This window comes from Lissotriton vulgaris, chromosome 2_1 (genome assembly GCF_964263255.1).
Source record: "Lissotriton vulgaris chromosome 2_1, aLisVul1.2, whole genome shotgun sequence".
Classification (NCBI taxonomy): Eukaryota; Metazoa; Chordata; class Amphibia; order Caudata; family Salamandridae; genus Lissotriton; species Lissotriton vulgaris.
This window is the reverse complement of record NC_141687.1, coordinates 1,277,124,036-1,277,360,540: the sequence shown is the minus strand read 5'-3', so window position 1 is coordinate 1,277,360,540 and position 236,505 is coordinate 1,277,124,036. Positions and strand designations below refer to the sequence as shown.

General features: G+C 46.2%; 1 protein-coding gene across 2 annotated transcripts; it reads left to right on the top strand.

Moving 5' to 3' along the window:
• Nucleotides 1–10,234: 10,234 nt before the first annotated feature.
• Nucleotides 10,235–147,353, top strand: CD3E (CD3 epsilon subunit of T-cell receptor complex). Of its 2 annotated transcripts, XM_086957002.1 has the most exons (6): nucleotides 10,235–10,641; nucleotides 13,061–13,084; nucleotides 14,762–14,989; nucleotides 22,641–22,799; nucleotides 141,236–141,279; nucleotides 143,602–147,353. In XM_086957002.1, the coding sequence occupies exons 1-6, from the start codon at nucleotides 10,593–10,595 to the stop codon at nucleotides 143,653–143,655; spliced, it is 558 nt and encodes a 185-aa protein (XP_086813128.1). In that variant the 5' UTR covers nucleotides 10,235–10,592; the 3' UTR covers nucleotides 143,656–147,353. The 2 variants fall into 2 exon arrangements, with proteins under 2 accessions (XP_086813128.1, XP_086813129.1); XM_086957003.1 differs by lacking the exon at nucleotides 13,061–13,084 and having other exon boundaries at nucleotides 10,455–10,641.
• The last annotated feature ends 89,152 nt before the right edge of the window (nucleotides 147,354–236,505 follow it).

Below are 236,505 nucleotides of genomic sequence, written 5' to 3'. Positions count from 1 at the left end.
TGGTGTGGGTCCTATATCTTATAATGAGGTATGGGTCCGCTATACGTAAAAGGATGGTGTCCTTAGTTGGCCACTACATGGTAGTTTTGAACCCGAAATCCTCGATAATTTAGAAGCGAAATTGTTTAGGAAGAAAGCCCGGCCGGCAATGTTTGATTCTTTCCGTTACTGGCGAAAAGAATCTAAACAGAGAGAAATTAAAAGGTTGAAGAAAGAACAGAAAGAGCAAGAAGAGTTGACTTTAGAACAAGCGGCTAAACAGCTGCAAGTTAACGAGTCTGAGAAAGCCATAGAGGTGGCCATTAGGGAGCATAATTTAGCGATTGACAAGTGCTACCCTGCCTTGCCATCGAAAACAGCTAAGATACTGGAGGACCCCGAAAACGATCCTCTGTTGTCTTATTTGTTACGGTCACCTCCACCGTATGCACAAGGTGCTACGGCTCCACCTGTACCGAATGTTCAATTGCCGGTTGCTGGACAACCTGGTATTCCTGCTCCTGCCCCTCAGAATCAAGCTCCTGTACCTCCTGTGGTCAATGTGAATGTTCCTAGGGCACCTCCTCTTCCTGGGTTGCCGACTTCTATACCTGTACCTGTATCGCTTACACCTACTGTTCCACAAACTATCTTCCTCGATACTCCTACTGTTCCGCTATCTATTCCAACTGCTACTGTGTTCTCTGCATCTGCCAGTATGTTGACTCCGCTTTCTGTTCGTCGAAGAATCACTGATTCTGTCTCTAGCATCCTGTCTCCTCTCTATAAAACTTTAATTAAGACTCCTACTTCTGACTCTGTACAAAGACGTAGTCAGCTTCCGAGTACTGAGGAACGGGGAATATTAGATTCCACGGCTCTCAGATGGATATCGAAGAGTAGGAGATATAGCACGAGAGATGTACTAGATACATTTATGCAGTGGAATGAACCAACGCAACGATATGTTTTTGATGAGATGTGCTCACTTTTACGTGATGAGTTAGAAGAAGATGACTCTGAATCAAATTTAGAAGACTTAATTAAGGTTCAGAAAGAGTTTGCTGCAGGAATGATAGTAGGTCAAAATATAAAAGAAGCGATGGAACTGATTTTAAGTTATAGCAATGATCCATCACTTCGTTCACCAAGAGACTTAGAGAAAGGTAGTACGAAGCAGACTCGCCAATATCCAATGAGGGAGGTTCCTCCAATTTGGCGCGAAGCTGTGCAAGCTGATGTACCGAATGGTATTCTTGCTGCTCCAGCCCAATTCCAAAGAGTGTGGATACACATTCCGTGGAAGCGAGCCGAAGTGCTAGCAGTGAAGCAGGCCTTGCCAGACCCGCGTAAGAATCCTGCTGGGTACTATAAGGAACTAGCGCAAACAGTTGAGGTTTGTGTAATGAACTTAGCGGACATCGACATGTTATTTGGGAATGTAGTTCCACAACCAATTTGGGCTAAAATTCGTTAAGAGAATCATCCAGTTGCCCTAGGTGGTGATTGGGCAGCTATCATTGCGGCGGATGGTCAGCAAATAGGTGGTTCCAAACCCGAACCTCTAATTGCTAATCTTCCAGGTAGGATAATCGACTTAATGAAGACTCTGATGCCCGCATTGCGCGTTAATTGGGACAAGTTGTCCGCATGCAGGCAGAAGAAAGACGAAAGTGTCTCCGACTTTTTCGAAGAGACTTTTGTAGATCATAGTGGTCAGGATATGAGCACAGAAGGAGGACAGAGACTGTTTGTCGATAAATTCGTACATAATTTGTTACCTGAGTTATGCAATAAATTAAAAGATTCCGAGAGTGCGTGGGCTGTCTCTACAACTGCGCAAATACTTGCAACTGCACAGTATTATGAAAATAGGGATAAAGAGGAGAAAGAGAAATCAGATAAGAAAACGAAAGACTTAAAGACTAAAGTTCTCTTGCAACAGGCGTATCCGCCTCGCACGAATCAGACTAATACGCAGCGAGGTTCGTATCAAAGGACAGAATATAGTTCACCGAGACCTCAGTATCAATGGAACCAGTGTGCGTACTGTGAGAAAGAGGGTCACTACAAGAATGACTGCCCAATCTTAGCGCAAAATAACGCAGCAGCAGCTCAGAGAGGTCGTGGTGGTTTTGTGCAAAATTCTAGAGGTCGAGGACGAGGTGCTATGCCTCCACAGACGAATGATCGCCCTTCCAATCACTTTGATCAACGAAATGGACAGTCTGCCCAGCAAAATAGATCTCAACAGTATCTTGTTGAAGACTATTGTGAAGTGGATGAGGGATTTCAGCAAAATGGGTACTAGGACAGCCATGGACAGAGAGAGGGAGTAGTATCAGTTCCAGTGGATCAGAGTGGGCCTTATGTCGCAGTAGCAACATCAGGTGTAGTCGAACCGTTTCTGTTGGATACTGGTGCCGCAAAAAGTTCTATCATTCATGCGAAACTCCCTGGCGCACCTTTGTCCGGCTCAACAAATGTTTCTGTAGGTTTTTCAGGCGCCCCTGTTTACAACCCCATATCTGGTCCTTTGTCTATTTCTGTTGGACCGTGTCAATTGAAAGCACCCCTAATTTTGACGACAGGTTGTAATGAAAATCTGCTTGGTTTAGACTTGTTAAAACGCCTATATGCGACATTGTACTGTTCTCCGGAAGGAGTACAGCTTACATTGGGCAAAAGAATCACCTCTCCGATGTACTTGTCAATGGATGCACTCCCGCCAGAGCTGCGTTCACTACCTGATACTCTTTGTCCGACTGGTCCTAACGATGTAGGCCTTTTGGAAATACCACCATATGTAGTCACTTTGAAAGCAAATGTAAAATTTCCACGAATTCCTCAATACAAAATATCTAGTGAAGGTGAACGAGCACTTTTATTGATTGTACAAGATTTGATTAGGAAAGGTGTGGTTGAAGAAACTAGAGGAAATGTCTGTAACAGTCCTGTATTACCGATTTTGAAACGAACTGATCCTACAAAGCCTCCAGTGTATAGGTTTGTCATTGACCTCAGAGAAGTTAATAAGATTGTGGTCCCGCAGTTTCCTGTAGTTCCAGACATTACGGCCTTGTTAACATTGATTCCTGCTACAGCCACATGGTTTTCAGTCATCGACTTGAAAAATGCCTTTTTCAGCATTCCAATAGCGGAGGAAAGCAGAGATATTTTCGGCTTCTGTCTAGGAGGTCGAAGCTTCAGGTTTAAACGCGCTCCACAAGGCTATTGTGAGAGCCCATCCATTTACAGTCAGGCATTAAAAAGTCAGTTAGATTCTTTTGTACTTCCTCAAGGTTCGGCTCGATCCGGTAGCCAGAGCGTTACCTAGTTGTTTGAGAGCTACAGCGGCAGCTGCGGCTTCCATTCGACAATCTGCTGGTTTGGTGATGAACAACATGCTAGTGGTCATGGTTCCTCATGCAGTGGATACACTCATGAACCGAACCAAGACGCAACACCTTACCAGTGCGAGATTATCTGGCTACGAGCTGACACTGCTAGCAAGTCATATTCAGATTAAAAGATGCAATGTATTGAATCCAGCAACATTGTTGCCGACTAATCAAGAGTCGAGTGATTCCGAGCCCCATGATTGCTGTTTTAGAACCGAGGAAGAGACAAAAGGATGAATTGATTTAAAAGACACTCCGTTGTCAGATCCAGATGGCACGTTGTATGTTGATGGGTCATGCTTTAAATTGGAGAATGGTGATGTGGCTGCTGCCTATGCGGTAACGACTTTGAAGATGATTGTGGAGACTGCAAGAGTGAGTCAGAATTCTGCCCAAGCTGCAGAATTGATCGCTCTAACAAGAGCGTGTGTTTTAGCTAAGGGAAAGAGAGTGAATGTGTTTACAGATAGTCAGTACGCGTTTGGTGTGGCCCATAGTTTTGGCCGTTTGTGGAAAGAAAGAGGTTTCATTACGTCCCATGGGACTAAGATTCAACATGGTCAACTAGTTAACGACCTGTTGGAATCTCTAACCTTGCCGACTGAAGTTGCGATTGTAAAGTGCAGTGCTCATAAAGCAATCACGGATGATGTTGGTCGTGGGAATGCTTTTGCTGATGAGACCGCTAAACAAACAGCTAGAGATATGATGAGTAGAATGTATGTTGCTACATCTGCAAGATGGATTTCCGAGTCTGGAATGTGTGAGGATACAGTGGAAAGTGTGAAAGAGATTCAGAAAGAGGCAACTGAGGAGGAAAAACGTGCATGGAAAGAAAATTCGGGCAAGTTGGATTCGAGTGGGTGTTGGATTGATTTGTCAGAACAACAGCGTTGGATGTTGCCTGATGCGTATGTACTTGCAGTGGTGACAATGGCGCATGGAGTAGTGCATATAAGTTCTAAAGGAATCTGTAAGATGTTGGCTCCGGTCTGGAAGAATGATGGGATCAGTAAATGTGCAGAGAGAGTGGTGAAAAATTGTATGGTATGCCTGATGCATAATCCTGGCAAGGGAACCCCAACTCCTGCTGGTCACTTCGCTCCTCCTTCTTGCCCCTTTGAAGTGATTCAGCTAGATTTCATACACATGGATCGGTGCAATAATTTAAAATACGTCCTGGTGGTAGTCTGTGCATTTTCCAGATGGATCGAAGCATATCCACTAAAGGACAATACTGCCCTATCAACTGCCAAAATTCTTCTCAAAGAATATTTCCCTAGGTTTGGAATGCCACGGATTGTATGGTCAGATAACGGAAGTGAGTTCATAGGGAAAGTTATGCAGAGTGTGTGTGCCGGTTTGGGCATCAAACAGAAGTTCCACAGTGCAAACCATTCCCAGTCTGCTGGTTTAGTTGAGGGTTACAATGGCACCCTCAAACTAAAACTAGCTAAAATACAGGCATCCACGGGTTTATCCTGGCCAGACGCACTACCCTTGGCTTTGTTATCAACGAGAGCAACTGTACATTCTAGAGTAGGGCTTAGTCCTTACGAAATAGTTTTTGGCCGCCCGGCAAATGTTTGGGGTGTGCCTAGGCCAAAGGAGTTTTGTTCTCTAGAATATCCTATGTTGATCGATTACCTTTACGACTTGACTGCTAAATTGAGTCTTATTCACCAACAGGTTTTCGATGCATTGCCAAAGCCTCCGGAGAGTCCAGGGCATCAGCTGAAACCCGGCGACCACGTTGTGGTCAGAAACTTCGCGAGGACAAAGAACCTTCAACCAAGATTCGTTGGCCCCTTCCAAGTGTTGCTTGCGACAAGAACCGCTGTTCGTGTAGCTGGTCGCAAGCACTGGGTACATGCGTCCCATGTCAAACGTGTACCTCTACCACTTCCTTACGACGACTGGGTGAAGAAGGGAATTGGTGCCTCCGAATTTGAACAAACGCCAAAGTTCATCCCTTTCAGCGATGCCGAATTGATTACCGACACTCCGAACTCTGACTCTCCTCCTGAAAAGACTCCTTTGAACTCTGAACATTTGTCCTCTGCATCAGAAAAAACACTGTCATCTGCGAACCTGAACACTGCAACAGCTACTCGTGATACGTTATTTGCCGATCAAACAGTTCCCGCAAAATTAAGATACAACTTACGATCTCGTAATATGGACAAATAAAGCAGGCAACTGCCTATTGTGATATTTTGAAATTTTGAACTTTTGCCTTCAGCCAGGAAGTTTGCTATTGTTTTATTGTTTTTAAAATTGCCTTGCCGTCTGGGTAGCCGTAGGGTCGTGGCTGTGTGCCTAGTTGAATCTGCGGGGGTCTGACACAAGGTCGATCTTTCTGTTGGTTCTGGGAACTCCCAGGGCTGATAGAGGCATTTTCATCTACGTACACATCATCAGTGGTCGCGAGCGGATTGTAGAAGATGGAGCTTCCTGCGCTGCAACGAGAAAATGTGATTTATGTTCGCAGAAACAGACTTTACAGAATTCTTCACAGCAAATGCTTTTTGATACAATGTGCCATTACATTTTTGATTGTTTTGATAATGTTGGTGGGTGGAATCGTCTTTGGTATGGGTTTGATTTTTGTACCAGTAACTACAGTACCTCCCCTTGATCCTGCTACTTCTACTGTTTCTTCCATTCACTCTTTTCACTCGTTTCCTGAACACGAACAAGCTCGACGCTCAGAATTCGTTAATAACACTTTTGTACAGCTCTTGCACCAACACCAACTGGTAGTCAACACTACAGACTGCTGGGTGTGTGGCTTGATACCTCACACTATGGATAAAGGTATTCCCTATCTGGTTTTGCCTTTTAGCTACAATGGATCATTTCAGGCCTTTCAAACCATCTTTGCTTATGCCCTTGAAACCTATCCTCCGCGTCCACCACGTTCCACTAAATATAACTCTGCCAACAAAGCCTTAGTCCAGGGAATTATTGACATGATCAAGGACGTCAATAATACTCCATCTTACCCTAGAGACGAATTACGAGTATATTTAAGTTGGAATTCTTCAGAGTATCGCCTTAGTTTGGGAGAAAGCAAGCGTAAAAGCTCCACTCCAATCTGGGTCGTACCTCACCGAGGTCAAGTCTGTTTGCAAGGTAATGGGAGAAATCCGAGAGCTCAGCTAGGGAGGAGTGAATGCGTAGAGACTTACGTGTTTCCGTCTAACTCTTCCCCTGCTTTTCTTACTGCTAGGGGTACTTACTTCATCTGTCGAGACAGAGCGTATACATGGTTGCCTGCCGACTTTTCAGGTTCATGTTATATTGCTCGATTATTGCCTCCAACATACACTGCATCATCTGACTACCACAAGACCAGAGTAGCAAGAGGTGTCTTCAGCAAGGAAGATACCGCTGGTCAGGAAGCTGGAGACTTCTTCAAAGGTTTTCTTCCGTTCTGGGGGCCTATGGCCAATAGTAGAAACATACGTCAGCTAACACGGGTAGTTGAATCTACTATCACCGAAACTGCTGGTGCCCTTAGCAATTTGGCAGCTGAGCTTCAGGCGGATAGACTCATGACGTTGCAGAACCGTATGGTTCTAGACGTAATACTTGCAGATCGAGGTGGGGTATGCAGAATGATCCAATCGAGCTGCTGTGTCTTTATTCCTAATAATGCTCCAACAGTCTATGAGGCGATCTCGAAGTTACACAAGATTTCCGACTCTATTCATGTAGACAAGGGAAACTGGTCCTTCATGGAGTGGTTTTGGACTCTGATATCAGCGTGGGGATGGAAGGTTCTAATGGTCATTGGTGTCATCTTAGTATTCCTATTCTCATGCTGCCTGATTATCCAGTGTGGTCCTGCTCTGTGTAGTCTTTGTGCTGCAACCTGTTTTAGAAAACCACCTGCGTTTGGAGAAAAGGCGCGAGAAAGGATGATTATACAACAACATGTCACTGACCTGATGAGCATAGAATTAGACTCTGACATAGACTGAGTAATTGCCTATGTAAGGGCAAAAGGAGGGTCTGAGGTTCCGTGACGATTTGAACCCGTGTTTTCAATATTGTCGGAAATACATAATATTGGTATCAGCGAACCGCAAATGATCCATTTAGCATATCCTGGTGTTTTCGCTACGCTACGAGCAAGAGTACTCCTGTAACCAACACATTTCTGATCTACCCATGGCATCCATCTTAGATCATGTCAGCCATTTTGTGTTCCTTGCCCTCACATACGCAATAACCTCTGATCATTTCATTTCGATTAAGGACACGTAGCCTTAGCCGGAGATTCACCTCTCTAGTGACACGTGCACCTTAGACCAGATCACGCTGTAGCTGCATGACTCGACAAAGGCTGCCTCCTCTGCCCGAGGCCAGCCCTGCTGAACTGGTTCTCGTGTCCGTTGGCCTGATCACGATTAGGCGGCCGAAGCTGGTAGCCTTGCCCATTTACAACCCACAAACATCTCTTATCCTGCTTTTCTATCTTCTGCACCTGGCTCTGCTCCTTTCCTTCTGGGCCTTTATTAGGGGGAGGTAACGAAATTTACGATGAGGCGGTCCGGGTCCTGAATGAAAAGTTGACATGAGATTATGATGGAAAAGTGGGAACCTCTCATTCGTAATGTTGTGTCATCAGATATTGTCGACGATTCCTGTGCAACGCCAAATATTTATTGTTTAGGACACAAAGGTTTGGGAATGTACTAACATGTGAAGAATTTGCCCGAAGCCCAATTCTCAGTATATAAGGAGCAACCCTCTTTGTACAAATCGAACAGGCTCCTAGATACTGCCCATGTGTAGTTTCTGTGACTTCTGTGTCCCTGCAGTAATAAACCTTTGGTCTTTGACGCCACCATCGAGAAGCCCGTGTTTCTGTTTATTTGTGCACCAAGACAGGTGGAACTCCGGGGTCTTCGGGTGTTGTTCCCTGACACCTCTGGACGGAACCAAAAAGTCCAGAACTCCAATGGTGGCTTGGTGTCGATGTTCCATTTCGATGAAGGATGTGTTTGCGCCTGTGGTGCCCAATTGTGTTGTCTTGGCATGGATTACCTATCATGATAAAGGATATGTTAGTATTCATGTTTCGTTGTCATCATTGATGTATCATGATGTGTTGGCATCGAGAGTCGATCATGAAGAAGGATGTGTCGGCATTAATGGTGCACTATTATGTTTAATTGGCACCAGTGGTCCATCTTGATGAAGAATGTGTTATCATTAATTGTGCATCATGACGATGTGTTGTGTGAATGATTTATCTTGATGTAGAGATGCAGACAGTGATTGAGCTTCATGGTGATACATTGATCTCAACGGCGCATCATGATGTGTTGCTACTGATAGGCCAATATGAGAAAGCATATATTGGTGTGAAAGTTCATTACGATGTTGTGTTGGCTGCGATGGTGCTCCATGATGAGGCGTTTCTTTTTGTATTACAAAATTATCTTAGTGCATGGTCTATTCTAGTGAAAGATTTGCTGACATTAGTGGTCAATTTAGTTGACCTATGTATTGGTTTATTGGATGTTTCATGATTCAGGGTGGATTGTTGTCATTGGTGCTGTGTTGGTGTGGACAGCTCATCGTGATAAAGGATAAGGTGATCCCAATAGCCCAACTTGTTGTAGGAGTTGTTGGCTTCAATGGTGCATCTTGATGATGAACCTACAAGATCCGGTAAAACCGGATAGGGACCTAGCTGGGATATGGATTTTAACTCAAATTGAGCTAGAAAATCTAAAAGAAAAGGAAAGATTTCCTTTCTTGAGTCCCCTCACTCACCAGGGTTTCCCAACTGTGACATGCTTCATCATAGGGGCCATCTCAACCCGCTGTGGGTTGAGGCGTGCTAGGACTTGCGATGAGACGTAGGAGCACTACATAGTGAGGAGCTATGAGTAGTGCAGTGGTGTGGTGGAGTGGAGTGTATTAAAAAGTAACTAACTAGTGGGCAGAAAAAACTTTATTCGGGCTCCTAGTTGGTCTATTAAAAACGGGGTGAGTCTCTAGTGGGCCTATCCAAATGCGTTAGGAGTCCCTAGCAGACGTCAACATGTTTCAAGTTTCCCCATAGCTCCTCTTCAGGACAACTCAGGGTCCCGCCCTGTGCGTACCACTCCAAAGTGACCTACAGTGAGATAAGGTGAAAAACTAAACAGATACACTGCAAGATAAGCAGACTTTAGTAATATATGCAATGCAAATTAGTCAAGTGTGTATAGGACTTAATAGTCACTTAGTATTGTTAGAGAAGCAGTAATGTGCCTCATGGTCTTTTTAGGGGTGAGAGGGTTCTGACTGGAACTTTGAATATCTTCCTCTCGGTCAGTGAACCTGGATTCCGTCCCTCGAGACCGCATCTTGATGATGGTCAGGTGTCAATGGACCATCAAGGTGAAGATGTGTTGGTACAGACAAAGGAACACAAGTATGTATTTGTGTTGATGGACCACCTTGATGAAGAATGTGCTGTCATCAATGGTCTATCATGATAAAGGATGTGTTTGTGTTGGTGGTGCATAGTGATGGTGTGTTGGCATTGATGGTCCGAAATGATGAACGATGTGATGGCATTGATGGTACATCGATGTTAAAGTGCCTACTAAGGTTAGCCAGTGACTTAGGTGCATGCAATTCCTTCTGCGCTGATTAAGACAAACCCTCTTTCCCTTTTGTGTTCTTCTTGCACTTTAACACCACACATAAATATAGCCTTATCGGGAACAGACACGTGCTGTTGGCCCCATGCTAAGTGCCTACTTGTGGAAATTTGATAAAACCGCCTTTTCTCCCTCCCACCCTGAAGACGCTTTCTTCTCAGTACTTGAGTCCCAGCACCTACCTTCTCAGACAGGTCGTGCGTCACCTAACCACTTCCTGGAGCTGCTGGGGCCTGTGGGTGCCACACAACAGCGCTTACAGGCTCAGAGAACCCCTGCCACGGCAACTGAGAAAATGTTTTCATAAGTATTGATAAATATACATATTTAAGGGTATTGTTGTAATTGTTGTAGGGGGCTGTGGTAAATCTATGGCTCAGTAAATTAAGGGCAGCAAGTGTATGGGGTCTTTTAGCACACTAAAATAAATAAACGCCATTTCTCCTAAAAAAAAGTTTTTTCAAAGCTGTAAGATCAAAAGATTAGACAGGAGGAAGGGAATAAAAATTAAAGGGAGAGGCGAGCCCCATTGAAGCTACCGACCATGACGATCCCGCTTCTTAGCCCTCTCCTCGGAGTTGTTGTGTCTGCTGGTGAGTACACGCTATCTATTTATTTGGTATGTCGTAGAAATGCACTGAAGCTGCCTCGATGCTGTCTGTGGCTATACAATCCCCTAAATAAAGGTATTGTTTTATGTATACTGTGTTGTGCCAGTGTTGAGAATGTTGCATGGTTACATGTAAGGGATTCTTGACGCAGAACCGTACAGAATGAAATGCTACAAACGGGTTTACACAGTTTCACTGCAATGTTGGAAAAATTATAAAAGTGGACCATGGGGACAATTAATGTCACAATTTTAGAATAAGATCCTAGCTCATTCTTTCTAAATGTTCCCACAGATAAGTAGCCACGGACTAATTCATCCGCCCATTTATCACTAAAATGTCTCCCCTTCCAGTGGCCCATCAGGCTGGCTAAAACGTACTCAACGTAAGCCCTTGCTCTAACTAACACGATTATTCCTTTGCCTTTGGGCTCGCGTACATTGTAAGTGATTGAAGGAACACCAAGTAGAATTACCCCAGAAATACGATAATTAGAGAACTCCAGAAAAAATACTTCCATTAATTTTAAACATATAATTAAGTAAAAATACGTGTATTATAACTCTCAGCTTCTTTGGGCATCGTGTATTGTACGGAAAGCTCCCAAGTTTGCACCTTTCTCTGCCCCTTTTGTTCAGATGGACACTGCATTGAAGATACAAGGGTCCATTTTAAGATGGGGCCAGTCCAAATAAGTGTCTGCTTTTCCATCCAGCCACTGCACTGCCTTATTCTAAACCCATATCACCCCTTTCACACTAGGAAGATAAACATAAAGTCTATACAAAGACTGACAGATGGAGTCACGTCCACTGGCGTTTTCGCTGAAGCAGTATAGGGCTGGGGTTGAGCATCATTGAATATTCCATAATCGGAAAAAAATGTAAAAAGGAGATTTAAACTAAAACACTCTTTCAAAGTCTTTTGTTTCTTCTTTGATACAGTATAAACAGCGATTATGTGAATACCTATGGGCTATCTGAACATTTGTTTCTCCTCGTTCATTTTAACATTCTTATGGTCCTCTAGGGGTGTCATTGCCTTTTTATTTGGCTGTTTACTTGCTTAACAGTTTTATAGCACTTGGAACAGATTGGGTCTTCTTAAAAATATTTAAAGTAAACAGAACTACAAGTAGAGTTTTTCCTGTAGCTGGTCCTGTAACTTGTTCTGGAGGAGCCTGGAGTTCGACACATTGAAAACCACCAGCTTAATAACCTGTTATCCCGTGATGAAGCACCAATTCATTTGGCAGCAGCCCCATATATGTCATTAGCAATATTATTTTTACTTATTATATCTGTATGAAATGGTTATTACCATAGTACAGGTGTATTAGTATTATTGTTATTATTGGTTGTGACAAGGACCTGTTGGGATGCCTGTTTTTAGGAATTTGTATACAGCACACCCGAATATCATTGTTTGGTATTTAAATAGATGCTTTTTCCTTTGAGAACAAGAGTGGTCTGATGTGTCTCCTGAACAGTAGTTTAATGATATGTCCCTGTTAAGAATAGGGTCTGGTGATTACTGGGGCACTCCTATGAGGACATGGCATGGAGGGCAGTAGCCTAATCTGTAATAAGACACACTGGGCCCGATTCCAATCATGTAAAGATAGCTTCCCAACCGAATCAGCTCACTGGGCCCGATTCCGATCATATAAGGAAAGCTTCCCAACGGAATCAGATCTGGAATGCTTTCCATACGATTCGGTGCTCTGGAGTCTGACCAAGCGAGTACGATGCATCTGCATGCTTACAGACTCGGTTTGCTCGGACTCCCATTGAACTCTATGGGAGCCTGTATACTGGACACTTACACAAGCTCCCATAGCAAAAAGTGGTTGTTGGGGAAAAGTGTACACCCTGTGGTGGGCACCCCATGGTGCCCGCCACACTGTGCATGCTTGGATCGGGGGTACCCATGGACACCCCTATGGGTGCGAATCGGAGGGCTCCAGGTTACGGGTCCTACTACGGGCCCCCGAAGAATGATTCCAGCAGCCTTTTCAATCGGACATACCATATCGTGAAGGCTGTCCGAATCATTCATCATACTTGCTCGCTCGTAAACATAGAGTCCATAGAGCTGTACGAATCATCTATGTACGAGTCGTACAGACTGGATCGGGTTCGTAAACGATTTGGTCAACGCGGATGTGATATTCGCATTGTACTTGGTCGTTCGGAATGGGGGACGATTCGGTTCGGGAACAAGGGCTCCGTACCGGTTTAGGCAATTCCTTACACGTTTCGGATTCCTTCCTTACGAGTTCGGATTCAGGCCCACAGTATTTATTCTACCCTCCACTACCAAAACAGCACGGAATATCAGCATTAGAAACTAATGAACAACTGTGTTTTTTTAATTCAGTTTTTTTTCTATTTTATTGCAGTCTGGGTCTTGGTTGTGACAGCAGGTAAGACACAAGCCTTTATTTCCAATTTTTACGTTTGGATGAATGATTTGCTGAAATGTGGAATATTAGCACGCTGAAAATGGCGATCATACCCGTATACTTTTCAGAGGTGTAAAGAAAGCAGCCAGAGTTTTACTAAACTCAGAGGAGTCCAGTGGTGTAGGAGGTGTGCCAAACGTCCTAATACAATGGAAATGAGCCCCAATAACCACAGGGTGGGTAGTAAGAACGAGCCAGAGAAGTCGAGCAGGGGGGCCCTTAAATCTCCGGGCCCTGGTGCCACTGCACGGCTGCACTATTGAAATCTATGCCCTTGCGGGAGTCTTCTCGTGTCTTACTAATGTCCACGAACAGAGGTTTTGACATTTCATCTCATTGAAATGGATATAAATACATACTATTTTCCTGAGAAAGAGGAGAGGGGTGGGGGCGAATCTCTCCTCAGTGGATAAAATGACCTTCTCTCCTCCTTATGTAGGCAGACAGACGAAGACTCTTTACAGGGTTTGAATTTCATGTAGTATTTTAGTACATTTTACAGATTTCCCCATGTCTGTGATACAGGAGCGTAGCTTTAATGCAGCTGGTGTGGTGGCACTCGGTCCGAACGGTAAGGGGAATTTTGAAGCCCGATTATGGTTGTTTTTGATACCCAGTCATGTTTCAGGGTGGCACTTTCCTTCCTGGCTTTAGCATAGCACCCTGTAATACCACTGCGTACTATCTTTCTTTACCAGGCTGGAATTCACACGTTCTGCGGCAGGCAGGAGAGGTGGGAAGAATTTTAGGAACTGGGGGGAGGAGGGTCAATCCTGGTTTCTTAGCAAGCTGCATTCTGGGACTTGTAGTTGCACTTCTAACATTGCAATTATGTACTCAAAACTCTCAACCTGTAAAGAGTTGTTGACTAAAATGGCAGAAGATGCTGTAAATTAATTCGAACATTATCATTATATTACTATAAACAATTGTAGAGAGCATTATTACCTAAAAAGCGCCCTGGCGCACGGGGCCACTTGGCAGCTAACAACATCATTGTATACATGGAAATTTCCTTCGAACATTTAGCCACTGGGGGATTCCTAGGGAAACCTGAACAGTAGAGCGAGCTCACTTTGGGCTTTGGTACAAGGTAAACATACACAACCCCAGCCCCTCTGCTATTTAGATCTAAGAGATATAAAGGCAAGGAAACGGGCATGTTTGGATGCTAGTAGTCTGTATTCCCTTTGAAAGTGATTTTTCCTTTGCCACAGAAGGACATGTATGTTATACTACTGGCATTTGTATAGCACAAAATCTGCCATTTGTGGGGCTTCGTTGCACTATCAACGTACATGGGTTGTACGTTTATTCCGTGGGACGGACGAGGTTGTAGACAGTAGGGAGAAATCGTAGGAAAGAGTAAGAAGCAACACTAGCATTGTCCTGAAATTGCTGATTTCCCTCCTGGCCAGCCCTTTTCTGTTTATGAAAGACCACTTATCACCAAAAGTACTTTTTTTTATCACCCGCATTTCTGATACTTTGTGCTTTATTTTCTTGTCGCCCTACAACTTTCTGATCGCCCTATCTTCGCACTTCAGGTGCCTCTCTCCCTTCACTTCCGGTGCTGCATTCGCTCTTCCACCCCCTGTCTCTTTCCCCATATTTTATTATTTCCCTTTCACACCACAGGTGATCCAGGATTCACTGTGCGCATCTCCGGGTCCTCCGTGTTTATTACCTGTCCTGGGACGAACCCTGGTGCTGGCAAAGTCAATCTGTCGAAAGATGGAAAACCCCTGAAAATGACGAACCCGGAGATGCGGGAACACGAACTTAAAAAGTACGAGGAGGACAACAATGGAGAGTACCTCTGTGAGGTGCAGACACAAATATATCGACTCTACCTGAAAGCCAAGGGTAAGAAGCATCTACTCCAGAACCAATGATAAGGGAGGGTTTGTAGTGCTTAATTTGAAAAAAAAAAGTGCCTGGGCTGTCCTTAGTATCCAGGATGCCTCTGCAGCTTTCACCACCAAATCCCCCGGACAGTACAAACACACCTACCAACATCATACTCCTTCAAGTGTGGCATTTCAGACTATTCAAGCCCCGGCCAAAGCTACAAGAATGGCTTGGTTGGCTGGTATTAGCCATTTTAAAGTATACATAATTAATACACACTTGCTGTTGTGCTCATTTCGAAAAAAAACACACACAGCGCCTCCACATGGCAGACTCTCGTAAGACCTGGTGTTAGCAATTAAGTGCTGGTGGCGAACAACGGAAACGCAGGCTCAAATTAAGCACTGGGTTTATGGGGTAAGAAGAGATTGTCTAGGACAGGACTCTCCAACGAGTAGTTCATGAGCTACTAGTACCTCACCAGTTACCTGTAAGTAGTTTTCCTTTATGCAGCCCAACATACTGAATGAGAAGCTTTTGCTTGGTGGAATTAATATATGTATTCTAAAATTGAGTAGGGTTTTTTTGATATAAAAATGTGTGCATTTTCAGAATTCATAAGCTGATGGGAAGAAAAATGATTGAATTTTCAAAATATATTTAAAGATGGTATTTGAATGACAGGAAAAAATAATCTGGTGTTGGGCTGACCTAATATTAGTTTTATGAACTTGGTGCCACAAGCATTATAACTATTGCAGTTAAGTATTTTCCTTGTAGAGGCATGCCACATTGCCACATTGACAAAGCATTTTTTACATTACTGCTGGCAACCGCCCCTGATGTACTGACGTGAACACTGCTGGTAATCTTGCATTTGGTGGTCACTAATGAAATCCTGGCTGAAGTAGTCACTATTACAACTCTCATAATATTAGTAGCTCAGGTAGATTTTCATTGGACATAAGAGGCTCTCACTACAGAAACAGTTGGAGACCCTGGTCTCGGATATGCTACCCCAAAGCCTGATGGCAAGAGACACCTAGACCTAAAGACAAGGAAGGATCTACCACTGCAAAGGATAGCGTACAAGAAGGTACTTGGAAGATACTGGTAAAAGTCGTGTAGAACCAGAGACTCCATGGGGTGTATGGCAGCAAGAGATAGCGAAGAAGGTGCGACTTGAAGGCAAAGTGTAAGAGGATCCTGGAAATTAGGTCAAGAAAGGGTGTGTGGGGTAAAACAAAGCATTGGCGAATTTACCTGACAACTAACATTAAGAATAACCCAGTACAAGGCAAGGCCCATGGGGGCATGCTATAGGAGATAAATCATTCAGAGTTTACTATAAGATACTCTACCTGAATGTAAAAGATGGAGGCACATGGAACCATATCAAATAGATTCAGATACGAGAGACAAGTAAGAATCTGTAGGTGGGAAGTGATAGGGTACGAGATTCTTCTGGAATAATATGGACAGGAACGACCCATGCAGGGAAGAGCGGTGGGGCGGATTGGGGTGGGATTCGACAGATGATGACGAGGGAAAATGTAATAAATAATTAATTTTCCCTCGTCGTCGTCTGTCGAATCCCGTTTCCACCCCGCCCCACCGCTGTTACCTGAACGGGCCGCTCCTGAATAAGGATAAGGTACAGCTAGAACCAGAGACAAGGGAGAGGTTAGGATGGGCAAGGTCATGCACAGTTGGCAGGAGCTGATGATCAAGAGTAAGCAGGATAAATGAGAGATGGATGTATGTGAGAATGAGGACAAGAACAATACTCTACCGAAGACTCAGGATACTGGGCCCAAGAGATGGAGAGAGTGATGAGGGGTCTGAACAGGGTCTGCCAGGCCAAAACCAATCACCAAAGACTCTCCCTTAAGGCATAGAGGAAGGGGGGCTAGGTGGAGTCTAAAAGGGATGGGTTTGAACATGCAAGGCATACTATGACGGTCGAAGGTAAGGGGAACCCAGACTCAGTGACAGAGAATGTTGATTAGAGTGTGTTCAAGAGTAGGAGTCTCTACATGACTATCACTCATAAAGAGGACCTAGAACCAGAGATAGAGAAAAGTGCAGAGGCAAGATCACTATTTCTGATGGACATGTGTTAGGAGGACCTAGAACCTGTAGGAAATGGACATGGAAGAGTAGGACTGAACCCAAACCAATCAACCTAATAAACAATATATTGGTTCCTAAGGTTAGAGACAGCCTAATAAATCAATCAATCAATCAATCAATCAATCAATCAATCAATCAGAGTACTTGTAAAGCACGCTACTTACCTGTGAGGGTCTCAAGGTGCTATGGGGAGGGGGGTGCTGCTACTGCTCGAACAGCCAGGTCTTGAGGAGTCTTCTGAAGGTGAGTAGGTCTTGGGTCTGCCGTATGTGGGTAGGGAGGGTGTTTCAGGTCTTGGCGGCGAGGTAGGAGAAGGATCTGCCACCGGAGGTCGTTTGTTGGATGTGGGGGACAGCGGCGAGGGCGAGGCTGGTGGAGCGGAGCTGGCGGGTGGGGGTGTAGAAGCTGAGTCTGCTGTTCAGGTATGCTGGTCCGGCGTTGTGGAGTGCTTTGTGTGCGTGGGTGAGGAGCTTGAAGGTGATCCTCTTGTCGACGGGGAGCCAGTGTAGGTCTCTCAGGTGGGGGGTGATGTGGCTGCAGTGGGGGACGTTGACGATCAGTCGGGCGGAGGCGTTTTGGATGCGTTGTAGTCGTTGTAAGTTTTTGACTGGGATTCCTGCGTAGAGTGCGTTGCCGTAGTCCAGTCTTGTGCTGACGAGGGCCTGTGTCACCGTTCTTCTTGTTTCGGTCGGGATCCACTTGTAGATCCTGCGGAGCATGTGGAGGGTGTTGTAGCAGGAGGAGGAGACGGCGTTGACCTGCTTAGACATGGAGAGGGAGGAGTCGAGGATGAATCCTAGGTTGCGTGCAAGGTCAGTGGGTGTTGGTGCTGTTCCCAGTGTGGTCGGCCACCAGGAGTCATCCCAGGCTGAGGGGGTGGGTCAGAGGATGAGGAATTCCGTCTTGTCTGAGTTCAGCTTCAGACGGCTGCTCCTCATCCAGTTGGCGACGGCCTTCATTCCCTCGTGGAGGTTGGTTTTGGCGGTGTGTGGGTCCTTGGTGAGAGAGAGGATGAACTGGGTGTCGTCGGCGTAGGAGATGATGTTGAGGTTGTGATGGCGGGCCACTTGTGCGAGGGGGGCCATGTAGACGTTGAACAGAGTTGGGCTAAGAGATGAGCCCTGGGGGACGCCGCAGATGATGTCGGTGGCTTCGGATCGGAAGGGTGGAGGCGGACGCTCTGGGTTCTGCCGGAGAGGAAGGAGGTGGTCCAGTCAAGGGCCTTCTCTTGGATTCCGGCTTCTAGGAGGCGTGTCTTTAGAGTGCGATGGCAGACCGTGTCGAAGGCGGCTGTTAGGTTCAGGAGGATGAGGGCTGATGTTTCGCCGTTGTCTAGTTGGCGCCTGATGTCATCTGTGGCAGCGATGAGGGCTGTCTCGGTGCTGTGGTTTCATCTGAATCCGGACTGGGACGGGTCCAAGATGTTGTTGTCTTCCAGGTGGCAGGCCAATTGCATGTTGACGATTTTCTCGATCACCTTTGCCGTGAACTGGAGCAGGGAGATGGGCCAGAAGTTCTTGAGGTCCTTGGGGTCCGCCTTGGGCTTCTTGAGGAGGGCGTTGATTTCGGCGTGCTTCCAGCTTTCCGGGAATGTCACTGTTTCAAAGGCGATGTTGATGACCTTCGGTAGTTGTGGTGCGATGGCTGCATCTGCTTTGTTGAATACGTGGTATGTGCATGGGTCTGACGGAGATCCATAGTGGATGGAGTTCATGACCTTGCGTGTCTCGTCGTCGTTGACGTTGGGCCAGGAGATCAGGCGGTTGGCTCTGGTTGTGTTCACAGGGGAGGTGGAGTCTGGCGTAGTCGGGGTGGTCGTGGTTTGAAGCTGTCGTGGATGTCAGCGATCTTGCGGTGGAAGAAGATGGCTAGTGAGTCGCACAGTTCTTGTGAGGGTGGGATGTCGTTGGCGTGGCGCTGGGGTTGGAGAGTTCCTTTATGATGCTGAAGAGCTCCTTGCTGTCGTGTGTGTTATTATCCAAGCGGTCTTTGAAGGAGGATCTCTTGGCTAATCTGATGAGGTGGTGATGTCTGCGAGTGGCATCCTTGTGGGCTGCGTGGTTGTCCGGTGTGCGTTCGTGGAGCCATATCTTCTCCCATTTCCGGCATGCACGTTTGGAGGTCTGGAGCTCGTCGGTGAGCCAGGTGGGCTGTTGGAGGGTTTCTTGAGGGGGGCGAGGGTGTTGGCGCAGTCGTCGATACACTGTCTGAGGTTGCAGGCTGCGGCGTCTGGGTTGGTGGGGTCGGCGGGTGGGTTCTGGGCGAGGGTGGGGATCATCTGGTCTTCGGTGACTTTGCTCCAGCAGCGGCGAGGCAGCTGTTGGGTGTAGTGGTGCGTGGTTGGTTTCCTGAAGGTGAAATGGATGCAGCGACGGCCGGTCCAGTGGAGTTCGGTGGTGTGGTCGAAGGCGACGTGGGTGCCTGTGGAGAAGACGGGGTCCAGCGTGTTGCCAGTTGTCTGAGGCCAAGGTTGGCGAGGTTGTCAATCAGGGTGGCGGAGTTGGTGTCGTTGTTGTTCTCGAGGTGGAAGTTCAAGTCCCCGAAGAGGATGTAGCCCGTGGAGGCGAGTGAATGGGTACTGGCGAGGTCGGCGATGGAGTCGCTGAACTGAGCCCGGGGTCCGGGGGGTCTGTAGATGAGTGTTCCTCTGAGGGTGGTGTTGGGGTCGGTGTGGATCCGGAAGTGGAGGTGTTCGGCGGTGTTCAGGGTGTCATCTGCGTGGGTGGCGACCTTGAGGGTGGACTTGTGGACGATGGCTATTCCTCCTCCGATTCCGTTGGCGCGATCCCTGCAGGTGATCTTGTAGCCGTCCGGGATGGCTATGGCGATGTCGCGCGCTGAAGAGTTGTTCCACCAGGTCTCAGTCAGGAAGGCCACGTCTGGGGCGGAGGTGTTGAGCAGATCCCAGAGCTCGACGGTGTGTTTGCGTGCGGAGCGGGTGTTGTGAGTATGCAGCGGAGGTGGTTGGGTCCAGTCCTTGGAGGTTTGGTGGCTCTGTCGCAGGTGAAGCTGCAGGTGCGGCAGGAGAAAGGTCCGTGGGTCCATTTCGGGGCGGCCTGGAAGCAGGTGTGGTTTAGGCCAGCGTTGAGTGCGTGGAGGGTGCTGGCGTCGTAGTGGAGGCTGGTGTCATGGCATTCGCGGGGTCCAGGGGTTCTGGCGCTGGGCGTGGTCCAGGTGTGGACGGGCGCAGACGGGCTTGCCTTAGGCGCGCCTGCTGCGTGCATCCGCTGCATGGCTGTGCAGCGTCCGGCATATATCGGGAGGTGGGAGGGAGGAGCAGCTGAGAGGCGGAAGCAGCGAGTGGGCAGGGGGCGGGGCCGCAGGGGTCACAGCGGCGGGGAAACAGTGGTACAGAAAGCAAAATGGGGCACAAGGGGGGAAACGAGTGGCACAGAGCAGAAAACGAGGCACAAAGAGGGGGAAACAGTGGTACAGAAGGCAAAATGGGGCACAAGGGGGGGGAAACGAGTGGCACAGAACAGAAAACGAGGCACAAGAGGGGGAGACAGTGGCACAGAAGCAAAAAGGATGGAGAACACTTACCAGCGGCAGTGGCAGCGGCAGCAGGAGCACACAGTCGGAGCTGCGTGGAGTGGGAGCGACCTACCAGGAGGGTCAGGGGTCGCTCACCTCACCGCGCAGCATCCGGCATATATGGGGAGGAGCAGCTGGGAGGCGGGAGCAGCGATTGGGCAATGGGCAGTCAGGGGTGCAGGGCTGTAGGGGGCACAGCAGAGGGGGAAACGAGTGCAACAGAAGACAAGAGGGGCACAAAAAAACAAGTGGAACAGAGGGCAGAAGGGCACAAAAAACGAGGTAAAAATGAGCGGCACAGAGGGCAGAGGGGCACAAAAAACGAGTGGAACAGTGGGCAGAAAGGCACAAAAAACGAAGGAAAAACGGATGGAACAGAAGGTCAGAAAGGCACCAAAAACGAGGGAAAAACGGGTGGAACAGTGGGCCGAAAGGCACAAAAAATGAAGGAAAACGGATGGAACAGAGAGTCAGAAAGGCACAAAAAATGAGGGAAAAACTGGTGGAACAGAGGGCAGAAAGGCACAAAAACGAGCGAAAACGGGTGGAACGGAGGGCAGAAAGGCAGGCACAGGTTTAAGACAGACATAGTACCAGAAAGGGTTTAATGGGTTGACACAAAGTCTCAGATGCTGCTCATGAAGACCAGTAGTAAGAAGAGCTCATAACATTGAAATGGGTAAGCCAAACACAAGTGAAAATACTTGGAGCTGTATTACACATTGTGCCCCTGGGGTGCAACGGGCATGTGCACCCACTTTGTGTGTCCCCGGGGCAAAATGGTACTACGTTTGTGTTTCACCTTCTGTAATACAGAGAGCACCGGCACACATGTTGCACCAGTGCTATCATAAGATGAAGTTCCCTCATTTGCAAGGGGGCATGCCCCCATGCAATGAGGGAATGAGTTTGCCTCTGTGTCTGCGCCATATTATGGACAAAGGCACAGAGGCAAATATGCCGTTAGGAGGCTCACTGTAAGTGCGCCTTCTAAAGGCAGCCCTCGGAAGGGGGAGAAAGGGACCTGCCCCTGCAGGCAGGTGCAGTCACTCCCTTTACCCGCCTGCAAGGGAATCTCTCTCTCCTCTTCAAAGTGCAGGCAGCATGCCTCTTGCACTGTGGAACACAGAGCAGTTTTTAACAACTTCTATATGTTTCACTTAATGCACTCCCCAAAGGCTTCGCTAGTTTGCTGCTGCCCTGGGGGCACCTTATTCTTTCTAAATGGCACACTGTCCTTGTCTGTACCCGGCGCACCTTTTAAAAGGTGCACCATGGCACAAACAGGGACAGTGTGCAATATTCATCATACAGCCCCAGGTGGCTATGTATAAGATGAACCTAAAAGAAGAGACACAAAAAAAATCTTTGGAAGGAGAAATCAGGGGTCTGAGAACCCATCTAAAGACTAAGGGCACAGGGAATTGAAAACCAGAGGAGGGAAAGTGCCTTTAAAGTAAGGGTGGGACCTAGAACTCGAAATATTTAAGAGTGTACGGGACCATGAAAATGTGTTAGAAACTCTACCTAAATGTCAAGGGCATGAGAGATGTACAAGCAAAGACAGATAATGGTCTCCAAGATCAAGTATTGGTTGCTCTACCAAAGCATTGACAGAAAACAACCTGCAAGGGCTGGGACTAAGTGCTAGAGGCTCTGCTTGAAGGGTATGTGATGCCTAGGATCAGAGACAGAGAAAGAACAACAGTGGACAAGTCAAGTACCACAGACTACATAAAGGCCAATTGTAACGAGAACTAGAATTGATAATGGAGAGCAGATTCATGGTCAAGACGGATTATCAGACAACTGAACTGCAAAACAAGACGAAGTGGAAGAAATCCTCTTGCTGCAGCAGAGCACAGGGTTATGAGAGACTGGCCAGGCACTGTGTAAAGTTGGTCTTTCCATCTGCAGAATGTGATAGTATCAATATGGAGTCCCGACTCTGGTACATGTGATGATTTTCTCTTTTCCCATCTCTTCTATGCTTCCACAGTGTGCGAGCGTTGCATCGACATGGAGTTCTGGACTGTGGCTGGTATTGTGGTGGGTGACCTTCTGATCACTGTTGGAGTGGTCATCCTGGTTTATTTCTGGGCCAAGGGCAGAAAGCGAAGCCCAGGTGCTGGAGGTGCACCTGGACGGAGAACGAAAGGTAGGTTAAACGATTATCTTCTGATTGACCACACCATACAAGTGGCACCATTAACCTGTGAAATCTCCAGTATATAGCTATGCCCCTATTAGACATAGAAGCTCAAACATATACACCTAGACCATCTTGTTTTTTCCAGAAATTTCCCTGTTTACATGCCTGGCATACAAAGTGTAGTACATAAGATAAAGTCACAGTGGAAAGCATTCACAATACATCAAGGAACAAAAATGATCTAAGTAGACAATGTATGACAACACCAAAAATGTAATTCAAAAAAATTATTGTGATTTAATTATATCACATGGATTGACATTAAATCAAATCTATAGAGTATAATGTATATCACATTTATGCATTTATAAAAACAGGTGCACACAATGTGAATTGACAAGTGCGTAACAGGGATAAGTGCAGGTGATGTGCAAAGGGAAGGTAGTATGCATATATACATCAACAATCAGTGATATACATTATATTCTAAAGCTTTGTTTTAATGTCAATCCATGTGATATAATTAAATCACAATTATCTTTTGAATGAGAATTTTGGTGTTGTCATACTTTGTCTACTTAGATAATTTTTTTCCTTGATGTATTGTGAATGCTTTCCACTGTGACTTTATCTTATGTACTACAATTTACCCGGGTCCAGTGATCTATCGGGTACCCCATTAATACATAACTTTTTTGGCATACAAAGTGGTTCCATTTGAACATACATGGCCACTTGCAGGGGTTTGGGGGCTATGGAGCACCACCATAAACAAGCATATAGGCCCACGTCTTGATTCTCTCGCCACGATTAGAGGTGGGTAAAATGCTGTTTTCCCTATAGCAATACTACCACTGGCGCTGCCATGGGAAGACTGAGACTGTCGCCCTTCCAATGTAGCGTTTTGTCTTGCCCAGTTCAACCCTGCATGACATGCAGGACATGGCAGTCTTGAAGAAAAAAACAAAATATCCCCGTGTTGTCAGTCAGAGGTTTAGTTTACTTTTTGATTTTCAAAGACAAAATTATGGATTGGGGGCTTGACTTTAAAAACAAAATTAAAGTCATGATGGGCTGTTCTTTTTTACACGAAAAGTGCTCCCGCCCATTCAGAAAAAAGAATCCCTAATAAAGTACTGGATAGCCCCATATTGGGTGGACCAGGCATGACTGGGCCAGTGGTAGCGGACCTCTTCTGGCTCAGTGGTTTGGCAGCCTGGCCTGGCAACTTTAAATGAGGCCCTTACACAACAAAAACTCAGAATTCAAAAATATCTACAACCAAAATAATGACCATACATAAATATCTCCCCACAAAAGTTTCAACCAGCTTTAAATTTCAAGCTTTCTTCCTACATTCTTCTGAATAAGATTAATTTACTTTTCTAACTCCTGTGTCTTGGCATATTTAGGGGCATTGAAGAGGCTGCATTTATCTGAGTCAAATCTTCTCAATCGAACCAGACCCAGGCGGTAAAGTTGGCCTGGGTCAGCTTTACTACCTGTTTCTAAAATTTAAATTAAGAAACAAAATTCCAACTACAGTATAAAATATATCTAGTTTATAGTATTAAAAATTTGAAGGTGATGTATAAAATTAATTACATTATTAAAAAAGAAAGCAATACATAGGTTTTATTGCAGATAATCTTTTAATATTAACACAAATGTACTTATATTTTACAAAGTTTAAATAACGTAATTTTTTTAAACATTAATTCCTATAGGGTTTTACTTTAAGTCCCTACCTCTTTATTATCTATGGAATGGTGTTGCAGTACCAGTGGTTGGCAATGTGTGGTGCTGGACTTACTCCAGCTCTGAGCTGGAGAATATTTACTACTCTTTTGGTTCTTTTTGGCTGTTCTAACTATAGAAGTGCAGCTTGTGAAAAAAAAATTAGCGTACTCTTTTGTGTGTGGATGCATGTCCCTCCCTAAACCCTTAACTAGGCCCCCTTAAACGCCTCCTTCGATTTCCCCTAACCCTTTCCCTTTATTCTTAAATATTCAAAATTTTCCAGTGACTACTCTCCCACATTTAATACTCAGGGGCCGATTCAGATGTCAGACAGACCAAAGTCCGGCCAACATCGGTCAGGAACTGGAACCATACGACCTCTTGGCATTGGTTCCAGACCTGCAAGTAGGATGGTCGCAATCCTATATTTAACAATGGGAGCATGCTTTCCGCACTGAATGCATGCTTGCATCGTTAAGTGCAGAGGTGCAGTTCATCCCTGCACCTCGTGGCAGGCACCCCAAGGTGGGAGCCGGCCAAGGGAGTACTGAAGGGTTTCCGGATGGCCAGCGGGCTCTCTGGGCCCGTTGAAAGCCATCCGGAAAACCGAGTCTGATTCCTTTCTGACCAAGCCCCTCAGAATGGCTCAGTCAGAAAGGAATCCGAAAAGCAGTGCATGACGCGGGTAGGAGTCCTTCCTGCCCGCATCGGAATCGGGCCCTTAGACGTATACTTATGTGTAACGAGATCTCTGCAGTCGGGCGGAGCACCACAAATAAAAGCTAGGAGAGGCAGAGGACTAGACTTCCATATCTACAAAATTGAAGATTAAGTTATTACTAAACGAATTACAAAATGCAGGTTGTGAATAGTCCCCAAAATCCGAAATGGTTGATTTCATTTGTTATCTCCTGACAGAAAGTATACGCTAATCTTGGATCTTACATGATCCTGCATAGATAATACCAATTCCCTGTATTTGGAGCTTCCACAAATTCTTCTACAAAACAGTGGTGGCTGTCATCTACAGGGTGGTGGGGGCGGGCGGGTGGTCACGCGTGCGCAAATATTTATTATTTATTTATTTAAAATATTTATAAAGCGCGACTGTCACCTGGCAGGTATCTTGGCGCTGATAGCTACCCTTGTGGTTTATTGACGGGGGGGAGCTGGAAAAGGCCGTTTTTTTTTTATTTTTTTTTATAGGGACAGGGGAAAGAGCCAAGTTTTGATACGTTTCCTGAATGGGAGGAGGTGAGGGATATGGCGAATTTCGGCAGGTAGACTGTTCCATAGCTTGGCTGCAGCTACTCTGAACGATCTTCCTCCCATCCTGGCCTTCTTACATCTGGGCACTCTCGCGAGGCAAGCAGTAGTGGACCTAAGTGTTCTGGTGGGGGTATACCAGGAGAATAGACGTTGGAGAGGTCTGGGTCCTGTTCCATGCAGTGCCTTGAAGACCAAACAAAGGGCCTTGAAGGCAATGCGTTGCCTCAAAGGCAGCCAATGTAACTCGGCCAGTGCGGCAGTGGCCGAGGATCTCCTGGTCCATCCCAGAGCCAGTTTGGCTGCTGCTGACTGGACTCGTTGGAGTCTGTCCAGTAGTGTCGCCGGAGATTCAAGCAGCAGGGCGTTGCAGTAGTCAAGGCGACTAAGAATAGTACACCTGACTACTAGTGCTCTGGCGGAGGATGGAAGCAGAGGCAAGACTTTGCGCAGTGAGCGCATAAGGCCGGTGCAGGTTGCGACTGTTCTTGAGACCTGAGTCTCCATGCTCAATTGATGGTTGAGCATGACGCCCAGGTTGCGGACGGTGGTAACTGGTGGGGGGTTGTTGGAGTTCTCCGGGGGCCAGAACTCAGCGGGCAGAGGGCGGGGTATGCGACTCGCAGGGCAGTACATCACCTCAGTCTTTGAGGAGTTGAACTGAAGTGAGTTCTGGTGCAGCCAGCGTGCCGTGTCTCGTAGGCAGTCATGGAAGGCTTGTAAGGAGATGGAGTCTTCGCCTTCCCACGAGAGAAGGAGCTGTGTGTCGTCCGCATAGTTTACTGTGGTCATGTTGTGTGACTTGATTAACGTGACCAGAGGTTTTAAGTAAACGTTAAAAAGAATCGGACTGATAGAGGAACCCTGGGGGACACCGTGTGGGACCGGGGAGAAGACCGATTGAAAAGGGGGAAGGGAGACAGCTTGTTTTCTGTCGCTGAGGTAGGAGTGGAACCAGATAAGGGCCGTGCCGTCAATCCCTGCCGCTCTCAACCGCTGGAGCAGGATTCTGTGATTGACAGTATCAAATGCGGCAGACAAGTCAAGTAAAATGAGGGCCACAGCTTGGCCCCTGTCTGCGCGCATTCGGAGCTCCTCCATGGCCGTGAGCACCGCGGTTTCAGTGCCATGGGCTGGGCGAAACCCAAATTGGAATTCGTCCAAAAAATGGTGCTGCTCAAGGTGGATTGAGAGGCATTTACTGACCCAGCGTTCGAGCACCTTCACTGGGAAGGGCAAGAGTGATATGGGACGGAAGTTGGACAGACAGTCTGGATTGAGCGTGGGTTTCTTTAGCAGCGGGGTAATAAGCGCTTGCTTCCAAGAGCGGGGAACGACGCCACAGCTCAGGGATTGGTTGCATATCAACCGAAGGGTGTGAAATAGTTGGTGCCCACAGGCTTTCCATATTTTCGGTGGCAGAGGGTCAAGGGGGGATCCGGAAGTGATGCCCTGTGCGACTGTTTCAAATTCTACTTGAGAAATAAGAGGGAAAGCCAGCAATTTATTCGTGGAAAAACAGGTTGGCCTCAGAGAATCAGGGTTAGTGGAGATGATTTCGGGGAGGGTGGAGAGAGTGGAAGGCGGGGGTGTTGCCAGGTTATTAATAACATAACATAACATAGCATGTGTATTTGTAAAGCGCACGTTCACCCAGCGGTTTCTTGGCGCTGAATAACAGATGTTTATTGTTACCCAACTCAATGGTACTCATTTTATCGACCTCAGATGGATGAAAGGCTGAGTGGACCCACCGGGATTTGAACCTGTGACCATGAGGTCGAACACAGGCCCCTGCAGTGGACGCATTAGTCCACTGAGCCACCAGACCCGGCTAATGATGGTCTCAATTTTATCAGTGAAAAACTGAGCAAGATTGTCACAAAGGGACTGAGAGGGGGGGATGGAGTTTTTGACGCAGTCGGGGTGTAAGATATTGTCCAAAATCTGGAATATGCTTTTTGGACTGTTGGCTGCATTGGTAATGGTGGAGCAATAGTAGTTCGCTTTACTTTCTGCAATAGCGGACTTGTAGTCACGGAGTGCCTTCTTCCAGAGGGTTTTATTGTTGTTACAGTATCCGTGTCTCCACTTTCTCTCAGCTTGTTTGCAGGCTGATTTAAGGGTTTTCAAAGAGTCGTTGTACCAGGGAGCCGGGGCTCTACCTTTCGGTTTACAGAGCTTAAGAGGGGCAGCAGCGTCCGCAAGAGAAGTGATTCTTGAGCTAAAGGACCTGTAGTTGTCTTCCACTGAGCTGGTAATAGCGAAACTGTCTTCCACCTCAAAGGTTCCGGTGGAGGTACTGAGTTTTTCAAGCGCTTTCCAGTTTCGGTATGAGAATTGTGGGGGTGGGTGGGATTTGATTTTGCTTGTTGTAGCATTCTTAATGTAGAGTTTGATGAGCGAGTGGTCTGTCCAACTCATGGGCAAGATGTCGCCTACTTGGGTTAGACCTGGGCTCGAGAAGATAAGATCGAGTCGGTTGCCTGCGAAGTGAGTAGGGTCCTTTATCAGTTGTTGGAGGCCTACATTATCACAGGACAGCCGAAGGTTGTCTAGTCCTGCATCAAGACTGCCGTTTGGCCAAAGGTTAAAGTCTCCTAGAAGTATAAGGTTACTGTGAGAGGTTGCCATGTTGGTGATAGTCGTGAGGAGGGCTTGCTGTTGCGGGATAGAAAAGGCCCCAGGCGGGCGGTAGCAGACGATTACCGTGAAGGTTTCGCCTTGATGGCAGTTTATAGACAGCCCAAAGAGCTCGGTTCCAGGGGTCGGGTCTATGTCTAGGATGTTCGTTTGCCACGAGGCTTTGAAGATGACACCAACTCCGCCACCGCGGCCTTTAGGTCTGGGGAGGTGGAGGATGTTAAAGTTTAGCGGACAAGCAGCTGCTAGGTCTGTCTCACAGTTTGCATGTGTCCAAGTCTCTGTTAGAAAGAGTACATCTAGATGGTGAGACTCGATAAGAAGATTAATTTCAGTGGCGTGTTTAGGTAAGGATCTTACGTTCAAGAGGCCTCCTACAATTAAGTTCTGTTGTAGGAAGTCAGTTAGTGGGAAGGCCGATTCTTCGAAGGAGAGCTTACCTTCATGCGCATACCCCCGAAGGTCGAGCAAAGCATCCCGAGTTAATAAATAATGAAAAAACGTACCTGAACCAATGTCCTCTACTCCGGACCGCTTCTCAATCGGATGCCGCAGTGCAGGTACCAATCCTGGTGCTGCTCTCATGCTATGAGAGCAGCCCCATGATTGGAGGAAGCGGCCTCACTCACCACTTCCAAGGATACTGGAGCCCTGCACTTACTCTGACCCAACTGTCATAGGACAGCTGGGTTGGAGGTTTCAAGACTGCATGTGTGGCTGGCCGTCACAAGATAGCAAAGGGACATGCACACTTCGAAAAGTGCAAACACAGTCCAACCTCCTCCCTGCTGCTGTCATTCAGCAGCGTCCCGCCCCCTTTATGACACTCAGTTATCTCGTCACATGATCAAGTCAAGAAGAATTACATAAGAGGGGTTTCAATATTTAGCAAATGTGCACAATGAATGATTTTTAACCACTAGTTCTCAATGCCTTGCTTCAGGGCCCAGAACAGAAGTTAAATGTAAGTAAATTGTTTTTTCTGCATTTTTTTTAATTTATAAAAAACAAATTGTCAAGTAGTAAAGTTATTGTAGAACATACATTTCTCAAGTACAGATCCATGAAGCTCGGGAGCAGCTCTCTTGGCATTTGTTTGCATTAGGTCCCATCTTACTTCTTACTGTATTCCCCTTGCTGGTTCCTGCATCGCCTTCCGTTACCTTTGTCTGCATTGGAGACCTCACATGGTTCATGAGTGCAGTGGCTGCCGGCATAGCTTGCGGGTGGTGGTGGGCAGGCGTTGGGGGTCACAGGGTGGGTGGGTTGCGGTGGGGGGTGCGCAGTCGTTGATTTAAAAATAATAAACTTACTTTGAGGCCGAGTCCCACGTTTCTGCGCCTGCTCTCCTGAACAGGAACCAGGCAGACAGGCTACCTTCCCTAAGCCAAAAACAACACTGCAATGCAGCATTGTGATTGGTCTGAGCCCCATGACACGATGCTCAGACTGGGGCTGGCGGGGTGGGCATGGTCTCCATGCAGGCTGTAATGCAGCCTGCATGGAGAACGGGGAAAGTGAGCATGACTGGTTTGGGGTGCCCGAGAGGGCCGACCCAACAGTAATTGCGCACTTAGGAGTGGGCAAACAGCTCTTCAACTGCTTTGAGAGCAGAGCAGCACCGCCCAACCACCCGCCCGCAAAGCAGCAGAACACGAAGCATAAAATTATAATAACTCTAAGTTATAATCATTTTATGTTTCTACTTGGCACTGCTTAAAAGCTGTGAGGTGATGCTCCTCCGCCACAGTGGAGGATCTGCCACTGCATGAGTGGCAAATCAACTGAGCCTCTAACAACCAGCTTTTCCTTGGGGGCGGGGCCTGCAAGGCCCACGGAGGGTCCAAGAAGCTTACGGCCTGAGGCACTGGATGGTGCTCTGTGATTATATGCCTGGACTGCCAGATGTGAACCTCGGCTCCCGCCTTCCCAGTACCCAAGGCTTTAAGTGGGATAAAAAAACTGAGGGGTCTCTGAAAGGGGCGTGGCCATTGTAATTAAGGGCATTGGTTGAAAACACATAAGCTAAAAATCTGTGCGTAGCATATAGTGTGCCGCCCGACTGGTATTTTGCAGTTTCTGTCGTTGCATACAGATATATGAAACAACAAGTAACATTAAACCTACCACAAGTCAGGGCTTTTGGGTTTGTCAGTGGTTGTTAGTTGCATAAGATAAATAAGCAGCAACTATGGCTTGTATATCATATTGAAAAAGCTTCCTCTTAACCCTTTCGCTGCTGATGACGAGCTCAGCTCGTCATCACCCACGGGTGTCGTGTGCTGATGACGAGCTGAGCTCGTCATAAATGCACCAAAATAGCAATTTGCAGCACAGCGCAAAAATCCCCGCAGCAGCCATGTGGTTAAAGCCCTGGTGACACCACAACAATGTTGCTGCTCCTGAGATTCAAAAAGAGAAGTAATCCAGGGAGAAAATGATTCTCGTAAGGATTTCCCTTCCCCTAAACGCTCACCTGGAATGACGTCATGACGTAACTTCTCTACTAGTGAGAAGTGAGCAGTGTGAACACGCGCACATTATGTGCCTGCTGTCACTGCAGTCCGGAAAAAATTGAGCACTGGTGAACAGAGCCCGAAGGAGACCCGTTTTGAGGCCCCCTTTAAAAAACTGCCGGACTGCCGGTGCTCAGACCCGGTGTGACCCGGCCCACTTAAATCCCTGCCAGTAACTTCGGAGACACTTGACCTGGGGCCGTAACCCTCAGAGACACACAGCCTGACCGCAGCCTGGGGCGCCAAGGTGGTGGCCGGCTGTATGATCCCACTCTCCAGTCATCGACGCAGGCTGGTACGAGCCTAATCTAGGTGCGAATAAGGCTCAGCTTATCTCTCATACCTCTGAACAACATCCCCGATGGCGCAAAAAAGAAAAACAAGAATTCATGGTTTTCCTCTGTATAAACATGTCAAGTGGAAAAGTGCTGGCGTCCCCACTGTCACATCCTCACTTCAGCATATTTATAGCAGTGTCTTAAATCTTGTGGGTGGTGGCGGAGATCTGAAGGCAGAGGGGAGTCCACATTATATTCGTATAACTAATTTACCAAAGGTTGACATTTTGTTTCCGTGCTTCATCTCTACCGTTGACATGTGATCTTTTTCATATTTTCTTGGTGCTAAATAATCTCCCTCAAACTATGACTGGTAAGAAGCTCAGCAGCCGCACTATGCATATGAAGAGACAATCTGTGACTCTTCCTACCAACAGAAAGCATAAACAACTACTGCATATTGGTTCTCTAGAAAACTCCCCTACTATTCCTGTTTTCTGTTCTACTGCAAGATCATTGGCCACTGATGACCAAATTTGCAACAAGAAAAGGAAACCTCGAACCTCCTCTCTTCCAACAAGTTTCGTTGTGCTAAAATCCTCAATCATCATCATCATCAAAATCTTTATTTCGGTTAAAACAAACCATAAAAGAGTCATAAGCATAAAAACAATTCAATCTCTTAGAAAACGACCACCAAGGTCAAACAATATCAATTTCCAGATAGGAACAGAGCATAAGAAAGCCATGGACATCAATACAATATCTTCACTGAAAGAGAGAATAGTGCCAGACATTTTCAGTCACAAACGCACTATTACAGTCGGTCCATCTTGGTTTGTGCAGTGCAAGCAAGAATGCAATATTAAAAATGTGGAACAATAAATAGTAATAAATAATAATAGTAATAAATACCAGGAGCTAGTATTAATTAATATCACTAGCATTATAAAAACAATAAAATCACTTTAAGCAATAACAAGGTTGTATTACAGGAAAATATATCCAGGATCACTTGGAATATAGACAAAATGCCCAAATGTAATACCCCCATTGGATGTCAATCTCCCTGTCATCGATCTAAGTACATTTACCCACAGAAGAAGGAATAAGACACCGAATAAATCTTCAAAAGAACCTCTGCTATTGTTAATAGGATAGATGACCTTTCTTGTTTGCCTGATTTACTCTCCAAAAACTCTTACCATCTGCCAGAAGGTTACGTGCCCTTCTCTGATGCTCTCAATGCTCTTAAAAGAATCTATGTTTCAGCTGTTCGAAAAAACAACCACAAATTCTGATCACTTTTTGGAAACTGTGACAGTTATTTTAAACTACCTCACTTCACATGTAGAGGCTCCTTCAGACTTTAAAAGTTATGGGGAGATTAGGCCTAACAATCATACCAAGGCTTCTATTTCGGAATTAAGGAAAGTAACATGCTAGTTGTGAACAAATTACAAAGTAGGTCATGGGCAATTCAAGCAGGAAAAGCTTATGTGAACTTTAAAAAGATGCAGATAGCAAGATCGAAAGAAGAAAAAAATCGAAGCGTAGAATTACCAAAGAGGGCTAAAACGGATCAGATTTAAATGAAAGATTACTAAAGAGAAAATAGGGAAATTACTTCCCCTATCTCTTTAGAAGCTAATCCATGTCAAGACTCTCTCTAACGCCATCTTCTGCCTCTTTGAGACATTTTAGTAGGCCTTTAAACCCACAAGCACCTGAATTTAAAGCTAACCCCTCTGTTTCTGAGGAAATAGCATCTTAACCTGAAGTGCAATAGCAGATTGCAGTTCTGAGATAATGAATATTTCCTTGGAAAACACACAATTTCCTTTCAATGTTCCTCCACTATCGAAATGAGAAAGGACATGCTAAAGTGCTGTCTACCAATTTGTATTGGGATTTTGAGGTCCTCACACTGCCCTCTAAAAATGTCCACAGGATTCGAATTATTATGCCCAAAACAACATCTCTGCAAAACATTTCCATTTCATGATTCAATGTCTACATTCCACCTGACCCACATAATAATCTGATTTTGAGCCAATCTTTTGAATTTGTACTCTCCTTTTCGGATGGTGGAAATGGGGGAAATGTTGTCGTCATGGACAATTTAATACGAAAATCAAGTTCGTTATTAAAGCTGCATAGGGACAAAGATCTTGAACATGCCTGGAATACACCGGACGCTCTTTTCCCTTTTAAGATTAAAACAGATAGGTGAAGCAGACTTTTTCTCGAATCACTCCCTAGGATAAAGGCATTGCTAGTTAATGGGAGATTGACTCAGATATTCCCGCACTTCCTATAATAAGAGGCATAACAGGCTTCTCCCTTTTCGATAATATAATTGCCAGGTATTATCTATACTCTATATTTCTTTCGATGGACGTCCAATTTCATGCTGGTAGTGATCATGTAATTCTCTACGCATCCTTAGACCTCCAGTTACAGGAAACTGCGGCCTGGTCTTTGAATTCCAATAAAGGCAGAGCAAGAACCATAGACGTAAGGGAGAGGAAAATATTTTGGGACTGCAGAAGGATTGATAAATTGAATTTGACAATTCTCCCTAAATCTAAGGGCTACATGGGAAAAGATGCCAGTCCAATAAAGCTATATGAAAAAGTTATAACAGCAATAACGGAGGAGATATTGATTAACATAAATTTGCCAATAAAGAAATACTACAAAAGTACTACATCAACAAACAAGTTTCTGTGGAAATAAACAATCTTATTCGCCTCCAATTTCTGAATCACTCCCCTTCCAGAAGGAATGACATTCAAGTGCTGCGGAAGAAACTTTAGTTTTTTTACACAGATGGAGTTGTTTTGTTAGATCTTACCCTAATTAGCCTTCATTGTAATGCACTATATGCATATGCTCAGTCGAATTGCTTAAGCATCAATATATCCAAATCAAAAGTTTAACTTTTAAGGGAATGTAGGAAGGTGGCTACCTGACTATGGTTACCCCAGATTTTTTGCCTTGTGTTTAGCTGGTTTTCGACTTAGTTAGCCTGGTTCACTGCTAATCAGGGCCCCAGGCTATCTGCTCTCTCTGTAAAATGGATTCCATGTACCCTAGGTGCATAACTAGATTGGCTTGGGTCACCTTATCAGCCCCTGTACAGAGCACTATAGGTGCCCAGGGCATAGGTGCATCCAAGGCCTACCAGGGACTGCAGCATATCTTTTGCCACCCCTGGCTGGCTATCTAAAATTGACTCAACTGGCTGATCACCCAGCTGGGGCAAGGTGGTGTAATCACCCCTTGCTTAGATATAGTATACCTATATCTAAACCTATCTGGACACATATATACCTATCAGTCACTCCTATGGCAGGCCTTAACAATCCTGGAGGCAGAGTGCTTGGTTTTATGTGAGATGGTGCTCTAGCATGAGCTGAGCCTGTCTGCAGCTGTCAGGACCAATTCCCTAAGCTGTTCCGCGATAATGCCATACCATATACTATTAAGTGCATTATAATCCTCGCGGTTATATGTTACCTTTGGTTTGGCTTTAACAAAACATGTCGTGTAAGGTCTCATATGATTTGGAATACTACCCCCTCGTCAGTCCTGGCGACGGGGGTAGCATTCCACCCCTCTAGAGGGAGACGACATGTTACTTTGCTAAAACGCGGTTGATTTTAAAAGAGCCTCAGATCCACAAAATGGATGCTCCTGCCACAGACACAAGTCTGACCTCCTGCAGCTGACCGAAACTCAGCCAAGGAGGCCTGGACAAAGGATTTCCTGTCACAGGGAGGTGTCACACCACCCCAGACAGGAGATAGTGGATTGTAGCAGAGAGGTTTGAAAGAAACCAGACACTGCCTGGGGAGCACAAGGCTGCCCCTTGCATATTCCGGCCAAACCAGTTCTGGGGCACACCAGCCCCAGTCCCAGCGTGGCCTGGATCAAAGGGAAAGGGGTGTATCCACCCCCTTCCTGGGTCCCACCCATAGGAGCGGACCTAGCAGGTAATCCAGCCCCCTAGATTGGTATAAGAATGGGAGCAGTGCCAACGCACTCAGATTATCCTGATGAAACATTTGAAATGAAACTCTGGACCCTTCGACATCCTTCTCGACGTAGAAGACTGAAGAATCTCCCTTGTGGTCAAGGAGTGACCACCCTGTGCAAACAGGCACCATCCAGCACCTCAACGTCTGCTTTGTTGCAGTTCCCGCCAGAACTCGAGCAACAGAGATCGACGAGATTAAGCTTGCCTGCCTTCTTACAGCCCGATCCACAGTCCCTGCAGAGCTGAGACCCGTGGAGGCGACCGGAAGCGTGGGGCATGCCATCTTGAAAAGACCCTGAGCCGCTGACTGTGCAGCCCACGAGGGACCCTCAAAACTGTACACCGGGGTTTAAGAAGCCCCAACCCTGAGCCACTTTTGCACCGAAGCTCACCCCTCTACACTTGACGAGTGCTGCGTGGGGCCCTTCTGCTTTCTTTGGCTCGACGCGTTGGCCCAGTCACTTGCCAGCTGGCTTGTGGCCCCTGTGCCGGCAAAAACCTAAATATGACTTGTGATTCTGGTTGCTCCAGACTTGCAACAGCTCCTCTGAAAAGGAGCACCCGCTCAGCCCCTCCTGGTCCGAGTGAGAAGCAATCATCCAATCCCGCGTGGATTGCTCTTGCCAAGTGCTGTTTGCTCCGATCTTGAAGCCGACAGTGCCGACGGTGAGAGCCTGCGCGGGACAGCTTGTGACCCGCTCCTGGACATTGCAGATGCCCAAGAGCCAACGTGGCAGCGGAGAGAAGGTCCTCGACAACCACCTGATTGTGCCCGACATTGCCTGGTTCCGTCCTGGTTCCACCCTGGTCACTGCTGAGTGACCCAGACTCTGTCCCCTCTGCTTTCAGGTACTTTTCTACTCTGATCCACCCTTGGATCACACCGGACACTTCTCCTTCACATCGCCTGCAGCATCTTCAGCTTCAAGCACCAACAACCTGCGTGACGAAACCCGACGCCACTTCGACCCTATGCACCCCTTGGTGTGGGTGAGGTAACTCAGCAACGCCGGTGTTCCCACACTGGTACACACCTCTAGGGTCTGTGTCAAAAGTTTTGTCCTTCTAGGTTTAGTGGAAGTATCCTTAAACTCTATTTGTGTTACTTTTAAGCACCATTGACTTTGCATTGGTGCATGCGTGTACTTTAAGCACTGCACTCGAATCCCGCGGGCTTTTCCCGACTTCAGAATTGCTTGTCCCGACTGCTCCCAGCGATTCCCTAGGCCCCAGGCCTAACCACTGTTCGATTGGTATCTCTTATGCCACTTTCTTAATATATGGTTTGAGTGGCTGCCCGCCCTCATCCATTATTGTGCAACTTTCATATGTTATACTGTGCTTTTGATTTAACGCTTGTGCCCCTTTGCTCATAAAGAGTACTGGGGATTATTTTAGAAATAAACACATATATTTTTATAATATATACTTGTGTGGTGTCCTTTCATTTGATATTACAGGATTGTGATTGGTAAAACAGCTCTCTTAACACGACCTCTTGAGTTTAGCCTTTAAGGCTGCTTAGTCCATGCTACCATTAAGATAGCTTGTCTATAAGGTTGACTTACAACCAGACACCATAAGGGATTGTTTGGACTGATACAAGGTGGTTCCAGAATTGGAAACATCATATATCAGGCCAACTTCTCACAGGGAAGGAAACTGGGTCACCCCTACTCTTAGAAACTGGTAGGAAACACTATAGAATCAGTAAAATCTTATATTTATCTAGGTAGAGTTTTTTCTCAGAATTTAGATAGTAAAGCCCATCTTACTCATTTAGGAAACAAGGCATATGCACAGGCAAGTTTCTTGAATAAGTCTTCTATAGCCTCTGGAAGAACACATTTTAATAATCTTTTAAACATCTATAAAGTAAAAATACCTTCTATGCACTTGAGTATGTTCCAGTTGAGAAATGGTCTTTTACTCCTCAATATGAAGGGAAAGTGCTCAAAAACAGCTGTCAGCTAAACAATCCCAATCCAATTGTTAAGACTTGAGCTTGCACTAACTGGTACTGTTGCTTGGCAATGGCATATTTAGTATATATATATCTATACTACTATTATAAAGAGAGAACTTGCACCTTTTGGCCAGGTAAACTCGGGAACAACAGCGCCAATCTACACACCCGATACATCTATGAAAATGTCAGGGTGTGTAGATGGACATAGGCGACATTAAATAAAAAAAAACGTAAATTAAAAAAATTAAGTTTGTAAACAAAGAAGTCCCCTAAAACAAGCGCCGGCCGTGACGTTGCGCTGATCGCAACCGACACGTAACGTAATGACGATATGCGGGGAGGAGCGGTGACTTGCGGCGAGGAGTGGACTTGCGGCGAGGCAAGGCAAATGCAGGCGAGAGGCGGGAGGCGGGCGGGACGCTCAAGGCAGTAGGCGGTATGGCCATTGTCGGGGCGGGCGGCGGGCGGCGGGCGGGAGGTAAAGTCCGCGCTATATAAAAATGCATAAATAAATAAAGGCGGGAGGCGGCATGGCCAATGTCGGGGCGGGCGGCGGGCGGGAGGCGGCATGGCCAATGTCGGGGAGGGAGGCGGGAGGGATGCGGTAAGGCTGAAGGCTCAAGGCGGCATGGCCAATGTTGGGGCGGGAGGCAGGAGGGATGCGGTCTGGGCAATGTCGGGGGGGGGTGCACAGAGGCTTAAAATGCTGCCCCCAGCCCCCTTCTGCCCCAGGCAAAGCCGGGGCGGGCTGCTAGTATATATATATATATATATATTCACCAAGGTGCTCCGGATCATGAAGACGCCACTCCACTTGGATGGATACAATCCTTTATTTGCGCAAAACACCACTCGCAGCCCCAACTGGTGTAAGTTCCTGACGCGTTTCGTTGCAACATGCAACTTAATCATAGGAAAAGGGGGTCCAGGCAGGTAACGGAAAGTGCTTCAAACTGCGTGATTTATCGCTTTTTCCCACAATACATGCCGCTTTCCAGTAAGTTGCATGCTGGGTTTTGAAGTCACACATCTTCCCTTCCGGTAGGGTCCGTGAAACAAGCCCCAATGTTTTTCACCCCATTATAGTTTACAATGTTCATAGCCCTCCAGTGGGCTTCAGGGCTGCTTAGGTGTTTAATTCTGGCACTCCATCGTGGTGAATATATATATATATATATATATATACACATATATATATATATATATATATATAATATGAGGGAGAGGGAGGGTACCATCCAGTTGCAATGGCATCTGAGGAAGGCCGTTCAGGCCGAAATGCATAACGCTGCGCAATTTGTGAATAAAGAGCTCCTGAAAGAATCCCGCTGTGTCCTTGGGTCATTCCGCATAAGCCAGAAACGCGGTACAAGGACCCGTCCCGCCAAGAGTCCCGGATGTTACTGGCATTGAACTTTGTGCCTACCAAGGGATTGGTAATTATCGGGACCGCCACAAGATTGGTCCAAGCCTGAGGCTGCTGTCAGATGGCAGACCCTGACTGCATGGGAGAGAGGGTTCACTGTAGCGCTCTCTACGGCCCGATTTGTTCTGAACTTGTGGCTGGGGCATTAGGGACCCAAGGGAGCTATGTCACTTTATTTTGAGGATGGCATCTGCCACTACATGGCCCCACCTTCACACGGAATTGCAGCGCTCATGGAGAATGTAATCTTTCCTGTCAACGCACTTGCCAAGATATTGCATTTTGGGAGTTGTGGTCTTGCATTTGATCACAGCTGCCGTAAGTTGAACAGGGTCAGCTGCTCTCCCACCAATGGGAGCACCGTATCAATAAATGAGGGAGGGAGACGGTACCATCCAGTTGCAAGGGTGTCTTAGGAAGGCCGTTCTGGCCGAAATGCATAACGCTGCACAATTTGTGAATAAAGGGCTCCGGAAAGAATCCCTGCTGTGTCCTTTGGTCATTCCACAACAAGTGGTCTTCTTTGTGATATATATCCAACAGGTTTTGCTGAAAGAGAGACCTGCGCCACTTCGTAACGGCGGGCCACAGCGGGGTTCGCCGACCCCAATAAATCCAACAACAGTCGTCTTCGAAGTAATAGACAACACGCTGAGGCCCAAATGGGCTCCTTAATGAGGTTTATTGACAAAATCCACCTGACGCTTTTCACAGTGTCCGCTGCTTGTTCACGAGTATGGGTGTGTTACAACATCAATAAAGTTATACCATAACAGAACATCACGTGACATTCCTTTGACCACTAGTGAAAATAGACTTATACAATTCATTTTGCGTTCAGTCAGCGGTCAGAAAGAAGAATTTTTAAAAATTAATACAGAGCAAATAAATGTATTCATTTCATTTAAATAAACAGGCATGATGTTAGCGCCCTCTGTAAAACCGTACATTTCAGTAAGATCGTAGCTTCCCATATAACCCCAGTGGGTATCAGTTCACATTACGTACAGCACAAGTAAATGCATTCATTTTGTGCAGATAATCAGGCAGAATATGTGCACCCTCTGAAACAAATATTCATTTAAAAAAAATTGTACCTGGTTATTTGTACCGGCATTGCATTTAAATTACCGGACTACACTTCCCATGATTTCCAATTTGAAAACATAGACACCCGGTTAAACATTAAAACGAGAACCTCCAGTTATACTCCTATTAATGAAGTACCAGATTCTAACAGCCATCATGCCCATGTGGGCAAATATAAATCTATATACAGCTGTGGATTTGACAAGCTACAATGTTACAATTTAACCCCAGTGGGTATCAGTTTAACAACATAATAATCCTAAATTGGTCCAATTCGGCAAAACTAATGTAGACAAAGAGAGAAAAAATCCAAGGAACGGGGAAATATGTCGGAACGTCCTTTAACCAAACAAGAAACCCAGGTGTTATCATTGGGACTTATGTTCTGTCCATCGAGTGAATCAAGGTCCCACGAGGACCGAAACGCGTAATGGCGGCAGTGCTGGGCAGAAAATAAACATTGAATAGCACCAACTCTATTGGATTCACCTCGTCTATTCCCGGTGACCTGGGAGCTGTGAGACGAGTACACAGAATATATATGGGCCAGTTGAGGGTTAATCGTAGCCGAAACGCGTAGGCCGTCCTGTTTTTGCACGTTTTGCACATGGTGTTGAAATAATAAAATAATTTATGAACTCATCTGCTGTTGTGCTCTGACTTCCGCTTGAAAGAGAGGAGGCGAGAGAAATCGAAGGATATATATATATATATATATATATATATATATATATATATATATATATATATATATATATATATATATATATATATATATATATGTATATACATATATATATGTATTACCTACTGGCGGTCGCCAGTAGGTAGTTATAGTTAGGATTGTTTTCCATAGGAAATCCTCAACATTCTATTTGGAATAACTTTGGCCCTGGTTGAAGAATCTTAGCGAATTTCTCAAAGAAGATGGCTCGGTCCGCTGCGCTCCTTCCCTGAAAGTTTGGGGGGGATTGGTCAAGTGGGGGCTGAGATATAAGGGGGGTCCCAAAATGTGTTTTCTGCATGTTATTTTCCATAGTACCTTTAGACTCGGCTACAGGTCGAACGGCTGAATGGATTTATAAGAAATTTGCAAAAACTGTAGAGTCTTGTTCGCAGATTACGCTTTTTTTGGAATGGTGTAAATCCGTTCAGTAGTTGTTGAGAAAATTAAAGTTAAAGTCAATTATATATCTATAGGCGCGCACACGTGCGCGCACCCAAGCGGCTGCGCGCGTGAGCGGAATTTTGCTGCGTGACGTCTGTTAACGTTCGATTCGAAGGAAATCAGGAAGTTTTGTCCGCCATTTTGTCACTGCGAGTAAATATATTGTTCATTTCAAAGCGTTGAAACATGGAAAGGGGAGAAGGTAGAGATTGTCTTCCTGCGTAGGTTTTCTCGGGGTGTGCAGTAAGGCCCTTAAACGCAAAAAGATATAATTTTTCCCCGAAAAAAAAATACGGGGTGCGCGCACCCGGTCGCGCACACCTATTTACAAGAGTGTGGAAAAGGAGGTAAATCAGAAGTTTGAGTGCTTAGATATAAGGTGGCTCTGAAAAGAGCCCTTGTGTTAATTGAGTGTTTTCTGCATTTATAAGTAAGTACCGATGCAGAGCCTGATGTTGCAGAGGAAGATTCTGTTTCCCTCATTCGTGAAATGAACACCGTCTCTTCTATAGACGTCTTGCATGTGGTAGCGCAAGTTGTTGTGGTAAATAGAACCCATGCTATAATCTCTGAGGAACGCAGAAACAGATTTATTTATATGTCTCCTTGCTTTCTCAAATTGTGCACAATGGTGATTGGATCAATTCCATTTCTGTCTTTGGCATATATTGGAATATACCAAGGCAGATCGAGGAAAAAGTGTCATCAATTGTCGAAAGGTGTCTTTTAGAAGCATTTCCAGACCTACCCCAGTGATTGTGCCTAGATCGTTCCCACCACAGTGCACAATTATAAGGTCTGGTTCTGGGAGATGCATAAAAGTTTTCACCAATGGAATCAATTGGTGACATTTCAATCCTCTTTTGGAAATCCATGTTATGTGTACATTTGGTAAGCTGAGGTTGCAAATTCGTCTGCTTACTGCATATTTTTCACTCCAGTGAATATAACTGTGTCCTATTAGCCAGACCTTCATTTTCAAGGGATTTGTAGTCGTCCTCCGATCGGTTCTGGAAGTGGAATGGTAGTTAGAAGTTGAAATTTTAAATAAAGAAAAAGGAAGAGGCTGGGTGTGGTTAAAAAAATAAAAATGATTGGTTGATTGTAACAAGTGGAGAGTGAACAGGTCAATGTTTATGTTAAACGAAAAGTACTATTGGGTGTGAAAAAACAAGACATGTAACAGTGTTGTGGATTTGCAGGTGTTTCTGGAGGGAGAATAGTCTTCTTAGTTAGCTGTAGAACGTTGAGACATGAACTTTTGACCTGTGCCTTCAGCAAGGTGCAGAATGAGGTGTAACCATGGAAACAGCCGGAGATGGCAGTTGGTGATGGGTTCACTCTTTGGTGCCTCTGCATCTGAGTCTGTTCTCTGGTGGCTGGCGGACAACTGTTTGTTATTGTGGAGATGAAAGGGTGATAAGGAGAGAAATACGACATAGCGTCTGGCCTGTAGAAGCGTGGGAGCAGTGATTAACTCTGAGTGAAGCGGAACTGTGTCGGTGCTTAGTAACAGTAAAAAAAAAATGTTAACAGTGGTATAACTGTCTTTACGGTGCGCGACCTACTAAGAAAGAGTTCACGGGCCGTAATTGGTTTGCAGGTTCTAGTATCAGTAAGTGAGGTCGAGAAAAGAAAACATTCAGGACTTTATTTATGAAGGCCTTGCGCCACCGGTGCGTTACTTTTTCCCATTTTAAAAAATGAGGCACTGGCGGCGGAAGGTCTTCATAAATAAGGTCCTCAGTGACTACAGTTAAGGTTATGTGGAACCCATGAATAGTTTTTCAATATGAAATCATTTCAGTTGAGATTATGGATTAAAAGAGAAACCGTGAATATTTGAAATGTTTATTTAGAAATGTACTGTTTTAAAGGCAAATCATTATGTAATATGAGTACAGAAATTGCAAAAAACACAGTAATTGGTATTGTCAGTTGTACATGGAATACAAACGCTATAGTTGAAGAAAAATGAATATAGTTGGAAAAAAACATTGTACACTCTTATAAGGAAGTATATTATATTTTAATAAATGGAAGAAGGTCTCTGGCCTTTCAGTTTGGGAACGATATATGAAAATGCAAGTGGTTATACATCATTACTTTATGAATCAGCTGTCAAACAACACGAAATTATAATGTCCACTGTTAGTAAAGCAAATAGGTCTGTTCTTCAAAAGAAAATATGGAAAAGAACGTGAAGAATATAGAAAACCAAAAGGAAATGAGGACGTCAATGGCTTGTTTGAGAGTTATTGAAGCATTGTTTAGGGAAAATAGGTAGCTTCTGCTTGTAACAGGAAATCAGTTTTATTATTTGAAAACATGTCAGCCATCCAATTGAGAAGATGAAAGGAGCATTCATGATCTGTCATTATTGGAGCGTCTTTTACCATCATAGGGCAGCTCAGTGGGTTTTCGATGTAGCTCTCTGTTAGGAAATCTTGCGCCGCTGCGAATATATTCCAATGACCCAGAACTCCTTGTATCGCTGCAAAGGCCATAAACCCTCCGGAAAGTATGTCAGCTATCCAATGGAAAAGAGTAAAGCAGTACTGATGATCTGTTATAATCGGAGCGTCTTTTACCATCAGAGGGAGCTCGGTGGGTTTTCGATGTAGCTCGCTGTTAGGAAAGAGTTAAGTGTCCATTGTGTAGGCAAAGTATGCAGCAAGTGCCTCTAACATGAAATCATTGTTATCATCTGAAAACATGTCAGCCATCCAATTGAGAAGATGAAAGGAGCATTCATGATCTGTCATTATTGGAGTGTCTTTTACCATCATTGGGCAGCTCGGTGGGTTTTCGATGTAGCTCTCTGTTAGGAAATCTTGCGCCGCTGCGAATATATTCCAATGACCCAGAACTCCTTGTATCGCTGCAAAGGCCATAAACCCTCCGTTGTAACAAAGCTGTTCATGATCAAGTAACGGATTCATGAGGTGATTGTAATTCGGTTCAGGAGGTACCAAATTGCAGAGACATAAATCCAGGGCCCACGTGAAATCACAGCTCAGGCAATGAAATACAGGCTGCACACAGGTGAAATGCGAATATCGAAATGATAATCGATATGAAGTATTCAAAGTCGAGAGTGCTAAGATGCTGTAGTAGTCAAGCATCCTCTGGCGAAATAGTTCTAAGTGGCCCGGCTCGTTTGCGAAGGCAGGGGGGACATCCATTTTGAATTTCCCAAGATGGTACAGGAAACGGCGCAGCACTGCCGGTTGTATAGCAACTCCACAGAATTAGGTCGCCGGCTATGCAGTGGAGAGGAGCAGAATGACTTGATAAATTTTCTAGGAGTCTAGTCACTTATATATTGCTTAGTGGTTATTAAAAAAGTAGCTTTTTTTGAACTGGAGGATGCGTTAAAAAATAAGGGAGTGATTTGAGGGAGTTGTAAAGCAAGGTCAATTTTTTTTTACATCAATGCTGTTTTCTGTGAATGTTAGCTTAGTGAAAGATATGTGTGTGAGCAGATGCAACGTTCAGTTTTAAATGTGACAATGGCGCTCTTGTTCATGTCTTCCGATTCAAGGTCGGTATTCGCTGCCAAATACAAAGATTAAGAAACGCATGCGTGGGGTACATAGTGTGCATTCTTAAAGGAAAGTAAATGAAGGGTTATTTTTACCGCGTTAGCATTGTCGTTTAAAAAGTTATAGTGATTTCTATTGTATGTGAAGAAAGTGTCACTGATGAAGACTGAAAATAAATCCTTATAAATGATACGGACTGGTGTATTTTAGAAAAGGTTTGTAACATTACATGAATTGTGGAAAAAAAATAATGTAATTGAAAGTGTATGGTTTGAAAATGAAAAGTAGAGGTTTATAGTTCATGTTTTGAAAGCAGTTCTAGAGGGTCAGAAGAAAGTGTATGGTTTGAAAATGAAAAGTAGAGGTTTATAGTTCACGTTTTGAAAGCAGTTCTAGAGGGTCAGATGCATGATAGATTTATTAAAAATAGAACATGTTTTTAAATAGTATTTTGGAAAAAATATGTGTCTTTATGTACTATTTACATTATGTGCCTGTTGCGTATTCTTTGAGTTTTAGTAATCCTGTGTCTTATAAGTTTTCTAGGGGCGGTTTGAGGTTCATGGTGGGTTTGGGCAGGGAGGGTAGGTTGGGGGTTTGTAATAGGGGGTTTGGCTGGGGTGGAGTGCGGAGTTTAGTGAAAAGTGAGGTGGGCGGGGAGTTACGGTGTTTGGTAATGGAGCAGAGTCAGAGGACGCCACATTTGTGTTATGGGCTGCCACGGAAATATGTATTTATTCTCAGAGGTTTATTATATTAAGGATATATATTAGCATGGTGGCTCTTGTCGTTTTGTTGTTTTGTGTATGTTTATAATGCTGGCTCTGTAGTTTTTGTTTATGGACCTTATTGCGACACACAGGGGATTTACGTTGCACAGTTGGCGATCAGAGACTTAGGAAATAAAACTTTATAATTGTAAGGGCTGTAAGCGATAGAAATCGCCCGTTCTCGGTGTAAAAAATATCACCGCTATTGGTGGTATTTTCTACGGTGTTAGTACTCGAAGGAGACTAGTAACATATATGTGTAATAAAATTATGTAATAGGCTCAGCATTTTACATTATCTTGGAGAGAAAAAGTTGATTTTACATAGCAATAAGTCTCTTATAATTAAGGGACGGAGTGTATATAGTGCTATTTAGTACTCTGCTATGTGATTGATGTCGAATATTTCATAAGAGGAGGCTTTAAAAGATTTACAATAAACTGGTTTTCTAGGGAAGTGGGTGGAGTGTTCCGTGTAAATTGCAGAATAGAAACTAGTAAGAACCAATTGGAAGTGTTGTTTTAAAGTCACATGACTGCACATGCGTGTCTCGACGCCTGTACGCGATAGGTGGGTGCGCGCACCCGGTCGCGCACTATAAGAAAGCGGCGAGAAAATATCAGCTAATATGCTCTTCAAGCTTGTTTTGGTACAAAGAGTTAGTTCTGAAAAGAACTTTTTTTTTTTTTTTTTTTTGGAAACAAGTGTTATGATGCTTTTTAGGTTTCGCCTATTACCATTCGCTTGCGAATGGAATGGCGAAAATTCATGGGCTCGATCGAATAGTCAAACCACTGCGGTTTCCACTGCGGTTTCTTTACAGTGCATGTGAGGTCACGTGACCACAAAAGCGGGTCACGTGACCACACACGCACGAGCATCTCCCTAATCCGCCTGCCCCCACCAGGCTCTCCCGCCCCCATCCGGCTTCCCTCCGCGCATCTGCCTATCACACTTCTCCCCTCGCACGCATTCCCGCCCCCCCACCAGGCTCTCCCGCCCCCATCCGGCCCATCTGCCACCAGGCTCTCCCGCCCCCATCCGGCCCATCTGCCTATCACACTTCTCCCCTCGCACGCATTCCCGCCCCCCCACCAGGCTCTCCCGCCCCCATCCGGCCATTTGCTTTTTCGAGCCGAGCATGGCGGAATAGTCTTGCTTTCCTGGTTTTACCTTGTTTAGATTTGTCTAGCCCTGCGCCCGTATTTCTGATCCGACCCATTCCCCGCTGTTGTCTTTGCCACTTCTTGTGCACACCACACACCAGATCTCCCTCCGCCGCCCGTATTTCTGATCCCACCGCCGCCCGTATTTCTGATCCGACCCATTCCCCGCTCTTGTCTTTGCCACTTCTTGTGCACACCACACACCAGATCTCACTCCGCCGCCCGTATTTCTGATCCGAGCCATTCCCCGCTGTTGTCTTTGCCACTTCTTGTTTTGGGTTGTTTGTATTGCACCAGGCATACGACGATAGTTGTGTGTCAAGTAGGCGGTTCCTTTGTCTTTTTCGTTTTTTTTTACTTCACTTTAGTTCTTGGGTGCAGTTCATCTTGGCATGGTGGCACTGTAGCATGCTTAGAGAACTATTGATCACACAGGAACAGTAGGCAAATTGGTGATGGCAACTTGTAATATCTACTTTTTCATTTTCTTCTTCACTCGAGAGTAAAGAAAATGGTAGTGTCACCTATATCTTTTTGTAGTGAAACAATGGTGTCTCACTATTTTGGTAGCGACATAACAAGCCAGTTTATTAATGTTTTCACCACATTAATGCATACATTTAGCATTCATTTGTATGTTTCTTGTTGATGCATGTGAGCAGAGTGACATTTCTTGTGCATGTGATCATATATGCAATTTCGGCTGTATCTAAATAATGTTCCATTACTGTTGCCAGTGAGTAAGGTAGCTCTTCTGTTGCAAGTGAGCCCCTCTCCCTCTCCCATCTTCCCTCCCTCTCTTCCCACTCACCCCTCAACCTCCCCTCCTCCCTCTCTTCCCACTCACCCCTCACTCTCTCCCCTTTATCCCCTCCCCTCCCTCTCTCAAATCCCACTCCTCACTCACTCCTCTCTCCCCTCTCCTCACGCACCCCTCTCCTCTCCCCCTCCCTCTCTCAAATCCCACTCCTCACTCACTCCTCTCTCCCCTCTCCTCACCCACCCCTCTCCTCTCCCCATCTCCCCTCTCACCACTCAACACTCTACCATCTCACCGCTCACCACTACACTCCCTCTCCAATCCCTCTCTCTCTCCTCACTCACCTCTCTCTCCCCTCTCCTCACTCTCCCCTCTCCTCACTCACCCCTCTCCTCACTCTCTCCAGGCCTGACTCTCTCCTCAACTCTCACCACTCTCCTCTCTCACCACCACTCTCACCTAGGCCTCACTTCTCCTCCCCCTAATTACACTTCTTTCACGTCTGGATGAAAGGCCGACATGCCGTGTAGAGCTCGGACCCGGGCCTGCAGGTCGCACCAAATGCCCTAATCTAATACTTAACTCACCGACCCAACCAGAAGTAAACGAGTTACCACTGGCCTTCAAAAATATTCATTTTATTTCTGGCATTTGAAACAGACGGAGCTACTTCGGCCCTCAAAAAGTAATTTACCTTCCAAACGTAATCAAGCTCTGTCTGGTCTTTACCAGCACTCAAGTTATTTCAGACTTTTATATTTTAGTAATTTATGTCCTCTGGGTGGAAAATGTTTTTGTCTGCCCTTCTTCAAAGTATTTACTTTCCTCGCTGACAGTTTACGTTTAACTATTATTTTTTTAAACTTTACTTTTTGTTTTGTCAAACTAACTATAACGAAGACCCGTTGCCACGCTGGAATTGTGATGTTCTTCTGAGAACTTATGTTCGTGTTACTATATTTTTATTAATCATTTCCACTCGAATGATTAGGGTGTTTTGGCAAATCCGAGACCAGAAGCAATATTGTGACATCAAGTTCTAATCTCATCCTCTATGAGGATGAAATTGTGTTCATTACGTGATCTCTAGCTGGTGAGCCTGTGGCTGTGGTTTCTTCCGCTGTAACAAAGATGTTCCTGCCATTACCCAATTTAATGAGACGTCATTTATCACCCTCGTCTGGATGAAAGGCCGACATGCCGTGCAGAACTCGGACCAGGGCCTTCGTATTTTTCGCAGTTTTCGCATTTTTGTCCTGAATTCCCAATGAAGGAGCTGGCACTCGGTGTGACCTTCGGCAGATTTTTTCAGCATTATGCCTCGACATATGCATCTCTCTAGTTTCCAGTGCCAGGCGGAACAGCACACTCGGGGTTTGGGTGCTTCTTTAATTGAGCTGAACAGTATGAAGGGCTTCCATTTGCTACCACTGTTGCCACACGCATTGAACTCGCCAGGCAGCCCACCCCCTCCCTCTCCAGCGTGCGCCGAGCTCTCCCTTGGTTGCCACACGCATTCAACTCACCAGGCAACCCACCCCCCTTCCTCTCCATATGGGTGTTAGCGTTTTTCTTTGATCTCCGCCGCACGTTCACACAGGCTCCTCTCTGCCCACGCATCTCTCCTCTTCAGTAAACAAGCACTGGCGTTGCCAATAGGTCTCGCAGTAGGAAAGTTGGAGCTATTGGTTTTGTAAATGACATTTTAGATTTATATATCGTTATTGGCATTGTCAATAACAACTATAAATATAAAATGTCATTTACAAAACCAATAGCTCCAACTTTCCAAATGCGAAACCTATTGGCAACGCCAGTGCTTGTTATTTCTTAAAGTTGCGACGACATTTTTCAGTATGTCATACTATCCAAATAAAGTGAAGAAATTTAACTTTTCTTGGAGCATTTATGACTCTCAATTATTTGTTTAATTAGAGTAAAGCTTTGCTCTCCGTATACAAGAAGTTCTCCACAGTTCGTGCATTTCATGTGCACGTTCGCCAGATATGGTCTCAAGTCCATCTCAGCACTCGATGGAGATACAGGTCGTCCACCGGAAGATGTGTTGATTACTTCTGATGGTAATAGCGTGGCCTCCGTTTTTCTTGTGAAAGGTGGTCGCTCATTTTCATCAGATTCGGAAGATGAATGCGGAACGGTAGCCATTGTATCGAAGTCTTCGGGAAGATGTTCGACGTTGTTGTCTCTTGAGAGTAGAAAAGAAAGTGATGGTAGTGGGTGGAGTGCTGCGTGTAAATTGCAGAATAGAAACTACCAAGAACCAATTAGAAGTGTTGTTTAGAAGTCACATGACTTCACATGGGAGTGTCAGGTCCTGTACGCGATAGGAGGGTGCGCGCACCCGGTCTCGACTAAAATAAAGCGGCGAAAAAATATCTCATAATATGCTCTTGGAGCACGTTTTGGTAGAAAGAGTTAGTTCTGAAAAGAACTTTTTTTTTTGGGGGGGGAAAGAAGTGTTATAATGCTTTCGATTTCTTAAAGTTGCTACTACATTTTTCAGTATGTAATAGTTTGAAAATGAAGTGAAGAAATTTATCTTTTCTTGGGGCATTTGTGACTGTCAATTTTGAGTTTAATAAGAACGAGGCTCTGCTCTCCATATAAAAGAATTTCTCCACACTTGTTGCATTTCATATGCACCTTCGCAAGATATGGTCTCAAGTCCATTTCAGCACTCGATGGAGATACAGGTCGTACACCAGAAGATGTGCTGGCCACCTCTGATGGTAATAGCGTGGCCAGGGCTCTTGTCGATGCTTTTGCATAATGCTCAGGATGCCTTTGTTTAACATGCCGCTGCATGGTGTGTGCAGAAAAGGAATATTTTTTATTTGGATTTCCCCTTGAGAGCTCCGAATTGCATATCGTGCAGGTTACTTTTGGCGCATTCACTTTCTTTTGATCTTCAGGATAAGTGAAAAATTGCCAAATGAAAGATTCCTTTTTTCTTCTTAACGGTGGTCGCTCATTTCCTTCAGATTCGGAAGATGAATCTGGTAGGGAAGCCATTTCAGCAAAGACTTCCGGAAGATGCTCGACGTTGTTGTCTCTTGAGAGTAGAAAAGATTGTGAGGAAAGTGGGTGGAGTGCTTTGTGTATATTCCAGAACAGAAACTACTAATAACCAATTGGAAGTTTTGTTTTCAAGTCACGTGACTTTACATGCGCTTCTCAGGACGTGTAGGCGGTGACACTATGTAGTTACGAACGTGATTACATACTTAGGAACTAGCATTCAAAAAAACTATGAAATTCACTGAAAAAACCATAGGTTTTACACACGTTATAGTTAGGATGTAGCATTTGAAAAACCTATGAAATTCACTGAAAAAACCATAGGTTTGACACCAGTTATAGTTAGCTGGAAATTTTACTGACATAAAACCAATGAAATTCCACGTTATAGTTAGTTGGACTCACTATAACTTGCGCGTGTAATGCACTGCTGATGACATTACATATTACATCACTCATGACATGGTCAGTGACATCACTTATGACACCATCCAGTGAATGTGTGTCTTTCTAAAAAATAAATATGTTTTATATATGTATATGTAAAGGTCGAGGAAAGAATAAATGTTTAAATTATTGTCTTAATGAATGTTTTTTTCAAAAAGAAATGATTGGATAACTGGCTTATTAAGTGTACCTTAGTGAATAAATATATTAGCGAGTAATGTTTAAATATTTAAATATATGTATCAGTGTTTCACTTTGTGAATAACTGGCTGCATGGGTTGATGAGTACCTACATGTGTAGGTATTTGGGTTCTTAGATTTTTTTTAGTATCAGTATGAGTGTTTCTATGGTTTCATGGGGGTATTACTAATCACATAGATGCATGAATGACTAACTCTCTCTTTGTATGTGTTTAGAAGACACCATATGTGCAGGACTGTATGGGTGGTTGAGTGTGTATAGTTTTATATGCAAATAAATGGATGTTCAATAGTTTATTTGCATGTGTGAGTATGTGTGTGAGTAACTTTTGGATGATTGTCGGTGTGTAACAGGATGTATAGGTGTATCACTACATATGATGAGTGAGTATATGTATGAGTGACTATATAGAACTGTTGGTGAATGAGAGAATGTGTATATAGATGGTGGAATTACTGAATTGGTTGTTGCAACTGGTATGGGTATGTCCATTTTTTTGAAAATGTTAATTTCTATTTTCCAATATGTGTTTTAAGGGTTACATTACACTTAAAGGAGGTCTGTCATCAGTGATGTCATAAGTGATGTCACTGACCATGTCATGAGTGATGTAATATGTAATGTCATCAGCAGTGCATTACACCCGCAAGTTATAGTGAGTCCAACTAACTATAACGTGGAATTTCATTGGTTTTATGTCAGTAAAATTTCCAGCTAACTATAACTGGTGTCAAACCTATGGTTTTTTCAGTGAATTTCATAGGTTTTTCAAATGCTACATCCTAACTATAACGTGTGTAAAACCTATGGTTTTTTCAGTGAATATATAGATATATATATACTACTATAATAAAGGAAGAACTTTCAGCCTTTGAGGCGGGTAAACTCGGGAACCACAGCGCCAATCCACACACCCGATACACCGTTGGAATCGTCAGGGTGTGTAGATGGTTATAGGCTGTATAAATTTTAAAAAAACGTTATTTAAAAAATTTACAGTAAAAAAAAAGTAGTACCTCCGAAGTAGCGCCGGCCGCGACGTGCGTGCTCACGTCAGGAGCGCAGGGAGGAGCGGCGTCCAGGAGCGCGACGAGGAGCGGCAGACATGGTGTGGGGGAGGAGCGGTGACATGAGGAGCAGCGGACAGGCCAGTGGCGGTGCGAGCAACGGACAGGCTGGAGGAGCGGTGGCTGAGGTAAGGGAGCAGCGGACATGGCGCGGGGGAGGATCGGTGACGTGAGGAGCAGCGGACAGGCCAGCGGCGGTGCGAGCAGCGGACAGGCGGGAGGAGTGGCGGCTGAGGTAAGGGGACCCATGTCGGGGCAGGCGGGGGTCAGGGCAGGCGGGGATAGGGGCATGCGGAGGAGGGGCCGGGTGGGGGTTTGGGCTGCTGGACAATGTCGGGGCGGGCGGGGGTCGGGGAAGCCTGTTGCTCCCGGACAAGGTCGGGACGGGCTGCTAGTATATATATATATTCACAGAAAAAAACATAGGTTTCAAGCCTTATATAGTTAGGAATTAGCATTTAAAAAACCTTGCAAATTCACTTAAAAAACCATAGGTTTCAGGACTTAAATAGTTAGGAATTAGCATTTAAAAAACCTTGCAAATTCACTTAAAAAACCATAGGTTTCAGGCCTTATATAGTTAGGAATTAGCATTTAAAAAACCATTGAAATTGCTTCTATCTAGTTAGTTGTACTAACTATATTTCGCGCACCCGCAATCCACTGCTGATGATGTCACATATTACATCATTCATGACATGGTCAGTGACATCACTGATGACATCTCAAATGACATCACTGATGACATCTCATCTGACATCACTGATGACATCATCCAGTGACTGTGTGTTTCTGTAAAGTTTAAATATGTTTTACATATTGAATAATGAGTGGATGTATAAGTGTCTGGATGAAGGATTTAGTAGGTGCGTGACTGACTGTATGAGTGAGTGATTAAATGTGTCTTACTAAATGCATGGGTTAGTGACTAAACTGTCTGAATGTGTGCATCTGTATGTCTATTGTTGTTTAAGCTGCGGCATGTGTTGATCCGTAGCTATATGAGTGGCTATATGGGTTATTGATTGGTTGCCCAAGTATTTGAATGGGAGACTGAGTGTGTGTGTGGGGGGCTGGGAGGTGTGTGACTCTGTGCATAGATTTGTGAGCAGTTGATTCACTAGGTGTATGAGTTCAAGAGTGCATGTGGAAACAGCTATATGGGCGGTTGACTGTGTGCATGGGTGTGTTGGTGAATGAATGGATATCTCAGTGCTACATGTGCAAGTAAGTACATATGTAAAACACAGTGCATGTGAGAGTTGGCATATATAAATGACTATACATGAGAGCCAGTGAATGTGCGAGTGGCTATATGGATCATTGTGCACTTGTATCAGTGATTGTATAAGAGAGTAAGTATGTGTTAGTATATGTTTGAATAAGTAAGGTGTTGTGTGTATAACTGCATAGTTGAGGAAATGGAAGTGTGATTGATTCTTTGCATGACTGACTAGGTGTGTGAGTAACTCCATGGATGAGTGGCAGTGTGTGAGTGTCTGTATAGGTGTATGAGTGCATATGATAGTGTTGTATTGATGAGTGACTGTATGTATGAGCGATTCTATGGGTGAATGAGTGAATGTGTGTGTAGACCTAGGAATCAGTGAGTGCGTATGTAGTAACTGGTATTGGTGTGTCAATGGTTTCAAGAATGGTAGTCTTTATTTAACACTGGGTGTTTCAAAGATTATATTAGAGTGTGAGGAGGTGCATCGTATTATCACATGAATGATATCATCAGTGATGTCAAATGAGATGTCATCAGTGATGTCATCAGTAATGTCATTTGAGATGTCATCAGTGTAAGAAGTTGGCCTGATATATGATGTTTCCAATTCTGGAACCACCTTGTATCAGTCCAAACAATCCCTTATGGTGTCTGGTTGTAAGTCAACCTTATAGACAAGCTATCCTAGGGGTAGCATGGACTAAGCAGCCTGAAAGGCTAAACTCAAGAGGTCGTGTTAAGCGAGCTGTTTTACCAATCACAATCCTATAATATCAAATGAAAGGACACCACGCAAGTATATATTATAAAAATATATGTATTTATTACTAGAATATTCCCCAGTACTCTTTATGAGCAAAGGGGCACAAGCGTTTAAACAAAAGCACAGTTAAACATATAGAAGTTGCACAATTATGGATGAGGGCGGGTGGCCACTCAAACCATATATTAAGAAAGTGGTATGAGAGATACCAATCGAACAGTGGTTAGGCCTAGGGCCTAGGGAATCGCTGGGAGCAGTCGGGACTAGCAATGCTGAAGTCGGGAAAAGCCTGCGGGATTCGGGTGCAGCGCTTAAAGCACACGCCTGCACCAATGCAAAGTCAATGGTGCATAAAAGTTATAAAGTTACTGTTTAAGGAGACTTCCGCTTAACCTAGAAGGATGAAACTTAAGACACATACACTAGAGGTGTGTACCAGTGTGGGAACACCGGCGTTGTTGAGTTACCTCACCCACAGGAAGCGGGTGCATAGGGTCGAAGTTGTGTCGGGTTTCGTCACGCAGGTTGTTGGTGCTTGAAGCTGAAGATGCTGCAGGCGATGTGAAGGAGAAGTGTCCGGTGTGATCCAAGGGTGGATCAGAGTCGTAGAGTACCTGAAAGCAGAGGGGACAGAGTCTGGGTCACTCATCAGTGACCAGAGTGGAACCAGGACGGAACCAGGCAATGTCGGGCACAATCAGGTGGTTGTCGAGGAGCTTCTCTCCGCTGCCACGTTGGCTCTAGGGCATCTGCGACGTCCAGGAGCAGGTCACGAGCTGTCCCACAAAGGCTCTCACCGTCGGCGCTGTCGGCTTCAAGATTGGAGCAAACAACACTTGGCAAGAGCAATCCATGCAGGACTGGAAGATTGCTTCTCACTCGGACCAGGAGGGTCAGAGCGGGTGCTCCTTTTCAGAGGAGCGGGTGCAAGTCTGGAGCAACCAGAATCACAAGTTAGATTTCGTAGTTCACCGGCACAGGGGCCACAAGCCAACAGGCAAGTGACCGGGCCAACGCGGTGAGCCAAAAGAAGCAGAAGGGCCCCACGCAGCACTTGGTGAGTGTAGAGGGGTGAGCTTCAATGCAACAGAGACTCGAGGGTCACTAGTGGGCTGCACGGTCAGCGTCTTGTGGTCTTTCCAAGATGGCGGGCCCCACGCTTCCGGTTGCCTCCACGGGTCTCAGCTCTGCAGGGACTGTGGATCAGGCTATTAGACAGCAGGCAAGCTTGATCTTGTCGATCTCTGTTGCTCGAGTTCCAGCGGGAACTGCAACAAAGCAAACGTCGAGGTGCTGGATGGTGCCTGTTTGCACAGGGTGGTCACTCCTTGACCACAAGGGAGATTCTTCAGTCTTCTACGTCGAGTAGGATGTCAAAGGGCCCAGAGTTTCATTTCAAATGTTTCATCAGGATAATCTGAGTGCGTTGGCACTGCTCTCATTCTTATACCAATCTAGGGGGCTGGATTACCTGCTAGGTCCCCTCCTATGGGTGGGACCCAGGAAGGGGGTGGTTACACCCCTTTCCCTTTGTCCAGGGTCGCGCTGGGACTGGGGCTGGTGAGCCCCAGAACCAGTTTGACCGGATTATGCAAGGGCAAGCCTTGTGCTCCCCAGGCACTGTCTGGTTTCTTTCAAACCTTCCTGCTACAATCCACTATCTCCTGTCTGGGGTGGTGTGACACCTCCCTGTGACAGGAAACCCTTTGTCCAGGCCTCCTTGGCTGAGTTTCGGTCAGCAGCAGGAGGGCAGACCCGTGTCTGTGGCAGAAGCATCCATTTTGTGGTGCTGAGGCTCCTTTTAAAATCAACCGCGTTTTAGCAAAGTAACATGTCGTCTCCCTCTAGAGGGGTGGATTGCTATCCCCGTCGACAGGACTGTCGAGGGGATAGTATTCCAAATCATATGACACCTTACACGACATGTTTTGATAAAGCCAAACCAAAGTTAACATATAACCGCGAGGATTATAATGCACTTAATAGTATATGGTATGGCATTATCCCGGAACAGCTACGGGAATTGGTCCCGACAGCTGCAGACAGGCTCAGCTCATGCTAGAGCACCATCTCACATAAAACCACGCACTCTGCCTCCAGGATTGTTAAGGCCTGCCATAGGAGTGACTTATAGGTTTCTATGTGTCCAGATAGGTTTAGAAATAGGCATACTATATCTAAGCAAGGGGTGATTACACCACCTTGCCCCAGCTGAGTGATCAGCCAGTTGTGTCAATTTTGGATAGCCAGCCAGGCAAAAGATATGCTGCAGCCACTGGTAGGCCTTGGATGCACCTATGCCCTGGGCACCTATAGTGCTCTGTACAGGGGCTGATAAGGTGACCCAAGCCAAGTTAGTTATGCACCTAGGGTACATGGAATCCATTTTACAGAGAGAGCAGATAGCCTGGGGCCCTGATTAGCAGGGAACCAGGCCAACTAAGTCGAAAACCAGCTAAACACAAGGCAAAAAATCTGGGGTAACCATAGTCAGGTAGCCACCTTCCTACAATCAGTGATGTCATCAGTGATGTCACTGACCATGTCATGAATGATGTAATATGTGACATCATCAGCAGTGGATTGCGGGTGCGCGAAATATAGTTAGTACAACTAACTATATAGGAGCAATTTCAATTGTTTTTAAATGCTAATTCCTAACTATATAAGGCCTGAAACCTATGGTTTTTTAAGTGAATTTGCAAGGTTTTTTAAATGCTAATTCCTAACTATTTAAGTCCTGAAATCTATGGTTTTTTAAGTGAATTTGCAAGGTTTTTAAATGCTAATTCCTAACTATATAAAGCTTGAAACCTATGGTTTTTTCAGTGAATTTGCAAGGTTTTTTAAATGCTAATTCCTAACTATATCAGGCGTGAAACCTATATTCTTTTTTCCAATAAATTTCAAAGGTTCTGTAAATGCTAATTCTATTAGCGGATATTGTTTATATATGTTATATCCTTCTGGGACCACCTGAGCAGCCATCTTGTTTCTCAGGAGAAGTGAGGCACAAGAGAGCACAAAACAAGAGTGGAAAATGCGAAAAGGGGCAGGGTTGAGACCCCCTGACCCCCTAGCCCTTCTCAGGGGGTCCCAGAAGGACCACCAAGAACAAAAAAAAAGTATTTTCTTTTAAAATCGCGGGGTACGCGCATGATACGCGTACCCCGCGATTGTATTTATTTTTTTATTTTTTATTTTTGCCCTTGGGGGTCCTTTTGGGACCACCTGAGAAGGGCTAGAGGGTTGGGGGGTCTCTTCCCTGCCCCCTTTTCGTGTTTTCCACTCTTGTTTTGTGCTCTCTTGTGCCTCAGTTCTCCTGAAAAACAAGATGGTGGCCAACACTTCCTGGTTTGGACAGTTTGGAATGTTGACAGTCGACTGCCAGCCAATCAGAAACTCGCTCGCGCACGTAAGGGTACGCGTACGGTGCGCGTACGGTGAGCGCATATAGATATATAATTTTGTAGTGAGCTTGCCTGCCTCGCGCTCGCACTGTGAGCAACGCGCGAGGCACTGTTCTCGTGCTGCTGCCTACGTAATGTAATTGACAGTTGGTGGCTCGAGCGTGACACTTTTCACTGCCATTCTGTGCCTGCATGTCGTGCTGGCGGAAGCCTGAATAAGAATAAAGTTTACTCTTCATGCTTGATGTCTGGTGAGTTATTACACTCATTATTGGCGACGACGACCTCAGGCTTCCGCAACGGACCCGCTCATTTCACTTATCCTGAAAAAGGTTTACCTCGTGTGGTGAAGAAATCGGCGGCGAACTGACGCCTCGCTTTGGCCTCTGCGCGTGACAGAACATCAGGGAAGGGAAATCGGCGCTGTTTCCCGACGACGATGGAACTCCCTCCTCTTCTCCCTGCTTGAGGCGACTGCGCACTTTCACGTAAGTCGAGCGTGTGGAAGTCTACGCCCACCACATCAGTTTCCCGGCAGATGGCTGCCTCTTAGCCTTCTTAAAGGGGAAGTCACCGTTTCATCGTGTACTTGCACTCTATGGGAATTTAACACGAGAAATTAGTGTTTCTGCTAAACGAAACAGAGTTGGACAATAGTGAAAATATTGATGTGGTTTGTTTTTCTCTCTGTTGAGGAAACGGTATACAATAGCACGATATATATATACATCTGGAGGGGAAATATAACTTCCAAATTCAAAGGGAATTCACGCACAAGCCTTAAACTTAAGACAAGTTTGCAATATAATTGACATTGCTGCCCCAGCACATTGGACTTTTCCCCTGTGTTAAGTTCTGTCACTGCGGTGTCTTTTTGAAGCAGATCAATTGCTGGGTTACTATAACACAAATTGCTGTGGCATACGTTCTTCTACTCGCTATTTTCTCTTTATTACAAATGATGCAGTCAATTCACCCTCCGCCTCCATTCCTGGATACTCCCGGGGAACCACCTGTGGCATGGAGAAAATGGTTTGATGCCTTTGAGAACTATTTGGGTGCCATTGGAGCACACAGGTTTAGAGCTGAGAGGAAAAAATTTTTGCTTCTTCATTCATTGGGTTTTGAGGGTAGAGAAACTCTCAAACACTTGCCTGAAGTAATTGATGAAGGTGGTGAAGAGACTGATGAGTACCAAAACACAGTTAGAAAACTTAAGTTAAGGTATGACAAACAACCCAGTGTCGTGGTTCTAAGGCATAAGTTCTTCAAAAGAGCACAAAAAACAGAAGAGGATGTCGACACGTATGTTACAGCTTTGAGAAAAATGGTTGCAGAATGCGAGTTCGAGAATTTCAGTGAACAACTAGTGCGTGATCAATTCATTAGTAAATGCCTGGATAAATCCATCAGACAGAAGCTATTATCTTTGGAAAATCCCACCTTAGATGAATCCATCCGCATAGCAAAAAGTATTGAAACTTCACAATCCTCTATCAGAGAACTTGAAAGTAAAAATGTTGAAGTGGTGACTCCTGTACGCTTTAAAAATGTGGCGAGGAAAAAAGACTTTCCGCAGAGTAATTTTTTCAAGAGAACTGATATCTGCTTCAGGTGCGGTTATCCTTCACATGCTAGAAGTGGAAGGCCATGTCCTGCGAGGAATGCCACATGTCGAAAATGTGGCAAATTGGGGCATTTTGACAAGGTCTGCCAGACAAACAAGAAAAGTCCAAACCAAGTTGCATGCATAAAGGACTCAAGTGAAAGTGACAGCGATGATACCCTATGTGAACTTAAAGACATGGTTCTCGTGGTTAAAGAAGGAGACATAATAACAGGGAATCCTGATGACTGTGTTGATCTTTATGCTATCATTTGTGTTGGTGATAAAAATCTGAGACTTTTAGTGGATTCAGGTGCCAGGATAACAATGATCAGCGAATCCTTATTCAAAAAGAAATGGGAAAATAGACCTTTGCAACCACCTGATCGCGAACCAGTATCCTATGAAGGGAAAAGTATTGAACTTCTAGGGTATTTTGAAGACGTCCTGGTGTTCAAAAACAGGCACATTTATGGGAAAATTTATGTGGCTGTCAATGGATTGGACATTCTTGGATGGTTCCATCAAGGTTTGTTCAGCATGATGCTACGCCCTGGAGCAAAGGAACAAATTTTAGTTGTTCGTGACCAAACTCATGTGGAAGAACTCCTCAATAAATTCCCAAGAGTATTTTCTGGTGAACTTGGAAAAATCAAAGGGTTCAAGCACAAGATAAAAATAAAGGATGATGCTGTGCCTGTCAAACACAAAATAAGGAGTGTACCTTTCAGCATCCGGAATGATCTAGAAAAAGAACTCCAATCTATGCATAAAAGAGGTGTAATAGAGCCGATTGAATCCTCAGATTGGTCTTCGGCTTTGGTTGTAGCAAGGAAGAAAAACAATGATCTCAGAATCTGCATTGATCTGCGCAACTTAAACAAAGTGATTTGGGTAGACTCACACCCATTACCCAACATCACAGAAATGCTAGGTGTAGTTGCTGGGGCTAAAGTTTTCACCAAACTCGACTTGGCCTCTGCATACCACCAAATCGAACTTGACAAAGAGTCACGCCATTTCACTGCGTTCAACACACCATCTGGATTGTATCAATTCTGCCGCATGCCTTTTGGCCTTGCGTCGGCAGCCTCTGTTTTCCAGAGAGTCATGGTCAACCTTCTCAAAGGAATCAAAAGTGTTGCCATATTTCAAGACGACGTCCTCATATATGCCAAGGATCAGCAGGAACATGACCAGGTGTTATCTAAAATATTGTCAATTTTCCAAGAGCATGGGGTTGTACTTAAAAGAGACAAGTGCGTATTCTCTAAAGACAGTGTGGAATATCTGGGTCACACCATTTCTAGTGAAGGTGTAGCACCAAAACCCAGTTTAGTCCAAGCAATTGTAGATGCATCAGCTCCTAAAGACAAAGCAGGAGTGAAATCACTTTTAGGCCTCACGGAGTTCTATTCACGATTCATCCAAGACTATGCCACCAACATTCGTCCCATTTCTAAATTGTTACAAGACAAAAGTGAATTTGTGTGGGATGAAGAGTGTAGTAAAGCGTTTGATTGGATCAAAGATAAGTTGTGCACTGTTAGTGCTTTGAAACCTTACGTGCAGGATGTCCCCTGTACTTTGACTGTTGATGCCAGTAACTATGGATTGGGTGCTGTATTGACACAGGATGTTGATGGAAGTGAACATACCATTGGGTTTGCGTCCAGGGTACTTAGAGAAGCGGAAACCCATTATTCCGTGATTGAGAAAGAGCTCCTTGCATGTTGGTGGGGCATTGAGAAGTTCAAAAATTATCTCTGGGGGCGCAAATTTACTCTCCAAACAGACCATAAACCTTTAGTGTCTATTCTAGGTGATACGAAAGGACGCAGTGCTACTCCCCGCATTGCTCGCCTTGCATCCAAGTTATTGCAATTCAATTTTGATGTTGTTCACATTGCTGGTGGCAAAAATGTGAGAGCCGACGCTTTGTCACGTCTACCCTCCTCCACTAGCAAGACCACACCGGATAATGATGATTGTTGTTATGATGATGGTGAAGATTGTATTATTGCCAGTGTTGAATTGTTACATGTATGTTCTGTGGGGCAAGAAGGTTGGAGGGAAGCTTTAGAAAGTGATCAAACTCTGAAAGACGTTAAAAAACACATTGTCCAAGGTTGGCCGAGGGAAAGAAATGTTCGTATTGAGTTGCAGCCCTATGTGAAAGTGAGTGATGAACTTTCCATCGAAGATGGTCTAGTTTTTAGAACAGAGAAATTGGTTCCCCCCGAGAAAATTAGAGCCACACTGTTAACCCAAGCTCATGAAGGACATCTCGGGGCCACACTTACTAAGCGTAGGGTAAGAGAGTACTTTTGGTGGCCTCAGATGGACAAAGATATTGATGCCATGGTGCAAGAATGCACTATCTGTTCCTCTAGTGATAAAAGTTTTCGAACAGCCTGTCCCCCGCTCACGCCTATACCTCTTCCAGGTGCGCCGTGGGAGAAACTTGGCATCGATGTATTAGGACCATTCCACAGTTTACCTCATCAGTGTAAATTTGCCATTGTAATGATGGATTATTACACGAAATGGCCAGAGGCTAAGTTTGTATCCAAAGTTGACTCGAAAGAGATCATTGGCTTCATGAAAGATATTTTCATGAGAGAAGGGTTTCCTCTTTCTATCATTTCCAACAATGGGGTCCAGTTTGTGTCCACAGAAGTGGAAGAATTTCTTAAAGAGTCCGCCATCACTCACCACAGAAGTTCCCTTTACCACCCTCAAACCAATGGTTTGGTGGAAAGACTCAACAGAGTTATTGGTGATTGTGTCAAATGGGCTATTGTTCACAACAAAGACGTTCCCCAAAGTGTGAGAGCCATGCTGTGGTTCTACAGGACCACCCCACATTCATCAACAGGGGTGTCACCCTTTGAACTACTCAGGGGCAGGAAACCATGCACTGAATTTAGGCCTGCGTGGATGACCAAATGGTTCAAATCCCATTCTACTCCCCAAGAAATTGATGAACAGGTCAGGAGAAAAAATGAAAAAACACAATCCAAACAGAAAGAATACTTTGATGAAAGGAAACGGGTGAAATGCAGAGCATTTGCTGTGGGAGACTGTATAAGGATTAAGAAACAAGGGTTTGTAAAGAAAGGTGATGCGAAGTTTGGTGAAATTGTTAAGGTCGACAAAGTCTGTGGTAATGCTGTTCGTGTTAATGGACAGCACTGGTGGAATGTCAACAAGGTGGTAAAAGTTAAAAGTTTTGATGACAAACTGTTGAACTCTAATTGTGCTAAAAATGCTTCTTGTGATGATTTCCAAAGTGGTACCAGTGTACAGCCTTCAGCTCCTCAATCCTCGGTGATGAGAAGGAGCACCAGAGCCATAAGGGTTCCTATTAGATTTCGTTGATAACTTTCCTTCTCCCTTTTTTCTCCTGTTTCTCTCTCTCTTCCCCTGGTTCTTTTCTCTTCTCCTCTTCTCTTCTCTTTCTTCTCCTTTTAGGGAAAGGAGATATGTAGTGAGCTTGCCTGCCTCGCGCTCGCACTGTGAGCAACGCGCGAGGCACTGTTCTCGTGCTGCTGCCTACGTAATGTAATTGACAGTTGGTGGCTCGAGCGTGACACTTTTCACTGCCATTCTGTGCCTGCATGTCGTGCTGGCGGAAGCCTGAATAAGAATAAAGTTTACTCTTCATGCTTGATGTCTGGTGAGTTATTACAAATTTGATCAAATTCAATTTTCTCAACAACTATTGGAGGGATTGTCATCAAATATAGAAAAGGCACTACTGCATACCTGTCCCTACCATTTTGCCAAGTTTGGTGTAATTCCGTTCAGCCGTTCGGGCTGTAGCCGTGTCTAAAGGTCCCATAGAAAATGCCATTTGAAAAATTTCAAATTCAATTTTCTCAAGAACTACTGGAGGGATTTTCACCAAACATAGCAAAGGCACATCTGCATACCAGGCCCTACCATTTTGCCAAGTTTGGTGTAATTCCATTCAGCCGTTCGGGCTGTAGCCGTGTCTAAAGGTCCCTATGGAAATTAACATGGGGAAAACACGTTTTGGGACCCCCCTTTTGGCCCCCGCTTGACGAATCTCCCCGAAACTTTCATGGAAGGAGCGGAGCGGAGCTGGCCAAAATTCTGGAAAATTACACACAGATTGCTCAATCGGCGCCAAAGTTATTTCCAATAGAATGTTGAGCGCATATAGATATATAATTTGCTCAAATTCATTTTCTCAACAACTACTGGAGGGAGTTTCACCAAATATAGAAAAGGCAATACTGCATACCTGTCCCTACCATTTTGCCAAGTTTGGTGTAATTCCGTTCAGCCGTTCGGGCTGTAGCCGTGTCTAAAGGTCCCATTGAAAATGCCATTTGAAAAGTTTCAAATTCAATTTTCTCAAGAACTACTGGAGGGATTTACACCAAACATACAAAAGGCACTGCTGCATACCAGTCCCTACCATTTTGCCAAATCTGGTATAATTCCGTTCAGCCGGTCGAGCTGTAGCCTTGTCAGAATGTCCCTATGGAAATTAACGTGGGAAAAACACGTTTTGGGACCCCCCTTTTTTCTCGGCCCCCACTTGACGAATCCCCCTGAAACTTTCAGGGAAGGAGCGGAGCGCAGCGAGGCAAATTTAAGGAAAATTACAGGCAGATCCCTCAATCGGCGCCAAAGTTATTCCCAATAGAATGCTGGGAACTTCCTATGGTAACTAGGTCCTAACTATATATACCTACTGGCAACCGCCAGTAGGTAATATATGTATATATATATATATATATATATATATATATATATATATATATATATATATATATATATATATATATATATATATATATATATATATATATATATATATATATATATATATATATATATATATATATATATATATATATATATATATATATATATATATATATATATATTAATCACAATCCGTCCTGTCGCAGAGGGAGCACTTGGCAAGTTGGTGCTGGAGTCGGGACCAGGACAGGGTCCCGTGATTAATCCACTCACAAGAAAGTAATCCAGCACTCCGCTTGTTAGAAAAGGTTTGATTTATTCAGCACACTGTCATAGCCTACGCGTTTCGAACCAGATGGTTCCTTCTCACGGCAGCGTTAAACAGTTGTCCTACTTCACTTTCCTTATTTATGTATATAAGACTTAATAGTGCATTGTGGGATATGCAGTTTAGTGCAGTTTGTGCTTCACCAAAATTTAACGATAACCGCAGTTTTAACATGATTTCATAATTCACATTTCAATTACCACATTGACAGAAAATTACTTGTTTCCGTTTACATTTCTGTGTATATATACAGTGTTCATATTGGTGGCTGAGTGCCCAACTGCCGTTCGCTTTAAGCACGCACATTTTCCCACTGTTCTGCAATATTATGGCGACTGGGCAGTGTATTGTGCTGTACACCTCCTTGGATCCTAATTATCCTTATTACGAGGCTGTTTTATTTAGCATTTGGTTCATGTGTACAAGCAATCTTTATATCTAGGGCTGAGTGCCCTTGTCACTGCCATATATTAGTCACCACTAGCATTCGCTTGAGATCACATCGATCAAAGAAGAAAAAAAATTATTCGTCCTTTTTACACTTCCTAGGTAGTCCATATCTGTTCGTGATATTCATATTTTTCATTTTCAGCAGCACAACAACTTCATAGACATTGCCAATAGGTAACCTAGAGATGGAAATAAAGTTCCTCATCCCCGTTCAAGCCTGTAGGTTGTTTTGTTCTGAATCGCATAATTAGTTTTGATTCCAGTCTTCGTAGTTTAAGTTTTCTGTTTCCGCCTCTTGCTGTTGGATCGTTGCCAAACCAAAGAATTGTATATCCTTCCATGTTTTGTTGGTATGGTTGGTTAGATGTTTTGCCATTGCATATGCTAGATCTCCATTTTGTATAGCACGGATATGCTCCAGGATCCGTTTTTTTAGGGGGCAGGTGGTACTCCCAATGTACCTCTTGCCGCAGTAACATTGAAACATGTATACTACGAAGCTAGTTTCACAGGTTATGTGTTCTGTTATTGTGTAGACTTTGTCTGCTGGGTCTTTTATGGTCTTTGTATTTTTACCTATCTTGCAGGCCTTACAAGTATTGCATTTTACAAATCCCTTATTCTTTGTTTTTTTGTTTTCAAAATGGCTATGTACCAGATGATCCGAGAGATTAGGAGCTCTCCTGTAAGTTATTAGTGGTCGTTCTCCTACGTTCTTACCTATATCTGGATCTTTTTGGATCAAATGCCAATACTTCCTTAGTATTGTCTGGATCTTGTAACTTTCTTTGCTGTATGTGATGATCATCCTCGGTGGTTCTGTTGTAGTGTTTGTCTCATTATTATTTTGCTTTTCACACTTGGTTAATAAAGTTTCAGATCTTGTTTTGTTTCTAGCTTTTGTTTCTCCTTTCAGGATATCTTGATATTTGTATCCACGTTGTATGAATCTTTCTTTGGTTTCATCAAAGTTCTTTTCCATTTCACACTCCTCAGAACAATTTCTCCTCATTCTTGGGAGTTCTCTATACGGTATGCTTTTCTTCAGTTTTTCTGGATGGAAGCTACGTCCATGCAGTAGACTATTAGTAGCCGTTTTCTTCCTGTGTGTTGTTGTTTGAATTTGGTTGTTCCGCACGTAAACTTTGGTGTTCAGGAATTCCACCTCTTTGTTACTGATGGTATGAGTGAATTTTAGGCCTACCGCATTGTTATTCAGTTCATCAAAGAAGATTTGAAACTCAGATCTCGTTCCTCTCCATAATAAAAAGAGATCATCAATGAAGCGTAGTGCTGGATTACTTTCTTGTGAGTGGATATATATATATATATATATATATATATATATATATATATATATATATATATATATATATATATATATTCACAGAAAAAACCATAGGTTATAGACCATATATAGTTAGGAATTTGCATTTACAAAACCTTGAAAATTCACTGAAAAAACCATAGGTTATAGACCATATATAGTTAGGGATTAGCATTTAAAAAACCTTATTTTATTTGCACAAAACCATTGAAATTCCATATATAGTTAGTTGCACTAACTATATATCGCGGACCCGCAATCCACTGCTAATGATGTCACATATTACATCATTCATGACATGGTCAGTGACATCACTGATGACATCACTGATGACATCTCAAATGACATCACTGATGACATCACTGATGACATCTCATTTGACATTACTGATCACATCACTGATGACATCATTCATGTGATTATACGATGAACCTCTTCAGACTCTGATATAACCTTAGATACACTCAGTGTAAACAGACACTCACAGACTGTCACTCATCCATGGAGTTACTCACACACCTAGTCAGTCATGCAAAGAATCAATCACACCTCCATTTCCTAAACTATACAGTTATACACACCTTACTTATTCGAACATATACTAACACATATTTACTCTTTTATACAATCTCTGATACAAGTTCACAATGATCCATACAGCCACTCACACATTCACTGGCTCTTATGCACAGTAATTTATATATGTGAACTCTCACATGTACTGTGTTTTACATATGTACTTACTTTGACATGTAGCACTGAGATATCCATTCACTCACCAATACTCTCGTACACAGTCAACCACCCATACAGCTGTTTCCACATGCAGTTTTGAACCCATAGATCTAGTGAATCAACTGTTCACACATGTATGCACAGAGTCACACACCTCCCAGCCACCCCCACACACACACACTCACTCTCCCATACAAATACTTGGACAACCAATCAATAACCCATACAGTTACTCATATAGCTACTGATCAACACATGCAGCAGTTCATAGAACAACAGATATAATGATGCACAAATTAAGACAGTTTAGTCACTAACCCATGCACTCAGTGAGACACATTTAATCACTCTCTCATACAGTCAGTCATGCACCTACTAAATCCTTCATCCAGACACTTATACATCCACTCATTCTTCAATATGTAAGACATATTTTAACTTTACAGAAACAGACAGTCACTGGATGATGTCATCAGTGATGTCATCAGTGATGTCATTTGAGATGTCATCAGTGATGTCATCAGTGATGTCACTGACCATGTCATCAATGATGTAATATGTGACATCATTAGCAGTGGATTGCGGGTCCGCGATATATAGTTAGTGCAACTAACTATATATGGAATTTCAATGGTTTTGTGCAAATAAAATAAGGTTTTTTAAATGCTAATCCCTAACTATATATGGTCTATAACCTATGGTTTTTTCAGTGAATTTTCAAGGTTTTGTAAATGCAAATTCCTAACTATATATGGTCTATAACCTATGGTTTTTTCTGTGAATTTCATTGGTTTTTTAAAAGCTAATATCTATAGCTGTAAAATATATTCTTTATTAAGTGACGTATCACGTAGCCCGTGAGACGCCTCATGATGCATTGCATAACCGTGACGTATCGTCTCTGCAGCGCAAACCAAACCCAAAACGTAAGCGCGCCAGAACACGCTTAAAGATATATATATATTTTTTTAACCTTAATTAGACAAAATCCACACGTGCACATATCACAAACGTTCAAAAAACACAATATGTCGGACTCCCGTTACGCTGCCGGTTAGCTGCCCGGTTAACGTACCAGGAAGCACCTTTACCGCGAAAAATCGCAAATTTTTTTTTTTCACCCCCCAGGGAACTTTAATAGCCCCCTCATCAATCCTAGGGGTTCAGGAGGGGTCTGCCTTACCCCTTTCATTCATTTACACCTTTTTTTTTCCACCTCTTGTCTCTCGATCCCACAGAGAGACAAGATGGCGGCCGCTCCAGACTGTTTACAATGATAACAGCCAATCAGCTTTTCCTCAGACTCCCGTTACACTGCCGATTAGCTTCCCGGTAGCTGCCCGGTTAGCTGCCCATTTCGCGTACCAAGACGCGTCTCTACGGCGAAAAAATCGGATTTTTTTGTTTGTTTTTTTTTGGCCCCACGTGGCTTTATAATATCCCCCTCATCAATCCTAGGGGGTCAGAAGGGGTCTACCTTGCCCTCTTTCCTTCATTTCCCCCTTTGTTTTGGCCTCCTCTTGTCTCTCGATCCTACCGAGAGACAAGATGGCGGCCGCTCCGGACTGTTTACAATATTGACAGCCAATCAGCTACTCCTCAGACTCCCGTTACACTGCCGGTTAGCTTCCCGGTTAGCTGCCCGGTTAGCTGCCCGGTTCGCGTACCAAGACGCGTCTCTACGGCGGAAAAATCTGATTTTTTTTTTTTTTGGGTTACACTGCCGGTTAGCTTCCCGGTTAGCTGCCCGGTTAGCTGCCCGGTTCGCGTACCAAGACGCGTCTCTACGGCGAAAAAATCGGAATTTTTTTTATTTTTTTTTTGGGTTACACTGACGGTTAGCTTCCCGGTTAGCTGCCCGGTTAGCTGCCCGGTTCGCGAACCAAGACGCGTCTCTACGGCGAAAAAATCGGATTTTTTTTTTTTTGGGCCCGGCGTGGCTCTATAATATCCCCCTCATCAATCCTAGGGGGTCAGAAGGGGTCTACCTTGCCCCCTTTCCTTCATTTCCCCCTTTGTTTTGGCCTCCTCTTGTCTCTCGATCCTACCGAGAGACAAGATGGCGGCCGCACCGGACTGTTTAGAATGTTGACAGACACCGGAGAGCCAATCAGCTTCGCTTCGCAAAGTTCCGATACGCGAAAAGTTCGCGAACCGGAGCGCTGCCCGGAGCGCTGTTACAGATATATATCTTGATTTAAACGTTAATTTCTCAAAATCCACTGAAGCACATATATTGAGACCTAGCAAAGGCACATCGGGCTAACAGTCCCTACAATTTTGCCAAGTTTCGTGCAAATCCATTCAGCCGTTCGAGCTAAAAGTGAGTCCAACCGCCCTATGGAAAACTCAATGTTAAAAACGCGTTTTGGGACCCCCCTTTTTTCTCAGCCCCCCCTTGACGAAACCCCCCCAAATTTCCAGGAGCTGCTCAGAAACAAAATGTGCCATTTTCCTGAAAATTTCAGCCGATTCCGTCCACAAACGCCAAAGTTATTAGACATAGAATTTTCAGAAATCCCATAGGGAAAAAATCCTAACTATATATACCTACTGGCGACCGCCAGTAGGTAATATATATATATATATATATATATATATCCAGAGAACTGCTCAGAGAAACCGCTTCCCACGTGGAGCTCCCGTAAGCAGGAAACAAGCAGACACGAACCCAGGCTATGTGCAAAATGTGTGCGTTTATTTGTTGACGGCCATCTTTTTTTTTTTTATGTGCAAAATTTGGGTGTTTATTTGTTGACGGCCATAACGCGTTTCACCGCCGGAGTGGCTTGATCACATGACAACGCTAACATTTCCACGGACCATTAAGAAGGCTGCAACTATAGCACGTGACTGTGAGATGAGTAATGGACATAAACAAGTTTTTAAATTTCTGTCGTTCCCAAATTACAAGTAAGATGCACTGAATATACAAACAAAAGCAATGGCAAGTTTCATGGAATTAAAACAGGCAAATATCAGGGGGAAAGAACTTTGATTTCAAATTAGCAGTATAAATACACAGGTGCACCGGAGAAACGGAAACCAGTAGTAATTAACTGTTAGACACATACAGCTGTCAAGGAGTCGGTAAGTATATGGTTCTATACAAAAATATATGGTATTTGTGTTGAAATCATTTCATATATATACACATATGTAATTATAAACAAATCATAGATTTAAAAAGATTTTCATTTCATAATACGTGCCTAAATGCAATACACAAATAATATTGTGGTTTCCAACCCGGGCCAGAGCTGACAAAATTCTTGGAAAGCCCCCTGTTTGAAAAAAGAATGCCAAGGGTACTGGAACTAAAGTGCAAGTTGGTTAGGGAACACCAGACTGAAAGTGCTAAGTGTAGTGAGAAAAGAAACTTAAAAACTAATGTACATATGGTGGGGGAAGTGATTGGCGGCTGTGGGAATAAAAAAGAATGCATAACAGTATTTGTTGAAGCTCCTCTGGGTAATGGGGAAATTTAGAATGGCAACCCCAATGACCTTGCATGAAAGAAAGGATACAAAGGGAGGACGTTTTCCCGATATGTTCATATAAGAATATGACCATTGTAAGGTTATTGCGTTGTGTTTCACAACGATTCATTTTCATGGCCATTATGCTTGGATTTAATTTTTTTGTCCGACAAATTATTATGTGTGGTTCAAACATGAGAATGTAATTTGTGCCGATACACGGCGTTATTAATGGTGTAACCGACCTATTAGCAATTCCTTATGGCTAATGTTAGTATAACATACTCAAAGATGGCGCACAATGTTGCGTGTGTGGCGAAGTCCATTGTTTGTTTTGATTACTTTTACAAACATAGATAATAGTGCCGCACTTTGTCTTCCGATGTGAATACTGACGAAGGGATTTTACTCCCGAAACGCGTTTGTTCTAAATAAAACCCTTTGCTGATATACTACTGTACTCGTGAGTGCTGTTTTCCTCAACCCGGCTGGGTATTGTTAGGAAATTGGAGCTGGCATTTTTCACGCGGACACCATCGCGTCAAAGCACCCGCTTTCGAGAGTGACTCGTTTCCTTGGTGTAATTGGAGCTTCGATAGTTGTCAAACGAGTGCACCACCGTCGCCGGCGAACGTGAAAGGAGGATTGAAGTACATTATCCTCACGTTGGATTTCAGTCCGGAGCAACACGCGGGGAATGCGGAAGCTGGCGAACACCAGACGCGGTAAGCCTGCTTATTGAATTCGCAACCCTGTGTTGTTTTGAACATTGTTTTGGGCGGTGAAGCAAGGAGTCAGCAGTAAGCAAGCATTGGTTTTTGGTTGGTTCCCGGGATCGGGGTACCAATAAGAATCACAATACACGGAACATGTTTAACATGTCGGAGCGCAGAGATGCGGCTGGTGGCATCTTCAGGAATAAAAACCCGGATATATCAAAACCGCCACCTACAATCAATGTGGCAGCTTCCAATACTCTAACATCCCAATTTCAAAAACTAGAAAAACTTTATGAACGCGAACTCCGCAAGTGGTGGGAGGGAACATCATTGCAAGGATACATCGAGGTACAGAGGGTACCTCGAGGTTTACGGATTTTTACCGTTCCCGCATATGAGAACCCAGACCCCCTTCTGCTAGAAACCTGGGCTGCCCATATAGCCAATTCATGTAAAGGCATGTTGGAGATTCTAATCCAATTTGCGTGGAGTGATCGCGACAAAGTTGTGAAAGAGATTGAAGAGTTGGAAGATTTAATTTCACAAAATACTGATAAAGAGGAACAAGAACAACTTAGGGCCAACATGAAGAAAAGACTACAGAAATATGAAACTAAGATCAAACAAAGAAAACAAGAAAAATTTGACCGGGACGAACAGGACTACGCACTGGGGAGGGTCCTGACGTTCTCTAAGAAATATGACCAGCCACGAAAGGAAGTTGCAAGAAAAAGCCAAATGCCAAAAACTACAGTGGAAACAAGAGTAGAAACCTCGGATTCTGATCTCACTGCTAGTGAAAAAATTCCGGAGATGAAACAACGGGCACGGTAACCATGCCCGCAGCACCGGCTACCAAAACTTCTTTTCAGCAGGAGTTCAAGGTTATTCAAGAAAGTTGGCTCAGAGATGGCAAGAACAAACCCCCAGAAGAGGGAGGCAAACCAGACGTGGCGGCTGGAAAGGGAAGAGGCAGCGGTCAAACAAGAACAACCTCAAGGGTAACCAGAAGTCAGAGGAGAGGCAGATGGTGAGGGCCTCCGACCAACTAACCATTGTGAATCTGTCCCAAAGAAAATTAACATCAGCGGAAGAGTCCGTTCTGAAGTTAGGACTCACATTTTGTCCGAATAGCAATATGGAGTACACTCAGACACGAATTGACTTGTACAAATTCATTCGGAAGGTCAAATTACACAAGTTTTATAAGACTAAACCTACTGTTAAAGAAGTTAAACAACTCAGACAGAATAAAAAGGATACGGACCTCTTAACTGTTAATGACCTGACAGCGTGTGAGGTTCTGCAAAATCTGAGGCGAGAAGGAGAAATGGAAACCAATGTAGTGGGTAACACTCTTACACAAAGACTGATAAATATTAACATCGACCAAGAGGCACCCAAGAGCGAATTCAAACTAGCATCGAAATTTGTCCCCCAGATTGCTGTGGATTCAATTGATATTTTCTCTGATGCGGTCACCAGGGATCTGATGGCCATGAGGACAGAACAGAGTCATCAGAAGAAACACTTCAATACCACTAAGGAACAAAAATTGGCCATCAAAAATATAATGGAGGACAAAACTATTGTATGTAAACCCTCCGATAAGGGCGGCAACATCGTCATCATGTCAAGGCCCAAATATGTTGCAGAAGCCATGCGCCAATTACAGGACATATCTTGCTATGCTCCAATAAAGAAACAAGACTATCTAGCAAGCATTAACGATCTACATGCTTTGTTCAAAAAATGGCACGATAAGTAAATGTTAGACCTTGAGGAATACCTTTTTCTAAAGACCAGTAACCCTATTTTACCTTGTTTCTATCACCTGCCCAAGGTCCATAAGAACATTGATGATCCCCCAGGGAGACCCATCATCTCTTCCATGGGAGGACTGACTGAGAATCTCTCAAAATTTTTAGACCATCATCTGTTTAGTTTGTATTGTCTTTGAGGTCTTATATCAGAGATACTACAGACTTTATTGAGAAGGTGGAACTCCTGGATTGGCAACCATCGTATGTATTAATCACTATGGACATCACAAGTTTATACACTTGTATAGACCACGAACAAGGCCTTCGTGCGGTGGAATACTTCTTAAACAAAAGAGAACTCAAATATGCAACGCACAATAAGATGTTATTGAAACTAATTGCATTCTGCTTGCATAATAACATTTTTCTCTTTCAGGACACCATCTACCGTCAACTCTCTGGTACGGCTATGGGCTCCTGCTTCGCCCCCAGCTATGCAAATTTATTCGTAGGCTGATGGGAGGAGCAGGTAGCCTGGGCCCCCAGATATGCCACATGGAACAACAAAGTGGCGGCATGGAGCAGATATATAGACGATCTGTTCCTAGTGTGGGACGGGTCCATTGATGAAGCTAACCAATCCATACAAATGCTTAATGACAATGAGTATTGTGAGAAGTTGGCCCGATATGCAACGTTCGCTATTCTAGCGACCGCTATGTATCGTTCCAACGACCCTTATGGTGTTTGGTTGTAAGTCAACCTATAGACCAGCTATCCTAGTAGCGTGGATACGAGCAGTCTAAGGCTAAAGACTCGAGAGGGCGCGTTAAGCCAGCTGTTTACCACACATGTACCCCTTGAACACCCAGTGAAAGGACACCACACAAGTGTTATGAAAATAAACAATATATTTATTAAGAATCACAACAGCCCTGTACTCTTTATGAGGACAGGGTACTAAGCACAAACCAAATCTCTTTAGCAAATACTTCAAGTGCACAGTTTTAAAACAAGTGTCCGGGGACACGGAAAGGTTAAGGCAAGTCGGAAGCGAGGGACTCGGGACCCTAGAGTAAGGAGGCTATGCAGGCACCGAAATGCCGAGTTACCTAGCCACGAGGGCTGCGGCTGCAAGTCTTACAGGCGTCGGGGTCTTCGCTGACGAGCCAGGAGCCGGAAGAAAAGGAGTTGCTGGCCGGCGACCAGTGATGAATAGTTCATAGAGATCCAAGCCTGGATCGGAGATTGATGAAACCTGAAAGCAGAGGGGACCAAGTTCGTACTACTAGCCAGTAGTCAGAGGGTACCAGGAAGGCACCGGTTGGCCGTCACCTCGACCAGGTGAGTGGGCGACGCTAGGCTCTGCAGTCTCACGGACCAGGAGGCGTTGTCGGCGACCACGGTGGAGGTGCGAGCTGTCCCACGACGGATGTCGCTGTCGGCGTCTTGAGTGGACCAGGAGGGTCCGGGGTGCTTCTCGAAAAGATGGAAGCAAGGGCCAGTCTGGAGCAACCAGACCGGCAGTGTTGATTCTCGGATGTCGTCACAGAAGGACACAAGCCAGCGGCTAGTGACCAGACAACGTGCTGAGCAGCGAGCAGAAGGGCCCCACGCAGATCGTGGAGATGCTGGGAGACTGCACTTCGGTGCTGGAGCGGCTCAGGGTCGGGGCTTCTCGGACCCCAGAGCACTCACCAGAGAGTTACCTCGATGGTCGTGCTGGTTTTTAAGAGCGTGCAGGTTCTGATGATGGCCGGTCCCTCGAGGTCTCGTCGCACCCACAGGTCACAGCTGAGCTGATGACGTGGGTAGAGGTCAGAGGTGCCAGGGAAGCCGGTTCTCGTCGAGCTGGGCCGTCGGATTCCTTGAGGAAGGACTTACAGCAAACCGCAGAGTTCTTAGATGGTGCCCGCTGATGCAGGGTGACTACTCCTTAGCCACAAGGGAGAAATCTTGAGAAGAGTCTTGAAGTCCTTTCGTAGAAAGTATTCTTGATTCAAAGATGATCTAATTTGGAAGGGTCCCCGCTCCGGCCTTTATCCTAAAGAAAGGGGTGGGTACATGACTAGGTCCTGCCCTAAGGGTGGGACCAGGAAGGGGGGTAGTTACACCCCTCTCCCCTGCCGGACTTTCCCCAGGCCAGGGCTGTCGCCCCTGGAACTGGTTCTAACCGGCAGATGCGTAGTGAGCACCGGGGTGCCACTCCGCAGTCACCTTCTCGCAAAAGCCCTACCTACCCAGAATACACAAACCCTGTCTGGGACGGTGCGAACACCGCCCTCGACAGGAAACCCTTTGTCCAAGTGCTCCTCGCTGGAAGGACTCCCAGCAGCAGGAGGTCAGACTCGTGTCTGTGGTGGCAGCATCCATTTTGTGGAGCTGAGGCTTTCGTTAACTTTAACCGGGGTTCACAGTTACGTACATGTCGTGTCCCTCTAGAAGGGCGGGATGCTAACCTCGTCGCCAGGGTTGGTGAGAGGGCAGCACCCCGATTCGTATGACACCTTACTCGACATGTCTTGATAACGCGGCACCGAAGTTACCGATGTGGTACGCGTTATCATGGAACAGCCATTGGGTCTTTTCTCCGCAAGCTGCAACCGGCTCGGCTCGGGCCAGAACACAGTTCACGCGAGCCCATGCACTCTGCCTTCAGGATTGTCAAGGCCTGCCATAGGAGTGACTGATAGGGACTCGGGTGTCCATTGGAGGGTTAGATATAGGGCTACTATATCTAAAGCAAAGGGTGATTACACGACTTCGCCCCAGCTGTCATGCAGCCAGTTGTGTCAAATTTAGGAGGCCAGCCAGGGGTGGCACAATACATGCTGCAGCCCCTGGTGGCCCTGGGTACACCTATGCCCTGAGTTACAGGGTCTGATAAGGTGGCCCAGTACCAATTGGTAAATGCACCTAGGGTACATCTCGTAATTTAGAAAGAGAACAGCCAGGCTGTGGGTCTGATTGGCAGGCCCGCAGCCAGAGAAAGTCGTAAACCAGTGAAACAAAAGCAAAAAATCTGGGTGATCATAGGATTGCAGACCCTACTCTCCTACATGACCCCCCCCAAACGTCGGAACAACTAGCTAACCTTGACCAGGTGAGTCTTCTTGTTCTAAGTGGAAATATCTGGAGAGCCCATCGGCATTGCCATGATCAGTACCAGGTCTATGTTCCACTGTGAAGTCCATCCCCTGTAGGGAAATGGACCACCTAAGCAGTTTGGGGTTTTCACCCTTCATCTGATTTAGCCACAAGAGGGGCTTATGGTCGGTCTGAATCTTGAAGTGAGTGCCAAACAAGTATGGCCTCAGCTTCTTCAGGGCCCAAACCACAGCAAAGGCCTCCCTCTCAATAGCTGACCAATTCTTCTCTCTAGGGGTCAGCCGTCTGCTTATAAAAGCAATCGGCTGGTCTTGACCGTCAAAGTTCAGTTGAGAAAGAACAGCTCCCACACCCAACTCAGAAGCATCTGTTTGGACAATGAATGGTTTGGAGTAGTCCGGACTCTTGAGGATAGGCGCCGTGCACATGGCCTGCTTTAGGTCATCGAATGCTTTTTGACAGCTCGCTGTCCACTGAACCTTTTTTGGCATTTTCTTACTTGTCAGTTCATTTAATGGTGTCACGATGGAACCATAGTTCCTGACAAACTTCCTGTAGTAACCAGTCAGGCCCAAGAAAGCTCGAACCTGAGTCTGGGTGGTTGGAGGAGCCCAGTCCCTGATTGACTGTATCTTGCTCTCCAGTGGCTGAACCTGACCTCCACCGACAAGGTGGCCCAGGTATACAACCTGTGTCTGCCCTATCTGGCACTTGGTGGCCTTGATAGTGAGACCTGCTGCTTGCAGTGCCTCTAACGTCTTCCGCAGGTGGACCAGGTGATCCTCCCAGGTGGAGCTAAAGACAGCAATATCGTCAAGATACGCCGCACAGAAGTCATCCAGCCCAGTAAGGACGTGATTCACCAACCGTTGGAAGGTGGCAGGTGCATTTTTCAGACCAAAGGGCATCACCACGAACTGATAATGCCCACCAGGGGTTGAAAATGCGGTTTTAGGCTTGGCGTCCTCAGCTAACCTGATTTGCCAATACCCAGCTGTCAGGTCAAACGTACTTAAGTAGTTGGCCGAAGCCAATCTATCGATAAGCTCGTCTGCCCTTGGTATTGGGTGGGCGTCAGTCTTAGTGACTGCATTGAGACCCCTGTAGTCTACGCAAAACCTCATCTCTCTCTTACCACCCTGGGTGTGAGGTTTCGGCACTAGAACTACGGGACTAGCCCAAGGGCTATCCGAGGGTTCAATGACTCCCAGCTCCAACATTTTCTGCACTTCACTTTTGATGCAGTCTCTAACGTGATCAGGCTGCCTGTAGATTTTACTCTTTACGGGCAAGCTGTCACCAGTGTCGACCTCATGGGTGCACCAATCGGTCTGACTGGGTGTCAGAGAAAACAGATGTCGGAACGACTGAAGAACCTGTTTACAGTCGCTCTGTTGATGTTCGGAGAGGCTGCCACAAAAGACAACACCATCTACCGAGCCATCGTCAGGATTCTGAGAGAGCAGGTCAGGGAGAGGGTCACTCTCCTCTTCCTGTCCCTCATCTAGGGCCATGAGCAAACTCATGTCCTTCCTGTCGACATATGCTTTTAGCCTGTTGACATGAAGCACCCTGTGGGGGCTCCGGGGAGTTCCCAGGTCGACCAGGTAGGTGACCTCTCCCTTTTTCTCCAGGATGGTGTGGGGCCCGGACCATTTGTCCTTGAGTGCTGCTGGGGCCACTGGCTCCAACACCCACACCTTCTGTCCGGGCTGGTAAACAGTCAAGACAGCCTTTTGGTCATGCCAAGCTTTTTGGAGTTCTTGGCTGGCCTTAAGGTTTTCGGATGCCTTCTCCATGTACTCAGCCATCCGCGAGCGGAGGCCGAGCACATAGTCCACTATGTTGGTTGCAGGCTTTTTGAGAGGTCTCTCCCATCCTTCCTTCACCAAACACAGGGGTCCTCTTACAGGATGCCCGTACAAAAGTTCAAAAGGGCTGTAGCCAACCCCCTTCTGTGGGACTTCTCTGTAGGCGAACAAGAGGCAGGGGATCAGGACGTCCCATCTACGCCGAAGCTTTTCCGGTAGTCCATGAATCATCCCTTTTAGGGTCCTGTTGAATCTCTCAACAAGCCCATTGCATTGTGGATGATAGGGTGTAGTGAACTTGTAGTTGACACCACATTCCTTCCACATAGCAGTTAAGTAGCTCGACATAAAGTTTGCACCTCTGTCGGAGACGACCTCCTTAGGGAAGCCCACTCTGGAGAATACTCCAACTAGGGCTCTTGCCACAACAGGTGCTGTAGTGGTCCTAAGGGGAATAGCTTCAGGATACCTGGTGGCATGATCCACTACCACCAGTATAAACTTGTGCCCTGATGCTGTCGGTGGTTCCATGGGACCGACGATGTCGATCCCCACCCGTTCAAAGGGCACCCCCACCACAGGCATTGGTATAAGGGGGGCCTTTGTCGTGCCACCTGACTTACCACTGGCTTGGCAAGTGACACAGGAGCGGCAAAACTCCTTGGTATCTTCGTTCATGTGAGGCCAGTGAAAGTGCGAGACAAGCCTGTCCCACGTTTTCGTCTGGCCTAAGTGACCTGCTAAGGGAATCTCGTGGGCCAAGGTAAGTAGGAAACCACGCTGAGACAAGGGGACGACCAGCCTCCTGGTCATGCCAGGCTTGGGGTCTCTTGACTCAGTGTACAGGAGTCCATCTTCCCAGTATACCTTGTGGGTACCTGTGGCGTTCCCAGCAGCCTCAGCAGCAGCCTGCTGTCTGAGGGGTTCAAGAGAAGGGCAGTCTAACTAGTCCTTCCCCAGATCCTCCCTTGAGGGTCCCCCTGAGCCCAAGAATTCAACTTGATCAAGTTCGAACTCCCTAGGCTCAGTTTCCCTCAATTCCTGTAGGTCAGCCTCCTCTGAGACTTGATCCTCGACCTGGGGCAAGGGGGAAGGCGCAGCCTTAACCCTACTGCTCTTTTTCTTGGGAGGTGTCTGGTCCGTTGTTCCAGGATCCAGCACCTGTTCAGTGGGGCATTTCCTGACCTGTGACCTGGTCACCGCGAACACATGTGCTGGCAAACCTAACATTTCCATGTGAGTCCGGTGCTCCACTTCTGACCATTGTGACGACTCCAAATCATTGCCCAACAAACAATCCACTGGGAGGTCTGGACTAACTACAACCTTCTTTTGGCCAGTTACCCCTCCCCAGGAGAAAGCTACAATCGCCATACTGTGATTGGTAGTGACATTGCTTGCATTGGTCACCAGGAATTCTGTACCTGGCATGATCTGTCCAGGGTCCACAAAGTTAGGCGTCACCATGGTGACGCTGGCACAAGTGTCCCTATAGGCCTGAGCCATCTTTCCATTTATGAAAGGCGTCTGTCTGTATTTGCCCAAAGTATTGGGGCTTACGTCAGGGGACACGTCCACGTCCCCTGTACTGACAAGGACGGCCTGAGTGAGTGTGCCAACTAAGTTGTCACGCCCCTCAGAACCCAGGGTTAACCCTACTAAACCCTTGGGAGGTGCACTACCACTGCTGGCTGTACTAGGGGGCACAGGTGCCTTAGGGGCTGCAGTGGCAGGAGGCTGCCCTCCTCCTTTCTTGGTGCACTCACTAAACCAGTGAGATTTACTTTTACAGTACTGGCACCATCGTTTGGATTGGCCTTCTTTCTTCTTTTGGGGAGCCTGACCCCCACCCTCTTTGGGTTGTTGGGGACCTGTCGAAGACTTCTGGTCATATTGTTCCCCCTTAGAATCTTTACCCTTCTGGTCTGCTTTCTTCTGACCACCTTGATTCTGGCCCTGGTTCTGTTTAACTCTCGTACGAACCCATTTGTCTGCCTTCTGTCCCAATTCTTGGGGAGAGGTCAGATCCGAGTCGACAAGATGCTGATGCAACAGCTGGTTCTGACAATTGTTTAAAATTTGTTCTCTCATCATCAAATTGTACAATCCTTTGTAATCAGTAACCTTACTGCCCAGCAACCAGCCCTCAAAAGCCTTAGTGGCACAATCGACAAAATCAGACCAGTCTTGAGCCTGCGTTTTCTGGGTATCCCTGAACAGCACCCTGTACTGCTCAGTGGTTAGGCCGAACCCTTCAACGAGTGTATTCTTCAAGACTTGGTAATTGTTAGCGTCCTCTACCCTTGTGGTGAGGAGCTTGTCTCTTCCTTTACCTTCAAAGGAGAGCCACAAGATAGCCGCCCACTGACTCTGGGGAACACCTTGCACAGTGCAGGCCCTCTCCAAAGCAGTAATCCATTTGTGGATGTCGTCCCCTTGTTTAAAGGGGGGCACTATCTTCCCAAGGTGTTTCGTATCGAAACTCTTTTCCCTATTACTAGGTACATTGCTGCCACCAGTGGGGACTGCCCCACTTAACTGTTGCTCTCTAGCAAAGGCAAGCTTTTCTTTGGCCAGGGCAAGTTCTTCCCTTTCGATCCTCAGATTAGCTGCCCTTTCCTTAGCTTCGTACACTCTCCTCTGAGGGGACGTCATCCCTCTTTGAGAAGAGTTGCGAGAGCCATTGGTTCGAACGGATCTGTTAGAGCCTCTTGATAGAGACCTAACTCGTCCATTCCCAATGTTAAGCGCACCTGACAGTAGCGCCGGGGGTCCCCCAGTACCACTATCATGTTTGCTTAAGTTGGACCGTGTCAGTCTGACGACTTCTACCTGTCCCTTATCTGCCTCGTCCCAAGAGAGATCCTCATCCTCATCCTCCTCGCCATCTTCGTTCTCAGTTGCGAGGTGAATGAGGTCAGGATCGTCCCGGGTTCCCTCGAGGGGAGGCATGCCTCCTTCTGGATTAGAAGGGCTAAGAAGCTTCTCAGCCTTTCTGGCATCATAAGTCTCTAGGAGACCAATCAGAAAGGAGGTGGTGGGGTTAGCCCCTTGCTTAATCTTCCTAGAGGTACATACTTGTCGTAACTCATGGAAGTTAAGCGCAGTATATCTTGACGGGATGACCTGTGGAGGGTCAACTGACACAAGGGGAGACTCAGAGTTTCCTCCTTTGTCCGACATACTGTTTCTAGTGTGGTGTAAGTGATGCACCTACCTACACTATGTGTTTACCTACTTTTCCCTTGCTAAGAGTTGTAGCCAAGGTGTGCTAAGCCTTGAGGAGCTACAACAGCTGGTTCAGTAGAACTCAGAGTATTCTAAGCTTTAGTTATATGTACTAACAGTACTTGTGTGATCTTTCAACAAGATATTCTTAGGATACGTGTGGTAAAACAACAGCAAGCTCAAATCCCAACCGCTGCTCACCAATGTGAGAAGTTGGCCCGATATGCAACGTTCGCTATTCTAGCGACCGCTATGTATCGTTCCAACGACCCTTATGGTGTTTGGTTGTAAGTCAACCTATAGACCAGCTATCCTAGTAGCGTGGATACGAGCAGTCTAAGGCTAAAGACTCGAGAGGGCGCGTTAAGCCAGCTGTTTACCACACATGTACCCCTTGAACACCCAGTGAAAGGACACCACACAAGTGTTATGAAAATAAACAATATATTTATTAAGAATCACAACAGCCCTGTACTCTTTATGAGGACAGGGTACTAAGCACAAACCAAATCTCTTTAGCAAATACTTCAAGTGCACAGTTTTAAAACAAGTGTCCGGGGACACGGAAAGGTTAAGGCAAGTCGGAAGCGAGGGACTCGGGACCCTAGAGTAAGGAGGCTATGCAGGCACCGAAATGCCGAGTTACCTAGCCACGAGGGCTGCGGCTGCAAGTCTTACAGGCGTCGGGGTCTTCGCTGACGAGCCAGGAGCCGGAAGAAAAGGAGTTGCTGGCCGGCGACCAGTGATGAATAGTTCGTAGAGATCCAAGCCTGGATCGGAGATTGATGAAACCTGAAAGCAGAGGGGACCAAGTTCGTACTACTAGCCAGTAGTCAGAGGGTACCAGGAAGGCACCGGTTGGCCGTCACCTCGACCAGGTGAGTGGGCGACGCTAGGCTCTGCAGTCTCACGGACCAGGAGGCGTTGTCGGCGACCACGGTGGAGGTGCGAGCTGTCCCACGACGGATGTCGCTGTCGGCGTCTTGAGTGGACCAGGAGGGTCCGGGGTGCTTCTCGAAAAGATGGAAGCAAGGGCCAGTCTGGAGCAACCAGACCGGCAGTGTTGATTCTCGGATGTCGTCACAGAAGGACACAAGCCAGCGGCTAGTGACCAGACAACGTGCTGAGCAGCGAGCAGAAGGGCCCCACGCAGATCGTGGAGATGCTGGGAGACTGCACTTCGGTGCTGGAGCGGCTCAGGGTCGGGGCTTCTCGGACCCCAGAGCACTCACCAGAGAGTTACCTCGATGGTCGTGCTGGTTTTTAAGAGCGTGCAGGTTCTGATGATGGCCGGTCCCTCGAGGTCTCGTCGCACCCACAGGTCACAGCTGAGCTGATGACGTGGGTAGAGGTCAGAGGTGCCAGGGAAGCCGGTTCTCGTCGAGCTGGGCCGTCGGATTCCTTGAGGAAGGACTTACAGCAAACCGCAGAGTTCTTAGATGGTGCCCGCTGATGCAGGGTGACTACTCCTTAGCCACAAGGGAGAAATCTTGAGAAGAGTCTTGAAGTCCTTTCGTAGAAAGTATTCTTGATTCAAAGATGATCTAATTTGGAAGGGTCCCCGCTCCGGCCTTTATCCTAAAGAAAGGGGTGGGTACATGACTAGGTCCTGCCCTAAGGGTGGGACCAGGAAGGGGGGTAGTTACACCCCTCTCCCCTGCCGGACTTTCCCCAGGCCAGGGCTGTCGCCCCTGGAACTGGTTCTAACCGGCAGATGCGTAGTGAGCACCGGGGTGCCACTCCGCAGTCACCTTCTCGCAAAAGCCCTACCTACCCAGAATATACAAACCCTGTCTGGGACGGTGCGAACACCGCCCTCGACAGGAAACCCTTTGTCCAAGTGCTCCTCGCTGGAAGGACTCCCAGCAGCAGGAGGTCAGACTCGTGTCTGTGGTGGCAGCATCCATTTTGTGGAGCTGAGGCTTTCGTTAACTTTAACCGGGGTTCACAGTTACGTACATGTCGTGTCCCTCTAGAAGGGCGGGATGCTAACCTCGTCGCCAGGGTTGGTGAGAGGGCAGCACCCCGATTCGTATGACACCTTACTCGACATGTCTTGATAACGCGGCACCGAAGTTACCGATGTGGTACGCGTTATCATGGAACAGCCATTGGGTCTTTTCTCCGCAAGCTGCAACCGGCTTGGCTCGGGCCAGAACACAGTTCACGCGAGCCCATGCACTCTGCCTTCAGGATTGTCAAGGCCTGCCATAGGAGTGACTGATAGGGACTCGGGTGTCCATTGGAGGGTTAGATATAGGGCTACTATATCTAAAGCAAAGGGTGATTACACGACTTCGCCCCAGCTGTCATGCAGCAAGTTGTGTCAAATTTAGGAGGCCAGCCAGGGGTGGCACAATACATGCTGCAGCCCCTGGTGGCCCTGGGTACACCTATGCCCTGAGTTACAGGGTCTGATAAGGTGGCCCAGTACCAATTGGTAAATGCACCTAGGGTACATCTCGTAATTTAGAAAGAGAACAGCCAGGCTGTGGGTCTGATTGGCAGGCCCGCAGCCAGAGAAAGTCGTAAACCAGTGAAACAAAAGCAAAAAATCTGGGTGATCATAGGATTGCAGACCCTACTCTCCTACAAGTATCACTTAAGATTCACTGGTGAAACAAACAGTGAAAGGGTCAACTACCTGGACCTACAAGTGAGTGTTAGAGATGGACACATCTGTACACAACTCTATCGCAAACCGACTGCTGGAAACAGCGTATTGCACGCTTCAAGCAGTCATCCCCATAAACTTTTTAACAACATCCCTTACGGGGAATTTTTACGACTAAAGCATAACTGTAGTCGAACCGAGGACTTTGAACAAGCAGCCACCAATAGTGTTGAGAGATTCCTGATGAGAGCATACAATCCAAATCTCCTTCAGGACACTTTGAGTAAAGTCAGGAAACTACCCCGTACAAGCCTTTTTGTCAAAAAGCCAGGCCCAACTACAGAGGGAAGATTTCGCATGATAAAACCTTACTCTGCGGATTCTTTCAAATTAAGATCCATTATGCCTAAACATTGGCACATTTTAAAATCTGACCAAATTGTAGGGCCTGATATTCCCAATGTGCCATTAATAACGTTCAGGAAGGCGAGATCACTACGTGACCAGATAGTTCACATTTACCTACAACCGCTGGAAAAACAACTAGGTACCTTGAAGGATGCTAAAGGCTTTTTCCCTTGCGGAAAATGCAAAGCCTGTTCAGCCAGCAAAAGAACATTAACATATGAGGTTACAGGCTGCAGAGGTGGCAAGAAAATTAATAAATTTATGTCATGCCACACTGACCATGCGGTCTACTGTCTGGTGTGCCCTTGCATGCTAAGGTATATTGGAAGCACCATTAATCCTGTCAAATTAAGGGTACTAGAGCATATGCGGGCCATCGTGAATAAAGACTTCTCATATCCGGTGGTCCGTCATTTTGCCATCAAGCACAATAGTGACAGGAATCTCCTAAGATACTTTTGCTTGGACCACGTTGGTGAGAGTCCAAGAGGAGGTAACAGATTGCTAACACTCAGGAGACTGGAATCCCGATATATCATCGACTTAGAGACAAAGGCGCCAAGAGGTTTAAATATGGGAGAAGAACTGGCATCTCACTTGGGTTGAAATGAGGATATCAGTATTATGAATGTGAAACTGTACAGTATGATATTTTGATGCACATGTTACGATTTAGTAAAGACGGGTTTATGTCTGAAGCTGCGCCTAGATAATAATCTACTTTTGTTTTTAGGAATTGTTTATGCTTTGTTTACTCCATTATTTTAGCAGCCAATGTAAGGCTGCAATTGCCGATCCTCGGCAAGATTTTCCCGATATGTTCATATAAGAATATGACCATTGTAAGGTTATTGCGTTGTGTTTCACAATGATTCATTCTCATGGCCATTATGCTTGGATTTAATTTTTTTGTCCGACAAATTATTATGTGTGGTTCAAACATGAGAATGTAATTTGTGCCGATACACTGCGTTATTATCGGTGTAACCGACCTATTAGCAATTCCTTGTGGCTAATGTTAGTATAACATACTCAAAGATGGCGCGCAATGTTGCGTGTGTGGCTAAGTCCATTGTTTGTTTTGATTACTTTTACAAACATAGATAATGGTGCCGCACTTTGTCTTCCGATGTGAATACTGACGAAGGGATTTTACTCCCGCAACGCGTTTGTTCTAAATAAAACCCTTTGCTGATATACTGCTGTACCCGTGAGGGCTGTTTTCCTCAACCCGGCTGGGTATTGTTAGGAAATTGGAGCTGGCATTTTTCACGCGGACACCATCGTGTCAAAGCACCCCCTTTCGAGAGTGACTCGTTTCCTTGGTGTAATTGGAGCTTATATATATATATATATATATATATATATATATATATATATATATATATATATATATATATATATATATATATATATATATATATATATATATATATATATATATATATATATATATATGTATGTATATATATATATATATATATATATATATATATATATTCTCATTTCTCCCCTGCTGGAAAGAAGTTTGGGCCGCACACAAAACTTGTATATTTGCCGATTTTAATGGTGAATTAGAACAGCATGTGGCATTGTCCTGACGCGTTTCGTTCTCCGTGGAACTTTTTCAAAGGTAAGCCTTATACCTGAACACGCCGTTTGTCTCCACAGTCCGATGTTTCACAATTTAAATCCATTTCCTCTGATGACGTTCTCATTTGGAATTCACTTCCTTTAATGATGGATTGCATTATGGAGCCTGTGGTTTTAACGGCAGTCACGTTTCTTTCCCTCCAGTGATATATATATATATATATATATATATATATATATATATATATATATATATATATATATATATATATATATATATATATATATCATTGAGGTTGAGTAAGAGTCTGATCACATTGCTTGCCATTGCTGTAAATAATCATTTGAAACCTTTCCTTTAAATAAATAAGAATATGTAGATATCCTAAATTATATATATATATGTAAATTTTAATATATATATATATTTGTATTTTTTCTACTTTTCTAGGTTTCTACTTTTCTACTTTCTTACATCGTTGATTACTTGACAAGATAACAAATATCTCAGATATAAACATGAAAATACCATACATAAATTGTTGTGGGTTGTAAATATGTAATATAGATGTATATATATGCTATTTAAACTGGTGTGTATATATATCATTAATTGATTATCACAAATCTAGGTGTATTTATTGATGTTCACAGAGCTTTTAACTATTTATACTATTTATTATTATTAAGGTACGAAATATGCACATAGAATGTTGATGTAATCTGAACCCATAGGAGATTGAAGTGTGCTCAGATATATTCTTGTCGTACTTTATATAATGATTGGTATTGCACTTTAATTCGTATAGCTTTCTCTTCTTGGGCACTTTTTTCAGAACCTTGCACTTTACTTTTTATCCTTCACTTAGCACTTTATTATAATGCCATGGTCATGTAATTGGACACACTAATTGTACATTTGCTGATGAGAGAATTTCCTGTCATTTACAGTTGCTCAGTATGCACTTAATGAAATTAAGTGGGCTCATATTTAGTTATGACATGATATAAAAATGCTAGTAAGAAATTGACAGGCCTCTAAATGTACATCTACATTTATGGATTTAACCAGTTATTTATTGTGGTCTATTATTGTATGCATAAGGATTTAACCAGTGATGTTTCTTCTTTGTGGTATTTACCATTATATGTACTCACACTTACTGTGGCAGTATGTTTTCTATATTCATTAAGTCACATGACTCACTATGTCACTGTGAAGGGGTGGTCACTGTTTGAATTGCATTTAAAAATCATTCAGTCTTATGTACATGTTGCAGCGTGAACAAGGGCATACCTTGCCAGAAACGCGTAGCTGCTTTCTGTTGTACCGAATAAACATCGATATGCTGATGTGACGTGGTCCGTCTCCTTCCTGTTTGCTGGTGTGCTGAATGTGCTGAGCAGGCGCGGGAAACATCAAGAAATCCAGAGGAGTCACGTGTTTTATATATATGTATATATATATATATATATATATATATATATATATATATATATATATATATATATATATTACCTACTGGCGGTCGCCAGTAGGTAGTTATAGTTAGGATTTTTTTCAATGTTAAATCTCAAAATTCTATTTGGAATAACTTTGGCACCGGTTGACGAATCTGCCTGAAAATTTCCTGAAAATGGCCTCGTCGAGCTCGGGTCCTTCCTTGAAAGTTTGGGGGGGATACGTCAAGCGGGGGCCGAGATAAAAGGGGGGTCCCAAAACGCGTTTTCCCCATGTAAATTTCCATAGGGCGGTCGATTTCACTTTTAGCCCGAACGGCTGAATGGATTTCCAGCAAACTTGGCAAAATTGAAGGGACTGGTAGCCCGATGTGCCTTTGCTATGTCTCAAGATATGTGCTGCAGTGGATTTTGAGTAATTTAGGTTCAAAAAAATATATATATCTATAGGCGCTCTCCGGTGCGCGCACCGGAGTGCGCTCCAGGCGCGACACGCGACTTGCGCGCAGGAAGCTGATTGGCTCTTGGGTGTCTGTAAACATTCTAAACAGTCTGGAGCGGCCGCCATCTTGTGTCTCGGTAAAATCGAGACACAAGGGGTTTGAAAAAAAAAGGGGCAAATGACCATAAGGGGGAAGAGTAGACCCCCTCTGACCCCCTAGGTTTGATGTAGGGGCTAAAATAGGGTCCTGCAGGGCATTAAATTTTTTTTTTTTTTTTTCGTTTTGCGTGGGGGAAGCGCATGGTACGCGCACCGGCGAAGCACGGGGAAAATCCAGGACCATATTTATGAAGGCCTTGCACTGCTAGTTTTGCGCCTCCTGTGCGTCAATTTTTGTGACGCACCAGCGGTGTAAAAAAATGCGCATTGTTATGCAAAATTTAAAAAGTGACGCATCTATCTAGATGCGTCACTTTTTAAATATAGTGCAACGAGGCACATTTTTTAACACTGCTGTTGTGATGCGTCACTTTTCTGTGCGCACTCCTTATGACATTCCAGATGTGTCATATTTAATGTATGACGAATCATGTTGCAAGGAGTTACAGATACATCAGTATTTCTGACATATCTGTAAACATAAAAGTGATGCGAGGCAGGTGCAAGATTTTGACGCAACAGCATCCTAAAAGTGACGCAGAGAAATCTTATAGATTTCAGTACGTCGTTATTACCAAGCTTTTTGCGGGGGAATGCCCCCTTTGCATACATTATACCTGACGCAGATATAATGTGGCGCAGAGTTTTAAAAAGTGACCCATGTACCTAGATGCGTCACTTTTTAAAAATAGCGTCAGGTATAATGCATGCAGAGGGGGTGTTCTCCCGCAAAAAGCTTTGTAATAGCGACGCAGTGAAATCTTTGAGATTTCACTGCGTCACTTTTAGGATGCTTTTGCGTCAAAATCTTGTGCCTGCTTTACAGCAGGTGTTAGACTGACGCAAGCCCTTTCACATGGTGCTTTTTCCATGTGAAAGGACACATTACTGGAGTTGCATCACTTTTGTGACGCACTCCAGCAATGCGTTACTTGGAATGTCATAAGGAGTGCGCACAGAAAAGTGACGCATCGCACCAGTGGTGTAAAAAAATGTGCCTCGTTGCGTTATATTTAAAAAGTGACGTATCTAGGTAGATGGGTCACTTTTTAAAATCAAGCGCCACATTATATCTGCGTGAGGTATAATGCATGCAGAGGGGGTGTTCCCCCGCAAAAAGCTTTGTAATAGCGACGCAGTGAAATGTTTGAGATTTCACTGCGTCACTTTTAGGATGCTGTTGCATCCTTTAAATATAGTGCAACGAGGCACATTTTATTACACTGCTGGTGTGATGCGTCACTTTTCTGTGCGCACTCCTTATGACATTCCAGATGTGTCATATTTAATGTATGACGAATCATGTTGCAAGGAGTTACAGATACGTCAGTATTTCTCACATATCTGTAAACATGAAAGTGACGCGAGGCAGGCGCAAGATTTTGACGCAACAGCATCCTAAAAGTGACGCAGAGAAATCTCATAGATTTCAGTACGTCGTTATTACCAAGCTTTTTGCGAGGGATTGCCCCCTCTGCATACATTATACCTGACGCAGATATAATGTGGCGCAGAGTTTTAAAAAGTGACCCATGTACCTAGATGCGTCACTTTTTAAAAATAGTGTCAGGTATAATGCATGCAGAGGGGGTGTTCCCCTGCAAAAAGCTTGGTAATAATGACGCAGTGCGTCTTTTTTAGGATGCTGTTGCGCCAAAATCTTGCGCCTGCTTCACAGCAAACCTTTCACATGGTGCTTTTTCCATGTGAAAGGACACATTACTGGAGTTGCGTCACTTTTGTGACGCACTCCAGCAATGCGTTACTTTTGTGTTTACAGATACGTCAGAAATACTGACATATCTGTAACTCTTTGCGAATTGATTAGTCATATATTAAATATGACATATCTGGAATGTCATAAGGAGTGCGTCCAGAAAAGTGACGCATCGCTGTTTTCACGTAGCGATGCGTCACTTTTCAGAAATGAGGCCTCCAGTTTATTCACTGTGTCATAACTTTCTTTTCTAACACTCACCTTCTTTCATTCCTCCTACTTCACTTCCTTTCACCTCTCATACCTTTCTGTTCTTTCTTACTCATTCTCCTTTCAATTATCAATGCACTATATTTCACTTACTCTTCATTTTTTTAAGAATATCGCTCTTTGATGAGAATTGGAGGTAGTTCTGAAAAGAACTTTTGGTTTTCTTCTTTTAACTGAACAGGAACAAAAACAGGGAATGGAAACTGCTGAACAGGAGCAAAAAGAAAAGAAAAAAATTAGGGGTGGGAAGGGCAGCGATGGTTCTCCAATGCTCGAACCATGAGCAGGACACTTTGCTCCCCATAGGTGAGGAGTTGATTGCAGTATCTGCATTTGACGACCCCATGGTTAAATGCAGGTTGTATGTTTGCCACCTGCTCCTGCGATTGTTCTCTCCCAGAAGAAGTTGCTCCTCCTGTTGATGTAGAGGCCCCATCTCTGGGAACCTCTTGTGCCAGAGCCCTGACACTTTCCCGGGCAAAATTCTGGGGGTGCCTCCTCTCCACATGGCGAATCATGGTGAAGTTGCCAAAAGAGTATTTTTTTGGGGGGTTACCCCGTGACAGGACCTGTTTGCAGATCCTGCACTCTACTTTTGGTGCATTCACCTTCTTCTGGTCTGCTGGAAACTTAAAAAATTTCCAGATGAAATGTTCTTTGACCTTCGGCTGAGGAGGCTCTTCATCAATGAAATCATTGGAGTCATCTTCACTGCTGGATGGTCTGGCAGCCATGATTAATCAAGAAATATGGAACAGCAAAAAAGGCAGGTCTTTCAGTCACAAAAGTGAAAGAAGAAGTGAAGGAAATGGGTGGGGATTTCATTCATTGTAAAAAAAAAACTGTTAGCAACCAATGAAAAGTGTTATTTTAGGGTCACATGACCCGACGCGTTTACGCTGCGCGCTCCGGAGCACTTCCGGTGCGTTTACGCAGCGCGATCGTAGGCGCTTCCGGGGCGCAAACGTGGCGCGATCGTAGGCGCTTTTGCGTGCGTTTATGCGCCGCGAACGTAGGCGCTTCCGAGGGCACTTACGTTGCGCGCCGAAGTGACGTCATCAAACTTTTACAGAAATGCATAATCATTTTCCTTATTAAAATAAACTAATTTTATTTGTATGGTACGAAATGTTTTGCATTATTATTATCTTTTCATTCATATTTTTTTTCACGAACGACAGTTGCGCTCTGGGTGCGCTTTCAGATGAGCTCACGGAAAAGCTTACCGGAGAGCTTAGCTGAAAGCTTCCCGGAGCGCGCACCCAGAGCGCAAAAGAAAAAAATTATATAAAAAAAACATGAATACTTAAAAAAAAACAGCAAATTGTAAAAAAAAAAAAAAGGTTAGAAACTCGATATACAAAGGAATTAGCATTTAAAAAACCTATGAAATTCACTGAAAAAACCATAGGTTTCACACCAGTTATAGTTAGGAATTAGCATTTAAAAAACCTATTAAATTCACTGAAAAAACCATAGGTTTCACACCAGTTATAGTTAGCTGGAAATTTTACTGATATAAAACCATTGAAATTCCCACGTTATAGTTAGATGGACTCACTATAACTTGCGCGTGCAATGCACTGCTGATGATGTCTTATTATGCCAGTTAGCCAATCAATTTTTAAAAACCATCCATTTAGACACTTATTTAAATATTTATTCTTCCATCAACTTTTACATATACATATATAAAATATATTTATTTTTCAGAAAGACACACATTCACTGGATGGTGTCATCAGTGATGTCATGAGTGATGTCACTGACCATGTCATGAGTGATGTAATATGTAATGTCATCAGCAGTGCATTGCACGCGCAAGTTATAGTGAGTCCATCTAACTATAACGTGGGAATTTCAATGGTTTTATATCAGTAAAATTTCCAGCTAACTATAACTGGTGTGAAACCTATGGTTTTTTCAGTGAATATATATATATATATATATATATATATATATATATATATATATATATATATATATATATATATATATATATATATATATATATATATATATATATATATATATATATATATATATATATATATATATATATATTTTCAAATAATTTTGTCTTCTGTAAAACTAAACCTTGATATATATATATATATATATATATATATATATATATATATATATATATATATATATATATATCAAGGTTTAGTTTTACAGAAGACAATATTATTTGAAAATCACTGAGACTATTCTCCTCTTATTTGGATTACATAGAGTTTATGCATCCCCAGAAGTATTTATCTTTTAGACTTGATCACTGAATCAGGCGAGTTATACTAGTACTTAGTTTAGGCATACTCCCATTGAAAATAAATAAGAATCATTAGTCTATGATGAAAACAGAAACCAACCTTGGTGACATATGTAAAGGAAGAATTCAAGACTGCAAGATTGCAAAACCCCACATCCGTTAGCAAGTCTCTCTGTATTTTAATTGTAATTTAACAAATGTCGACAACTTGATTTCTTTATTATTTTCCCCGCTGAAAGAATATGTTTGTTACAAAAGTGTAACATTTTTAGCTCATTTATGAAACTCTTTGAATTCTTATTGATAATGTTTGGAGGTGTGATTTTAAATGTTATTCGTGATCATCTTATGTTTCTTGGTTGATCACAGTAGAGGCATATATAAATAAACCTGTCTGTCTGTTTCAAACTACAGTATAGGGGCCACCTTCAAACTACTCTGTCACGCGCACAGAGCCCTTCACAAAACGGGCCCTACCATCCTCCAAAGGAAAATTGAATTTTATATCCCCAACAGGAATCTAAGATCCAACAACTCAGCCCTGCCGAAATCCAAGCGCATTTACAAGGCAAGGACAGGCGGACGCGCCTTTTCATACCTAGCGGCTAAAAGATGGAATGAGCTACCTGTGGACCTCAGACACACCACAAACTACCTTCAATTCCGCCAAAAATTAAAAACTCACCTCTTTCCCAAAAACGAACTCCCCAGCACAGTTTCAGCAGTCTCCTTTTTCTTACAGCGCCGTGATATCCCATGGGATGAGTGTCGCGCTCTACAAATACCAGAAATAAATAAATAAATAAGCAACAACCAAGCAGTTTGGCGCTGCTCTCCCTAAGAGTTTGCTAGCTTGCCCACCTCTGATTCTGAGCCAGGTTACACTTCCTCTTTCACATGCCCTTCAGTCTAACATATTTGCAATGCCCACAATTCTCGACCAGAAACCACCCCTTTTTCAAATAGGGCTAAATCCACATTGATTCTTACCTGGAATATGCCTATAGTCTCAAGCACACTGGGCTATCACTTGTTGATCGAGGCCTACCAGACAGCACAGCTGTCTGGTTTGCTTACGACATCTTGGGACATTTAGAAAGCTTCCCTTGGAATTCATTCCTCCTGTTGCTTACCAGTCTAATTGTATTTCATTGTTAATTTCATTTATATAGTGCTTACTACCCCTGACGAGGCACCAAAGCGCTTTTTCGGCAAGTAGAACTCCAGAACCCATAAAGCATTACTGTTGAATTAGTATATTGAAATATGAAAGTCATTTGAGTGGTGGATATTTTAGTCAGTTATTTGTATTCAAAAGGATAGCGGAGGAATGGAAGAGGGAAAAGGTTTGCATTTATATATCGCTTGTTACCCCTGATGGGGTGTTGAATCGCTTTTTTGGCGAGTAGCACACTACTCCGGAACCCATAAAGGATTAGTGGTGAATTAGTTTAGTGAAATATGAAAGTAATTTGAGTGGTGAATATTAATCAGTTATTTGGATTGAGAAGGATAGCGGAGGGATAGAAGAGGGAAAAAGGTTTGCATTTATATAGCGCTTGTTACACCTGATGGGGTGTTGAGGCGCTTTTTTGGGAGTAGCACGCTACTCCGGGACTCTTTAAGGATTGGTGCTAAATTAGTATAGTGAAAAATGAAAGTAATTTTAGTGGTGGATAGCTTATTCAGTTATTAGGATAGGGAAGGGTAGCAGCGGGATAGAAGAGGGAAAAAGGTTTGCATTTATATAGTGCTTGGTAGCCCTGATGGGGGTTTGAAGCGTTTCTTTTGGCAAGTAGCATGCTACTCTGGAACCCATAAAGGATTAGTGGTGAGTTAGTATAGTGACATATAAAAGTAATTTGAATGGTGGATATGTTAGTCAGTTATTTGGATTGAGAAGGGTAGCGGAGGGATAGAAGAGGGAAAAGGTTTGCATTTATATGGCGCTTGCTACCCCTGATGAGGTGTAGAAGCACTTTTTCAGCGAGTAGCATGCTACTCTGGAACCTATAAAGGATTAGTATAGTGAAATATGAGTGGACATGTTAGTCTATTATTTGGATTGAAAAGGATAGTGGAGAGATTGAAGAGGAAAGGATTTGGACTTTTTTCGTTTGTTTTGGAGGCTTGGGATGAGTAAAAGGGATGTGGAGGGGAAGGGTTAGATGGAAGGGTTTAGAAATGCTTGTTTTGGGGGAATCTGTATAGTGAAAGGTATGAGATGATGCAAGGCACGGTTGGAGTAGGGAAGAGTCTGGAAAGGGTTATTTTGGGGATCACAGTAGTGGTATGGGGTTTGGGAAGAATTAGAGAGTGGAGGTAGAGGATATATTGATAGAGGTATAGGGTGGGACATTGGGTAGTGCATTGGAAAGAGTAGTATAAAGAGGTTTGAGATGAGTCAGAGTTGAGGTAGAAGACCTTTTGAGAGAGGTATAGAGTGGGAAATAGGGTAGTACATTGGCTATGCTGAATTTGAAGAAAAGTAATAAATATATAGATCCATAAGTACATGGAAAATATATAGATGCATAAAGGAAGTGAATATATGTAGATTTAAGATATTGATAGAGGTATAGGGAGAGAAATAGGGTAGTGCATTGGAAAGAGCTGAAGAAAGAGGTTATGAGATGAGTCAGAGAGTTGAGGTAGAGGATATATTGAGAGAGGTATAGGGCTAGAAATAAGGAAGTGCATTGGATATGCTGTATTAGCAGAAAAGTTATAAATATATAGTTCCAAGTACATTGAAGGTATATAGATGCATAAACGAAGTATCTATATGTAGATTAAAGGTGCTTTAAATAAATTCCGGCTTTCAAGTGTTGTTGTACTTAGGAATTCATTTTATTAATTTGTTTTAAAACATAATTATACTACACGTATAGGTATGTATCTATAGTACAAATAAATACTTATATACAGAGGAATATGCTGTATATTTCTGTTTGCATATGGTGCCTATGTGGGGAAGAGCCAGTTTGTAGGAGAGTAGGGTCTGCTATCCTATGGTCACCCCAATTTTTGCTTTTTGCTTCACTGGTTTTCGACTTATTGAGGCTGTGGGCCTGCTAATCAGACCCCCAGCCTGCTGTTCTCTCTCTAAATTCGCATACATGTAGTATAGGTACATAACCCAATTGGAAATGGACACCTTGTCAGCCCCTGTACCATGCACTATAGGTGCTCAGGGCATAGGTGCCACCAAGGCCTACCAGGGGCTGCAGCATAGCTTTTGCCACCCCTGGCTGGTTCCTAAATTGACACAACTGGCTGATCACTCAGTTGGGGCAAGTTGGTGTAATCACCCCTTGCTTAGATATAGTATACCTATATCTAAACCTATATCTGGACACATATAAACCTGTGAGTCACTCCTATGGAAGGCCTTATCAATCCTGGAGGCAGAGTGTGTGGTTTAACGTGAGATGGAGCTCTAGCATGAGCTGAGCCTGTCTGCAGCTGTCGGGAACCACTCCCTAAGCTGTTCCGGGATAATGCCATACCATATACTATTAAGTGCATTATAATCCTCGCGGTTATATGGTAACTTTGGTTTGGCTTTATCAAAACATGTCGTGTAAGGTGTCATACGATTTGGAATACTATCCCCTCGACAGTCCTGTCGACGGGGATAGCATTCCACCCCTCTAGAGGGAGAAGACATGTTACTTTACTGAAACGCGGTTGATTTTTAAAAGAGCCTCAGATCCACAAAATGGATGCTTCTGCCACAGACACGAGTCTGACCTCCTGCTGCTGACCGAAACTCAGCCGAGGAGGCCTGGACAAAGGCTTTCCTGTCGCAGGGAGGTGTCACACCACCCCAGACAGGAGATAGTGGATTGTAGCAGGGAGGTTTGAAAGAAACCAGACACTGCCTGTGGAGCACAAGGCTTCCCCTTGCATAATCCGGCCAAACCGGTTCTGGGGCAGACCAGCCCCAGTCCCAGCGCGGCCTGGACAAAGGGAAAGGGGGCTATCCACCCCCTTCCTGGGTCCCACCCATAGGAGGGGACCTAGCAGGTAATCCAGCCCCCTAGATTGACATAAGAATGAGAGCAGTGCCAACGCACTCAGATTATCCTGATGAAACATTGGAAAGGAAACTCTGGACCCTTCGACATCCTACTCAACGTAGAAGACTTAAGAATTTCCCTTGTGGTCAGGGAGTGACCACCCTGTGCAAACAGGCACCATCCAGCACCTCGATGTTTGCTTTGTTGCAGTTCCCGCTGGAACTAGAGCAACAGAGATTGACAAGATCAAGCTTGCCTGCCTTCTAACAGCCCGATCCACAGTCCCTGCAGAGCTCAGACCCGTGGACGTGACCGGAAGCGTGGGGTTTGCCATCTTGGAAAGACCACAAGACGCTGACCGTGCAGCCCACGAGTGACCCTCGAAGCTGTACATTGGGGTTTGAAAAGCCCCAGCCCTGAGCCTCTGTTGCACTGAAGCTCACCCCTCTACACTCACCGAGTGCTGCGTGGGGCCCTTCTGCTTCTTTTGGCTCAACGCGTTGGCCCGGTCACTTGCCCGCTGGCTTGTGGCCCCTGTGCTGGCGAACTACGAAATCTAACTTGTGATTCTGGTTGCTCTAGACTTGCACCCGCACCTCTCAAAAGGAGCACCCGCTCTGAACCTCCTGGTCCGAGTGAGAAGCAATCTTCCAGTCCTGCGTGGATTGCTCTTGCCAAGTGTTGTTTGCTCCAACCTTGAAGCCGACAGTGCCAACGGTGAGAGCCTTTGTGGGACAGCTCGTGACCCACTCCTGGACATCGCAGATGCCCTAGAGCCCACGTGGCAGCGGAGAGAAGCTCCTTGACAACCACCTGATTGCGCCCGACATTGTCTGGTTCCGTCCTGGTTCTACCCTGGTCACTGCTGAGTGACCCAGACTCTGTCCCCTCTGCTTTCAGGTACTTTACGACTCTGATCCACCCTTGGATCACACCGGACACTTCTCCTTCACATCGCCTGCAGCATCTTCAGCTTCAAGCACCAACAATCTGCGTGACGAAACCCGACACAACTTCGACCCTATGCACTGGCTTCCTGTGGGTGAGGTAACTCAACAACGCCGGTGTTTCCACACTGGTACACACCTCTAGTGTATGTGTCTTAAGTTTCATCCTTCTAGGTTAAGCGGAAGTCTCCTTAAACAGTAACTTTATAACTTTTACGCACCATTGACTTTGCATTGATGCATGCGTGTGCTTTAAGCGCTGCACCCGAATCCCGCGGGCTTTTCCCGACTTCAGCATTGCTAGTCCCGACTGCTCCCAGCAATTCCCTAGGCCCTAGGCCTAACCACTGTTCGATTGGTATCTCTCATACCACTTTCTTAATATATGGTTTGAGTGGCCACCCGCCCTCACCCATAATTGTGTAACTTTTATATGTTTAACTGTGCTTTTGTTTAAACGCTTGTGCCCCTTTGCTCATAAACAGTACTGGGGATTATTCTAGTAATAAATACATGTATTTTTATAATATATACTTGTGTGGTGTCCTTTCATTTGATATTACAGGATTGTGATTGGTAAAACAGCTCGCTTAACACAACCTCTTGAGTTTAGCCTTTCAGGCTGCTTAGTCCATGCTACCCCTAGGATAGCTTGTCTATAAGGTTGACTTACATCCAGACACCTTAAGGGATTGTTTGGACTGATACAAGGTGGTTCCAGAATTGGAAACATCATATATCAGGCCAACTTCTCACGTTGGTGTGCAGCGGTGCGGATTTGAGCTTGCTGTTGTTTTACCATTGCAATCTTTTTATCAAATTGAAAGATCACATCAAGTACCTTAGGTACATATAAACAAAAGCTTAGCATATTTAAGTTCTACTGAACTTAGTAGTTGTAGATTAAAGGGATTAGCACACCCTGACTACAGCTCACTAGCAAGGTACAGTAGGAAAACACTTAGTGTAGGTAAGTGCACCACTTGCACCTCACTAGCAGTCATGTCTGGCACAGGAGGAGCTTCAGGCTCTGCCCCTGTGACAGTTGACCTTACCAAGGCAACTTCTAGCTATGACAAACTTAGCCATAAAGACTTGAGTGCCTTATGCATTGCAAGAGGGCTAAAATGGGTCACAACCCCACAATTCATTCCCTGATAGCCATCCTGGAAAAGGATGACTTAGATAAGGCGAGTGCAGTTCCCTTAGATACAGGAGATGGAGTGAACACCCCTGAGAATGAGAACACTCCAGAGGAGGAGGAAGAAGAAGAAGAAGAGGAGGAGGAAGGCTCAGAAGTAGATGAGTCTAATCAGAATCAGAGGGCTAACCAGGTTGTAGTTGCCAGGCTTAACCAGGCAAACTTAGACCTACATGGGAATGGAGAGGGCCAGCACCTCCCCAGATCCTATAACATAGTACCTTCAGGCAATAGAAGGATGAGATCTCCCTCAGGGGACTCTCATATTTCTAGTGTCTCCAGGGAATCTCAAAGGGGAATGACTTCCCCCCAGAGAAAAGAGCATAGGGCCAGGATTAGGGCTGTCCAACTCCAGATAGAGAGGGAAGAGATAGCCTTGGCTCAAGCTAAACTTGCTTTAGCAAGAGAACAGAAGTTGTGTGGATTAGATTCCACTGGTGGCAGCAATATTCCTAGAGAGAAAGACAGGGCCTATGACAATAGAAACCTGACAAAGATTGTAGCCCCCTACAAGGAAGGGGATGACATCCACAAATGGATGACTGCTCTAGAGAGAGCCTGCATGGTACAGCAGGTTCCTCAAGAACAGTGGGCTGCAATTTTATGGTACTCCTTTTCTGAGAAAGGGAGGGATAGGCTCCTCTCAGTTAGACCTGAGGATGCCAAAAACTACTCTGTCCTGAAGAGTGCTCTTATTGAAGGGTTTGGCCTAACCACTGAGCAATACAGGTTGTTGTTCAGAGACACCCAAAAAGCACAGAACCAGGACTGGACTGATTTTGTTGATTGTGCCACTAAGGCTCTGGAGGGTTGGCTGCAGGGAAGTAAAGTCTCAGACTATACAGGATTGTACAATCTTACAATGAGAGAGCAGATCCTTAATAACTGTCAGAACCAGCTGTTGCATCAATACCTTATTAACTCTGATCTGACCTCTCCCCAAGAATTGGGAAAGAAGGCGAACAAATGGGTCAGAACAAGGATTAAGCAGAAACCCCAGAACAATGGTGGTGACCAGAAGAAAACAGACCAGAAGGGTGGGGATAAGAAAGATAAAGAAAAAGACCAGAAGTCTTCTTCAGGCCCACAAAACTCTAATAAGGAGGGTGGTTCCCAAAATGGTAACAAAAAGAAGAAGAATGATGGCCCAAAGAAACCTTGGTGTAATACCTGCAAATCAGTTTCACACTGGCAGTGAATGTACCAAGAAAAATCCAGTTCCTACCACTGCAGCTCCTAAAGCACCTGCACCCCTAGTACAGTCAGCAGTGGTGGTACACAACCCAAGGGTTTAGTAGGGTTGACCCTGGGTACTGAGATGGAATCTGGCCTAGTCAGAGTACCTACTCAGGCAGTTATGCTTTATGATGTGGACTTATCTTTGTCCACTACTGTGAGCCCCAGTAACCTGGGCAAGTATAGGCAGATGCCTTTGATAAATGAGAAACTGGCTCAGGCCTACAGGGACGCTTGTGCCAGTGTCACTATGGTGACACCTGACTTTGTGGACCCTGGACAGATTGTACTAGGTGAGAATTACCTAGTGACCAATGCAAGCAACACCACTACTACACATAGTGTGGCTGTTGTGAACTTCTCCTGCGGAGGGGTAAGTGGCCTAAAGAAAGTTGTTGTGAGTGCAGACCTCCCAGTAGACTGTCTGTTAGGCAATGATCTTGAAAGCTCAGTTTGGTCAGAAGTGGAGTACAGGACTCATGCAGAAATGCTAGGGATTTCAGCACATGTCCTTGCAGTGACAAGGACTCAGGCTAAGAAGTGCCTTCCTGAACCTGTGGTGGATCTTGAAACAATAGACCAACCACAACCCAAGAGAACGAGCAAGAGGGTTAAGGCTGTGCCTTCCCACTTGCCCCAGGTTGAGGATCAGACTCCCCAGGGAGCTGATTCTGCAGTCCAAGAGGAGACTGTCTCTGAAGAACTTAAACCTGATCAGGTTGAGTTTCTGGGGACAGGGGGGCCCTCAAGGGCAGACCTGGGGCAGGCCCAATTAGATTGCCCTTCTCTTGAACCCCTCAGACAGCAAGCTGCTGCTGAGGCTGCAGGGAATGCTCAAGGTACCCATAAAGTGTATTGGGATGATGGGCTCCTTTATTCAGAGGCTAGAGACCCCAAGCCTGGTGCTACCAGGAGGTTGGTCATACCTTTGAAATTTAGGGGCTTCCTTCTTACCTTGGCCCATGATATTCCCCTTGCAGGACACTTAGGCCAGAACAAGACTTGGGACAGGCTTGTCCCTCACTTTCACTGGCCTCATATGTCAGAAAATGTCAAGGAGTTTTGTCGCTCCTGTGTCACTTGCCAAGCCAGTGGTAAGTCAGGTGGCACAACAAAGGCCCCCCTGATACCACTACCTGTGGTGGAGGTACCCTTTGAAAGAGTTGGAATAGATATTGTGGGTCCCATGGATCCTCAAACAGCATCTGGGCACAGATTTATACTGGTGGTAGTGGATCATGCCACCAGTTACCCCGAGGCAATTCCCCTGAGGACCACAACAGCACCTGGGGAGCATACCTGGGCGAAGGGGGACTTGCGGACTTCCGAATCCACCGCCAAGAGTCCTGCAGCCTGGCAAAGAACGCTGCTTGCAGAGCCTCTTCCCCTGACACCACCGCCATCACCACAGCCGCACCGGGACCACGAAGACCGGCAGCCTCAGCGGCGGCGCGGGGCAGTGATGGGTGAGGAGCGCCAGGAGGTGCTTTAAGACGCTCGCACCTTCGCCGAGCGGAGGGGAGCATACCTGAGCGAAGGGGGACTTGCGGACTGCCGAATCCACCGCCAAGAGTCCTGCAGCCTGGCAAAGAACGCTGCTTGCAGAGCCTCTTCCCCTGACACCACCGCCATCACCACAGCCGCACCGGGACCACAAAGACCGGCAGCCTCAGCGGCGGCGCGGGGCAGTGACGGGTGAGGAGCGCCAGGAGGTGCTTTAAGACGCTCGCACCTCCGCCTCGCGGGACGCCGGGCTAAGCCCGGGCAAAGGGCGGGTCCTCTGAGGCCCTCAGAGGCCAGAGGAGGCCGGGGCGGGCCAAAGACCCTGGACTAACTTTGTAAGGCTGAAAGACCTTCACCATACATGTGAGACTTTAACATTAAGTTTAATATTAGCCTTAAAGGTATATGTTTTAATGAGTGGTTGTACGGCATATTTGCCGATTTACTGTGTGAAACTATAACTAAAATTCACATCATAATGCCCAGACTTACCAAGGACAGGCCGGTCTTTGGTTTGAATACTATGGATAATTTTCTGGTTAAAAAAGTTAATCATATCAACAACGAGCGTAGGGCTTCATTAGGACGCTGTAGTAATCTCCCTGCACCACCTGAAATTATGCCCACCCAGGTTGCAGTAGGGTCAGAGGGAAACACAGAAGGGAATCCTAACTCTGGCAATGAAGGGGCACATAGGTCTGTGGTTCAAGCTCAGGTACATGCTGAGGTGCACTCAGGTCCGCAAAATTCCTCCAGTGAAGAGTCCGATTCGGCCCGTCCAACATTAAGACCTATAAGGAAGTGTAGGAAGAATCTGGCGAAACGTGGAGGGACGAATACGAAAAAAAGAGCGCATACCTGCCGTCCCAATGCTAAAAATGCTGGTATTCCCGTCATCAGTGTTAGCGATGGGGATGGAAATAGTGAGGGAGGGCTAGGTCTAAATTCTAACCACCTTGAGACCCTATTCAGCAGATTACTAAGTAAGATGGAGGAAAAAATCACAGAGTTAATGACGCCACTGCTAACAAGATTAGATGTGGTAGCTTCAGAGGTAGAAAGGCTGGGAGGATTGGTGGAGGCCCATCTGCCTCCTGTTAACGCTATAAAAGCAACCGTCCCAAACATTAACACTAGCACTACCTTCAATAAAGCTGCGAAGGGGAAGGCCGACAGGGCGGAGAGCGCACAGAAGCGAAGTGCCTCAGGCTTGTCAGAAACCAGGGTTGCTGAAACGCCACCTTTAGCAACCCAAGCAAGTAATCAAGTGCCAAAAACAATGTCTAACAGTTCTGTGCCAACTTATAGGAAAAAACTTAGAAATGTTAATCTCCCGCCTGACTGTGTACCTTACGTGGTAGTACTAACAAATGTTCCATGTGTTGAAGAAAACCCTGCCTTGCCACGTGGGGAGTCTCAGGACTCACTGAAATATAGAACAGTAGCCTGGCTCAACAAAAATTGTGGTTTTCCAACCCACTTCTATGACCAAATCATTTCAACAGAAAGGGTCAATTGGGTTGGCCCCTCTCGCAAATCATCATCAGGGGATTGTGTGGTAATTAACTTTAAACATCCACAACATGTTGCTACAGTGCTATTGCGTGCATCTGCACTAGTGTATAGCCCAAACAGTGTTTGTGTGCGACCATTAGGGTATTTCTATGCACCTGGGCCAAGTACACCAAGAGAACCCCGAGGCTTCAGGCTAATGACTCAAACCCATTCTCTCACATTGGCAGGACCATATACGTGTAATACTGCTAGCCAAGGGGAGAATGGATGGCAGATACCGGCCCAATATAATTATGACATTAACTATGGTTGGAGAGGGAGCAACGTGACCACACAGAATAGATTTGAAGTATTTTCAGGCCTGGATGCATGTGACTGACTAATGGAGCAGGAGGCTCAAAGTATTGCACATGTTCCATCAGACCAGCCTATAGATGCAAGTCAGTCTGCTACCCAAAAAAATTATGTTATTAGCTGGAATGTTGCTGGGCTGGCCACTAAACTACAAGATGAGAACTGGATCAAGTATATTAAATGTTTTCAGATCATATGTTTACAAGAGACTTGGTCAGTAAAGTGTGACCTCTTTATTGAAGGATATAAGGTTTTCTATATACCTGCAACTGCGGTAGGCAGGGGTAGACCAAAAGGGGGGCTTGTTACGTTTATCTCTGTAGCTATGCCATGCAGTATACAAAGAAGGGCCTCAAGAAATTATGGTATCTTAGGCTTGGTTTTAGCTAAAAATAATTGTATGGCTGGTGTTAGACCTGTCTGACTTTTTGGCGAAGTCCCTCCTAATTTTTATTTATTTTGTCCCCTTTTTGCCCCTCATACCCTTATTAATTTTTGTGTCTACTGACTTTTTATAGGTGTTGGCCAGGGGGATAGGTGTTCCCTCTCCCCCTCATAGTTTTTTACCTCAGGTCCAGAGGCCTGTTCTGACAGGAAAGTTGGCGCCGCCTAAAATGGTGGCCACCAACTGCCCCAACTGTCACCAACAGAACCTGGCCATAGACCAACATAGGGCATTCCAGAACCTTCTGGTCCATTCTGGACCACTGAAGGGCAGCCTATATAAGGCGGAATGCGGGGCAGCCATTTTGTCTACCTGTGGAAGTCAGCTGGAGGACAGGTGGTGGCTAAGGGTGGGAGAAGGTTGGACTTTGGATTGACCTCCTGGACTTGGAAGCTGTCTAATTGGCCCAGCCCACAACTCCCCTGTTGGTTACTTGTCCTGGCCCCGCTGTGGGAAGTTACTGGAGACCCTGGGCGCCTAGCTAGCCCCTTGTCTAAAATTATACAGGGACAGCTTCAGGAGAAGGAGACTGCAGCGCTGCGGTGTGCAGTCCTCTGCCCAGCATAGGGAGTCCAGAGACTGGTAAATGGTTCTAGACTGACCCCTACTTTGTAAACCCCTGGAGAAGATTGGAAAGAAGGACTCTCCTACGGAGAAGGGCTGATCCTGGTGCCCTCCCCTTGTTCTGCTTGTACCCCAGTGCTGCCTATCTGCTGAGATCGCGCCCCCCCTGGTGCCAAACTCCTACCTGCGACCACCAGGGCTGGAGAAGCGGGGACCGTAGGACCACGAGTCGCTTTACACCTGGGTCGGTGTGGAAACGCTGAGGGAGCCGGACCGGTTGTTTAGTTGGCCGTGCTGTCCCTTCATCTGGGCGAGTGAGCGACGCGCTTGTGGAGCTGTGCCAAGGGCTGAGGTGAGGAGCGGAGCCAGGGAAGTCTTCGGCGGCGTGTGGAGTGAGCCGGGAGGAGAGAACAGCATCGGAAGTGCAGCGCGACCTCCAGCGGCAAGACGCTGATCTTTCGCGCATGCTCTGTGGCGCCGCCGGGCTCCGTGAGGTGGAGCCGGATCGAGGAAGGCGGGAGCAACTGCGGAGGAGCGAGAAGCATTGCGCATGCCCCCCGTGATCAGCGCGTCTCCGGCGAGGGAGTTTGAGGCTTTCTTTTCCCCCCTTCGCTCAGGCGCTTCAGAAAGGAGCCAGCGCGAGCGGAAAGGGGGCCTTCCTGTGTGCGCTCCACTGATTCTCTGCCCCAGTGACGAGGAGGCGAGTGCGCTTCATTATTCCCCCCGCCCCAGCACTAAAAAGGCAGCTGGCTTGGCAGGAGGGTTTGAAGTGAGGCCGGTGGGACCTCGAAGGAGCCGTAACTGACAGTAAGGAGGTCATCTGGAGGGGGAAGGTGGCGCTAGAGCCTGTGATCACCTGGTAATCCGTTAATGGTTGTTGTTCCTCTCAGCTACTGCAATTTATAAAGTGGTGGGAAGCCTGAGGAAACCCTCCTTGACTCTGGAGATTAGTTAACTGCACTATCAATGTTAAATTAACCTAATATCTTTGGAAGTGCCTGCTGGAGAGGGAAAGGGTGCATGTCCTCTTAGTGAGGGGAGGTTCAACCGTGGCAGAGGGGATTGTACCTACAAATCTGGAATACTAGAGCCTGTTCTAAAGTAAAGTGCTGGTATTATCTCGTTGAGGAGTCATAGGAAGCTATAATTTAACAGATTAAATAAGCGCAGTGTTTGATGAGGTAAACTGTTAACCCTGCTGAATGTGGATTTGTTATAATTGAAAGGGTCATTATTGATTAACTGGAAAGTGTAATGCACCATAGAAATTCGATTGATAAATTGTTTAGCAGCTTCAAAAGTAATTATTGAGTCTAAGGTACAGGTTCTCTAAGTGCAAAAGTGTGATATGAATTCAGAAATACAGTGTCTACTAGTCATTTAAAAAGTGATACACTGCCAGTAATTTAAAACGTGTAATTGCTGACCCTGAAAGTGATCTAAACTGATTTGAACTATTTATATGTGAGTTACTGAAACTTGACCACACAGAGCATATTATTTTTATATAAAGCAACACGTATTTTCATATAATTTTGGTGTAGTGTTTTTCTTTTTGAGTGTTATTGCGTGAAGTTACTTTTGGGTGGTCTGCAACCTTTACACTGTGCCTCTAAATGTTAGTCTTGCCCTAGGCCAGGCTACCTAATTCCAACAGCTGGTATGATTAATTTTTATAATTCGACTAATACGTGCACGGCAACGAATAACCTAAAAATGTTAAATGACTATGTAAGCTCAACAATGAAGGATTGCTCACATAATTTAATGATTATGGGTGATTTTAATGTTCATCCCTGTGGGGACCCTCTAATGAAAAATCTTCAGGAAATTCATTGTGATAGACTTGATGGTCTCCACTTAGAACATACACTGGAGGGGGACCTTTTTAATGATCTTCTAAATGACCATGACCTCACTGCAACAATGGCATTGTGTGACCCCAGGAAACGCTTTGACATCCCAACTTTTAAAAGCCCTGGAAAAGGGACATTTATAGATTATATATTACTCACCTTCCCTATGTAGATTTTTGTGGACTGCTTTGCAATTGAAAATAATGAATTTAGTGATCACAACCCGCTAACTATCCATCTTAGAGGCCCTTGGGTGGTCAATACAAGTTGCAGTCAGACCGCAGGGAGTGTAAGGGCAACGGATGGTAGAAGCCGATTAAAATGGGCCATGTGTTCACCGGATCTGTTATATAAAAATATTAAAGACACCTGTAGTGAAGAGATAAGTAGTTGCACTCAGGTCGATTCAGATCCTTAACATATCTTGTCTGCTTTTCAAAATTTAACAGACAAAGTTTCCACTCTAATGACAGACCGAGTAAAGAAGTCTATGAATAATGGTCCGCGCTGGTTCAACCAAGAATGCTCTAAAGCAGCACGTAACCTAAGATCTGCTTTGGCAACAAACCCCCGCAATAAAGATTTGGTCAAATGCTGTCGCAGAGAATATAAATCAGCCACTGCCAACCGTAAAGAATCTTTGAGGAATGAGGCGTGGGATGAGATCCTGGATCCACAAATTCTGAAAAATAGTGCCCGGTTTTGGGCTGTAATTAAAAAACCCTTTCTGGTGCAAGACCCAGGTGAGGGACTTGAATGCGTTATAACTGAGGGGGAGTGGGTAGCACACTTCAAGCGATTGTATGGGGGCACGTCAGACAATTCTGTGAATACAGTCTCCTATAATGGGGTAGCTCCATTCAGAGTAAGTAGAGGAGAGGTAATTGTAGGGATAGAGGGGCTGACAGCTGGCAAAGCGCCAGGTCCAGATGGGATACCCCCTGACCTTCTTAAATCTGACCCCAATTTTTGGGCACCGATTGTCGAGGCTGTTATCAATGCAGCCGCCATGATAGGGTGCCCACTTTCATGGGGGGCCTCCACCATAGTCCCGATATTTAAAAAGGGGAATAGGGATAGCCCACTCTGTTATAGGCCCATCTCCCTAATAAATTCTATGGCCAAAATAGTGGGTAGAATCGTACTGCAGAGACTGTCGGATTGGGTAATGGACAACAATATTATGTCTATTTCACAATACGGCTTCTGTAGTGGTCGGTCTACTATAACTCAGTGTATAAATCTATACTCCATACTGAGCAAATACAGCATTGCCCAAAAAGGTACTGTCCACTTGGCCTTCATGGACCTCTCCTCAGCCTTTGACTGTGTGAACAGGGGAAGGCTGTGGAGGTCCATGAAGGAGAAGGGTGTAGATAGCGGGATTGTAAATTTTCTTGTTGATTTACATAGCAACACAAATGCAAATGTTAGGTACTCGCAAGAACTGTGTGTAACGGAGAATTTTAGAACTGGAAAGGGAGTGCGTCAAGGCTGTATATTAGCCCCCTTCCTTTTTAATTTTTATATAAACGAGCTAGATAGCGTCCTGCAGCATGTAAAAGCTGACTGTCCTCGGGTGGGGAGAAGGAGTATCCCCGTCCTTTTATACGCAGATGATGCGGTTGTAATATCAAGAACTGAAAAAGGCCTCCAATCCCTACTTAATGCTTTTAAACAGTTTATGGAAGAAAGAGATCTGCTGGTTAATAACTCTAAATCCTTCATCATGCAAGTTGGTAGTCGCCCTAAAAGACACTATACATTCAAATTAGATAATGTAGTAATTCCATTCTCTGATACATTTTCTTATCTAGGAGTTCTTTTTGACTCCAAACTGTCTTGGGGCCCTCAACTTGCAAAGAAAAGATGTGATGTGGCGAGGGTTAATGCCTCCATTTTCAATTTTGCTTCAAAACTAGGTAAAAAACCAACCCTTGCAATGACAAAATTATATGATGCAAAATCAGTAGCAACTGCAGTTTATGGCAGCGAACTCTGGGGCTATTTGGCATGTGAACAATTACTGATTGCTGAAAATACATTTCTCAAACGCCTTCTGTGTGTCCCAGCCGCTACTTCCAACTTTGCGGTACATGAGGAACTAGGTGTAGAGTATTTGAGCGATACTCTCTCCTTGCGCCCATTGACATGCTGGTTGAAACTATGGCTGAGCCAAGATATCCCACTGACACACTTAATTGTAAATGATTTTATCTCGCATGAGAAGGCAAGAGGCACTCCATGGCTAAAGTACTTAAAAACAAGCTTCAGTGAGCTGGGTCGCTCTGATTTATTTGAACAGGGAGGACATGAGTCTCCTCATGGCCACAGATGGGGATCAGGATGAGGAGAGTGACCCTCTCCCAGACCTGCTTTCCCAGAACCCTGATGATGGTTCAGTTGATGGAGTAGCCTTGGCAGGCAGCCTCACTGAGCAGCAACAGGTGGACTGCAGACAGGTGTTGCAGGCCCACAGACACATGTTTTCACTCACACCCAGTCAAACTAACTGGTGCACCCATGAGGTGGACACTGGTGACAGTCTGCCTGTGAAGAATAAAATCTACAGGCAACCTGACCATGTCAGGGATTGTATAAAGGCTGAGGTGCAAAAGATACTTGAGCTTGGAGTGATTGAGCCATCAGAGGGCCCATGGGCCAGCCCAGTAGTCCTGGTGCCAAAACCTCATACCAAAGATGGAAAGAGAGAAATGAGGTTTTGTGTGGACTACATAGGTCTTAATGCTGTCACTAGGACAGATGCACATCGCATTCCAAGAGCAGATGAGCTCATTGATAAATTGGCTTCTGCCAAGTTTCTGAGCACATTTGATTTGAAAGCTGGCTACTGGCAAATCAGACTAGCTGAAGAGTCAAAAGCTAAAACAGCATTCTCTACCCCTAGTGGACATTATCAGTTTGTGGTAATGCCCTTTGGTTTGAAGAATGCACCTGCCACATTCCAAAGGTTGGCGAATCAAGTCCTTGCTGGGTTGGATGACTTTTGTGCAGCATATCTAGATGATATTGCTGTCTTTAGCTCCACCTGGGAGGATCACCTGATCCACCTGAAGAAGGTTCTGGAGGCCCAGCAAAAGGCAGGCCTGACTATCAAGGCTACTAAGTGCCAGATCGGGCAGAGCAAGGTTGTGTACCTGGACCACCTAGTAGGTGGGGGTCAGGTTCAACCATTGGAGAGCAAGATCCAGACCATACAGGACAGGGCTCCTCCAACTACCCAGACACAAGTCAGAGCCTTCTTGGGCCTGACTGGGTATTACAGAAAGTTTGTGAAGAACTATGGGTCCATTGTGACACCATTAAATGACTTGACATCCAAGAAGATGCCAAAAAAGGTTCAGTGGACAGTTAGCTGTCAAAAGGCATTTGATGACCTGAAGAAGGCCATGTGCTCTGCGCCTATCTTGAAGAGTCCTGACTACTCCAAACAGTTCATTGTACAGACAGATGCTTCTGAGTTGGGGGTGGGAGCTGTGCTTTCACAACTGAATACAGATGGTCATGACCAGCCCATTGGTTTTATTAGCAGAAGGCTGACCCCCAGGGACAAACGTTGGTCAGCTATTGAGAGGGAGGCCTTTGCTGTGGTTTGGGCCCTGAAGAAGTTGAGGCCATACTTGTTTGGAACTCACTTCCTAATTCTGACAGACCATAAGCCCCTCTTGTGGCTAAATCAGATGAAGGGTGAAAACCCCAAACTACTCAGGTGGTCCATTTCCCTACAGGGGATGGACTTTACAGTGGAGCACCGCCCAGGGACTGACCATGGTAATGCAGATGGTCTCTCCAGGTACTTCCACTTAGAACATGAAGACTTATCTGGTCAAGGTTCAGTTTAATGTCCCTGCGTTTGGGGGGGGGGGGGGTTGTGTAGGAGAGTAGGGTCTGCTATCCTATGGTCACCCCAATTTTTGGTTTTTGCTTCACTGGTTTTCGACTTATTGAGGCTGTGGGCCTGCTAATCAGACCCCCAGCCTGCTGTTCTCTCTCTAAATTCACATACATGTACTATAGGTACATAACCCAATTGGAAAGGGACTCCTTGTCAGCCCCTGTACCATGCACTATAGGTGCTCAGGGCATAGGTGCCACCAAGGCCTACCAGGGGCTGCAGCATAGCTTTTGCCACCCCTGGCTGGTTCTTAAATTGACACAACTGGCTGATCACTCAGCTGGGGCAAGTTGATGTAATCACCCTTGCTTAGATGTAGTATACCTATATCTAAACCTAAATCTGGACACATATAAACCTGTGAGTCACTCCTATGGAAGGCCTTATCAATCCTGGAGGCAGAGTGCGTGGTTTAACGTGAGATGGAGCTCTAGCATGAGCTGAGCCTGTCTGCAGCTGTCGGGAACCACTCCCTAAGCTGTTCCGGGATAATGCCATACCATATACTATTAAGTGCATTATAATCCTCGCGGTTATATGGTAACTTTGGTTTGGCTTCATCAAAACATGTCGTGTAAGGTGTCATACGATTTGGAATACTATCCCCTCGACAGTCCTGTCGACGGGGATAGCATTCCACCCCTCTAGAGGGAGACGACATGTTACTTTGCTAAAACGCGGTTGATTTTAAAAGGAGCCTCAGCACCACAAAATGGATGCTTCTGCCACAGACACAAGTCTGACCTCCTGCTGCTGACCGAAACTCAGCCGAGTAGGCCTGGACAAAGGCTTTCCTGTCGCAGGGAGGTGTCACACCACCCCAGACAGGAGATAGTGGATTGTAGCAGGGAGGTTTGAAAGAAACCAGACACGGCCTGGCGAGCACAAGGCTTCCCCTTGCATAATCCGGCCAAACCGGTTCTGGGGCAGACCAGCCCCAGTCCCAACGAGGCCTGGACAAAGGGAAAGGGGTGTATCCACCCGCTTACTGGGTCCCACCCATAGAAGGGGACCTAGCAGGTAATCCAGCCCCCTAGATTGGTATAAGAATGGGAGCAGTGCCAACGCACTCAAATTATCCTGATGAAACATTGGAAACGAAACTCTGGACCCTTCGACATCCTACTCGACGTAAAAGACTGAAGAATCTCCCTTGTGGTCAAGGAGTGACCACCCTGTGCAAACAGGCACCATCCAGAACCTCGACGTTTGCTTTGTTGCAGTTCCCGCCGGAACTCGAGCGACAGAGATCGACAAGATCAAGCTTGCCTGCCTTCTAACAGCCCGATCCACAGTCCCTGCAGAGCTGAGACACGTGGAGGCGACCGGAAGCGTGGGACCCGCCATCTTGGAAAGACCACGAGACGCTGACCGTGCAGCCCACGAGTGACCCTCGAAGCTGTACATCGGGGTTTGACAAGCCCCAGCCCTGAGCCTCTGTTGCACCGCACTCAAAAGGAGCACCCGCTCTGACCCTCCTGGTCCGAGTGAGAAGCAACCTTCCAGTCCTGCGTGGATTGCTCTTGCCAAGTGTTGTTTGCTCCAATCTTGAAGCCGACAGCGCTGATGGTGAGAGCCTTAGTGGGACAGCTCGTGACCCGCTCCTGGACGTCGCAGATGCCATAGAGCCCACGTGGCAGCGGAGAGAAGCTCCTCGACAACCACCTGATTGCGCCCGACATTGCCTGGTTCCATCCTGGTTATACCCTGTTCACTGCTGAGTGACCCAGACTCTGTCCCCTCTGCTTTCGGGTACTTTACGACTCTGATCCACCCTTGGATCACACCGGACACTTCTCCTTCACATCGCATGCAGCATCTTCAGCTTCAAGCACCAACAAACTGCGTGACGAAACCCGACACAACTTCGACCCTATGCACCCGCTTCCTGTGGGTGAGGTAACTCAACAACGCCGGTGTTTCCACATTGGTACACACCTCTAGTGTATGTGTCTTAAGTTTCATCCTTCTAGGTTAAGCGGAAGTCTCCTTTAACAGTAACTTTATAACTTTTACGCACAATTGACTTTGCATTGGTGCATGCGTGTGCTTTAAGCGCTGCACCCGAATCCTGCGGGCTTTTCCCGACTTCAGCATTGCTAGTCCCGACTGCTCACAGCGATTCCCTAGGCCCTAGGCCTAACCACTGTTCGATTGGTATCTCTTATACCACTTTCTTAATATATGGTTTGAGTTGCCACCCACCCTCATCCATAATTGTGTAACTTTTATATGTTTAACTGTGCTTTTGTTTAAACGCTTGTGCCCCTTTGCTCATAAAGAGTACTGGGGATTATTCTAGTAATAAATACATATATTTTTATAATATATACTTGTGTGGTGTCCTTTCATATGATATTACAGGATTGTGATTGGTAAAACAGCTCGCTTAACACGACCTCTTGAGTTTAGCCTTTCAGGCTGCTTAGTCCATGCTACCCCTAGGATAGCTTGTCTATAAGGTTGACTTACAACCAGACACCATAAGGGATTGTTTGGACTGATACAAGGTGGTTCCTGAATTGGAAACATCATATATCAGGCCAACTTCTCACACAGTTCTTGAGTAGTTTTCGGAAGATAAGGTGGTTGTCCTTTGATCTTATCTTGGGGAGGGTATAGAGAGTCCCATAGTGTTGCTGCTTGAACATCGAAGGATGTGCCACCCATGGTTTTTTCTTGTATCTTGGGATTGAGGCGAGGTACCACTCTAGAGCTGAAGTTCTTTTGTTGAATGTGTTTCGTGATTTTGTTCCTGATGAAGAGCCATCCCGTTCCATATATCGCATTGTGGGTGATACATACTCTTCAAGTTGGGAACTCCGTGCCCCTCCCATGGACGGATCACTTCCTCATCCCCCTGTCATGGCTCATCCATGAGTTCCAGTCCCCCCAACTTCCAGGGACGCACAAGTGCCGCAACAGGACAAAACTCTCCATACCTAAATGGGTGACAAATCTGGAAAACACTAAGCCATCCAGCAACCCCAATCCCACTCTGGCCAATCAGAACTTCAACAAATGGATCTCTGACTCACTTGACTTTGTGCTTCCTCTCACATGCACTGAAGCCAAACGCATCAATGCGACCGCCCCCTGGTACTCAACGGAACTAAGGAAATTGAAACGTGCCTGCAAAAAGACGGAACGGAAATGGCGTCTGGGCTATTCCCTGTCCAAAAAATCAGAATACAGAGCAGCTATCAAAGCCTATAAAGACAAAATCAAGCGCGCGCAGGCGTCTTTCTTTGAGGAGAAAATCACCATGGCCGCCTTAAAGCCCAAGGAGATCTACCGCATTTCAAAAGCCCTCCTGCAACTACCAGAAAACCCCCGAGACCCCACGAACGCTAAAACTCGATGTAACGACCTGGCTGACTTCTTTTTTCAAAAAATCAAAATAATCTACACCTCCTTCCCCCACCCGGGGACTCAATCCCATACACCCCCCAACCCAGAGCCCCAGGCTCTAGCCACACTGAACAGTTTTCCACCTCTAGACCCCTCCAGACTCAAAGCCATTATGCATCCGGCTAAATCCGGCTCCCCCAGCGACCCCGCACCGCCCGCACTCTCTTACCAGTCACCAGTCACATTCTACCCACCATCCTGGAACTATTGAACGCTTCGCTATTCACTGGCATTGTTCCACCCTTATGGAAACGAGCCATGGTCAAGGCTCTCCTTAAAAAACCCAATCTAGACCCGAACAACCCCGCCAACTACCGACCCATCTCCCTACTTCCCTGGCTGGGTAAAATCTCAGAGAAAAACGCCAACACAGTGTTGACAGAGTTTTTGGAATCCAACAATCTCCTAGCTTACACGCAGACAGGCTTCTGCCCCCTCCACGGGACGGAAACCGCCCTGCTCGCAGTGACGTAGGAGGCAAGAAGAATCTTGGACCAGGGAGGATCTGTAGCCATAATCCTCCTCGACCTAAGTGCCGCCTTCGACACTGTGAGCCACGAGATCCTACTACACCGAATCAGCAGCAAGGGAATATCAGGGACGGCACTCACCTGGCTTTGGTCTTGCCTCTCTAACCGTTCCTTCCAGGTATTTGAGGGTGACGTCGTCTCCCCTAGCAAGCCCCTTGACTGTGGGGTGCCGCAGAGTAGGGCTCTTCCCTGAGGCCTACGCTATTTAATCTTTACATGAGCCCCCTAGCTGAGATCGTCCGCCCCTTTGGAGTGAAGATAGTCACCTACTCGGACGATACCCAGCTAGTGGTGGCACTCAACCCCCTGCAATCCACATCCAACGGTCTGAAAAATTGCCTGGAGGCAGTCGCTGAGTGGATGACATCCTCTTGTCTCAAGATGAATGGGGACAAGACGGAGCTTATGCTCCTTGGCAACCCCATCTATAACACCATCGACCCTTTCTGGCACACATGCCTCGGACCTGCCCCGGTTCACAAGGACTCGATCAAAAGTCTAGGAATTTGGCTTGACAAATCCCTCAATTTCAACTTCCACACAACTAAGCTGGCAGCCATCTTCTTTGGGCTACTAAGGCTCCTGCTAAAAATCCTCCCTCTGCTGCCTTTTCATGCCATACAGATAATGGTCTAGGGTTTGATCTTATTTTGTCTGGACTTCGGAAATGCCCTCTACCTAGGCGCACCACAGGCGACCTTAAATAAGCTGCAGATCATTCAAAATTGTGCAGCAAGAACTCTGCTCCAAATCCCCCGCCGACTCTCAGCCAAACCCAGATTAAAGGACCTCCACTGGCTCACAGTGAGGAAAAGGGTCGAATTCAAGGCTATGTGCATTGCCCACCAAACCTACTGGAAGAAAGGCGCTGTAATCAATCAGTCCCTGGTAACAGCTTATCACCCAACCAGACAGCTCAGATCCAAATCCGCTTTTCGGGTCATAACACCAAGGGTTAAAAGAGCTAGATGTGGAGGCCGCTCGTTCTCCCTCAACTCGGCCATACTCTGGAACTCCCTTCCCCTCCAACTCAGATCAGAACCTAAACTACTTACTTTTTTGTAAACTCCTAAAAACCTTGCTTTTTAACAAACTACAATAGCCCGAATTGTTGCTCACTAGGCCTGTCGTCCGCAGCGCTAGGATGCCCGAGGGTAGCTACCGCGCTTTATAAATGTTCTTTTCATTTCATTCATTTCACATAGCAGCTTGAATGTGGATCGTCTGGCAACCGGTAACCAAGGCATGGCTTTCAAGGCAGGGTAGTTCTGTGGCGAAGGTAGGATGCGATCCAGTCTAGAGCAGTCCCCTCTATGCTGGCTTCGTAGAGTCTTAGTATCAGAGTGTTATGGTCAACTGTGTCAAATGTCAGCCAAGAGGTCCAAGAGAAGTAGCGCAGCAAACCCATTACTGTCAAGTGTGTTCTTCAGGAAATCCCAGATGGCAAGGAGGGCAGATTCTGTGCCTCTACCCAGATGGAATCCCATTTGGAAGTCTGAAAGTATGGCATTGTCTTCAATATATTGTGAAATCTGGGTGAATACTGCCCTTTCTATAGGTTTGCCCAGGAAAGGTCGATTAGTAATGGGTCTGTAGTTGCCTTTGTTCCTCATATTTTCTTCCTTTCTATTGGCTGGATTTATTTGTTTTAGGTTGTCCAGTGTCCCTTCTGTAGCCCATACCTTATGTAGAGTATCCTTCTGAGTGCTCCCTTTCTGTAAACAGGCCTTTAAATCTTGTTCTTATCTTATTGCATTTACTATGCATCTAAAGCCAGAGATCAAATGTCTGGCTCTGCCTTCTCGAGGGAGCTTGGTGTTTACTTTCCTTTCTTTGACTTCACCGTGAGAGGATTTATGTGACAATCATGCTAGCTACTGGAGGTAATTCTCGTAATTCTGAAATGTGGTCGAAACAAATATTTTAATACAATCAGTATAATCAACACACGAGGTGATGACATTTCCACACATTATTGTTTGTGAGCTGTATGCTTTTATCAGTAAAACTGTACTTCTGTACAAATGTAATGGTCATTTCAATTGAAGATGTGTTGTCTGTAATGGCAGTGCACTACTATTCCATGCAAACTCCACTTTACCACACTCCACTTTACTCTGCACCACTCCATGACACTGCACTCTACTCTGCACCACTCTCCAGTATGCCACTCCACACTGCATCACTGACCTCTACTCTGCACCATTCCACTCTTCACCACTTCACTCTATGCCTCTTCACTCTACTCTGCACCACTCTACTCTATGCCAATGCACTCTACTCCACACTACTCTACTGTGCACCACTGCACTCTTCGCCACTGCAGTCTACTCCACTCCAGTCTATGCCACTCAGACCTCTGCCACTTCACTCAATGCCACTCTACTCTGCAAATTGCACTGTACGCCAATGCTCTCTGCTTTGTACCACTCCATTCCAGTGCCCTCTATGTCAATCCACTCTACGCCAGTCTAATCTACTCTGCACCACTGCACTCTATGCCACTGTGCTCTACAATGCACCATTAATCTCTATGCCACGTCACTCTACTCTGGCACAGTCTACTCTGCACCAATCCACTCCACTCTTGGCCATCCACTCGGTGCCACTCCACTCTTGGCCACTCCACTCTGTGTCACTCCACTCTACTATACGGCACTGCAGTCTATTCTGCACCACTCCTCTCTGTGCCACTCTACTGTACTCTGTACCACTCTACTCTATGCCACTGTACTCTATGGCAATCTACTCTACACCAATGCACTCTGCGTCCCTATACTCTACTCTGCAATACTCTATGCCACTGCACTCTGTGTCACTGCATTCAACTCCATTGTACTCCACATCACTGCACTCTATGCTACTGAGTTACACTCTGCACCATTTTACTCTATGCTATTGCTCTCTACACCACTCTATTCAGCACCACTCTACTTTACACCTCTGGTCTCTACGCCATAGTACTGTATGCCACTCTACTATACACCACTGCGCTCTACAAACGTCTATTCTGCAACAACGTATTCTCACCCACTGAACTCTACGTTACTCTACTTTATGCCACTGCATTCTAGGCTGCTGTAGTCCACTCTGTACCACTCTACTCTATGGCACTCTATACCAATGCACTCTACACCACCCTAATCTGCATCAATACACTGTAGGCCACTGAACTCGAACATGCACCACTCCGCTCTATGCCATGCCACTATACTGTGCAACACTGCCCTCTTCCCCAATGCACTCTATGTCACTCTACTCTACACCACTTCACTCTATGACACTCTACTCTGCAACACTGAACTGTATGCCACTCTACTCGGTGCCACTCTATTCTGGCCCACTGCACTCTTTGCCACTGCACCACTTTACTCTACACCACTGAACTCTACGCCCCTCTAATCCACTACACTGGCACTGCAGCCTATGCCGCTTAACACTACACCTCTCTATTCTTCACTACTCTACTCTACAGCAATGTACTCTACTCCACTCTGCACCACTGCACTCTACACCACTCCAGTCTGGGCACTCCACTCTTCCCTACACCACTTCACTCTATCCTGTACCACTCCTCTATGCTGCTTCTCTCTACTCTGAAGCAATCTACTCAATGTCATTACACTCCACGCCAATCCACTCTACGCCAATCCGCTCTACTCTACACCACTCTACTCTACACCACTGTGCTCTATGCCACTCTTATCTAAACCACTGCACTCTATGCCAGTAACTCTACACCAGTTTACTCAAACCCAATACACTCTATGCCACCTACTCTGCACCACTGCACTCAACACCCCATTAATATAATCTGCAACACTCTACGCCACTGCACTCCGCACCATTCTACACAATTGCACTCTAAACCACTGCACTCTAAGCCACTCTGTTCTACTCTGCACCACTGTACTGTACATCACTGTTCTCTACAGCATTCTATGTAGACAGCAAGGAGATTTTCAATTTTAACCAGGGAAATTGGGCGCGCACCAGTGTGTCCGCACAGGTAGAGAGCACTATCAAGTGAGGGGTGTAGGCAAAAGGGCGAGCGGTAATCTCGCAAGACCGCCCAAAGTTGGACCCCGGGGATCCACACAAACAATAGAACAGCAATGCCCCTGCACTACACAATAGTGTAACACTTTACAGTAATGACATTTATGGCAACAAATGATCAATGAGTACACATCCACATTTTCAGAGTGGCTGTAAAAGGATCAGTTACTCCAGGTTCAGGTACAAGAGTTCCGTAAAAGAAAGAGAAATGTTCAGTTCTTGGTGTAAAGTAATAGGTTTATTGTTCCTTTGTTAATGCCAACACGTGTTTCATCGCAGGGAACCTACTGCGAATCTTCAGGGCTTCCTAAGAAAGTATGCCAAATTGTGACAGATGGGTGCGCAAAAGTCCGTGTCAGGACGAAATTCTAATAAGCGACACTGTGTAGAAGAAAGGAATGTAGCACGCTGCCCGCGTGTTCGCGGAATCTGGTTCGGTTTTTAAGTGTGTCTATGACCGGGAGGAGTTGACGATTTAAAGCAGGGTCTCTGGATGAGGGACAAGCATTTCGTGAAGGCGGGTACACCTTCTTGGTCTTGAACTCCCTCTTGTGTTTCCCGGTGCCGTTTTCCGATGACGGTCATCGGAAAACGGCACCGGGAAACACAAGAGGGAGTTCAAGACCAAGAAGGTGTACCCGCCTTCACGAAATGCTTGTCCCTCATCCAGAGACCCTGCTTTAAATCGTCAACTCCTCCCGGTCATAGACACACTTAAAAACCGAACCAGATTCCGCGAACACGCGGGCAGCGTGCTACATTCCTTTCTTCTACACAGTGTCGCTTATTAGAATTTCGTCCTGACACGGACTTTTGCGCACCCATCTGTCACAATTTGGCATACTTTCTTAGGAAGCCCTGAAGATTCGCAGTAGGTTCCCTGCGATGAAACACGTGTTGGCATTAACAAAGGAACTCTACAGCATTCTACTCTGCAACACTCTACTCTACGCCACTGCACTCTACGTCAATGCATACTACATAAATGCACTCTACACCTCTGCACTCTATGTCACTGCACTCTATGGCACTCTACTCTGCAAGACTGCACTCTCCACCACTGAACTCTGTGTTACTGTACTTTTCACCACTGTACTCTACTCTATATCACTCAAATATACACAACTCTATTCAATGGTGAAACGAAACTTGAAGGGACCCCCCTGCAGGAAACATGGAAGGGGCCCCTCCGGACTCAATCAGGAGCTCTCCAGCCAGGGTATTGTGCTGATAGGGCCCTTGGAGTCGTCCCCCCCCCCACCACACCGCGGGTGCTACGGGTGCCTATGTTAGGCCACTGTCTGGTGCTCCTGCTGCCTTCTCCTTTACGGTCGCTGCTGCTTGGTCTCTGACTTTGGAACCAGACATGGCCTCATTCCAGTAGTGCCTGGTTACCTCGTCTCTTCTTGTGACACTATACGTCCAGCAGGAACCCAGGCATTTCTAAATGCTTCTGTTGGCACAATGCAGGCCCTTCACTGCTGTTTTCTTACACTCTAAGCTATGGCTGTGTGAGAAGTTGGCCTGATATATGATGCCTCATATTCTGGGGGCACCTTGTATCAGTCCATACAACCCTTATGGTGTCTGGTTGTAAGTCAACCTTATTAGACAAGCTATCCTAGGGGTAGCATGGACTAAGCAGCCTTAAAGGCTTAACTCAAGAGGTTGTGTTAAGCAAGCTGTTTTACCAATCACAATCCTGTAATATCAAATGAAAGGACACCACACAAGTATATATTATAAAAAATATATGTATTTATTACTCAGAATAATCCTCAGTACTCTTTATGAGCAAAGGGGCACAAGCGTTAAATCAAAAGCACAGTATAACATATGAAAGTTGCACAATTATGGATGAGGGCGGGTGGCCACTCAAACCATATATTAAGAAAGTGGTATAATAGATACCAATCAAACAGTGGTTAGGCCTAGGGCCTAGGGAATCGCTGGGAGCAGTCGGGACAAGCAATGCTGAAGTCTGGAAAAGCCCGCGAGATTCGGGTGCAGCGCTTAAAGCACACGCATGCACCAATGTAAAGTCAATGGTGCGTAAAAGTTACACAAATAGAGTTTAAGGATACTTCCGCTGAACCTAGAAGGACAAAACTTTAGACACAGACCCTAGAGGTGTGTACCAGTGTGGGAATACCGGCGTTGCTGAGTTACCTCACCCACAGGAAGCGGGTGCATAGGGTCGAAGTGGCGTCGGGTTTCGTCACGCAGGTTCTTGGTGCTTGAAGCTGAAGATGCTGCAGGGGATGTGAAGGAGAAGTGTCCGGTGTGATCCAAGGGTGGATCAGAGTAGAAAAGTACCTGAAAGCAGAGGGGACAGAGTCTGGGTCACTCAGCAGTGACCAGGGTGGAATCAGGACGGAACCAGGCAATGTCGGGCGCAGTCAGGTGAATGTCTAGGAGCTTCTCTCCGCTGCCACGTGGGCTCTGGGGCATCTGCGATGTCCAGGAGCGGGTCACGAGCTGTCCCACGCAGTCTCTCACCGTCGGCGCTGTCGGCTTCAAGATCGGAGCAAAAAACACTTGGCAAGAGCAATCCACGCAGGACTGGAAGATTGCTTCTCACTCGGACCAGGAGGGTCAGAGCGGGTGCTCCTTTTCAAAGGAGCGGTTGCAAGTCTTGAGCAACCAGAATCATAAGTCGGTTTTAGGTTTTCGCCAGCACAGGGACCACAAGCCAGCTGGCAAGTGACCGGGCCAACGCGTTGAGCCAAAAGATGCAGATGGGCCTCACGCAGCACTCAGTGAGTGTAGAGGGGTGAGCTTCGGTGCAAGAGTGGCTCAGGGCTGGGGCTTCTCAAACCCCGATGTACAGCTTCAAGGGTCACTTGTGGGCTGCACGGTCAGCGTCTTGTGGTCTTTTCAAGATGGCGGGCCCCACGCTTCTGGTCACCTCCACGGGTCTCAGCTCTGCAGGGACTGTGGATCGCGCTGTTAGAAGGCAGGCACGTTTGGTCTTGTCGATCTCTGTCGCTCGAGTTCTGGCGGGAACTGCAACAAAGCAGGCGTCGAGGTGCTGGATGGTACCTGTTTGCACAGGGTGGTCACTCCTTGACCACAAGGGAGATTCTTCAGTCTTCTACGTCGAGTAGGATGTCGAAGGGTCCAGAGTTTCGTTTCTTATATTTCATCAGGATAATCTGAAGTGCATAGGCACAGCTCCCACTCTTATTCCAATCTTGGGGGCTGGATTACCTGCTAGGTCCCTCCTATGGGTGGGACCCAGGAAGGGGGTGGTTACACCCCTTTCCCTTTGTCCAGGGTCGCGCTGGGACTGGGGCTGGGATGCCCCAGAACTGGTTTGACCGGATTATGCAAGGGGAAGCCTTGTGCTCCCCAGGCATTGTCTGGTTTCTTTCAAACCTCCCTGCTACAATCCACTATCTCCTGTCTGGGGCGGTGTGACATCTCCCTTTGACAGGAAATCCTTTGTCCAGGCCTCCTTGGCTGAGTTTCAGTCAGCTGCAGGAGGTCAGACCCGTGTCTGTGGCAGAAGCATCCATTTTGTGGTGCTGAGGCTCCTTTTAAAATCAACCGCGTTTTAGCAAAGTAACATGTCGTCCCCCTCTAGAGGGGTGGAATGCTATCCCCGTCACCAGGACTGGCGAGGGGATCGTATTCCAAATTGTATGACACCTTACACGACATGTTTTGATAAAGCCAAACCAAAGTTAATATATAACCGCGAGGATTATAATGCACTTAATAGTATATGGTATGGCATTATCCCGGAACAGCTAAGGGAATTGGTCTCAACTGCTGCAGACAGGCTCAGCTCATGCTAGAGCACCATCTCACAACAAACCACGCACTCTGCCTCCAGGATTGTTAAGGCCTGCCATAGGAGTGACTGATAGGTATATATGTGTCCAGTTAGGTTTAGATATAGGCATACTATATCTAAGCAAGGGGTGATTTCACCACCTTGCCCCAGCTGAGTGATCAGCCAGTTGTGTCAATTTTGGATAGCCAGCCAGGGGTGGCAAAAGATATGCTGCAGCCCCTGGTAGGCCTTGGATGCACCTATGCCCTGGGCACCTATAGTGCACTATACAGGGGCTGATAAGGTGACCCAAGCCAATTTAGTTATGCACCTAGGGTACATGGAATCCATTTTACAGAGAGAGCAGATAACCTGGGGCCCTGATTAGCAAGGAACCAGGCGAACTAAGTCGAAAACCAGCTAAACACAAGGCAAAAAATCTGGGGTAACCATAGTCAGGTAGCCACCTTCCTACATAACCCCCCCCCCCTCCCCCAACAAAAGGAGATAATGCTATCCTTGACCAGGTAAGCCTATATTGCCTGAGTGGCCATATAAGGAAGTACCTGCATTAGCATGGGTACCCCCTGTCTCATGGTCCACTAAGCAATCCCTCACCCTTGGGGTATTAGAGGGTCTCCACCATAGGGAATCACTACCTTGGGTGTGTTTATGCAAAGTAAAAGGTTGGTTTGGATATGGAGTATTGAAGTGAGGCTCCACTAATTTAGGGATCAGCTTCCTCCTATTATCTTCCACCATGTGTGCCTTTCTTTCTTCAACTGAGTTGCACTGTGCTCTCAGGGTCAACCTCTGGCTACCTAAAGCTGGAGGTTGGGTCCCTCTGTTTGGTTTACTGGAGGGACAGTTCAGGTTTGGGCCCTTTGGGTCCCAGGTTTGGCTGTGCCCAACAGAATCCATCTGTGGGAGGTCACTAACTGATTTTAAGGGGGCTCCCTCAGGAGTTTTTAAAGTTTTCACCTGGCTAGGGCTGCTAGCTTCGGTGCCCCTAATCTGTTGATGAGAGTGCTTTATTTGACAGGGGCCCTTTGGGGTCTCACTGTCCTTCTTGTCCTCTGCAGCCCTGGGCTGACTAAGGCAAGGTAGAGAGGGGCAGGTTACCTGCTCCAGACTGGACCCCACCTGAGAAGGGTCCACTGCCATCAGAGGCTCTGTCAGGCCAGGCCCAACAACCTCTGGGACAGTTCCTTCATCAGGGGTAAGATCAGTTCCCTGAGGAGGCTGATCCTGTCCTAATGTCTGGTGGGAGGGAGATTGCTCTTCCTCTTCAATGCTCTCAGTTTGTGTGGAGTGATCCATCATTTCAGGCTTCACAACACATATATCTGTTTGAGTTTGGGCTGTGGCCATCACAGCCCCACCAACCTTTTCAGGAGGAGACTCGGTTTGGGTGTGAGCTGTTATCATAACAGGTCTGCTATTCTGTTCAGGAAGGGAGTTAGCTAAAGATGGGGCTGAGTCTTGCACAGCCCTACCAACCTTTTCAGGAAGGACATCTTGAATTGGGGCTGTAGCCGTTACAGCCCCCACTAACCTTTCCATTGGCATTTACCATTCTAGAATGGATTTTCTGTTCAACCTCAGCCCAGGATGAGATTTCCAAATCATTTCCTAGTAGGCAGTCTACAGGCAAGTTTGCTGACACTGCCACTCTCTTTGGGCCAGTGACACCTCCCCAGCTGAGACTTACTACTGCCATGGGATGATTGGTTTGAATTCCATCAATGTTTGTTACCTGGTATGTGACACCAGGTAAAAGTTGCTTAGAGGGGACTATACAGTCAGCCACCATGGTGATGCTAGCCCCTGTTTCTCTAAAGGCTTCAACTTTCAAACCATTGATGATGGGTTCTTGTCTATATTTGCTCAAGGTATTTGGGCAATCAGAGAAGTTGGCAACCCCCATGCCAGTCTCATAAACAAGATCATTTGGTGATGGGGACCTGGATAGGCCAGGGTCCACCTGTGCTCCAAAAGTAAACCCACCCAGATTCCTGGGTGTGCTCCCACTTCCTGGGAGATTACTGCTGACAGTAACAGGAGGTGTTGGAGCTGGCTTTGGAGGTATATTCTCTTTATTGCCATTCTTGGGACAACAGCTGTCTGTTTTCCAATGCCCAACCTGTTTACAGGCATGACAATAAGGCTTTTTCTGAGTTGAAGAAGTGTCTTGGGACCCACCCCCATCCTTGGAGTTTTTGGGCCTTGGGGAAGTCTTTTCTTTATTTTTATTCCCACCCTTATCTTGAGGCTTGGTAGACTCCTTCTTCTGGTTATTGTCCTGATTCTTAGGCCTAATCCTGGTTCTGACCCATTTATCTGCCCTCTTTCCCAATTCTTGGGGAGAGGTCAAATATGAGTTCACCAGGTGCTGGTGTAAGAGCTGGTTCTGACAATTCCTTAGGATCTGCTCCCTCATAATCAAATTATACAATCCTGTGAAGTCATGTACTTTGCTGCCTTGTAGCCAACCCTCCAGAGCCTTAGTAGCACAATCTACAAAATCAGTCCAGTCCTGAGTGTGTGTCTTCTGGGTGTCTTTGAACCTTAACCTGTATTGTTCAGTGGTTAAGCCAAACCCATCTATCAGAGCACTCTTCAGGACATTGTAATTGTTTGCATCCTCATGTCTAACAGTGAGGAGCGTATCTCTCCCTTTCTCTGAAAAGGAGTACCATAAAATTGCAGCCCACTGTTCTTGGGGAACCTGCTGTACCATGCAGACTCTCTCCAGAGCAGTCATCCATTTGTGGGTGTCATCCCCTTCCTTGTAGGGGGGCACAATCTTTGTCAGGTTTCTACTATCATAGGACCTGGGTTTCTCTCTAGGAATATTGCTGCCACCAGTGGCATCTAAGCCACACAATTTTTGTTCTCTTGCTGAGCAAGTTTAGCTTGAGCCAAGGCTACCTCTTCCCTCTCTATCTGGAGTTGGACAGCCCTCATTCTGGCCCTATGCTCTTTCCTCTGGGGGGAAGTCATTCCCCTTTGAGATTCCCTGGAGACACTAGAAATGTGAGAGTCCCCTGAGGGAGTTCTCACCCTTCTGTTGCCTGGGGGAATTATGTTATAGGATCTGGGGAGGTGCTGGCCCTCTCCATTCCCATGTAGGTCTACATTGGCCTGGTTAAGCCTGGCAACTACAACCTGGTTACCCTGCTGATCCTGATCGAGCTCATCTACTTCTGAGACATCCTCCTCCTCGTCCTCCTCTTCTTCTTCCTCTTCTGGAGTTTTCTCATTCTCAGGGGTGTTCACTCCATCTCCTAAATCTAAGGGAGCTGCACCCGCCTTATCTAAGTCATCCTTTTCCAGGATGGCTATCAGGGAAGGAATGGTGGGGTTTCTACCCCTTTTTAGCCCTCTTGCAATGCACAAGGCACCCAAGTCTTTGTGGCTAAGTTTGTCATAGCTGGAAGTTGCCTTGGTAAGGTCAACTGTCACAGGGGCAGAGCCTGAAGCTCTTCCTGTGTCAGACATGACTGCTAGTGAGGTGCAAGTGGTGCACTTACCTACACTAAGTGTTTTCCTACTGTACCTTGCTAGTGAGTTGTAGTCAGGGTGTGCTAATCCCTTTAATCTACAACTACTAAGTTCAGTAGAACTTAAATATGCTAAGCTTTTAATTTATATGTACCTAAGGTACTTGATGTGATCTTTCAATTTGATAAAAAGATTGCAATGGTAAAACAACAGCAAGCTCAAATCCGCACCGCTGCGCACCAATGTGAGAAGTTGGCCTGATATATGTTGTCTCCAATTCTGGGGGCACCTTGTATCAGTCCAAACAACCCTTATGGTGTCTGGTTGTAAGTCAACCTTATTAGACAAGCTATCCTAGGGGTAGCATGGACTAAGCAGCCTTAAAGTCTTAACTCAAGAGGTTGTGTTAAGCGAGCTGTTTTACCAATCACAATCCTGTAATATCAAATGAAAGGACACCACACAAGTATATATTATAAAAATATATGTATTTATTACTCAGAATAATCCTCAGTACTCTTTATGAGCAAAGGGGCACAAGCGTTAAATCAAAAGCACAGTATAACATATGAAAGTTGCACAATTATGGATGAGGGCGGGTGGCCACTCAAACCATATATTAAGAAAGTGGTATTGGAGATACCAATCGAACAGTGGTTAGGCCTAGGGCCTAGGGAATCGCTGGGAGCAGTCGGCACAAGCAATGCTGAAGTCGGGAAAAGGCCCCGGGGGATTCGGGTGAAGCGCTTAAAGCACACGCATGCACCAATGTAAAGTCAAAGGTGCGTAAAAGTTACACAAATAGAGTTTAAGGATACTTCCGCTGAACCTAGAAGGAAAAAAACTTTAGACACAGACCCTAGAGGTGTGTACCAGTGTGGGAACACCGGCGTTGCTGAGTTACCTCACCCACAGGAAGCGGGTGCATAGGGTCGAAGTGGCGTCGGGTTTCGTCACGCAGGTTCTTGGTGCTTGAAGCTGAAGATGCTGCAGGCGATGTGAAGGAGAAGTGTCCGGTGTGATCCAAGGGTGGATCAGAGTAGAAAAGTACCTGAAAGCAGAGGGGACAGAGTCTGGGTCACTCAGCAGTGACCAGGGTGGAACCAGGACGGAACCAGGCAATGTCGGGTGCAATCAGGTGGTTGTCTAGGAGCTTATCTCCGCTGCTACGTGGGCTCTGGGGCATCTGCGACATCCAGGAGCGGGTCACGAGCTGTCCCACGCAGGCTCTCACGGACGGCGCTGTCGGCTTTCAGATTGGAGCAAACAACACTTGGCAAGAGCAATCCACGCAGGACTGGAAGATTGCTTCTCACTCGGACCAGGAGGGTCAGAGCGGGTGCTCCTTTTCAGAGGAGCGGTTGCAAGTCTTGAGCAACATGAATCATAAGTCGGTTTTAGGTTTTCGCCAGCACAGGGGCCACAAGCCAGCTGGCAAGTGACCGGGCCAACGCGTTGAGCCAAAAGATGCAGATGGGCCTCACGCAGCACTCAGTGAGTGTAGAGGGGTGAGCTTCGGTGCAAGAGTGGCTCAGGGCTGGGGCTTCTCAAACCCGGATGTACAGCTTCAAGGGTCACTTGTGGGCTGCACGGTCAGCGTCTTGTGGTCTTTTCAAGATGGCGGGCCCCACGCTTCTGGTCACCTCCACGGGTCTCAGCTCTGCAGGGACTGTGGATCGCGCTGTTAGAAGGCAGGCACGCTTGGTCTTGTCGATCTCTGTCGCTCGAGTTCTGGTGGGAACTGCAACAAAGCAGGCGTCGAGGCGCTGGATGGTACCTGTTTGCACAGGGTGGTCACTCCTTGACCACAAGGGAGATTCTTCAGTCTTCTACGTCGAGTAGGATGTCGAAGGGTCCAGAGTTTCGTTTCTTATATTTCATCAGGATAATCTGAAGTGCATAGGCACAGCTCCCACTCTTATTCCAATCTTGGGGGCTGGATTACCTGCTAGGTCCCTCCTATGGGTGGGACCCAGGAAGGGGGTGGTTACACCCCTTTCCCTTTGTCCAGGGTTGCGCTGGGACTGGGGCTGGGATGCCCCAGAACTGGTTTGACCGGATTATGCAAGGGGAAGCCTTGTGCTCCCCAGGCATTGTCTGGTTTCTTTCAAACCTCCCTGCTACAATCCACTATCTCCTGTCTGGGGCGGTGTGACATCTCCCTGTGACAGGAAATCCTTTGTCCAGGCCTCCTTGGCTGAGTTTCAGTCAGCTGCAGGAGGTCAGACCCGTGTCTGTGGCAGAAGCATCCATTTTGTGGTGCTGAGGCTCCTTGTAAAATCAACCGCGTTTTAGCAAAGTAACATGTCGTCCCCCTCTAGAGGGGTGGAATGCTATCCCCGTCACCAGGACTGGCAAGGGGATCATATTCCAAATTGTATGACACCTTACACGACATGTTTTGATAAAGCCAAACCAAAGTTAACATATAACCGCGAGGATTATAATGCACTTAATAGTATATGGTATGGCATTATCCCGGAACAGCTAAGGGAATTGGTCTCGACTGCTGCAGACAGGCTCAGCTCATGCTAGAGCACCATCTCACAACAAACCACGCACTCTGCCTCCAGGATTGTTAAGGCCTGCCATAGGAGTGACTGATAGGTATATATGTGTCTAGTTAGGTTTAGATATAGGCATACTAAGCAAGGGGTGATTTCACCACCTTGCCCCAGCTGAGTGATCAGCCAGTTGTGTCAATTTTGGATAGCCAGCCAGGGGTGGCAAAAGATATGCTGCAGCCCCTGGTCGGCCTTGGATGCACCTATGCCCTGGGCACCTATAGTGCACTGTACAGGGGCTGATAAGGTGACCCAAGCCAATTTAGTTATGCACCTAGGGTACATGGAATCCATTTTGCAGAGAGAGCAGATAGCCTGGGGCCCTGATTAGCAGGGAACCAGGCGAACTAAGTCAAAAACCAGCTAAACACAAGGCAAAAAATCTGGGGAAACCATAGTCAGGTAGCCACCTTCCTACATAACCCCACCCCCCCAACAAAAGGAGATAAGGCTATCCTTGACCAGGTAAGCCTATATTGCCTGAGTGGCCATATAAGGAAGTACCTGCATTAGCATGGGTACCCCCTGTCTCATGGTCCACTAAGCAATCCCTCACCCTTGGGGTATTAGAGGGTCTCCACCATAGGGAATCACTACCTTGGGTGTGTTTATGCAAAGTAAAAGGTTGGTTTGGATATGGAGTATTGAAGTGAGGCTCCACTAATTTAGGGATCAGCTTCCTCCAATTATCTTCCACCATGTGTGTCTTTCTTTCTTCAACTGAGTTGCACTGTGCTCTCAGGGTCAACCTCTGGCTACCTAAAGCGGGAGGTTGGGTCCCTCTGTTTGGTTTACTGGAGGGACAGTTCAGGTTTGGGCCCTTTGGGTCCCAGGTTTGGCTGTGCCCAACAGAATCCATCTGTGGGAGGTCACTAACTGATTTTAAGGGGGCTCCCTCAGGAGTTTTTAAAGTTTTCACCTGGCTAGGGCTGCTAGCTTCGGTGCCCCTAATCTGTTGATGAGAGTGCTTTATTTGACAGGGGCCCTTTGGGGTCTCACTGTCCTTCTTGTCCTCTGCAGCCCTGGGCTGACTAAGGCAAGGTAGAGAGGGGCAGGTTACCTGCTCCAGACTGGATCCCACCTGAGAAGGGTCCACTGCCATCAGAAGCTCTGTCAGGCCAGGCCCAACAACCTCTGGGACAGTTCCTTCATCAGGGGTAAGATCAGTTCCCTGAGGAGGCTGATCCTGTCCTAATGTCTGGTGGGAGGGAGATTGCTCTTCCTCCTCAATGCTCTCAGTCTGTGTGGAGTGATCCATCATTTCAGGCTTCACAACACATATATCTGTTTGAGTTTGGGCTGTGGCCATCACAGCCCCACCAACCTTTTCAGGACGAGACTCAGTTTGGGTGTGAGCTGTTATCATAACAGGTCTGCTATTCTGTTCAGGAAGGGAGTTAGCTAAAGATGGGGCTGAGTCTTGCACAGCCCTACCAACCTTTTCAGGAAGGACATCTTGAATTGGGGCTGTAGCCATTACAGCCCCCACTAACCTTTCCATTGGCATTTACCATTCTAGAATGTATTTTCTGTTCAACCTCAGCCCAGGCTGAGATTTCCAAATCATTTCCTAGTAGGCAGTCTACAGGCAAGTTTGCTGACACTGCCACTCTCTTTGGGCCAGTGACACCTCCCCAGCTGAGACTTACTACTGCCATGGGATGATTGGTTTGAATTCCATCAATGTTTGTTACCTGGTATGTGGCACCAGGTAAAAGTTGCTTAGAGGGGACTATACAGTCAGCCACCATGGTGATGCTAGCCCCTGTTTCTCTAAAGGCTTCAAATTTCAAACCATTGATGATGGGTTCTTGTCTATATTTGCTCAAGGTATTTGGGCAATCAGAGAAGTTGGCAACCCCCATGCCAGTCTCATAAACAAGATCATTTGGTGATGGGGACCTGGATAGGCCAGGGTCCACCTGTGCTCCAAAAGTAAACCCACCCAGATTCCTGGGTGTGCTCCCACTTCCTGGGAGATTACTGCTGACAGTAACAGGAGGTGTTGGAGCTGGCTTTGGAGGTATATTCTCTTTATTGCCATTCTTGGGACAACAGCTGTCTGTTTTCCAATGCCCAACCTGTTTACAGGCATGACAATAAGGCTTTTTCTGAGTTGAAGAAGTGTCTTGGGACCCACCCCCATCCTTGGAGTTTTGGGGGCCTGGGGAAGTCTTTTCTTTATTTATATTCCCACCCTTATCTTGAGGCTTGGTAGACTCCTTCTTCTGGTTATTGTCCTGATTCTTAGGCCTAATCCTGGTTCTGACCCATTTATCTGCCCTCTTTCCCAATTCTTGGGGAGAGGTCAAATATGAGTCCACCAGGTGCTGGTGTAAGAGCTGGTTCCGACAATTCCTTAGGATCTGCTCCCTCATAATCAAATTATACAATCCTGTGAGGTCATGTACTTTGCTGCCTTGTAGCCAACCCTCCAGAGCCTTAGTAGCACAATCTACAAAATCAGTCCAGTCCTGAGTCTGTGTCTTCTGGGTGTCTCTGAACCTTAACCTGTATTGTTCAGTGGTTAAGCCAAACCCATCTATCAGAGCACTCTTCAGGACATTGTAATTGTTTGCATCCTCATGTCTAACAGTGAGGAGCGTATCTATCCCTTTCTCTGAAAAGGAGTACCATAAAATTGCAGCCCACTGTTCTTGGGGAACCTGCTGTACCATGCAGGCTCTCTCCAGAGCAGTCATCCATTTGTGGATGTCATCCCCTTCCTTGTAGGGGGGCACAATCTTTGTCAGGCTTCTACTATCATAGGACCTGGGTTTTTCTCTAGGAATATTGCTGCCACCAGTGGCATCTAAGCCACACAATTTTTGTTCTCTTGCTAAGCAAGTTTAGCTTGAGCCAAGGCTACCTCTTCCCTCTCTATCTGGAGTTGGACAGCCCTCATTCTGGCCCTATGCTCTTTCCTCTGGGGGGAAGTCATTCCCCTTTGAGATTCCCTGGAGACAATAGAAATGTGAGAGTCCCCTGAGGGAGTTCTCACCCTTCTGTTGCCTGGGGCAATTATGTTATAGGATCTGGGGAGGTGCTGGCCCTCTCCATTCCCATGTAGGTCTACATTGGCCTGGTTAAGCCTGGCAACTACAACCTGGTTACCCTGCTGATCCTGATCAGGCTCATCTACTTCTGAGACATCCTCCTCCTCTTCCTCCTCTTCTTCTTCCTCTTCTGGAGTTTTCTCATTCTCAGGGGTGTTCACTCCATCTCCTAAATCTAAGGGAGCTGCACTCGCCTTATCTAAGTCATCCTTTTCCAGGATGGCTATCAGGGAAGGAATGGTGGGGTTTCTACCCCTTTTTAGCCCTCTTGCAATGCACAAGGCACCCAAGTCTTTGTGGCTAAGTTTGTCATAGCTGGAAGTTGCCTTGGTAAGGTCAACTGTCACAGGGGCAGAGCCTGAAGCTCTTCCTGTGTCAGACATGACTGCTAGTGAGGTGCAAGTGGTGCACTTACCTACACTAAGTGTTTTCCTACTGTACCTTGCTAGTGAGTTGTAGTCAGGGTGTGCTAATCCCTTTAATCTACAACTACTAAGTTCAGTAGAACTTAAATATGCTAAGCTTTTGATTTATATGTACCTAAGGTACTTGATGTGATCTTTCAATTTGATAAAAAGATTGGAATGGTAAAACAACAGCAAGCTCAAATCCGCACCGCTGCGCACCAATGTGAGAAGTTGGCCTGATATATGATGTCTCCAATTCTGGGGGCACCTTGTATCAGTCCAAACAACCCTTATGGTGTCTGGTTGTAAGTCAACCTTATTAGACAAGCTATCCTAGGGGTAGCATGGACTAAGCAGCCTTAAAGGCTTATCTCAAGAGGTCGTGTTAAGCGAGCTGTTTTACCAATCACAATCCTGTAATATCAAATGAAAGGACACCACACAAGTTTATATTATAAAAATATATGTATTTATTACTCAGAATTATCCTCAGTACTATTTATGAGCAAAGGGGCACAAGCGTTAAATCAAAAGCACAGTATAACATATGAAAGTTGCACAATTATGGATGAGGGCGGGTGGCCACTCAAACCATATATTAAGAAAGTGGTATAAGAGATACCAATCAAACAGTGGTTAGGCCTAGGGCCTAGGGAATCGCTGGGAGCAGTCGGGACAAGCAATGCTGAAGTTGGGAAAAGCCCGCGGGATTCGGGTGCAGCGCTTAAAGCACACGCGTGCACCAATGTAAAGTCAAGGTGCATAAAAGTTACACAAATAGAGTTTCAGGATACTTCAGCTGAACCTAGAAGGACAAAACTTTAGACACAGACCCTAGAGGTGTGTACCAGTGTGGGAACACCGGCATTGCTGAGTTACCTCACCCACAGGAAGCGGGTGCATAGGGTCGAAGTGGCGTCGGGTTTCGTCACTCAGGTTCTTGGTGCTTGAAGCTGAAGATGCTGCAGGCGATGTGAAGGAGAAGTGTCCGGTGTGATCCAAGGGTGGATCAGAGTAGAAAAGTACCTGAAAGCAGAGGGGACAGAGTCTGGGTCACTCAGCAGTGACCAGGGTGGAACCAGGACGAAACCAGGCAATGTCGGGCGCAATCAGGTGGTTGTCTAGGAGCTTCTCTCCGATGCCACGTGGGCTCTGGGGTATCTGCGACGTCCAGGAGTGAGTCACGATTTGTCCCACGCAGGTTCTCACCGTCAGCGCTGTCGGCTTCAAGATCGGAGCAAACAACACTTGGCAAGAGCAATCCACGCAGGACTGGAAGATTGCTTCTCACTCGGACCAGGAGGATCAGAGCGGGTGCTCCTTTTCAGAGGAGCGGGTGCAAGTCTGGAGAAACCAGAATTAGAAGTCGGTTTTAGGTTTTCGCCGGCACAGGGGCCACAAGCCAGCTGGCAAGTGACCGGGCCAATGCGTTGAGCCAAAAGATGCAGAAGGGCCCCACGCAGCACTCGGTGAGTGTAGAGGGGTGAGATTCGGTGCAAAAGTTGCTCAGAGCTGGGGCTTCTCAAGCACCGATGTACAGCTTCGAGGGTCACTCGTGGGCTGCACGGTCAGCATCTCATGGTCTTTTCAAGATGGCGGGCCCCACGCTTCTGGTCACCTCCACGGGTCTCAGCTCTGCAGAGACTGTGTATAGGGCTGTTAGAAGGCAGGCACGCTTGGTCTTGTCCATCTCTGTTGCTCGAGTTCCGGCGGGAACTGCAACAAAGCAGGCTTCGAGGTGCTGGATGGTACCTGTTTGCACAGGGTGGTCACTCCTTGACCACAAGGGAGATTCTTCAGTCTTCTACGTCGAGTAGGATGTCGAAGGGTCCAGAGTTTTGTTTCTTGTATTTCATCAGGATAATCTGAAGTGCATTGGCACTGGTCCCACTCTTATTCCAATCTTGGGGGCTGGATTACCTGCTAGGTCCCTCCTATGGGTGGGACCCAGGAAGGGGGTGGTTACACCCCTTTCCCTTTGTCCAGGGTCGCGCTGGGACTGGGGCTGGGATGCCCCAGAACCGGTTTGACCGGATTATGCAAGGGGAAGCCTTGTGCTCCCCAGGCAGTGTCTGGTTTCTTTCAAACCTCCCTGCTACAATCCACTATCTCCTGTCTGCGGTGGTGTGACACCTCCCTGTGACAGGAAATCCTTTGTCCAGGCCTCCTTGGCTGAGTTTTGGTCAGCTGCAGGAGGTCAGACCCGTGTCTGTGGCAGAAGCATCCATTTTGTGATGCTGAGGCTCCTTTTAAAATCAACCGCGTTTTAGCAAAGTAACATGTCGTCCCCCTCTAGAGGGGTGGAATGCTATCCCCGTCGCCAGGACGGGCGAGGGGATAGTATTCCAAATCATATGACACCTTACACGACATGTTTTGATAAAGCCAAACCAAAGTTAACATATAACCGCGAGGATTATAATGCACTTAATAGTGTATGGTATGGCATTATCCCGGAACAGCTAAGGGAATTGGTCCCGACAGCTGCAGACAGGCTCAGCTCATGCTAGAGCACCATCTCACATAAAACCACGCACTCTGCCTCCAGGATTGTTAAGGCCTGCCATAGGAGTGACTGATATGTATATATGTGTCCAGTTAGGTTTAGATATAGGCACACTATATCTAAGCAAGGGGTGATTCCACCACCTTGCCCCAGCTGAGTGATCAGCCAGTTGTGTCAATTTTCGATAGCCAGCCAGGGGTGGCAAAAGATATGCTGCAGCCCCTGGTAGGCCTTGGATGCACCTATGCCCTGGGCACCTATAGTGCACTGTACCGGGGCTGTTAAGGTGACCCAAGCCAATTTAGTTATGCACCTAGGGTACATGGAATCCATTTTACAGAGAGAGCAGATAGCCTGGGACCCTGATTAGCAGGGAACCAGGCCAACTAAGTCGAAAACCAGCTAAACACAAGGCAAAAAATCTGGGGTAACCATAGTCAGGCAGCCACCTTCCTACAGGCTGATTTGGACGGAGAGGCCATGTAGGAAGCTGGCTCTGTGCATATACTATACCAAAGTGAGGTATATTGTACACAGAGTCCAGTGTAACCCCCAAGGTAGGTAGAGGTAAAGTTGATAGCACCTTACTCTCTATTTGTGGTAGTGTGGTCGAGCAGTAAGGATTTATCAGAGGACAGTGTTAAGCATTTGTTATACACACTCAGTCAGCATGTGAATTCACACACTCAAAGACTGAACTTCTGACCAATTGTTTTGTTAAAAAATATAATTTTATTTATTTTATTTTCTAGAACCAAACAAGCCTGGCACAGATAAGTAATGCATACTTGACAGTAGTAATGCAGTTTGTAAATAGTTTGAATTGAAATTGTATATGCACTTTGTTTTGGCTTACAGTCTTGTCACTAAGAAATGCAATGCTTTGTAGAATACAGTACATATACTTTAAATGGGCGTTGAGGTAAATTGCAGGTAAGTTACTTTTGAGATTACTTTTCTTACACAGTGTAGTATACGTGGATACTACACTTGGACATTTCTTGAAAACAGGTAAGTAAAATAGTTTTTGTTAATTCGTACAATTTTAAAAGAATTTCTTTAGATTTCCCATCTCCACACTTTTAGAAACTTTTCATAGAAAAACAGTCCATGATATCCTACGGAGGAAAATAGTGTTACCAGTTCAAAGGTAAGTACTTTGTTGTGGGAGTTGGTATTATGGCATTAGACTCAGTGGTCACTCAGGGTCAAAGATGCACTCTTGTTGCACCCTCAGCAGTACTAGGGTGGCAGGGTGCAGAGTGCTGTGGCCCGATGTTATCCAATGGGGGATAGGAGGCCTCCGGTTGGTGGCTGCTGACGAGCAGGCCACTGGGTTGTGGGAGCAAAGCTTCTGGACTTAAGCTCGGGGAAAATAGGGGTTTTGGCCAGCACAAATGATGCATCCTCAGCGGCACTGGGCCGGCTGGGTGCAGAGTGCTGTTTTGGCATCGGAAGCCATGTAGCTTTCAATGGGGAGTCTCCAGGGGCATCACTGCTTATCACCTTTACACTGCTGCTGCACCTAGACATCATTGTTTTGTCTGCTTTAAACTGCTGCTTCACCACAGCATCACTGATTCTCACCTTTAAACCGCTGCTGCACCAGGGCATCACTGCTTCTCAACTTTAAACTGCTGCTTCACCACAGCATCACTGATTCTCACCTTTACACCGCTGCTGCACCAGGGCATCATTGCTTCTCACCTTTAAACCACTGCTTTAACAGAGCATCCCCGCTTCTCACCTTTAAGCCGCTGTTGCACCGGTGCATCACTGCTTCTCAACTTTATACCACTGCTGTGGCAGGGTGTCACTGCTTTTTCCCTTTAAACCACCGCTGCAGCAGGGGATCACTGATTCTCACCTTTAAACCACTGCTGCACAAGGGCATCACTGCTTCTTACTTTTACACCGCTGCTGAATCAGGGCATCATTGCTTCTTACTTTTACACCGCTGCTGAATCAGGGCATCATTGCTTCTTACTTTTACACCGCTGCTGAATCAGGGCATCACTGCTTCTCACATTTAAACTGATGCTGCACCAGGGCTTCCTTGCTTCTCACCTTTAAACTGCCGCTGCTCCAGGGCATCACTGCTTCTCATCTTTACACCGCAGCTGCACAAGGATATCTCTGCTTCTCACCTGCATACCACTGCTGCACCAGAACATTACTGGTTTCCACCTGTATACCGCTGCTGCACCAGGAAACATTGCTTCTCACCTTTACACCACTGCTGCACCAGGACATCCTTGCTTCTCATCTGTAAATTGCTGCTGCGCAGGGCATCGCTGCCTCACCTTTGTCTCATTGCTGCAATGGGGCCTCTCTGCTTCTCAACTTTATGCTGCTGCTCACCAAGGAATCACTGCTTCTCACCTGTATGCTGCTGTTGCACGAGGCCACCACTCTCTCGCCTTAATACCACAACTGCAACAAGGCATCACAGCTTCTCACCTGTACACTACTGCTGCACTAGGGAATTACTGCTTCTCACCTGCACACCACTAATGCACTAGGGAATATTACTGCTTCTCACCTGTACACCACTGCTGCACTAGGGAATTACTGTTTCTTACCTGTACAGGACTGGACTGCTGCCTAGAGCATCGCTGCTTCTCAACTTTACACTGCTGCTGAACCACACTGCTGCTGAAAAAGGAAATCACTGCTTCTCACCTGCTTACCTGTTTGGCCAAGCCCAGGGCATCGCCGCATTCACCTGCACCTCACTGCTCCACCAAAGCATTGCTGTTTCTCACTTGTATATCGTTGCTGCACCAGGGCGTCACTGCTTCCTACCTTTCTCCTGCTGCTTCACCAGGGCATCACTGTTTTACCAGTGTGTCTCTGCTGCACAGACTATCCCTGCATCACTTGTGTGTCACTGCTGCACCAGGGTGTCACTGCTTCGCATGTTTCTGTCAATGGGCACTGAGGGTACCTGCTGCACAAGGGCATCAAAGATTCACCTCTATGCCCTCCATGCACCATGGCGCCACTGGTTCATCTGTGCGTCACTGCTGCACCAGGACACCTGTACTGCATGTCAGGATCACATCTTCTTGTGTGTAAATCCTGCACCTTTGTAGCACTGCTTTACCTGTGGGCCTCTGCTGCATTAAGCTTCACTACCGTGTCTGTACCATCAATGGTGCATCAGGGCACTGTGTCGTGTCAAAGCATTGCTGCATCTTTGAGGTACTACGGTTTTACCAAAGCAAAAATTACCTGCCTCTGGATCATCGAAGTAGTGAGGATTTTTCGCAGCACCTGTTCACCAGTGCACCACTGAAGCATCGCTACTTTGCAAGGCGTGACTGCTGCATCACTGTGCGACTGTGTACTGGCCACTACAGCTGCATCTTCACATTGCTGCTTCTCCGGGGAATGGCTAATGTACCTGGACACCACAGCTGCAAATGTGCACCAGGCTGTTACCGCTGTAGTTGTATGTCATATTGTATGTCATATCTACAACTGAACTGCACTGCTAAACTTGGACATTAGTGCTGTAAATCAGCATCATCGCTGCACCTGTGAATTCTTACTAATCTGCATATCGTTGCTGCACTTTCACATTACTGCAGAACCTTCGTATCCTTGCACGACCTGTAGGTCCTGAAGCAATGCTAGTGTGAACTGTGACATAACTGCTGTGCCTGTGCACCAGTGCAGCACCTATGCATCACTGTTGCACCAGAGCATCGCTGTTGCATTTGTGGATGCTTGCTGCACCAGTGCATCACTGTTGCAAACATGTGCTGCTGCATCTTGTCATTGCTATCACTGGACTTCTGCTGCTGGACCTGGGCTTTACTGCTGTACCAGACCTCTGATGCATTGCTGATGCACTCATATAGGAACAGGGTTTTACTGCTGTACCAGACCTCACTAGTGAACTGATGCATCGGTGGTGCGTTGCTGTTGGACCAGGGTTTTACTGAACTCATGTAACGCTGGTGCACTCATGTTGGACCAGGGTTTTACTGCTGTACCAGTCCTTGATACTGAACTCATGCATCGTTGGTGCGTTGCTGTTGGACCAGGGTTTCACTGTTGTACCAGGCCTTTATATTGAACTGATGCAACACTGATGCAGTGATATTTTGCTATTGGACAAGGGTTTCACTGCTGCGCAAGTCCTTGCAACTGAACTGATGCATCGCTCTACACTGATGTTAGACCAGGGTTCTACTGAACTGATGCATCGCTGGTGCACTGAAGTTGGCCCAGGGTTTTACTGAACTGATGCATCACTGGTGCACTGATGTTGGACCAGGGTTTTACTGAACTGATGCATCGCTGGTGCACTGATGTTGGACCGTGATACTGACCAGGGTTTTACTTAACTGATGCTTCGCTGGTGCACTGATGTTGGACCGTGATACTTCAAAGCCTCTCTGTGAACCCTAGAAGTAATAAACTTCCACCAAGAAGGAAGCCTCCTCTCAAGGAGCTGGGCGAGGGTAGTCACTAGGGGAAGTGGCACCCCGCCAGCCAGACCCAGCCAAAGGAGACACTCGCCCCAAAACGTCAATGTCACGCCCTCTCTGAACAGGAACACAAGCAACCCCAGACCAGATTTTGGCGCTATCCCTGGACATGGAACCCCGCTGAAGGAGATTCACTTATCAAAAATATGGTGGGTTGAAATGTTTAAATTAACACGAACCACTGATGACATGTATTGGCACCGTTTTTTAGATGGTCCATTACAGTCAAGGACCAACCACATGCAAATCAGTCCATGTGCAGTGACACTGGCAGGTTCCTGGTCTGACATTTGCTGGTTTTATCCCCTCATACACTGACAGACGAGGTATTGGAAGGCTTTTGAAGTCAGATGGCCAGGCAGGATGTTGAAGGATGTCCGCTGTAGGGATATGCTCCCTTGTTATCATAAACACATGAGTACAATGAGCATTGCAGACATGTGCTAATCTCTGGGGTTTGCAGAAGCGGGATTACTGACTGTCTCAGGGTGGAGCCCCAAGGTTCGCAATGGATAGTGTTTCTATTCGACTCTGGAAACTGTGGATGCTATTATCGATTGGCCCTCCCGCACCGCAGTAGCCTCTCTCAATTGAACATTAGTTTTTATGTACACTACAGCCTCGTGCCATCGGACTCCTCAAAGAACCCTCGAAGCTACTGATAGAAACACTGTGAGGATTTCCTGAATGCATGGAGATTTATTTGAAACAGTTGTTAGTTTTACAGTGAAAATTAAATAAAATGGGATGTTAATCTCAATGAGATCAGTTTGATTAAGCAGAGTAATGTCCGTCCTGATGTAGCATCTGACTCTCCCTTGCCCCCCAAGCTGGGGCTGCGCTGGTCATGGGATGGTTTCAGAGCACAGAGACATTATTCTATACAGAGGCCATTCACGTTGTTACCATAAACAGTGCCCCCAGGTCCCAGCTAGTTGTTTCCGACTGGCTCACCTGAGGCCTGCAGCTTCTGTGGCAGGCAGAGACGGGCTGCAGAAGACCACGAGCAGCAATTCTTAAATTATGGTCTCCGTATCACTGCCTGGGTCCCACCAGCTGCCTGAGGTGCAGGTTACGCTGTGCTGCGCATGTCAATACTGGCCCACCCTTGCCCCGCCCTATGCCTCACCATGATGCTGAAAACCACCAGCTAAATGCTGTGCAAAATGTAATCACGTACGTGCCGGTGGTAGTTATTTTAACACCTTGCCTGCTCATGATGAGCTCAGCTCGTCATGTGCCACGGTGCTCGTGTGGTCATGACGAGCTGAGCTCGTCATGACCGTTAGAACGCTCACATGCTGGGCAAATTCCCCTGCTGTGCGAGCGTTCTAATGAAATGGGTGTGGTCATGACGAACTCAGCCCGTCATGAGCACACGACCACCGTGGCTCATGACGAGCTCAGCTTGTCATGAGCACTGGGGCGCTGCGTGCGCCCCCCTCCCCCCAGCACAGCGGGGGAATATGCCCCGCACAGAAGGGGTTAAAAGTATGTTACAGACAGACCCTGCTGTCGGCAAATGTACTGTGTGCCGAGGGGGCCCCTGGAGCTTGCCCCCCCCCCGAAACGCGGGGGCTGCGGGGGCCTGTGTTACGTCCCTGACTCTACTGCACTCTATGCAACTACATGCCTCTTTACTCTGCATCACTCCACTCTATGATACTGCACTCTACACCACTCTAATCTACTCTGCACCACTGAAAACTCAATGCCACTGCACTCTAAGCCACTCTGTCACTGCACTCTATTCCACTCTAGTCTCCACCTCAGCACTATATCCTGCATCACTTCACTTTACTCAGAAACAATCTACTCTATGCCACTGCAGTCGACGCCACTGCACTCTGCACCACTCTGTGCCACTCAACTCTGCACCACTCCACTCTACGACATTGCACTGTACGCCACTCCACTCTACTCTGCACCACTCTACTCTATGCCACTGCAATCTATGCCAATGCACTCTACACCACTTTACTTAAAACCAATGCACTCTATGCCAATCTGTTCTCCACCACTGTACTTTATACCACTTCACTCTGGGCCACTCCACTCTACAACACTCCGCTCTATGACACTGCTCTCTATGACACTCTACATCATTAAACTCTACTCCACTCTGTGACACTCCACTCTACAACACTCTACTCCCATCTATTCCACTCTACAATAATACTCCACTCTAAGGCACTCTACGCATCTCCCTCTGCACCACTCAATGCCACGTTACTCCACTCTATTCTACGATACAATACTCTACTCTACTTAACTCCACTCTATTACTCCACTCTACACCGCTCCACTCTGACACTCTATGCCAATCCACTCTATGATACTCTACTCAACTCTACAACACTCTACACCCTGCCACTCTACTACACTACTCCTCTCTATGCCACTCCACGATACTCTACTCCACTCTACAACACTCTACACCCTGCCACTCTACTACACTACTCCACTCTATGCCACTCCACTCTATGATACTCTACTCCACTCTACAACACTCTACTACACTACTCCACTCTATATCACTCCATTCTATGCCACTCTACTCTACAAAATTCTACTCTAAACAACACCCTCTGCATCACTCCACTCTGCTCTACACCACTTCACGACACTCTATGCCACTCCATTCTACAACACTCTACTCCACTCTGACACTCTACTCCACTCCACTCTACGAACCTCTTCACTTTACACTCTTCCACTCTACAACACTCTACTCCCTCCACAACACTGCACAACACTTAATGCCACTCCACTCTACACCACTCTATGACACTCCACTTCACTCTACTCCAGGCTACTCAAATCTACTCTACACCACTTCATGCCACTCCACGTCACTCCTTGACTTTACACCACTCCATCACACTCCACTCTACTTCATAATACTCTACTTTATGACACTTCACTCCAATCCACTTAACGCCACTCCCCTTTACACCACTAACTTTTAGATTTGCTGACCAGCAGCCACGCTTGTGTACAACACAGTGGCAGCTCCTCCACTAAGGCAGAGGAGCGCCGCCTCACTGCTTTTTTGTTGCATTGAAACAAAGGGCAAATAAAATGATAATAACTTGCGTTATCATAATTATATTTGCTCCTACTTACGCGGCTTTGCGTGAGATGATGAGGCAGGAGAGGAGTGGTAGGCAGCACCCTCCTAAGTGCGTAATGACTGCTTGGCCGGCCCTTTAGGTCCGCCCAAAATAGTCTTGCGCACTTCGCATGTTGTCCATGCAGGCTGCATCACAGCCTATGTGGAGAACATGCCCCGGCCTCCACCTAGCGTCTAAGCGCAGAAACATGGTTCTCAGATCAGTCACAACTCTGCTAAGGCAGCGTTGTGATTGGCTGATTGGGAGCTGGGTGTGCTTCCTGTGCCAAGCGAGGGAGGACTACGGAGGAGAGACGCGGCGAGAAAATACGTTGTTTTTTTTATACCCGCTTCCTCCCGCGACCTCCCTCCCTCCTGCCACCACCCTCCTACCTCTGATCTGTGCCAGCCGCGGGTTGTACAACATGGATAAAACATATTGTCAAAGCAAATAGATCTTACATGTGCAAGACCTGCTGGCTTTCCCAATGCTTGTTATATGCATCCGTTGATTCTCACCCATGGTACACCTTGACTCCCACAATCCTATGGGGCTGCTGTTTTGTTAACAAGGCCATCTATTGTCTCCCATGTTGCAGCAGTTCCCCTCATCTTGGCCGTACTGTCCTTCAAAATGTATCGGGACACATAACCCTCACCCTAACTGCTTCTTTTCTTTCATTGCAGACACAAAGGAGCGCCCCCCACCGGTCCCAAATCCAGACTATGAGGTGAGGGCACCTGCTCACTCCGTGAGAGAGCGAGAGACTCTGGCGACTGGGCCTCCTGTTGACAGAGTCAGAGTGAGATATTCAACCACTGTGCATGAGTGAGATTTGTCATTTTTGTGAGCGTGAGATATTCATTTATCAAATACGAGAGTAGGACAATCACCATCTGTGTGAGAGTGAGATACTCTATTTTGAGGTGGTAAGGCATGTATGCTTTGTGTGGGAGGCAGTCATCAAATGTGATGGTGAGATACTCATCTTCTGTGTGAGGGTAAGGCATTCATGTTGTGTGTGAGGTATTCATTGTCTGTGTGAGAGTGGGATACTCATCTTCTGTGTGAGGGTAGACATTCATGCAGTATGTGAGAAATGTGTTGTGTGAGAGTGGGATACTCATTTTCTGTGTGAGGGTAAGGCATTCATGCTGTGTGTGGGACACTCATCTATTGTGTGTAAGACATTCATGCTCTGTGTGAGAGGCATTCATATGTGATAGTGAGATACTCATATTATGTGTGAGAGTAAGGCACCCATGCTCTGTGTTAGAGGCATTCATGTGTGAGACTGAGATACTCATATTCTGTGTGAGAGTAAGGCAACCGTGCTCTGTGTGAGAGGCATTCATGTGTGACGGTTAGATACTCTCATTCTGTGTGAGAGTAAGGCACCCATGCTCTGTGTGAGAGGCATTCATATGTGAGAGTGAAATAACCATAATCTGTGTGAGAGTAAGACAATCATGCTCTGTGTAAGAGTGAGATACTCTTCGTCTGGGTGAGAGTATTCTGTGTGAGAGTAAGGCACCCATGCTCTGTGTTAGAGGCATTCATGTGTGAGACTGAGATACTCATATTCTGTGTGAGAGTAAGGCACCCATGCTCTGTGTGAGAGGCATTCATGTGTGAGGGTGAGATACTCTTATTATGTGTGAGAGTAAGGCACCTATGCTCTGTGTGAGAGGCATTCATGTGTGACAGTGAGATACTCTTATTCTGTGTGAGAGTAAGGCACCCATGCTCTGCGTGAGAGGCATTAATGTGTGACAGTGAGATACTCATATTCTCTGTGAGAGTAAGGCACCCATGCTATGCGTGAGAGGCATTCATGTGTGACGGTGAGATACTCTTATTCTGTTTGAGAGTAAGGCACCCATGCTCTGCGTGATAGGCATTCATGTGTGACGGTGAGATACTCTTATTCTGTGTGAGAGTAAGGCACCCATTCTCTGTGTGAGAGGCATTCATGTGTGACAGTGAGATAAAAATTGATATTTGTATAAAAAAAATTGATACTTGTATAGCGCACTACTCACCCGCAAGGGTCTCAAGGCGCTTGTACGAACACCGCTGTGGAACCCATCATGGCTTTCCCTGTGAGGCGTCCACTCCTGGGCACCCCCAAGATACTCTTATTCTGTGTGAGAGTAAGGCAACCATGCTCTGTGTGAGAGGCATTCATGCGTGAGAGTGAGATACTCATATTCTGTGTCAGAGTAAGGCACCCATGCTCTGTGTTAGAGGCATTCATGTGTGAGACTGAGATACTCATATTCTGTGTGAGAGTAAGGCACCCGTGCTCTGTGTGAGAGGCATTCATGTGTGACGGTTAGATACTCTCATTCTGTGTGAGAGTAAGGCACCCATGCTCTGTGTGAGAGGCATTCATATGTGAGAGTGAAATAACCATAATCTGTGTGAGAGTAAGGCAATCATGCTCTGTGTAAGAGTGAGATACTCTTCGTCTGGGTGAGATTAATTCATCCTTTGTCAGTCAGAGTGTGACATGGATGTTCCATGTGTGTGGATGAGGCATTGAGCTTTGCGAGAGGTGTGAGATGGAATATTTATTTTTCACTGTCACGGTGCTATTCACCCTCTCGCGAACGAGGCATCCATCTTGCATGTGCGGGAAGGACGTTTGTATTCTGTGTGAGACCGAGATCTCACCTTTTTGTGGGACAGTGAGGTAGTTAGTCCTCTTCCACGTGTGAATTCTGCTCCCTAGCTGCCTTGGTGATGAGAGAGCTACTATCTCCCTGGTTGTATGCTGTACAAGTGCTTTCCTTGGTGTCTAGGTGCTATGAGTACTCGTCTGCCCTCGTTTTGAGGGAGCTGTGAGTAATTCCCTCCCACTTGTAGCGTGAGTACTATGAGTACTGCGAGTGCTGCTGTTCCCCTCATTTTCTGTGTACTATAAGTGCTGCTTCCTCCCTGGTAGTCTGAGTTCTGTGAGTACTGCTCTTCCTCTGGGTATGTTGTCTCTGTAATTATCCCTCCTTCTCCCGGCAGAGCTGGTAATTTCTTTATTTTTTTTCACCTACAGCCAATCAGAAAAGGTCAGCGTGACGTGTATGACGGTCTGAAGCCCATATTCTGAGGTGTCTCCTATAGTTTCTGCCCCACCCCATGCCCCAACACAATGGACAAGAAACCACCACCTCAACCTTCTTAAGTGTGTAAAAGTGGACTGTTGTAAAGCTGATGAATTACTCAATTCCTTCCAGTGGTGAATCCAGAAAAGTGTGTAACTCAGCAACATAGGCTTTTACTTGTTCTATTATGTCTGTATTAAATAGATGGATGCCAAAATCACTGCTGTAGCCGTTTCCCTGTCGCCTTTAACCTTACAGGCTGTAATCTGTCTATCTATCTATCTATCTACGCACACATGCATATGTTTTTGTGTATGTGCCCTCTTACACGTTTGAATTCTTTTATTGAACAAAATGTAGTAGTCCAGTCAATATGAAATATGTGTTTCATCATATTAATAACAGTCCCCAAAACCATTCTGTACAGCTTTACAATTGTCAGGGCACTAGGAGTCTGAAGGATCAGATTATGCAGCAGAGCTGTCTAAATTATGCATCATAAAAAGAGAAATATGCGGCATTATGCAGCATATATTTTTGTGGTGCTATTTTGATCAACTTGAACTAAAACCAACTTGTGCGGCAAATGTGGAAAAGCCATATTTATGTGGCAATCTCTACAGCCACAGAATCACATAATTCAGCTTGCCTTTATCACTGTCCATTGTTTTGTCAACAATGTATACATAAAAAGTAAGCAAAATCTAAACATTCTGATTTCCATCAGTTGCTATTGTTAGCTGCACGTTCAAGAGAATGTCTTCAGCAACCACTCTCTTCTATAAACAGAACATTTTTTAATAACATAAAGGTCTTTTTCTAAAAATCATAAATTAATTAGAAAATTCGACATTCTTCTCTTGTTTTTACTGCTTACAATCAAACAGTCTGATCCATTATTTTAGTATTTTGAACTAACATTTTCCTCTTTGAAAATACACCTTTTTTATGCTCATTACCTTACAATAAATATGTAATCTAAAAATAAAATTAAATGATGGATACCACAGTAATATGTTCCTATATTGTCATAGTGGGGTTCTGGAGACATTTGGGTTTCAGGAGTTCTGGTTCTGCCATGAGCATCAGGGTTTAGATGCGTAACCTTGCCTCCATTCAGGCCAGTGACCCAATCTTCTAAGCTCGCCTAACACTTGCTGTGCACGACTCCTACTGTATACTGCTTTGGCACTCCCCCTGTCTTTTTTTCCTCTACCTCTTTCTTTCTCTCCATCTCTTTGCCTCACACCACTTGTTTTTCTCTCTTTTAACCCTAATTGAAAGTCATGAATTATGTCTGCCCCAGATTTGTTTGCAAAATGGTTTACACATCCACTATTTAAATTGGATGCTCACTTGATTGTGATCACGTTTTGCCTCGCAGATCATGTGCTGTTTTCTGGGATTTTATCCTGGTGTGGTAATCAAGGTTTCCACGCATCTTGTGCCCCCACCCCACCCCTTTGCTTTTGATTTTTTTTTACACAGCACTAAAGTCACGAATCGGAGCAATTCACATTTTTGAAGATGGTGAGAAAAAATTCCATGGTGACCTTTTCCAGCCAATCAGATTTATCAAACAATTCAAATGTGATTGACAAGAGTAGTAATTAACTTAATCACAATTTTAAGAGGAAGATATATACAAAAGTGTTAACAATTTTAAGACCAGTAATTTTTTTAACACACTTAGGGGCATATTTACAAGCACCTATCGCCCCTGGAGCTTCACTTTTTCTGACGCTCCGGTGGCATTGCTCTCAACCCAATATTTACAAGGTGATGTGGCTTAATGCCACCATACAGCAGCAGTCTTCTTCAGCAAAGGGGCGGGCAATGGGTGCTGCGTTGGGCGTTCTACTGCAACACCCATTGCTTTTTGATGATGCCCCATATTTACAAGGTATGGGCCTGCGCCAAAAATAAGACAAGGGAATACCTGGTCTTAAACAGGTGATACGAGGAGAAATGTTTTATTTCTCATTGTATTTTGTTCTTTCTCTGTGTGCTGCATTCTGCACACACCTAGAAATAGAGAGGTTTGCAAAGCCAGGTTCGTACCTTCAATTGTTGTTAGTTGAGGTTACTGCGGGGCCAAGGGAGGCAACAGGAGATGCCTTGCGATGTGTCTCTCTGTGGATCTTCTAACAGTCTGGATCCTGTGGACCTTCTGCAAGTCTAAAGTCCATGTCTCTTCAAGCCAGACAGGGATGGGATCTTCTAGAGTTTGCTTTGTCTTGTCCAATTTAGATCCTTCAGTCTTTGTAAACAGTGTTTTATCTACCTCCCGTGCCATTGCTTATGCAAAGCCCTACCCAGTTCATGGGCCAGCCTGGTTCACATGCATCTTTTTCTGTCTGTAATACCTAGCACGGCTCATGTGCCTCTGCTTCTGTTTCTAGGGCTTTTCCGAGCTCACATGCCTCTGATTCTGTAAAGTCCCTGACCTGTTACATGCCTGTTTCTGTCACTAAGGCCCAGCCAAGTTCTTTGGACATCTGCTTATGAGTTTAATGAACTGGCAAATTTGCAGACCCCAGTTTGTGTTGGTAATGTCCTACCTGGTTTGAAGAAATCAAGTTTATGATCTCACAGGCCGCAGTTTATCTGCAACGGCCTTTATTTAAGCCTCAATGTTTGGCGCTTCTCACAGCACTTAGGGGCTTATTTGCAAGTCAATTGCGTCTCTGGTGCTTCAGTTTTTATTGATGTTCCGGTAGTGCGATGGGCTTCTGGATATTTACAAGGCCATGTAAAGTCACCGTGTGTGACTTTTCATGGCCTTGTAAGTATGTTTCCCTTTCACCATAACTCTGTGTGAAAGGGGCGTTCCATGGGTGTTGCTGTGGGTGTTCCCACGCAACATCCATGGATCGTGACGCATTCCCAGATTTACAACCTTTTGTAAACCTGAGAATGCTCTAGAATCCTACGCCTCTTCAGGAGAGGTTTAAGGGAGGCGCAACGAAGAGATATACCTTTATTTCTCCTCGGTTATCCTTTTTCTATGTGTGCTGCATTCTGTAGCATACTAGAAAGTGGAAAACACCACTTGTGATTGTTTTTATGCAGGAAGGTGGCCCTTCCTGCACAAAAACAATCACCCCCACAAAGCAGACACCCCTGCACCTTGACACCAGGGTGCCTGCGCTGGCGCATGGCAGTCCATTGCACGTCAGCGCAGGGGAAAAGACAGGAATGCGCTGTATCTTGTAGGTACGGCCCATTCCTGGCTTTTTCTTTTAACGCAGAGTAGCGCAGGAAGAAAAGCTTGCTGCGCTGCTGTGCGTCAAAATGTTGGAAATGAGGCCCTTACTTTATGTCTTTAAACGTCTGCTAGGAGCACACACCTCTGTATAACCAATTCCAAAGAATGCTCAGAAGCCTCCGTTTTTACCTGAAATGCATTGTCCAGATCACAGACTTCATATGGTACCTGTAATGCTCAGGCCATCTCAAGGACCCGGTTTATCCATGTAGAGCCTTTCTCAGCTCACTGTCATCTGTTTCTTTTTGTAATGCCATGCCATGCTCACTGGCCTCAGTTTGTCTGCTAGGCCTTGTCCAGGTCACAGGCTTGAACTCGTATGTAATGAATTGCTATCCACAGGCATATGTTGACTCATGTGTGACTTCTGTATCACTTGAATGTTCCTTTGTATACGTCCTTGTTTTAATAAAATAATAAAGCAATATATAAACAGTTCATTTTCTATGGTTTGTATGCTTTTCTGTTATTTGAACCCGTCTTCTGTTGTCTTTCCTAACCACAGATGATGCATTAATTAAGCCAAAGGGGCCAGAGGGGGCTCACTTCAGAGTTTACAATCACACAAGTCATAGAAGCAAAGGGTTCACAGTAACACGATTCATACTACACACAGGGGCGCAGAGAACTACGGCAGTCAGACCTACACCGGAAGTGTGAGGGAGCTACCTGCAGAACTTTCAGTAACTCCGGTCTAGTGAGCATAGGGGGTGAGAGAGAATTTCACGCATATTACGTAACACAAAACGTGCAGACACAGAAGGTGAGCGCGAGCTCCCCACCCGCCGCCTTGTAAGAACACGAGTTACGCAGGCCACATGGGTGAGAGGGCGCTCCCTACAGAGCTCAGAACAAGCTTACGTAAAACAAGGCTTGCAGGAATCACGGACGAGAAGGAGCTCGTTCGGGAGTAACACAAGCCACGGAAGCCCCTAGGGACAAGGGGAGGCGGGGTGCCGCCCTTCAGGGCAGGGGCCTCAACCCTTTAGGGACCTTTATTCAGCTAAAGGCCAATACATATCTGTGAAATAGAAGAAACTGCGCCTCCACCCCCCTCCATCACATTCTGCAGGGTTCCGTCATTTTTTTAGGTTTCGCCTCGCCGAAAGCTGCGCAGCAGACTTTCGCGCAGGGCGAAATCTTTTGAGTTACAGTATACAGTATGGCTGTTTGTCCCGCCTCTGTTTCCCATTGGCTAGCTCCATAAATGGAGGCTAGCCATTGGAAAACAGAGGCGTCCGTCATTCTGCGAGGCGACTCGTGGGCGTTCCCGAGATTTGTTCTCATCCGGACCCTTTTAGGACGTCATTGCGGCGGTGGGCGGTTCTTTTTTTTTTTTTTTGGGAGGGCATGTTTTGATCATTTTATCGTGGCTTCTCCGTGTACCGTTGTGCTTCTGGCTCGCGCTGTCCGTTCCCGCCCCCCTCCCGCTGTCCGTGTGTCTGTTTCCGTCCCCCCCTCCCGCTGTCCGTGTCTCGGCACCATCGGGATCCACGTGGGATCCGTGGAAATGCCATTGTCTGCCCCCCAGAGCACAGCCATGGGTAAACGAAGCCTCACATTACCCCCCGCTGTCCGTTCCCGCCGCCCCTCCCGCTGTCCATGTGTGCCCGTTCCGCCCCCCCCTCCCGCTGTCCGTGTGCCCGTTCCCACCCCCCCTCCCGCTGTCAAATCCTTTCAACCGTCAGATTTCTATAGTTTTTTGTTTCAGCTTTTTGAAAGTCCAAGTCGCTGGTTTTGCGCCCGCTCCTGCCTCGTGCAAACTCGGAGAATATTTTTAGCCGCAGCACGGGCCGAAATCCTCGGATCAGATTGTGAATGTGGAACCTGGCGCTTCAGACTCGACTCCTGTCCGCGGCCGTCGGTTCTGCGCAAGACTTTAAAGGAGAGACGCCCTGGGCCGTGCCAACTAATTCTTTGGAGAATACAACCCACAGATTGTATTGGGGCAGTGGGGTATAATCACACAAAATCTCGGAGCGCGCTTCTCATCAATAATTACTTATCGGCTTTGGCCGGCACTGTCATATTTGTATTTATTTTAGATTTTTGTACAGGGCAAATCTATTAATATAGGTGTCTGTGAGATTTACATTTAGGCAATTATGGGCATGCATGTATCGAGAACAGAACATGCATTATAATGGATTGATAAACTTCAGTGTACAGAATGTTGAGAGCTCCGCTGAGGACAGGGGGAGAAGAGGGATCAGGGCACATGATGAGTGACATATGCCTCCTACGTCAGCATTTGAGTACTGGAATGTATAGCCCACCTCTACCCTCAGTGGTTGGAGTGTTTTAATAGCATTTTTTGGACTCTGCCTCGGACTCTATCGGTCGTTAAAGCCCACTGCCTCATTTTCGAGTTCAGGGCTTTTAACAACCAATATATGCCTCGGCAGTGGGCCATAATGCTATATAGCAGCCCGGACCAGCAGCCTGGGTACCGCGATAGGCAGTAGCCGTTTCTTCAGTCTAGGCCGCCTTCGAGCTGCCATGCTGTTCGTGTTCTCTCCTCCAGACACTGTTGGCACCCCAGCCATAATTTCGTCCTTCCTGGATCAATCAACACCAACTTTTCTAAAGAGGTAAAAAAAAAATACAACACTGCAGAGGCCCCGCCATAATTATGTTTTTCACACACAAACACCGTCTCGAAGAGTGGCAGGTGAGCGTGGCGGGGTCTTTACACCAGAATCACACGTTCTGATGTTTAATCCTGCTGCCCCCTCCAAAAAGACTCCAGGGCTGCAGAGATTAGCAGGAAAGAAAGAGAAAATGTTTTCTTTGAGCCGAGAAACTTTAGAAGATGTATTTTCCCCTCTAGTATCAGAACCCTGGCTGCGGTGAAACCCGATCGAGGCCGGGGCTTGAATGAACATTTGGCCCTGTTTTATGCCAATTGCTCCAAGCTGTTTTTGATGCAAATCTTGGGATTTAAGTTAAAGGCCCCACGCGCCCAGGGCAGGCCAGTCCTGCCTTTTGAAGAGAGCGGCCATGGCTGGGCCACGAAGTGGGGTGGGTCACCTCCCTGTGCCGCACCTACTGGAGAGACCAGCGCGACGCCAGCGCCCTGAAAACTAGGACCGGCTTCAAGGCTCTGAATTAGGTTCACCTCGGCCCGCTTCTTTGCTATGAATCAGTACTGACTTCTATTTTCTTGCCATACTTTCTTTCATTGGACACATTATAGTACTTCCTTTATGGGTTCTTAGTCATTTTTTTCTCTCCTTTTTCTTTACGTATTCAATGTGACTTTGGTTTTCCCTATGGTGTATGTCTTTCTTTCTGTCTGTCTTTTTTTCCTTCGTTCTTTTTCTTTCTTTCTTTCTTACGTTTGTTGTTCCTTTGTTTTCTTATTTCTTTCTTTCCCGCTTTCTTTCTTTCTTCCAATTTGTCTATGTCCTTCTCTCTCGTTCTCACTCATTCATAAGGTCTTGTGTGCAATAAACTCCAGAACACACCGGCACGGAAAGTTACACACCAGGAGGACACACGGGATAAGCTGGAATCCAGACCACAGAGTAAACGCTAGAATCCATAATCCGGAACATACACCAGAGCACACTATATATATATATATATATACACACCTGAACAAAGAGGTGCAGACTCCGGAAGAAACTAAGCACAGAGTTTTTTAATTTAGTGCATTTTTATATAGCGCGGACATTACCCAAAGGTGTTAGAGCGCTGTACTATAGGACCAGTTACTTTACATGAGAAACGTGTTACTCAATAGAACATTAAAAAAAATAAACAGGAGACTAAACAAGGTAGGGTACTCGCAGTGTGGGGGGGCTCGCAGTGTGTGTGGGGGGGCTCGCAGTGTGTGGGGGAGGCTCCCAGTGTGTGTGGGGGCTCTGTGTGGGTGTGTGGGGGGGCTCGCAGTGTGTTGGGGGGCTCTGTGTGGGTGTGTGGGAGGGGCTCTGTGTGGTGTGGGGGGCTCTGTGTGGGTGTGTGGTGTGTGGGGGGCTCTGTGTGTGTGTGTGGGGGGGGGCTCTGTGTGTGTGTGTGTGTGTTTGCGGCTGGCTCTGTGTGTGCGGCTGGCTCTGTGTGTGTGTGTTTGCCTTTGTGTGTGTGTGTGTGTGGCTCTGTGTGTATGTGTGGGTGCAAATGCAATAGGTCTCAAATTTGTGAGAGATTAAGCTAATGGCAATGTAAATGACAATGCCATTTATTTTTTGTTTGTGCTAAAATTGGGGTGACTCAGGGGCCCCTCACAACTTTCTTTAGGAAAGCCCCATCCTTTTGCACAACACCACTGAGCTGTAGGGAGACGCATTGTTCAGGTTAAAGCACTTTAGTGAGGCACAATGATAGCATGTAAGGTGAAGGCCAGGTATTGTACTGCTCTTGTGATGCGCACCTGCCTCATTTAAGCGGCTTTTTCCACATGAACTAGTTTGTTGCATTTCTTGAGGTGCACCGTCTCCCCTTATAGTCATACCGGTAAACTTGTGAATGGGAGCTCCCTGCAGAAGCACAGTCTGTGAGCCTGACTTTATGCTCATATGTGTTAATTGATCATTAACTCTGTGCCATACAAGTGAACACGCATGGTTTCTGTGAAGATGGCTTTTTTTCCCCCGGATGTGAGCAATGAAGATACAGGAACCTGAAAACCAAGGCAGGTGGTTTAACCTCTGGTTTGTGTGCAGCAAGAGCACGCCAGGGGCCCCAGGGCTGGTGTCCCCTCCTCTTTTTACCCAGAAGATGTACTTCCGCTCGCAGGATGTGGGTAAGACAAGCAGGTGCAGCTGAGCCTATCTCAAAAGAGCCCTGCGAGAGAACCATGCTGATCTCTTTGGACCCCTTTCAGAGGAAGTTTCTAGAAGAGGCGCTAATTCGGTTCAGCACTGGCTGCAGAGACTGAAGTGTTACCTTTAGGTAACAGTTTCCAATTCCATCTTAATAATTTACATGGTTTACGTCTGCTGCACATATCTGTGTGCAACCTGAAAGCCGTAAGTTTACATCCAGCAGGAAGGACTCAGGGGCAGATTTACAAGAAACTGACGCATTTGTAGAGATGGGTTTGTTTCCCTGCGCCGGCCTGCAATACCCTTGCGGCACCATGGTGCAAGGGTTGACAGATGCGTCAGAAATTCTGATGCATCTGTTGGCCCAAAAGTCACACATTGCTGGAGTTGTGTTGCAAGCACGACACAACTCCAGCAATGCATTTTGAGGCCTATACTTAGTGTACCGCTTCACTCCTTACACCTGCTTCAAGCATGCGTAAGGTTTTGACGCAGTGGTAACTAAAATTGGCGCAGTGAAATCTTTTTTTTTAGGAGGTTTTCCTGCATGGTATCACCCACCCTGCATATATTATACCTGACGCAGGTATACTGTGACGCAGAGCTTTACATCGTGACGCCTCTCCCTAGATTCGTCATGTTGTAAATGGGCTGCAAAGTTTATGCTGCTGCGTCACAAAAGTGACGCAATGGCGGCACAAAAGTGACACAGGGGGCTTGTAAATCTGGCCCTCAGTCTTTTATCCTTCAAAGGTCAATTAGTGTGTTGGCTATGGGGACGGGTGTGTGTGTATACACATGGTGGGGGGCTCGATCCACTCTACAGACAGGAGACTGGAAGGGTAACTGGGTTCTGAGAGCAGAAATGGACAGTTACTGCATCCTGATGCAATGTTCTTTAACATGGTTTATCTTCGGCTCTCTCATAAATTGCAGCATTTTGACAGTTCCAGTGTATAAGGGGATGTCGTTCCAGATCCAACCCCTGACTCTGCTGAAGTTTGGCTCAACAGTGGGATCTGCAGTGGCCTGTTCTTCATCTCTAGTGGGGTATGGCTGGCATAGCAATGGGATCTGCAGGGACCCAGTTTGACGTATTTTTGAAGCCAGGTTCAGCAGAAGGCTCTGCAGGGACTCTGTCTCTGGTGGTGAAGCTCGGCCCATCATCCGGCTCTGCAGTGACCCTGAGGTGCCGGGTTTTTAGGAACCCGGTGGTGCCAGGGGATAACACCCGAAGACCTCTGAGTTCTCCCTGTTCCGGACCACAGAAACCAAGAGTCTTCTAGTTGAAGTCAGGGATTGAGTTTTATTGGCTGCAACCAAGTAACAAGCGTCCTAGAATTACAACAGCACAGGTCGTAAGTTCTCAGGAGACTGTTCGTTTTTACAGAACCAGCCTTCTCCTTATATACAGAAATAACAGCTGCAGGCAAGAATTCTTCACTTTACAATACGGTCATAGACATATTTCCATAATAGAGCAAAAAGCACAGTCATGCCGGCCAACCCATATTTTAGATGTCCAGTTTGTGATAGATGACCCAGCACGGCCCAGAACTACCATCAGATATCGATGAAACCCCAACTAAAACAGGGCACCTCCTCGTCGTAAAACTGGCCATAAACAAGGAACATGGACAGGTGTATGTGTGTAGAAAACATGGTCTGTATGTAGTGAATGGTTTATGGCATGTTGTGCATTGATGCTATCTTATTCGGCCACTGTGCGAGGAGCTGCCCAAACAGGTTTGGCTGGAGGCGGTGGAGTCAGTTCGGCCAGGTCATGGGGAAGTCAGCTAAGGTGGACGTGTCCTTTCAGATTAAGCTCGGCCTCAATCAATTGACTATATGAGGGCAAGCCATAAGATGGATGCCGTTCACAAAATGAAGTCCGAGGGTTCAGAACGGAAACCAGGATTTAAGGGTGTTAGCATCACTCAATCACGACGCAAATGCATAGGGATAATGTCTTAATCATTACCGGTCTGCTGATACCAAATTCGTCATGGTACAATGACATTTTGTGACACGAGCGTTGGACCTCGGTACCGGCATTACAGCAGGGTCCAGAATTTCAGAACCACAGACCCTCCTTTTGCCCTCATATTAGGCAATAACTCATGCTAATCTGAGTCTAAATCTGTATTAACGAATTCATGGAGATGCTGCTGTAGCATCATTCTGTTGCTCAATTCGTCCCTTGACACAGGCTTCCTTACATATGAAGTAGCACAGAGGCCACATATTGCAGGAGCGCACTGCACAAACAGGCAGAACGTAAACAGAATGGCTAAGATCATCCCAATGAAGATCAGAGTTTTCCATCCCCAGGCAGAGATCAGTTCCCAGAACCACTCTAGCAGGGACCAATCCCCTTTATCCACATGAAGGGAATCAGAAATGTTGTGCAGTTTGGAGATGGCCTGGTACACTGCCGGAGCATTATCAGGGATGAAAATGCAGCAACTGGATTGGCTCACCCTACATACACCACCACGGTCTGCAAGTATGACATCTAGGGCAACCCGGTTCTGAAGAGTCATGAGTCGGTCCGACTGGAGCTCAGCTGTCAAATTACTGAGGGCACCGGCCGCTTCGGTCACGGCGGATTCGACTACCCTCGTTAACTGGCGAATGTTCCTGCTGTTCACCATAGGCCCCCAAAACGGCAGAAAACCCTTTGCGAAGTCCCCAAACTCTTGACCCGCGGTGTCGTCTTGACTCACGACACCCCTAACTGTCCTTGTCCGATGGTAATCTGCCCCGGCCGTGTAGGTGGGTGGCAGCAGAAACGAGATAAAACATGTGCCCGAGAAGTCAGGGGGCAACCATGTGTATGCTTTGTCATGGCCGATTAAGTATGTTCCCTTAGCCGCTAAGAATGGAGGGGAAGTTCGGGAGGCAAACACAAACGTTTCCGTGCATGCGCTCTTCCCCAACTGTGCTTTGGGATCCCTGCCAATACCTTGCAGACATAGGTGACCTCGGTGGGGTACTATCCAAACCAGGGAGGACTTCTTCGTTTTCTGGCTCTTACTCAAGGAAATACCATACTGAGTGATGTTCCATCTCCTGTACGGGGTAAACTCATCCTTGGGAATCATTCGATATATGTCGATATCCCTGCTCATATTCCTTATTCCTGCCACTAGTGCCTTGTTGCTGGAATTGCTCCCTGTGGGACGCGGGGGATATGGTTCTATGGCAAACTGGAACATTGTCTGGAAAGCCCACAGAGAACCATAGTAACTGAATGGCAGGACGAAGTAAGGGATGCCCTTATCTGTTGTGTGTGGCATAAGTCCACATATCCAACAGTTCGATGTGTTCATTATAGACTGGTGCTGGTGTAGGAGCTGGATGAATGAGTTATTTACAAATTCTAGTCTTCTGGCCGACTCCTGTTCAGGTAGAGGGTGAAAGGAGTGTGTAGGAACAGTAGGAGGAGGTGTGGGCTGAGTGTTATTTACGAGGGTAACTTGAAATGTGAATAAAGTATAGCCAATCAAGAACATCATTACGCTACACAACATTAAAATACATATTATCAAGAATCTTTTTCTGGCCATCACAGTGCGTATTTTCTTTTTAAAGTTAGTGGATCTAGCAGGTCTCTCTACCCTTGGTAAACTCCATCCTCTAGTTGCTGCCCGCGGTGGGAGATTGATTCTGCCAAGGAGTGCTTTCTGTTCAGTCCGGGGTAATTCCCTCAGACCAATCAGAACCGTTGACCTAAACGTCCCCAGCTGCACTCCCCAGACTATCAACCGTGACCCTAGCAGCGGAACCGGATGGCGGTTCGAAAATCAAAAATGAGCAAGTTCCCTGGGCGAGAGAGAGCTGTAAAATCAAAAATAGTTCTTGGGGGAAAGGTCTTATCAGTTTGTTTTCACTAGTTCGTTGTGTCTTGGCCTTAGATTATACCGTTGTTTCCCAGGTACGGTGTGGTCTTCAAACAATGTTTCAGGTTCTGTAGTGTCCAACTGCATTGACGGTGGCACGAATCCTTGCAAAACACGATCCCTCTCCTTTTCGGTATCAGTTCCTTTCAATCGTGCATCGCTGAAGAGTGCAAAGCGTGGTATGGACTCGGTCTCAGAGTCAGCAATTCCCTCCTGGACCCATCGGTCATATGGAAGGGGCAGCGGGACCCGTTTACAGTGGGCGCCGTGCACCCAATATTTTTTCCCGTGGACACGTACTGCAGAGCGGGTAGTTAACAGGACCTGGAAAGGTCTGGTCCAGCGAGGCTCCTCGTTCTTAGTTCGCCTGAAGTTCCGGACTAGGACCCAGGAGCCAGGTTCAATGGCGTGGCCTGGATTGTCAGACACCGGTGGAGAGAGCTGTGGACCTGTTGGTGTAAAACATGCAATTTAGTTGTCAATTCGTGCAAATAGTCAAGCAGTACAGGGTGCTCTATTTCGCTCAGTTTCTTGGGCCTTGGCACACCCCAGATGTTAGCTGGGCGGCCAAACACTATCTCGTGAGGGCTGAGTCCTAGTCTAGAGTGGACAGTCATTCTGGTAGACAGGAGTGCTAAAGGCAGGGCGTCAGGCCATTTAAGACCTGTGCTGGCTTGGGTCTTGGCTAGTTTGAGTTTTAGAGTGCCGTTGTAACATTCTACTAAACCCGCTGATTGGGGGTGATTTGCAGCGTGAAACTTCTGGTGTATGCCTAGACATTCGCACACTCTCTTCATCACTCGTCCCACGAATTCACTTCCGTTATCACTCCAGACAATTCTAGGCATGCCAAATCTAGGGAAGAATTCCTTGACTAGGGCTTTGGCAGTTGACAAGGCAGTGTTGTCCTTAAGGGGATACGCTTCCACCCACCTGGAGAAGGCGCAAACAACAACGAGCACGTATTTCAGATTGTTGCATCTTCCATGTGGATGAAATCGAGCTGCAAAACCTCGAACGGATACTTTGGAGGCGCAAAATGACCAGCTGGAGTTGGGGTTCCCCTACCGGGATTGTACTTCAGACAAACCATACAGTTCCTGACCAAATTCTCTGCGCATTTTGGGATACCACTATTCTGCCATACTGGGGCCAACAGCTTACAGATTCCTTTTGCACTAACATGAGCCATTCCATGGGCCATTGTCACCACTGCAAGCACATATGCATCGGGTAACAGCCATCGTTGATGTTCTGACAATTCGACCCAACAACCATTTGCATCCAATCTACCCTTGCTTTCTCTCCATTCATTCACCTCTTTCTCAGTCGCCTTGGACTGTATGGACTTCACACTTTCAATAGTGTCCTCACACATACCTATATCGGCAATCCATCTCGCAGGACCTACAACGTACATTCGACTCATTGTGTCCCTTGCCGTCTCTTTCGCGACTTCATCTGCAAATGCATCCCACGACCAACATCATCTTGAATCTTTCTGTGTGCACTGCATTTCACGATCGCAACTTGTAGTGGCAAGGTCAGTGACTCAAGAAGCTCGTTAACTAACTGACCGTACTGTATCTTTGCACCATGCGATGTCAGGAACCCACGTTCACGCCACAATCTTCCAAAACTGTGGGCCACGCCAAAGGCGTATTGGCTATCAGTATACACATTCACTCGCTTTCCTTTTGCCAACACACACGCTCTTGTGAGTGCGACTAACTCGGCTGCTTGCGCAGAGTTGTGGGGAATGCGCGCGGCCTCTACAATTGTGTGCAATGTTGTTACAGCATATGCTGCAGTCGTATCACCATTTGGCAACTTGAAGCATGAACCATCAACCCATAAATTATCATTACATTCAGGAAGGGGAGTGTCCTGCAAGTCTACTCTCCCTTTTGTGTCTTCTTCTGTCCTAAAACAGCAATCATGTTTTTCAACCTCATCTGTCTCTGCCGGAATGGGCAATAACGTGGCAGGGTTGAGTGTATCACACCTCTTTATGTGTATGTGACTTGCTAATAGTGTCAGCTCATAACTGGACAGTCGAGCACTAGTTAAATGCTGTGTCTTCGTTCTGTTTAGTAAAATGTCTACTGCATGTGGGACCATAACGATCAGAGTATTATTCATGACTAACCCAGCAGACTGTCGAATACAGACAGCTGCTGCAGCAGTGGCCCTCAAGCAACTTGGTAATGCCTTAGCTACAGGATCTAGAGTCGCTGAGAAATATGCGCATGGGCGCTGTTTGTCCCCAAAGTATTGTGTCAGGACTGATAATGCGCAACCTTCCTTCTCGTGGACATATAATGTAAAAGGCTTACTGTAGTCGGGGTTGCCCAACACAGGAGCCGAACACAATGCATCACGCAACTCGTGGAAACTTGTCTGACAATCTTCAGAACAAGGCATAGGATCGGGTGTGTCTTTACAGATTAGTGCCAGCAAAGATTTAGCCAATAGCGAGAAATTCGGTATCCATTGTCTACAGTACGATGTAATGCCCAAGAAGGCACGCACTTCTCTTTGTGTCCTTGGGGCACTCAATCTTGCAATTGCCTGTATTCTTTCTGGGGTCAGTCTCCTTCCCTCCTTCGATAAGATGTGACCTAAGTAGGTCACTTCTTGTCGACAAAATTGCAGTTTTGAAAGAGAGACTTTGTGCTTCATGCCACATAAATAACGCAACAACGACAGTGTGGCTTGCTTGCAAATCTTTTCAGTATCTGCAGCGATCAGCAAATCGTCTACATACTGAACCAGAGTTGCGCCATCAGGTCGAACAATCGTGTCAAGTTGTGATTTCAGAGCTTGACTGAATATGGATGGACTTTCACAATAGCCCTGAGGAGCGCGTTTGAAGCGGAAGCTTCTTCCTCCTAAATTGAAGCCAAAAATATCTCTGATCTCCTCAGCAATCGGGATGCTGAAGAAAGCGTTCTTCAGGTCAATCACCGAGAACCAAGTGGCTGAGGCTGGAACCATAGTCAATAGTGCAGTAATGTCAGGGACAACTGGAAACTGTGGCACAACAATCTTATTCACTTCTCTGAGATCAATCACAAATCTGTACACAGGAGGCTGTGAAGGATCAGTACGCTTCAAGACGGGCAAAACAGGACTATTACAAATGTTGCCTGTTGTTTCTTCAATGACATCTTTCTCAATCAGATCGTAAATGATCGCTAACAACGCCTTTTCACATTCGCTAGAGATCTTGTATTGGGGAATACGTGGCAACCTGACATTGGCTTTCAATGTGATGACATATGGCGCTATCTCCAAGAGACCCACATCATTTGATCCACTAGCCCAAAGTATATCTGGAAGAGATGACAATTCAGTTGGAACATTCTCCTTTGCCAAATACATTGGAGAAATAACTTTCTTACCTAGAGTAAGTTGTACTCCCGAAGGAGAACAGTACAGAGTAGCATATAATCTCTTTAACAAATCCAATCCTAACAAATTTTCGCCACAACCTGTTGTAAGAATGAGGGGTGCTTCTAATTCGCATGGGCCAACAGAAAGGGGCATAGGACTAGAAATCAGGTTCCTAACAGGGGCACCAGAAAAACCTACTGAAACATTCATTTCGCCAGACAAAGGTGCGCCAGGAAGTTTTGAGTGCATAAACGAACTTTTTGTAGCACCAGTATCCAGCAGAAAAGGTTCTGACACTCCTGATGTAATCACCTCAACATAAGGTCCATTCTGATCTACTGGAACTGAAACAACTCCCTCTCTTTGTCCATGGCTGTCCTAGCAATTATTACCCTCATTCTCGTTCTCTGCGTAGTAGTCATCAGCATAGTACTGAGCTGACCTAGAAGACACATTATTCTGTTGATCAAAGCTATTCATAGAATTCTGAGGCGGAAAAGAAGTCGTATTCTGGGGGAAATTTCCACGGCCCCTACCCCTAGGAGCCTGTTGAAAACCTCTACCTCTTGCACTGGAAACACCATTTAGACGTCGCGCCAGAGCTGGACAATTATTCTTGAAATGACCCTCTTCCTTGCAGTATGCACACTGATTCGGACCATACGGTAAACGCTGATGAGAAAACTCGTTTCCTTGCGAGTTTCTCGAATACTGCTGCGGTTGCTGATAATTGGGCTGACTAGGAGTGCGAGGCGGATAGGCTTGCTGGAGAAGAACTTTAGTTTTTAAATCTTTAGTCTTTTTGTCTGCCTTATCCAGCTCGTCTTTGCGCCTATTTTCGTAGTACTGGGCTGTGGCTAAAATCTGCGCTGACGTGGAAACAGCCCAAGCACTCTCTGAATCTTTCAATTTGTTACACAGTTCGGGAAGCAAATTATGTACAAATTTGTCTACAAACAATCTTTGGCCACCCTCGGTAGCCATATCCTGACCACTATGATCAACGAAAGTCTCTTCAAACCTTGTGAAAAAGTCAGACACATTCTCATCTTTCTTCTGCTTGCACGCAGACAACTTGTCCCAATTCACACGCAATTCAGGCATTAAGGTCTTCATCTACGTGATAATTCTACCAGGAAGTTCAGCTACTAAAAGCTCAGGTTTGGAACCACCAACTTGTCTAACATCGGCAGCAGTAATATTAGCCACCGTTTCACCTAGTTCTTGATCATGATCTGTATGACGAATCTTATTTCATAAAGGCTGTGGAACAACGTTCCCAAACAACATGTCAACATCTGCTAAATTCATTATACATGAGCTGACAGTCTGTGATAACTCCTTATAGTACCCTGCAGGATTTTTACGGGGATCAGGTAATGTCTGCTTGAGTGCTAAAACTTCAGATCTTTTCCAGGGGACATGTACCCATACACGCTGGAAATGCGGCAGAATGGGTGGATTTGCATTCGCATCACCTTCCCTCCAAACTGGAGGAACTTCTCTCATAGGTTACTGTCGCGCCTTTTTCCTACCTAACGAATCATCCTCGTATAGCGATCTAGAAACGTTTCCCTTACTCCTATAAGATAACAACAAATCTATTGCTTTTTCAACATCGGCACCTACAATCATGCCTTCATAAAACTTAAAACGCATACGGAATAATTCCTTCATTTTGCGTTTTGGATCGTTTGTCTCCAAATCTTCGCAAAGATATACACACATCTCTTCAAATACATATCTCTGAGTGGGTGCATCCCATTGTCGGAAGACTTCCATAACAGACTGAACATCGTATCTAACAGTATCAGTAACCCATTTGCGTGCTAACTCATTCAGCACTTCTCTTTCCTCATAATCAGGCAGTTGACTACGCAACTGTCTACGTCCTGTTTTAGGGGTCGTTTTAGGCGACCCAAAGAAAGGTGAGAACAGACCAGTGACAGTACTTGCCACTCTCTGTCGAACAGAAGGAGAAGCTTGCGGAGAGGCAGATGTGCCGGAAAAGACAGGCTGATGAAAAGAGGAAGTCGAGGCAATAGCAGAGGAAGTCGAGGCAGTGGCAGAAGTAGTATCAGGATAAACAGTTGGAGCAGTAGGCAAAGTTGTAGAAGAAGTAGATGGAGTATGTAGCAAAGGCGGCGGCCCTTGAGAAGGCTGCGCCGGAGAAGTAGGAACCAGCTGAAGAGGAGCTGGTGTTTGTGCAAGAGCTGCATTTCGTGCACCGGGGCGCGGTATAACAAAACGCTACGGGGGTCCAGTAATACTCGATGTATATGGGGGTGGTGAATTCAATAGATGGGACATTAATGGATCTTTCTCGGTTGTTCCCTTTGAATCTTGTCCCTCATGGGGCAGCATTGGGTAGCATTTATCTACTGCTAACTTCTTGCTTCTGAGCATTTGCTCACTTTCCTGCTCTTCCTCATTGTCCCTGTATGCAATGGCAGCTTGCACCATTGACATACCTCTTTTATTTTTCTTAGCTAATTTCATTTCTTTCTGTTTGGCTTCTTTGCGCCATAAGCGAAAAGAGTCAAACATCGCCGGCCGGGCTTTCTTCTTAAACAGTTTGACCTCGAGGTTGTCTAAAATTTCTGCGTCAAAGCTACCATATTGGGGCCATTTTAAAACACCATCTTTTCTGGTGTACTTTATCCATACCTCATTATACGTGATAGGGCCTACTCCGTGCTTTATATATAACTCATATGTTGGAGTTCCAATCGGAGGAACCGGACATGAATCCTCTAATCGGGAGTCCTTACTACAACCAAGACAAAACAAGTTTCCAAGTCTGCTAAGACCAGGCATCTTTGCTCACTAGTCTAGCTTCAAACTTCAAGGGATTATCGATTCACGGTATTCTCGTGAATACACGAATCCCTCGGTTTTGGCGCTTGCAAGTTCCAAACAAGGTGTATCTAAAAGATACCAAAACTAAGAACCAAACTAAGGACTGGGAGACGCTCCACTTATACTTAACTGAAGTATTGAAGATCGATGACATCACTAGAAGACTCGTCTATCGTTTCGCTCTACCAAGGATCACTCGGTCCAAAACAGGGCGATAGTCAGGGCAGCAGTCCTTCGTAGCCGTCGGGACGCGGGGAACCTCGCAGCAAAGACCTTCGGAACCACGTCGACATACAGGGGTCGCTGAAGTGGCTAGCCGTCCTCTGGAATTTTCACACGAAGCTCCTCACGAACATCTGGCTTGGACCGATACCGCTTGATACCGCCCCGAGTTGGGCGCCAACTGAGGTGCCGGGTTTTTAGGAACCCGGTGGTGCCAGGGGATAAGCCCGAAGACCTCTGAGTTCTCCCTGTTCCGGACCACAGAAACCAAGAGTCTTCTAGTTGAAGTCAGAGATCGAGTTTTATTGGCTGCAACCAAGTAACAAGCGTCCTAGAATTACAACAGCACGGGTCGTAAGTTCTCAGGAGACTGTTCGTTTTTACAGAACCAGCCTTCTCCTTATATACAGAAATAACAGCTGCAGGCAAGAATTCTTCAGTTTACAATACGGTCATAGATATATTTCCATAATAGAGCAAAAAGCACAGTCATGCCGGCCAACCCATATTTTAGATGTCCAGTTTGTGATAGATGACCCAGCCCGGCCCAGAACTACCATCACATATCGATGAAACCCCAATAAAACAGGGCACCTCCTCGTCGTAAAACTGGCCATAAACAAGGAACATGGACAGGTGTACGTGTGTAGAAAACATGGTCTGTATGTAGTGAATGGTTTATGGCATGTTGTGCATTGATGCTATCTTATTCGGCCACTGGGCGAGGAGCTGCCCAAACAGGTTTGGCTGGAGGCGGTGGAGTCAGTTCGGCCAGGTCATGGGGAAGTCAGCTAAGGTGGACGTGTCCTTTCAGATTAAGCTCGGCCTCAATCAATTGACTATATGAGGGCAAGCCATAAGATGGATGCCGTTCACAAAATGGAGTCCGAGGGTTCAGAACGGAAACCAGGATTTAAGGGTGTTAGCATCACTCAATCACGACGCAAATCCATAGGGATAATGTCTTAATCATTACCGGTCTGCTGATACCAAATTCGTCATGGTACGATGACATTTTGTGACACGAGTGTTGGACCTCGGTACCGGCATTACAGCAGGGTCCAGAATTTCAGAACCACTGCCTCTGGTAGTGAAGCTCGGCCCAGCAGCCGGCTGTGCAGTGACCCTGCCTCTGGTGGTGAAGCTCGGCCCAGCAGCAGGCTGTGCAGTGACCCTGCCTCTGGTGGTGAAGCTCGGGCCAGCAGCAGGCTGTGCAGTGACCCTGCCTCTGGTGGTGAAGCTTGGCCCAGCAGCTGGCTGTGAAGTGACCCTGCCTCTGGTTGTGAAGCTCGGCCCAGCATCTGGCTGTGCAGTGACCCTGCCTCTGGTGGTGAAGCTCGGCCCAGCATCCGGCTGTGCAGTGACCCTACCTCTGGTGGTGAAGCTCGGCCCAGCAGCAGGCTCTCCAGTGACCCTGTCTCTGGTAATGAAGCTAAGCTCAGTAGTGAGCTCTGCAGTGACCCTGCCCCTGGTGGTGAAGCTCGACCCTAAATGTTTAGAAACAAACTTGAGCAAGATTAGAATGTAGTGTAGTTCCTAGTTTCCCACTAGGCCCTGCGCATTGGAATAACATAAACAGTAGTATCGACGTGGAACTGCCTATATTCCAGGCCTCCACTGACTATGCTAAACTTAATTGGGTTGTGTTACCAACTAGCTCAGAGGTCACTGGAAACTTTCTTCTCTGCATAGGAAGTGATCAGCTTCCTTGGCACAGACAAGAAGGGATTCAGTTTTCCAACAACCGTGCAACATGACAACTTTGCTCCTCAGATCAAGAGTCGATCTCTAGGGTCGTGTGAAACAATAGACATAGATTTCACTCAGTCAGTCTAGTGCAGTTTACTTTCACAGTATGTAGAGAATAGAGAGACGGGCGTGTTATCAATAAAGGGTTAACATTTATTGAACAGTCTTTCTTCTCGTACAAGAGAAATGTATTGCCACAATTGCAATAACTGTTATTATGAAAAGTACGTACAGTAAGATAAGTATTGCGAAATAGAACTGTAAAAGCATTGATATGGTTTCTTAGCCATACAATGGTTTAAAAGTAATAAAACATATATACAGTCATATATACATTAGGCTAACATACTCAACTGGTGCTTCTAACTAAGCCTACCCCAGTGTGCCTGACCTAAGCCTAACACGTGAGAAGGGGAGTAAGTAAGTAGCTTAAGTTAAGTTGGTTTTGCCAAGGTTTGTTTCAAGAATTCTCATCTAAGGGTTTAGTCAACACCATACCTCTGAATAGAATGATGGAGGATTGGTATCTCCTTCAGGGGTCTCTCTCGATATCCCAGTCACCTGCGAGGGTAAACTGGAAGCGCCGGGACTGGATTTCTCTGCACGAGAAAGGCAGCGGCTTCTCTCAGCGCGTCGAGGAAGGAGGGGTGACAGCGTCCGCGGGCAGCTGGAATCGGCTGGATGTCTTCGCAGAGGACGGCTGCACGGCTCCTCAAGCGTACTGCACCATAGGTCGCGCTGTAGCGGCGATAATGGTAATCAGCAGCTTCACCACCACAGGATAGCAGGCTGCAGCGACAGAGTGCTAGTTGTTACCAACACGGGGTCATGCAGGCAGCTGGCATCAGCAACAGGTTCGCTCACAGCTAACAGCTCACAGCTTCGCCTTGCTTAAGGCAACGTTGGTAATATTTATACCTGACAGGTACCGGGTTTGACGCAAGTTTGCTGGACATAAGACGTCAATTAAAGATGTCACTAGGAAGTGACAGTTATCAGTTGCTCATTAGAGTTCCATTACTAATCAAAACATAGCAAGCGGGGATTTCCAGGTTTGCTGAGTTTTTATCTTGTTGAAGAACTCGGAGTGTTATCTAGGAATATCAGATAGTGACTGCTGCTCTGTCATTGCACTAATTGGTCGCAAAGGAAGTAGCAGAGAGTCATGCTGGAATGTGGCTCTGTTCGTGTGAGGCCAGAGATGACTTTTCAGAAAATCGTACTTGAACGGTTATGCCAATATAGGGAATAAATGGATTTATAGCCGAATAGGGGCATAAGGTCACAGTATCGATCAGGAACCTAGATAAGCACGCAACACCCACGTATACATGTCCATCAAAATTACTAAAACTAAAGCAATTAGATGCATGTGTAACATTGCCCACCCCAAAATACATAAATGCATTCGAAATAGGCGTACTTGTAATACATGGAATTTAGGTACTGTACGTTTTTTAAAGCATAGTAATCATTCAAAATTATTGCATATGAAGTCAATGAACGATTATGCAAAAAGAATTACACATGAGGTATCTCTGACAGAAGAAAGGCGAGATAAATCATCACATAAAAATGCATTGTAATAACATGTGTGCTAGAGGCTGGTGTTATGTTGTTATGTCTCTAGATGTGCTTAGAAATGGAAGTGTGAAGCTTCTGTTCTCTAAGAATAGTTTTTACGTTAAGCAAAGAATTGTTCGTGCCAAAAAGGGTCAATATTAAAAAAATTGTCCAATTCAAAGAAAATAGATTTCCAAAGCTCCTAGCAGTTTTTGTTGATCAAAACTGAAGGCCGAATTCAGAGTTCATGGGAACGCTGTGTGTCGGAAAGCTTCTCAAAAGTTATTGTTTCTCTATGGGTGAGAACATCGTATCAGACAGGCTCGCAAAGAATTGGTCTACAAAATCAGGTGATAGTTCAACCAAATTAGATAGCGCTGTAACTTGGCAGGTGTGAGAATGATTGCTGTCATCGAAGGCAGGACCAGCAATGCTCACAGAACGTTGTACCTGGATGATGTTGCTTTTGTCACTCGCTCCACTGTTACCACTTGGCTGTAGTACAGGAGTCTCCACGAATGCCGTCATCAGGATTGGTAACCGCTGGGGACAACACAATGCGTGAGCCGTTATTGGACTGAGCAAAGTATCGACGTCCATTGGTACTGCTGATGGAAGTGAAAGACAGATGTCCAACACGCATTCCTCGCCGCAAAGCATACACCGTAGCACAGGTAAAATGCAATTTTGCCATATCGGTCTGAATGAAAGGAACCAGGTCATGTTTAGATCTCTCAGCCTGGCCAATCCGAGGACGTTAGTTATCCTGTCCCTGTAGCGCATTGCTAGGATTGTCTTTTCCATTCCCATGGGAGCTATGTCTGAGCCGAGGCTTGCCATAACGTAGCAGGATGGTCAAAAATAGAATCCCTGCGATGAGTCCCAAAAATAGTGGAATACCACCAAAGATGGAGTGCACAAAATTAGGAAAGATTCCCAAAATTGCCTGGAAGGGTGTTAGCAGTCCCGTAAAGACTGTCTTAAATATGCCTGGGATGCTTGTTGCACTAGACATGTTAAGGAGTTGGCTGAACATTTCTACGAAATGCAGGGGGCAATTTGTTGATAAAAGGTCATGGACTTCAGTAGCCGTCCTTGCGACTAGAAGATCATACGTCTCTTTAGATGACGTTATAGGCACTGTTGTCTGTAAAAGCACAGATTTCATTTTGCTTAATGTATCAATTCGTATAGAATAGAGATTCAGACGAGGCCAGAGGGGAGTCACTATGTCTGGAGGCCCGCTCGGAAACAATGCTTGCATACAACATTTGACCATGGACGTTACTTGTACTAGATAACTTTTCCCGGGCGTCAGGCCACAACACCTGTGATCCGTTCTAAGAATGTAACTCCCGTTTGCGAGTTGCATAAAGAAGGGCTCTATCTGAGTTGCAGGTGTGACTAGCTGGTGGCATGAAAGGTTGTTTGAATTTCCATCACATGCTCCGTGTAAATTAATACCCTGACACAAAAGTATACCGCTTAGTGAGTGTTTACAGTTGTCACCACTAAGAAATACATTTTTGTCGCTGTCACTATAGCAAGAATGAGTGTATGGTAATTTCCATTCGGATTTTACATATCCCTTACCCAATTGTTCATATTGGCCAGCAGGTATGTACTCAAGGCATTTATGAAATCGGAAAGTTGTTATCGGAATTGTGATAATTCCGTGTATTATCCATTCAATGACAGGGCTCTCTGACATTGTCAATGGTAATCTCTCGAGTTTCTCGATGCTCAAGATTGTATAGTCTGCTCCTTTCTGTGCCAAACTGATCTGTTTATCAGTAAGGTTAAAAATGGAAAATAATGACGTTGTGTTGATTAAACGCCAAGGCACTAGCCTGAACGAAGATTTTGCAGCGTCCAGCCTAATTCTATAATAGAGCGCAATTGAGATTGGCCATGTTGTAACATTAGCAAATCTCTGTCTATCACATCAAAGGCAGATGATACAATATTGTCCAAAGAATATATTCTGGAAGACAGAGTCATTAACCCATTGTCTACCACAGAAAATGATTTCTCCAAATTAATACGATCAATTTCTCGTATTTTTTCAGCAGTTTCAATTTGCTTTACTTTCCAAGCCTCGTTGTATGCAGCATAGATACTGGTCGCTATGAAACGCTTTTGACGCTGTTTGCGTGGTCCAAGAATGAAATCGCGCAAATCAGCACCATCTTTTAATAAAGACAAGTGTTGCTTAATTTCAGCCAGTGTGGATGTAGTTAGCCATTCTAGGCAGAGTTTCCCTACACTGTAGGTTGTTATAATCCCTGGATGTTGTCTCTGGGAGTATCTAGGGTCTAATCTGGTCATTTTTAAACCCTGTGTTTTATTCAGGAACCTATCTTGACAGCTATTTGTGTCTGTAGGCCAGATTAACCACTTTTTCCAATCAGGATGTGTTCTGTTGAAATGTAAAATGTTTGACACGTCTAACTCAATATCAGCTGTTGTATTTTCAGGTTTTGGCTTTGGTATAGACGGTGTTTTCAGGTCTTTGTTCTTAGCTAGGCCAAGACAGGATGTTTGGTGTACAGTGTCATTTAAAAATAACATTTGTTCTGGTATCATGCAGGTTCTAAACAGTGCTTCTATGCCTTGCACTTGCCAATCTTTTGTACCCCAAATCGTTTTCGTTTCAATATTATTTTTCCAATAATCAAAACCAAATGTCATCATTTTGTCATAAAATGCTTCTGAATATATCAATTTAGAATTTGTCAGCATTGTTTTCATGCCTGTTTTATCTAACAGTTTATAATAAAACGTTTCTGCATTACTTGTGTTAAACCCTGAGAAGTATTTGAATTTCTCAAAAAATGCTTTAGAACTGCTTTTAGGTGGTGTAGCACAATGTTCCCATTGATTATACATAAAAACATTTCTAGGCTGTGCAGATTTATGCAGGTAATGATCCCCATAGTGGGTGTAACAGAATAACTGCTCATAACTAGATTAACCTTGTAAATAATCATGATCTGTGAATCTAGCTGACATTACTAAATCAGACATCATGTCATTAATGCTGTTAAAGTCCCAATCATCAGAGAATGTACTTGGTGTCACAAAGTCACTTAAGGAAACCTTTAGTTGATGAGGATACTTCAGGATTTCGACCGGACCATAGATCTCATAGTCTGTTTTCTCCCATACTACCCCACCAGGTATTGGAATTGCTGTGACATTTACTGTTGACAGTTCTCTTTTCTTCACGTGGGATGATCTGTGTGGTTTCAGGACTAGGTTGATGTTCTGACTTGCTGTGTCCATTGTAATATATTTTCCTTCAATGAATTTTCCCAAACACAGTACCATGATGAGCCAAAGCAGGAGGAAAAATACACCTAGAGCAAACCAGAACTCTAGCCAAGGGGAAACAAGGTAGATTTCCTTCAGTTGATGAAAGAGTTTCGTTGCTTTTTCTTTAAAAGACTTTTTTGTTTCTGGCATCACTTCGGGGTCGTTTTGATCTTCAGAGAAGTTGTCGAAGTTGATGAAATAACCAGAGGCAGTTCTGTCAATTGATGGGATTGTTCTTTCAATCTGTCTCTCGGTAGCACTTTCTGATGCCACATCATTGTAGACTGGTGTTGTTTCTTGACGAACTGTTTCAATCTGTGTTTCAAGAGGCACGAGTTCCATGGCATTATTGCATAGTCCTTCATTGTGCACTGCAGGCTGATCGAATGTGATTAGTCTTTCAGTTTGAACCTCTTGGATTGTTGCAAGTTTGGGTATTCTGTTGTTTCTTGGGAGTCCACTGGGCCTACTGTTGATTATAGGCCACATGCTTGTGGTTTTACCAGATCGATAGACACAACTCTGTTCTCCTTTTTACCAGCAAGGGGCGGTAGCACAACTGATCTTGTTCCGGTGACTGCCAAGACAGGTACTGCTTTTCTGTAAGAAGGCCCAACTTCCTTCTTAACCGCGATCTTTTCTCTGACTAGATCCCCAATCTTTGGAATCAAGACAGGCCTTGCTGGGGCTGTTGCGGGTGGTGCCTCGTCAGTGGTACTTGGCTGTTGCTTTAACTTTATGTTGCTTAATGATTTTCTTGTTTCATTCAGTTCCTGTAAAACAGCCAAACGGTCTTTTACATCAAACTGCGTTTTTTCTTCTTGTACCACTGACATCTGACTATCGAGGTCCTGAACGTTCATTCTAATTCCGAACAATAGTTCGTATGGGCTGAAACCTTTTAGAGAATTTCTTGGCATGTTGTTAAGACTAGTCTGGACACTTATTAAATGTTTGACCCACCCAGCGCCTGAACCTAATACCTTCGCTGTTATATATTGCTTTATGTCCCGGTTTTTTCTTTCTACCACACTTGTGCGACGGACAAGAATACCGCAACCCAATTCCCATGCTGGCCATGGCCTCCTTATAGGCTCGAGAGCTGAAAGCAGGACCCTGGTCAGAATGGAACGTGGTAATTGCGTATATGCCGATATGGACTCGCAAATCTTTTATAACCGTTCTAGCGTCAGCCGAGCGCTGGTGGCCTCATTATTTAAGTGCTTTTCGTCTTAACTATTAATAGGACGCAGGATGGGGTGTAGGCAGCGTTACGCTCTTTCTGACTGGTAGCCGGTAGCAAGTTTCGCTACTGCGATCCCTATTACAGTTTTCACAGTTGTTTGCATATATTTGGTGTTCTACACTCATTCCCGGCCACCAGAATACTGATTGTAATTCAGTCAGTGATTCCTTGATCTCTCTGTGCCTTAGACCCAAACCCATGTGTGCGTCTGCTATTAAAAATATTCTCCTGTTCATGTTTGGAATTACTCTATCCCCCACTCCAGGGATTCGAGCAAAAGGAACGGAGTTTGCATCGATTATGTATGCATAATTGGGTGGATAGTTTACGGGTAGTGCTGCACAGTCGCCTTTTACGGTCGTTTTTACTGCCAGCATGGTTTCCCCGTCTATGTACTTATCTATACGCTTTTTTGTGGCTCCGGAAGCCGGGTTAGTTGCTTCCGCTGTGGCTGTATTAGCCAATGAATTCCCTGCAACGTGAACGCCATCACGTTGAAGACTCTGTGCGTGAATCACGTGAGTCTTTTGTAGTTCTTTGTGTAAAAGAGCTACCTCGTTCCAGAGCAATTTATGCTTTATTGTGGCACCTGTGTCATCTTTGTAGTCGTTTTCGATCCAACTCTGCAGTTTGTTATTGTAAGAATTGACGCAAAAATGAGAATCGCACACTATAAGTGTGGGGAATTCGCGTTCTGCATTTTCGAGCGCCATCTTTAAAGATCTGATTTCAGTTCTTTGAACCGAACAGTACTTTACTGATTCAGTTTTTGTTACTTTCGGTCTGAATTTACCGCACAGCAACGACCTTTAATGATCGCACATGCTGCATCGTAGGATTTTCTCTCTACGTTGAAATGCTGTACAAAGCTATCTGTATAGATTATACAGGCGTATTGTGGGAGAGGCAGGATTTCGATTGGCAGAGGATATTCTTCTTCATATTCTAAATCATTCAGTTCATCAAATTGCGGGGCGAAATAGTATTTCATGTCTTCCGCTCCTAGAGAATCTATACACTGTATCCATTTCGGATCCAGTGACACTGTAGGCAGGTTTACTGGGCTGAATAGCGCCTCGAAGGCGGATTCCGCTGTAAGGATATTAATCCGTTTACCGTGTGCTAGTTCTCTTTCATTTGCTAATGCGATTTGCACTGCGTTCACATTTCTTTCTGTGTGACTGAATGTTTTTTCTGCTTGTGTGTACAAGTGAGATTTAATTGAAATTGGTACCTTTTCTCCCTCATTAGAGGTTAGGTATGTGAATCCGCATCTTCCTGGGATGACTCGGATTACAAGATCACGTGTGTTGTCACGTGTATCTAATTTTGTTTTTGCTAACATGTCTGTTTGCAGTGATCTCAAAATTTCTGTGTGTTTTTGAGTCCAATTGATTTGTTTCAAATCAGGTTTAATTAGTTCGTAGAGAGGTTTAACCCTCTCTGCGTAATTTAGGATGTAAGTTCTTCCGAAATTCAGAAAACCTAGTATGGATTGTAAATTCTTCAGCGTTTTTGGAGCTTGGAGTACAGCGCACTTCTCTAAGAAGTTGTCCGCTAGGCTTTTCCCTTCACTTGATAATTCGTACCCTAAGAACAGTACTGTCAGATGGGCAATTCGGGACTTTTTAAAGTTGAATTTGTAACCCTCTGCTGCGAACCCAAGTATAATGGTGTTCACTCTTTTCAAGTGAGTATCCAAGTCATCGTCTGTGAGATAAATATCATCTACGTAAGACAATGCTTCATCATCATAGATTTGTAGTAACTCTGTTACCCTGGCTGAGAATAGTCCTGGGCTGTTCTTGAACCCCTGTGGGAGTCGACAGAATTTTTTCTGTGACCCAAATGCGGAGAAAGCGGTCAAGTATCTGCTTTCTGGTGCAATGTTTTGACAAAAGAAACCATTAGAAATGTCTAATGTCGTTTTATATTTTTTCCTAACTATGTTATTCATTAGGGCTGCACTATGCGAGTTTTGTACTGCAAAGGTTTTGCAACATGTATTAAGATGTCTGTAGTCCAAAACTAGACGATATGAATTGTCTGGCTTGGAGACAGGAAACAAAGGATTGTTCATTTGAGAGGTGCATGTTTCAATCACCCCCTGGTACTCAAGTTGATCTAAGATCTCCCTGACTTGTTTTTTAGCTTCTTGCTTTATGGGATACTGCCGTTGGGCAGTTGGTTCACTTTTTAATTGGATTTTGTGAGGCGGTGAATCCTCATCCCATCCTGCATGATTTTTATATAATGCAGGTGCCTGGGCTACTGCCCATTTCCTTGCATATGTGTATTTTTTATGAATCGGTATGTGATTCGAGAAGGCAGGCATAATCACTTCTTCGCCACGAGGGCACTCCCTGACAAACTCTGGGGGCCAATCTTTTTCAGCTAACAGAATATCATAGCCTTTTGAGAGCTTATCCCAAAATAGACCCTTAATTTTCCTAGTCTTATCACCCTCCATACGCAATGTTATTTCGTATATTTTATGGGGCTCGCTAAGTCTGGCGTCGGCAGTTTCAACCTGAATGTATTCATTCGTGTCCACTGTCTCCAGATGACTCATCAAGATCTTGCGCGCTATACTGATTTCTGCTGCACTGTCCAACATTGTCAATGCCCACTCCCCGTTTTTCAACTGTGTCCTCAGTATTCTCGGCATGGTTGATTACTCTAATACCGGCTACCTTCTTTTTAGGAAATTGAGATTTCTTATTTTGAGCAGGTTCCTTGTCTTTGGACTTGGTGCGCTCTCCTGGGTCTGACCGTCCTCTTCTTTCCGAATTCTGTGGAAAAGATCGAGAGGGACGTGTATCAATACTTTGATATCTATCAGGTTTTTTTATATTATCCCTATTTCTAAGGTTATATCTTTTCTCAGAGGGCTCCCGTTGGGGAGACTGGCGTTCTCGAGTCGGAGTTCTTTCCCTCCGTCGAGGAGACCTTCCTCTGGACTGGAAAACTTTTTCCTTGGGAGTGGATTGTTTATTTCCATCCCAGCTCTTTTTAGGAGTATTTGAATTATTTTTAATAAATAATTTTTCAGGATTTTCGAGCAGTTGGGGCTTAACTGGTTTTCCACCCAAGCTGTCTCTACCTAATTCTTCATAGCATTTTTCTATGATTTTTGCTAGCTCAACAGGATCTTTTATATCTGTTTCCCTCAACTTCTGGCGAATCGCCACAGATGCTGCTTCTCCCTTTATGTTGGCTAATAATATAGCCGTGACCTGCTTGAAGTCTTTCAGTAATTTCATACCTAGATTTAAAGCGGGTTCTGGACCGAATTCATTTTGAATCTGTTTTAGCACTTCTGGTATTACCGCCATAGACGGAACACCTTGTGTTTTTGTGTAAATGGAAGCAAAGACTGTACCCCAAGTGTCACAGTCCTCCACGTGTGGTGCGATTCCCATAGGAAGGCAGATGGTCAAGATTCTGTGTTTCTCAATAGGGGTGGTATCAGGAAATACTGCCTCTATTTGAGTTATTTTCTGGGCTAACCAGAAAGGAATTTGTTCCCTTTTTACAGGTGTTTTACCAAGACATGACTGTATGTTCTGTGGTGTAATTTTATTTGTGTTCCCCTGATGAGGGGTCAGCTGGTGTGAATTAACAGCTGGCTGGACTGTTGCAGTCCGCATTACATATTGGACTAATTGCCTATGTATTTTTATTAATGTGTTTAGCTGTGCTAACAGCTCTTCTCTAGACATTTTTGCAATGTCAGGATGTGGTGTGTAGCTGGCTAGAACCGGCCACGTGGCTCCTGGTCTACCTAGTGGACCGAGCCTGGTTATGTGATCATTATGTTTTAGGGCGCCATTAAACCAGAGCAGGTGCTCTTGAAATTTAAGTGGGATTTCAATCTCCTCGAAAGGAGCGTACTCTCCCGGAGGTTCCTCTATTTTGTAATAGTGAAACTCTTGTGTTATAGCGTTTACCGCTGGAAAGTTTATCCATGTATAGAATACCTCTGTCTGCCGATATTCGTGAGCCTCTATCACGAAAATTACTGTACCACCTTGAGGTGTCAGTCCGTTTTCTATAAGTTTTAAAGTTATAGATCTTCTTAATTGGACCGGGATTATAATAGCACCCGGGTCTGTGTATTCGGGACCTTGCTGAGTCGCATCTACTGCGGCCCCAGGGGCTCCGTTTTCTGGCATTGTAAAAATGCGAGTTTTGCAGAGTAGGTCTCCAAGGAGACAAAGATTAGATGCACAATATTTTGGAACACTGTATCCTTCAACGTTGAATAAACCAGAGCTTTACATAGGAATCTCTTCCTACTAAGGTCGGGCGGATTTTAACCTTTCACCCACTCCAGACGTCTATTGGAGTATTTACGGGAGAAAGGGGTGTGAAATATGCACGACTGAGTTACTCTACAAGTCTTGCGTTAGTTTATCGCCTTACCAAACGTTAGGGCGCCATGTAGTGTAGTTCCTAGTTTCCCACTAGGCCCTGCGCATTGGAATAACATAAACAGTAGTATCGACGTGGAACTGCTTATATTCCAGGCCTCCACTGACTATGCTAAACTTAATTGGGTTGTGTTACCAACTAGCTCAGAGGTCACTGGAAACTTTCTTCTCTGCATAGGAAGTGATCAGCTTCCTTGGCACAGACAAGAAGGGATTCAGTTTTCCAACAACCGTGCAACATGACAACTTTGCTCCTCAGATCAAGAGTCGATCTCTAGGGTCGTGTGAAACAATAGACATAGATTTCACTCAGTCAGTCTAGTGCAGTTTACTTTCACAGTATGTAGAGAATAGAGAGACGGGCGTGTTATCAATAAAGGGTTAACATTTATTGAACAGTCTTTCTTCTCGTACAAGAGAAATGTATTGCCACAATTGCAATAACTGTTATTATGAAAAGTACGTACAGTAAGATAAGTATTGCGAAATAGAACTGTAAAAGCATTGATATGGTTTCTTAGCCATACAATGGTTTAAAAGTAATAAAACATATATACAGTCATATATACATTAGGCTAACATACTCAACTGGTGCTTCTAACTAAGCCTACCCCAGTGTGCCTGACCTAAGCCTAACACGTGAGAAGGGGAGTAAGTAAGTAGCTTAAGTTAAGTTGGTTTTGCCAAGGTTTGTTTCAAGAATTCTCATCTAAGGGTTTAGTCAACACCATACCTCTGAATAGAATGATGGAGGATTGGTATCTCCTTCAGGGGTCTCTCTCGATATCCCAGTCACCTGCGAGGGTAAACTGGAAGCGCCGGGACTGGATTTCTCTGCACGAGAAAGGCAGCGGCTTCTCTCAGCGCGTCGAGGAACGAGGGGTGACAGCGTCCGCGGGCAGCTGGAATCGGCTGGATGTCTTCGCAGAGGACGGCTGCACGGCTCCTCAAGCGTACTGCACCATAGGTCGCGCTGTAGCGGCGATAATGGTAATCAGCAGCTTCACCACCACAAGATAGCAGGCTGCAGCGACAGAGTGCTAGTTGTTACCAACACGGGGTCATGCAGGCAGCTGGCATCAGCAACAGGTTCGCTCACAGCTAACAGCTCACAGCTTCGCCTTGCTTAAGGCAACGTTGGTAATATTTATACCTGACAGGTGCCGGGTTTAACGCAAGTTTGCTGGACATAAGACGTCAATTAAAGATGTCACTAGGAAGTGACAGTTATCAGTTGCTCATTAGAGTTCCATTACTAATCAAAACATAGCAAGCGGGGATTTCCAGGTTTGCTGAGTTTTTATCTTGTTGAAGAACTCGGAGTGTTATCTAGGAATATCAGATAGTGACTGCTGCTCTGTCATTGCACTAATTGGTCGCAAAGGAAGTAGCAGAGAGTCATGCTGGAATGTGGCTCTGTTCGTGTGAGGCCAGAGATGACTTTTCAGAAAATCGTACTTGAACGGTTATGCCAATATAGGGAATAAATGGATTTATAGCCGAATAGGGGCATAAGGTCACAGTATCGATCAGGAACCTAGATAAGCACGCAACAAGAATAAAATACAAGTGGTAGCGTACAACAATCCAACTGACATGTAATTAACAAATTAGCATAAGTTGATCTAATGACTGAAAAGACATCTAGTATTTTTATATTACAAAATATATATATTTTTTGTATATATGTATATATGTGTATGTATATATGTGTGTATAGATATATATATATATATATATATATATATATATATATATATATATATATACATATATATATAAATTCACTGAAAAAACCATAGGTTTCACACCAGTTATAGTTAGGTGTAAATTTTACTCGCATAAAACCATTGAAATTCCCACGTTATAGTTAGTTGGACTCACTATAACTTGCGTGTGCAATGCACTGCTGATGACGTCACATATTACATCACTCATGACATGGTCAGTGACATCACTCATGACATCACTGATGACATCTCAAATATATATATATATAAATTTCTATGGCAAAATGAAACCCCTCATTTTGTTCCTTTTCAAATTAAATGTATTAAGTGTTACCACTTTATTCCAATCAAGATGACTTCAGGTGTGCTATACGTTTGTCATAAGTAAGACTGTTAGCGTTCTAGTTGTTCTTTAGAACACTCTGGGACATTCTGTCATTGGGCTATAGTTGGGCTACATCTGGCTGATATTTGGGCTACATTTGGGCTCTTTTGTCTCTGGTGGCCATCTTGGGAGACTGCATATCAGAATTTTTTTAATGAAATATAAGAGGATTTGAGAAGTCACTCAAAATGTGCCCTAATTTTTCTTTCTTCAGCACTAATCATAATTTCTATGGCAAAATGAACCCCCTCAGTTTGTTACTTTGCAAATTAAATGTTTTAACACTTTATTCCAATCAAGATGACTTCAGGTGTGCCTTACTTTTGTCATAAGTAAGACTGTTAGCGCTCTAGTTGTTCTTTAGAACACTCTGGGACATTTTCTCATTGGGCTATAGTTGGGCTACATCTGGCTGATATTTGGGCTACATTTGTTTTTTTTTGTCTCTGGTGGCCATCTTTGGGCTACATTGGGCTACATTGGGCTACATTGGGCTACATTGGGCCACATTTGGGCTCTAACATATATATAGCCCAATGTAGCCCAATATATATTTTTTCAAAGTTAATTTTCGTAAAAACCACTGGAGCATATATCTTGAGACATAGCAAAGGCACATCGGGGTACCAGTCCCTACAATTTTGCCAAGTTTGGTGGAAATCCATTCAGCCGTTCGGGCTAAAAGTGAGTTCGACCACCCTATGGAAATTAACATGGAGAAAACACGTTTTGGGACCCCCCTTTTATCTCGGCCCCCGCTTGACGAATCCCCCACATTTTCAGGGAAGGAGCGGAGCGGGCCACGAACTTTGAGAAATTCGTGAAGATTCGTCCACCGGCGCCAAAGTTATTCCCAATAGAATGTTGCGGATTTCCTATGGAAAGTAGATCCTAACTATATATTACCTACTGGCGACTGCCAGTAGGTAATTCATATATATATATATTACCTACTGGCGGTCGCCAGTAGGTATATATAGTTAGGATTTTTTCTCTATGGGATTTTTGAAAATTCTATGTCTTATAACTTTGGCGTTTGTGGACGGAATTGGCTGAAATTTTCAGGAAAATTGAACATTTTCTTTCTGAGCAGCCCCTGACAATTTGGGGGGGTTTCATCAAGGGGGGGCCGAGAAAAAAGGGGGGTCCCAAAACGCATTTTTCCCATGTTAATTTCCATAGGGCGGTTGGCCTCACTTTTAGCTCGAACGGCTGAATGGATTTGCACGAAACTTGGCAAAATTGTAGGGACTGTTAGCCCGATGTGCCTTTGCTAGGTCTCAATATATGTGCTCCAGTGGATTTTGAGTAATTTAGGTTCAAAAAAAGATATATATCTGGGCGGAGCCTAACCACACATCTGATCTGATTGGCTGTCAGCACTTCATCCAAGAAGTGTTGGCAGCCATCTTGGGACCAATATACATGATAGCACCTCATTAAAAAGCATTGTAGTTAATAGAGGGTTTTAGGACTTTAGTTACATTATAAATCATTTGTTGATGGTACCATACTCGTTTTAGGAATTGTGGTGGGTTCTAAGGTGATTTTACCATGTGAAAAAACCTTCTGCTGTGATATCATGAATATTGTTTGAAAGAAAACTAATATCTCATGATTTTCCCACAGTGGTTTGGAAGGGGATCTATAAGCTAAACTTAAAGCATATTTTCTGTAAATTCACATTATCTTTCTCAGTCATGTGAAAATGAAGTCTGACATTCTCAGTAAAACATGTACATCCAACAAGGACAGAGACTGTCAGTTGATTCCTTTGTGCTCTACTGCAGCCTCCTAGAGTGTTCTAAAGAACAACTAGAGCGCTAACAGTCCTACTTATTACAAAGGTATGGCCCACCTGAAGCCATCTTGATTGGAATAAAGTGGTAACTGTTAAAACATTTAATTTAAAAAGAAACAACATGAGGGGGTATATTTTGCCATAGAAAGTATGATTAGTGCTGCAGAATGAAAAATTAGGGCACATTTTGAGTGACTTCTCAAATCCTTTTCTATTTCATTAAAACATTCTGACATGCAGTCTCCCAAAATGGCCACCAGAGACAAAAGAGCCCAAATGTAGCCCAAATATCACCCAGATGTAGCCCAAGTATAGCCCAATGACAGAATGTCCCAGAGTGTTCTAAAGAACAACTAGAGCGCTAACAGTCCTACTTATTACAAAGGTATAGCACACCTGGAGCCATCGTGATGGGAATAAAGTGGTAACTCTTAAAACATTTAATTTAAAAAGGAACAAAATGAGGGGGTATATTATGCAATAGAAGGTATTATTAGTGCTGCAGAAAGAAAAATTAGGGCACATTTTGAGTGACTTTTCAAATCCTCTTCTATTTCATTAAAAAATTCTGACATGCAGTCTCCCAAAATGGCCACCAGAGACAAAAGAGCCCAAATGTAGCCCAAATATCACCCAGATGTAGCCCAAGTATAGCCCAATGACAGAATCAATCAATCAATCAATCAATGACACTTGTAAAGCGCGCTACATACCCGTAGGGTCTCAAGGCGCTGGGGGGGGGGGGGGTGCCGCTACTGCTCGAACAGCCAGGTCTTCAGCTTCTTCCTGAAGGAGAGGTGGTCTTGGGTCAGGCGCAGGTCGGTCGGCAGGGAGTTCCAGGTCTTGGCAGCCAGGTAGGAGAAGGACCTTCCTCCTGTAGTCGCTCTTCGGATGCGGGGGACGGCGGCGAGGGCGTGGTTGGCTGATCGGAGGTGGCGTTTGGGAGCGTAGAAGTTGACTCGGCTGTTGAGGTAGCTCGGGCCTTGGTCGTGTAGGGCTTTGTGTGCGTGGGTGAGGAGGCGGAAGGTGATTCTTTTGTTGACGGGGAGCCAGTGAAGGTCTCTCAGATGTCCGGAGATGTGACTGGTTCGTGGGATGTCGAGGATGAGTCTGGCTGAGGCGTTCTGGATCCGCTGGAGTCTCTTCTGGAGCTTGGCGGTGGTACCGGCGTAGAGGGCGTTGCCGTAGTCCAGTCGGCTGGTGACGAGGGCCTGGGTGACGATCTTCCTGGTCTCGGTGGGGATCCACCAGAAGATCTTCCGTAGCATGCGTAGGATGTTGAAGCACGCCGAGGAGACGTTGTTGACTTGCCTGGTCATGGAGAGGGAGGAGTCCAGGATGAAGCCCAGGTTGCGTGCATGGTCTGTCGGTTTGGGTGCGGTGCCCAGGGCGGGAGGCCACCAGGAGTCGTCCCAGGCGGAGGGTGAGGGGCCCAGGATGAGGACCTCCGTCTTGTCCGAGTTCAGTTTCAGGCGGCTGGTCGTCATCCACTCGGCTACCTCTTTCATCCCTTCGTGCAGGTTGGCTCTGGCGGCGGTGGGGTCGTTGGTCAGGGAGAGGATCAGCTGGGTGTCGTCGGCGTAGGAGATTATGCTGAGGTTGTGTTTGCGTACGATGGCCGCGAGGGGGCTCATGTAGACGTTGAAGAGGGTGGGGCTCAGAGATGATCCTTGAGGGACGCCACAGATGACTTCGGAGGCCTCTGACTTGTACGGTGGTAAGCGGACTCTCTGTGTTCTTCCGTCGAGGAAGGAGATGATCCACTCCAGTGCCTTGTCCTGGATTCCGATGTTGCTGAGGCGCCGTACTAGGGTGCGGTGGCAGACCGTGTCGAATGCCGCGGAGAGGTCTAGGAGGATGAGGGCCGCTGTTTCTCCATTGTCCATCAGGGCTCGGATGTCATCGGTGGCGGCGATGAGGGCGGTCTCGGTGCTGTGATTGGCTCGGAAGCCGGACTGTGAGGGGTCGAGGGATCCGTTCGTCTCGAGGAAGGCGGCCATCTGCTTGTTGACGGTCTTCTCGATGACTTTGGCTGGAAACGGGAGGAGTGAGATGGGGCGGTAGTTCTTGAGGTCGGTGGGGTCCGCTGTTGGTTTCTTGAGTAGAGCGGAATGTCCCAGAGTGTTCTAAAGAACAACTAGAGCGCTAACAGTCCTACTTATTACAAAGGTATGGCACACCTGAAGCCATCTTGAATAAAGTGGTAACTCTTAAAACATTTAATTTAAAAAGGAACAAAATGAGGGGGTATATTTTGCCATATGAATTATGATTAGTGCTGCAGAAAGAAAAATTAGGGCACATTTTGAGTGACTTCTCAAACCCTCTTCAATTTCATTAAAAAATTCTGACATACAGTCTCCCAAGATGGCCACCAGAGACAAAAGAGCCTAAATGTAGCCCAAATATCACCCAGATGTACCCCAATTCTATGTCAGGAAGCGGAGGCGAGGATTTTGCTAGTCCTTTCTCCATTTTATTGGACAGCAAGTTAGTAGTAAAAGAAAAAACAATACATCATGGACTACCCAAACCAACATGGCAGCGGTAGTCCTGGTAACCTAACAACCAATCAGAGTCCAACAGTTCGTATGTATGGAGTCCCAGCTGTTAGTCCTTCCTCTTTCTCCATTGCTGCCTCGGCAAGATAAGTCACGCTCTTCATATCTTTGTCGTGGCAGTTTTTGTTGTGATTGTTGACAGCTTTACTTGATTTCGCTTGTTTGTAATTGACTTTGCCTTGTTGTAGGCTGTGTTTATAACGCGGTAGGCTTTCAGCCCGAGCGTTTATTCTTCGCGCGTGCGCGATCTTGGTGTCGGCTTCTGACGCCGATCAGCTGTTCTCCTCAGCGCTCTTCGCGCTTGAGTAGAAACGCGCTGAGGCACTGCGCTTCTGTCATTTTTCGGCCTCTTCCCTCACACTGACGCCGTTTTAGACGGCAAGAAGTATTTTTCTGACTGGAATTTATTAAATTTTATTTTAATTTCTGTCAGAACTTTGGTGTTTCAGGTTTTCACTTGTGTTAGCCTGTCTGGTACCTGTGTGAAGGGATTTCCCCTTGTATTTAGTTGGGGTGTTTGTGTATGGGTACCAGTTTTTCTGCTAATATGCAGTCCGGTCCTTCAACTGTTGAGGTGGTGGCTCCTAATGTTCAGCCACAACTGACCCCTTTACACCCTCCTGCAGAGGTTGACAGGCTTCTCTCTTCGGCGATAGCCCAAGCTCTGGCACCTCTGCAGGACAGTGTAAACAGACTGTCAGCCCATGTTTTTAAGAATGATACTGGTGTTTTTGGGACAGTGGGGCAGGGCCCAGTGGTGTTCCGTGTGCTCTACCACGTACGGCCAGGAAGCGTGACGCGGGGCACCTGGAGGGCTTCAGTAAATTATCTGAAGTGTTCCGTAAGAGTGCGCGCACGCTTAGAAGCGCACCCTACCGGGGGGACGACTCACCCGGAGAGACTGGTCGTTTTGCCACCCAGGACCTTGACCCGGAGGAAGGGTTCCCCATTGAGGGAGATGATGAGGAGGACGAATACGTAGATGAGGATGAGGACGCTTCCTCAGAGGATTTTTCTGATGTGAGCAGGTCTTGGCGCCCTAAGCCCAGCGCTCCTAGTCTTACGGAGGGTGATCTTGCGCCTCCTAATATGTTTGACCCATCTACTATTGTAAGACCTAGGTCATCGGAGTGGTGTCCTGAGCAGTCTACAGCTGATTATGTCGCAGCTAAGCTTCGACAGCCTTTACCTCAGGATGTTCGACTTCGTCTGCGTTCTGAGTGCCCTCGCCCTTCCCTTCCCTTTAGAGTAGCATGCACCCCTGAGATTGATCCCAAGTTGTGTACCTTCTTCGCCAAATATATCAAGGACCCTAAAAAGGGTATAGATAGGTCATGGAAAGCCTGTCAAGATAAACTCTTAGATGTGGTGGGCCCTCTCACTAAAATTATTGAAACGGCCCAACGTTCTAAGGAGTCGGGCTTACCGATGTCTGTTGATGACGTTGCTGGTTGGTCGCAACGGGCAATGTGCCTTCTTGGCAATGCCAATTGCGCGCTTTCTGCAGAACGACGACGTTCCTTACTGCTTAAGATTGACCCGAAACTAGGGGAGTTGTCGTCTTCGGAGGCAGGCCTTATTGCACAGGGTGCTTTGTTTGGTGACCCCTTTGTTAAGGAGTTGGGGAAGTTTGTGGCAACCTTTTCGGCTCTGGACAAGGCTCAGGCTTCGATGAAAATTTTTTTTCCCAGAAAGGTTTTTGGCGGGGCCGGCAGAGGCAGGGGTCGCTCTTAAGGCCGTCAGGTCCAGCAAGGCCCCAATAGAGGCCAGTACAAAAGAAATCACGGCTGGAATGATGGACGACAGGGTACCTTTTACCCCTCCAGAGGAGGCAGAGGCCAAGGCAAAGGACGTGGTGGATTCCAGTCCAACTCCATAGGATTTAATGGTAAGATTTCGAATCATCTCTCTGGTTCAAATGGGGGGACGGTTAGCGTTGTTTCCCCAGGCCTGGGCGTCAATAACTTCAGATCCTTGGGTGCTGGAGACGGTTCAGGGGTTTCACATCGAATTTTACGGTTCCCCTGTTCAACTTTCTCGTCCTCGTCCTCTAGTGTTTTCTGTCACAGACCAAGAACTTGTAGATTTAGAGGTTTGGGCGATGTTACAAAAAGGCGCCATTATTCCCTCGGCGCTTCACCCAAACGGTTTCCTCAGCAACATCTTCCTGGTGGAAAAGAAAGGCAAAGGGTTCAGACCAGTAATCAACCTCCGCTCCTTCAACGAGTGGCTGGTTTACAGACACTTCAAGATGGAGGGCATCCATCTTCTGAGGGACCTTCTGTTACAGAACGATTGGTTGGTTCGTTCGCTTGGACCTGAAAGATGCTTATCTTTCGGTTCCAATCTTTCCTCCTCATCGTCGATTCCTCCAGTTTCTGTGGAGGAATCAGGTTTACGAATTTCGTATGCTTCCCTTTGGTCTTTCCTCAGCACCTTGGTGCTTTACCAAACTCCTGCGCCCGGTGGTAGAACATCTCCGTACCCTGGGGATTCGTCTGATTGTTTACCTGGACGACATTCTTTTAATGTGTCAGTCCAAAGACCTCCTTCTTCACCATCTTCAGGTTACTATAACCCTTCTTCAGTCTCTGGATTCATCATCAATGCTCAGAAGTCGAATCTCTTTCCCCGACAGGAAATGACTTTCCTTGGCTTTCTGATCATAACTACGGATGCGACTCTTCACCTTCCTTCCGAAAAAATCACCAAGATCAAGAAGGAGATTCGCAAGGTTCTTCGGCGGGATCGCGTATCCCTCCGCCAACTGGCCAGGATTGTGGGCTTACAGTCTTCATCGATCCAGGCCATTTTTCCAGGCCCTCTTCATTACAGGGCTCTTCAGAGACCGAAGGCATTTCACCTCCGCAAGGGTCTTACTTACTCGGAACTGATTTCCTTGAATCTGGAAGCCCGTTCGGAGCTCCTTTGGTGGTTAAATCACATGGATGCCTGGAACGGGAAGGCGATTTTCGGTTCCCGTCCGGACCTGGTGATCGAGTCAGATGCCAGTCGCCAGGGTTGGGGCGCCCGTTGCGGCTCTCTCTCGGTGGGCGGCAGATGGACGGAGGAGGAACTTCACCTCCATATCAACTGCCTGGAGCTCCTTGCGGGCTCGTTCGCGATCCGCTCCTTCACCTCGACCAAGGTTTCGTGTTGTGTGCATCTTCGGATGGACAACACGACTGCGGTCAGGTACATCAATCGGTTGGGAGGCACGCACTCCAAGGTCCTAGCGGACCTTGCGAAAGACTTTTGGAACTATTGCCTTCTTCGCCAGATCTCTGTCACGGCGGAGTATCTCCCAGGCGATCTGAACACTGTAGCGGATTGGCAATCCAGGAATTTTCAGGATGCCAGCGACTGGAGACTGGATCCTTCAGTATTTCAGAGAATTTCGGACCTTTGGGGTCTTCCAGTAATGGACTTATTTGCGTCCAGATGGAACGCCCAGATACCCCGCTTCTACAGCTGGAAACCGGATCCGGGGGCGGAAGCAGTGGATGCCATTCTACAGGACTGGTCCCTGTTTCCAGCTTTTGCGTTTCCCCCCTTCCTTTTCATTCAAAGGGTGGCGGCTCAAGTCCGCAGGCAGAGAGCTTCTCTGATTCTGATCACGCCAATCTGGAGAGCTCAATGCTGGTTCCCTTCTCTTTTGGAACTTTCCTGGGACAAGCCTCTTCGACTTCCGTCGTTCAACCACATTCTGACGGATCCATTGGGTCACCCGCATCCGCTGGTTCTCCAGGGCCATCTACGTCTCATGGCATGGAGGATTTCAGGGGACGTTGGTCTTGTGACTCGCTTTCGAGAGACGCTGAGCTCCTCATTAGAGGAGCCTGGGCTCCTAACACCACTAAGCGGTATAGATCAGCATGGAACAGATGGGTTCGTTGGTGTGTGGGAAAACACCTGGATCCCATGGGCTCCTCTGTCACCGACGTGATTAACTTCCTCGCTGATCTTTTCAAAAAGAAATTGGCGTACAGCACAATTAATTCTTTCAGGTCGGCAATTTCTGCTGGGCATGCCCTCGTTGATGGCTCTCCGGTTGGTGAGCACCCTTGGGTTTGTAAACTCCTTAAAGGTATTCGTCTTTTGCGCCCCCCAGAACCTCGTTATTCAGGTTTGTGGGATGTTAATGTGGTCTTGAATTTTCTAAAGTCCTGGCAGGATAATCAATACCTTTCCCGCAAGGAGCTTTCGGCCAAATTAGCGATTCTCCTCTGCCTGATTTCATGTAAACGTGCTTCAGATGTTCGTGCACTGGACGTATCAGCCAGGGTTTTTACCCCAGAAGGGGTTACATTTACTGTTTCAAGAAGAACTAAATGTAATACCAGGTCAGTAACTTACCCGGCTTTCCCAGATTCGCCAAAGCTCTGTGTTGTTCGTTGCCTTAAGACATATGAGGACGTTACTCTTGAGCTCCGCCCTCCGGGCGAGAGACAATTACTTATTGCGGTTAAGAAGCCGTTCAAGGCAGTTTCCTCTCCCACCATTGCCAGATGGGTCAGGTGGATAATGTCTGAAGCTGGAATTAGCGTCACTGACTTTGGGGCTCATTCCACTAGAGGTGCAATGGCTTCCAAGGCTATTCAGGTAGGTGGACGGCTGGAGGATATCATGAATGCAGCGGATTGGTCCTCAGATTCGACTTTCAAAAAGTTCTACTTTAAGCCAATCCATGAGGCTGCTTCGTTGGTGGTGAGTAGGCTTTGAACAAGCAAAATCCTCGCCTCCGCTTCCTGACATAGATTGAGAAATTTCCTAGTTACCACAAAGGAAAGTTTCAATTCTATTAAGGAGGCGGAGGCGAGGATTTTCCCACCCAGGCTTTATCGAGCCTCCCCTCCCGTGACTGGACTATGATATTTTACTTCGTCTAAGGGAAGTATACTTTTTTCTGAGTTTTAATGTTCTCATTGATAAGCTGTGCAATGCTGATTAAGTTCTATCTGCATTCAGTGCTGTTTACTCCATTGCAATGTTCTTGAATTCTTCGACATTGTTCTGGACAAGATATTATTATTATTGTTTCTCTTCCCTAGGCTCCGCTCAAAAAACGGACTAGTGGTTGGATGACTTCTTTCCTGCGGCAGCTCCCAAGAAAGAGGAAGGACTAACAGCTGGGAATCCATATATACGAACTGTTGGACTCTGATTGGTTGTTAGGTTACCAGGACTACCGCTGCCATGTTGGTTTGGGTAGTCCATGATGTATTGTTTTTTCTTTTACTACTAACTTGCTGTCCAATAAAATGGAGAAAGGACTAGCAAAATCCGCCCCTCCGCCTCCTTAATAGAATTGAAACTTTCCTTTGTGGTAACTAGGAAATTTCTCAGTATAGCCCAATGACAGAATGTCCCAGAGTGTTCTAAAGAACAACTAGAGCGCTAACAGTCTTAATTATGACAAAAGTATGGCACACCAGAAGCCATCTTGATTGGAATGAAGTGGTAAGTCTGAAAACACTCAATTTAAAAAGGAACAACATGAGGGGGTTAATTTTGCCATAGAAAGTATGATTAGTGCTTCAGAAAGCAAAATTAGGGATCATTTTGAGTGACTTCTCAAATCCTCTTCTATTTCATTAAAAAAATTCTGACATGCAGACTGAAACATGCACTTTGAATACCAGCAGCAGACGTCCCTGGTGAGCAGTAGCTTTACTACAGTAATCTAATGTGCAACTAGAGTGCTAACTTTCAGAATTTATGGCAAATGTGTGACACATCTGAATGCCTTCTTGATGGAACCAAAGTAAACAAGCATTGAAAATGCAATAGATCTCGCCCTCGTTTAAGTTAAAGCCATTCTGTTTGTAATGAGGTGGCTTTTTAGCTTTGCTTTTATTAGTGTTTCTTCAACTTTCATGTAAATAACATGCATCTGTATGCATATAAGTATATGTATGCATGCATTTATGTTTGTATTTATATAGATATACAGATGATATATGTTTATATATGTATGTATATATATATATATTCACTGAAAAAACCATAGGCTATAGACCATATATAGTTAGGAATTAGCATTTACAAAACCTTGAAAATTCACTGAAAAAACCATAGGTTATAGACCATATATAGTTAGGAATTAGCATTTACAAAACCTTGAAAATTCACTGAAAAAACCATAGGTTATAGACCATATATCTTATTTTACTCACACAAAACCATTGAAATTCCATATATAGTTAGTTGCACTAACTATATATCGCGCACCCGCAATCCACTGCTGATGATGTCACATATTACATCATTCATGACATGGTCAGTGACATCACTGATGACATCACTGATGACATCTCAAATGACATCACTGATGACATCACTGATGACAACATCCAGTGACTGTATGTTTCTGTAAAGTTAAAATATGTCTTACATATTGAAGAATGAGTGGATGTATAAATGTCTGGATGAAGGATTTAGTAGGTGCATGACTGACTGTATGAGTGAGTGATTAAATGTGTCTCACTGAGTGCATGGGTTAGTGACTAAACTGTCTTAATTTGTGCATCATTATGTCTGTTGTTCTGTAAACTGTTGCATGTGTTGATAAGTAGCTATATGAGTAACTATATGGGTTATTGATTGGTTGCCCAAGTATTTGTATGGGAGACTGAGTGTGTGTGTGGGTGGCTGGGAGGTGTATGACTTCGTGCATAGATGTGTGAGCAGTTGATTCACTAGATGTATGGTTTCAAAAGTGCATGCCTCAAAATCCGCGCTTCAAGCACTCCACTGGCTCCCGGTGAGAAACAGGGTGAAATTTAAAGCACTCTGCACGTGCCACCGGATCATCAACGGTAGGGCACCCCTCCCCTTGCAAGATCTTCTGACACAATATGAGCCTGTGCGTTCCCTCAGATCATCTGGCACGCGACGCCTGGCCATTCCTAAGGTGTCCAAAGCCAGGATGGGTGGCAGGTCCTTTAGGTACCTGGCAGCGTCCAGTTGGAATGAACTCCCTGTGGCGCTCCGCCTGGAACCCTCAGAGTCCACCTTTAGAGCTAAACTGAAAACACTTCTCTACTCCCAATAGTGTTCCTCCTCCCTCCCCTCCAGCCTGCACTAGGATCTCAGCGCGGGGACACGCCGTCGGCGTCACCATGCGCTCTACAAATCTCCCTATTATTATTATTATTATTATGGGCGGTTGACTGTGTGCATGAGTGTATTGGTGAGTGAATGGATATCTCAGTGCTACATGTCAAAGTAAGTACATATGTAAAACACAGTACATGTGAGAGTTGACATATATAAATAACTGTGCATAAGAGCCAGTGAATGTGTGAGTGGCTGTATGGATCATTGTGAACTTGTATCAGGGATTGTATAAGAGAGTAAATATGTGTTAGTATATGTTTGAATAAGTAAAGTTTGTATAACTGTATAGTTGAGGAAATGGAGGTGTGATTGATTCTTTGCATGACTGACTAGGTGTGTGAGTAACTCCATGGATGAGTGACAGTCTGTGAGTGTCTGTTTACACTGATTGTATCTAAGGTTATATTAGAGTCTGAAGAGGTTCATCGTATTATCACATGAATGATATCATCAGTGATGTGATCAGTAATGTCAAATGAGATGTCATCAGTGATGTCATCAGTGATGTCATTTGAGATGTCATCAGTGATGTCATTTGAGATGTCATCAGTAATGTCATCAGTGATGTCACTGACCATGTCATGAATGATGTAATATGTGACATCATCAGCAGTGGATTGCGGGTGCGCGATATATAGTTAGTGCAACTAACTATATATGGAATTTCAATGGTTTTGTGTGAGTAAAATAAGGTTTTGTAAATGCGAATTCCTAACTATATATGGTCTATAACCTATGGTTTTTTCAGTGAATATATATATATATATATATATATATATATATATATACATATATATATATATATATATACATATATATATATATATATATATATATATATATATACACACACACACACACACATATATATATATATATATATATATATATATATATTACCTACTGGCGGTCGCCAGTAGGTAGTTATAGTTAGGATAATTTTCAATGTTAAATCTCAACATTCTATTTTGAATAACTTTGGCGCCGGTTGACGAATCTGCCTGAAATTTTCAGGAAAATGGTCTCATGGCGGTCCGGTCCTTCCCAGAAAGTTTGGGGGGGATTCGTCAAGCGGGGGCCGAGATAAAAGGGGGGTCCCAAAACGCGTTTTCCCCATGTTAATTTCCATAGGGCGGTCGATTTCACTTTTAGCCCGAACGGCTGAATGGATTTCCACCAAACTTGGCAAAATTGTAGGGACTGGTAGCCCGATGTGCCTTTGCTATGTCTCAAGATATGTGCTCCAGTGGATTTTGAGTAATTTAGGTTCAAAAAAATATATATATCTATAGGCGCTCTCCCGTGCGCGCACCCGAGTGCGCTCCAGGCGCGACACGCGACTTGCGCGCAGGAAGCTGATTGGATCTCAGTTGTCTGTAAACATTCTAAACAGTGCGGAGCGGCCGCCATCTTGTGTCTCGGTAAAATCGAGACACAAGGGGTTTGAAAAAAAAAGGGGCAAATGACCATAAGGGGGAAGAGTAGACCCCCTCTGACCCCCTAGGTTTGATGTAGGGACTAAAATAGGGTCCTGCAGGGCATTAAAAAATTTTTTTCGTTGTGCGCGGGGGAAGCGCATGGTACGCGCACCGGCGAAGCACGGGGACAATCCAGGACCATATTTATGAAGGCCTTGCGCTGTTAGTTTTGCGCTTCCTGTGCGTCAATTTTTGTGACGCACCAGCGGTGTAAAAAAATGCGCATTGTTATGCAATATTTAAAAAGTGACGCATCTATCTAGATGCGTCACTTTTTAAATATAGTGCAACGAGGTACATTTTATTACACTGCTGGTGTTATGCGTCACTTTTCTGTGCGCACTCCTTATGACATTCCAGATGTGTCATATTTAATGTATGACGAATCATGTTGCAGATACAATATGGCGCAGAGTTTTAAAAAGTGACCCATGTACCTAGATGCGTCACTTTTTAAAAATAGCGTCAGGTATAATGCATGCAGAGGGGGTGTTCTCCCGCAAAAAGCTTTGTAATAGCGACGCAGTGAAATCTTTGAGATTTCACTGCGTCAGTTTTAGGATGCTGTTGCGTCAAAATCTTGTGCCTGCTTTACAGCAGGTGTTAGACTGAGGCAAGACCTTTCATATGCTGCTTTCCCCATTTGAAAGGACACATTGCTGGAGTTGCGTCACTTTTGTGACGCACTCCAGCAATGCGTTACTTGGAATGTCATAAGGAGTGCGCACAGAAAAGTGACGCATTGCACCAGTAGTGTAAAAAAATGTGCCGCGTTGCGTTATATTTAAAAAGTGAGGTATCTAGGTAGATGGGTCACTTTTTAAAATCAAGCGCCACATTATATCTGCGTGAGGTATAATGCATGCAGAGGGGGTGTTCTCCCACTAAAAGCTTTGTAATAGCGACGCAGTGAAATGTTTGAGATTTCACTGCGTCACTTTTAGGATGCTGTTGCATCCTTTAAATATAGTGCAACGAGGCACATTTTATTACACTGCTGGTGTGATGCGTCACTTTTCTGTCCACAGTCCTTATGACATTCCAGATGTGTCATATTTAATGTATGACGAATCATGTTGCAAGGAGTTACAGATACGTCAGTATTTCTGACATATGTGTAAACATAAAAGTGATGCGAGGCCGGCGCAAAATTTTGACGCAATAGCATCCTAAAAGTGACGCAGGGAAATCTCATAGATTTCAGTACGTTGTTATTACCAAGCTTTTTGCGAGGGATTGCCCCCTCTGCATACATTATACCTGATGCAGATACAATATGGCGCAGAGTTTTAAAAAGTGACCCATGTACCTAGATGCGTCACTTTTTAAAAAATAGTGTCAGGTATAATGCATGCAGAGGGGGTGTTCCTTGCAAAAAGCTTGGTAATAATGACGCAGTGCGTCACTTTTAGGATGCAGTTGCGCCAAAATCTTGCGCCTGCTTCACAGCAAACCTTTCACATGGTGCTTTTTCCATGTGAAAGGACACATTACTGGAGTTGCGTCACTTTTGTGACGCACTCCTGCAATGCGTTACTTTTGTGTTTACAGATATGTCAGAAATACTCCAGTTTATTCACTGTGTCATAACTTTCTTTTCTAACACTCACCTTCTTTCATTCCTCCTACTTCACTTCCTTTCACCTCTCATACCTTTCTGTTCTTTCTTACTCATTCTCCTTTCAATTATCAATGCACTATATTTCACTTACTCTTCATTTTTTAAGATTATAGCTCTTTGATGAGAATTGGAGGTAGTTCTGAAAAGAACTTTTGGTTTTCTTCTTTTAACTGAAGAGGAACAAAAACAGGGAATAGAAACTGCTCAACAGGAGCAAAAAGAAAAGAAAAAAATTAGGGGTGGGAAGGGCAGTGATGGTTCTCCAATGCCCGAACCATGAGCAGGACACTTTGCTCCCCATAGGTGAGGAGTTGATTGCAGTATCTGCATCTGACGACCCCATGGTTGAATGCAGGTTGAATGTTTGCTACCTGCCCCTGAGATTGTTCTCTTCCAGAAGAAGTTGCTCCTCCTGTTGATGTAGAGGCCCCATCTCTGGGAACCTCCTGTGCCAGAGCCCTGACACTTTCCCGGGCAAAATTCTGGGGGTGCCTCCTCTCCACATGGCGAATCATGGTGAAGTTGCCAAAAGAGTATTTTTTTTGGGGGTTACCCCGTGACAGGACCTGTTTGCAGATCCTGCACTCTACTTTTGGTGCATTCACCTTCTTCTGGCCTTCTGGAAACTTAAAAAATTTCCAGATGAAATGTTCCTTCACCTTTGGGGTAGGAGGCTCTTCATCAATGAAGTCATCTTCACTGCTGGATGGTCTGGCAGCCATGATGAATCCAGGAATATGGAGCAGCAAAAAAGGCAGGTCTTTCAGTCACAAAAGTGAAAGAAGAAGTGAAGGAAATGGGTGGGGATTTCATTCATTGTAAAAAAAAACTGTTAGCAACCAATGAAAAGTGTTATTTTAGGGTCACATGACCCGACGCGTTTACGCTGCGCGCTCCGGAGCACTTCCGGGTGCGTTTACGCAGCGCGATCGTAGGCGCTTCCGGGTCGCAAACGTGGCGCGATCGTAGGCGCTTTTCCGTGCGTTTATGCGCCGCGCACGTATGCGCTTCCGAGGGCACTTACGTTGCGCGCCGAAGTGACGTCATCAATCTTTTATAGAAATGCATAATCATTTTCCATATTAAAAAAAACAAATTTTATTTGTATGGTACGAAATGTTTTGCATTATTATTAACTTTTCATTCATATTTTTTTTTCACGAACGACAGTTGCGCTCTGGGTGCGCTTTCAGATGAGCTCTCGGAGAAGCTTACAGGAGAGCTTAGCTGAAAGCTTCCCGGAGCGCGCACCCAGAGCGCAAAAGAAAAAAATTATAAGAAAAAATGAATACTTAAAAAAAAACAGCAAATTGTAAAAAAAAAAAAGGTTAGAAACTCGATATACAAAGGAATTAGCATTTAAAAAACTATGAAATTCACTGAAAAAACCATAGGTTTCACACCAGTTATAGTTAGGAATTAGCATTTAAAAAACCTATGAAATTCACTGAAAAAACCATAGGTTTCACACCAGTTATAGTTAGGAATTAGCATTTAAAAAACCTATTAAATTCACTGAAAAAACCATAGGTTTCACACCAGTTATAGTTAGCTGGAAATTTTACTGATATAAAACCATTGAAATTCCCACGTTATAGTTAGTCGGACTCACTATAACTTGCGCGTGCAATGCACTGCTGATGACATCACATATTACATCACTCATGACATGGTGAGTGACATCACTCATGACATCACTGATGACACCATCCAGTGAATATGTGTCTTTCTGAAAAAAAAATATTAGTGAGTTATGTTTAAAAATTTAAATACATATATTAGTGTTTCACTTTGTGTATAAGTGGCTACATGTGTTGATAAGTAGCAACATGCGTATGTATATGGGTTATTTGATATTATTATTAGTATCAGTATGAGTGTCTATATGGTTTGGTGGGGGTATTACTTAGCACATAGATGCATGAGTGACTGACTCTTTGTTTGTAAATGTTTTGAAGACAACATATGTACAGGACTGTATGGGTGGATGAGTGTCTATATGTGTTTGTTAGTGAGTGAATGACTGTCTCACTAGTGTCTTTATCAGTAACTACATATGTTTTAATCTAGTATATGTGAATATTGATGTATATAAGTGAGTATATGTGAGAGTAAGAGATTGTAAGAGTTCCTGTTTAAATAAGTATGTGTTTCTATAAGTGATTGTTTAAGAGAATAAATATGTGTAATTTTAAATAGAAGTAAGGTGGAAGTGTGTGTATAACTCTATATTCAAATAAATGGATGTCCAATAGTTTATTTGCACGTGTGAATATGTGTGTGAGTAACTTTTGGATGAATGTCGGTGTGTAACAGGATGTATAGGTGTATCACTTCATATGATGAGTGAGTATATGTATGAGTGACTATATAGAACTGTTGGTGAATGAGTGGATGTGTATATAGATAGTGGAATTACTGAATTGCTTGTTGTAACTGATATAGGTATCTCCATTTTTTTAAAAATTTCAGTTTCTATTTTTGAATATGTGTCTCAAGGGTTACATTATAGTGAAAGGAGGTCTGTCACTATGTCACAAGGATGGTGTCATGAGTGATGTCATGATGTCACTCACCATGTCATGAGTGATGTAATATGTGATGTCATCAGCAGTGCATTGCACGCGCAAGTTATAGTGAGTCCGACTAACTATAACGTGGGAATTTCAATGGTTTTATATCAGTAAAATTTCCAGCTAACTATAACTGGTGTGAAACCTATGGTTTTTTCAGTGAATATATATATATATATATATTACCTACTGGCGATAGCCAGTAGGTATATATAGGTAGGATTGGCTACCATAGGAAATCCGCAACATTCTATTGGGAATAACTTTGGCACCGGTTGAGGAATATGCGTGTAATTTTCCAGAATTTTGGCCAGCTCCGCTCCGCTCCTTCCCTAAAAGTTTCGGGGGGATTCGTGAAGTGGGGGCTGAGAAAAAAGGGAGGTCCCAAAACGTGTTTTCCCCATGTTAATTTCGATAGGACGGTCTGACAAGTCTACAGCCCGAACCGCTGAACGGAATAACGCCAAACTTTGCAAAATTGTAGGGACTGGTACGCAGATGTGCCTTTGCTATGTTTGGAAAAAATTGCTCCAGTGGTTTTTAGTAAAATTAGGTTCAAAAACACATATAGATCAGCTTAAGGGTCCGCGCACCGTATGCGTACCATACGCGTACCGTACGCGTACGTGCGCGTACCCTTATGTGCGCGAGCACGATCCTGATTGGCTGGCAGTCGACTGACAACATTCCAAACTGTCCAAACCAGGAAGAGTTGGCCACCATCTTATTTCTCAGGAGACCTGAGACACAAGAGAGCCCAAAACAAGAGTGGAAAACACGAAAAGGGGGCAGGGTAGAGACCCCCCAACCCCCTAGTCCTTCTCAGGGGGTCTCAGAAGGACCCCCAAGGGCAAATAAAATCGAAAAATCGCGGGGTACCCGCACGGTATGGGTATAGGCGCGCGTACGTACGTGTGCCGTGCGCGTACCCCGCGATTTTATAAAAAATATATATAATAATTTTGCCCTTGGGGGTCCTTCTGGGACAACCTGAGAAGGGCTAGGGGGTCAGGGAATCTCTACCCTGCCCCCTTTTTGCGTTTTCCACTCTTGTTTTGTGCTCTCGTGTGCCTCAGTTCTACTGAGAAATGAGATGGCTGCTCAGGTGGTACCAGAAGGATATTAACATATAAAAATGTTATTCGCTAATAGAATTTGCTTTTACAAAACCTTTGAAGTTTTTTGAAATAAATATAGGTTTCACGCCAGATATAGTTAGGAATTAGCATTTAAAAAACCTTGCAAATTCACTGAAAAAACCATAGGTTTCAGGCCATATATAGTTAGGAATTAGCATTTAAAAAACCTTGCAAATTCACTTTAAAAAACATAGGTTTCAGGCTTATATAGTTAGGAATTAGCATTTAAAAAACCTTGAAAATTCACTTAAAAAACCATAGGTTTCAGGCCTTATATAGTTAGGAATTAGTATTTAAAAAACCGTGCAAATTCACTTAAAAAACCATAGGTTTCAGGCCTTATATAGTTAGGAATTAGCATTTACAAAACCTTTGAATCTACAGGTAAGTGATTAGATGTGTGCATACATCTATGAATCACTGAGTGTTTTTTTTTATACTTGTATTGCTGTGACAATGCATTCAAATATGATACTCTGTATTTTACAAAGAGTGATGAAAGATTTTACTTGTGTATGAAAAGGTGTATGTGATTGTCACGTGGATGATGTCATCAGTGATGTCATTTGAGATGTCATCAGTGATGTCACTGACCATGTCATGAATGATCTAATATGTGACATCATCAGCAGTGCATTGCGGGTGCGCGAAATATAGTTAGTCCAACTAACTATATAGGAGCAATTTAATTTCAATGGTTTTGTACGCGTGAAATGTTCAGCAAACTATAACACCCCTAAAACTTTTTTGGAGTGAATTTCAAAGTTTTTTTTAAAGCTAATTCCTAACTATATAAGACCTGAAACCTATGGTTTTTCAGTGAATATATATATATATATATATATATATATATATATATATATATATATATATATATATATATATATATATATATATATATATATATATATATATATATATATATATATATATATATATATATATATATATATATATATATATATATATATATATATATATATATATATATATATATATATATATATATATATAGCTTTGTGGAAAAGTTAAACAACAATATCCTTAATTTCGAATTTACTTCCGCAATAGATGAAAAAACAGTGGTGTTCTTAGACACGGAGGTTTACGTAACTGACACAGGTTTGGCCGCCAGGATGCACAGAAAGCCCTCCGCTGGGAACACGGTGTTACATGCGTCCAGCCAGCATCCACACCACCTGATAACTAGCATTCCTTTAGGGGAAATGCTATGAATCAGGAGGATAAGTAGCACAGACCTTGAATGTCATAAGGCTTAGAAGGAAAGTAAGGGACGATTTTTGTCCTGGGGTTACTCAGCAAAGATAATCCAAAGGGCAATAAATTGCTCTATAGCAATAACTAGGGAGGAAGCTTTGACTGTCAAAAATAAATCTACTGTTGTGGCAGCAAGCAACCTTAAGCTTTCGCCTAGAGTGATCACTACTTTCAACAGACAACATAAGGAAATAAGGAAGATTTTCTATAAAAACTGGAATCTGGTGACAGGGGATCCTGTCATCGGCAAGTATATAACAAAAAAAACAGATATTACATCAACCTCTATGGCTGATAGGTTAGTAAGAAATATCCTTGAGAAACCTGTATCAAATACTTGGATGACCCTTAGTGGAGGTTTCGAAAAGTGCTTGGTGTGCAAAGCATGCAAGCATGGGTGTAATAAAACCCACATACAGTACCATTCAAAGAGAAACCAGTTGAAATTAAGAAACGGTTGACCTGCAAAACTGATTTTGCAGTCTATGTGTTGCAATGTCCTTGTAGGCTAAGATATGTGGGCAGCACTTGTCTACCGGCACACAAGCGGATATTGCAACACTTGAGGGCCATCGTGGGAAAGGATCAAATGTACCCGGTGGCCCGGCATTTTGAAAGTGTCCATAAAAGTGATCCGATATACCTACAGTACTATGTTATAGATTGTATCATGCCGTTAAAGAGAGGAGGCGATAGAGAAGCAATGCTTCGTCTTATGGAAACCACATACATAATAGAACTAGACAGTAAGACCCCAGGTGGTCTTAATGCGAGTGAAGACCTACATACATGTCTTTAGTTCCTTATAATGCAAAAACTATATGTTGTGTATCCAGGGGATCGCATTTGATACAATCCAGATTGTATACTTGTAGCATAGTAACCAATGAAACATTGATCTCTTGGAGTGATTTAAGCTAAATATGATAACTGTAGTTTAAATGAGAAACAATGAAATGATGACCCCCTCCTCCCTGGTTCCACATGATTTAAAAATGTTTATTATAGTATTAACACTATGATATTTTGCACATTATTTGCACTTTGGGGTTTGGGTTTTACTGATTGGGACTTTTATGAATATAGAGCTTGCATAGAGGAAGATGAAACCTATTAGTATGATTCTGGTACCCTATATGAAATCTTTCCTTTTTAAAAAAAAAATGTAAACTGTTCTATACCAAAATGAGTTTTTTTTAAATCAATTGAGTTTTAACCCCTTCCATGCTCATGACGAGCTCAGCTCGTCATGAGGCACAGTTGAGCTGTGCTGATGACGAGCTGAGCTCGTCATGACACCAGCAAAATGGCAATTTCCAGCACAGGGGAAAAATAACCACAGCAGCGATGTGGTTGTTTATATTGCTTAGTTTGCACAGACATTTGCTGCTAGGTTTTAAAGCCATGAAAAAATTTAAATTAATTTAGACACTATCCGCCTGATTCATGAAGCGAAATAGCGCCCGCAATGGCTGCGAAAACGCAATTGCGGGTGCAAAACACGGAATCGGCATTCAAGTACGAAATAGCGAAATCGCTAAAAAATAATAGCGATTGGAATAGCGATTACGCTGTAATAGTCGCAGACTCCGGGAAGTTGAGCATTAGCGACACGGAAATAGCGACCAACCACGGAATCTGCAAAATGAATAGCGAAACGCAATATTGTCTCAATCGGCATTCATGAAAGAAATACATTAGCGAAAAAGCGCTAAATCGCACGTTTGCGCGGCGCAATTTAAGGACAACTCAAAGCAGGTGGTAACCATAAAAGCCATGATGAAGCTAAATTTGAAAAACTGTTAGCCAATCACCAACAGGTCCAGGCATGACCAATCACACATAAGGACATTCAGCAGCAGCATTAGGCGTTCCACAATGCCTGGGATGTACATGGTGGTGAGGCGGCGAAGGCTACAGCGAGCAGCACGGAGGAGACGCATGAGGCAGGCAAGGATTTACCGGCAGCGGGTCACCTTGCTGGGCCAAACCAGAGAACAGATTTATGCAAAATACAGGCTGAATGGGGAAATGATCACCTGGCTTATACAAGAACTCGACCCCATCATGCAGCACCCAACAAGGCGAAACAATTCTGTGCCCACACATGTGCAGGTATTGTGCAGCCTGCACCTCCTGGCCTCCGGCAGTTTCCAGGGCATAGTAGCCGCTGCTGGGGGGATATCCCAGCCCACCATGTCACGCTGCCTCCACACTTTTGTTGACGCCATGCTCAGCCAGCTCCACCGGCACATCACATTTCCCACGAGCCAACAGGAATTGGACCTCACTAAACTACAATTTTATAATGTTGCCCATTTTCCCCAGGTCCTCGGCTGCATAGACTGTACCCACGTCGCCATCTGCCCACCAGCTGGTACGGAGTATATGTACCGCAACAGGAAGTCCTACCACTCCCTCAACATACAGATGGTCTGCAATGCCAAGACCATCATCACTGACATTGTGGCCCAGTAACCAGGGAGTACCCATGACTGCTTTATCTTCAGGCACAGCGGACTCCACACACGACTGATCAGGGGAGAGTATGGGGAAGGACACCTACTTGGTAAGTACACTTTGTCGACAATGTCACATTGCTATGAAGTAACTGCGCTGCACAGGCAATCAACATCTGCTCCTCTCATTCAGGTGACAGTGGCTACGCCCTACGGGAATACCTCCTGACCCCTTACCTCAACCCTGCCACACCTCAGCAACTGCGCTACAATGTTGCGCACATCCGGACAAGGAACTGTATTGAAAGGACATTTGGCCTGCTCAAGAGCAGGTTCCGTATACTGCACAAGACAGGTGGGGCCATGTATTACAGTCCTGCAGCGTGCTGCCGCATTGTGGCTGTCTGTGCAATGCTTCATAACATTGCAACCAAGCGCCGGATACCAGTTGACATCTCAGGCAGTGAATCTGAGGGGGACGACCGGCCACCAGCACATGCGCAACATGCACGCGGGGAGAACCCAGCTGAAAGCCACTGACGTCGCAACCACATCACAGCTAACAATTTCTAGCCCACCCTCTTCCCCCACCCCACATATCACAATTGCATGCAAAATGTAATGATTACACAAGGCGAATGTGTGCAGCAAAATAAATGTATTTGTTTGAATCACAAGATAAAAGGGTCATGGTAACAACTATTTTCAAAATCCAGTATTCCAGCATACTGCATGTAAAGGTCCATGGCAGGCTTAGCTTCAGCCTGCGCCTGTGTCCCTGACACAATGTCATTGGTGCCTCCGGCGCACATTTCCCAGGTGCCTGTGAGGCTCTTCCTCATCCTGGGCAGCTGGACCAGGCGTAGCCCTGGTGCTGCACCTAGGTGGGGGGGCCTGCGTGGCAGAGTTGCTGCTCACGCTGGAGGCAGCCTCACTCGCATCATCTCCCCCTACGATGGCCGGTAGCACAGGTGTAAGCAGTGGGATCACGGCGGTGGTCAAGTGCTCCAGCACCCGGGTAATCTCCTCGCAGCACTGGACCAGTTGGTGCTGCTGGGTCATAGAGCGCCGCGACAGCTGGGTGGTGGCATTTGCTGCCACATAATTTGAGCGACTATAGGTCGACAGCTGGCTCAACAGCTGGTGGTGGCGCCTGCGTGCAACACTGCGCTGCTTCACCAGCGCTGCAGTATTGGCCTCCATTGCCGCCGTCATGCGCTCCATGGCCGCCGTCATGCGGTCCACCCGCTCGCCGACTCCCGCCACATTGCGGCCGATCTTATGCAGCTGGAGCTGGATGGCTCCTTGCTGCTGCGACTGGCGCTGGTGTAAACGGAGCATTTGCCGCTCCACGCTCATGCAGGCATGGAGATGCCCATTGCCCCTCCTGCTGTTCGGCCGCTGTGTAGCGGATGTGGCTGGCCCAGATCGTGTTGGACGAGCTGCAGGTGGTGTAGCAGCTGGTGTTGCAGGTGCGGCAGGCACTGGAGGCACATTGGTGGGGGGCCTGGCCTTGGCAGCCGGTGGGCCTGCAGATGTTGCAGCAGGTAATGTGGGGGGCCTGGCCTTGGCAGCCGGTGGGCCTGCAGATGTTGCAGCAGGTAAGGTGGGGGCCTGGCCTTGGCAGCCGGTGGGCCTGCAGATGTTGCAGCAGGTAAGGTGGGGGGCCTGGCCTTGGCAGCCGGTGGGCCTGCAGATGTTGCAGCAGGTAAGGTGGGGGGCCTGGCTGCTGGTGTTGGCGCAGCGGCAGGGGCTGGTGGCTGGGTAGCGGGTAGGGATTCCTCCTCCTGGGCCTCCTCGTCGATCAGCAGCCTCTCGCTGTCACTGCTATCATCCGCACCTGTGAGGGTAAGTGGATACTCATTAGGTGCATGTGACTGTCAGACGTGCAGATGTTACATGCATGCTGGGTGGCATTCCCTGGATGGCTGTGGATTTGCGCACTTAGGAACCTTTCTGGCCGCATTGTGGTACTACTACATTGTGGACATACTACGTCTCCCGCAATGCCTCAGGGCATTTCCTGATGCACAACATAGGCATGATTAAGGGCCAATGAGTGAGCCTATTTGGTCAGGGACGGTCATAGGGGACAGGGTCGCAGTCGCATGCCACTTACCTTGGGTCTCTTGGGTGGGGCGGGAGGAGTCCAGAGTGGTCACGCCAACACACGCCTCCCTCTCCAAGGTGTCCTCTACCTGGTCCTCCAGGGGGGTGTTGGGTGGGACAGTCGGTCCACCACCTCCAGTGCCTGATGCCTCACCAAGGCGCTCCGCCACCCTCTCCTTGGCACGCCCTCGGAGGTCGTACCAGCGCTTTTTCAGCTCCCCCAACGACCTGTCCGCAACGCCCACTGAGTTGACGCTGGAGGCAATCCCCACCCAGATCCTCCGCTTCTCCTGTTCTGGGACCTTCTTGGAGTTGGCACCAAAGAGCTGGCCGTGTTTGGCCACCACCCCCTCTATGAGGTTCTCCAGCTCCTGCTCGGAGAACTTTAGTTTGCGCTTGCGGCCAGCTCTGTTGCTGGGGCCAGGCAGAGGTTCGTCCGACATGGCGGTCGCTATTTCGCCCGGGTCGGGAGTCGCTAACGGAGGTTTAGCGGCAGCTTTCCATCGTGTACACTCGAATGATAGCGTCACTGTGGTGTTTGGGGGTGGGATTTGGCTGCTTCCTGGTTGTGATGTCATCACGGTGCTCGGAATGCGTCTTCCCGTTTTCCAGATCCCGCGAGAATGCGACTCGCAATCCCGATCGCACGGGATTGCGAGTCGCAATCCCGTGCGATCGGGATTGCGAGTCGCAATCCCGATCGCTGGTGGCCGGAAATAGCGATTATTCTGCGTTTTTTGTAGGTCGCTAACGGCTTTAGCGCCCGCGTGCGAATCGCTATTTTTTCCCCGAAAAGTACATGAATGCCGTTTTGCGTTTCCTCAATAGCGAGTCGCTATTATTCGCTATTAGGGACACGCAAAACGGCATGTACATGAATCAGGCTGTATGTCTTTTATTATATATTTATTCAAACTTCTATATAAATGTTGATGTGTGTTATTTTTTGTAGTATGTTTACAGCTCATATTGCATAATTTGCAGAGTTTTTTGCGACAATTGCACGATTTGCTATATTGTGGCCAAATCAAGACACTATGTCTTCAATTGTGAAAATGAAAATTTGGTTACAAACAAATATGTTTACAGATCTCTATAGGGTTAAAAAAGGTAGGATGTTACTATTGAACTCCACCTCCTATGTTTTGCTCTATAAGTACCCTTATCAGTTTCAGCAGCACATCATGTGATGAAGCCTCTGGCTAGAGGTGAAACGCGTCATGCGGGCTTGCTGGGTGGTAATTCTATTGAGAAAATAAAGCACTGAATTTTTGCACCAGGATTGGGTTTGACTTGTTCGTCTTTTTTGGAAAGCAGTCCCAAGACAAGGATTGAGACGTGGAGGCATCGGACGAAGTGACTGGATATATATATATATATATATATATATATATATATATATATATACATATACACACACACAATATGTAAAGTTGTAGAAAAAATTTCCTCATAGTACATTATTTACATACACAGTGTCCTGGTCATTTCTTAAAGTAGATAATGAAAAGATTTAATGGATTAAATATTACTGTTAAGTCTACAAATCAAGAGTGCATATGACTGAGAATAGAAAACATTGGCTCATAAAGTCATGGTTCATTATAGATTTAGCTCTTGGTGTGAATGGCTTTACGCACGTTTCAACGGGAATGCCTTCATCAAGAAGCCGTCACATCATTTAAGGACTATAGCCATGAGGCTATGATGAAGGTGAAAAAAAGGCCACTGGAATTTGGAGGCCTCAGTGTAGTGTCTGGTCCACTATAGGGCACAATTTGATGACAACCAAGGGTTGCAGTATCCCTTAGTTTTAATAGCAATAGCTTCAATGAATGGTCAGATGGAGGTATTGTAGCCTGAAACATGAGCTGCCATCACTGACGAGATTATTATATATTAGGGTGACAGCATTGCGCCCGGTCTCTGCTCCTGCTTAAAATATTACGCCTACTTTGTTAATGTTGGGAAAGGTCCTTACATTGCTAGGCAACCAACAAAAGGAATAGCTGCTCGAGGTCTACTAGGTGGCAGTCTTGTCTGCGGACCTCTCTCAGTACATTCTCATATGCTAGCAAGAAGTGGAATCAAATCTCCATATGTGTGGATTTGGCGTGGTGTGCCCTGAAAGTATAAGCCAGGGCTGACCCACAGCGGGCTCTACAGTGACCCAGCCTCTGGTGGTGAAGCTTGGCTAGCAGCAGACTCTCCAGGGACCATGTCTCTGGTGACGAACCTTAGTCCAGTAGTAAACATGGGCCAGCAGTGGGCTTTGGAGTTCCAAGTCTCTAGTAGAGTGAAGCTCGGCCAAGCACTGAGCTCTGTCAGTCTTCATAACTATTGAGAAGATGGTGAGGTTTGGCTCATCATTTAGCTGTGTAATGTCTCTGCCTCTAGAAGCTTGGCCCAACAGTGGGTTGTGCAGTTTCTGGTCTGTATACCAGTGTCGTGTTGCAAGAACCGTTAGTGGGATCTGCAGTGACTCTGTTGTAGATGGTAAAGCTTTTCCCACCAGTAGGCTCTGCAGTGATTCTCTCTCAGAATGGTGAAGATTGGCTCAGCTGTGGCCTTTTCAGAGACCCTGTCGCTACTGGTGAAGCTTGGCCGAGTACCGGGCTCTGCAGTGACAGTCTCTGCTCGTGAAGCTTGGCCCAGCACCGGGCTCTGCAGTGACAGTCACTGGATGTGCCAATAAATACGCTTTGCACAAACTAACACGATTGATTAGAATTATTCCAAAGAAGAAACATTCAAATCTTCATGCCCCAGCACAACTCTGTTATTCTCTACTCAAACAAGGGGGTGAGGGGTATCCCCCTGCTGAGGGCAGAAGCACAAACAGATTGGAAGCTCATTAAACTGGTTAGTAAGGGTTTGTGATCTTCTTACCCTTCAAACCCGTGCAACAGTCTCTGCTGGTGAAGCTTGGCCCAGAAGCAGGCTCTACAGTGACAGTCTCTACTGGTGAAGCTTGGCCCAGCAGCGGGTTCTGCAGTGACAGTCTGTGCTGGTGAAGCTTGGCTCAGCACCGGGCTCTACAGTGATAGTCTCTGCTGGTGAAGCTTTGCCCAGCACCGGACTCTACAGTGACAGTCTCTGCTGATGAAGCTTGGCCCAGCCGGGCTCTGCAGTGACAGTATCTGCTGGTGAAGCTTGGCCCAGCAATGGGCTCTGCAGTGGCAGTCTATACTGGTGAAGCTTGGCCCAGACGCGGGCTCTGCAGTGGCAGTCTGTATTGGTAAAGCTGTCACGACTTTAGCCAAATAGAGTACTACAAATCCCAGAATGCCTGTTGTAGTCTCTTGTCACTGTCTCTACCTGCCGAGTCCGTTTTCTATATACATCCTCTCAGCGTTTGCAATGGTGCTTGTCACCTGTGTTTCCTCGTAACTTTGGATTGAGCCTTGTGGATCCGTGCTTGCCTTGGATTGTGTTTTCTGATACGGAAGCTTTCTTTTCGCGCTCGCTTTGTAGTTGTGAGTTCGCTGGGACCAGTGGAGAGCAGCGTCGGGGATCCGCGCTGACAGAAAGCCGCGCTGGGAGCTGGAGAGAGAGAGAGCAGCGACGGGGAGCCGCGCTGACAAGGAGCCGCGCTGGAAGCAAGAAGCGTGGTACACGGACATCGGCTGTGGAGCCGTGGGGTGAGCTGGGGTTCCAGTTGAGCCCTGATTTGCATCGCTATTGACTCCAGTGAATGACATTTGTACAGTTGTATCCTAGCAGTTGCTAGATAGAAGGGTGTTATTTGAAACTCTTCCACTTATGTTGTGCGACTATTTTTTGACATTTGTTTTTGTGGCAAAGGTACCTTGCTGAACATTTTGAGGATTCCCCATGAGCTGTTGAGTGGCTCGGATTCCGAACTTTGTAACCTGGTGTTTGCTTTGAACATACCTTTTTGAACCTCTTATTGGATCTGTTTGATCTTATGGTGTGGTACACCAGCCGGTGACATCATTGAAGAGTACTGTAGAAGTCGGGGACTTCTTTCCTGATATAAGGATTCTGGGCAAATCCTTTCTTCTTTTCTTTTCTTTATTTTTTCTATTTTGCCTTCTTTTCCGTTAAGCAAGAGTGGAAGCCTCATTGAGTAAGTGCCATTTCCTCCTATTACATACAGAAAAAGACAGGGAGTGGGAGGGCCAAAGGTAACTATCTTGCTCTTATATTCCTGTGCAGGTACCTATTTACAACCTCTACGTTTGGCTTTTCTTCTGCTGTCAAGTCCTGTAGATGGTTTCTGGCTGCCACATCTTTATATTTAATTTATCCACTTTTTCCCCCTTCCCGGGGTGGGGTCCTATATGCGAGTGCACGTTTGCATTCGTCTGTAGTACCGTGTCCAGGGAGGAAGGAAGTTTGCTTCGACCTCGCTCCTGCTGTACCGGATATCCAGGTTAGTCAATCTGGCTAAGCACGACAAAAGCTTGGCCCAGACGCGGGCTCTGCAGTGGCAGTCTGTACTGGTGAAGCTTGGCCAGCAACGGGCTCTGCAGTGGCAGTCTATACTGGTGAAACTTGGCCCAGCAGCAGCCTCTGCAGTGACAGTCTCTGCAGGTGAAGCTTGGCCCGGTAGCGGGCTCTACAGTGACAGTCTCTGCTGGTGAAGCTTGGCCCAGCAGCGGGTTTGGAACTGATAGTGTCTGCTGGTGAAGCTTAGCCCAGCAGCGCGCTCTACAGTGACAGTCTCTGCTGGTGAAGATTAGCCCAGCAGCAGGTTTGGAACTGATAGTCTCTGCTGGTGAAGCTTGACCCAGCAGCGGGCTCTGCAGTGACAGTCTCTGCTGATGAAGGTTTACCCAGCAGTGGGCTCTGCAGTGACAGTCTCTGCTGGTGAAGCTTGGCCCAGTAGCGGGCTCAGAACTGATAGTCTCTGCTGGTGAGGCGTGGCCCAGCAGCGGTTCCGCAGTGACAGTCTCTGCTGGTGAAGCTTAGCCAAGCAACGGGCTCTGAAAAGTCTCGGCTGGAGAAGCTTGGCCGAGCAGTGGGCTCTGAAGTGTCTTTGTCTGTGCTGTTGAAGCTTGGCCAAGCAGCGTGTTATCCAGTGACAATCTCTACTGGTGAAGCTTGGCCCAGCAGCAGGCTCTGCAGTGACAGTCTCTGCTGGTGAAGCTTGGCCTAGTAGCGGGCTCGGAACTGATAGTCTCTGCTGGTGAGGCGTGGCCCAGCAGCGGTTCCGCAGTGACAGTCTCTGCTTGTGAAGCTTGGCCCAGCAACGGGCTCTGAAGTGTCTGTGCTGGAGAAGCTTGGCCGAGCAGTGGGCTCTGAAATGTCTTTGTCTGTGCTGTTGAAGCTTGGCCCAGCTTGGTCCAGTGACAATCTCTACTGGTGAAGCTTGGCCCAGCAGCAGGCTCTGCAGTGACAGTCTCTGCTGGTGAAGCTTAGCCCAGCAGCGGGTTCAGAACTGATATTCTCTGCTGGTGAAGCTTGGTCCAGCAGTGGGCTCGGAACTAATAGTCTCTGCTGGTGAAGCTGGACCCAGCAGCGGGCTCTGCAGTGACAGTCTATACTGGTGAAGCTTGGCCCAGCAACGGGCTCTGCAATGACAGTCTCTGCTGGTGAAGCTGGACCCAGCAGCGGGTTCTGCAGTGACAGTCTAAACTGGTGAAGCTTGGCCCAGCTCTGGGCTCTGCAGTGACAGTCTCTGCTGGTGAAGCTTGGTCCAGTAGCAGGCTCTGCAGTGACAGTCTCTGCTGGTGAAGCTTGGCCCAGCAGCTGGTTTGGAACTGATAGTCTCTCCTGGTGAGGCTTGGCCCAGCAGCGGGCTCTGCAGTGACAGTCTCTGCTGGTGAAGCTTGGCCCAGTAGCAGGCTCAACAGTGACAGTCTCTGCTGGTGAAGCTTGGCCCGGCACCAGGATATCCAGTGACAATCTCTGCTAGTGAAGCTTGGCCCAGCACAGGGCTCTTCAGTGACAGTCTCTGCTGGTGAATCTTGGCCCAGCACTGGGCTCTGCATGACAGTCTCTGCTTGTGAAGCTTGGCTCAGAAGCAGGCTCTACAGTGACAGTCTCTGCTGGTGAAGCTTGGCCCAGCAGCGGGTTCTGCAGTGACAGTCTGTGCTGGTGTTGCTTGGCTCAGCACCAGGCTCTACAGTGATAGTCTCTGCTGGTGAAGCTTTGCCCAGCACCGGACTCTACAGTGACAGTCTCTGCTGGTGAAGCTTGGCCCAGCCGGGCTCTGCAGTGACAGTATCTGCTGGTGAAGCTTGGTCCAGCAACAGGCTCTGCAGTGGCAGTCTATACTGGTGAAGCTTGGCATAGCAGCAGGCTCTGCAGTGACAGTCTATACTGGTAAAGCGTGGCACAGCAAAGGGCTCTGCAGTGGTAGTCTATACTGGTGAAGCTTGGCCCAGCAACGGGCTCTGCAGTAGCAGTCTATACTAGTGAAACTTGGACCAGCAGCAGCCTCTGCAGTGCCAGTCTCTGCAGGTGAAGCTTGGCCCGGTAGCGGGCTCTACAGTGACAGCCTCTGCTGGTGAAGCTTGGCCCAGCAGCGGGTTTGGAACTGATAGTGTCTGCTGGTGAAGCTTAGCCCAGCAGAGTGCTCTACAATGACAGTCTCTGCTGGTGAAGCTTGGCCCAGCAGCAGGTTTGGAACTGATAGTCTCTGCTGGTGAAGCTTGACCCAGCAGCGGGCTCTGCAGTGACAGTCTCTGCTGATGAAGGTTTACCCAGCAGTGGGCTCTGCAGTGACAGTCTTTACTGGTGAAGCTTGGCCCAGCAACAGGCTCTGCCGTGACAGTCTCTGCTGGTGAAGCTTGGCCCAGTAGCGGGCTCAGAACTGATAGTCTCTGCTGGTGAGGCGTGGCCCAGCAGCGGTTCCGCAGTGACAGTCTCTGCTGGTGAAGCTTAGCCAAGCAACGGGCTCTGAAAAGTCTCGGCTGGAGAAGCTTGGCCGAGCAGTGGGCTCTGAAGTGTCTTTGTCTGTGCTGTTGAAGCTTGGCCAAGCAGCGTGTTATCCAGTGACAATCTCTACTGGTGAAGCTTGGCCCAGCAGCAGGCTCTGCAGTGACAGTCTCTGCTGGTGAAGCTTGGCCTAGTAGCGGGCTCGGAACTGATAGTCTCTGCTGGTGAGGCGTGGCCCAGCATCGGTTCCCCAGTGACAGTCTCTGCTTGTGAAGCTTGGCCCAGCAACGGGCTCTGAAGTGTCTGTGCTGGAGAAGCTTGGCCGAGCAGTGGGCTCTGAAATGTCTTTGTCTGTGCTGTTGAAGCTTGGCCCAGCTTGGTCCAGTGACAATCTCTACTGGTGAAGCTTGGCCCAGCAGCAGGCTCTGCAGTGACAGTCTCTGCTGGTGAAGCTTAGCCCAGCAGCGGGTTCAGAACTGATATTCTCTGCTGGTGAAGCTTGGTCCAGCAGTGGGCTCGGAACTAATAGCCTCTGCTGGTGAAGCTGGACCCAGCAGCGGGCTCTGCAGTGACAGTCTATACTGGTGAAGCTTGGCCCAGCAACGGGCTCTGCAATGACAGTCTCTGCTGGTGAAGCTGGACCCAGCAGCGGGCTCTGCAGTGACAGTCTAAACTGGTGAAGCTTGGCCCAGCTGTGGGCTCTGCAGTGACAGTCTCTGCTGGTGAAGCTTGGTCCAGTAGCAGGCTCTGCAGTGACAGTCTCTGCTGGTGAAGCTTGGCCCAGCAGCTGGTTTGGAACTGATAGTCTCTGCTGGTGAGGCTTGGCCCAGCAGCGGACTCTGCAGTGACAGTCTCTGCTGGTGAAGCTTGGCCCAGTAGCAGGCTCAACAGTGACAGTCTCTGCTGGTGAAGCTTGGCCCAGCACCAGGATATCCAGTGACAATCTCTGCTAGTGAAGCTTGGCCCAGCACAGGGCTCTTCAGTGACAGTGTCTGCTGGTGAATCTTGGCCCAGCACCGGGCTCTGCATGACAGTCTCTGCTTGTGAAGCTTGGCTCAGAAGCAGGCTCTACAGTGACAGTCTCTGCTGGTGAAGCTTGGCCCAGCAGCGGGTTCTGCAGTGACAGTCTGTGCTGGTGTAGCTTGGCTCAGCACCAGGCTCTACAGTGATAGTCTCTGCTGGTGAAGCTTTGCCCAGCACCGGACTCTACAGTGACCGTCTCTGCTGGTGAAGCTTGGCCCAGCCGGGCTCTGCAGTGACAGTATCTGCTGGTGAAGCTTGGCCCAGCAACGGGCTCTGCAGTGGCAGTCTATACTGGTGAAGCTTGGAATAGCAGCAGGCTCTGCAGTGACAGTCTATACTGGTAAAGCGTGGCCCAGCAAAGGGCTCTGCAGTGGCAGTCTATACTGGTGAAGCTTGGCCCAGCAACGGGCTCTGCAGTAGCAGTCTATACTAGTGAAACTTGGCCCAGCAGCAGCCTCTGCAGTGACAGTCTCTACAGGTGAAGCTTGGCCCAGCGGCGGGCTCTGCAGTGACAGTCTCTGCTGGTGAAGCTTGGCCCAGCGGCGGGCTCTGCAGTGACAGTCTCTGCAGGTGAAGCTTGGCCCAGTAGCGGCTCTACAGTGACAGTCTCTGCTGGGGAAGCTTGGCCCAGCAGCGGGTTTGGAACTGATAGTGTCTGCTGGTGAAGCTTAGCCTAGCAGCGCGCTCTACAGTGACAGACTCTGCTGGTGAAGCTTGGCCCAGCAGCAGGTTTGGAACTGATAGTCTCTGCTGGTGAAGCTTGACCCAGCAGCGGGCTCTGCAGTGACAGTCTCTGCTGATGAAGGTTTACCCAGCAGTGGGCTCTGCAGTGACAGTCTATACTGGTGAAGCTTGGCCCAGCAACAGGCTCTGCCGTGACAGTCTCTGCTGGTGAAGCTTGGCCCAGTAGCGGGCTCAGAACTGATAGTCTCTGCTGGTGAGGCGTGGCCCAGCAGCGGTTCCGCAGTGACAGTCTCTGCTGGTGAAGCTTAGCCAAGCAACGGGCTCTGAAAAGTCTCGGCTGGAGAAGCTTGGCCGAGCAGTGGGCTCTGAAGTGTCTTTGTCTGTGCTGTTGAAGCTTGGCCAAGCAGCGTGTTATCCAGTGACAATCTCTACTGGTGAAGCTTGGCCCAGCAGCAGGCTCTGCAGTGACAGTCTCTGCTGGTGAAGCTTGGCCTAGTAGCGGGCTCAGAACTGATAGTCTCTGCTGGTGAGGCGTGGCCCAGCAGGGGTTCCGCAGTGACAGTCTCTGCTTGTGAAGCTTGGCCCAGCAACGGGCTCTGAAGTGTCTGTGCTGGAGAAGCTTGGCCGAGCAGTGGGCTCTGAAATGTCTTTGTCTGTGCTGTTGAAGCTTGGCCCAGCTTGGTCCAGTGACAATCTCTACTGGTGAAGCTTGGCCCAGCAGCAGGCTCTGCAGTGACAGTCTCTGCTGGTGAAGCTTAGCCCAGCAGCGGGTTCAGAACTGATATTCTCTGCTGGTGAAGCTTGGTCCAGCAGTGGGCTCGGAACTAATAGTCTCTGCTGGTGAAGCTGGACCCAGCAGCGGGCTCTGCAGTGACAGTCTATACTGGTGAAGCTTGGCCCAGCAACGGGCTCTGCAATGACAGTCTCTGCTGGTGAAGCTGGACCCAGCAGCGGGTTCTGCAGTGACAGTCTAAACTGGTGAAGCTTGGCCCAGCTGTGGGCTCTGCAGTGACAGTCTCTGCTGGTGAAGCTTGGTCCAGTAGCAGGCTCTGCAGTGACAGTCTCTGCTGGTGAAGCTTGGCCCAGCAGCTGGTTTGGAACTGAAAGTCTCTCCTGGTGAGGCTTGGCCCAGCAGCGGGCTCTGCAGTGACAGTCTCTGCTGGTGAAGCTTGGCCCAGTAGCAGGCTCAACAGTGACAGTCTCTGCTGGTGAAGCTTGGCCCAGCACCAGGATATCCAGTGACAATCTCTGCTAGTGAAGCTTGGCCCAGCACAGGGCTCTTCAGTGACAGTCTCTGCTGGTGAATCTTGGCCCAGCACCGGGCTCTGCATGACAGTCTCTGCTTGTGAAGCTTGGCTCAGAAGCAGGCTCTACAGTGACAGTCTCTGCTGGTGAAGCTTGGCCCAGCAGCGGGTTCTGCAGTGACAGTCTGTGCTGGTGTTGCTTGGCTCAGCACCAGGCTCTACAGTGATAGTCTCTGCTGGTGAAGCTTTGCCCAGCACCGGACTCTACAGTGACAGTCTCTGCTGGTGAAGCTTGGCCCAGCCGGGCTCTGCAGTGACAGTATCTGCTGGTGAAGCTTGGTCCAGCAACAGGCTCTGCAGTGGCAGTCTATACTGGTGAAGCTTGGCATAGCAGCAGGCTCTGCAGTGACAGTCTATACTGGTAAAGTGTGGCCCAGCAAAGGGCTCTGCAGTGGCAGTCTATACTGGTGAAGCTTGGCCCAGCAACGGGCTCTGCAGTAGCAGTCTATACTAGTGAAACTTGGCCCAGCAGCAGCCTCTGCAGTGACAGTCTCTGCAGGTGAAGCTTGGCCCGGTAGCGGGCTCTACAGTGACAGTCTCTGCTGGTGAAGCTTGGGCCAGCAGCGGGTTTGGAACTGATAGTGTCTGCTGGTGAAGCTTAGCCCAGCAGCGCGCTCTACAATGACAGTCTCTGCTGGTGAAGCTTGGTCCAGCAGCAGGTTTGGAACTGATAGTCTCTGCTGGTGAAGCTTGACCCAGCAGCGGGCTCTGCAGTGACAGTCTCTGCTGATGAAGGTTTACCCAGCAGTGGGCTCTGCAGTGACAGTCTATACTGGTGAAGCTTGGCCCAGCAACAGGCTCTGCCATGACAGTCTCTGCTGGTGAAGCTTGGCCCAGTAGCGGGCTCAGAACTGATAGTCTCTGCTGGTGAGGCGTGGCCCAGCAGCGGTTCCGCAGTGACAGTCTCTGCTGGTGAAGCTTAGCCAAGCAACGGGCTCTGAAAAGTCTCGGCTGGAGAAGCTTGGCCGAGCAGTGGGCTCTGAAGTGTCTTTGTCTGTGCTGTTGAAGCTTGGCCAAGCAGCGTGTTATCCAGTGACAATCTCTACTGGTGAAGCTTGGCCCAGCAGCAGGCTCTGCAGTGACAGTCTCTGCTGGTGAAGCTTGGCCTAGTAGCGGGCTCGGAACTGATAGTCTCTGCTGGTGAGGCGTGGCCCAGCATCGGTTCCCCAGTGACAGTCTCTGCTTGTGAAGCTTGGCCCAGCAACGGGCTCTGAAGTGTCTGTGCTGGAGAAGCTTGGCCGAGCAGTGGGCTCTGAAATGTCTTTGTCTGTGCTGTTGAAGCTTGGCCCAGCTTGGTCCAGTGACAATCTCTACTGGTGAAGCTTGGCCCAGCAGCAGGCTCTGCAGTGACAGTCTCTGCTGGTGAAGCTTAGCCCAGCAGCGGGTTCAGAACTGATATTCTCTGCTGGTGAAGCTTGGTCCAGCAGTGGGCTCAGAACTAATAGCCTCTGCTGGTGAAGCTGGACCCAGCAGCGGGCTCTGCAGTGACAGTCTATACTGGTGAAGCTTGGCCCAGCAACGGGCTCTGCAATGACAGTCTCTGCTGGTGAAGCTGGACCCAGCAGCGGGCTCTGCAGTGACAGTCTAAACTGGTGAAGCTTGGCCCAGCTGTGGGCTCTGCAGTGACAGTCTCTGCTGGTGAAGCTTGGTCCAGTAGCAGGCTCTGCAGTGACAGTCTCTGCTGGTGAAGCTTGGCCCAGCAGCTGGTTTGGAACTGATAGTCTCTGCTGGTGAGGCTTGGCCCAGCAGCGGACTCTGCAGTGACAGTCTCTGCTGGTGAAGCTTGGCCCAGTAGCAGGCTCAACAGTGACAGTCTCTGCTGGTGAAGCTTGGCCCAGCACCAGGATATCCAGTGACAATCTCTGCTAGTGAAGCTTGGCCCAGCACAGGGCTCTTCAGTGACAGTCTCTGCTGGTGAATCTTGGCCCAGCACCGGGCTCTGCATGACAGTCTCTGCTTGTGAAGCTTGGCTCAGAAGCAGGCTCTACAGTGACAGTCTCTGCTGGTGAAGCTTGGCCCAGCAGCGGGTTCTGCAGTGACAGTCTGTGCTGGTGTAGCTTGGCTCAGCACCAGGCTCTACAGTGATAGTCTCTGCTGGTGAAGCTTTGCCCAGCACCGGACTCTACAGTGACAGTCTCTGCTGGTGAAGCTTGGCCCAGCCGGGCTCTGCAGTGACAGTATCTGCTGGTGAAGCTTGGCCCAGCAACGGGCTCTGCAGTGGCAGTCTATACTGGTGAAGCTTGGAATAGCAGCAGGCTCTGCAGTGACAGTCTATACTGGTAAAGCGTGGCCCAGCAAAGGGCTCTGCAGTGGCAGTCTATACTGGTGAAGCTTGGCCCAGCAACGGGCTCTGCAGTAGCAGTCTATACTAGTGAAACTTGGCCCAGCAGCAGCCTCTGCAGTGACAGTCTCTACAGGTGAAGCTTGGCCCAGCGGCGGGCTCTGCAGTGACAGTCTCTGCTGGTGAAGCTTGGCCCAGCGGCGGGCTCTGCAGTGACAGTCTCTGCAGGTGAAGCTTGGCCCAGTAGCGGCTCTACAGTGACAGTCTCTGCTGGGGAAGCTTGGCCCAGCAGCGGGTTTGGAACTGATAGTGTCTGCTGGTGAAGCTTAGCCTAGCAGCGCGCTCTACAGTGACAGACTCTGCTGGTGAAGCTTGGCCCAGCAGCAGGTTTGGAACTGATAGTCTCTGCTGGTGAAGCTTGACCCAGCAGCGGGCTCTGCAGTGACAGTCTCTGCTGATGAAGGTTTACCCAGCAGTGGGCTCTGCAGTGACAGTCTCTGCAGGTGAAGCTTGGCCCAGTAGCGGGTTCTACAGTGACAGTCTCTGCTGGTGAAGCTTGGCCCAGCAGCAGGTTTGGAACTGATAGCCTCTGCTGGTGAAGCTTGACCCAGCAGCGGGCTCTGCAGTGACAGTCTCTGCTGATGAAGCTTTACCTAGAAGCCGGCTCTGCAGTGACAGTCTATACTGGTGAAGCTTGGCCCAGCAACAGGCTCTGCCGTGACAGTCTCTGCTGGTGAAGCTTGGCCCAGTAGCGGGCTCGGAACTGATAATCTCTGCTGGTGAGGCGTGGCCCAGCAGCGGTTCCGAAGTGACAGTCTCTGCTGGTGAAGCTTAGCCCAGCAACGGGCTCTGAAATGTCTCTGCTGGAGAAGCTTGGCCGAGCAGTGGGCTCTGAAGTGTCTTTGTTTGTGCTGTTGAAGCTTGGCCAAGCAGCGGGTTATCCAGTGACAATCTCTACTGGTGAAGCTTGGCCCAGCAGCAGGCTCTGCAGTGACAGTCTCTGCTGATGAAGCTTTACCCAGCAGCGGGCTCTGCAGTGACAGTCTATACTGGTGAAGCTTGGCCCAGCAACAGGCTCTGCCGTGACAGTCTCTGCTGGTGAAGCTTGGCCCAGTAGCGGGCTCGGAACTGATAATCTCTGCTGGTGAGGCGTGGCCCAGCACCGTTTCCGCAGTGACAGTCTCTGCTGGTGAAGCTTGGCCCAGCAACGGGTTCTGAAGTGTCTGTGCTGTTGAAGCTTGGCCCAGCTTGGTCCAGTGACAATCTCTACTGGTGAAGCTTCGCCCAGCAGCAGGCTCTGCAGTGACAGTCTCTGCTGGTGAAGCTTGGCCCAGCAGCAGGTTCAGAACTGATATTCTCTGCTGGTGAAGCTTGGTCCAGCAGGGGGCTTGGAACTAATAGTCTCTGCTGGTGAAGCTGGACCCAGCAGCGGGCTCTGCAGTGACAGTTTATACTGGTGAAGCTTGGCCCAGCAACGGGCTCTGCAGTGACAGTCTCTGCTGGTGAAGCTGGTGCCAGCAGCTGGCTCTGCAGTAACAGTCTAAACTGGTGAAGCTTGGCCCAGCAACGGGCTCTGCAGTGACAGTCTCTGCTGGTGAAGCTTGGCCCAGGGGTGGGCTCTGCAGTGACAGTCTCTGCTGGTGAAGCTTGGTCCAGTAGCATGCTCTACAGTGACAGTCTCTGCTGGTGAAGCGTGGCCCAGCACCGGGTTGGAACTGATAGTCTCTGCTGGCGAGGCTTGGCCCAGTAGCGGGCTCTGCAGTGACAGTCTCTGCTGGTGAAGCTTGGACCAGTAGCAGGCTCTACAGTGACAGTCTCTGCTGGTGAAGCTTGCCCCAGCGGCGGGCTCTGCAGTGACGGTCTGTGCAGGTGAAGCTTGGCTCAGCAGCGAGTTCTGCAATGACGATCTGTGCTGGTGAAGCTTGGCCCAGCAGCGGGCTCTTTAGTGACAGTCTCTGCTGGTGAAGCTTGGCCCAGCAATGGGGTCTGCAGTGACCCAGTCTCACTTCATGGAGGATGAAGCTTGGCTCTGTAATGGCCTTAGCAGTGACCCTGTCTCTGGTAGCTGTGGGAGGAAGCGGCAGGCGGTATGGTCGGTGGCCACAACCAGACTTTTAGTCCAGCTACCGGAAGAGACTCTGACTTCTGTGGTTTCTGGGTTAAACCAAGTGTGTGAACATAATCTACACAGGGGGAGTCTCAGGAACGCATCACTATCTCTACCCTGCCACCCTCTCTCACGTCACAACTCAGACAAGTAACTATGAGCACTGCTACAGGTCCTTTAAAGTCAAAGGCCTTATGTTTTTTTATTAACTCCGCCCCATCTCTGTCGACAGCGCGAGACTATCAGGCTGGCATGTGATTGACTTAGACCCAGAACCTCCAAATTGTCGAAGGTGCTAGATTTCCGACTTCTGTTCATGTTGTCCAGACGCCATGTTTTCACAGGGCCAGTAGTTCAACGGAGCTCTGAACTCACTCTACCCCAGCTCTGGCTGTCTTATGACTGACTGTATTTCAATCCTGTCGGTCGTAGAGGCAAAGTCCTGTCGATAATATTTTCTTTTCTTATTTCACTGGGGTATTTATGTAGCACAGACTTTCCCCAGAGGGTTGTAGATTGTACATATGGGTTAGGGGCAGCACTTGCGATTTACAGAAGCAGCAACTTTACAAATGGTTGAGGAGCGGCAGGAGTGTAGAAAAAAAAATATATAGCTATGTCAAGGCTTCAGATGCAATCCCTTTTGAGTAGGGTTGACACTTTTTCCAGCAAATAATCCCAGTCATTTGTTCATGTTTTAACATTCTGCAAAGGCCAGAACATGGTGCTTAATTTTAACTTTATATAAAAACGTCCCTATTCACGTTAATAAGGCCTTTTTGTATTTGTTTGCATTCATTATCTTTTAGGGATCATTAGGGCAGCCCTAGAACCCATTTTAGAGTTTTTTCCTCATATTTACTGTTTTAAGTATGTACTAATATGGGAGAAAATCCGGCTTTAGGTGATTTTCCCCATTTTTAGATCGAAGCCTTTAAGACCGACCAGCCATCTGGTTTGCTACTGACTTCTTGTGGGCATTCTGAAAGTGTCCCTGGAAATGTATTTCACCCATTGCTTACTATTGGCTTTGTGGCTTGCAACTCACTGTTGCTTGCTTTCTATTTGCTGCATTTATTTGTTGCACCACCCCAATTCACTCAACTCAAATCTACCCCACTCTACTCTAATCTGCCCCACTCATATCTTCCTCACTCTACTCCACTACAGACTACCCCAGTCTACAATCGACCCCATTTAACCCCATTCTATCTCACTCCATTCTACCCCAATCAACCGCACTACATTCTTCATCAGTCTACTGCACTCCACTTTACCAAAATCTACCCCTTTCCACTCTATCAAAATTTACCCCATTCCATTTCAATCTACCCCGCTCCAGGCCACTAACTGTTAGCCATACTGAACAGCAGCCACACTGGGGCCATATTACAATAAGTGCCCCGGGGGCGCAACATGCCTTTGGTATTAGAAAAGGAGGTGCAAAAGCTTATGCATCACCGTGAGTAATACTGATAGCACTGGCGCACTTAAACGCCTCCAACGGGATCTCTAATGCTCTTTAAAAGTTCTGGCGGGTTCACGCCTGCACTGTGAAAACACAGAGTGGCTGCCAGCAGCCGCTCCTTGTTTTCACATGAATGCGCTGACCTCAGGGCTGCGCGAGTTCGCAGGTGCCCTGGGGGCAGTGCATACATCGTAATAGGGCGCATTGTCATTGTTTGCGCTGGGCGCACCTTTTAAAAGGTTCAATGACAATGCGTAATACGGCCCCTGGTGTCCAACATGGCTAAAACACATTGCCAAAGCCAACAGCAGGAAAAACCTATTTGATTTTCCAATGCTTGTTGTACTGGTTGGGATATTAAAATACTGGTAATGCTGATACAAAACAGTCAGGTGGGCAGTCTTACTTTCAAGCCAATATTTTGTTAACTGTTTATACACTTAACCTAATCTTGAATATTACACTCTAGTAACCTTCCGCCTAACCCCAATCCTCATAGTAACGATAAAACTGTTGACATCCACAACCCAAATACCAGTGATAACACAAACACTTGTGTATAGTTAGTTTAAAATAAAACCTGTATTACTTCTTTTTAGGTCACACATACACATTGCTTTGGCTATACAATGAGAATTCATGTCATGACACAACACATACTACAACACCACACAATGTACAACATTCACATATATCCTGTGTATTCCCCTGAACCTAAATATGGCCCTACACATGGGCACCAATTCACCAAAGTGCCATGGGTAGTGGAAGTGACATCACACACCATTTGACCTTTTACTTTGACTCACACACTTGCTTAAACATGCACACACATTATATCTAAGATAAGCACACTCACCTACAAGTATACATACAACATACATTTAAAAGCATTTTCTAATTACCGTAACTGTCAGATAGGGTCTTATTCCAGCTAATTATAGTTCATTTTTTTACACTAACTGTGAAGAATATTATTCACTATTTGTGTCATAAAAATGTAACAGAAACCAGGAAAATTGAGCACCAAATGACTTTCATTAGTACTGACTGTATTCCAGGCATTGATTTTGCCACCTCTGAGGACGGATGTCGGGGCACAACCACTGGCGAACCCTAAATGACGTACATGAGTACACATTAGACACATAGATCTGTGCTTGCAGTCTGTATGTGACCAGGTAAATAAGCCAGAACAGCTTTAATTTCCCATATTTTAATTTGTCATTTTTTTTATTGGAGCTCAGTTTGGAAAACTGAAGACATAGGCTAACTATCACCAACTCTGCTCCTTGGGCTGTGTCTCCCATGGCTCCACCGTCTTTTCTACCACACCATTCTCCTCAAAGTGGGGGTTCACAAACTAATTTCTTTCCATTGTCAGCTCTGCAAATGTACATGCATCAGTTGTCAGTGGCAGCACCTGCAGCAGGATCTGTACTTGTTCAAGGCAGGGTGCATCACAGGGCTGTTGCAGGCTTACACCATCCTCGAGGTGGCAGATGGGCTCAGGAAGAAGGGTGCACGTATATTATTTTTAATTTCTCTCTAGAGACATGTCTAACTACCGCTGCTTGCACTGTTCTGCAATATAATGTATTTTCTAGCAGGCTAATTTTCTGGTATATGGTCAAAATGTTGAGGTCTATATATCGGGAGACAGAAATATCAAAATAAAAATATTGTGATACAAAAAATATTGTGATGCAGAAATATCATTAAGAATATTGTTTTTTCAGGTGAGTAATGTTGTTAAGAATATCATTGTTGTGAATACCATTATCAATAACATAGTTGTAAAGAATATAGTTTTTTAATTCATTTAATATGTTTTAGTTTATATAATACTTGTATGTGTTAGTTTTGTTTTTATAACTGGTATTCATGTTTTTAAATATAGTTTGTAATTTTAAGTGATTTACATTTTTTATTTAATTTTTAATAGTAATTTATTGTTTTGTAGTGAGTTGTTGGGTTTATAGAGAGATAGGGTTGAAAGTTAATTACGTGCTAATTAATGATTAATTAATCAATAATAAGTAAGTATGTGATTGCTATACATTAAGTATATTAGGTATTATGGATTTTTTATACATATATTTTAGGTGAAGGTTGCTATGTTTGTAAGGGGTGCTAGATGGCGCACAACTAAGATGTCTACACTGAAGTGAGGTTCTTGCTGCCCGGCGGCATAATCCAACCCGTTATCCTGGCCGCAAACAAAGAAATCTTTACTAGAAGTGTGTTGAGTGCCTTAGACACCCTCTACTGTCTATTGATGCCCTTTTGCCATTGCAGTTCTGGCAACGTGGTGATTGAAGTAAAAGCCGTTGGAAGGGAATTCGTCTTCCAAAGCTATGTGAGCCCCCCAGTGCCCATGCGATGACTAGGCCGCCACGGACGAACTGCTGACAAGGCGGCATACAGCGCCTCACAAGTAAGGCTGGCAACAAACCCCCCTTTTGCATGCTTCCACGCTTCAGGATATTTTCAGGAGCGGCATGTGGTGGTAGTGAGACGAGACCGGGAGGCAGAGGCTTCCTTTGGATGCAACTATGCAGGGACTACGATCACTGGCGCAGCCATTTTAAGCGGCAATGCGACTCCCGAAAATGAAGTGGATTGTTTGGCTACTGATGCGGGGGAGCTGAGATCGCCTGGTTCTTCTTTCTTTATTTGCCCAGATAACAAGCAGATGCCCTTAGAAATAAGGAGGGGGAAAGGAGAAAACCACACAAAAAAGCACCTCAATACACTATGAGAGCTCCTTGTGACACAGAGGCACGAGCGAGAATCGCCTGAAAACAAGTGGCTGAGGTGGGAATGCACCTGAGTCTATCAGTCCTCTACAGCTCCATATTTTAAACAGCCATAGGTGTTGTGGATAGTGCACCCGCAACGCAAAGGGATACCCCATACCTTATATGGTGCCAGCATAAAGAAACACATTCCTCTTGAGGAGACTACCCTGATGTAGTTAAGCGGGGGACATTTGCAGTGCGGGCCTGAAACAAGAGAGCGAGAGGCCCGTAGACATAAAGGACTACTCTTTTTTGGCACAAAGGGTGCGCACATTGTATGCAAGTCTAGCTCTTGCACACGCAGTGATGCCCAGAAGAAGAGCCCTGGTAATGTGGATGAGCTACACCTCACACTCTTGTGCAATACACGGACTGAGGTGATCATAGGATCGAGGCATGGACACACTATATCCTTAGTGATTTGACCGCAAAATCTGAACCTTAAGACCACGATCACTATAGATAGTTGGCCTACAGATCAGCGTGACCCCCTGTCGCCTGTGTAACACTATTGTGGCGGCAGGCAGACGCATCATACTTCACTGTCAGATTCGGCAATGGGGGCATGGCACTGATATTGTTTTTAATCAGGGAACGTCTTTGCCTCTCACACAACAACAAAACGACCTAACAGACACGCCTCTGGTTTGGACTGGACACAGCTGCAACACGTTGGGCCCAGTATGGGGAAAAAAGAGGGCAAGAAGTCAAAATTGCCCTTCGAAGCCAGAAAGACCACCACATGCTCAAGCACCGATGAACAGGACCACACAAGTAAGTACAGAACGTGCGCAAGACCCGGCTACTTCCCAAGAGGAGGATGTTAAAAGTCTCCTACTCGCTATGCAACATAGCCTCATCTCCATAGAGCAAAATGGACTCAATAAAAACTTGAATGGACTCCATCGTCCATAAACTAGACAAGCATGATGGGAGGATCAAAGAGACAGAGAGGCGCATATCAGACAATGAAGATACTACGATTAAAATGCAAAAACAAGTTGCCCAGATGGATAAGACCCTCAAAGTAATTGCTGCAAAAAAGAGGACTTAGAAGTGCGCAGCAGGCGCAACAATATATGAACAATTGGAATTCCAGAAAGCACAAATACTGGTCGAATGGAGCAATTCATTGAACACCTGCTGCGTGAAACGTTCGGTGCTGAAGCCTTCTCACTGCAAATGACAATAAAGAGAGTGCATCGTTTACTGAGCCCTAGACATCCACGAGAAGCAATCCTCCACCGATTATTGCATGCTTACTTAATTTTCGGGACCTCGATACGGCTCTGAAACTTGCCCGGAAAAAGAGGCATCTGAGTTATGAGGTTAATGAATTTACCATATACCCTGACTTCACAGCTGCAGTTAAGGAGGCAAGACATAAATTCATTTCAGTCAAGCAAAAACTGTGTCAGGCACAAATTGACTTTGCCTTGATGTACCCTGCACGTTTGCAAGTTACACATCAGGGCAAACAGCACTTCTTTATCAATGCACAGTAGGTGGAGGACTTTCTTAAATGTATCACGCGACAAACTTCCCCTTGTGCAACGCAGGAAAATCCATCCAGATCTCTGTCTCTGACATCGAACTAAGACTCAAGGCGGAGGGCCTTCACTTTCACAATAAGAAAGAGTCCCTTGGAGAAATCTACTAGTGATAACTAGAAATCAAGCATACTTCGGAAAGATATATTAACAGGAGAACGTGCCAGCCCGCGCCCGGTCGGTCTTACATCAGGTTCACCGTAACTGGGAACCGGTAACGGATTATTCAACACAGGCATCTACCCTTTCGTTCTGTTGTTGCATTCTGCAAGGAAGATTGATTGACTTGTTCCTTGCTGGATTGAATATCAGATTTACCATATTTGAAACCAATTCCGGAATTAGACCGAACAGGGCATTTGCTTGTCACGTAACTGCAACAGATGACCATTACGGACAAGTCCATAGTCGATTAGGCCACAATTGGATGGCGGTTTTGTCAATAATTAGAAATGTCGAAGACGTGATATCCATACAACCTTGGCATCTAACCTAGAGAGTCATGTTTCAAGGCAGCAATACGTTTTTACGAAACTAGCCCCCTTTATGAAGATAACATTTTTAACTATCTGATTCAGTACCTAACACACAAACAGTTTCAGTGAGGACTTGGATGAACCTCAGGTCTAACCGCAACATCTACCTGCGTATGGGAGTTATTTTAACTTGAATAAGAGAAAACATATCATTTTTGTCTTGAAAAAGGTGGTGCGTATCAAGTCACAATACCGAAACGCGTTGACGCATATTTCTTGGTATTAAATCCGAGGAACCAGTAGGGTGTCATCAATTGATACTAATGGGACATGACATTTAGTTTTCAGTCAGATTAATAATTCATGATGTTTTACTATACGTTTCACTTTTTTTGTCTCTGATGAATATTTTTAATGTTTTGGTAGATCTTGTATGGATAGGAATACTTTTTAATACAGTGATTTTATTTATTTGATGTTTGTATCAAAAAAATTGTACTAGAATTTTTCATATTTAGATTTCTCCTGTTACAATCTTTATTCATATTTGAGCATATATTGGATTGGGGCTTTCTGATTTTTGTCACCAGAGTGAATGAAGTATGCTTGATTTCTAGTTACCACTAGTAGATTTCTCCAAGGGATTCTTTCTTTTTGTGAATTACATTGGCACCCAGTCCCTTGGTTGGTGGGTCACTCCCAACATTCTTTGAGGCCTTCACTTTCAGCACAGTCACGAAGTTGCAAGAGCGATGGATTACCCTTGCTACTCCTTTGAATAAAGGGGAACATCACTTTGCCTGAAGACTACCTTCCAGATCGAATGTTTCAGCATACAATATGCAGGGAGGACATTGCTAAGGCGCTGTAATCAGATAAGTAGATTGGGAAGAGAGGAGAGAGAGGGAGAAAAGGTAATGAAGAAAATAGGACAGTAACACAAACTATAACAGGCAACCCCCTTACCCCCTCTCAGTTTATGGGTGGCTATTCCATCACTAGGTGTGGAAGGGAGAACCTTGTGTGCTCCCTCGCATACCCCCAAGGGCATTCCCCTGCATACTTAGGGACTTTCAATAGTTTTATAATGGGTTATTAAGTTTGGGAGGTGGGTGGGCAGAGAAATACCAGCATGGTTGGGTTGATGTTGTGTGGAGGGATTGGGACGGGGAATATTGTTTCATGTCCAAATAAGGTGTGCTACCAACTGGGAAGATTTGTTTATACAAGTACAGAGGAAAAAAAGCAGCGATAGGTCTGGAAAATTCAGCAGCGAATATGTGATGTTTAACATATGGATCAGAACACTGAAGCATTGACACTACAACTGTTGACATGGAATGTTAGAGGTTTGGGAGACCAACGTAAAGGTAGACAGAGATTGACATACCTAGATAGTTTTTACACAGGACAGTGGTCCCTAGACAAAAGGACATTTCTGAGAAATAAATATAGACTAAATAGCAACTATATTAATTGTCCAGCCGGACAGTTTTAATTTCCTGATAAGTAAAATGTACAAGGAATTTAGTGTGATACAAGCAGGACACCAGCCGAGGTCCAACTAACACACTTAAGGAAAGGACAAACAAGAATTTAGAGGCAAATCAGATAGTCTGTGTATTACAATTCACAATCAGACAATACAGTTAACACACTATTGCTAGAGTCCAATAGCACAATTCATATGCATATAGTGTGACAAGGTCGACGACGTTTCGAACCTATTACTTATTCAAGGTTCATCTTCAGGACTAACAATGCATGCCTACTGTTACATTGATGTGCTGCTATGGGCCAATCGTGGACAAACCAGAATTTTACACTACACTGTGAGGAAAAATTCTTGAACTAGGTTCCACACATGTAATATGGGGAGGAAATTTTAACATAGTATTAAACCCAGCCAATGATAGGTCTAACCCTCTCCAACACCATTACACCAAGACCCACGGCATATTGCTCGATATGTTTTCTGACAACGGCCTTCTGGATGCATGGAGGCACATTCACCCTTTGAAAAGGGAAGGTACACACTACACAGCGATGCATTCAACATGGTCCAGACTAGATTACTGGGCTGTGACCCGTGGTGTTGTGCCATGGATAGTTAATGCAGAATATCTAGCTAGGACATACTTCGACCATGCCGCGGTTCACTTGACAGTATCCTCACAGGCACTGAATGCGATCCCCAGGAACTGGAAACTCATTCCAGAAGCATTGTTAGACACCGCTTTCCAGTCCAAATTGGGACAAGAAATCACAGACTTTTTCCAAAGAAATGTGGGTTCAGTCACACATATGGGCACAGCGTGGGAGGCCTTCAAGGTCACAATGCGGGGTTCCTGCATAGCCAAGAGCTTCAGAGTCTTACGAGACATAAGACAAAATTTGCAGCAGTTAGAAGGGGAGCTAAAGAAGCTGGAAGGTGAGATGGGGAATGATGCAAATGGTACACTCCAAGTAGAATTCAGAGATAAACACTCGGAATATAAAAATACTTCCGGGAGAAACCTGATTTAGAGGGAAATATTTCATGGTATGCAGATACAGGGAAGGGAAGCGGCCAGGTATGGCTTTGGCGGACGAAATCCGCAAACATTTCTTCTCTAGTTATATGATGGAGATTTCAGAAGACATAGAGACAGTAAAGATATACTAACTACTTTTACCACATACTATACCAACTTATATAGTACTCGTAGGCAACACCCACTTGACTTATCTAGCTATCTGAATGACAAAGCTATTGGATGGCTAGGGGACGCACAAAGGGAATTCCTTGCAGCGCCTCTCGAGGCAGATGAAATACGTGCCGCAATCATGCAAGTGAAGTCAGGTAAAGCCCCCGGGTCAGATGGCCTCCTGATAAACTTTTATAAAACATATTAATCAATTTATTCCTATACTAAAAGAGGTATATGAAGAAGCCCAAGAAACAGGCATTCTTCCGTGCTCAATGAGAGAGGCTCTTATTACATCACTCCTAAAACCTGGTAAACCCGCAGACACATGCGACTCCTATAGGCCGCTTTCCTTAATCAATAATGATGCAAAAATTCTTGCCAAAGTTTTGGCTAATAGATTAAGGCTTCTGGTGGAGAAACTAGTGTTGCCTGACCAGGCTGGATTCATTCCAGGAAGAGCGACATCCCATAACTTCCGTAAACTATTCTCCATATTACAAAATGTGGACCCTAAACTGGCACTTGTGGCAGTCTTCTTAGACACCACGAAGGCCTTTGATTCGGTCGAATGGGACTACTTATTTGTCATACTACAGTACATGAGGATTCCCATAGAATTCCTGGCATGGATATGCCTACTATATAATTCTCCTGCAGCCAAGGTTCTTATTAATGGTCAGACCTCATCACCATTTTCTGTTACACTGGGCACAAGGCAGTGTTGTCCACTTTCACCCCTGCTCTTTGCGCTCGCCATTGAGCCCCTTAAGGCCAAAGTGAGACAGCATCATCAGGACAAAGCTCTGCGCTGTCAAGTGCATCCAATACTCATCTCCTGATTTGAAGATGACATTACCCTTTATCTCAGAAACCCCCGACAGAACCTAAACCCCATATTGAGAGAATTTGTCTGATTTGGGGAACTCTCAGGAATACATATAAATTGGGGAATCCCAAATCTTCCTACTCACTACATCTGCGACGCCATTCACTCCTGACTTCCCAATAGAATGTTGTAGGATTATATATTACTGCTGACCGAGCGGAACTGATGAGCTTAAACTATGGTAGAATCCTAGAAAACATCACTAGTTGAGTCACAAGGTGGATGTCACTCCCACAATCTATGGCGGGACGCACTTCTCTTATCCTGCCCAAACGTTTATACTTATGTATGAATATCTCATTTGAACCTGGCAGACATTTTTTCAAGGCCTTGCGTACGGAGATGATTAGGCTAACGTGGGGTGGCAGGCAACCCAGGTTGAAATGGGATGTGCTTACTAGGCCTTACTCCCAAGGGGGGTTTGACGTCCCCAACCTAGAATTGTACTATGTTTGTGCGCAGGTACATTATGCACAGTACTGGTTCCATCCTCCTAAATACATGCCAGAAGTGGCAGTAGAACAATGGCTGGCGGATCCTTTACCCTTGGAGGGAGCCACATTGAGCATGCCTCAACCCCAAGAAACTGCTCCTACGTCAGTCATATGTACGGTGACAGCTTGGCAGAAAATAGCCAAATGGATGCAAGTCCCTATGTTGTACTCACCTCTAGTTCCCCTAGTGTATCATGCAAAGATGCCAGTACTACAGGAGGGTGCCTTCAAAAAAACTAAAATTAAGTTTGACATAACCTGCTGGGGTGAACTGTATCCAAACGGACAGTTCTGTACATTGCAGCAGATATTTACTTAATTGACGCCCTTTCCTATGGACATCTTCTTATATGTCAGACTAAGACAAGGTATTAAAGAGTATACGCCTTCGTATCCACAAGAACCACAAGAATTAACTCCACCACATATGATATTGCAATGCGAAACAGCTGCTCACTTAGTGTCTACATTATATTATAGCAAATATATTAATCAGACCCGGAACAGTGCATTGCAAGGGAAAAATGGGTGACGGATATCAGGCAGGAAATAACGGACAAACAGTGGACACTCTGCTGTACACAGACAGAACAAGTATCATCCAGCAGTCACCTGCGCATTATACATTATACATTTCTACACCGCATTTACTACACCCCTGCTAAAATGTATGAATATAAACTGCAAGACAATGGCCGATGCGACAGGTGTGGGACAGAGTGGGCAGATTTTCTACACCTCCCCTGGAATTGCAACAACATTAAGGAATATTGGCTGCAGGTGTTTGTAGCAAAAGGGCAAATGACTTAGCCCTCAATCCACGCCTGACTTATAATGGCTCTATTGGGTTACACAGAGAATATCGAGGTTGGATAATGTGCGCTTCGTTTCTATAGGGCTTCTATTAACCAAGCGGAGAGTAGCTTGTAGATGGGTATGAGGCACGGCTCCTAAGTTCAAGGATTGAATCAATGGCATGATATTTTGGCAGGACCAAACACTTACTTATGCAGAACTGCTCCCACTAATTTCAAGTCCAAGAGGCATATGGTACCCACTCAAAACATATCTCCTTGCACAATCCATCATGAACAACACACAGACATGTTGAGGTGCACTTGTTACGCATAACTTTGAACTAATAGGATACGGATAGAACACATTGATGGTTGGAAGCATAAACTTCCAATTCAGATTGCTGCAGTCAGAAATATAATAAACAGTCAATGTATGTAAGTAACACATTACAGACCTATATCCACAATGCTACTATGGAAACTGTCATGTATATCTTGTTAATGTATGCAATGTATAAGTATATATCTACCCATGCAATTTATGTACCATAATTGCTTCATGTTTTAAAAAATAAAAAATTGAATTTATAAACAAGGTTGCTATATTTGTAGGGGTATAGGGTGGGAAGTTAATTTAGTAATACTGAATTAACAATGAATTTATAATTTCTTATTATTTATTTAATTATTAATTATGTACATTGTGTAATAATCATATATTTTAGTTATACTTTAGGTGCAGGTTGTTGGGTTTGTAGAGGTATAGGATTGGAAGTTAATTAAGTTTATAATAAATTAACAATTAATTAAACATTTATTATTAATTATTGAATAGATTTTTAATTATGTACATTGTGTAATGCTCATTTATTTTAGTTATATTTCGTTCAATTACAGACATGTACATGTTGCTGTGAGCTAGAAAAAGGCCTTTCCTTCACACCCTCAAATTGCCATTTAAATCCTCTCACTTTGAAGTCAGAAAAATAAAAATAAACACCAAGCTCCCTCATAAGACACAGTCTGACAATTACCCTCTGTCTTTGAATGCACAGCAATTGTGACAAGATAGGAACAAAATGTACAGGCCTGTTTACAGAAAGCAAGCACTTGTGGAAGAAATCCATTGGTGGGACAAAAGCATGTTGGACAGAATAAAACAAATAAAGCTAGCAAATAGAAAGCAAGCAAATGTGAGTTACCAACCACAAAGTCAATGATAAGCGACTACAGTGCCTGTGATCAGGCCCAGTTGCCCACACGCTCCTTTGCTGCTCCTGCCTGCCTACCTGCTGACGCTTCCTGCCTGCTGCCGCTTCCTGGTTCTTCGTGCTCGGGCAACCCAGCCGCCGCTGAGCCGCCCGCCCGCACCAGCTTCTTCCCACCGCTGCCTCCCTGCGCCCCAGCCCTCCGCCAGCCCATTCCCCGCCCTGCTCCCGCCAACCAGCTGTTCCGCCCACCCGGCTCCCTACTTATGCTGCCCTCACGCACGTGCAGCAGGCGCGCCGATTGTGCGCCGAAGGCGCGCCAAAGGCAAGCCCGTCTGGGCCCGTCCGCGGCTGGACCGCGCCCAGCACCAGGACCCCTGGTCCCCACCGCCGATGCAAGACTTCGCGACAGACCTACGACGCCGTCACTCTCAACGCACTCAATGCCGGCCGGAACCCTGCCTGCTACCGAGCCACCCCGAGACGCACCAACGGACCCTTCGCCTGCAAAGCCTGCCGCTTCACCTGCTACCGGACCTGCACCGCCCCCGCCGAGTCCAACACTAACAGCAACCACCTGAAGTGCATCCTGCTGAATACCCACTCCGTCCACAGGCACGCCGTGGAACTCTGGGACCTGCTCGACGCGACAGCACCGGACGTCGCCTTCCTCACCGAAACCTGGATGAACGCCTCCTCAGCGCCCGACATCGCCACAGCCATCCCGGACGGATACAAGATCACCCGGAAGGACCGCGTCAACCAGACGGGAGGAGGCATCGCCATCGTACACAAGAACACCATCCGCATCGCGACTAACTCCGACAAAACCTTCTCCGCCGCCGAGCACCTGCACTTCCAGATACACACCGACCCCAAGACCACCCTCCGAGGCACCCTCATCTACAGACCACCGGGACCACGCACACAGTTCAGCGAAGACATTGCAGACTTCATCAGCTCGACCACACCACACCACAGACAACTGGACCGCCCTCAAGCACGCCACCTGCAAACACCATCAGCTGATCCGCGCCACCAAGAAGACGGCACTCAAAGAACGACTGGACAACAACGCCCACGACAGCAAGAAACTCTTCAGCATCGTCAAAGAGTTCTCCAACCCCAGCGCCGGAATCAACGACATCACTCCCTCGCAAGACCTCTGCGACTCACTCGCCTCGTTCTTCCACCGCAAGATTGCCGACATACACAACAGCTTCGACGCCCAGACCACGCACCCTACCACCGAACCAACGCCCGCCACCACCACCCTCTGCAACTGGACCCCGATCAGCACCGAAGACACCACCCGCACGATGAACTCCATCCACTCAGGATCACCAACCTACCCGTGCCCACACCACGTCTTCAACAAAGCCGACGCCACCATCGCACCCCATCTCCGAGACACCATCAACTCCTCCTTCCACACCGCCACCTTCCAGGAGAGCTGGAAGCATGCCGAGCTGACCGCCCTCCTGAAGAAACCAACGGCGGACCCCACTGACCTCAAGAACTACCGTCCCATCTCGCGCCTTCCTTTTCCGGCCAAAGTCATCGAGAAGACCGTCAACAAACAGCTTGCCGCCTTCCTCGAGATGAACGGATCCCTCAACCACTCGCAGTCCGGATTTCAGGCCAACCACAGCACCGAGACCACCCTGATCGCAGCCACCGACAACATCAGAACCCTGATCGACAACGGGGAAACAGCGGCCCTCATCCTCCTAGACCTCTCCGCAGCGTTTGACACGGTCTGCCACCGAACCCTAGTGAAGCGCCTCAGCAACATCGGAATCCGAGAGAAAGCGCTGGAATGGATCATCTCCTTCCTCACCGGAAGAACCCAGAGAGTCCGCCTCCCTCTGTTCAATTCCGAGGCCACCGAAGTCATCTGCGGCGTACCACAAGGATCTTCTCTCAGCCCGACCCTCTTCAACGTCTACATGAGCCCCCTCGCAGCCATCGCACGCCAACACAACCTCAACATCATCTCCTACGCCGACGACACCCAGCTGATCCTCTCCCTCACCAACGATCCCACCACCGCCAGAGCCAACCTACAGAAAGGGATGAAAGACGTCGCCGACTGGATGAGGAACAGCCGCCTTAAACTGAACTCAGACAAGACGGAAGTCCTCATCCTGGGATCATCACCCTCTGCCTGGGACGACTCCTGGTGGCCCCCGGCCCTGGGCACCGCTCCAAACCAATGGACCACGCACGCAACCTGGGCTTCATCCTGGACTCCTCCCTGTCAATGACCAGACAAGTCAACGCCGTTTCTTCCTCATGCTTGCACACCCTGCGCATGCTCCGCAAGATCTTCAGATGGATCCCCACTGAAACCAGGAAGACCGTCACCCAGGCACTCGTCACCAGCCGACTGGACTACGGGAACGCCCTCTACGCCGGAACCACAGCCAAACTCCAGAGAAGACTCCAACACATCCAGAACGCATCCGCACGACTCATCCTGGACATCCCCTGACACAGCCACATCACCGGACACCTGAGAGACCTGCACTGGCTCCCCGTCAGCAAGAGAATCACGTTCAGACTCCTCACCCACGCACACAAGGCTCTCCACGACCTGGGCCCCAAGTACCTCAACGACCGCATGACCTTCTACACGCCCACGCGCCAGCTACGACCAACCAGCCACGCACTCGCCACCGTACCACGCATCTGCAGAGCCACCGCCAGAGGAAGATCCTTCTCCTACCTGGCAGCCAAGACTTGGAACTCCCTCCCCATTCACCTTCGGCGAACCCAAGACCATCTCTCCTTCAGGAAGCAACTCAAGACCTGGCTGTTCGAGCAGTAACATACCCCTCTCCCCCAGTGCCTTGAGACCCTCCCGGGTGAGTAGCGCGCTATATAAATGCTGTGATTGATTGACTGAATGTAATGGGTGGAATGCATTTTTAGGTCAGATTTCAGAATGCCCCTAAAAGTTATTTCGCAACCAGACAGCTTTGCTGTCTAGTAGGCTTCGACCTAACAATGAAACTTTTATTTATACTCCACAAATTTGCCAAGTGGCATTATGTCATACGAGTTATAGAAACTGAGAGGGACCCCTTATGCCAAAGGAATAGGGTACCTTACAAACATGTAATCACATAGGTTTCCTTTCTACAGCACTATGCAACCAGCAATGTGTATAACCTGACCGGAAATTTCAACTTCATCACTAAATCACAATCATTCCACTCGGATTGGGAGAATATATCTGTATACCCAAGGCTACTGCTATGGACAAAACTAATGACAAAAGGTTAAAATTATTTTATTTGTCGTAAGACACATAATCGAATAGACAAATATACACAATAAAAGAAAAGTACAAATTTAATTAATTCCTTCAGAAAACACAATAAAAAATATTGAGCGGCAAAAGTTAAAAAATACAAGAGAGTGCAAATAATACACCAAAAGCGTAGTCTTAAACTGATCACATCCGTGATAATTGTTCCTTAATAGCTGAGACTGGGTGCTATGTTCTATGGGCACTCAAAAGTCTTAGTGATAGTACGGATTGTGTTCCTAACAACTCAGGCGTCTACGCATTTTGATGGGAAGATTTATAATGCCATCTTTATCAAGGCCAATGTTATATGACTCTCTCGGGCTGATGAAAACGGGAGCAGTTAAGATCACCTGTGTAACAAAGAATACATACATCAATATATCTCATGACAGTGCTCTATACATCATAAAAACAGTCCCAAAAAGTTTATAAGGTCACATTTTACCCACTGTTAAAGATTATACACCACAGTAAGAAAATAGAAACCCCCTCACCCCCTCCCGTTCAAGATACACGCCAATAGGGAAAACCTAAATACATATTGATCCACACATGGCAGCAAAAAACACAATTTGTCTATGTGTTATACATGGGGGGCCGTAATGTTAAAAGAATTTATTTCACAAAACATCGACTGACATTTGCTAAAATAACAATAATTCATCACCAGAACATAATGTCCTGGCAGGTAGCTTGTACGTATGACAGAAATAAAATTCTCCAATCCCACTTTGCCCATCTACCATACAATGCCACAACACATTCACGTATCCCATTTATACTTCCAACTGTGTCTTCTAAATAAAGAATGACGACTCACCTCATTTACAATAGAGGTTTGAGGGAATGTATATCTATATATATATTGAGCAACGGATTATTGCAATCACTGTGCTTCAGTGGCAAAAACCTCCTGTTCTCAATGTTGCAGATCTGCAAGTCGACCATAGGATATATCTATAAAATTTAAAATAACATCCATATCATCCTTATTATCCAAAATAAAAGATTCAAGTGGCCCCATACGCCTAAAACCCTTGTCTAGACTATTGTACATATAGGCTCACCTTTCTCAGCTCTCCAAGCTCCCCAAGGCATGAAGATAAAATCTGGGGCTAAATAATGTGGAGGTCCTGTCGGTAGCAGAAGAAATACTCCTCACATTCGTAGTATAAAAGTTCTAGGAAAGATAACCGGAATATATGATCTCTGTACTATACTGCAAACATAGAGTACTGTATTCTATATGACCCTCAACCTAAGCTTCATTTTCAGTCTGAACATACCTGCTTAGATTATCCTCTTTGTTGACCGTCTATTAATAAAATATTAAACCTGTAATTCAGTTTTCCCTTTATGGTGGAAGACATAGAGGCAGTATCCTTGGGTGTACAGATATATTCTCCCAATCTGAGTGGAATGATTGTGATTGAGTGATGAAGTTGGAATTTTCAGTTAGATTATACACATTGCTGGTTGCATAGTGCTGTCCATAGGAAACCTTTGTGATTACATATTATGTCATACGAGACGAGGAACCACTCCTGGCGTTTCAGCCAACAGCACTTTGCATTGCGGAGCCTGTAGTTTTGCTTTAAATGGTTTCATTATGCACTCAAAAGCCCAGCATGTAAAGTGATGTCGGCTAAAATGCCATACTTGGCCAAAGGTATTACTCAAGACATAAAGCCACTTGCAAGGTATGTTTTACAAATTTTAAAAGTCGTTTTGTCCATTTCAAAGTTTGCTTGTTTCACTCTTAAAGGTAATAACTGTTCATGTGTTTTGTGAGGACTCACTCTTTCTTTCAAATCTTGCATTAAAACCAGCATTACCCATGCAAATGATTTTCCCTTTTGTGTAGAGGAAAGTTTTAAATGATGCTTCACAACACAATAAAGGTACATCAAGGACATCAGTACAACCTTATTTAACACAAAGAATACGTGAAGGTCCTGTTAAAGAACTGCTGTACACTCTATGTAAACATACATTAACATGCAAGATATGAGAAACTCCTGAAACAAACAGTCAAACCTCTAATGGAATTACCATACATTCATGTGCTCATATAGGAAGATGAGCCTTCACCTACCTATTGTGGTATGTTTTATTATTGGGTTCCATATTTAGCACTGTGAAGTATCCAGAGCGACCTCTGACCCTGCTCGCAGGCAGGTCGCTCCCCACGCTGCTGCATGGCTCTGCCTGTCTTTGTCTTGCCTAACTGCCTGTACTTGCAATTGTTTTTGCCAGACTTGCTTCTGGGCCTAACTTTGTTTTTTTTCTTTCTCTGTGCCTAACTTGTTTTTTCTTCCTCTTTACCGAGTTCTCCCGCTGCCCCCTGCCGTCCCACACCCGTTTTTCACGCCGCTGCATCCCTGCATTCCCACCCCCCTGCTCTCCCATTCGCCACCCCGCTCCCGCCTCCCAGTTACTCCTCCTTCCCACTTCCCCTCATATGGAGGCTGCGCAGCGGTGAAAGGAGCGACCTCTGATCCTGGTTGCAGGCAGGTCGCTCCCCACGCTGCTGCACGGCTCTGCCTGTCTTTGCCTTGCCTCGCTGCCTGTACTTGCAATTGTTTTTGCCAGACTTGCTTCTGTTCCTAACTTTGTTTATTTTCTTCCCCTGTGCCTAACTTTGTTTTTTCTCTCCTCTGTACCTAACTTGTTTTTTCTTCCTCTGTGACCAGTTCTCCTGCTGCCCCCCCCCCCCGCCGCCCCTCACCCTTTTTTTCCTCCGCTGCGTCCCTGCGGCCCGCTCCCCTGCTCTTCCATTCGCCACCCCGCTCACGCCTTCCAGCTACTCCTCCCTCCCACTTCCCCTCATATGGAGGTTGCGCAGCGGTGAAACGAGCGACCTCTGACCCTACTCCCAGGCAGGTCGCTCCCCACGCTGCTACATGGCTCCTAGCTACTCCTCCCTTCCACCTCCACTCATATGGAGGCCGCACGCAGTGGCGCGCCAAAGGCGTGCTTAAGGCAAGCCCGTCTGCGCCCGTCCGCACCTGGACCTTGCCCAGCGCCAGACCCCCTGGCCCCAGCGGACTCCACGACGGCCGACACCGCTACAAGGCCAGCACCCTCCACGCACTCAACGCCGGACGATCATAAACCTGCTTCCTGGCCGCCAGGAGTGCACCCACGGAGCTTTAATCTGCCGGAACTGCAGTTTCACCAGCATCCTGCCCGTCAAGCGGCCGACCAGGAAAGAACCCAACTACCTCCGGTGCATTCTCCTCAATACCCGATCTGCCCGCAAACACGCTGTCGAACACTGGGACCTGCTCAACACGTCCTCCCCGGACGTTGCTTTCCTGACGGAAACCTGGCTGAACCCCGCCTCAGCACCCGACATCGCCACAGCCATCTCGGAATGCTACAAGATCACTCGCAGGGACTGCACCAACAGAGTAGGAGGAGGAATCGCCATCATCCATAGGAAGACTCTCAGAGTCTCGACCAACACCGATGACACCCACAGCACCGCCGAACACCTGCACTTCCAGATCCACACCGACCCCAACACCACCAGAAGAACCCTCATCTACAGACCCGCCGGACCCCGACCACAGTTCAGCGACTCCTTCGCCAACTTCGTCAGCACACATGCCCTCGCCTCCACGGACTACATTCTCCTCAGGGACGTGAACTTCCACCTTGAGAACATCAACCACACCAACTCCACCACCTTGATTGACAACCTAGCCAACCTCGGACTATGACAACTCGTCACAACACCCACCCACGCTGCCGGCCACACGCTTGACCCATCTTCTCCGTGAGCCCCCACGTCTCCTTCAACCACACCACCGAACTCCACTGGACCGACCATCACTGCATCCACTTCAACTTCAAGAAGCCCACCACGCATCACCGCACCCAACAGATGCCTCGCCGATACTGGAGCAAAATCCCCGAAGACCAGCTAACCACCACCCACACGTTGCACCCACCGACCCCGACACTGCCACACGTAACCTCAGACAGTGGATCGACGAATGCGCCAACACCCTCGCCCCGTTCAAGAAACCCTCCAACAGTCACACCAGCAAGAAAGCCAGCTGGTTCACCGAAGACCTTCAGGCCTCCAAGCAAACCTGCCGAAAACTAGAGAAGAACTGGCTCTGAGAACAAACTCCGGACAGCCACGCAGCCCACAAGAACATCACCCGCAGACACCATCATATCATCAGATCCGCCGCATGGACCTACTTTAAAGACCGCCTAGACAACAACGCACACAACAGCAAAGAGCTTTTCAACATCGTGAAGGAACTCTCCAACCCCAGCTCCAACACCAACTACATCCCACCCTCACAAGACTTGTGCGACTCGCTGGCCACCTTCTTCCACCGCAAGATCGCAGACATCCACAACAACTTCAATGCAGAGACTGCCCAGACAACCACTGAGATCTCTGCCCCCATGACCACCACCTGCACCAACCACCTGCTCTCCTGGACCAACATCAACGACGACAACACCATCAAGATCATGAACACTATCCACTCTGGATCTCCGTCAGGCCCATGCCCACACCACATCTTCAACAAAGCCAGCACAACCATTGCACCCCATCTACGGAAAGTCATCAACATCTCCTTCGAAACAGCAACCTTCCCGGAGAGCTGGAAGCACGCCGAGATCAACACCTTACTCAAGAAACCCAAGGCGAACCCCAAGCACCTCAAGAACTTCTGGCCCATCTTTCTGCTCCCATTCCCTGCGAAGGTCATCGAGAAGACCGTCAATAAACAACTGACCCGCTACCTCGAGGAGAACAGCATCCTGGACCCTTCCCAGTCTGGGTTCCACAGCTCCGAAATAGCCCTCATCGCCACCACCGATGATATCCGGACCCTGCTAGACAACGGAGAAACAGCGGCCATCATCCTCCTGGACCTGTCGGCCGCCTTCAACACTGTCTGCCACTGCACACTTCCAACACGCCTCCATGACAACGGGATCCAAGAGAAGGCCCTGGACTAGACCACCTCCTTCCTCTCTGGCAGAACATAGAGCAACCGCCTTCCCCCCTTCCGCTCCGAAGCCACAGAGATCATCTGCGGCGTACCCCAGGGCTCATCTCTCAACCCAACTCTGTTTAACATCTACATGGCACCTCTTGCCCACGTCGCCTGACTGCACGACCTCAACATCATCTCCTACGCCGATGACACCCAGCTGGTCCTCTCCCTCACCAAAGACCCCCACACCGCCAAAACCAACCTCCACGAAGGAATGAAGGCCATCGCCGAATGGATGAGAAACAGCCGACTGAAGCTGAACTCAGACAAGATGGAGGTCCTCATCCTCGGATCCACCGCCTCGGCCTGGGACGACTCCTGGTGGCCGACCGCACTGGGAACAGCTCTAACACCCACCAACAACGCACGCTACCTAGGGGTCATCCTCGACTTCAACCTCTCCATAAATAAGCAGGTCAACGCTGTCTCTTCCTCTTGCTTCAACACCCTCCGCATACTCTGCAGGATCTACAAGTGGATCCCCACCGAAACGAGAACGGTCACCCAGGCCCTCGTCAGCAGCAGGCTGGACTACGGAAACGCCCTCTACGCAGGAGCCTCAGCCAAACTTCTGAGACAGCCACAACACATCCAGAACGCCTCTGCACGCCTGATCCTCGACATCCCTTGCCGCAGCCACATCACACCCCTCCTGAGAGACCTGCACTGGCTCCCCATCAACAAGAGGATAACGTTCAAGCTCCTCACCCAAGCACACAAGGCACTCCACAACACCGGACCAGCGTACCTCAACAGACGACTCAACTTCTACACCCCCACCCGCCAGCTCCGATCCACCAGCCTCGCCCTCACCACAGTCCCCCGCATCCGAAGAGCGACCTCCGGCGGCAGATCTTTTTTCCACCTCTCCACCAAGACCAGGAACACCCTCCCCACCCACCTACGGCAGATCCAAGACCTG

Excerpts from the sequence above, each read along its gene's own strand:
- CD3E (XM_086957002.1), top strand. The coding sequence starts at position 10,593 with ATGACGATCCCGCTTCTTAGCCCTCTCCTCGGAGTTGTTGTGTCTGCT. Across the intron at positions 10,642-13,060 it reads CGGAGTTGTTGTGTCTGCTG|TCTGGGTCTTGGTTGTGACA; the intron begins GTGAGTACACGC and ends ATTTTATTGCAG. Across the intron at positions 22,800-141,235 it reads ACCTGGACGGAGAACGAAAG|ACACAAAGGAGCGCCCCCCA; the intron begins GTAGGTTAAACG and ends CTTTCATTGCAG.